The sequence below is a fragment of the Fringilla coelebs genome (genome assembly GCF_963513975.1).
Source record: "Fringilla coelebs genome assembly, chromosome: 11".
In the NCBI taxonomy this organism is placed as follows: Eukaryota; Metazoa; Chordata; class Aves; order Passeriformes; family Fringillidae; genus Fringilla; species Fringilla coelebs.
The window spans coordinates 17,696,516-17,956,580 of NC_140037.1; the positions used below are offsets into that span (position 1 = coordinate 17,696,516).

The 260,065-nt window shown below is 44.2% G+C and overlaps 8 protein-coding genes across 22 annotated transcripts; 4 read left to right on the forward strand and 4 right to left on the reverse strand.

Moving 5' to 3' along the window:
* Positions 1 to 18,076: 18,076 nt before the first annotated feature.
* Positions 18,077 to 57,773, forward strand: LOC311158078 (integrator complex subunit 6-like). 6 transcript variants are annotated; one of them, XR_014616440.1, is made up of 19 exons: positions 18,079 to 18,328; positions 18,412 to 18,489; positions 36,415 to 36,564; positions 36,988 to 37,077; positions 37,387 to 37,570; positions 38,386 to 38,514; positions 40,332 to 40,495; positions 41,526 to 41,678; positions 43,293 to 43,425; positions 49,206 to 49,300; positions 50,057 to 50,167; positions 51,842 to 52,057; positions 52,532 to 52,655; positions 53,203 to 53,345; positions 53,680 to 53,911; positions 54,525 to 54,917; positions 56,275 to 56,368; positions 56,793 to 57,169; positions 57,531 to 57,773. XR_014616440.1 is itself a non-coding variant. In XM_084213205.1 (18 exons), exons 1-18 carry the CDS (start codon positions 18,218 to 18,220, stop codon positions 56,890 to 56,892), a joined length of 2,700 nt encoding a protein of 899 aa, XP_084069331.1. In that variant the 5' UTR covers positions 18,079 to 18,217; the 3' UTR covers positions 56,893 to 57,773. The 6 variants fall into 6 exon arrangements, 4 of the variants coding, with proteins under 4 accessions (XP_084069333.1, XP_084069334.1, XP_084069331.1 ...); XR_014616441.1 differs by having other exon boundaries at positions 56,793 to 57,094; XM_084213205.1 differs by having other exon boundaries at positions 56,793 to 57,773.
* A 9,773-nt stretch (positions 57,774 to 67,546) lies between these two features.
* Positions 67,547 to 72,260, reverse strand: MMGT1 (membrane magnesium transporter 1). The gene is made up of 4 exons (XM_084213290.1): positions 72,158 to 72,260; positions 71,633 to 71,685; positions 70,687 to 70,790; positions 67,547 to 69,711 (listed from the first exon to the last, which is right to left on the reverse strand). Exons 1-4 carry the CDS (start codon positions 72,237 to 72,239, stop codon positions 69,549 to 69,551), a joined length of 402 nt encoding a protein of 133 aa, XP_084069416.1. The 5' UTR covers positions 72,240 to 72,260; the 3' UTR covers positions 67,547 to 69,548.
* Positions 72,261 to 73,340: 1,080 nt separating this feature from the next.
* Positions 73,341 to 97,279, forward strand: SLC9A6 (solute carrier family 9 member A6). The gene is made up of 16 exons (XM_084212899.1): positions 73,341 to 73,617; positions 79,514 to 79,713; positions 80,063 to 80,140; positions 80,785 to 80,861; positions 81,760 to 81,872; positions 83,420 to 83,525; positions 86,320 to 86,461; positions 86,689 to 86,794; positions 87,012 to 87,100; positions 87,314 to 87,427; positions 89,000 to 89,111; positions 89,584 to 89,737; positions 90,331 to 90,361; positions 91,544 to 91,623; positions 92,233 to 92,338; positions 94,032 to 97,279. Exons 1-16 carry the CDS (start codon positions 73,356 to 73,358, stop codon positions 94,305 to 94,307), a joined length of 2,046 nt encoding a protein of 681 aa, XP_084069025.1. The 5' UTR covers positions 73,341 to 73,355; the 3' UTR covers positions 94,308 to 97,279.
* Positions 97,280 to 110,408: 13,129 nt separating this feature from the next.
* Positions 110,409 to 139,621, forward strand: FHL1 (four and a half LIM domains 1). Of its 2 annotated transcripts, none has more exons than XM_084213185.1 (6): positions 110,409 to 110,489; positions 135,208 to 135,389; positions 136,340 to 136,517; positions 137,008 to 137,177; positions 137,743 to 137,929; positions 138,664 to 139,621. In XM_084213185.1, the coding sequence occupies exons 2-6, from the start codon at positions 135,234 to 135,236 to the stop codon at positions 138,819 to 138,821; spliced, it is 849 nt and encodes a 282-aa protein (XP_084069311.1). In that variant the 5' UTR covers positions 110,409 to 110,489; positions 135,208 to 135,233; the 3' UTR covers positions 138,822 to 139,621. The 2 variants fall into 2 exon arrangements, with proteins under 2 accessions (XP_084069311.1, XP_084069312.1); XM_084213186.1 differs by having other exon boundaries at positions 138,667 to 139,621.
* A 466-nt stretch (positions 139,622 to 140,087) lies between these two features.
* Positions 140,088 to 182,484, reverse strand: MAP7D3 (MAP7 domain containing 3). Of its 8 annotated transcripts, XM_084213314.1 has the most exons (21): positions 182,381 to 182,484; positions 169,496 to 169,591; positions 168,619 to 168,699; positions 167,036 to 167,199; positions 164,938 to 165,052; positions 163,983 to 164,015; positions 159,486 to 159,590; positions 157,714 to 157,812; positions 157,245 to 157,343; positions 156,055 to 156,177; positions 154,034 to 154,179; positions 153,507 to 153,637; positions 152,680 to 152,924; positions 148,361 to 148,496; positions 147,096 to 147,276; positions 145,888 to 145,992; positions 145,603 to 145,656; positions 145,072 to 145,165; positions 144,472 to 144,670; positions 143,100 to 143,395; positions 140,092 to 141,782 (listed from the first exon to the last, which is right to left on the reverse strand). In XM_084213314.1, exons 1-21 carry the CDS (start codon positions 182,457 to 182,459, stop codon positions 141,775 to 141,777), a joined length of 2,589 nt encoding a protein of 862 aa, XP_084069440.1. In that variant the 5' UTR covers positions 182,460 to 182,484; the 3' UTR covers positions 140,092 to 141,774. The 8 variants fall into 8 exon arrangements, with proteins under 8 accessions (XP_084069441.1, XP_084069442.1, XP_084069439.1 ...); XM_084213315.1 differs by having other exon boundaries at positions 140,088 to 143,395; positions 163,995 to 164,015; XM_084213316.1 differs by having other exon boundaries at positions 140,088 to 143,395; positions 157,735 to 157,812.
* Positions 182,485 to 202,132: 19,648 nt separating this feature from the next.
* ZC4H2 (zinc finger C4H2-type containing) lies at positions 202,133 to 209,430 on the reverse strand. The gene is made up of 5 exons (XM_084213307.1): positions 209,363 to 209,430; positions 206,107 to 206,278; positions 204,694 to 204,866; positions 203,410 to 203,572; positions 202,133 to 202,315 (listed from the first exon to the last, which is right to left on the reverse strand). The coding sequence occupies exons 1-5, from the start codon at positions 209,413 to 209,415 to the stop codon at positions 202,202 to 202,204; spliced, it is 675 nt and encodes a 224-aa protein (XP_084069433.1). The 5' UTR covers positions 209,416 to 209,430; the 3' UTR covers positions 202,133 to 202,201.
* Positions 209,431 to 211,832: 2,402 nt separating this feature from the next.
* Positions 211,833 to 231,515, forward strand: ZC3H12B (zinc finger CCCH-type containing 12B). Of its 2 annotated transcripts, XM_084212802.1 has the most exons (6): positions 211,833 to 212,091; positions 222,521 to 223,286; positions 223,878 to 224,017; positions 224,733 to 224,967; positions 225,055 to 225,161; positions 225,702 to 231,515. In XM_084212802.1, the coding sequence occupies exons 2-6, from the start codon at positions 222,685 to 222,687 to the stop codon at positions 227,120 to 227,122; spliced, it is 2,505 nt and encodes an 834-aa protein (XP_084068928.1). In that variant the 5' UTR covers positions 211,833 to 212,091; positions 222,521 to 222,684; the 3' UTR covers positions 227,123 to 231,515. The 2 variants fall into 2 exon arrangements, with proteins under 2 accessions (XP_084068928.1, XP_084068929.1); XM_084212803.1 differs by lacking the exon at positions 211,833 to 212,091 and having other exon boundaries at positions 222,333 to 223,286.
* Positions 231,516 to 231,696: 181 nt separating this feature from the next.
* Positions 231,697 to 244,418, reverse strand: LAS1L (LAS1 like ribosome biogenesis factor; the record flags this gene model as incomplete). The annotated part of the gene is made up of 13 exons (XM_084213016.1): positions 231,697 to 233,451; positions 234,974 to 235,115; positions 236,032 to 236,411; positions 236,986 to 237,121; positions 238,291 to 238,506; positions 239,411 to 239,496; positions 240,223 to 240,332; positions 240,707 to 240,753; positions 241,341 to 241,532; positions 242,589 to 242,670; positions 243,186 to 243,255; positions 243,445 to 243,570; positions 244,222 to 244,418. The coding sequence occupies 13 exons, from the start codon at positions 244,416 to 244,418 to the stop codon at positions 233,361 to 233,363; spliced, it is 1,875 nt and encodes a 624-aa protein (XP_084069142.1). The 3' UTR covers positions 231,697 to 233,360.
* Between the last annotated feature and the right edge of the window lie 15,647 nt (positions 244,419 to 260,065).

Genomic DNA, 260,065 nt, shown 5'->3' on the forward strand with positions numbered 1-260,065 from the left:
GTTTTTTTGGTTTTTTTTTGACTTGCTTATGTGGCAGGTTTTCAAATTTCCCCCCTCCAGTGGCAGCGAGCTGTATTCCCATTCCCTGTCACTGGGGACTTAGACAAACTCGTGGGTATTTTTTGTTTCAGAGGTTAGACTGTTTGTTTTTATGACTAATGATGTGGACCTTGGGAGCCACATATCACAGCACCGTTGAGGAAATATCTAAGACTTCTGTTAAACTGTAATCCTTTCCAGGGCATGCCTCTACAGGAGAGTTAAAGACAGCTCGAAGCTCTCTCTGCCCATGCTCTCCACTGGCTGGAGCCAAGCCAGTTCCCTCTTAGGAATCTTTTAGCTCAGCTCTCTGCCTGTGCTGCTGGGTCTCTGAGGTGTGTCTATGGACACAGAGAGCACAGCATGCCAGAGAGCCACATTTGCTGCAGAACAGATAAAGTTATTTGAGGAAAATACATCCTAAAGTGTTGCTGGCTTTAAAATACTCAATATAAACAAGGACAGGTTTCATGCATGCTCAGTGAAAGAGGCTAAGTGTAAGATCTAAGGGATCAAGTCCCTTTCAGATCTCATACTGAGTGAATTTTGCCCAAAATGTGTTTGCATTACGCTTCAGACAGGCATCAGGGTTCACTTCCTTGTACTTGGTGTCTTGTGGTTCTTCATGCGGGAGCTCCTGACGTGCTGTGCTCCTAAGCTGTATGAAAGAAGCCATAATTGAGTCTTAGACACCGTGGTATTTATAATCATTTTGAAACCTCAGAGAGAACAAACATTTAGAGGTTTATAGACAGTCATCATCTTTATGAAGTGTAGGATCTATTTCTGCATTGTCTGCAGGACCCTGCTGAGAATCTCCATGTCCTGCTCATCAGAAAGCTGCAAACCCAGCATGGGCTCTACTTTTTTCCAAGGATGTGCACATACATCTCTTATAAATAAGCAGTTATGGTTGTTTCATTAGACCTCTAATAACATCTCTATTTTATTTTCCTTTCAAAGATGTTTATTCAGTGTTGACACATATTTATAATATCATCTCAACAGTAAGAGTCTATCCTGTCAGATTTACAGCTATTATAAAATATGATGCTATCTGCATACAAATGAATGGTGGGAGCCCTACAGACATTTCTCCTATTATTATTGCCTAAGGAAGCAATAAAAATTTAACATTTACCATCGGGAAACACCTGCAGAGATTAAATTAAAACTAGATTATATGCTTATCAGTTATATGTTACAAAAGCAAACTCTTTAGAGATTAACATAAAAATCATTGTTATCAAAATCTTATTAAAAGCTTCAGTTAATACGCTCCATTTTGCACCTCCACTGCTCAAGCATTCTCTGTGTGTGACTTACTGAGTCTTTGTGCAGCTGTAGGGAGGGGAGGCAGGGCAGCCTCACCAGCAGCTTTGCTATCGCCTCAGCAAACGGCTGCCCTGATATTTGGATTTGCTGCTAAAAGCTGCTGCAGGTGCCGTTTGTCCTTCCTCCTCTGGTTCTGGCTGCTCTCTGAAGGGCTCTCCACACTGCACACTCTGTTTCTTGAGCATGGCGCCAAGGCAGGCTCCAGGCTTCCTCGTGGAGTTCTGCTGGGAATTACTCTGGAGAGCACTTGTCCTTCCTGCTGAACTCGTTCTTTAGTGTGGTCAGCAGGACCAAGACAAGGGATTTTCTAAGGCTAAAAGCTGAGGACAAGGAGCTGCTGTTGCTGCTAAGCAGATGGTCTTGTGTTTCGTTTGTGCAGCTTTTGACACGTTCCAAACATGCTGCAGAAGAGACACCAGGAGGCAACTGGGCTGGAGTTGATCTCTGACCTGGAATTCAAAATGCTTCTGGATTTGGGCTTTGCTGCCACCAACGACTGAGAAGCTTAGAGTGCAGATAATCTACCTGCTCTGGCTCAAAGAGGACATGCAGATCCTACCTGTGCCTGATTTGCACACACACTGGTTAGGGTTTATTTCTCCATCAGCTATTACAGTGACCCCTTTGCCTCCAGGCATTAGAAGCAACATGCCTTGGGCATATTCCAAACTGTGCATGGGAGGGTTTCACTTGTGAATAGCCTGAACTGCTTACATGAAGGCCCAGGCCAAAACCCCCTCTGTGGAGATTCTGCCAAGTTTGGTGGATCTGGAGGAGGTCACACTAAGAAGAGGTTAAGATCATTGCTTCTGTGATTGTAAAATAACCAGAGTCATTTGGTTTACCAAAGGCCAAACCCAAAAGAGGATCAGGGAGTGTTAGACCATGGTTTCCTCAAGACATTTATTCCAAACACTAAGATGATGTAGGGAACCTTTTGGTGATTTTTTCCAACCCTTCTGATGTGTTGGCACAGACTGTAACATTTAGTTAAGTGAATGATGAGTGTTGAGGGAATCAAACTTAAAAAAAAAAACCAACAACAACTTAGATTTATAGAAATAGATAAAATAGTGCATAGACCTGTGGGGTGGGGAATGCAGAGCCAAAGCAGTCCCAAAGAAAGGGAGTAGAAATGGATGGAGGTTGCTTTGCAGTGAAGAAAAAATGTCTGTGCAACCACAGCCTAACATTTTAAGTAATAAGGGTTTGCTGGCCCAGCTGATTTTTTTTCTGAAATAGGTTAAGGAGTGTTCAAACAAGTATATCCAGATCAGAGGGGTGGTAACCTATTGCTGGGCAGTGCTCACCAGCCTCTGGGCAGACTGGGGGAGGACTGTGCTGTCAACAGAGCTGCATTTGGGAGGAGACATGTGTCCACAGCCTGACTCTCAGCACTGTCACAGCCTCACCCAGGCCTGCTGTGTGTGTGCCTCCCTCTCAGAACAGCTGGAGTGTGCACTCTCTCTTCCCTCCTGCCTGCAGGGACAGGCTGTACATTTGCATTTTTATAACAAGCTCTCCTTTGAGAGGAGGTAATGGCCAGACCCCATCACTTCAGCCCAGCCACGGGTGCATCCCAATCCTGTGTGGAAGCCTCAGTTCTGTCATTTTACTTGGGCAAATCACCATATTTAACTTGGAAAGGCTAGCTCATCCTCTCTTGTTCCACTTTCAGGCTCTGAGCAATATGAATTATTGACAGGGGGATTTAGGGTTTCATTTTTCAAAACTGACGCACATTTTTGTATGTACACACCTATGGCCAAGATGTAGAAACTCCCTAACTGTAGTCTGAATTTTCCATCGTCATTATGCTAAATAATTCACTTCTGCTGCCACTAGAGGTATAACATTCACTTGAACAAATACCAAAGGAAACATTTAGTTGGAAATCTTGCCCATATTAATATTTCATTTTTCAAATAATGTTTTTGATCTTAGTTCTTTTGGAGGCCTCAGCCTACTTTGCCTATTCCTGTTGGACAGCCTTTCTTTTATTGAACTACAGCTGGCTACTCCTGAGATGAAATGCCACTTTGTGATTAAAGGGTACAGAATTGAGTGCTCATTTAAACTGCATAAAAAGCTAAATTATAGTATCAGTCATTGTATCAATCATCTGTGACTACCTCATGTGCAGCCTTGTACCAACACATTTGGTCTCATTCCACATCAATTCTGGTGCAAATTTACATTTATTCTGAAATGCAAACATAACAAAATTTATTTTAAATGACTTTGCGTTTTTTCTCCCCACGTAAAAACCAGCTCTCAGCTACAATCTCCCTCTTGAAAGTTATGAAAATGTCAGTGGGGACAAGGGTAGCAATGAAGTTCCCAGATTTCCTTTGGCACTGGTAGGAGAATTGCTGCATAGCCTGGGTTTTCACGGCAGACCTGCAGCGCCCACATGATCTGAGTGCAGCCCAAGGGATGGCTCAGCTCAGGGGTGATGGCTTCTTGTAAGGGGTCTAAACCACACCTGGCCACAACCTGGTGACAACCTAATCTTTGTCTGTTTGAAGTGTGTAACCTTTATTTCAAAATGCTCTGCCACGCTCAGTGCCGGGTTCAGCTTGGCGGCTGCCGGGAGCCTCAGGGAGGTTTCCGTGGGCACCTCCTGTGCCAGCACCAGCAGCTCTCCTGCTGCCTTCCACACGGCCCCCTTTGCCTTCCCACTGCAGTTCCACGTGCTGCTTCCCACCTCCCCCTCAGCTGTGCCCGAGCAGCCCAGCCAGACGCCAGCACCAGCTCAGGAAGGAGCGTGGGGACAGCGAGTGACGCCAGCCGGAGCTGCAAACCTGTGCAGAGAGCAAGCCCCAAAACAGCCTCCTTGCCACGTTCTCCCTGCTGGGCTGCACCCACCTCACCCCAGGGACAAGTGGGAGAAACAGAAACAGCATCAGCAATGCTGGAGGGAGAGATCTCTTGCACCTGTTTTGTGAAGTTTAATTTGTTATTTGGGTAAAACTGCAGCGTTCAGAAGATGAAGGTGTGATGGTTAGACTGAAATGTGGGCTTTAATTTAGAATCACCTGCGCTGCAGCATGGTGCACCCCCTGTTTATAGGCACGGTGCTACTTGTCACAGGAAAATTATTTTGGAGAGAAAATATAGAAACAAGACACCAGATGATCTCAGAAGTTTTCCTCTAAAATGAAATTTTGAGAAAATTATTGATTGCTTAAAACATTTCATTCCAGTAAAAGTGGGCTTTAGCTGGGAAAGGTGTTCCCAGCATAAGTGAAACACGGATCCTCCTAAAACTTCTGGCCTAGTGCAGTCTTTCCCCAGTACAACACTAATAGCACAGTTCAGTATAGAGCACGTACATATTGCAGTTGGTATCTTATTTTTAGTTTCTTTTTATTTTTTGTAGTGATACTGATAAATTCACCAAAGTCTTCCTACACTCACAAGAAATATTTACGAAGAGAAACAATGAACAGTTGGGATACTTTGGATTATATTAGGCTAAAAGTCGATAAAGTAATACCACTGAAATTATAGCGATGGGAGATAAAAATTAGATCCACTGAATTCAGTGAAAACAAAGGCACTGCTGTCTGACCTTATTTCTGCCCTCTACACAGTCATTAGCAAGACTGTGCCATTTATTTACAGCTTCCTCCTGTTCCAGGACCAATCTTAGGCAGTAAATTCAATTGCAGAAGTATTTTCACTGAAGCAGCTGCATTTAGAATAAAGTTACCAACATATTTTCTCCCAAAATTCAAGAAAATGTGTGGCAACCTTGTATGCTTTGTCTGCCATTTTGATAACTCTTCCCAGTGATACAGTTTATAGTCAAGTTGACCTTTATGGGTTTCACAGCTAAGGCAACAGTTACATAAAAAGGATGAAGGAGCAACAACAAAACAGGAAGGCTGGGATCTTGTAATCTGAACACCAGAACTGCCTGCACTTCTACTTTACTATTTCAGTGAGGGAGGCAGCACTGGAGAGTGGTAAAGCTCATAATTTTAAGTAAGGAAATGGAAGTTCTGCTTAAATATCTGCCTTTTATTCCTTGTATTGCCATAAGTCATTTAAGACCAGACTGCAAGTGTTACCTGATTTAGATTAAAAAGGCAGAAAGTGTACAATTAAAAAGAACAAATACCCAAACAAAACCTGTTACCAATAGTCAATGAAAAGGGGGCATGCAGCAAAGTGATTTTCAATGACAAAAGTGCCTTTGGCTCCTACAAATTAGACACTGATTTCTTCCTCAGTGAATGGGAATAAAAAACTGACACCACGTGAAACATGTTGGATGTGAATTGGTTTTTACAACTGTTAACAGTTGGGACTAATATCTGTCACTAAACTAAAATATTGGCAACTACACCAGTAACAGGAGTGTCTCTGTTGCTCAGTCTTGCTGGTTGGTTATGCTCCCTGCTTTAGTTTTTTTGCTAAGACACAAAAGGCTCCATTTTCAAGCCAGTGAATAATTTAATTATTACATGAAACGTATGACATGCCATAGCCATGGCTGGTAGAAGTGTTTCCATTTGTTGTGATCCTAGACCAGATCTGGGCTCATCTGGAGAGCTTCTTCCAGCATGGTGATACTTGGGTTTTATGGGACTTTGTTTCCTTTCTCTGCAGGATTCCGGGGCAGACATCTGGGATGGCTTAAGGAACTGGACAAAGTTTGGGTCCCCTTGGAGGAGCAGCAGAGAGTCCCTAGCCTTTGAGGCCAGAAATTCATACTTTCTTCACTGAGTTTGCAAAAATTGACCTGTTTGTCTCTCTCTCCCAAGATTCAGAAAGGAAGGGACTCTTGGAGAGGCAGCAAATTGGCCTCAATGCCACTCAGGCCAACAGAGTTTCTGTTCAGCTGCTGTATTTGAGGCCTGCCTTCTTCTGATTTTAACTGTTCTTAAAATATTTCTGCACTAACAATGCAGAATATTAGCACACATAAATCTGCTGGGCTTGTTGAAACAGTTTGCTTATAGTTTCATTGACCCTGACAGCAATAACAATAGTGTTTCCAGAGGGAGAACTGACTTTTTCTGTATGTTTGTTGTGCTAGTTCTTGGTTCAGGATTTTTTTCCACTATTGTCCGTTAAAATTTGTTTAATGGCCTGTGTGACACGGTGGCTGATGCTGAAATCCTCTGATGTCTTTTGGAAATGCAGTAGAAGCAATTTCCAGCCCATGTCACAGGAAATTTACATATTCCAATGAATAAAAATTAAGATGAAAGCAGGATGTGTGGGAAGACCTGGTAGTGACAGAATCATTCCCAGCTGCTTTCTTGGTTGCAGAGTAATCACAAAATGAGGTTTTTTACCAAGCTTGTTTAATCCTCATCACTGGATTTTGGAGGGATGTGGCCACTGCCAGATGCCTTGCTGAGTTATGTGTATATTCTGTACCACTGGAAAACTCATGATTAGGCTCTGGCCAGAAAACAAACCTCAGTGAGAAAGAACTGTCACCAAACTCCTAAAGTCCGCTGTCTACAGAGTCCTATTTCTTCGATGACCTTAGATTTCTTGTTTTAATGGTGTTAAGGAAAAGCTCTATTTGGAGGCAGAAGGCAGAGTGTAGCCCTGGCCTCTGAAATCAGATCACACTCTTTTGCCTATCTACTGGGAAAGGAGCAGCTGAGGATAAAGCTTGCATACAGGCAGCTCTGTATAGTGTTTCAAGGAAAGCTTTGGAGAAGATAAGATTCTCATTTTGTACTTTGACAAAGAGCTGCACTGACTGCAGGAGTCTCCATGTTACACTCACAGCAAGTACAGCAGATTTCCATGGCGCTGCTGCAGCACTGCCCCACCTCATTTTATTGCCCTCCCTGTTTGCCACATCACCAACTCCAGGGAGCTGCGGGTGCTGTGGCTGTGCCAGTCCCAGAGCCTGGAAGCAATGGGCTCATGGGAGAGTTCTGAGTCTCTGCAAGCAATGGGAAGTTAAGAGTGCAGACAGCCTTTACTGCTTTTGCTTGAAAATAGTAAACAAGTAAGAAAACTATTATGGATGTATCTGGTATGCACTAAGGCTTTAAATTTGAGTTTACTTACATTTCAAGTGTTCCACATATCCCATACTTGACCAGAGTATTGAAACGTGGCCCTGGGAGGGTTGCAGGGGTAATTGGCTGGCAGCCTAGGACTGTATTTAATTAGCAAGGAATGCACCGGCCCTAACTGCATTCCCTGCAGGAGCCACAACCCACATGGCTACAGGTGTTGTCCTGCTTGCTCCTCAGGCCCAGGGACTATTCCTCAGGCAGGAGTGCTGCATGTTGCAGCTTGTGCTGCAATTGGAAAAGAATATATTTGGATATCACTATCAGGACACAAGTCTTTCTATTTTGTGTTTTTTGCTCTGCCATGATGTCAGGCAAAATCATCAGATTTAGGGTCTTGCTGCCCCCTTACTACATGAACCCCTGGTTGCCATAGCCTTGCTGGATTCACATTTTTTCATGCTTCTTTGATTAACCATTTTGGGATAGCTGGGCCTGACTCTGACTATCATCAGCTGCTGATCTTCCTGAGTTCATCTGGAGTTTCAAGTGATTGATACCTCAGAGAATTAAGCTCAAAGTGCACCAGGCGAGACTGCCTAGAGCTAAAATACCCACAGTCAAAGCCCATTAACTGAAACGTCTGTGTTTCACTGAAAATGTCTTTGGAAAGCTGAGGCTAATTTTTCCTTTGTTGCCACCATTCTGAAGTGTTCTGCCTTGATACACTAAGATATAATGTAATTCTGTTTTTTAAGCAGTCTGATGGTTAAATACTTTCTTTAGTGCTAATTTCTGAATTAAGAAAAAAAAGTTAACTTCTATTTTTATGGTGATTTTAGCTTTATCAGGTGATTGTTTTCCTGAGACGTGATTCAGGTAAGCTCCTGTTATGTATCAAAGGGTAATTTATGGTTTCAATGCATTAAGTTATGTATTTTGCATCACGGTGCTTCCTCCTCAAAACAGCAGGAACCTCGTAAAACTGTGCTTCTCTCTGCTTGTTTTCCTTCTGATCTATGCTTGTTTTCTCATAACTACTTTTCAAAGATCTATTCCTTTATTTTGTCTCTATCCATCCATTTTCCTGCATTTTATTTTCTGTGTTTCTTAACGTGTGAGCACTGAGGAGACCTGAGCAAGTGGAGAAGGGAAAAGGCTTTGTGAGCACTTAGCTGGAAACCCCAAGCCACTGTGCTGAGCTACAAACCCCTGAGGGGCACAGCTGAGTCTCAGTGACTCCTGTCCCAGAAAACCCACACCACTAGGGGTGCTGAACAATTCAGGATCCCCCTGCCTTAGTGCAAGTGTAACCACTTGCCTCTATTTTCCATTTTAACCTGCTCCTAAGCGGAGAATACAAGTGCTGTGGAAACCTTGATTAGACAGCAGCAGCTCATCACAGCTTTCCACTGTGCCAGACTGTCACTAGGCTATTGTGGTCTTCCCCCTTGAATTTTTAATTTCATTTCTTGTAAATATGCATATATAAGGCCTGTACACAGCATTGATTGCCCACTGTGTCCTTTTCCCTTCCTCCTTGTCTGCTGCTTTCTTCTCTCCTCTACCCTTCTGCTGGATGGTGAAATGAGGGAACAGGATGTGTGTGCTGGGAGGAAAGGGGAGATTGCACAGGGGGTGACAGGAGGATGGGGCTGCTGGGGATAAGGGACAAGCTGCCTATCCCTGGCTCGGTGGTGATGCTGAGTGAGTGTTGTGACACGGCAAAGGGCTGGCACAAACACCCAGTTCAGTTGGATTTTCCTTGCAAACACAGTGGGTTTAGCTGAATAGGGAACAATTGAAGTTTGAAAATGATTGGATGAGAATTGGCATTATTACAGTTGGTTTTTTAATAAAAAGGTGAGCATAGTTATAATTGGAAAATTTTGTCCTTTATATGAGTGTTGAATATAAAATCTTTTATTGCAGATACTATTTTTTAAAAATTAAACTGAGTGACTTCAGGGTGGAGTTTCTGGTTTTTCTGTTTGGTTGGTTTTTCTTGCTGTCTGAGGTAAATCATTACTTTCACTTGGCTATGGAGACCAGTTGTTTGGTTGTCTTTCTGGTTTTTTGTAGAAAGCATTGAATTATTATTAGGGACTGAGAAGCATTTAGACAAATAATGAGGGCAGCTACATTTTCTACTCTTTAAATATGAGATAAACGCTACAATTAAATGCCAAACATAGGATTGAAACTTTCCTTGGTTTAACTTGAGCTAACACAATATTCTCTCTCTGCACAATTATAATTGTGGTTGTTCTAGGGAAAATGGGGGGAGGGTTGGATAGCAAAGGTCTGTCAGAAGCATCTCCTGCCCTCTGAGGGAGTCTGCTGGAAGATAGAGTCGGGCAGGAGAATGCAGAGAACTTTTGCTGCTCCTCAGTGATGTGCAACACCCAGGCTCACAGAACAACAGGAACTGCCACGCTGTTTCCAGGAACAGCCAGCAGTGCTCAGGGAGGGAGGAAAAGGCCACACACCGAATCATCATGACTTGGTGCCTCCTCCCAGCTCCAGGGAAGGGTCTGAAAGCACAAAAGTTTCACCAAAGCTACAGTGTTTATTTGCTGTTGATCACACTGTCCCACATGAATTTCTTTAATGCTTTTTAAAATCCATTTTCAGTCTCCACAACCTCCTGAGGCACTGACTGCCACAATGCAATTATGGATGGTAGGAAAGAGTATTTCCTTTTGGGTGTGTCTGTTTTAAACCTGCTGCTAAATGACTTTGTTGGATGCCCCCTCAGCTTTTGCACTGCAAGAGAAAGTGAACAATTACTCTGCATTTACGTTCACCATTCCGTTTTACAGACTGCCACCACTTCCCTCTGCCGTCATCATTTTTTTTCTCCAACCTGAAGAGCCTTTGTCTATTTCATTTCTTCTTGCAGTGAAACTTCTGTATCCCAAAAAAGATAAATGTGAGCTTTTTATTAATCCTCTCTTTTTTTCTCCATTCAGACAAAAGTGTCAAGGAAACCCTATACAGGAATGCTGTGGTTAAAGGTTTCTTTGGTGCTTCTTTGTGCCAAAATAATTAGCTTTTGGCTCTTGGAAATTACCAAAAGCTTCTGAAAGGAAGAGAAAATGTTGTTCTTGTAATCCCCTTCGGTCTGAGATTGTGTTCATATACAAAACTGGGTAAGAAAATGCAGCAAATAAACAAAAGTGTCTGGGTTTAAAGTTCTCCTTTGTTGCCAATAAACCTTCCAACTTAATATACAAAAATTGAGTGAGTGTAAGGAAGTGACAAAACTGGGACCTGAGAGTTCAAGAAATTCAGTAATTCAGTCTGTACTGAGCAAGGTCAGCAGCACTAACAGGACACAGCATCACCAGAGAGAGTGGGGCTGTTTTATTCTACTTAGTCCAGAATAAGCACAGTGTCTTCTATTATGTCTAAATCTGAAGGGACAGAGGAGTAAAAGAGAAGACATTTTTATTTGAAGTTTCTGTGCTCCTATCTGGCACAAATACTCCATCTGAGAGAGACAAATGCAAATGTCTCCAGATCTGAGCCCAGCCATCTGCAGGGAGCACCTTGCTGTCCTTTCAGTCTGGCAAAGTCACAAAGCTCTTCTACCTTGTGCCCTTTTTTCCTATCTTCTCACATTCGAGCTGACTCTTCAAGACTCTGTACACCTACTTCTTGCTCCTGCTGTGTCTCAGTTCTTTGGATTTCCCATCTGCTGTGTGCTGCTGGCAGTGCTGCTGCCCTGCACTCTCTCCTCCTGCCATCTCCCCTTTCCATGTCCCTACACAGAGAGCTGCACTCAAAAGATGAGGTTGTGTCCCTGTCTAAGGTCTTCCTGGAAACTTATTTCTTACAAACAAGATACCAGATATCTCAGGAGAGGAGCTTTCACTTCTTCTTCATCATTGTCTAGCTAAAAAAAAAAAATATATATATATATGTGTGTGTGTATATATATATGTGTATATATCTATCTCGAAGAATGAAAAGATCTTTGTTTCATTTTCCCATGCACTTGCTTTTTGCTGAGTTTCCTGCTAAGCCTCCACTGCTGCTGGGGCCTTTCCCTCCTGTCTCACCTCATTGTCATGTTACCACCCACTCATTATATCATGGCTGAAATTAGCTGGTGAGAACTACAGGGCAGTGCTGATATGATTTTAAGTTGTTTTTTTATAAAAATGTGAACAAAATTAGCACTTCTGCAACTGGGGCAACCAAGGTAGGAATGCCGGGTACCTATGGAAAGTGCTGGTGAATGTCTGTAACAGAACCAGCGAGAGCTCACGTGGCACCTTGTGTTCCAAGTAGATCATTCTGTCTGCTTTTGTAATTCTCTGTAATGATAAGTAGTCTTTAGGATTAAATATGGGATTCCTTTGGGAGAAAAAAATATTTTGTGAAAATTTCTTATAGTAAAATGCAATGATAATTAAACAATTAAATAATGATAAACACACTCCTGTCATGGAAGTGTTTGCTTTCAGTAAGAAGAAGATGATGATTTTTTAAGGATATGTTGGAAATGTTAATATTCATCCCTAAATGATAATGTTTCCTATTTGGGACCAGTAAGTTACTTTAGGTGCCCTGAGCAGAGTTTACATCCCATGGAGTGGTGTCCCATCAATATTTTGGAGACTGTGCCCAATATTTTTTTAAATAAACAAGGTGCCATGCCACTGAGGGACAGTGGGTGTTCCCAGTGCAGTGAAATGATGGTGAGGGGTAAAAGGTGACTTGCTGAGCTGAAATCAGAGGGCTGAAACTTCCAGCAGGGTCTGATCTGCTTTGGATCAGGTACAAGCAGCATGTGGAGTGCAGTCAGGTTAGCTAAACTTTCTCTGTGGGAGATACTTTGAACTCTGCAAGGGAGAATTTCTGTTGCAGGCAAGCCATGTATATAGAAAAAAAATCATAACTGTGTCCAGAAATGAAACAGCCAAGTGTGGCTTTTGCTTTATGATAAATCCTGTCAGTTCAGAGCAGGTCCCCAGCCCGTGAGTATTCTTTGCCATAAAATAAATTCTGATAGGTAATAGATGAAACAGTGTGAACTTCTCACATGTTGGCACAAATCTGTGTAGCATAGCCTGGGAAAACGACTCTCCTAACCAGCCCCTGTTGGCTCCAGTCTATTTAAACATATGTATTTTCAGGTTTCAGTTCTGGTAACGATATGCTGCTTTTATGACTCTTCCTCACAGGAACCCAGGCAGGAGGATGTAGTTTTCCTCAGAAGTGGCAATTTTTTAGTCTGTCTTTATATTTTACATTGTAGAATGTAATAAAATCCAAATCCTGCCCAAATCCTGCACAAGTGAACTTGTGCATTCACTTAATTCATATTGTTGCTTTCCACATTGGTAATATTCTGGATTTTTTTTTCTGCTTCTTCTTTTTTTTTTTTTTTTAATGCCTTTCATCCAAAGATCCCAAGCTGATTTGGCCTGATTCCCAGGTACAGCTTAGCAACACTTAGCATAAGACCAGTAAAAGGAAGTAACGGGGAATTTCACGCAGTTCTTGGCTGGCTGTCAATTCAGATGCACCTACAGTTGGAGCATCCCCTGCCCGTGAGCCCCTGCTTCCCGTGGCTGTGACTGCCTGACGCAAGGCTCCTGTCTCAGCCACAAATCCCTCCCCCTTTCTCTTACCCCCCAGAACAAGCTCTGTCGTCTCCCAGTGTTTATCAGCAAGAGATAAATCTTTCCTAGGGGAGATCTTGGCAGGACATATGGGGGCTTGGGGCTGGGGCCATTAATCTGATATTATTTGCTGTTGGATCACAAACATACACTAGGCTGAAGCACCCACTTTCGGTTTTGTATGTCCCTGCATAGGTATGTGCACAATTTTAATTTTTTTTTTATCTTCTGAGGTTTAGAGTAACACAATTCTCCAGTTTGCTAAACAGGAGAAGGTTTCAGTTTCTTTTTCAGCAGCCAGAATATTTTTCAAACTTTTATTCTGAATGTTGTTTCTTCTTTGGAGAGACTCTTGGACTTTGAAACCTGTTCTCATATGGAAAGCCTTGCCTATCTGGAAATCTGTTCTGGCTTGCTTTGCTATTCAAAGTGCTGCTTCGTGGGTTCATTTTATGTCTCCTCGGAGACATTTTGTCAGAATTTTGCTTATCTACCAGTATTGCAAAACGATCCCCCATCTTAGGCAACCAATCACTTCCTCATCCCCTTCTCATTGGTCATTTAAGCAAAATGGAAATTAAACTGTCTGCTGTTACGCAGGCTGTGGATCTGGCTTTCACCTTTGGACTCTGGGCAGCATTAACTGCGCTTGCATAAAAACTTTGCAGGAAGAGGAAACCTTGCTGAACTGTGCAGAGGAAAGGGTTAACACATCTGAGGGAGAAGGGGAGAAAATCAGGATGGCTGGACTCTGCCCCTTTGCTAAGTGGCTGCTTTTTCTGAAGTACATGGAAGACAGATGAAAAACCTCAGAGTTGCCCTGAATTATCTTCCAGAGCATACAGCTCTCTCTTTTTGTAGTTAAATATGACAGTTATAGTGCAGTATTTATGCACAGTCAATAAATCAGCAGAAAACGTGCTGCAGTCAGGGCATGTATCTGTAGTCTGTTCTTTATATTTTAGCTGAAAATGGAATTCCTGAATTTGCTGAAGCCTGTGAAAAGAAATTCAGATGCACATCTCCACTGGAGATTTACACAAAGTCTGATGGCTCACAGTAGCCAGGGTTTGCTCCTCAGCTTCCATTACTGTCCTCCCATCTGCAAACCTACATTCCTGAAAAGTAATGAAAAGGCAAATTTTGAATCAGGCTCCCAAACTCTTGAGTGGAATCATTGCAGAAAGGAGACAGAGCAAGTGAAAGGGGCAGAAATATTTAAAGATAAGTTATAATTTTGGGGAAGTTTGCAGTGTAGTTACAGAAATGAAAAAAGAAAAAATGTCCTGCTGAGCAATATCCTGGAAAATACTGGTTTGGGGGTTTTGTTTGTGTTTGTTGTTTTGGGGGTTTTTTTTCTGTTTTGTTTTTCCAGAAGGGGCTGTGTGACACACTGGCAGAAGCAGCCTGGCCTTTTCTAGTGTCTGGCTTAAGAGCAGCTAACTGCTGACAGGGGAGAATATTTTGCCCTGATACAGCACACAATATCACAGGACTTGAATTTGCTCAGCTTCTGCCATCTTGAATATAACCGTGAAGGAGCTGTTATTTAGAACAATTTCTTACCTTCCACACCTGACTCCAGTTGCACACAAATTCTTTAAATTAACAGGGGACTTCACCTTTCTGAAAGGGACAGCACAGATCTATGATTGCCTAAGAGCTAAACCCTTCTAAATTCTCACTGTGGTACTGAAAAATGCATCTTGTGTGGTGCCAAGTAAGTCCCTTAGATCTGGTGACAGACTCTTTTTTTTTTGTGATAGGAATCATACCTCCCAGCTCACAGCATGGATTAATCTGTATTTTTGTAGTGATTTAGCAGTGACCATTTCTGTTCTGGCTGGAAGTGTTTTAAATTAAGCAAAAAGTCATAAGGGCAGCTGTATTACATGACAAAGATAGGGAGCCACAGCAGCAGAGGGAGGTTTGAAGGGTTTAGCTGTTGATCCAGATTTTAAGTAGATAATTTCTGACTAATGTATCCAGTGTGCCCCAAATTCAGGTGGCTAATCAGTGCCAAAGCTGAGCACCTTCAGTGTCTAAAGCAGCATGGCTTCTGTCTCACAGGTGTATTACTTGTTCAGGGCAGAAGGCAGCTAGGTGAGAAAAACGTAAGATGAAGCAATATAAAGTGTTAAGAAACGAACTGTTAGTGCTAAAATCCTGTTAGAGGCAACAGCGTAGATGTTAAGCTGTGTTAGAACAAGAAACAGAAAAATAATACTTTATCAGCACAACAGGGAAAAATACCACTGACCTGTTTGGTTCAAAAATTGACTAGAATTAGCAATCCAGAATTCTGTTCCTTTTTACTATGGGATGGAACATCTACACAGAAATTATTTCAAAACATTTAATTATAGGAGAGCTTAACCTGCTGTACACGTTGTGATTAATTTCCCCATAAAGACAATTTCTTTAACTATTGCAGCTGAAGAAATGTAGTAGATGAGTATATTTTCAATTTAAAACCAAGAAAAGTTTAAACTTTATAGAGATGATGAATGTCTGCTGCCAGAAAGTCAGCACTGCAAAATCAAACTGTATGGAGGAGGAGTAAAAGCCACTCTGGCTGTATTCATGCATGTTAGCAACTATGGTGTCTGTAATTTCAGGAATAAAAAGTGTCTCATTAAACTAAATAAATATCTTGCATTGTGTCTAGAAGATTGCTAGACTTCAATTCTTGTGGTGTCCAGCTGGAGCAGGATCCAAAAAACAAGATCCTCAAGAGAGAAAGAGGGAGAGTATGTGAACCTTGCCTGCTGCTGCACTAGGAAAGGTCAGCCTGTGAAATGGGAAACAGGAGTTTCATTCTGACCTTTAAATACTATGTTTGGATAGGAAAGAAGTAGCTTTTAGGTATCTGATGGTCTGGAATTAAAAAAAAAAATGGTGAGGATATGAACTTGTAATTGTTTAGCATTTCATACAGCCAGTCAGGGAGGCTGCAGGACACAGGGCATTGGGTTGCCAGCTGGAATTGGCTGAGGTCAGCTGGAGGCAGAAGGAGTCTCTGACCTCATCTGGCTGACATGAGAGCAATGCATAGGTGGCCTCATCGAGTTCCCGGTGCCAGGACCTGGCGGTGTTAGGTGGCATCTTCTACCAATCCTTTGGTTTCCATTCAGGCCTTTGCAAACCCATTCCTGTCCACGAGTCATCTTTCCAGGCTAACATGCAGCAGTAGAAAAATACAGTATCTGCATTTCTATCTTATCTATAGAGATTCAAATCTCATTTGTTTCAGTCTGGCTCCATTCATGTGCACGAATGACTTGCGTAAAAATATTTATCTGTTTATCCCTCCTGGCCTTTCTGCTATGATTGTTAAAATTCAGAAACCTTAATTGCAGATACACATGCACAACTTACAGAGGGCCTGGATAATGGAATGGAGTCTCCAAGTTTGACAGGATTCTTTTTCTACTATTTAAATTACCTACTTTCAATAGAATTAATTAACGAGATAATGTTATTTGACAAAATCTGTAGAGGTTTTTTTAAAAGACAAATGTCTTTCTAAAGCCAATGTAAAGACATAGCAAGTCCTGTGTGCAGGTGTTGGACTTTTTCTGGTGACAAAAGGGATGAGTACATGCCTGAATCAAATTAGCTTACATCTCTTGATTATTCTGATCAAAATGGGCAATGGCATCTTTACCAACATTTGTATTTTGTAATGCTTTGTAATGGGGCATTAGAATTCAACTGTGATGTTGTGCAACAACAGTACTGTCCAAGTGCTTTGCAAAAATGGAGTGAGAACTGAAACTGATTCTGCCTGCTGTTGAAGAGAATGGCGAAAAAAATATGTTGAAAAAGCCTTTGAATTTAAAAGCACTGGAAAATATTATCAGTTTCTTTATTGTTTTAAAGTAAGATTCATGTTGGCAGTGCTTCTTTTGTGTGTTTTGGATTTACTCCTAGGAGAAGACAAGCATTCATGAGTGGACATAGTGCTAAATACTTCCTCAGCCTCCCTCCCCTTATCTGGTTGCTGTCGGTAGTGGCTGCCAGGCCCGTTGGAGCAGGACACCTTGAAGAGGAGGCTCAGGGAGGAGCTTATTTCTCTCCAAAATTACCTGAAAGGAGATTGTAACCAGGTGCAAGTTGGGCTCTTCTTCCAGGCAACAAGCAGCAGGACAAGGGGACATGGCCTTGAGCTGTATGGGGAGGTTTAGGTTGGACATTAGGAAGAATTTGTTCACAGAAGGGGTGATTAGGCATTGGAACAGGCAGCCCAGGGAGGTGGTGGAGTCGCGGTCCCTGGAGGTGTTAAGGCCAAACTGAACGTGGCTCTCAATGCCATGGTCTGGATGGCAAAGAGGCATTGGGCCATCGGTTCGACTTGATGACCTCAGAGAGACTTTCCAGGCCAATTGAGTCTGTGATCCTTCCTTCCAGACAATACTTTTAAAAAAAATCTTTCTGAGTGCCAGGAAATCTTGTAGGGTTTATGTATTTTCAGTTTTGCCACGATTAGTTTTTTGCCATCCTGCCGTGATCCAGGTACACTGAGGCGCCCTGTCAGTGTGTGATGGCCAAATCCAGGCACTGCCTGTGGGAGATGGCTGTTACCTGACCCGGGAAAGGATCGCACGTGGGGGACTGCCATTCAGTGCTTAAGTGGAACCTCTGGAGACCAGGAACGGGGGCAATTATGTCACCGGGTAAACTCTGAGAGGCTTCGCCCGGCTCCCTGGGACCAGCACGCAGCTCCTGCATACTCCCCAGCCATGGAGGGCTGCGCGGGCCGAGGTGAGGCGGCGGCGCGGTGACTCAGCCGCGAGCACCGGGAGGTACCGGGGGAACACGGAGGGATCGGGACCGGGACCGACCGTGAGGGGCCGGTCCGCGAGGGGCCGGGCGGGGCGGCCCCTGGAGCGCGGGGCGGGGGACCCCGCAGAGGGGCGGGGCGGGCGCTGTGTGTGTGACAGGTGCGGCGAGCGCGCGCCCGCCGGTCACCCCGCTCCCCCTCCCTTCCTTCCCTCCCCCCCAGCCTCGCGCGCGCGCGCGCCGCCATGAATATGCAAATGTCGGTATAATTGCCAGCCAATGGCGTTCGCGCTGGTCACATGGTGCTGGTGGAGGCTCAGGGAAGAGAAGTTGAGTCCGGGCGAGCTCGGGCAGCGCCGCCAGAGCCGAGCGAGCCGCGGGCGAGCGCCGCGCCTCCTCCGCAGGGAGCCCGCCGGCCGGGGCTCTGCCTGGACCATGCCGATCCTCCTCTTCCTCATAGACACGTCCGCCTCCATGAACCAGCGGGCGTACCTGGGCACCAGCTACCTGGACATCGCCAAGGGCGCCGTTGAGATCTTCATGAAGGTGAGTGCGCGGCGCCGGGGGAGCCGCCGCCCCCCTCGCCCCCTTCGCCCCGCTCACGCCGCTTCTCTCCGCTCTCTCCGCAGCTGCGGGCCCGGGACCCCGCCAGCCGCGGCGACAGGTACATGCTGGTTACGTTCGACGAGCCGCCCTACTGCATTAAGGTAATGACCCCCCCGGCCGCCTCGGCCCCGCGGCGGGGCCGCCCTTAGCGCGGCGCGGCCCCGTCCGGCCCGGCGGCGGCAGCAGCAGCCTGTGAAGATGGCGGACATTTTGCTTTTGTATGGAGGAGAGAGGCTGAGGGCGCTGCTGAGATGGAGGAGGGGGGGGGAGGAGACGGGCGGGCCGTGATTCACCGCCCCGGCGCAACGAGGGGCGGCCGCGCTCCGCCCCCCGCGGGGCGGCGGCTCCGGCGGGGCCATCACCGCGCTCGGGCTCCGCGCAGCCCTGAGCCCCCCGGGACACGCGGGCAGGGTGGGGCGGGCCGTGCCCGAGCCCGGCGGGCGGGCCAGCGCGAGTTACCCCTCACGGCCGCGGGGCAGGGGCAGCGCGGGGCCCGGCCCTGGCGCGGCTGTGGGTGTGGGACAGCACCCGCGGCTGTTTCCGCCTCTGCCATTGAAGAAGCCTCAGTGTTGGGGTTGTGTGTCCCCCTGTCCCGCTCTTCCCGCCCCGTTCATCCTGCTGAGCACGGTAGCCTGCACCAGTTCCGTGGAAGGTGCTCGCAGCCGCCGCTCCGTGCAGGGTCATGGTGAGCTGGATGTGGAGCCATCGAATCATCAAGGTTGGAAGACACCTTTAAGATCACCAAGTCCAGCCATCAACCCTGTACTGCTACTGTAATTCCTAAATCACTAAATCACATCATCCAGTGCCAGCCTCTTAAACACTGCCAGGGACAGGGACTCTTCCACCTCCCTAAATGGCCTGACCTCGTGAATCCTGAAAATTTGCTTTCTAATATTTCATCTGAATTTCCTCTGTCCCAGCTTAAGGCCATTTTCTCTGGCCCTTGCTGCAGGCACAGCAGAAGAGACCAGCCCCTGTCTCACTGTAGCCTCCTGTAAAGGAGTTGTAGAGAATGATGAGGTTTGCCCTGAGCCTCCGTGAGCGTAAACAGGTCTGCCTGGCTGGCTCCTCTTGTCCCTGTTGTCTCATTCCTTGAGTTTGAGGCAAGTACAGCCATGCCCTTCTATCACATTGACTGCCCCACAATGTTTAGGCAGAAGTAAAAAAAAAAAAAATCACAGTGCTGCACCCCTTATGCTGAAGGCTGCAGCTTGCTGATGGAAACATCCTAACTGAAAACACTTAGGTAAAGTGTTCCACAGAAAGCATTGATGTGGGAGTTTTAGAATCCTCCTGAATAGTCCTGGATTAGGACTGTATTTGTCCAGAGTAATATACTACTTATAATTGTTGACCCATGCTATGAACACCAAAGAAGTTCATGTACAAATACGTTGTTGGTCATCCTAGAGAAAAAAGGAAAATATTCTCTAGATCTCCCAGCTAGAACTTCCTGAGATGTTTAAGAAGTAAGTGGGCTCACCGGTGCTGTGAGTGTATTCACTTATGCACATCTTTGATAATGAGGAAATGTAATTATCATGAGCTTTGAATTTTTGCTCCTTTCATCAGTAATAAATTTACACAGCTTCTGAAGTGACAAGTCACAGAGTAAGTATTTATTGTTTGGTATTGCACCTTTCATTTTCTCAGAAGAAGGTTTGGAAGTCATTTCTGTGAATTGAAACCATCCTTGACTTAGAGAAAGTTACTGTCAAAAAACCTTCATGTGCCTAGGAGAGGTGTTTTTTTAGATGCAATGCACACACCATTTTCCCCATCTGTGGTTGTGGCTGAATGCAAACCCTAAGTCTTTGTTATGCCAGTGTTAACTGGATTTCTTTTGTCCTAGATTTCTTTTCTTCTCGTTTTGTGTCAAATATTTCACAAGTGTATCTTATGTTTGAGAAATGAACTTGCTCCCTGCAGTGTCAGCAAGGATACTGGTGATTTAATAAAAAAACAACTTTGCTGCTGGAGGTCTGTGTGGTAATGCTACAGGTTATTACCACGTCTGTACTCAGATTTGCTGAGGAAGATCCTTGTGTTTAATAAGCATCTGTGTACATTCTGATGTGCTAATGAGCATCTGACTGTTGACAGTTTTAGTAAATAGTAATTGAAATAAATGGGGCTGTGATACCCATCATAGCATTCAGTCATATTTAATATACATTAAATAGCAAAGAGAAAGGAAGAGTATTGTGGTTCTTGTAACTTGCTAATTTTTCTTCTTAGAAATTCATATTTCTGCCTTTAGCACACTGGTTTCTAAATTGGACCTTAAACAATCTTAAAATGTTTTTTTCAAAAATTAGTAACTTTTCTAGGAAGAGGCTGCAGATTCAATAAATATCTGATTATAGTAATTATGATCACAAGTGCAGCTCAGCTATTGCGTAAAGACTTCATAGAATAATAAGTGTTATTGGGCTGTCATCATGTCTGTTCCTTGAGCAGGGAAAGCCTCACAGCAGTGATGACTCCCTGTTTGGAGACTTGTTCTCAAGACCTGCTCTGGTATTTATGATGTTCCCTCTGTTGTGTTTTTTAACAACCACAGTTGTGCCAGGAAAACTTCCTGGTCTAGGCCAGATTCTCTGTCTTACAGAACATGCTTGTAAAAGATACAAAATCTGGTTTCTTTGCTAATGCTGCTGCAGTTAAATACTTTATTTCTCTTGATTTAGAGAAGGTAAAAACAAACCTGGCAAGTGCACGCATTTTGCAGACTTGCTTTCCAAGTATGTGTGGCAGTGGCTGCTTTATCCTCTTGTTTTCTTGATGATTTATACTAATTAAATTACGTAGTCTCTCAGATAGTTTACCAGTGAAGCCCTTCAGGGAAATAATATGGTGGTGGAGTTGAGACCACCTAGAAGGCAGAGGAATTACAGGAACTTGAGCTTTTGAGCAGGGGTAGCTGAGATACTTCCCTCAGGTTGGTTTGTTTCAGAATTTGTAACATTAAAGTATTTAAAACCAACAGCACCGGTTCACTTTTGACAGACAAGAATATATCAAGAAAGTATTATGCATATGTATTGTATTGTGCTAATGGAAGAATCATGCTATTGAACAAATAATTTGCCAAAATTTGGGAAAGTAAGGTGGTGTTTTTGAAACGGTCTTTAGTATAGATGGCTTGAAATTATTTACAGGACCTGTTGATTCTTGGCTGCTTATAGCTCTCTGTGCCATTTTTTAAACATGGAATTATTTAGTCTCTCAGTTTGCAGTGGGGCTCTGCAAAGAGCTGTGATGACAAGTGTCTAAAGAGAAGTCAGGGTGCCGTCCTGGGAAGGTGGGGACAGGAAGATGGGGATGACAGGAATCTCAGCCCCACTCTGGCAACAGATGCCTCTGGAACCCCGTCAGTTGTTTGGCTCCTATTTGTTATATAATGTATAGGTGGTGGTTTGTGACACCAATTATGGTGCAACCATTTATAGCTCTTAGTTTGTTTCCAAAATACTCTACAAAAAGAGACAAACATTTAATATTTTAAAAGTATGTTATGAAATATATTAACCTTGTAATTGTCAAGTGATGTGATCCTGTATAGGTCAGTGGAAAAATACCTGTACATTCTGTTGGATGTTGGGTCAAACTCTCATTTCATTAACTAGGAGGTAAAATTAGTATGTTACTTCATGAAGTAAGAATGTTCAGCCTAATGTTTTTAGTGTGCTTTTTAGATTGAAATTGTGATAGTGTGCTATCAAGTGAGTCTGTCTTAGTGGCGTGTTAACATGGAAGTGAGCCAGTCTGTTCTGGTATTTGGGTATCTGATTTTGGGTATTTGGTGTGCATGGGAAGGTAATAAGATATACAGTAAAGCACCTTTGTAGAAGGTGTCTATTATTATTAAAACACTAGTGCTTAAATTTAGTTATGGAAAGAATTTATTTCCAGTGCGTATCCAGTTGGGCAAGAAAAATGGGTTCAAGAACAGCCTTGCTGCCTGGCAGGGTATTTGATGTTCCTGGCCTTCTGGCTAAGAGAACTGCATTGTCCTATTCAGGGAATACAGTTCCTGATGTGTCCTTGTTTTGAGGACTTTGTGTCCGTGGATTGCTAGAGCCCGGATCTTGCTCCATCCCAGCCGTGTTGTGTCCTGGTGCTGCAGCACCTCCAAGCCTTGTGTGCCAGCCCCGCCCTTCTCACCCTTCCTGCACAACGTGGCTGATCCGGAATGCCTGAGCAGGAGGGTGGCAGCGTGCCAGGCGTGGCACTGACCTCTCTGCACAGCACTTCCCCAGCTCCCACGGCTTGTGGGGCAGGGGCCTGTCCTGAGCTCTTGGGGTGGCCTCCGTGGTCTAATCTGGTTTTTTTCACATATTTACCCAGTTGATTTTTTTTTTTTTTTTAAGTCACATAAATTTCAGCATCCTCTGTCAAGTATAGATGTTTTTCGGTACAAAAGCGAAAGCACATTCTGTGGTGTAAGTGGGCAGAATCTTAAACCTTTTTTTTTTTTTTTTTTGGTGAAGTAATGGTGCTAGAGTAAAAGTATGGAGAAAAGAGAACAGTCTTCTCACCTACCCTTTTTCCTGCAAGCTTTTCTCATTTTCCAGTGATGCTGTTTCAGCAACATCTATCTAGATTTGTCTGAAAATGGAGCTCATGCCAAAATCTTAGCCTAAAGAGTTTTTGAAAAGGAAAACAGGGCTTAACTCTTCATTTATTTTTTCCATTCTTGATTTTTGTGAAACCTCACATCCTGCAGTTTGTGGTTTGCTTGTGGATTTGGGCTGTAACTGGTGAGTTCAGGCCCAGACCAAAAAGACAATGGTGGCCTTATGTGAAGTTATTGATTAACTGGACTGCCCTGTTCCCTTGTGACTGATATCTGGCTGCTGGCAGTGATATGGCCTTTCCTCAGGGCTCAAGGAATATTATTTATTATCTGGTCACGGAAATATGACTTCTGTTTTATGTTCTTGTGAGATTCTATCGTCTGACCTTCATAAATGATCTGGTCACAAGTCAGAGCACTGAGAGAATATAAGTTATATTCTGAAATACATATTTTCCTCCTTCTGTTGTGTTATACTGAATTCAAGAGTCAGCTGTGACTGCACTGCAGAAATAGTCTCCATGAATTTGAGTGCAGAAATATGTATGTAGCTATCTAAGAAGTAGCTCAAATTACTTTATACAGTGTATGTGAAACACTGCACTGTTTGAGATGTGCAAACTGGGACTGATGGATAGGATGCCTTCCAGTTCCACTGCTGTTCCCTGCTAGCCTGAACATATGTTTCAGTGCTAAAGAGCTCCCTTGTGGAAACAGCTCTTCATGATGGACTCTGAGCAACCTCTTCTTTTTTCCCCTGAAATTCTGGAGTTGGATTGGGATATTTTAGAGGCTGGAGCAGGAATTTGTAGAGGCTTTTTTAAACATCTGTCAAAGATTATTTATTGTATGTAAATAACGTGTTCATTTATGATATTGAAATAGTGCTTCAAAATTGGGAGTTCATAAGGTCACACTTGAGGAGACTAACTTTGCTGTCTTTTATTTCAGTGGCACAGAAGCTTCTACAAGCATTTTTAAATTTTGCTTTCGTGGAGAACCTGTGCTGCTGCAGAAGGGAACTGATTACCACTCACTCTGCACAGGGCAGAGGCAAATGAATAAGCTGTGCTGCTGAAAGAGAGATGTGAGATCTGTTTGTCTGTTTCTGGAAGAAATTAGATCAGAGCTCCTGACTCTGAGCTGCAGGGAGAAAGAGGAACCCAACCATGAAGCCTGTTGGGTTTGAGGCAGATATCTGCAGGAATGCTACCTGAGGTGGTAGGAAATGCATTGGTGTGTTTTTTCACTTCTGTGAAGGAAGAAAACCTGTGGGATACCTAGTAAGCTTAACTGTAGCAGATCCACAGAATAAGCCTAAATTGATTAAGTTTTTACAGGAACATTTAGACACTGAAAATCATTGGGTTTTATGTGGAAAAGGTCTGAGTTTTGGCAGGCATGAGTGCTTGGTGGCCTGTGCTGTGGAAGGGGTGGTGTGAGCAGCTGGGAATACACTTGGAAGTTTACAAGCTGGCAGTGGGGTGTGCTGGCAGAATTTTTGGTGCAAGGCAGATAGCAGCTGCAGGGGCAAGAGGGAGGCTGCTATCTGAGAGGTGAAAAAGGGAAGGAGAGCTGAGCTCAGTGGGAGAGGCCTATCTTTCTCTCCAGATATGCTGTTAATGAGGCACACACTTAGTAAACCCACTAGCCAGGCTTTGCTGGAAAGGGGGAAAAAAAGCTGCTGAATGTAGGACTGAGGGACTGGATGAAGTGTAAGCAGCACACACAGTGTCTGTTCTTGATAGCTAATTCAGGAGACTACATTCTGTACTTGTTCAGGGGAGAGAGATAACCATTCCTGTTCTACCACTATACATTGGGTCAGTTACAGCAGTATTTTTATTTCTGGGCACCAGCATCTTCCATTGCCTGGATGGTGCTGCACACACCTCTTCTCCACGTCTTCCACTGTGCTTGTTTGAGGCTTTGTTGTGAAATTTGTGTGTTTTCAGAAGACTATCTTCGTGCAGAAATGACTGGCAGGTTAAAGCCAACAATTGCTTTTCCTCTGTTAAACACAATGACTTAAGGAAGAGAAACAGAAGTCAGTTGTTTAAGGAACACTCATGCAGATAGGATTGTCTATTTTTTTTGAGAGCAAAACAAAATCAACTTAATACTGTTTGGGAATAACCACCAAACAGTTTTTACACACTTCTTTCATTTTAACTGCTTTATCACTAAATCTGACCAAAGAATGTGTACAGAAAAGTTCCTTTTTTTTTTTAAATTAGGCATCTATTCTGAAATTGGATAAAAGTAAGACCATAGCCAGAAGGTTCTTGTTGGTGCAGGTAGTAGGTTTGTATTTTACATACTGCTGTGTATGTGTCTCAGAATCTGAAAACATCTAAAAATGTATTTTACTAAAATCTTAGGAATCATCAGTTGGCATCCGTGCAGTGAACAAGGAAGTATTGTAGTCCCTTTTAGCTTATGAAGGTACTAAATTGATTCTTATAGAGAGTGTCCTTTAAAAATCACGTTCCAATTCCTGAGAAACACCATACTGGGTAGTGTAAAACATGTTAAAATGCTTTTAAACATGCATAAGCATGCTGCTTTACTTCTTTGTGTCCTGGTTGTTAGTTGTAGTAAGCAACCTCTTCCAGGAATTGGTGTAATGAGGACAGAACATTATAATGAGGAATTTTGTGAAAAGTAATGTACCTTTTGCTTTAAAAAAAAAAAAAACCAACAAAGCAGTAGTAATCAGGGTGATTCATTCTTCTAAAAGGTATAGTTTTGTGCCTTCTGAAATTGAGGTGTTTTGTAAAAAATTAAATTAATGCAAGAACTTAAAGGTGATGGTTAAATTTTGAAAGTAATCAAATTAAATGGAAGGATAGTTCAGAAATTAACTTCTTGATAGATATGAGGGACTGAACTCTGCTTAGCTGTCCTTTTTATTATTATAATTTTGAAGTAGTTAAATACTGGAACTTCTGCTTTCACCTGCTGCCTGTCTGCACAGAAGGACAAGTGTGTGTTGCTGGGTTAATTCTTAATGGAAATATTTTAACTGGTTCTGCTCCTACAGGAATCTGCAAAGTAAAAGCTTGCTTTTTCATGTGAGGTGGGTTTCTGCTTTGTACTGTGCAATAGATGAGATGCCAGAGGCCTTGAATGGAAACCATCATCTGTTGTTCATAGCCGCTATAGCAGTTTATATTTTCATCTTTTTATTTGGTTCTTTATTTGGGCTTGGACACATTCAAAGATGTAAGCCCTTAAGACTACAGGATAAACTAGACAAAAGTAGATAGGTTTGCATTAAGAGGCTTTACTCATCCTTAGTGCAAAGGTCACTTTTATTTTAAAAATAGAAGCTTAAAATGTGGAATCAAACAGTTGAATTGGATCTCCTGAGTTATATTTTTGTAGGGAGGTGTTCTGTAAGGAGAAAGGTGCTTTGTGAAGTTGGTGGTTCCTGGCACACGGAATCTTTGTGGTCTGCCTCTACCCCTTTTGTGCAGTTGTTATTTCAGTTTCTCTTAGAAGGTTTTTGAAATACATCTTTTTTGTTGGTGTATATATATGTAAGAAGGCCTGGGCCTTGCACCCTGCCAGTGTGGTGTGGCTAAAAATATGCACAGAGCACATGTGTGATACCTTGAGAATGGGCATTCATTCTTTTTTAACTTGATGAGAGCTGATGTAGTATTTGATTGGCTCACATTTTAACAGTGGAAAAAGGTAATTAAGATTGCAGGCACTTGTACCTTGTTCACCCTTGCATATTTTATAACAGCTTGCCAGGAGGAACTATGATTTGCAGTGGTGCAACAATGATGTTTTGAGCTTGCTGTGATCTAGAAAAGATGTATCTTAGTGCTGTCTCCTACAGTGTTCTCATACCTCAGGCAGCTGGGATCCAGTGGGAAAAAGCACGTTCTGTACCGTGTGACCTGTGCTCTGGAGCGGAGTGCTTTTGGGGGGGAGAAGTGCAACTCCAAGGGCCCTGTCAGAAGGTTCCAGATGGCTTCAGCCTTAGTGATTCTCTTCACTGTCCGTATTTTGAATGCCTGTATCCTTGATTTTATTTAATAACATAGGCTAACAAAAAATCCCAAAACAAAACCAAACAAAAACAACAACAAAAAAACCACCACCAAAAAACCCCACCAGAAAAAAAAAAACAATGTAAAGAGCAGCTGGTGCGTTCTGAATTTTAAATGCAAATTGTTACTTAAATAATTCACTCTTGTAGATTGATTCTCGGAATTTCTTCTTCTTTCTTAAACTTTATTCTTACAGTGCACCTCGTAATAATGTAACTCTTATGCTTTTACACGCCCAAAAATATAGCAGGCAATAATTGAAAGGAATTTTTTTGCTTTGTATTTTTTCTGGCTAATTTCAGAATACTTAAAAAACATGTAGCAATCAATTTCAGCTGTAAGCAGCATGTTTTAGGATCGAAGTTTTAAGAATGTGCCAAGAGACTCATTCTTGTAAAGAGACTGTTACGCAGATCAGAATCTGTAGTTGCCCATAGACTTGTATTGATCTGTATATTCACTCTGCAGAGCATTAATAAAGCAAACTTTATTTTGGTGTAAGAACTGAGATTGACAAGGATCTCTGAAACTTGAACTGCTTTTAGTCAGATAGGTAAACAAGTCTTGTTTTATTTTTAAATAGCTATTATTATGATTAGTAGTAGTATTAGTATTATTATTATTGTTATGATTTTCTGTCCCACCCAGTTATGATTCTTTCCTTGTGTATCTATGCAAATTCCAGCATAAGCAGCACTAGATTTATTGAATGTTATTCTAGACTATAAAAACTTAACAGTTCAGAATGCCTTATACTTTTTAAAGATAAGGCAGTTGTTGGTTTGTCTGTGTTCTCACAGATGCTTTTAAAATCTTAAACGTGTGAAATAGTGTTTTAAAAAGTAAGGATCTTGATAAGATGGATGTTGTGGAGCAATTAATTGGACAGAAAACAAAGATCTACAGTGTGGTTAAGCTGGTGTTGCTATGCTCTGCTTCTAAGTGAGTATAATGCATTAGCACTGGTCTTCATAGCTTGTTAATGGCTCAGCCAGTGAGTTCTGATTAAAAAAAAAAAAAAGTTAAGCTCTGCTTTGTGGGAGAATGTGCATCTGTTGAGGCAGAACACTTGGTGCCTTTAGCTGCTGCCAGGGCTCCCGATGGTTCTCCCAGGCTGGGATGTGGTGGGGCTGGAGGGCTGGATCAGGACCATGTGCCCTGCCCTCAGAGGGCCTGGCCTGGGGGAGCTTTCTCTAATCAGAAGAGCTTAAGCTCAGGTAGTTACTTTTGGTCCAGATGACTCTTGCATTAAAAAGAAATCCAACCTTGCCGTAATGTGAAATAAAAATCTGACCAATAGTAATGCTCCCAAGGCCATCAGTGTATTTTTGGCTGTATAAGGGTGAAGTTATTTGCTAGGCTGGCTGATTAATATTTCCATGAGTATATGAATTTAATGGTCATCTAAAGTATTTATTTTCTTCAGCAGCACCTTGAACAGCATTTCAGACATGAATTGAGGAAAGCTGGTGATTAGATGACTCCTTCTCGATTCTTGAGTTTTGAAGTAAATTTGCAATACCTGTAGTGCTTTGGTGTGCTGCTTTAGTTCTGTGATGTGCTTTTGGAAGGAAGGAGGAAGGAATGTGGCATTTTGCAAAATAAATATGAAACCTACTCTGTTGTTTCAGCTCTGGGCTTAAAGCTAGAGTATCATCAGTAATGCTTTTCCACTTGATTTCCAAAAATGTGCAGTGAGGGATCCCTTGTGTTGATAGCAGCTACTCTGTAACCTCTTAGCTATTGCCTTTGTTCCTTGTGACTTCTCCAGGCATGCTGAGTGTAGGAAGGGACCAGGAGAAGGACAGAGCTGGGCTGATTGGTATTGAAAGCACATTTGATAGGCTGAAAGAGCAGCAGCCACTGTGAATAGCTGAAAATCTTTGATTGAAACCTCCACATTTCTGCAGTTGCCCTCTCTACAGTGTTTGGATAAGATGCACCTATAATGGTATTTCTGAAATGACTGCTATGCTGCTGAACAGGAGCATGGAGCCTCTTGTTATGCTTACTGTGCTAAGGCTGCAAACTGATTACTTCTGTGTTCCCTCTCCATCATTAAGCTGTTGTGTGAAATGTAGCTTGTTCTGGTTCAGCTCTATACTGAAATATCCTGGCTTCTCGAGTGTTCCTCAGAAATAGGTGCTTTTTTAACTGGATAGTGTTTTTCTATTTAAATAAGAATGCTTTTTGGAACAGGGTGATCCCATGATCTCTTTGGTATTTATACTTTCCTTTCTTCATGTGTTTCCTTTTTCCCTTGTACAAGAAAAAGTGCAGTGAGAGTAACTGTCAAAATATATGAAATACTGATGACCAAAAAGCTAAATCCAGAGATAGATTGAAGCAGGAGCAGCAGGTAATAAATAAAAAGGTAGTGTAGGCTTTTTTCTTTCTGCTTGGCATTGATTATTATCCTTTGGTTCCAAGCAGTTTCCAGCTTTGAGTTGTTCATATAGCTTCTGCATTTGGCATTCCTATAGCAGAAGGTGCTGCTTCTCTCTAAATGCTGATATTAACAAAAAGCCCCAGTTCTTGTTTTGTGGTGAGAGCTTAAGAACCTCTCTGCTCGTGTTTTGCAGGAGTGCTGTGCTTAAAGATTATTTGAGTTGTTTGTAACACAAACATCTTGAATTCTTGAAGGAAAAGTGTTTCTACGTCTTATTTAATGGTGAAGTCATCTTGAAAGGACAGGGAATTGCATGGTGTAGTTTGACTGAGTTTTCTTTGGCTTTTTTTATTTTAAGATTTCATGGAGAAATGCTTCTTTCTATACAAGATGAAATAGTTTTCTGTGTAGCTGACTGCCTGTAATAAAAACTGGCACTTACATGCTGGGCTAGAATGCAGTTAACATTCACTAATGTGCTTTAGAAAGCCAACTGGTTCGATCTGTCTCTAGAAATTATTTGGTCTGATGGGTGCAGGTACAGTAGAGTTCAGCTTAGAAATGTGCAATTAAAGGGGATCTCCTGGGCATCTCACTTCACACTGCAGCCCTTCCTTGGAGTGCAAAGCCTGGATTGCTTTGAGGGGAAGTGAAACTGGAGGGTGCTCCCCAGGCACTGAGTGGTGAGTGTCCAGGAGGGGCTGCAGTGTGGCTGTTGTGTCCTAAGGGACAGCTGGAGGTGCATGACACCTTCCCTGCATTGTTTCCAGCTGTGTAGGGAAAAATACTGTGGGTGAGGGCAGGAGAGATTCTGTTACCAAGGTCCGTAGTATGGCCCAGAGAAGAAGAAAGAATTGTGGTGCCTGGAGCTGGATGGCCATAGAGGGGTCTGCAAACGAACAGCTTTCTGCTAAAAATCTGGTGTCAGACTCTATCAGCTGTGTGGGATGAAAGGAATCATCTACTTCAGTGTCTTCTTTTTTTAGGATGTGTTTTTTTTCTAAGGATGTTTTAAAGCAGTTTATGCTTCTCTGGTCTCTGAGACATTTTATGTGTATTAAACTTTTGTGATGTTTTATCTGACTGGAATTTAGGTGCTTTTTAGAAAAATTAAATTTTCAAAAAGTCCCCACTGGATTTAAAGAAGTACTTTTGATGGATGGTTTTCAGTCTGAGTGTCCTACAAAAGCAGCAGAATAAGGGAAGAAACAATTAACTTACTATTCACAATACTTAGCCTTAAGACTCTGACCTGGTGCTCACTAGCTGTGATGTAAGGAGGACCAAGTGATGCTTCTGTGGACTCTTCACTGTACTTGACTGCTCTGTAGGATTATCGAGGGAGTAGTTTAAACTTGTGAATTGGTTACCTGCTCAGATGAGAACTGAAGAGGGTCTTTGTTAGGCAGGTCTCAGAGCAGACAGCAGTGTGCACCTGCTGCTCCCTGCCCTCAGCACCGCCCCAGTGATGAGCTCAATTCACACTGTGTGTCAGTGTCCTGTGCTGGAGCTCTGCTGATCTCAGATACCAGAGGTGGGTGCTGTGCTGTTCTCCTGTGCCAAGAACAAAAAAGAATTGATCTTGGGAGTGTCTTTGCTACAGGCTGTTTAGTGCTGTGCAGTGACAGGACTGGTGTGTTGCACAGAACAAACTAGAGAGTACAGATGCTGAAATGAGAAGAGTTCTGCAGCCAAAGATACAGAAAACCTGAGAGGTGTGTTGCCTCAAAAATGGCATTCATAAGTATTTGGAGGGGAGTCAATGTCTGTAAGTGTCTCTTAGAGCTGTTTTTCTGCCCCATTTGCACAGAAAAACGTTTGTGAGGATGAAATTAGTAGGTGATTATTAGGTCATATGATTTTGAATTATTTTAGGAAAATGAAAAAAATTAAATAAAAATGTATTTGGTGTTCATAGTGTAGTCAGTACCTTTTTTCTCCTGTGTGCTATTTTTATATAGCAAATCTTCAAATAATAAATCAAACACATGGGGGTAGCATGGGCATTGGCTGCTCTGTACTGACAAGCAGCCTTACCCTGTCCTTCATGGGCAGGGGACACATGGTGCCAGCACCTCTCCCTCTCCCTGTTTGCTGAGTTTTATTGTGGCAGAACTGGGGTGACCAAAACAGTCTTGGTTTGCTAAAACTCCTATGCCTGAGTTGTCAATGCTCAAGCAGGGAAGCTCAGGGCTACATAGGAGGTTATTCCCTGCTGCAGAACCCACTGAGCAGTGCTGGGACTGGGTTCAGGAGATTTTAAAGGGGTAAAGATACTTGGGGCATTTGAGAAGCAGCCCCATAAATTGTAGGGTGTCCAAAAGCATAATTCACTTCTGTACAAAAGAAATGCCTGCTTGATTTTGGCTCAGACATGAGCAGGTCTGAGTTGTGATCATGTGTACAGTCACCAGTGAACAGAAAGGTAATTTAAAAATGAATCATTCAGGTGATTTGGGAGGCAAAATGCTCTGCTGGTTTCACTGTCTTCCTATGGTACTTGGAAATTCCATAGCAGGAGTGGTTTCAGATTTCAACAGCTGGATTTTTTTCCTTACTTTATCTTTTCCAAATGATTGCCACTGACAAGCTAGGATGCCACAGGCATGTTGTCTTAAAGTATTCTTTTTCCTAAGATGGGTGCATTTAATAATAGCTTGAATTATTGAGAAACTTAAATACTTTAAACAAGTTGTAATATCTGAAATGCAATTGTTCTTTCTAGGGAAACATTAGCTGAACTCTTAAAAATCTGTATGTTTGACTAACTATTGAGTATGTACTGTAACACAGGCTGTTGTGATTGGCATTCAGGATTGCAAATTGTCTTCTTGAAAGATTATTTTTAGTAATGTTGCAATTTTTTAATTAGATCTGAAAGCAATCCAGTGAACAATAAACTGTGCAGTTCAGTCTTATGGCATTGCTTATTAGAAGCTCTGAAGATGAAGACTTGCAGCTTCCAAAGCACCATGTCCCTGGGCTTCCTGAAGCTGGTGAAACTGGGAAATGCTTTGGACCTGGAATTCTTGTGCTCTAATGCCCAGCCTTTGGCTCTGCCCCTTTTTTTTTACAAGCTGACAAAACTGTGCCAAGAAATAGTTGGAAAGAATAAAAGAAAAAAAGCACAGCACCAATCAAAGCCAGAACAAACCAACAATGAACCAGTAAAAACCTACAGTAAGACCAGTAAACCTGACAGACAAGCCAGTGTAGCTGAGATTTCAAGATCTGTGTTACATATATTCAAAACTTGTTACTGTTTTACTTGTACATCCATATTGCCCCCTTTTATGTGATAAAGGTGGGGTGGTTTGTTTTTGTTTTTCAACTTGTTCTACAGCATTTTATAAGATTTTTTTTTCTGGTCTCTTGCAACAAAAATCTTCTGTTTCTCCTAAGTATTTAAGGTCTTTTTAAGCTACTGACCCTGGCCAAGATTTTCCTTTGCTGCTGAAGTCTGTTCTTTTGATGTTCAGTTAGTCCTGATTCTGCTTGGTCTAAATAAGGGCTCCTTTTCCTCACTGGATTTTTCACCTTGGTGTTTGAATTCTCGTTAATCTGGGCCTTTCTCCTGCCGAAATGAGCTGTTTTGACCTTACCTGCTTCTTGAAGCAGCTGAAATACTTCTGTAGATGTGTGGTGAAATATAGAGCAGGGCATGGATTTGTCTGAAAACTTAAGTTAGCAGAGAAAAATGTTACTTTTTAAGTATGTTATTTCTTGTCAGCATGATTTGCTTGCCAAGGCCAAAGCCAGGAGCTGGAGGGTGGTGTGATGCTTCCAAATCTCTGGGTGGTTTGTAGGATGGTATCCAGAGCTTGCAGAAGGCCAAATGACAGTGCATTTTTGTCTGTTGTTGGCATAAGCAAAGAGGGTGAGATTTTTGATTTGAGTACTTGTTTTTTCCTGGCTATCTTAGAAAGTCTTCTGGTATGTCTTTAGAGTATAAAATTATTTGTTCATATAAATTATCAAAGGAAAGGCCAGTAATATACTGGTAAGGTAAAGGCTGCTCAGATTGCTATTAATAAATTCTGGGCATAAAAGTGACTGAGTCGGAATGTAATATTGAAGATAAGAAACAAATACTCTCACTGCTCAAATTGGTTCATAAACAACTGAAATAACTAATATTCAGTTCTGACTTCTTAGTTACTGACCTGTAGAGGATTTGTAGTTTTGTGGAAGATGTTTGTGTTTGCTCCTTTAAGGTCGTGGGGTTTTGGTTGGGGTTTTTTTGGTCATTAGTGTTTATCCTGGCAAGTAAAGCCAGTGGGTTTTTTGTAAGCAATGTTAGTGGCAGTATTTTAAATTTAGGAAGGATTATTATTTAATCACTTCAACGTGAACTCATTGTCCATCTGCTCAGTGTGGGGTACTTGACTCTGTTTTGCCCTAAGAATGTTCCTACTGTATGTATGGAAAGGAGAATATACAGACTTCTTTGGGGCTGGAGTTTCTGTCCCTGAAATACATGTTTCAATATTAGATACATTGGCTTGAGTCTTTCTGGAGAAAAACATTTTACTGAAGTAGACTTTTTTGTCATTGATTTAAGTGTTTTTGATTTAAGAATTTTTTTTTTTTTTTTTTTTTGATGATAAGGTAGACAATGGAGTACATTAACTAATCAGACATTTAGTTAGAGCTGCATATGGAAATCTTGCATTTGCTGCTCTTGTTCTCATTATGAGAAGTTCTTCCATTTTACTCTGTTTATTTCAAAGGTACAGTTCTCCTTGGCTTTATCTTTAAAGATCCTGTGAGAGTTGTAAGATGAAAAACAGTTTCCTTGGACGGCCAACCCTTGGTGATCAGCTGCTCCTTGTACCTTCAGCTTCCCTACTTCTGCCTGGGGAAATGGTACATGCTTTATTTTGCAGGCAGTTGACCACACTGCAGCAAGATCAAGCAGAGCTGGAAGCTGAGCAAACATTTTCACAACAGGAAGATAGCAGAATCTCCAAATACCAGTGAAGAAGACTCTTACTGTTTATTTTATAAAGAATACTCTTAAATTCATTGGAGTTCAAATCAAGAAATTTAGACTGGGAATAATGTTTCTTTTGTAAATGTTTTGTTCCCCCCTGTGCTTTAGTAACAACATAAGGCAAATGGTCTTTGCTGGAAAACACTTTCTGAACTCCAGCCTGGCTGTTCCCAAGAACAGCCTCACTGATGGACTCACTGATGGGTGTTTTTGCCAGAAAGAAGGGAACAGTCTCACCTACATTTATGGATCCATAGAATTCAGGCAAAACAATTTTGGTAACTGTTCACTTAAGATTAAGAGAAGCTTTTTTATGATAAGACAAATAATCTTGTTGAGATTTGGTGCAATTTCACTCTGAAAAAGTACCATTAACTAAGTCACTTTTACTCTAAAACAGTGACTCTGCTTGCATTTCATTTTTACCTTGAGCTGGCCACAGATGTGGGAGGCTGCTGTGGCTCTGCTGATGAGATGCTATATTTTAAGCTGTGGCTGTGTGTGAGTGTTGGTGTTTTACTGAGAATTACCTGGTTCTTTTGAGCTTCCAGGGCAGCTTAATCATAAAGCTGAACCAGTCTTGGTGAAAGTCTGTTCTTTCTTTGTCCCATTGCAGAGTTTTCTCACTTGTATCCCTTGCATTAATCTCAAGATTGAAGAACTGGTTAAGGGAGCTAAACTTGACCAAAATGCTTTTGTTGTATCATCTTATGATACTTCTCTATTCTGAAAAGAAATCCCCCCAGCTTAGGCTTGTCAGCTCAATAGAAGTGTTGATCATCACATATCCTTTCTGCTCAATTCTTATATCTTCTACAGTTCTGAACCTGTCTGTCTTAAGACCATTCACGGAGCCCTCAGTGTGTACTAAAGGTTGGCAATGGGATAGAGCAGCTTAAAAAAGCAGATCCTGTCCTCTGGTGTTCTTGTGCAACTTGGCACAGCCAGCAGGTGGTTGCTGCTGAGCCAGTGCGCGGGGAGGAGAACCTGCTTCACCTGGAAGATGTGTTGCTCACAGGTTGTCCCAGCAGAAGTCAGGCTGTCTGAAATGATCCTCTCCATGTCTGCAGAGCTGGGATTCCTGGTGGAGCACAGGGAGGGTCTCTGTTGCCAGATGATAGTGAGCCTGGGTGAAGAACTGCTGGCTTGCTGCAGGAGTGGCTTGGAGAGTATGGTGTAATAGCAAGGTTGAGAGTTACAGGAATATCCAAGACTTCAAGGCTTTTTTGCTGAGGCATCTCTAAATCCTGTAGCAATTCCCTGTGAGCTGGTCTTTTCTAGAATAGCTTCCCAACTGTGCAGCAAACCACTTTTAAGGGAAGGGTCTGTGAATCACACCTGTTGGGCTTGCTCACCAGAGGGTCCAGAGTGCTTGGTTCGACTGATCCACACTCATCCCTTGCTGTTCCTTTGATCCCTAGGCTTTGTCAGCAATAACTTCTTTAAAGACCTCCAGAATTTTAAGTTGTTACCTTGAGACACTAAACAGTGATTTGATTCTCAATAGGGTGTTTGCAGCCACTGCTTTCCTTTCTTCCAGACTTAATTTATGGAACAAAGGACAAAAAGGAAATGGGTATATGCCAGAAGAGGCAGTGACATTATGGTGCTTTTATCTTGGTTTTAACTTTGCTGTTACTTTGGCAGCTGCATTTCTGATTTCCAAACTTGGCAGTTTCTCCTAAAAAAATATTAATATGCTAAATCCAAATACTTATATTAACAGCATCATCTCTACAGCAGTTTTCATGGTAGTGCAAAGTTTTTCCAGTGCTTGGCAGTGTGTGTGTTTCTTGAGTCTCCCATTGTAGGTGTAACCATGTTTCACATCAAGCTGTGCATACCTGGATTAGGTGTGTGCAGCATGTAAATGGTGCAGTGCATCCGTTAATCAGGGGTATAATTAATTTTTGTTGGGAAGAGAGATAAATGCCAACTTGCTGTTGATTGCAGTTTGCTGCTAGAATAACTAATAAGCTTTTTTGTTTTATGTAACAGGCTGGATGGAAGGAAAACCACGCAACATTCATGAATGAACTGAAAAACCTTCAGGCTTCAGGACTAACAACCCTTGGTCAGGCACTCAGGTCATCGTTTGACTTGTTAAATCTCAATAGATTAGTGTCTGGGATAGACAACTATGGACAGGTAACAAATCTATCTATAGTTTTCTGTCTATATTTCTGTGGTTTTTTAAATGATACTTGGTGAGGGATTTTGGTTGTTCAAGTTCCTTTTTGCATTTAACTTTTTTTTAATGTTGGATAGCTCTGTGTAAGAGCTTGAACTGGGAACTCATTTTTTCTTATTATGGCTACTGAAAAGACCCTGGATAATGCTGGCATTTTTTTCCTTACTGAAGTACAAAGAAGCAGAGTATAAATGCCCCAAGGGTAAATAGAAGTAGCCCGTCTTTTGTAGTTCTGTTTAAAAAATTACACCTATTTAAAAAATTACAGGATTATTTTGAAAGATTGCTTATCTTACTGTTTATTTTATAATGACAAAAATACAAGCCTCTCAGCCTGTGTGTTAAGGTTGCTCTTAGCATTCTTGTGCTTTTGTCTGTAGGGAAGGAATCCGTTCTTTTTGGAGCCATCTATTTTGATTACCATCACAGATGGAAACAAACTGACAAATACAGCTGGAGTCCAGGAGGAGGTAAACTTTCATTAAGTTCTTTCTAGTTTAGCTGGTTGGTGCTATGCTGAGATGAATATTAATCAGTTTTTTCCTGCTAATTGTACTTCTTCATCATTGACCTGTTTTTATAGAGAATAGAAACCAGCTATCCTGTCACTGCCCAGCCCCTAAATTCGTAGTCTGTAAGGGTTTTGAGATGAGAACTTCAGATAAATTAGTGGGTTGGAGAAAACTGGGTCTTCTACAGATAAATGAATGACTTTGGATATGATGTTTTTAGCTGGTTTGTCAAATACTGGAAAATGTTCTTAAATCTTTTTTTACCAGCTTCATCTTCCGTTGAATTCTCCTTTGCCTGGAAGTGAACTAACCAAAGAACCATTCCGCTGGGATCAAAGGCTGTTTGCTCTGGTGCTGCGTCTGCCAGGAGCTGCATCTGCTGAGCCAGAGCAGCTTGGGAGTGTGCCTACTGATGAATCTGCTATCACACAGATGTGTGAGGTCACAGGAGGTAACTGGATGCTTTTCTGCTTTGCTTCACATTTGGCATTTGCCTTGAAATCTTTCTTTTCCTTTAATTCACCTTCACCTCTGTTTTGTTTGTCTGAATGACTGTGTGTCCATGTGAATCCCTGTGCTGCTTTCTTGGATTTCAGTAGCACAGGGGAACTTTCAAATAAAGCAATATTCCTATTTCAGATCTAGATGTGAGAGCATTTTCTAAATGCAGTTGAAGGTTTTGGAAAATTTCTTTGGTTATTCTGGATGTTGGCTTTGCTCATCATAAGGGGTTTTTTTAAACTTTTTTTCTGATTTTAAGTGTTGAATTGAGCAGGACTGCTATTAGTGAGATGTTAATTCTGCTTCAGGGCTGATAAGCTAAATTTAATCTTAAAAAATTAATTCTGGATCCTATTGCTTGATATGTTGATTAGATTTTTTTTTTAAATCGGTGCTTGGAGAAATTGTTGTGTGGGAGGAGGAGGTTTGGGTAGACAAAAGCAGATAGATTACATATTCTTGGTGAAATCAAGCCTTCCTAAGGGCCTCTATAAACTTGGCCTTGGTCCAGCCTGATGAAGCCTTAACGACCTCTTTTTAGTAACAGAATCTCAACAGGTTGTGGGGTTTTGGTGCTTTTTCTTGGTTGTATTGCATTTGCAAAGTACTTTGCCTTCTGCATGAACTTGTACAGAGTTTGTTGCTGTTATTTTGGATAAAATTGCAAGCCTTGGCAGTATGACTTAGATGATAAAACATCTTCCTTAAGTAAGACTACTCAAAATTTGCTTTTCTCTTTCCCCACGTAATTTCTCTCTTGCATAGGTCGTTCGTACTGCGTCCGGACACAAAGAATGTTGAATCAGTGTTTAGAATCTTTAGTTCAAAAAGTCCAAAGTGGAGTTGTTATTAACTTTGAGAAGTCAGGACCAGACCCAGCTCCTATTGGAGAAGGTACAGTGATTGTTGGTTTTTTCCCCTGTTCCTAATGTTTAAGACAAAATGTTTTGTTTGTGTGTAGATGTCCTTAAGTGTCTTCCATGTCCTTCCTGCCAGCTTTTCCCTGTAGTGTATAGGATACACCTTTTACAAGTGTTAGTTTGATCCTTGCTAAGGTAAATGATGCCATATGTCTGCACATGCTTGTATGGATCATCTACTGCTGGCTGGCTCTGTGTCACTCTTTTTACCTCTTCGGATGGCTGAGGAAAGTGAGTGTTTGCAGGAAGCATTTAAGTTTGAATTACAGTGTTGTCAGGACCGTACTTAAAATAATTAAATCTAGCAATAGTGTATTTAAACACTTAAACATCTCTAAAGTAATCTCAATGCTTAATTTTCTGTAGATTTTCATTCTGCTAAATGATCACAGATCAGTAAGGTGTAGGTGAATGTTCTTAGCTGTGGCTGAAAAACTGCAAAGAACAAAGAGTTACTTTGCTGCCTTGAGTCTAGTGCGTAAGAGGAAAAGAGGAAAGTGCACTCCAAATATGAAGCAGTTGTTCAGATTTACAGAAGTTCATGGCTTAAAGAAAGAGGAGAGGGCTGGCCATTTTAGGAAGTTAGTATCCTGGATTATCAGAAAACGTAATAGCTTTTGGCATCACCTGAACATTCTAGCAAAGCCAGCTTTATTCCTGCTTTCATTCTGGAATCAGCTTTTTCTGTTTGATTTCTCCTTTTGCTTATTTAAAGAAGGCTTTCCTATAATGCTGTGCTGGACAGCACAGCAGCAAATTCCCCAATGTCTCTGGTGGCCCAAATGTTCTCTCCTGTGTGGCAGAATGGTGAAATTTGGGGGTTTTGTTACCTTCATTTCTGTCACATTTGAATGGTGATGGACTGTGGATATGAATGTATAAAAATGTCAAGGCTTTGCTTTTCTGTGGAAGTTGAGAAAGTCCTAAACTAGAGAGAAATACAATAGGATTTACCCAAGCTGTAAAAATCACTGTTTTTATACTGCAGAGAAACCAAACTGATGTGCCACTGAAACACGGTTTCCCCAGTATTACTGGCTAATTCTTTAAAGGAAGGAAAACTATTGTAAAATCTTTTTAAAACAAGGAAGATTTGTTAAGTGGGTGATCTCTGCTGTGCTGTTTGCTTAGAAGAACAGTCTTTGAAAACTGCTGGTTACATCTGTAGTGCTACAAAGTTCTTTATCCTCAGCATGCAGGAGTGTCTCTGCTGGTAGGGAAGGCTGGCCTTTGCAGCCCCTAAACTTAGGCCGTGGGGTTTAAGTGATCTGTGAATTGTAATTAAAAATGTGGCAAAAGCTGCCTCCTGCAAGATGGATCCAGCTTCTCCGAGTAACTTTGCTGCTCTTTGAGTTCCCATGTGTGGCAGCATCAGTCAGTGAGTGCTGCAGCCCGTGTAGAAATGAAAATGCCAGTTCTCAGCTTTTCCAGGTGCAGCAGAACCAGCAGCAGTATCTTGGTGCTGCCTGTGGGAGCTGTGTCAGACACTGAGCTTAAGCAAATACATTTTCCATAGTATGTGAGTATGCTTTGCTGCACTCACTGTGTAATGGCTGTGCCACAGGAGCAGAAGGGAGATCAGGGCAAATATTGTAATTGTTTCTCAGATGATTGTGTGATACACCTGGATGCATAGGTTACTTCAGCCTCTGATGTAAAGATCTGTATGTCTTTGGAACACGAGTAATGAAATGCCTTACTGGCTGCTAATACAGAAATTTTGCTAGCAGACAAATGCATGCATGTAGCTTTTCATTTTCTTTTTGTTATTTTGCTTTGTTTAAATTTTAGATGGACTTGTTGATTCATCCAGGCCCATCAATTCATTTGCTTCTCAGCCGTGGCATAGTTGTCATAAACTCATTTATGTACGGCCTAACCCTAAAACGGGTGTTCCTGTGGGGCATTGGCCAATCCCAGAATCTTTTTGGCCTGATCAGAATTCACCAACACTGGTAAGTAAAACAAGAACTGAAAAAAGGATTCTACACTAATAGTTGAACAGACTGGAAATAAATAATGGACAGAGTAGTTTTTACTTTCTCTGTTTATAATATTATGTGACTTTGCTTTAAAAGGTTAACAGAATAGTATAATCTAATATGGATACTGTAACCTGTGCCATTTCTTGTATCCAGAAAGTTCACTTCCATGTGTATGGTTAGTTAATTTGCTGAATGGTTTTAAAAGGGTAAAAAAATTGAACTGTAGGTTAGTTCATGTAGTGCAAATCATAGTTAGCCTATTAAGTTCTAATCAAAGCTTTATAAAGTTTATTAACATGGAAAAATGAGTGGTTTTTTTTCCTTAGTATTACTTCATGTGTGGACTCTTTCACTAGCAGGAGGAATTAAAACTGAAACAGAAGAGCTACTCCCTGCAGAAAATGAGGAGAAAGCAGTATTAATTTCTCCTTTTCTTACTGAAATGATCATACATTTGGCATGCCTTACTAGCCTATCTAAACATCTCTCTTTTGTTAGGCATGTTCTGTTCCTGCACTTCGCAAGTGCACAAGGTACTGTCAGTCCATTCTCCTTGCTCCCACCTCCTGATTAAAGAGGGAAAAAAAAAAAAGAGATTTGTAGAGAGTTCTTTGAGAGATTCTTTGTGAATTGAGTGCCCTCTCCCATCTGTTTTTCTGTGGACTTCAAGATGTGAAGAAGAGTTGAAGTCTCCTTTAAGCCTGTGTTGTAGCTCAATTGACATGAAGGCTTTTAAATATAAAGATAAATAGTGGCATATTAACCATGTTTTTCTCTTGGTGGGAAAAGTGTATCAGTGTGTGAGCATTTTTTTCAGTTAGAGAAGTATTTAGTTTATGTTCTGTTACGGGAGCTTGTATTTTATTCTCTTCAAAGGAATACTATGGAAACTGAGTGTTTTAAGACAGGATGGTGAAATACTTGCTTATGGATGTTTTTAAGAGAATTGGTGTGTTTACCATAAATAGGTGAAAACTGATACCCTTTTATCCCCTTTCAGCCTCCACGCACAGCTCACCCCGTGGTGAGGTTCTCCTGTGTGGATTGTGAGCCCATGGTCATAGACAAGCTTCCTTTTGACAAGTATGAGCTTGAGCCTTCACCCCTCACCCAGTACATCTTGGAACGAAAGTCTCCCCATACCTGCTGGCAGGTACTTGCCCTTGATTTGATTCTAGAAATATAATGGGTTATCAGTACTGATTCTAGAAATATAATGGGTACTTCAGTCTTTGCAAGCCTGGAGAATTGGGGTCTGGTTCAAACTCTGCAGCAGATGAGAAGAAACATGTCAAGGTTTCACTTACCTCCTTTCTAAGAGAATTATTAGGAGTCAGAATTGAGTGTTCCCTCCACAGGCTTTGTAATCTCATTTACTTCTCTTTCTAGGTCCATCTCATTTTGCTAAGAAATACACCCCTCAGGTTCCATTTTTGGCTAAATTGAAATTCTCTGCAGGCTTCCATTTGCTTACAGGGGAAACCCAGCACTAGTTTCCATCACGTTACCTAATGAACAGCTGCAAATCATTTTCACTAGATGGTTGAGGCTGCTAATGGGAATTGAATGGAAGCTGTTGATCCTGTTGGCTAGATTGGCCTTGAAGAGGTCAAAGTTCTGTTGCTGAAATCCTTTGTCACGTGATACTTTTGTAATTTTTTTTATAAGTTTCTGTGCCCTCTCTAAAATCAGGCTCCCTTCTTGGTGGTGTTTTTTAAAATATTAGCCTCATGTCTACACCAGGAGTATGCTTAGTATTATACTTTAGTTGGAAAGGTGAATTTGGAGATGTCTTTGTTTTTGTATCCCTAATAAATGCTACAGCTTAGATGAAAATATGACAGGCATATTCAGAAGAAAAATTAATGTTACTTAAAAAAAACTAATTAGATAAAATGTCCTTTATATTCTGTTAGGGACATTATTAGTCTGAGTTACTAAAATTACTCTGCTGTTTTTTAAAAACTGCTTTTCTTCTCTCAGCTACACATCAGACCCTTAGAAATCAGAGAAATAGGCTCATTGTCATAGAAACCATGCAACAAACCCAGTTTCTTAATGCCCTGAAAAAACAGAGGAAAGCCACTTGCTATTTGCTGCAAAGCTTATTTTTTTCTAGGAAAACTATTTTTGACTTAGATGTGGGTTATTTTGCTTGCCTCAGTCAAGAACATCTACCATTTTTATCCTGTTGAAATATTGTTTACATGTATTGCTTTTCAGGGTTAAAACCCTCATATATGTGCACTTAAAAAAATAAAGTCAATTTTAAGAATGTTGGCACTAGGCACAATCAAGACGTTTCTTGAGTGGTTGTTTGTTTTGTTTAATTTCTGTGCTTTAAAAAGTTTTGCATTTCTTTTCATCAGTGTTGTAAACATTAGTTGTGCTATTTTTGAGTCAGAAGACTAATTTCAAATAGCTTGTTTATTTAACATTCCTTTAACAGATGTCCCTAACCTGTTTTAAATAATTTCAAAAATTCTTCAGGGCATCACTTCACAGTAGTTTCACTAAAGCAGTAAAGATTACTCTGTGGAGAGCATTTCCACACTTCCTGGGTGTACACTAAATGTTGCATGTCTCAGTTGGGCAACTGGCGAGTGTAGGTCCGTTCTTACCCTGATGTGTTCAGATTTGTCTGTGCTTGATAATTTACTGTCTTAATGCAGTTGGATTCAGATTGATTTGAATTTTTAAATGCCCCATTTTTACTGTCCTTCACATTCTTCATTCTAATACAGTGCTCTCTCTTATTCTTTGTCAGGTATTTGTGAGTAGCAGTGGAAAATACAGCGAGCTCGGCCACCCGTTTGGGTATTTAAAAGCAAGCACTACTTTAACCTGTGTAAACCTCTTTGTGATGCCTTACAACTACCCTGTTTTACTTCCATTGCTAGGTAGGTAACACATCTGCATTGGACTGCCAGTGCAGCTGCTCCAGAGTAAAAGCAAAACAATAATGGTTGGTGTTCTGCCTTAGTTTGAGACATTATAAAATAATGGAGATCAGAGAGTAGAGAATGTTGCAAACTCTTTTAACCTACTTTGGGAGGAGAGGATTTTCATACCCCCTCTCCCTTTTTTTCTCTCCAGCAGAGGAGGAGAGCTACCTGCTTCCAGTGCATGTTTGATGCTGTTCACCTCCTAGACACGTAGCCTCTTCCTTAACCTGGAGTAAGCTTCAACCTCCATTCTTTTCCCTCATTTAGGGTGTGGTGTATCCAGGTTTTGCAGTTGCTCTTGTAGCAGCTTATTTTTTACTGGAAGATGAGATGCAGTGTTTGTCACGGGTGTTGGGAAGAGGGAATTCCCTAATGCAGTTCAGAGCAGTAAGAAGGAACTGAGCAGTGAAACAGTCTGCATTTCTTTCCTGCCCAAAGGACCAGGTTTTGGTTTTGTTTTTTTACTCCCACAATGAAATTATTTTCTAAGGAAAGATGATATGAAAAGGTGCTGTGTGAGTAACTGGCATAAGGGTAATGGCAGAGAGGAGTTTCCAGAGTGCCACTAACCCTTTCAGTTGCAGATGCTGTTAAGGCTTTTTTGTTCTAGTTTTTGTGGATGTTTTTTGTTTTTGTGAATGTTTTTAGTGATACAGAAGAGCAGTGAGCAAGAATTGAGTCTTGCGGTCTTACACAGGATTTTTCCATTCATTTCTAGGAAAAAAAAACGATCAGAACACAATTCAGAAATGCTTTTTTATAATCCTGGTCATAACCAAAAAAAGAAGAAACTTGTGCTTGCTCGTAATATGTCTTTTATAGTTATCTATGTAGCCTGGTAATTGTCCCAAAGTGTGCAAGGAGGATGAGAGTTTCAGTGACTTTGTGGTTCCTGAAATACTGCAGCAGATCCACTAGCTGAAAAGCCATCACTGATCCTAAGTTAACTTCCCTGTTCATTTTGGTGTTGACATTTGCAGTTCTGCTGTGTCTTCCCTGGCAGCTCTTGTCTTCCCCCTGCCTCTTTTTTACAGGGGTGTAAAGCTCTTCTCTTTGAGGAAAGGCACTTTTCAGTGTGTGTAGTGCTATTCTGCAGTTTACTCACCTGGTAATCCATTTCTTATATTTGTGAAGGCTCTTCCAAGGAAAATGCAGAGTTTCCTCATTGCCTGAGTTGTAAAGTGGATGTTTTCTTGAGGTCATGAATCCCATGCATTCCATATTGCTCATACAGACACACACAGTGTTACCTTCAGATCTCCTTCCAGGGCTTTGTTTATCCTTGGTCTCTAAGGCATGGTAGAATTAAGTTCTGTGGAATATACCTTAAACACAAAAGCACATCTGGGCCCTTTTCTACTTAGCAGTACAGAAGATGAGTGAGATGATAAGCAGCATGTCTGGTAAATTATTTGTAGATGATTTTAGCGATACTGACTCTGTATTTGGCTCTGTAGGTAGATAAGAGCACTCCTCCTGTGTCTACCTTCATACACACTTCTGTGGATACTGATGGTTCAGCAGAGGACTGATAGGAGTGTGTAAAACCAATTTTTCATTACTCTCACCCAGATTTAAAAGGATGTGGAGAACTCCCAAGAGCAGGACAAGTCTGCTCCTTTCAGCCACTACCTCTCCTATTGATCAGTGTGGTTCTAGTGGCTCCTGCCTTACTGGTAGAATATTGTGTTGGAGGACTGGTTGAGACAATACCATGGATAATCTACTTCTGTTCCTTCTGGTGACTCTTTCAAAGAATAAACCACTTTACAGCTGTATATTTGTACTGTTATTATCAAATGTGTTCAACCTTAGAAACAGATAGTAAGATGTTTAAATATTTTTTGTTTGCATTTTTCTTTTCCTCCTGCATTACTGAGCAGGTGAAGTTTTAATTCTCTTTTTGAAAAATAACGTAAGACAACCCTACAAACAGGTAAGATAGGTAGGCATGAGGCAGCTTGCAGGTGATACTTGAGAAAACTGAAAGAAGTTGTACTGGTCCGTGGCTGAAGGAGGTGAATTGTACCACATCCTATAGCTTTGGTGATTTTATGGCCTGGTTTCTACAAGAGTGGATGTGGGAATGCTGTAACTTCTGCTGGTGTTTAACTCCAGGGCCTGCATTCAGAAGCTTTGTAAGGTAAAGGAGCCAATTAATAGGACTTGATGAAACAGTGAAGGCACACAGTCTATGTGTTAATGGACTCATGCACTGTGCTTGGTTGGCTGACAAAAGCCCTGGTCTCTGGTGCATTTCTGGCCATGATGGATAATGTGGGATGAGCAGCTCCAGTTTGCTTTCAGACAGCTTCAGAGAGAAGTCCTGACTAGCTTGGTGGTGGTTTGCTCCCAGAACTGAGGAGGTGGGCTGCAGTTCTTTCTGTTCAGTGGGAGGCTGCTGAAGGCAGAGCTTTTCACAGGCAGATGCTGATGTGCTTCAGTGCTGAATACTTGGCCCACAGATGATAGAAATTTCCTCTTGAAGGATTGTGGCAAAGCTGTTGTACTTTAGGTGCTGTTCTGTTTAAAACCATTGTACAGCCAAGTTCATGAAGCAGAAGTTGAAGGAGGGATTTTAGGGAGAGCTGAGTAAAGATGAGGAATATTTCTAAATGCTTCTGCCTTGCCTAAGATGTTTCCTTGGTTCCTTTTAGCTGCATGGGTGGGAGGGCAAGCACTGCTGGGCAGTTGGAGTGACTGTTCATTGGGAGTGTCAGCAGAAGCAGCAGTGAAACAGCCCTGCAGGAAATGCCTTGAGAAAGTGGTTAAATACCCTTTTTCTGTGGGTCTAAATATGCAACAGGATGAGCATTTAGAAAATGTCTGCCTGTGAAGGACTGCAGCATGGACAGTTTCCTTTGATGCTTTTACAGGCTCTGTGAGAGAACATGCAAGGAATGGTTTTATATTTTGGAAACTAAGGGCTGTGTTCTCACCAGTGTGAACGCAGCATGCTGTGACTCTGGAAGGAACAGCCAAATACTTTTGATACATTTTGTATCAATGGGGAAAACAGTGACACAACACCTTTCTTAGGTAATGATGAATGCTGTTTTCCATTGCAGTGCCTTATTTTTGCTTGGATGGTTTGCAGGGAAAAGGATACTGTTTTCTGTGAATGTAAAATCATGAATCTACTACCTAGAATAGAGGATTAGTGCCTAATTAGGAGAATTACAGGAGTCAACAGGGAATGGTGGTGTACTTGCTCAGGTGGAATTTAATGTGAGTGGTGATTTAAAAAATAAAAAAAAAATTAAGTTTTACTTTGAGTTATGTGATGCATGATTGTTGTAATTTAGACTCCAGCTGAACTACTTAAATTACCTACTGACTCTCCTCTCTCTCACGCTCTCTTTTTTTTAACTGTTCACTGATCTTTAAAGATGCATCCAGCCCCCTTCTGTAGTACTGAGTGTTAAAAGTGTGTATTGTTTCCTGTCACAATTTGGTTGTTTTGTACATTAATCTGAAGTAGATAAAGACTTTGCAATGCAATTTTCAGTTAACTGGTCTGTGTGATTTTACCTGATCCCTTGAGTTGTTGCTTGCAGCCTGTTCCTAATGGTTTTTAATACCGTGTTCCCAATTATACAGTGCTTTTAACTCCCTCTGAGTTCAGAAATAAAAAGAGTTCTGCATTAAGTAGACTTTACAGAAATTAGTATCTGAAAATAATTAGGTAGAAGTAAAACTAAATTGTGTAAGGATTTTTTCAATATTTTTTGATTTTTATCTGTAAAAATTTGTGGTTTAATCTGTGAAAGACATAGTTAACTGGATTATTTTTAGTTTGCTTATTTGTATAAATTATCATGTGCAGTCCAGGGCACAGGGGAAAAAGTGCCTTTCAAGTGCCTGTGTTGCAATCTGCTGACAGTGTGTGTCTCAAACTCTCAAGGTAGAGGCAGGTAAGATGCTGATGGTGAAATTCTCTCTGAAACTTGTGGCTGTGTTTACCTCCCTTTTGAGAAGGTGGCAGTTCCTGCAGTGAGTTTGTGCTGTGGGGAGAGTGATGCTCTGCTTTGAGAATTTTTTCCTGGGATAGCAGAGATCGGGGAGGTTCTTTTGCATTTGATGTCTGGGAGTAGAAGTGTGCTGTGGATTGGGACCCCAATGGCTGAACTGAGTGCCTGTGACATGTCACAGTGCCCATAGTGGTACAATCTCACAGTGCAGCAAGTGAGACACTAATCAAGTGCTGATAAGAGGTTTAAGGTTCAAGCTGTACTCAATAGACTGTAAAATATTAGGACATACTCCAGTACTGAACATCTTGCTTTTTAAGTTTTTGGCTTTGTGTTGAATTTAGAGAGGGGTGTAGTTAAACTTGCATTTTGCTGCAAAAAGGAAATAGGTCTGTGAAATAAGAATGGATGGTTTGTTGTTTTGGTTTTTTTTTTGCCATATGTCATGATATCACCCCAGGTTCTTTTGGATAATAGTGCTAAGCTTGAAGTATATTGAGATTTTAAATGGAATTTTGATTTGTCCTCTCCCACTCCGGCCCACTTTCTTCAAGCCAGGGAAGAGAAGAAGTAGCATCTGTAGTATGGTTGTTTTATGTAATCCAGAAATTCATTTAGATTAAAAAATACCTGTAAAGGAGTGTGGTTTGTCTATGAGAACTTGGGAAGTAGTATAATAACATCTGTTCAGTTTGTGCAGACTACCATGCAAGTCAAATTTTCTTCTCCAAATACATCTTCCTGAAAACTCAATGTGGAGAAAACTATTTCTTTGCTACATCTGTCTTTTGCACACCCTCTTCTGTGCATCTCTGTCTCCTGCAGCTCTCCCCAGTTAATTTTTGAACATCCCTTTCTCCAGACCTGCATATCCTTCCATTAGCCTCACTTTGCCAGCATGCTACAATCCTACTAAGAACCTTCATTTCAGTGGATAATTCATAATTGCAAATGGTAAATTGCAGGATGCTGTGTTTGGTGTAGAGCCCACAGGCACAGTTCCCAGTGTGCACAGCAAACAGGCCCACACTTCACTGCAGCCATTCCTGAAAGGTCAGGTGCACACCTGGAGTGAGCCACGTGCTTCTAAAACACTACCCAAAGCAAGAAATGTCTGGTTGCCCCTTTCTTAAAGGACAGCAGTTTTTGTAGCCAATTTCTCTCTCTTGTCTATACCTGTGGGAGACTTTGGTGCCCTGGCACGAGGCAGCTGTTGTGGCTGGAGGTGACCCCTTGTCTGTTGGCAGCAAGTCCAGCAAATCCAGAAGGATTCCCTGATTTGACTTGTTTTATTCTTTCCCTTTGATGCCAAATAATATTTTTACTGGAGACCAGAATTCATCATACAGGTTGAACAGAAGAAAGCTGGTTTGAAAATGGAGATGGAACCAAATTAATGTTGTTTGATTTAATCAGATACAGGGACTCCCTGATGTGCAAGAGAGAGGCAAGGGAGGTGAAACTCTTAACAGGTGGATCTGTTGTACCTTCCATGCTGCTGGTAGTTGTGTGCAGTGTTTTAAGTCTGGTGTACCTTGTAAGTTTGCTTGTAATGGGGACTTGCTCTGGATTACCTACTGCAGCTAGGAGTGGGGATTCCCAATCCTTCACACCTCAGGTTAAGAGCAGTTTTTTGGGGGAAGCCCCACTGGGAGATGGATGGGGGGAGAAAACGGGGGAAACCTGGCACTTAAAGTTTTGGACAGAGCTAAAGGTCTGGGACTGTATAAATGACACCTTCTTTTGTTGTTTTCCTTGTTGCAGATGACTTGTTTAAGGTTCACAAACTTAAGCCAAATCTGAAGTGGCGACAGGCTTTTGACAACTACTTAAAAACAATGCCTCCTTACTACTTACTGGTATGTTCCTCTTCTCATCTAGTCCTCCGGGGTATAATGGCTGGTGTGGCCAGAGTCCTTTGCATCATACCTCTTCCCAGTAAAGTTTTTTTGCATAATTATGATGGCATTTTAGGTAGTTAACTTTCTGCCTTTCAGAGGTATATAGATTAGAGTAAACATTTTTAAGAATTAAAAAAATTTGTAGAAATGCTGAGGAGGAGGAGTAGCTATGTTAAGATATTAAGTGTTTAATAAATGTGTTTTCTGATCATTAAAATTAAATTAATTTTGATCAAAAGTACTTCAGAACATTCAGAAAAGCCAAATTTGGCATTATTTTTGTAACTGGATAAGGAAAATGCAGATTAGGTTGTTTATTAATGTGGGTGAAGTGCTACAACTTGGGAGGCTAATATTGACTGGGCCAAATAAAGGGTGGAGGGAGGCACTGTGTCACCTTTTACATGTAGCTTGGACAATGCACCTCAATATGGACTTGCATCATCCCGGCTATTCTGGACCTGAGCCTTTGAGTGGAAATTGCCAGTGGCACCACGCTGTGTGGTGTCTTGGTGATGTGGCATAATGTCCATTGTGAGCTAGTTAGACACCAAACTCATGTCACATGTTATCTGAATAGACTTGAATTTTAGTGGCCAAAAGTGGAAAAGCTAGAGCACTAATCTATGTGCCTTAGCTTCCTATAATTGAGCTTATAAATTTCTTTTTTAAATACTTATTCTCTTACTATTGTGTATTTTGTTTTCCTTATAGCCATTAAAGAAAGCCCTAAGGATGATGGGAGCTCCAAATCTGATATCAGATAATTTAGATTGTGGACTTAGTTACAGTGTTATCTCTTACCTTAAAAAACTCAGCCAACAGGTAGTATTGATGAAACCTTTGCAATTAGAAGTGCGTTGATTATTTAGTTTGTGGTAATCTCATTATAAAGCAGTTAATCCCTGTGGGAGTTCATATGGGTGTGCAGCATATATTATAATTGAAGATTGGTGAGCATTTCCACTGCAAATATGGATGAATCCAGTATGGTTCTGTAGCCAGTGATTGTGCCTTCTGTAAGTGGTGGAGAGGAATGCAAATGGAACCTCTTCTGTTATACTTCAAATATTTGCTATTTTAAACTCTAAAGATAATCATTAATTGGATTTATACCTGCTCTTGATTTGTTCTTCACAGCTGAAGTCAAAGGCTTGCTTTCAGTCTCATGTTTATTTCCATGTGTCCCTTGGCAATGTGTATTTTCCAAAAAAAAAAACCAACAAACAACGTATGTTCTTGTCCGTGGGGAGTAAAATCACAGTTCATGCTTTATATCTGAGCTTCCTGTTTCCTTCAGGTCAAAGTCTTTCTATGTGTTAAGTGTGACCTGGTGGGAAATAATCCTATGTATCTTTTTTTCTTTGCCAAGACTGCCATCCCAGGTGTAAGGGCCTGGAAGTTCTTCCTCCTTAGCATGAGGAGCTCTTAAAACAGCAGTTCAATATCTAGAAAGCAGTGGGGAAGCAGCCTTTAAAATTACAAAGCAAAAATCCTCCGCCTTAAAGAATGCACAAAATACATCCCAGAGCCTCTGAATTACTGAGCATCTACTAGACATAAAACTTCCTGTGGTATTTTGGTAATCCAATGATATGCAAATTGATATGATTTATCTGCACTGTGGAGTTGGAATGACTCAAGATGGCTGCTGTGGCTCTCACAGACGTTTTCAGCACATGGAACAGTTTGAATGTGTGGAATGCATTATCAGCTCCTGTATAGGCACAGGCAATTCCAGAATTCTGCTGTGCTCCTGCTGTCTCTAAATTCAGTTTCCCACAGATAATGAAGCAAACTGTGCAGAGGAGGAGATGTGGGGGAAGTGGCTTGCAATCACAGTGGGTTCTGGGGTTTTGGTTGGTTGGGTGTTTTTTTTTTTTTTTTTGGAGGTATTGCTAGTGGGTTAAAAAAACCTAAACTCTGAATACAGTCAGAAGTTAATACATAAAAATTCTCTGTAACTGTAATAAGAAATCTGTGCTAATTGGAGAAGTGATACATTTTTGGAAATGTACTCATAAAACAGATTTCTATTGCAACTTTTCTCCCTTATATTGTTAGAAGCATACAGGGCAAACCTTAGTTCATAGGTTCAAACATAAACTGAAATTTTATTACTATATCTGAATAAGACTATTGTTTTAAATGCAAGTGTATTGTAACCTGAGGGTCCTACCTTCCATTTTGTTTTTTCTTTCCCTTTAAAGATGGCTCTTCAGGGACACAAGAGAGTCATAGACTTGCAGCAAAATCAGGAAATATTCACAGACCTCCTACTGGAATATAAATTTAGATACACTGGCTAAATATTTTTCCATATGCTAGCACATTAGGATTTCTTTATGCTTGAGATGTAATCTATGTAATCCAATGTATCCCTGGGTAGGTAGTAGGGAACTAAATTTGTAGTTTTATTCTGCTAATGTACTGTGTGTTTTGTTCTGGAAATGTGCAATGCCTGCTGATTCTTTAACTCACGATGTGATTCCATTTTAGACAAAAATAGAATCGGAACGGATGATAGGTTCAGTGGGTAAGAAAGTTCCACAAGAAATTGGAATAAAAGTGAAAAATCACTCCAGTGGCCTCTCCTTGGTACACAGTAGGGATTTTAAACAACTGCTGCAAGGGATCACTGGGGAATCTCCTCTGAGACTGTCAGAAATGAATGTTAAAGAATTTGCTGGATTCCACATAGGACTTTTAAACAAGGTAAACAGCCCTGTGATCTTGCATGACTAAGCAGTTAATCTCATCTGTTTTATATGGGTAATTGTTATGGATTTAGTGTGGAAGGAAGTACCTTCGCTGAACTGTGATGAGTACAGTGTAGACATAAAGAGGGAGAAGAGTAAATGCAATTTTTTTTCACTTGATTTTGGGACACTGTTTGAAAACCCCATGGTAAATGAAAATTACTGTGTTTTAAGTGCCAATCTTTGCAAAAGACAGCTATTGTTCATCCACAAATTAATGTGCTTACTCTTAATGGAGCTGAAAGCACTAATGCTCAATAAGGTTGTATTGAAAAGACAGCCGCTGAGCTGCTTGTATCCACTTATGAAGCTCTAAAATTACTTAAGAATATTTTTCAAAAGTTAACATTATTACAGTTCTTAGTGGAATTTCTCCATGCATGAGAACTGGTGGATTAACTGAGAGTTGCTTATTTTGTTACACAACTAGGATTTGAAGCCACAGGCATTCAGAAATGCATATGATATTCCTCGTCGCAGTCTTCTAGACCAGCTAACTAGAATGAGAACCAATCTTCTGAAAACACACAGGCTTATCTTGGGGCAGGATGAAGGTAAGGAATCACAGTTCTTCATTAATAGTTTGAAGAGAATACAGCTATTTTTGTTCTTTCCTTAAGGTAGTGGTTCTTGGTGTGGGGGCAGAAGTGGCCATTGCATCTCTTGCTGAGTCAGACAATGTCCTTTTCTTGACTCTGAAGGGGAAGGAAGGAAATCTTTGCCTTCTGTCATGCAAGATGTCATGCTGGCTTTGAAATTTAAAAATAAGTTCCATGGGAGAGCTTTCACATTCACCACAGTTCAGTAGACATGTGTTACAAAGTGATAGGGGCTTAAGGCAGAGAGGAGCTCTCTTTGTTTTTTTGAGGTGCTGGTGGTTTAAAGATGCAGTTCTTGGCATAGAAATTAAACTTGCTTATTTTTTATTGTTCTTTCAATTAAGCTCAGCTCTTGCTAGGCTTATTTCCACAATTGTAGTCTTAGCTCATCCTATGTAGTCAAAGGAAATAATCAGTTCAGGTTCTTAATGCTAACACTTGAGGTGTGAAGTTTGTATTGCCTAAATTTTAAGACTAATTTAAGATCTTGTTTTTGTTGCAGACTGCCTTCATAGTGTTCCTGTTGCTCAGATGGGAAATTACCAGGAATACCTGAAAATGATGCCTTCACCTCTTCGGGAAATTGACCCAGATCAACCAAAAAGACTCCATACATTTGGCAATCCGTTTAAACAGGACAAGAAGGTAGGAGGGGCCTTGCTGCCTGCTGTGCCTTTATATTTAATGCAACTTGAAATAATTTGTGCATAGAATTTCTTCCCCACAACAACAATATATTGGTAACCTGTGGAAAGGAGGGATGTCTCCCATGTGGTCCAAGAGGAATGTGTATGGAATCGTGCTGCTCTACAGAGTGGCGCTGGGCTCTCTCTAGTTATGTCGGGTGTCTCTGTTCTGAGAGCCGTCAAGTGTTCTGAAAGCCACTTGAGTCTGAACGCAGAGGGACTCAACTCACCAGGGGGATTGGTCAAGCAGTTGCTGCTTTGTACTGCTACTGAAATTATTACTTCCTTTTCAGGGTATGATGATAGATGAAGCTGATGAGTTTGTGGCTGGGCCCCAGAACAAGATCAAGCGTCCCGGGGAGCCGAACACGCCGGCGTCGCTGAAGCGGCGGCGCAGCATGTCCCCCCTGCTGCGGCGCCCACAGGCACCGCCCGTCGTCACCAACCACGTGGGTGGCAAGGGGCCACCCGCTGCTCCTGGCTCCCCCTCCTACCTGAGCCTCAAGGGGGTCCCAGCAAATAAAGGTATGCTGAGCTGTGGTGCAGCAGCTCAGGTGGTGGGGGGATCTAGAGAGCAAGGGAAAAGGTTCTGCCGGCACATCCGTGCTTCGCTGTTATGTGGGAGTGGGTTTCTTTTGTTGGCTTAGGTGAACAGGTTGCTGCTACAGCTAATGAAATCTGAAATTAAAAAACCTGTTTAGAGATAGAAAGTATCCCAGATCAGCTTTTAGTTTTTCTTTGTGTATTCTGTGGCAAAGAAGGAAAGTTAAAATACAGTTGTTTCGTTTCCCACAAATAGGAATTTTCATACCCACCTATTGCAGTAAACGGAGTCAGAAGAAAACTCTGTTAGCTGGGTTTGTGGAAGAGAAGGAAGACATGAGTTTACTTAGGAGTCATGATGTTGCATTAGGAATCCAGAACATGGTGACTTAACAGTAATGATAGAAGATGCAGCAGTCCAAAGGGGAAGTATTCCCTTGGTCACATCCACAGTTGAATAAAAGTATTGGAGTGTTGTCCAGCGCTGTCAGATTGCTACACAGCACTTCAGACAAAAAGGATACAGAACTACTTCTGTTTGGTTCTTTTGATGCTGCACCTATGCACCAGTAAGATATGTATTTTTCACTTGTAGATACCAGTAACAGTGTTGTCCAAGATGGCAACGGAGAGAAGAAAGTAGAAAATTGTCAGGCAATGGAGAAGCAAATTGATGGCTTACCTGTGCAAATGGCTCCTGTGGTTCCAGCTGCTGTGGGAGAGGATGAGATGTTACCCAATGACTTAGACTCCTTGCCTGTTGAATTCAATTGTTTAAGTGAAGATGGGTTGGATCATAAACCCGGTACCAACGCACTTATTCGAGGGCCTGTGAATTACAGTGTGAGTGGAGATGACCAAAAGCGGGCCATGGAGTCTACTTCTGAATCTGTGCCAAATTCCTTTAAAATTACACCTACCATGTTGGAGGGAAGCAATGCTGACATCAAAATTAAAGTGATGAAAGAGGTTCGCAAACCTGGAAGAAGTAAGTTACTTGGGTTTCTTTATTTTAGTAGTATATATTATATGTGGTGTGAAAGAGAAGACTTTCCTGGAAGGAAGGAGCTATTTTCAATATTCACACAACTTTGGATTTTGAGTAATTTCTGATTGCTCATTAATGAGCAATGGAGGGGCAAAAAAGGAGGAAATGCTGGACAGGTGAGTTGAAGTTTAGGCTTGTGCTTGGGAGGTTGAGTGCCAAGTCACCCTGGTTTGCCTTTGAACACAGGTTAACTGTTGTAAGAGGTGCCCTGTCAAAGCAGCACCCTTCAGAGGTTTTAGTTTTGTTACAAATGATCTCATGAGACTGAATACTCTGCCTTAGGCTGCCCTGCTCCTCTATACACAAAGTGCACTTGTTGCTTTGTGTCCATCAAAACTCCCTTTTGCAGGGCAAAGGCACATCTCTCTAAGGGTGTGCATCTTGGAATAGGCTTGAAAGGGAATAGTAACAGTTTATAGCAGAGTGATCTTTTAAAATAAAATTGTGAGACTAATTAGTGATGAAACACTAAAAGTTGCAAACTCTTAAAAATTGAAGACTAAAGTGACAGTTGCATGCAAAGTGGGCTCATCCAATTTTATAGCAAATTCATGCCTTGTAAATGGTGATGCAGAGTGAAACTGTGTTCAGTGTGAGTCACCTGTCTTGCTGCAGAATTCAAGCAGTCATCAGAGAAAGAGGCTAAATTGTAGTGACTTGAATATGTAATCTGTTCAGAGACCTGACCATTTTTGCTCCCTCTGCTTGCTGCATCTCTCTGAGCAGACTCTTGGTCACAGCACCACAAATGAATTCATACAGGGGTCAGTTATGGGAAATAGTGAAACAATGCTGGTTTAAAATTTGTTTCCAATTTAGCATGTCCAGTTTATTCTTCTGTAGTGGACATATTTACCTTGTACTAATGGAACAGTTGTGTTGTGCTCACACTCTATAGATGTAATGGCAACCTGTGCTTGCTGAAACAAAGGCTCCAGGCCAGATCAGGGTTTGGTGGCCCTGTGTGTGTTAACTGTGATCATGGAAATGGGAGGCTTCTCTCTACCAGCCTGCATTTTCTGAGGATAAATGTTCCTACCTGCTGCTTTTTAAAAAGAACCTTAATCTTTGGTGCCACATTTGAATTCCCAGATCATCAGTATTACTTTAAATTATTCTGTCACCTGTGTTCTGCTCTTAAAGCTAGTGCAGGTGTTTTTCTTGCCTTATGTGTTTTATCATACAGAGATAGATGAAAACTGAGCTTTGTTTTTCCTTTTTGGCTCTTGAGCTTTTCTGAAATTTTATCCGCAACATTCATTTTTAATACTCTGTTGAATTTTTATCTGTTTTTTAGATTATGAAAAAATATTTTCTCTTCTTGAGGAGGTGCAAGGACCTATGGAAATTCAGAAGTATTTCATTGAATTTGCTATCAAGGAAGCAGCAAGGTTTGTATAGATAGAAATTACTCAGAGTCATAAATTTAATACTAGTTTAGATCATGGTAGTGAATAATAAAGTGTATCAGTGCTAGTATTCTGATTTTCTGTTTTGACATCTTTAAATTATAATTGTTTTAGTGATCAAACTACTGTTACATTTTTAGGTAGTAAATGATGCTAAAGTTTAAATATGAATTAGAGAGATAACAGGTTGTTCTTGAAGACCAACTCAGAATACGAGTGGGTTGGGGAGGGGCAGATGTAGTAAATTAAATTTTCTAGCCATTCTAATGCCAGAAATAAAGCAAGCTTTTCCCTACTGGAAACAGAGAGCCTCTGGGAATACGATTTATCATGGCTGAACATTCTTGAGTTGTTCAACTGTATTTTTGGAAGAAGAAATTTATATTGCTCTCCCTCTCTTTTGTAGGTTTAAAAAACGGGTCTTAATACAACACTTAGAGAGAATACTAGAGGAACTAGATTTCACCAGCCAACCCAACAGAGTTAATCATGTCAACAGCAGATAATAATGAACCGGCCAGACGAATGTGGACCAGGAATGAGTTTGCTGTGCCACAGAAGAGTGGAAGAGGACGTAGCTGCTGCCCTCACCATCTCGGCAGTCAAGTGATTTTACTGTCACAGTCTGAGAAGAAGCAGTGGAGCTTTAACTTTAAGAGCCTGATTCGGCAGAAGCTGGGCTATAACCTTAAGGATTTGCTATGAAAGGTGTGGCTTTTTCCTGTGGAGGGTGCTCTTTGCTCAACAGGCAGAAGAAAATAACCATTGCTGCCCCTCCTGCAGGTGATGAGAATTTACTCATTTGAACGCTGTCATTAGACATTTACGTGCTATAGGCAGCAGGTTGCACTAAAATGGGGCACTGTCAAATGCACACACTGTCTGCATCGTGGAGAGAGCCCGTGTGTTCCCAAAAAAACCCTCCCAGAAACACCTGCACTGGTAAAATTGCATGTTGCCACCACAGAGACAAGGGTCTTGTTCCCAAGAACTGCTAGCCATGCCTTTAAACTTGAGATTCAGTGTAGATTGAGAGTAAAGAAACTGCTATTGTGTTAATGAAAGCTAAAGACAGCCCTGTGACTGTTACCACCTGATGGTCACTAAACAATCTACCTCAGACTCTCTTCTGTTTTGTCTGCAGACATTATGAAAGTGCACCTGAGGCTTCCCAGGTCCCCGACTTCAGTTCTCTTTCATCCTGTGAGGAGGACGGAGATTCTTCAGGTGGCCTTGGCACACGCTGTGCTTTGGAAGCACTAAAAGGAAACGCTTTTAAAAACGTGTATTTTAATGTTCATACAAAAGAGATTATTTTGAACAGTATTGTTACCAGATCACTAATTTGATATTTTAACTGTATAAATTTTTTGGAACATATGTATATATAAAATAAACCATTTTATTAATTTTTAAGAAGTGCTAATCTGAGGAGTCTGTAGCGGGCAGCACTGAGTTCCTCCAGTTGTCTGTTACCAGCAGACTGAGGATATTTTTGTAAAACCAGCTGAACCTGGTCTTTCACATCCTCAAACACAGCTTGTGGTGTTAGCTGCAGAATGTGTTTGTACCCTGGAGCAGCTGCCCAGGTGTCACTCAGCTTGGCCTCTGGGGTGCACATTTTTACTCAGTTTTGAGGGCTGTAAATTCCAGTTTACCAAACCCTTGGTTACCTGAGCTGGTAACTTCTCCTCTGTTCCTCTTAACTATTTTGTCCAAAGGCAATTCTATATATGACAGAACATACAAAGAAGACTGAAGCCACCTGAATATAATTTTTTTTCTCTCTCTAAAGCAGTACAGTACCAGTAATGTGCCAGCATGAAGTGGCTCTTGGGACGAGTGTGTATTTTCAGTTGTTTGCTCATAACCTTCTCTGATCCTCTAACAGCTTTCTTTAAAAGACAGGTTAAAGTTGTGCTCGTGCTGACTTGTGCTCTTGGCCTAGTATGGGAAATATCCCAGGGATTCCAGTGGACTGGCCAGGCAGGGAAACAGATTCTCGTGGTGAGCCTGTACTTCTCTGTTCCTGCTGGTATTTTTAGTACAAACAAGCCTGTGAGACATCTTTTCCATCCGCTCTCAAGCAGTGGCCTTGGTTTCCTTGGAAGATGCAGTTTGACCATTGGAATGGCACCAGTGAAATCCAAGAAGGAAATGAAATCCAAGAAGGAGATGAAATACAGCAACAGCAATTCTCTGTCACAGTGTATATGAATGAATGAAGTGACATAGGAGAAGGCATTACTAAAATGTGCCCTGATTCTTAGAAGTAACTTTTATTCATCTGTGCAGATGAATAAAATTGAATATTTATTTTAAAACCCACAAATACCTTGAAATGATACAAAGGAGGATTTACTCCTTCAAATTTCATATAGCAGCTGTTTGTCACTGTGATGGACATCTCATGCCAAGTGTTGGACTCTTCTAAGGGATTTTATTTACAGAGGGTCAGATACACTGTGCATACCTCGTTGTAAAATGGCCTGGTTAAATGCATCAAGTTGCATGTAATGTGCTATTCTTGAAATAGTAGGTGATAAGAGGAGACAACTTTCTTCCTTATAGTTAATGGCTGGTTTAGTTTTCATCACTGATTCCAGAGACATTCACTTGATCATTGTGTGTCTGAGCAGGGGCCTTATTTTTCACTAGTGACCTTGGCAGTGTGTAAATCTGCTCTTTTGGTGGGATGCAGTTGGCTGCCAAATCAGCTGCAGGGAGCTGGTAACTTCCATGCACTCATTTGGAATCTTGCACCTCAGAAGCTACAAAATATTCAAGTGCAAGCAGTGGGAATTTTCCCTGATCTCACCATTATTTTATCTGAATAGATTGAATTTGAGTTAGAATATTAGAGCAGCAGAAACCATGTAGTGAGCTGGACTTGAGTCTCCATAAGAAGGAAGGAAATGTCCTATGGGGTTCTCAGTGCAGAGATGAAGAAAAAGGAGCAACAGCAGTTGATGAAGAGCACACAGCCCTGAATTCCACATGGAAATGGCTCATTTTGGAAGCAGCACAACTGGTTTAAGAAGATTCTTAAAAGAGAGAATTCCTTGTGAGGCAGACCCCAGTGCTGGATGTGGGTGGGACATGCCTTGGACAAACAGAGTCCCAAGCTGTGCTGGCACTTGAGAGACAGCCAGGAGAGCCATGCTGGTGTCAGGCCTTGCCTTTCCTGGTAGAGACCATAGCCCAGCAGCAAGAGCTCTGTCACCAGGACTGTGACCTGTGTGACAGCTGAGCCTCTCACAGCAGGAGTGTCCCTCAGCAAAGGCTCAGAAGAGAGGATGGGTTGCTGATGCATCCTGGAATTGGGAGCCCTTTGTGCTTTGCTCAAAACTTACATGTTTGAGCCCTTGTTTATGTAAGGTTGAAATAAAGTGGCATAGTTGCGTGTTGGGAAGTAGAGAAGAAATATGGCTCTATGTTTACTCTAAGGAGCACTGCTTAACAATCTGAATAACAAATTTAGCACTTGCCTTCCTTGGGTTGGAAGGGTTGTGAGGTGCTTTGGAGCCTGGATACCTGTGCAAGTTCTGCTGCATCTGAGGATTTTCTGACTCTCTCTTAACTAGGCCTCCTCAGTGCATGTTACCTTTATTTTTTCCCTTGTAGACATCAAGGGTTTTTCTTCCTAAGCCATGCAGCTCCCAGGTTGGTCACTGTGGCAGGTGTCTGTTGGGTGCTGCTGTTCCCACTTTGAGGGTGCAGTGCATTTATGGTGGCACGTGTATTCTTGCCAAGGTTTAAGCAGCATCAGACAGTGATTGTCATCTACCAGAATAGCAGAGGCTGTTACTGTGCTGTGCTTGACTGTGCTGTGGTCAAGCAATTTTATGTCTCCCTTTGCAGGAAACTGTAAAAAAACCCTCGAACCTATTTTTTGGGTTTTGTTTGTTTTTTGTTTTTTTTTTCCATGTGGTAATTTTCTCCTGGTTCTTCCTCTAAACTGCCTGGCTGAAATGGCAGCAGCGTAGGCTGTTGAGTTTCATTTCTTTTGGTCTATTTAGTATCTACTAAGAAACTTCTGATGGAAAAATACAAGAAATGCATTACCTAACAGAAACAAATGGTTAAAAAAACCTGTAAAGCTCAATTACAGTGTTTCATACCAGCAGCATGGCAACATCACACCTTTAGCAAATGGACTTGAGAGTGCTTGTCTTGAGAATGTGCAACCTAGTTAAGCAGAAAACAAGGCCAAAGACACTTCAGATCTGGCAGACAGGAGGTTTGGCAGAGATCTGAAGGAAGGATGTTAGTCACTGGAATTAAAAGGAGCTGCTGCTTGCAGGTCTGCAAAAACAAGTTGAAGTCTATCCTAAGTGGAAAAGGAAGAAACTGGAGAAGAAGAATACCTTGGGATTTAGCAAAAATCTTCTGGCCTGAAGGAATTGTTAAGCTGTATTCTAAATCCGAATCTTGAGATCATTTCAAGGAGGATGGACTAAACAAAAAATGTTGAACTTTCCTGAAATTATCCATTCAGTTGAGCTGCAACCTGGGTTGTTGTTTCATCACTGAAAGACTGTTGACTTGGCTTTGGCACTGGTGTTTTTCTTGTCTCAGTCTGTGGTGTGGTGTTGTCTCTTGGTAGTGGCTAAAGCATCGTGGCAGGAGAGCCCTGTGGTTGTCCATGGAGCTGGAAATGCAGACAGGGACTGTGGGAAGAGTTGGTGGAAAAGGCAGGTGCTGCTTGTGTGCTGTGGGAGGTGGTTCAGCTTCACCTCTTCCACGTCAGAACCTTCATTTTAAAAGAGCACAAGATACTTTCCAGGGCTGGGAGCACAGATCTGATGCCTTGAGCAGCTGATTACTCAGAGTTCAGAGGATGAATGTGCCAAGGAAGGAGTTAAATTGTTGTACAGACTTGTACAGCCTCGTGGTAAATTCTGGAGGATGTTTCCATAGGCAGTGGAAGAACTGAGCTGCACATGCCTTCACCCACATGGCTTTGCCAGCAGTGGGGACTGCTGGTACCATGTAAGGAAAATTGCCCTTCACCAGGAGCTGGGAAGTGCTCAAAGCTGCTGCATATTTCTTCAGATTTTGAGCTTGGGATGAAACTCTCAAACAAATTATATTGAAGTCCAGAAGAATAGTTTGACCTGGGAAAGATGTTGGAATGGAAACCTCAGATGAGATTTTTGCTGGAGATCTGATGTTTTTGAGAGCTTGGGGAAGTTTTATCTTTACATCTGCAGTGAGAATTTGATAGCTATTTCCTAGTCCTGGACCATGTCCAGCTGCAGTGGAAGTAGCTGGATCCTTGGCACTTGTATATGCTTGCTGTCATTTCCATCACTGTCACTCCTCTAATGCAAACAGTCTTGCATAATGTCCCTTCAAATACTGGACACCTCTGGCAATTTGCTGAATCCCAGTGCTCCACTTGCCACTGCTGAGCAGCTGGTAGGAGGGACAGAGCTTTTTGGGAATGATCCCCATGGTGTGTGCTCATTTACAAAGTACTTAGAGCAGAGCCCTGCAGGATGCTGAACAGGAGGAGAGGATTATAAAGCATTTTGGTAGTTGTTAGGGCAAAGCTCTTTTTGCATGGTCAGCCTGTTTCTTGTCATTTACTCCAGAGTAGGTGTATATTTCAATGTTAAATTAATTTGTAAGTATTTAATATGTAGATTATATCAAAGAGGTTCAATCTTTTGTAAAGGATGGAGTTGGGAGACCTCCCCCCTTGCTTCATCTTGCAGCTTGACCCATGTGCTTGTGCAGAGGTGGCCCTTGCAGAGAAGGATGCTGGGCTGTGCTCAGGTATTCCACAGGGAGGGACTGCTCTGGAACCATCCCAGGACTTGGATCAGTGGCAGTAGGCAAGTGGGGCTGATTTTTGCTGCGTCTGTGGAAATACACTTACTGTTCTTTGAGGTAGTGGTAGCAGTGTGAGCAGTTCCTGTCTGGGCACAACTTTGAGACCTGAGGAGGCTGTTGGGGTATTTGGGGTTTGATCAGCCACAGGTCTGGTCAGGGCACGCTGCTGTAGTGGCTCCCTGATCCCTTGGCTCTGGGTGTCTCAGGGATCAAGGGTGCTTTCCTAAGTAGGACAGAAATAAAAATGAGCCCTGTTCCCCAAGACTAGAAAGTGATTAAAAAAAAAAGGCATTTTGCTGATTGCAGATGATTATAATGCAGCTGTTCGACAGTGACATCCCAGCCATGGAAAAATAACATTGATTCTTTGAGCTGTTTTCCAGTCTGCACAGCATATTAAAACCCTTCATGCACAGCTGGCACATTTAACTTTGATTATGTTGTTGAAGTGACTGATCTGAGAGCAGCCTGGATCCCAGTTGCTTGCAGAATTTGAAAATAAGATTGTTCCAATTCATCTGCAGTTGGTTATTTTGGAAGAGAGACAAGCTATCTTGAGCACTTTTAGGGCTGCTAATTAAAGTCTTGTGGCTCTCCTCTGAGAGTGTCTTTAAAGATGGATGGAGGGACTTACCCAAGGTCATATAGTGTGTCACTAATGAAGATGATTATAAAATCTGTGCCCTAATTTGGTCTTGCACACTTGAATTATTTCCCTGGTGTGGACAATCCCACCACAAACCAACACACTGGCTGCTGGGCTCTTGTAGATATCAGTGGGCTCCTTTCTCCCTGTGCTCTCCCACCTGCCAGCTGGGTCTGGCATGGGAGCAGTGTGAGGTGGAGGCAGGACAGGCTCCCTGCTGCTTCCACACAGAGGTGGCTGCAGTGGGTGCCTTTTGGCTGGAAGTGTGCTTTGGGGCTGGAAAAAAGCGGGAGCTTGGAAAGGAAGGTAGGAGGACTGCAGAGAAGCTGCCTAAGCCTTTTGGCACTTGTGGTGGTGCTGTCTCTTTGTTAAGAGTTTTGGCTTCTGACCTGAGCTGCTCCAGCACCTTTCCTTTCCCAGCTCGGTGAAAGCACATTTTGAAATTCCACTGGCATCCCTGGCTTCAGGGCTCCTCCCTCTACACACACAGAACTTAGAAGCTGCTATCCAAAATGATCATTAGTGGAAAAGGAGACGGTGGGGGACTCGGGAGCTCTGGAAGAGGCTGTTTGAAGTGTATCACATCCATCAAACCCTCCCGCAGGAGTTCTGTCAGAGAACAGGAATGGCAGGAGCTGGATGTGGGCAGGGCATGCTGGGGCTCGGTGAGCTGGGAGGGCTCTCACCGAGCTGCCGCTGCGGCAGCGCCTGCGGCTTCCAGCGGGTGAAACGGGGTCAGAGCGACTCCTGGGAACTGTCTGTGAATTCCCGCAGGAAAGGCAGCTCCTGGTGAGTCACGGCCCAGGCTGCGATGGGAAATGGTTGCTGGATAATAGGTTGAGCGATGGTGGTGGCTTTTCTTCACACATCAGGACCCTGAGGAGGTTCTAACCTTGTGGGGCAGCTAAAAGCTGTTGTCTGGGTTCCAGGTGGCCAAAGGTGAATTCCTGCAAACGTAGTTACAACAGGCTTTCCTTCCCAGGGTATGCCTCACACCCCTGGACCTGGTGTACCCACTGTTGAAGAGAGAAGGGGTTGTGAAGGTAAGGAGATGAAAGGGACAGCTCTTGCTGTGATAGGAAAGCAGAAGGAGGTTGAAAACCTGTCCCTGTTATGTTCAGGCACGAGGTGGGAGCTCTGAGGGCCTGACCAGTGGTGAGTTTGGGAGGTTGGTGCTGTGCTCAGTGCAAAGCTGGCGTGGGGCCCTGCAAGGGGGTTTCTGCTGATGGAGTGCTCTGCTCTGTCTGGAGCTCATCTGTTCCTGACTCATTTCTTATTTCACTGCTCCTGTTTTGACTTGCACTTCATCTCTGTGGAGCATCCCATTGCTCTGCTCCCAGAACGTGGTGGGGTTGAGCTTCAGGTCTGCCCCTTCAAGCTGTGCGGCACAAGAAGCAAAAGCAGAGAAGAAAGTGCCTTGGGACTCCCCTGCCCACTGCTCCCATGCTGGCAGCCAGCTCAGGCTGTTTCCATGGCTGTGCTTGGCCACCTGCAGAGCAGAGTTTTTAACCAGCCCTGGTGCATCCCATAGGATATGTGGGTCCCTCCCATGGGAGATGAACATGGGCCTCACTCTGCTGTGGATTTCCCTTTGTGATCTGAAGCTGCTGTATTTAAACAGGTATGGAAGGAGCAGCTGGCTCCAGCTACACAGTGGTGGTGGTGACTTTGAAATGGTGCCACCATTTCCAAGGTCCCTCAGCAGGGATCTGTGTGTGACAGGAGGCTGTAGAGCAACATGGTGGCCTTGGGCAAGGAGGGGGCATTATCTGACCCCTTCTCTCCCCTCCATGTGCTTTGCATTGTGCTGGGGAGGTGGTGCCTCACTGGGAGCTCACCCAGACCTGTGAGTGCCTTGGAGGCTTCAGTAATGGCCCGGGGAGTGGCAGCCTGGTGTGGATGTGGGGAACAGGAGGCCCTCTTTGGCATGCCTGCCAGACTGGCCACTCCAAAACTGCTTTGGGCTGCATCCTGTTTTGTGCACTTCTGCTTCAGCCTTTGCTGTGCACAGAGATGCTCCTCCTGCATCCTGCAATGGAGACCTGGGGCAGGGACAAGGGATTCTGGAGCAGCCTGTGGCTCTGGGGACATCAGCACTGGCCTTTTGTGGCTGGTACTGAACTGCTCTAAAATACACAGCAGAAATACCCCGGGGGAGGAAGGAATACTTTCTTTCTATTTTTTTTTTTTCTGAAATGCAAAGTGAAGTGCCCCTGCAGCACAGCCTGCCTCAGGCAGATCCCAGGGAAACTGGTTCAGCCAGCACCAGTCTGGGCAGGGAGGGCACTGCTAGTGCTGGGTGCTCTGGGGTATGGGTGCTGGCAGCACTGGGGTATGAACTGGGAATAAACATCCACATCTCCCTGTCTGGGGGGCTGAGGGTTCCCAGGACCACTGGCATAGGGTGAACCATTGATAATCCAAATGTCACCTTTTATTTATTTATTTTTTCCATCTCCCTTCCTATTAAAATGGCCTGGGAAGCTGTGACACTGCACAGCCTGGGTCCCTGCCAAGGAACCCTGGGGCTTGTGTTCCTGCTCACACTGCCAGACTCCCGGCTGCCTCGCTGCTCTGTGAACTCCCATTTGCCTTTCTTGGCTGGAAAAAGGATTAAGTTAGCAGGACAGGAAAATTAATTAGCTGCCATTTTAAGGATGTAGCTTTCGTCGCAGTCCGAAGTGTTTGGAAATGGCATTGTGTCACTGAGACCAAGCTGGGGTTGATTAAAAGGCTTTTACCTGCTGGAATATCAGATTTATTTCCGCCAGGGTTCTGCCCCTGGTGATTATGGTTTCAAGGTGAACCTCAAGGCCAAATCCAAGGAGTGTTTTTCCTTTGCTGTTAGTTCTGGCTGTGGAAAGCTGGTACCAAAGTCTTTTCTGCTTGTTTAACATTCAAAATAGCCTTGCTTTGCCCTTCCTCTCTGCAGGCAGCCTGCCAGTCTGGCACAGCATGGCTGGGACAGCAGGGAATTGCAGAGCTGCAGCTTCCCTGCCTGGGGAGCCTGGGAGCCTGGGGCCAGTGCCGTGGCCCCAGATGCTGCAGGGTGAGCCACAGCCTTCCCAAACTGTCTGGTGGAAATCTGCTGCTGTTGGTGCGGGTGGCAAAAGGGAGCAGAAATGGTGCCACCCTGGTGGGGGGCTGTACCCAGCTGGAGGATGTCCCCACAGTAATGTCCTTGCTGAAGGTGTCAGAGATGGAGAAGGGCAGATCTGCTGCAGTGTGGTGAAGTGTGAGAGAATCCGAACCATGGGAAGCAAGTGAAAAGGAAGCCAAAAATCATTTTAGGGTTAGAAAATAAGAGGAATTCCCTGCTTTCTTCAGCAAGGGGAACTGTGGGTGCTCCAGAGCACCTGGAAGGGGCCATGAGCTGCCAGCTTTCCCGAGAAAGCTGTGCTCCAGCTTTGGGCAGCAGTGGGGCATGGAGCACATGGGAGCAGACTGCAGTGATGGCTCTGTCTGGGACACACAGAGGGGACACATCAGATGTGTGACCAGCAGGGATTTCCACACATGGTGCTGCTGCATTTCAGCCCTCACTGACCTCTAGAATAACTGCTTCTGCCAGCTGCACTCCCATTCCAGCCTCACATGGAAGGCTGCACAAGTGACCAATCTCTGACACAAACTGTGGTCCCCATGCTCCCACCTGCAAGGGTGTAAATGACTGCTGCCCTCCTTAGCAATTCCCCAGTGAGCTCTCACTGCAATAGTTCAAAAACCCAGCAAAATTAATGCAGATTAAAGCTGCTACTTCAGCAATGAATGGAAATTACCAGCACATATTTTTTATTTTACTATTTAATGTAGTAGAAATATCACGGCTTGTAGCCAAAGCAATTCAAGATGTGACGGCTGTAAATGTGCATTGGGCGAGGCTGGAAACTCTCCAGTCTAATTCAAGAAACTCTTGGCTCGACTCTTGCTTTGCTTTTGAAGAAGAGAAGCTCATCTGTGAAGAAGCCCATGCTGCAAGGTAAGCACGAGGTGGTTAAGGTGCTCCTTTCCAAAACAGTTTCATTGGTGTTTTCCCCTTGTGTGCTGTTCTGGATGCAGAACTGCAGCAGCACAGAAAGCAGATGAGGGGTGAGTCTGCTGCTCTCTCTGGTGCAATCCTGATGGATGTTGTAGTTGAGCAAACTCTTCCAGTGCTTTGCTAACTTTTCAACCTCCCCCAGTGGAAAAGCAGAGCAAGGAGTGAAAAGTGATCTTGCTCAAGTCCAGGATTTTAACTATCACTCGCCCTGGGAGCAGCCTGAGTGTTTCCCCCAGTGACTGTTGCAACACCAGACCTTGCAGGAGCCTGTCCTGTGGGCTGGCAGGGTAGATTAGCACATGGTAGAAAAGCCTTTACTGTGGTTAAACTGAAGACAGAAAATATGTCAGCTCTGCCAGAGAGGATGACGAGGAGCCTCAAAGGCAAACAGATCCCCAGGCTGGTAATATTTCCCTCCTCAGTGTTTTACTCAGCTACTTGCAGCTATTTTGATCCCCCCCTTCTGATCTTATCTTCCAGTAATGAACACCAGGCCAGACAGCACTCTCACACCGAGCTGCCATAATTAAGGCAATCACTTCATGGCAGGGCCGGGCAGTCACTTTTAAATAGTCACTCACCAAGGATTTGCTGCTGCAGGATGGTCAGAAACAAACAAACAAACACTTTAAGGACATCAATTTTTATTTGACATTGTGAGATCAATAAGAAAAAATAATTTGTACAGCTTTGTGATAGAACCGTTGCTGCTGCAGAGTGAGGCTACTCCTCACAGAAGGGCCCTGAGGCAGCCCCAGGGTGCTCCCAGCAGGACCTGCTCTGAGCAGCAGGTGATGTTCTCCACCTCCCTGTCCCAGCAGCACCTCACACCTCAGGCAGGTCCTGTAGCCTTCCAGCAGCACAAATGGGGCTTCTCAGATGTTTTGTATGAGCAGCTCTGCTCTAAGGCCCTCTGCAAAGGGCTCAGTGCAACCACGGCTGCAGAACCCATCTGTGACAGTGGTTACTGAGCTCCTGCTGTGTTTCTTCCTCCCTCTGCTAATTCTGCCTCTCCTCTGCCCCACAAGGTCACCTGGCCCATGTTCAGCCTCCCCTCGGTGCAGCAGCTGCTGCACAGCAGCCCTGCTCCCCAAGGGAACAGCTCTGTCCACAGTGGAGGGATGACCCAATACTGTTTCTGAGGCCTTTGGTGCTGGCAGGAGCTGATTTGTGACACCAGCAAGAGGGGAACCAGGACACTTTAGGAACTAATCCTGCAGCTCAGATGCTTTCAGCTGGCAGAGTAACCCTTTCTAATCAAACCCAGATGCTTAAGAGTGATTGTAGAGCAGCAGCTACGGATATTGCTCGAGCACTGGGGCACCCACTCCATAGGATGGGCAGAGCTAGAAAAAGACTTCGGTTTACACAGTATTTTTGCCAAGCTTTTTGCCTTTTACAGTTCTTAACAGTTTAAAAAAAATACCAAACACAACTCAAGAGCTGCCAGGACAAAAGGCTGAGTTTCCACTGTTTCAGTGAAACATCCTCCAACCAGGCCAAATTCTTGCTGGCCCCACCAGTATCTCAACCTACCCTCCCTCTGCTGCATCAGGGAGGTGAAAAGCGGGACCAAGATATTTTAGCATTGATTCAGCCCCTGAGGGGGGATAAGAATTTAGACATAAGTAAGAGTTAAGGACAGTATGATCAGTTCCAATACATGAAATCAAGACAGTAATGTTAAATCAATGAGGGGCTCAGCTAGAAAAATCGAGGTGGAAGGCTCTGTTGGCAGAAAAGGGTGGCTGTCCTGGATTAGTGCCAGCAAACACAGCAAGCTGCTGGACCCTACCCCTGGATCACTCACAGAAGGGACAGTTCTTACTGATACTTAAATATGAAGAATGACTTGGAGATTGTACCTGGCTCCAATGCCATGTTCAGCACGCACACAACGTTCAGCATTCCCCAGTTCACAGCTGGAGAACGTGGAGTGTGGCAGATGAGCTGAGCTGCCTCCCCACACCAGCACCAATGCACAGCCACAGCCCAGGCAGCCTGGGGCAACTCACGTGAAACAAAGGAGGGCAATGAGGAAATAACATGGTAGTGAAAAACCAGGAAAAAAAGAATAACCCTTCACACAACTGTTTTTTAGCATTGTAAAAAAAATAAAAATGAAAGCAATCTCTTGAGCTCCCCTGCCACACTGTGCTGGTGTCCCACAGGCATTCTAGGATCAGGTGCTGCCCCTTTTCCTGCTGTTCAGTGATGCAGTGCACACAGCATTTCAGAGGGGATCCATAGACTGTAGTGCAAGCAAACTGAGAAAATAAATACACTCAAACATTCCCTCCTGTCAAAGAACATTAATTACAGGAAAAACTAGCTTGCTTTTTGTTTTAACTGAAGTTAAGTTAGCTGCAACTCGTTTTAATATCTGAAACTTTGAAGATGTGTTTCACAGCATAACTGTAGAATTTACACTGCATTGCCAATCCACAATTCAGTCATTCTCATTAACAGTGTACAAAGAAGGTCATTAGTTTATATATATATATTTATATATATATATATTTTATAAAGTCTGGAAGATCAATATAAATACTGCTCCAGAAATTAAAAAAAGTGTTTACATCCCCGGCTTGAATATTACATCTCAGTGTCCTGGGTTATTGGGATCATCTGTAAAAGTCTTAGCGGCGCAGAGGTTCAAGTTTTCGAAATTTCAGTGCTGAGCTGGATGACAAAGCATCTTGGTTTGAAGAAGAATTCACTGTGTCTGGGGACTGGAACAATACTCTACCACGATGATTAAATACATAAAAAGATGGATGGTTCCTTAATGTGTCAAATGTCCTTCAAAATAAATGCAAAAAGCCAAGGTTAATACTCTCTCAGAGCAGGGAGTTTAGGACAGTCAGCCTGGGGCCTATTGACCTTAGCCAGAAAAATACAAGTTTTCAATCCAAACTCTAGCTTGCTTTCAAGTTTCCTAAACTAAACCAACGAGGAAATAAATACACAGTTGTGGAAAAGACCACAAGATGTCCACGTGACAAACTTCCCCTTCCTCTCTGGAGCCCAGGGGCAGCCTGTGGGTGCTGCTGCAGACACACCACGTGCCAGCCTTTGTTTAGCTGTCACTTGTGTTAACACCCTGATGATGCTCAGCTTTCCATCCCCCTGGATGTCTCATGCTAAAAGCTTTAGGTGAACATTCTGAAATACAATTATGTCAGCTTTTTCACTTCCCATACTCCCCTGGGGTTTTGGAAATGGCCTGAGAGGCAATGTCTGCCCATCCAATTTCCTGTCAGAACCACAGAATATTCTGAGTTGGAAGGGACCCACAAGGATCATTGAGTCCAACTCTAAAGTGAATGGCTCATAAAGCAGCTGAACCTACGACCTTGGCACGCTCTAACCAACTATCCTCTTCAAAACCTTGGTCCAAAATCCCTTATTTTCTGAAAGTCTTACAGATGTCCCGCCTTGAATACACTGTGTGAGACTCCAGTGACTCAGACTTGCAGTCAGAGACCATATCATGACCGCAGGTGATAATTCCTGAGCTCTGCTTCCCACCTGCACATTTCATTCCTCTACCAACTCTGCACAGCAGCATTTCAGATGAAGAAATGAGGAAGAAGTTTATCTGATTTCTGCCTGTTATCTAATTCCCCCTAAAACTAAGACACTGTTGGCTTTTGCAAGTGTGGCTGCTCCCCTGGGGTCACAGCATGCATTGAAGGACTGAGCTAAAGATGAGTGATTTCAGTTTGTACAGAGAAGCAGATACCAGTGTGTACAAAAAGAAGAAATAAAACATACTTATTTTTGAGTTCTGAAGTGGCATCCATGTCTTTGAACTCCCCTGCAATATGTGCTATCCCATAGCAGGTGACTGCGAAGGCCAGCAGAGTCTGCAGGACTATCTGCAACAGAGGGAGCACAGTGCAACACACACATCACCAGCTGATCTGCACAGTTACCAAAAAACTCAGCTTTCACACAGGATCTCTGGTGCTTTTCATCCAGTGACAGCAAACAGAGGGGGGGGCAATCCAGCAGTGGGGAAACTGAGGCACAGGACAATTAAAATTCCCTCCTGTTTGCACAGCAGAGCTTCAGCTGCCCCTGCACAGGTCTGGGTTGCACCAAGCAAATTGACCCACACGGCTCCTCAGCAAGAGCCTGAGACCAAACCCTGTGTTCTGTGCTCCCCAGGACCCAAATTCCTGCCAGGAACACTGAGGAGCCCTGGGCCAGGCACCGTGCCTGGCTCTCCTGGGCACCTGATCTCCCTGCACTTCTGATTAAGGAGAGAGGGAACAGATAAGTGAAGTGGAAATTTGAAAAGCAAGCAAATAAAGCAAATAAAACCCCCCTTCCTGAAGCAGGCTGTGCTGGGATCAAGCAGCCACAGTGGATAAACACGTGTCAGGCACCCAGAGCCAGAGGGTGCAGGGTGTTTATGCTGCAAAGGAGGTGATGGATGCAAAAGCTCTCTGAGCTACATCCAGGGAGTCCTGGACAAGATACTCCAGGGTTGTTAAAAGAGGGGGAGGTCTGGATGTGGGGTTTGGTTTCACTGACAACTATAACACACTCAGGAAGTTGGGATGAAAAGCGTGGTTATTCTTGACAGTGGGAGCTCCACTGAAAGTGCAGCTTAAAAACTACTTTATCCTTTATGCTTGCCTAGCACATTAAGAGGAAGCAATTGAGAGACTAAACCACCCCACAGTTACAGCTTTCACACATTGCAAAAACTTACATCTATGGGCAACGTTTCATCTTCCTTTTCTGTCAACCTCATGTAAGAACGATCTACAAAACAGAAACACAGGCACGCATCAAACACTCTGTTCACGCAAACAAACAGCCCGGCAACACGAGCCCCCAGAGCAACGGCTGCAGAGCCAGGCGGCAGCCTGACCCTCCCCGGCAGCCGGGCCGCCGCCGGTGCCGCTGCTCCGGAGCGCGGCTGGTCCCGCCGCAGGCAGCCGGGAGGGAGCGGGCGGTGCGGACGGAGGGCAGAGGCCAGGCTGAAGCCGCGACCCGGCGGGCGGCAGCTCCCCCTTTCCCACCCTCCTTTTTTCCCTCCCTTCCCGGCCGCTGCGGGGCGAGCCCCGCGCTCCCCTGGCAGCTCCGCTCCCCCCGCAGCCCGGCCCCAAGGGCAGGGCCGCCCCCGCCTCAGGACGATGATGATGCCGGCCCGGCCCGGCCCCCGCCCCGGGAGCTCCCCGTCGGCCGTGCGGAGGTGCCGGTGCCCCGGGGCGCCCCCCCGGCGGTGACTCACGCTGCGCCGCCGAGAAGGCCGCGTGTGCCAGGGCGAACAGGCCGAGCCCCACCAGCCCCTTCCACACCGACCCCGCCGCCATAGCCGCCCGCCGCCGCCAGGGCGCCCCGGCGCGCGATGATGGCGTCACCGAGGAGGCGGGGCCAGGCCGCGCCCGAGGAGTGCGGGCGCGCGGAGGAGGCGTGGCTTCAGCGACAGGGGGCGGGGCCAGCCCGCCGCTTTCCCACGCGGGGCCATTGATAAATGCCAGGGGGGGAGTGGGCTCCGGGAGCTAGGGATGGTCCTGGAGGGCGGCTGAGGGAGAAGGGGTTCATCGACCCCCCTGAACAGGCCCCTTTCCTCCGCCGGGCCAGGCCGGGTCCCTCCCAGCCGAAAACAGAACGTAGGGCCAGTGGTACCCGAGTTAATTCCCACTTTCCACGAGATTAACCTCAAAGCTTGAGAAACCGGTGCAAGCAAAAACGAAGCGAAAGGATGCACACAACACGTGCAGGAGGGATGGCTGAACCAGGCTTGGGGCAAAGTAAGGAAACACCAGAGTCACACACAGCCAAGCATCCTGGGTCGTTCGTGCCCCCAAGGCACAAAGGTAATTCTTCGAGGAGGTTTCCTACAAGTCATCTTTAAGCTGATCACTGGCATTTATTACAACCCTTGACCCACCGGCTCCACGCATCCCCCCACTATTTCTTGGTAAAAAAGGTGGGAAGTTTACCCTGACCCCACTTCGGGGCTGACGGCGGCTCTTGGCACCAAACACACGCCTTGGCACGGTGAGAAGGCACGACCAGGATCCTCCTGGACCGTGTGTCCCCATGAGCCGGGGTGTGTCCCGCAGGACATCCCTCCCAAGCACCCCGCGCACAAACAACACCCGCGCTGAACCACCCCGCACCAAGTCCGTCTGGGCATTTCTTCCCTCTTGCAAACCCCTTTGAACTCTGATCACCTTCCCCCTCCTCCGTCCCTCGCATCCCGTTCCCTAGGGCTCGTCCCAGCCTCCCCGGGGTTCACGGCAGCCCCCGGCGCCCCTTTCCCTCCCAAAGCCCGCCCCAGGAGCTCCCCAGCGCCGCCGCCCCTCTCCCGCTCCGTCGCTGCCGGCCCGTCCCTATCCGGGCTCCCGGCGCTGTTCCCGCCCCCGGCGCCTGCGCCCAGAGCCGCTTCCTGGTGTCGGCGGGGCCGGGCCGGTGCCGGGGCGATGGCGGGGCCGGGGCCGGTGCTGGCGGCGGCCGCGGGGCTGTGGGCGCGGGGGGCGGCGGGCGCCGAGGTGGCGGCGGCGCGTCCCGGGGCGCTGGAGGAGGAGATCGTGTCCGAGAAGGCGGCGGAGGAGAGTCACCGCCAGGACAGCGCCAACCTGCTCGTTTTCATCCTGCTGCTTACCCTCACCATCCTCACCATCTGGCTCTTCAAGCACCGCCGCGCTCGCTTCCTCCACGAGACCGGGCTGGCCATGATCTACGGTGAGCGGCGCCCGCCCCAGGCGTGCAGCCCGCGCTCCCGTTCCCGGGAAGCCCGTGCGGAGCTGTCCCGGGGGCTGGGAGCGCATCCCGGCCGGTGCGCGGGGCTGGCTGCGGGGCTGGCTGCTTGCCCGGCCGGCAAGCACCAGTGGGACCGGCAGCGCATCGTTCTCCCGGTCAGTGGGAGCCCTCCCGTTCTCCCCTGGTGGCCCCTGGCCGAGGGGCTCCGGCAGGGCTGCTTTGGTGGCCGAAGGGCTGCGGGGCTGCGCGGGGAAACATCCTCTCGTGGGTGACCTGGGCGCTGCTGTGCCACCGGGACAGCCCCGTGCTGAGCCTTATCTGGGTGGTGCTGGAGGGAGGGTTGGTTGTTTTCCAAACCCTAGATATGGAGGGCTCTCAAAGGCAGAGTTACTCCCAAATCCCTGGCAGTGAGGAATTGGTTGGGTTTTTCCAGACGGCCTCACAGGGTGAAGCTGGCAGGGTCATGGGCTACCACGTCACCAAGCACTGGCAGGTCACACTTACCTGCTCCAGGGTTGAGAGTGGGGACTGGGAGCAGACAGAGCAGCTGTTGCACTGGTCAGGAGCCTTGCATCCCAGGCTGGATGGGGCTCTGAGCAACCTGGTCTAGTGGAAGGTGTCCCTGCCCACGGGGGTTTGGAGCTGGATGATCATCAAGGCCCCTTTCCGACCCAAACCGTTCTGTCATTCTGTGACCCCTCATGCTGGGGCCAGAGGCTGTGTGTTCCAACGTGTGTTTAGAGCATCCAGATTTCCAGAAGCTGCCCAAGAAGAGCGGAGAGGCCATTTGGGGGATTCCCCCATGTTTGCCACGCTCAGGGGCCTGCAGAGCCAGCGGCCTTCTATCCCTGCAGCCTGGGAACCTGTGTGCCCAACTTTTAGAGTTCCTCCTCCTGCTGTGACAGGACCTCTGGGAGAGGAGCCCTGTGTGTATTCCCACTGGAAGCAGAGCAAGGGGGTCAGTGCAGTGGGGCTGTAGACATTTGGGTTTTAATGGTGGCCTGTGATTTCCTGAGGTGACATGGCCTCGTGGAGTGGCCTGAACCAGGGTATGACAGGGCCGTCTATGGCTCTCCCTGGGCTATCTGGCATGGCTTTGAGTCAACCAAAGCAGGACTGGGAGGTGTGTTTGGGAATGATTAAGGTGGCCACGGGTCTGTATCTGGGGATGATTTGTTGATTTAGGGTTGAGAAGGCACCTCCTGTTGCACACTGTAGTTGGTGTCTGTCCTCTGTGTGGCCCTTGCTGGCTGGGGGTGATGTGGGGCCACACAGAGTCACACGTGGCCGAATCTCCCACCCAGCAGGAAGCTTTGATCTGAAGTCTGTGACTTGACCTGTTTGGGCCACTGGCTTTTGTGATCCCAAGTTTCAGTTAATTGGAAGTGTCCTTCCAAATGAAGGGGTGGAGGCACTTATGTCAGTGCACAGGCACGAAATACTGCTCTGCTTTTCCAGGGGCACAAAATACTGCCCTGCTTTTTCTGGGGAACAAAATACTGCTCTGCATTTTCACATTCCTTCCAGCCACTGCTCGGGGGGGTTCAGATGTTTCTGGCCTCCTGCCGAGGGTGGGGATGGTCACCTCCTAGGACAGGAATTGTGCTGTGGGAGGACATGCTTCCAGCAAGGAAGGTCTTCTCCCTCCTGCTGCCCCAGAGCTCCCAACTTTCTATTCCTTTCATGCTTTTACACTTGAACTTAACCTTGTTCTTCTTCTCCTCCTTGGACATTTCTTCCTCTTGATTATCCTCTCTCCCTGAAGTACACAAGTGCTCACTTTATTCTCAGAGCACAACCTGGGTTGTTTCAGTCTCCTGCTGATCCATAAAATGCACCTTTTCTGTCTGCTCTTCTGCAGACTGTGCTTAGGGAATTGCTGGTGAAATCGGTAATGTCACCTGTCTGATCATGCAGAAAATCCCAAGTTTTCCTGGGTGTCAAGGCTTTTGGCATTTGCTTCTCAGGTAGTGGCAGGTGCCATAGGAAAAGGGATGTGTAACTCCCAAGGGGTGGTGAGATGCTGTTGTTTTACTGTGACAAGTTGAAATCTGCAGGGAATAAAGGAGGTATCCCTGTCCCTGGCTCCCTATGATGCTTTTAGCCCCAAGGAAGTTCACTGAAAGTGTGGAAGAGGCTGCAAAACAGACCCTGAAATCTGAACGAGAGAAGCAATTTGCAAGAGCTTGTCTTTTTCTGTTTATAAAAGCCCAACAACAACTAAGTCAGAACTTTCGCATGTATCTCTTTTGACAAAACACATCAGTTTCTTTGTTGTCTTTGTTTTTACTGGAAGTTACAAGCTCTTGCTCCAGGTGGATTTCTGTGGTGCACATCTCACTGTCAGCTCAGAGCTGATGTTCAGGAGCTGGACACCAGCTGGAGTAATTTTGGTGATAGACTATAAGTGCTTAGTAGCCCTTAAGCTTCATTTCAGTGTTTAAAATGAGGTTCCCACATCTGAGGTGCTCAGCATTTAGGATGATTAATTGAACAATTTTGTTTCAGTTCTTCTCAGAGTCTGATGGTGGTTGTGCAGGCGCTTCTCTAAAAGTTTAGTTTCCTTGTGCTTGTTCCCACTTGACCTGTGAATTGTGTGTGTCTAAACTGCTTCTTGTCAGGATGTCTTCAGTTGTTACATTTTTCTTCCCTTTTGGTGTCCAGATTAATGCTCCCCTGGGGATCCTGTCTGCTTCCATTCTTGTTAAGTGCTGGGGTTGGTAATATATTAGTCTTCATTTAAAACATTACCTCGGAAATGTTCAACAGCACCTTAAAAAAAAAAGCCCATGGGCTTTTGTTCTTTTTAATGAAGTCAGGAGAAATGCAATGAAAATAATCTCTTGCACTTTGCATAAAAGAACTCAATTAGTTTGCCGGCGTTGCCTTCAGCTTCTCAGCTCCTTGCAGCTTTCAGCTGGCAGCTTCCTCAGTGTTGGGTTCCTCTGCTCAGCTCAGCTCAGCTCCCTCCCAGGGCTCAGTTTTGTAAAACTTCTGGCAGCAGAAGCAGGTCGATACTGGCTCACAGGTTGCTGCTGGGGCAGCCCTGTGAGTGCCAGGAAAGTCTGAACCATTTCCTGAGAGTCTGTCAGGACCAGGAGCACCTACAGGGTCCCCTGGGCTTGGTCCAGGTAGCCTGAGCTCAGGACTGGGTTGGTGCCTGCAAAACCATGTCAGGTTTGTCCCAGGTGCCTCCTGTGAGCATTGCTGGATAGGGAGGGTTGATCAGACCCACCACGGGGCAGGAGGTGCTGCTGGTGGGGCCATTTAATGTTGGTGGGATAATTGGTGTCCAGCAGAGCAGCAGGATGCTTTCCCTGCAGGTTACTCTGCCAGTGTCTCAGTGCCCAGGAGCAATTTGTGCATTTGTGTATTTGCAGGTGGGTGTCCTTCCCCAGCTGGCAGCCTCCCAGGCAGCCTATTCCTGAGCAAAACAAAAAGTATGATTTGGGGACTCCCAAACAGGGGCCTTGGCAGATGTTGGAGGTTTATCTATCCTTTTTCCCTTACTCCATTCCTGGCCAGGGTGGGAATTTGGCCCTGTCTGGAGCTTGGCTGGCACATGGGGCCAGGAATAGGTGCCTGGATAAGGAGATGGCAGAGGAGCAGGGGTGCTATCAGATGTAGCACTGCTTTGGGTCAGGGATTAAGGGTGGAGAGGCAGTGACTCAGGATCCCTTCTGAATTCACAGCAGTGACTCCTTCTGTCTGTCCCTCCTTCCTCCTGTGGGGTCTCTCATCTCACAGTGTTTAGTCTGGGTGTTAAAGGGGTTGCTGTGTGGGTTTCCTTCCATCTGAGCGAGGGCAGGCAGCTGCCTCTGATTCCTGCTTGAACCTCTGAAATAATTGTTTTTCTTTTAAGAAAAAGCTTTTTAAAAGTCACCCCAGATAGTTCTTGAGGGCTGCAAAGCATGCTGTACCTTAATAGCCATAAGCAGATGTAAATAACCCTTTGAAACTCCTTTTGTCCCAGTGAAGGGTTTTGGATGTTCCCCCTGGTGTCTCTAGGATTGTCATCTGCTGGGTGAAAGGAAAATGGGGTGTTTTGTCCTACTGCTGTGGTGCCTTCAGTCAGTGCCACATGCTCCTGTAAATACATGCTGTGGCATCATGATGTGCTTGACATACTTGCTTTCATTCTATGCTTTTATTTCTGGAGCACTGGAAGATCACAGGAGCAGAGGCTGGCAGAAAAGTAAGCTAAAGAATTACTTGTGATGTCCCCTGTAAGTGATGGTGGTGTAAAAGCAGCCCTCAGCTGCTCTGAACAGTGTGATGTGCCCTGAACTCTCCTTGCTGGAGCTGGCAGTGCCTGGCTGTGCCTAGAGGGAGCTGTTCTGTGACTCTTGGGGTGATTCAGGGCAGGATAAAGCCCAGAGTGGTGAGCACATGGTTGGTGGTGCGTGGCTTAAAAGCATCTGTAGCCTTTCAGCTCACCTGTGCTGCAAAGTGCTGTATTAGAGCAGGGTTTGTGTCTGCCCAGTCCCTGAGCTGAGCTGTTCTAGGTCAGCAGTGGTGACTTTGTGTGCAGCCACCTCCTCTGCCTGTGCTTGTGGCCTGGGTGTGTGCTCTGGTGGCCCTGCTGTGTGTGGCACCCCTGAGATGGGAGGTGGGAGCTTTTCTTCTCGCCATCAGGAAAAATGGCAAATCATGTCCCGGAAAAACTGTGGGCAAGGGAGGAGAAGTCACAAAGTGGGTGGCTGATCAGGAGCTGGCTGCAGGAGGTGCTGAATGAGCTGTGGCCCCGCAGTGTCTTGCCCAGGCTCTGCTCTGAGAGTGGTGGCACAGGAAGAGTTGGGTGTTCCCAGTCAGGGTTGTGCCCTGCCTGTAGGAAAGCAGAGCAAGGCTCTAATTAAGGCAGCAGTCAGGAGCAGGAGTGTCCTGGGAGGCAAATGGAGAAGCCTTCAGAGCGTTGCGGTCTGGGTTTAGTTCCCACGTGGCTGAAAGCTTTTCCTAAATGTGTGGTTCAGGGATGGGGTTAAGATCCAGGATTTCTGTGGCAGCTCGGGGCCGCCTTAATCAAGGCGTTTCCAAACCCTTTTGTGCTGAAGGCTACGTGGAAAGGTGTCTTGTGGGACACCCCTCTTCCCCAGCCTGCAGATGTCAAAACACTCTGCCAGGAGAGCACTCAACACACTTGAATCTGGATTTGAGACCTCAGACAACAAAAGAAAAATGCCTTATAAATTGGTGACTTGCACATTAACTCTAAAATGCCCCTACTTTGCTGAGCTGGAGGCAGAGCTGCCCTGGGCCTGGGGCTGCTGTTTGTGGTGCAGAGCTGAAGTTTGCAGGGGCAAGGAGTAGACCTGGGTGGTCAACCTGGATTGGGAAACAGTTTTATATATTTATATGTTTATATTTCAAAATGTGGTTTTATTGAAACAGGGAGGGCTGGGACGAGGCTGCATGGTGCTGCATCACCTTAGGAAGGATGCTTGTCAGCCTCACAGTGATCAGGGTGGTTGCTGGGTGTCATCTTTAATCCCTGCCAAAATGAAGAGTTTAATGTATCAATGTCAGATTTCAAGGTGCAAGGGGCACGCTTTGGGCACGTGTGAGCAGCACCTGGCCCAGCAGGGCAAGGTGCTCACCTTAAAAAACCCAGCGTGTCCTTGATGTTGGCTGCCCTGGAGTGAGGGTCTGACTGATTGCTGGGTGGTTCAAATCCTTCAGGACTTGTCCATGGCTGTGTTAGAAGCTCCCCAAGAGCACGGAGCATTCGCCTGGGGATGACGATGGTTCGGTTCAGTTATCGGGCTGTGGTTGTGCTCAGCAGCTGAGCAGGGGGTCAGGATCCTGGTGCTGCACCCGTGCTCAGAGGGATCCTTCTGGGGGTTTGCTGTGGTTTGTCTGACAGAGCTGTGTCCCTCTCCAGGTGTCCTGGTCGGCGTGGTCCTGCGCTACGGCATCCACGTCCCCAGCGACGTCAACAACGTCACCCTGAGCTGCCAGGTGCAGAGCAGCCCTGCCACGCTGCTGGTGAACGTCAGTGGCAAGTTCTATGAGTACACCCTGAAGGGGGAGATCAGTGCCCAGGAGCTCAACAATGTGCAGGATAACGAGATGCTGAGAAAGGTAAGGGAGGCAGTGACTGGAGAGGGGAGCGGTGCTTCCCACGCCCTCCATGGGGACGGGTCCTGCATCTGCTGATTGAGTGGTTTTATTTTGGTTTTTCGACTTGTGATTGTGATGAGCAGTAATTTATATCTTGAGCACAATGTAATGAAACTCTAGTTTTAGCTCATCTTAATTTAAGCTGTTTAGACTCTGGGATTTGTCTTCAGAAGATCCCAGACCCAACAGGTTTCACATGGTGGGGGTACAGGGCTTTCTCCATATATTACTTTCTTACTTGTGTTTTGTCTTGCAAAATTTTAACAAATCATTTTACTGTTGGGGCTTTTTTTTTTTTCTTTCTTAACAGGTGACTTTTGATCCTGAAGTATTCTTCAACATTTTGCTTCCCCCCATTATATTTTATGCAGGCTACAGCTTGAAAAGGGTACGTGCCTTTACAGTGCTGATGTTTTTAGTTCCTCTGCCTCCAGAGAATTTTTAATACTTGTGAGTGTTTTAATGCTTGCTCAGCAGGCTGAGGCTGTGGGGGTGGGTATGGTTTTACCCAGCAAATGTGGGATTGTGGGAGGCAGAGCTGAGAGTGCCCCTGTCATTCTTGTCTGCCCCTCTGCCCCGGGAAGGGTCAGCGACTTCAGCTGTTTCCAGCAGGGGTTTTTGGGGTCAGCCAGGCCATTTCAGCCATCCCAGCTTTCCAAGCACATGGGAGTGTGGGAAGGTTTTAGAAAGCAGCAGCTCTCTGAAATGCTGACTTGGAAGGAGAGGAGAATGATGCAGTTTAGCTTGCGGGAGAAGGAAGGAGGAATGCTGCTGGGTTAGGAAATCAGTTCCCAGGACTTGGAATAGCACCTTATTAAACACCCAGCTATGAGAACGTGGTACATTCATGGTTATTAATGCTGCATTAGCTCCTGTCTGGCACTGGGCTGTGCTGGGCACCCTGTGCCTGTCCACTTTATGGTGTCTGAGCTGGGTCCAAGTTCCCGTGGACACTGTGGGTGCCTGTGCAGGCTTGAAATAAATTGTTAGCAGAATATAATTCAGTTTTTGATTTTTTTTTTCTCCTGCTAGAGGCACTTCTTCAGAAACTTGGGTTCCATCCTGGCATATGCTTTCCTCGGCACTGCCATTTCCTGCCTGGTGATTGGGTGAGTAGATGGAGCTGGTCTGGTTCTTCCACAGGGGTTTGAGCTGTGCTGGGGAGAAGTGCTTTTAGCCTGGAGCTGAAGCTGCTAATCCCAGCCCTGAAAGGTCACACAGGCTCTGCTACTGCTGCTCAGCAGCAGCAAATAATACTATTTACTGTGCAAACTTCTGCTGCGTGGGCAGGGTGGTTGCTGTCTAATTGTGAAGTGCTCTCTCAGCATCTGAGCATCCCATAAGAATAGTTATTCATGGCAAGGAAAGTTTCACACTTCAGAGAAAATTCTCTTGATAAATCAGCAACTTCAAATTCTTGGAAGCATAAGGCCTCCTAAACTTGAGGCACAAGAGTGGAGGGTAGGATCATAGAGGTGGGTGTCTAGGGAGCACAGATGTGTTTCAAATTGTTTATCCCTCAGTGCTGAGGCTGCTGTATGGTTCCCACTCTGGATAGTAGCACACAGGCTGACACAAGGTGTTTTCTTCTGGAGTTCAGTGGATTCAAGCCAGCTCAGCATCTGCATTATCTGCTCCTGGCTGAAAGTTTTGGGCATTTCCGAGTCAGTCCAAGGTGACTTCACTGAACTGTGTAATGTGCAGCACTGCACAGTGATAAGCCTGGCTGCTGCTTTTCTTTAGGCATGTTGTGCTCCTGGAGAAGTTCTGGTCCCAGTTCCCTCCTGGCACCGTGTTTGTGCTCCAGTTCAGAGGGTGCTTTGGTGTGTGTGGTCCAGCATTCACCTCCAAGGTCATGGATTTCACCAGGCTCAGTGCATCCCATGCAGTTCTTTGGTGTTCTGGCATTTGGATAGCTTTAATCTGGTGAATGCAGGGAAAGCAAGCCCATATGAATGTTGTTTTAATGCATTGCAGAGATGTGTAACTGCCTCTTCTGATCCCCAGCTCCGTGGTGTACGGCTGCGTGGCGCTGATGAAAGTCACAGGGCAGCTCGGGGGAGATTTCTACTTCACTGACTGCCTTCTGTTTGGGGCCATCGTGTCAGCCACAGATCCAGGTGTGTTACAAGCTTTCCCTGCATTTTGGCCTGGTTTGAGTTGTGGGGCAGAGGGGAAGAAAGTCTGAAACCCCTGCGAGTTCCCTCATTCTGAATTTTGGAGCTTAATTTATTTGTGACATTCTTAGAGGTCAGATTTGTCTCTGTGCGTTATAATTTTCCTCAGTTATGTGCAATACAGTTTCCAAACCTCTGCTTTCCTGAACCCTTGTTTGCAGTGAAGTCCTAGGCAACTTCTCTTTGAATGTTCTGGGGTTTGGCATTGTGTCTCTGCCACCCTGTGCCAGCAGCTGTTGCAGAACAAGATGTGTAATGTGAGGAGGGTTCAGTTGATAGTTTTAGTTAGTTTAGCTATTTTCTCTTGCTTCCAGTTTGGTTGGATTTTGATAGGGGCTAATCTAATTGAAATTACATTAATGAGACACCTTAATGAGCAGTACTGAGGAGTAGTGACACCTTGGTTTACTTATGTACTTTATAAATCAAAACTATGACAAACATGCCTTGTGCAAATAATTAAAGTTAGTTCATGATAGCTTGTATGTGGTAGCTGTTCACTTGCATGCTCTCATTTTGTGTAAAAGCACAGGGCCACAAAAATGGATCTGTTTGCTCCTGCCCTTTACTGAGCAGGGCTGGAAATCTTCTAATGCTTAGAAAGGCTGCAGATGAGCTGTCAGTGTCATGTCCCTTCTTTGGGCTTGAAATAGGAACAAGAAGATTTCACAGATAGAAATGGAGCATTTCCCTGTGCATAAATGGGTTAAAGTCCCCTCAGTGTGCCCTGAGTGCTGTTTGAAAAAGCTCACAGAAGTTGTTTGGAATTGGCTCAGCCCTCAGCCTGAACTGTGCCTGATGCACCATGTGTTACATCTTGCTTGCTTTGGATGTTGTGATGTTTCTGTGAGGCTGATATGCAAAATCTGCTGCTTTCCATTATCTTCTTGGAGCTGCTGGATCACAGAAGAGCTTGGGGGAACTCTGATCTCTGCCATGTGGTCCTGAATCACAGAAACCCCCACATGGGGTTTGAGCTGATGCCTGGCTATTTCCAGTCAGATCTGAAACATTGTGTGTCTGCGCTGGCACTTAGAATGTGTGGAATCCAAGGATTTCTCTCAGAAAAAGCAGTCATCATCCTGGGCAAGCCTGATCCTTCAGCACTTCTGCAGGTGCAGGAAGGCTCTCCCTGATGCTCTGAGCTAACAGCATCCCTCCAGCTGGGTGGCTCATGCCAGCCTGGTACTGCTGCCCAGCCCATGAGCTCAGACCCTGGGAAGCTCAGAGCAGAGTTTGTTTTTGTCTGCCTGCAAAAGATTCAATAGGCCAAGATGTGTTGTAGTGGAAGGAGGAGGGAACTGATGAATCAAATTCAAATCTGAAAGAGCAGAGGAAGACTATCAAAGAGAGCACGGGGGGCAGCTGGCACCATCGCAGCAGTGGCACAGATGTGCAGGAAGGCAGCTTTCTGAAAAGGACATTTAGTCTTTGATAACATCGAAATTGCAGCACCTTTTTGAATGTCTCTCTATTTTTCTGTTTGCCAGTGACTGTCCTTGCCATATTCCACGAGCTGCAGGTGGATGTGGAGCTCTATGCCCTTCTCTTTGGCGAAAGCGTCCTCAATGACGCAGTTGCCATCGTGCTGTCTTCGTAAGTGTCTCCTGGTTTTATTTACAATTGCTACCTGTGTTACGTGTCAGCAGCTGGGGGGAGCCTCTCAGCCTTGCCCCTGTAGAACAGGAACATGGGTGTTTGCAAGAGCATCTTAAGTGTCCCAAAAAGCTGTAGTGACATCCTGATGCATGTCCTCATTGCTCACCGCTGCTTGGGATTACGGATTGCCCTTACAACTTCCCCCTGCGTGATGGTTTTGTTTTGCTTTTGTGGTCAGTTGACCCATCCACAGGGAAGTTTTTATATCCCTCTGAAACAGGAAAAGCACCACCAAGTCTCCTTTTCAGCCACAAGATCCCACTGAAACCCCTTGCTGGTGACTTTGCTCCTACCTGTGTTGCTTCCTGCCTGCAAACCCCTCTTTTGTTTAGGTGGAAATAGCTGGTGAAGCAGCTGTTTCCTTTCTCTCCCCACTTTGAGGAGTTAATGTTCTTACAGCTGGATTTAATGCCCTTGACTGAACACATGGGAAACTTGCTGCCTTTCTAAAGAATGTTTTATATTCTTTAATATTTTATGTCCTTTGCGTGCAGGACATATTTTATCTGCGTTTTCACTGTGTTGTCATCATGGCAATTTGTTCAGTGATATATAATACCTGCAATGGTGACAGTTTAACATATAGCTGAGACTAATGGAGAAAATATTTCTGGAATACTTGTCACTCCAGCGTGCTGGTTGTGTGGGTTTCACTGGAGGCAGCAAGTAACACACTGTGAGCTGTGTGTTGTATTTACTGAATCGAGTGTTTCTGTTGAGGTTTCTGGAACTCTTTGTATTGCTCACTCTGGCTTTTTTGCTGGATGTGTCACTGCTGATGAGAGAGGAAACGCTGCACAGCCAGACTGTGTTTCAGAAGAGGTCATGAGTGAGGAGGGGATGGGGTCTGTGTGGCAGGTTCTGGGTGGGAGTGGGTGGATTCAGCTTCAGAGGAATGGAATTCCTGGTGGATCTCGGCACGTGTGGGTGACGGCACCGCCCGCAGGGATTTGCCTCTTGCTCTGCTTCAGTGCCAGCTCTGGAGCTGTTTTTCTGATTTCCTGCTTTCCTCTCTCCACAAGCTGAGCTCAGGCCACCCCCTCCCCAAAACAGGATAATTTGCACCAAGGCAGGAGCTCTGAGTTCACTCAGCAGTTATTTTATTTTGCCTCAGCGCTGCAGGCAGGTGAGGATGCGGAGCTGGGCTCTTCAGGGGCCTTTGCCCAGTCTGGGTGCCCCAAGGCTCCTCTCCTGCTTTCAGCCCTGGGCAAATATTTGTTCCTGTGATTAAGGAGCAGGATCTGTGCCTTTCTGTTCCTGTCTTGGCCTGGTGTGGCTTGGCAGCAGGAGCTTTTGCAGGATGAAGAGGAATTGAACCCAGAACTGAAAGCTGGTGGGCAGTGAGGTGCCAGAGCTGCAGTTTGGGAGCAGAGGGGTAAAAGCAGCTGCAGGATCCCAACCTGCTTCTTCCAAAGGGAGGATTCGCAGGGATTAAACACCACAGGAAGCCCCATGGGCAGCAAAAGGGGAAATAAAGGGCAGCTGGAAATAGTGTCTGATTGGCAAGGCAAAAAACAAAACCAGAAGGAGAACTGTAAGAGGTTAAAATGCAAAACCAACATTCAAAGAGTTGGTTATGGAGGGGAAGTGAAACCAGTCTGGATTAAAAAAAAAATAAAACCTGAAAACCCAGAATCAAAACATGTTGGTGAACGAGGAGTATAAGATGGAGCTGTTGAAAGGAATTAAAGCACAGAGAAATCTGCAGCTTGCAGTGTAAAAGGCATTGCAGAAAAATGAGATGTATTAAAAGGGGGGAAGTTTAGCAAGGGAAATTACCTGTGTTGGAAAGGGGAGGTTTGTAATTTCTGTGGCAGAAAAATGTTGGTGTATAGTTAGGGGAGAAAGCTGCAAGATGTGTGTGCAGGGCAGTAAGTGTCTGTTCTCAGCAGTTTAAACAGCAAAAGTTTAAAGTTCACATCCAGGAGTTTTAACAGAGTGAGCCAAGGGATTGCTAACTATGAAGTTAATGTTTCCAAGAAGTTTACATCAAGGAAAGTGATGTAAGGAGTTGATAAATGGGATTTAGGAGCTGGATAAGGGCCCCCCTGTATCTCAGCCGTTCCAGGTAGAACAATGACTAATGCAAGGCTCAGCTCATCAGGAGTTAGGAGGGAGCAGATTGAGAGCACTGCAGACCTGTTTGCCATCTCACCACAAAGGTCTGTTGAGGTCTGGTGGATGCAGGGAATGGTGTTGCTGCTGTGCATGGCACTGTCTGCCTTGGCTACCCTGTGGATTGCCCTTTGGAGCTCAGAGCAGTGCAGACTAAATGTAGTGCATGTTAAATGTGGCAGAACAGGAGCAGTTACAGCTCTCCAGGGGATGTTCACAGCAGCTGCCTCGCTGGAGAAATGGAGGTTTCCTGCTTGAATGCTTTGTGGTCCCACAGCACCTGGCATTACAGAGAGCTGGTGCCAAACCCCCCAGATACCACCATAAATACCACATGTCACACAAGGCACGGGCTTTGGTCCCCTGCTCTCTGATGTCCAGAGTAACTGCACATCCAGGCCTGGGGGGTGGCTGATCCCAAACTCCCCAGGACAGCGAGGGTGTGCAGCCACTGCACGCTGTGATCCCAGGGGATTGCAGGGTGTTGTGTCTCCCTGGCTGCTCAGGCTCGGTGTTTGCAGCAGTTGTAGCTCTTTGCAAGGCTTGTGTAGCACTGTGAGGTGCCTCTCCCTCCAGACTAAGCAGTTTTGTTCTTGTGCTTTCCCTCCTCTTCCAGCTCAATAGTTGCATATCAGCCAGCGGGTGACAACAGCCACACGTTTGATGTCACAGCAATGTTCAAGTCCATCGGGATCTTCCTGGGGATATTCAGTGGATCTTTTGCAATGGGAGCAGCTACTGGAGTTGTGACAGCTTTAATATCCTTTTCACCGTTTGGGTTTTTTTCCAAGTGTTTGCATAACAGCTTATTTATTTTTTGCTGGACTGCATTTCACCCAGATGTTTAATTTGTTTCCCCTAAATTAATGAAGGACTGTGCCATAGCCTTTTTAGGGCAGACTGTGTGGCTGTGATACACAATTGGAATTTGATATGCTCTCTTAGCCTGCAGTGTCTCTCCAAATTGTCCTTAACCATCTGCAACGTCACCAAGTTCACCAAACTTCGGGAGTTCCCCTTGCTGGAGACTGGCTTGTTCTTCTTGATGTCCTGGAGCACGTTCCTGCTGGCTGAAGCATGTGGCTTTACAGGCAAGCTGCAGCACAGCCCTGCCTCTGGCATGGAGATCTGCAGGGATGATGGGGTTTTGCTTCTCTCAGTATTGATTGTAGCCAGGGCTCTCCCTCTGCCTGCAGAAGTTTAATGATTCTGGGTTCTGGGGTTACTGCGTTAAGTTCCCGACAGGCCTGGGGTGCAGCTCGGCTCCCTTTTCTGACCAGGAGTCTAATGTGATGCTCTGCTCCCCAGGTGTGGTGGCTGTGCTCTTCTGTGGGATCACACAGGCCCATTATACCTACAACAATTTATCTACAGAATCCCAACACAGAACTAAGCAGGTGAGAATTCCTCAGACCCTTTCAGCCTCCCTGAATTTCAAATTGAATTTTTTTCCTTCCCTCTAGCCAGAATTAGGTGCATCTGTCTTACAGCTGCATTTCACTACGGTTGCTTCTGCAGAAGCAATTATTGCATGATGGATGGACTAACATGCTTTTCTTGTTAAATCTATACTATGTCTAACTCACTTTTAATTTGTTTTTCTCTTTCAGTTGTTTGAGCTTCTGAATTTCTTGGCAGAAAACTTCATCTTCTCCTACATGGGACTTGCACTGTTCACCTTCCAGAACCATGTCTTCAACCCTACCTTTGTGGTGGGGGCCTTTGTATCCTTTGGAGCCCAATTTGTAAGACAGAAAGAAAGGGAGAGGTGCCTCATTCCCAAATTCTGTTTTTCACTCAAATGAGTGGGTTTGGTTTTTTTCAGTCAGTCTAGCTTTATTTTTAAAAGGGGATTTCTGCCATGTAGTGGTGCCTTTGCTGGTTATTTTAAGAAGATGGAGATTCTTTTTCCAGCTTTTCTGTTGATTTTTTTCCCCTGTCTTCTCTCCTCTTGTGGGCATCTGAATCAGCTGCTGCAGGGACTCATCGTTCAGTGTGACTGTGGTGCCAATGCCAGGCTTTGTCATGTGGCACCAGGAGGGGCTTTGCAAAGGGGGGCTGCCTGGTTTAGCCATTTATTTCCTCTTTTCTCTGCTAGTGCACTTGGTTAACCCTGAAAAAAAAGCCTTTTTTTGGTCAAAGAGCACAGTTACAGCTACAGTAGATGCCTCTGAATGATGTCATGAGAAAGGATTTCCTGTTCTGCAGGCTGATGCTAATGGGAACAAGGGCCCTGGTATGTCTCAGAAAAACAAGAATTTTGAAGGAATTTTTTTCACATCACAGGGAAGCCAGTTAAATGTGCAGAATTATTTTCACCCTTTGTCAGCACTGATGCAAGTTTATACTGGTAAACAAAACCTTTTTGCCAGTGCTGGTCCATGGGTTTTCAGCGGGCTCAGCTGAATTTCCCTGATCAGCTTTTATGGGGTTGCAGTGGGGCAGAAGGGGTGGAGGGCAGAGAAATGCCATTTGGGCTGTTATATTGAAATTTTGTGCTGTGCCTCTTCAGTGGGAACTGGCTAACTCGCTGATGAAATAGCTCATTCATGAGAGAGATCGTGAAATACGTCTCTTATGCAAATTGTGATGTTCAGGAAAGAACATAAAAGCTAGAAGCATTTTCCATATTATTCAAGGCTGTGCTGAATACTGGCTCCAAGATTATTTTTGCCATCTGGGTGCTGGTATTAAAAGATACAGCTTCAAAGATAAAAAGCAATAGGAAGGGGCTGGTGATTCTTGTATCTCGCAGGCTATGAAAACAGAAAGAGTATTAGATTTTTTTTTTTTCCTTCTCAACTGCTGCTGCTTTCATTTTGCTGAATAATCTTTGGGAATGAAACTTGGCTTAAAGCTTCAAACCCAGCTGTGAAGTGTGGCATGCTGGGGAATGTCAGAGGGGTTGTCATAGCTGTGATAACTTGAGCTTCACAGAAGACGAATAATTCTTGGGGTGCAAAATGGACCTGGCAGCAGAGAGCATCCTGTGAGGAATGGTGTTTTTTCTCTCCTCTCACTTGTCTAACATGTCCTTTCATCATTACCTGTGTTTATCTGTGCTTGTCTCTGTGTGATGTTCCTGAATTGCAGCCTGTGCTGTGTTTCAGCGAGGCAGTAGCCTGCTCTTCCCACAGTGCTGTAACACTCAGAGCTGGATTATTTTCTTTGCAGCCAGAGCACCAGTGTTTCTGCAGCTCCCATTTTCCTTTGGGCACTAGAAACTGGCTCTGTGTGCAGGTGGGATGTGATGGGAGACACAGGAGGAGCAATTTCCTTAACATGTGCAAATACAGCTTGCTATCTTCCTAGGAAGAGCTGCCAATATTTACCCATTGTCATTTTTACTGAATTTGGGGAGAAGAAATAAGATTGGAACAAATTTGCAGCACATGATGATGTTTGCTGGTACGTTACTGCATCCTTCATCTTGACCATGTCACGGTGGGAGTGTGAGGGAAATCAGGTATTGGGGCTGATGGGTGAGCTAATTCCCAAGAGCATTTTGCTTTTCCAGCCTGCTGTTAGGTCATGAAGGGGTTTGTGGTGTGTTCATGGTGGTTCCTTAGGGTGAGAAGCTGGAAATATTCCTTATTCAACTCTAAATCTCTTATGGGCAATGTCTGGAGGGGAGGCTGGGCAGGAAGGGGCTTGGTGGTTTGAGATGTAGGAATGAGCTCCTCCCGCCCTGCTTCAAGAACCTGGCATGGGGCAGGACGAGGGTTTGCCTTTCTGGGCTCGGAAAGAGGGGTGACAAAACCATCCCTGTGGTGATGTCCCAGCATGGGGGGGGCAGCAGGATGCAAACCCCAGGTGGGGAGCTGTCCGTGGGGGTGTCCTGCGCCGGGCTGAGCCAGCTGTGTGCTGTCCCTTCCCGCAGGGCTGCGCGGAGCCATGGCCTTCGCGCTGGCCATCCGCGACACGGCCACCTACGCGCGGCAGATGATGTTCAGCACCACCCTGCTCATCGTCTTCTTCACCGTCTGGGTGTTCGGCGGGGGCACCACGGCCATGCTGTCCTGCCTCAACATCCGGTCAGTGCAGGGCTGCCCTGGCTCCCCCAGCCTGCTCCCTGCTCGGGCTGCTCGGCTTGCAGAGAGCAGAGGCAGATCCTGGCACTGTCCTTCCCCAGACCCCAGCCCTGGCGTGGTGTGGGACTGTGTGCTTGTTCTCCCTGGTGGGGTGTGTGGCTGTGCCTGTTCTCCCTGGTGGGGTGTGTGACTGTGCCTGTTCTCCCTGGCATGGTGTGTGACTCTGTGCCTGTTCTCCCTGGCGGGGTGTGTGACTCTGTGCTTGTTGCTGTGTGACTCTGTGCCTGTTCTCCCTGGTGGGGTGTGTGACTCTGTGCCTGTTCTCCCTGGTAGGGTGTGTGACTCTGTGCTTGTTGCTGTGTGACTCTGTGCCTGTTCTCCCTGGTAGGGTGTGTGACTCTGTGCTTGTTGCTGTGTGACTCTGTGCCTGTTCTCCATGGCATGGTGTGTGACTGTGCCTCTTCTCCCTGGCATGGTGTGTGACTCTGTGCCTCTTCTCCCTGGCATGGTGTGTGACTCTGTGCCTCTTCTCCCTGGCGGGGTGTGTGACTCTGTGCTTGTTGCTGTGTGACTCTGTGCCTGTTCTCTCCTCACAGGGTCGGTGTGGACGCGGATCAGGAGAACGTGGTGAGTGTGCTGTGCTGGGGAAGCTGCGCTGCACCCTCAGGGCAGGGGTCACATCCTGACCCTGTGAATGCCTTGTCTGTGCTCTGCTTCCTTCCAGCTGCAGGAGGTTTTAGCTCCCCCTGTGAAAGAGTTCGCAGTCAGTGGGAGTCACAGCTTTTCTGTGCTCTCTGGTTTTCATGAGCCTTGTTTTGACTCAGCTGGAAAGAAGGGCACAGAAGCAATGCTGGACTGTTTAGTCAGTTCATGTTGCTGCTGCAATAGATTTGGTCTCTCCCTTGCTGGGTTTGAAATAAATCCCAAAGTGAGCATGACATGGAGGCTCTGCCTCATCCCAATGTCCAGGGCAGTACAGGAGCACCATTTACTGACTCATTTTATGGAGCATCTGCCCCACTTTTACCCATGGGTGCCTCAGCCCCTGCTTACCCCTTTTCCTGTGGGTAATTCTGTGGCAGCCCCAGCACCACTGACCACACTGAGATCAATGCTGGAGCCCCACAGCCTTGGGAGTTTTTCTGCTTGGTAGTTCCAGCTGTCTCATTCATGTGTCTGCAGCTGATTGTGCTGTGGCTGTGGCTCTCCTTGGTTTCAGTGTGGATTCTGCACCTTGGAGATTCATTTTATTCAGAGCCATTTATTGGGCTGTTCACCTCCTGGAGAGAAAGCATCAAATGTGACAGGCAGCCCAGGGCCATAAATCTGTAAGCCAGATTTCTATGAAATATGTAATTGTAATTCACAGTCCCCTCCAAGCAGTTTTATATTTTTTTCTCTGACTAAAAGGAAGCCTGGAGTTCCCATAACATACAATTATTTGCATGCAGCAGTGAGATCTGACGGAGGTTGGATGTGTCAGTCATTATTAAATGTGATGTCTGGGTGCAGCTGCTGGCTCTGAGGCACTTTAAACCTTGGGGCCAGACGCTGGAAGGCTGTAGCAGCAAAATGGGCACTCTGTGCTTTGTTACCACCTCCCTGAGGCAGCTGAGTGCTGCTAAACGCAGCCTGTCGTGGTGTGAACGTCCTTACCCACCCAGCCAAAGGCTTCTTCTGAAGAGGCAGTGGGAAAGTCTGTGTCTCTGTGTCCCCTGGGGATAATCCAGTGTCCCGTGGTGTCCCCTGGCCCTGATCCAGCTCGTGGCATGTTGTCCTGCCCCTCTTTACCGTTTTGCTCTCCCACAGGGTGCCCCAGAGAGCGAGAGGAGGAGCACGAAGGCTGAAAGCGCTTGGCTTTTCCGCATGTGGTACAACTTCGACCACAAGTATCCTTGGGCAGCAGTGGGTGTGTGCTGAGCCAGATCCCACCGCCAGACACCTCTCACTGGGACCATGAGTTCCTCCCTGCTCAGCAGAGGAGCCAGGGTTTGCATTCCTGTGACATTGCTGTGTTTGGGTTTGCACCTACTCGTGTCTGTGCAAGAAATGACAATTTCCATCCTCTGTCAGTGAGAATGCAGCAGCAGTTCTGTTCAAAGCTGGGCTCTCCAAGATTGGCATCCTGGGGGTCCTTAATCCCAGGGGCAGGTGGGCAGGAAGGGATGGGGGTTTTCTTACTTGCAGTTCTCCTTGGTAGATCTGTGCCTCTCCTCCCTTCCAGGTGCTGTGCTGTGAATTAGTGGAGGAGTGATGTGAGGATGAGGGGCACAGGGTGGTGGGACAAGCAGTGCTGCTGAGCATCTTACCAGGGCTGTGTCCTGCTCTCTTTGGTTGCATTCTCTTTTCACACAGTTACAACTTCTGTGCTTCCACATATTTGTGTTTCTTTTCATTCTGTGATTTCCTTGCAATGCCAACTCCTTCAGTGCTGCCCTCCCAGCCCCTGACTCACCAACACAGCCCTGTTCCTCTTTTTTCCTTAACCCTTTCTGTAGCTATCTAAAGCCTCTCCTGACACACAGTGGTCCCCCTCTGACCACCACACTCCCAGGGTGCTGTGGGCCTGTTGCCCGGTGCCTGACAAGCCCACAGGCGTACGAGGTGAGTCCTTTAGTGTCCTTTCTGTCACAGTGTTGTGGGTTTGATGTGTTTATGTTTCTCTTTTGGATGCTGCTCTGCAGCAGCAAGGTGGGAGCATGAGGGAAATCAGGTATTGGGGCTGATGGATGAGCTAATTCCCATGAGCACTTTGCTTTTCCAGCCTGCTGTTAGATCATGGCGGGGTTTGTGGTGTGTTCATGGTGGTTCCTCAGTGACTGGCTCAATGAAGTTGTCACAGCTGTCCTTCCCTAGGCCCAGCTGGGAGGACACACAATTCCCTGTCCCCTGCTTGCTTCCAGCCTCACAGCTGAGCCATTCCTGCAGCCCTTTCAGCTGCATCACTCACGACCACAAAGGTAGCCAGCATTGCCGTGCCCAGGGGCCCCTTGCAGTGGCAGCTGTCCATGCCAGGAGTTTTCTTGCCCTGTCTGCACAGTGTCAGCATCCTGACAAACCAGCAATGGCTGGGATGGCTCGGCAGTGCAATTCCTGTGCTCATGAGTATGGCTAAAGCCACTCAATGCTGCATTCCCCCTGTACCTGGCTGTGGTACCAGAAAGAAGAGAGCTGGGAGAGCCCTTTTAGGCAGTCTGCAGAGAAATTCTGCGTGCTGTGAGTCACCTGGGCTCTAGGATGTGTGTGTGCCACGTCAGGTTCTGGTCACAGTGCTGGAGTGCCTGTGGCTCTGTGCCTGTGGCTCTGCTCAGTCACCATCACCATGCGATTGTAAATATCCATTCTGGAAGAGTTTGTTAGGAAAATTAATCCACAAACACCAGAGGTTTATGTCCAAAAAGGAGACAGAGGAGTCCTTCGACTTTTTTCCAATAAAGGGAGAGGCCATGAGGCATTCCTCTGGGATCTCTCAGATTTTTGGAGGACACAGCCTCCTTTTTATCCCAGTTTCCCTGCTGCATTTCCCTTCTCTCTTTCCTCATTGGCTGAGGTACTTGAGAGGTACAGACTTCCTGATATGCCTGATACTAAAGATTTCCCCCTAATGTATAACCCTCCCTTTTAATTTTTAATCCTTATGGAATTTAGGGGTTTTTCTTCTCCATTGTTTCTTTCATCTTTCAATGTCTAATTTAATTTATCAGCAAACCAACAGTTTATTGGTAAAAGCAAATGTCTTTTTCCATTCATCAACCAGTGGAATCCTTCCCGTTGTTTGTTTTATCTCCCAGTGCTGGTTTTACCTACCAGCAGACCCACAGCTTGTTTGTAAAAAAATCCGCTATTCCTCTCAAGTTTAACAGCACTTTCCTCCTGTGGGGTGGTGTTCACAAGGGTTCCAGGATGAGGGAAGAGATGAGAATCTCAACTCCGTGTTTCAGAAGGCTGATTTATTATTTTGTGATATATATTATATTAAAAGAAAATGATATATTAAAACTATACTAAAAGAATAGAAGAAAGGATTTCATCAGAAGGCTAGCAAGGAAAGAAAGGGAATGGAATGGTAATAAAATCTTGTGACTGAGCAGAGAGTCTGAGACAGCTGGACTGTGATTGGCCATTAATTAAAAACAACCACATGACGCCAATCACAGATGTGCCTGTTGCATTCCACAGCAGCAGATAATCATTGTTTACATTTCACTCCTGAGGCCTCTCAGCTTCTCAGCAGAAAAGATCCTAACGAAAGGATTTTTCATAAAACACATCTGTGACGCTCCTCTTTGCTCCCCAGAACCAAGAGCAGCTGAAGGACGACGACTCCGACCTCATCCTCAACGACGGCGACATCAGCCTGACGTACGGCGACTCTGCGGTCAGCGCCGACCCGCTGCCGTCCAGCGGCGCCTCCCGGCGCTTCGTGGGCAACAGCTCGGAGGACGCCCTGGACCGGGAGCTGGCCTTTGGGGACCACGAGCTGGTGATCCGGGGGACGCGCCTGGTGCTGCCCATGGACGACTCGGAGCCGCCCTCCAACGTCCTGGATAACGCCAGGCACGGTCCGGCCTAAGGTCGCTCGGTTTCATGACAGTAATATTTGCATTTATGATCAAGGAGTATGTACTACCTAAAGTCTAATGCATGTCTCAAAATGTCTAAGCTGTATAAATATTATTTATATGGTGTCAAAAGAATATAAATATTCTCTGCCAAGCACTTGTAAAGAACAAGCTGCAAATTTAAGTTAAAAACTGTGTTGACTGCACTATGTAGGGTGGAACTGTTTTAGCGTCAGAGTCTTTTGCACACAGTGAGCTTCGTTAATGTGTGATCTGATGAAGGGTTTAGTTCCCAGCGGGTGAGTAAAGGAGCTGTGGCTCCCTGTTCATCCTTTGAACCTGGGAGAGGAGGGCAGGGAGTTGCTGGTGAGCAGTGGAAATTGTTTCTAGTCTGGTGAGGATTGTTGAGTTTCTTTAGGTCTCTGATCTTTGGATAGTCACGTTTGGAATATCAGCAAAAAATCTGCTCACAGACCCTCTCACCAGGCAGTGGATGGTGATAAGCTTGTTTCACTGTGGGAACCTGGAGACTTTCTACTTCTTAGTGACCTTCTGCCCAAGCCCTGCTTTAGTGGGCTCATGGCAGACCCCGGCCAAAGCTGGCAGGAAGGGCTGTGGGTGTCCGGCTGCTGGGATGGGAGCAGGAGAGAGGGATGGTTGGTGTCTGTAGTTGCGTTCAGGAGAAGGAGGCAATCCCACAGAATCTACACCAGGCGTGCACAGATTTTAGGTCTCAGTCCATCTTTCAGCTGTGGCTCAAGCAGCTTTCTCGAACCAGCCATCAAATCCTCTTTTGGCAACTCAATTTCACGTTTGGGAGCGGCCGTGTCGTTGCGCGGGCGAGTCCCTGTCCTGCAGTCACAGATGTAGCCAAGGTGTGCAGAGCTGCTGCAGCTGCACGTGGGGCTGAGCAGCACAGCCAGCCTCAAACTCCAGCTTTAAGGCTGCAGATCCACACGGTACCTCCGGAGCTCTCCAGAGACATCCAGCTGGTACTGAAGGGGAGCCGTCCGTCCGTCCGTCTGTCCGTCCGTCCTCCCGCAGAGTCAGAAACCATTGCACTTTGTTTGGTAACTCCTTAGCATGCTGTCTGCAGTCCCCACCCGACCTTTCTTGTGTCTCTTATCATTTAAGGAGAAATGTTTGTGAGTTGATTTTTGGTTTTAATTTACGTTTTTTATTTTTCAAGGAAGAGCACAGAACAATTTGCGATTTCACACTAGTGTTAAAGGATTTATTCTGTAGTTATGGGAATGGCTAAAGGTGCAGTGAAACTGCTAACCCTGACATCTTTTTTACCCTGGAAAGGGGGAATCATGGAAATTTACTGTATGTAATTTTATTGTCTATTTTATCTACAGTTTTTCTATACGAACCTTTCAGGGTTACTGGTGCACTACAGGCCCATTCTGGAGCTGACCCTCTCCAGAGGGCTTAAACAGAGGTATTTAAAATGAAAATACATGAAAGAGAGCCAGGTGAGTCCGAGCAGTCACAGCTCCCATTAGCTGTCTTTGGAACAAACTCTGCATCTCTCAGGATCTGACCCTGAGACCTCAGAGCACTGTCCCCACAGCTGTTTTCCCCAGCATCACCTGAGAGTTGGAGGAGACAGAAAATCCTGAAGTTTCAAGTGTATATGTATAGTTGAGAAAATAAATCTACACAATTTGTTTGGTTTTTTTTCATTTTCTCAGGTCTAAGTAACATTGCCTTAAATTTATGGATGTGAAACGATAATTATTTTGGCAGTTTATCCCCAAGAAAATGCTTTCTTTTTCCTTCTGAACGAAATGTGTAAGTGTTGCCATAGGACTTCCCTAGAAGGGAGGTAATGCTCTGTTTATATTTGGATATATTTGGGGCATCTTCCTTGCACCTGTAAATGGCATCCCGCTGTTAACAAAGCTGTTGGATTAGCACTGGCCTTTGTTTCCTACTATGCAGGAATTCCATAAAGTGAGTGTGCATTTTATATGATGTCTGTAACTTAACTTCATGTGTTTAAAAAAACAAAAAAAGGAGAAAAAAAAAAAAGTAGAAACCTGTTGATTTTCGGTTTACTGCATCACTTCTACATCCTGTTTTTTGTTTGTTCTGCCTTTTTGAAGAGGTATGATAAATAACTACCTCTTGTTTTTTCCTGTATAGCCTGACTATGAATTCAATTTACAGAGTTGGTGCAGCTGGAGGTGCAGGACAGATCTGCTGCCCCAGGGCTCCCTCCCAGGCATTCCCAGCTGAGGTGCAAATTTGCTGCGAGGTGACCACAAGCTGATGTTTTCCCATGGCTGTGGTAGCATTCCTGTCTTCTCTGACCCTTTGACTTCAGTAATTTACCCACTCACTGTAAACTTGTGAACACATTGCCCATAAGCCTCAGCTTTTGACACCAATAACAGTTCAGTTACATGAAAAGAAAAAAAGTTAACCAGTGGTGATTGTATGGGTTACATTATGATCCATACATAATGTCACCAGGACTGTTTTGAATAGCCTTAGTAGATGAATGACTTTAGGCTTCAATTAATGAGTGATTTCATAAATGAATGGGATTCATCCTCAGCTGATTATTTCCTGTGCTGGGCTGCAGCAGAGCACACAGGAATGCCTGGTGTGCAGAGGCAGAGCCCTGCTGCTTTGTGCTGCAGATGGAGCTAAGGGTACCTTGGAACATCAGGGTCTGAGACATTTGCCAAATAGATAAGACAGCCCTGAGGAGGCCCTTTACAGCCCCCACGAGGATTTAGAGAAGGTGCCCTTCTTCTGTAAATTGAATTTCCATGGTTTTTGCACATGAAAAAGCATTGTAGGTAAAGTTATGATTTGTACTGGTACTGTCAGTTTGTGTGGTAATGGCATTAACCCCGTAGCTGTGGTGTTTGTGCAGCTGATCTGTGATAGCTGATGATCACTATTGGACCTTCTGTTTACACTGACTAAATCCTTTACTGTTGCGTTGTACTGTGAAAGAAGGATTATGGGCCTATAAAAGATGATTATTTTTTTTTTGGAATTGTGTGTACTGTTTCATTAATTCACACAGAAATAAATCTGTAGCAAAGTGACCACGTGCCACTTGACCTGAGAGCTGTTTGTTCATGGCCCGTGGCAGCAGCCAGGGGTGCTGGACCCCGAGGACTGGAGGGCACACTGTGCCTTCAGCCCAGCTCCTGGGACGCTCCTTCCTGCAGCAGCAGTGCTGGGGAGCAGAGCCATGCTGGTTGCCAAAAGCTCCTCCAGGAGCAGCAAATCCAGCTGGGATTGTGCTGCTCACTCCCAGCCCTGGGACAGGGAGTGGACCTGCACAGAGGCATCACCATTGTTTGCAAAATCTGAGCTCTCCCAGGCTTTTATATCCCTGGGACTGTTGAATTTGCACTTGGGCTCCTGGCTGGTGATTCTGCCCTCTGACTCCCACCTGCACTATTTTTTTTGGTGCCATGTGCTGGAAAGGCAAGTTGTTCAAATGCTTTACAACCCTTCAGTACGGAGGGCACCTCAGAAATGTCAGGAATCTCTTTCTGAAGGCTTTGGTTTGCAAAGGACAGGCTTCATCCCTTAGATGGTGTAAAAGCACGTTGTCACAGCTCTGCCTGGCTGCAGGAGGCAGGTACCCTGATGGATGTTTACCACGCTTACCTCCCACCCAGAGGAGCTGGGGGGGTGTTTGTGCTGCTTTCCAGAGGGACTGTGGCTTTGTGTGGGGAGGTGGATTCTGAGCTGTCCTGCTGGGCCATCCCAAAATTGAGCCTGCAGCTCCCAAAAGCTGTGAGTGAGTGAGAGAGGAATGCCTGGCGTGGCCTGTGCTACTGGATGCCACAGCAATGGGACAGGAGACAAAGGTGTTACATTATTTCTTGCTGTGAAGTGATGCTGATTCTGCTGTGCACTCCCACCTCAACATCCTGACAGCTGGAATAAACACCACTGATCCACTGGATACGTGCTGTGCAGCCCAGCTGGGGATGGGCTCAGGCAGGTAACTGAATCAAACAAGGACATCATTTAGCAATTAACAAACACCTTTTGGCAGCCTTCACCTTCCCAAACCCTCCCAAGAAGTGCTGCAGACCCCTTCAAATGTTTCCTTGAAACAAGGTGTGATTCAGGCCCCTCACCAGTGGTGAGTGGTATTCCCAGCACCCAGAATGTAGCTGGGATCCTCTGGGCTGTATCCAGCCTCCCCAGCACAGGCAGCTGCAGCTGGGCACCCCTGGGATGGGCTGTGCCAGGAGCTGGCATCTCATCTCAGCCATGCAGGCGGGTTTGGGATGGGTGCTGTGCAGGGGCACAGCAAGCAGGGACAAGGCAGTTCCCTGCACGGTCTGGGATGGGGACAGGCAGGTGCACAGAGCTGTCATTTGCTGATTAGTCCCTCTTTTATGAGTTCTGTTCAGTGTGAGCTGATGGGGGGCAGCTTTCAGTCAGTACCATCTGTCCATCTTTGTGTGGGGATCAGTAAAGTGCTGGGAAAGGGGCCAGCACTGGCTATCTGCAGCCTCAAAAACCTCACAGGGCTGTGTTTAGAGCAATCCTGTACTGCCATGCCCAAAGCTGCAGACAGTTCTGCACCCTTGGCTCTCCATCTCCACATCATTCTGGGGTAGCATTTATATGAGGTAAAATTTAAAAAAAAACAAGGCTTTGATTCTTCCTCATCTCATCATGGCCTGCAAGGAGCTCTGGTCCTTGCTGGGCCCTCTAGATGGCAATATTGGAAAGGACAGCAGCTGTCCATCCCCGCTGTGTCCCTGCAGACCCAGGCATCAGAGCCCAGCCCAGCCTGCTCCAGGGACCCTCCCGTGCCCCGTGGGCTCCCCACACCTCAGGCACCATCCAGGGAGTCCTTATCAGCACAAAGGAGAGGAGACCCTGTTGCACCACCGGCTGCTCTGACACCCTGAGCCCCGCACAGGAGGCACCACCTTCCCAAACCCCTGGAGTACGGAGGTGCTCACAAACATCTCCCTGTGCCTTGTTTTCCCCTTTCAGCCCAGCTGCTTCCTGGCCATTTTTTCTCTACTAAGCTTTCAGAATGAGGAGTTTAAGGCCAGTGGCCACAAGCTGACTGCAGATGAGTTTTGGTCAGGGGTCAGCTGCAGCCCTTGCTGGAGCTCCCCGTGTCTCACAGGTGTGTCTCCCTCACCTGGGCACCACCAGGCCATTCCTAGCACTGGGCTTTGCTGACATCTGCAGCCAATTTGTGGCCATCATGGCTGCTTGCACTGTTGCAGGAGGACTTCTTCTTGTCACAACTCCAAAAGAGAGTTTCTCACCAGATGTGGGGAGTTTTGTGGAGGAAGCTTCTTAGTGAGGTGAAGATGCATCTGAGATGGCCTCTCAGATGCCAGTGAGCCCAAATATAATCTCACAACAGTAAATTAAAAAAACCTCTTTTAGCCACACATGTCTGTGATTGGAAAGTAATTGGAAGACAAGGCAATTAATATGGAAATGGAGAAATGGTGTCCTTGCTGACAGCCCTAACAAAATCTGCCCAGCTGGTGAGGGAACCCAGGGACTTGGGAGTGTTTGTGTGCTCTGTGTCTGGTGCAGGGGTAGCAACACTGCCCAGCACCAACCCTGAGTGTGCCCCCTGCTTCCCACCTCCCCACCCAGCTGGGAGCAATGTGTGTCTCACCTGTCCCAAAGGCATTTGCAGCACACCTGGTGCCTGCAGCCACCTTGAGCCCAGGGGCTGATTTGCACCCTGCTGGCAGGGGCAGCCCTGGGGACAGTCTGGCTCCTGGTGCCCTGTCCCTGCCATGGCCAAGCAGGGAGTGCCACAGCAGCACAGTGGCTCTGGTGTCCCTGAAAGCTCCTGGACCTCAGATAAGAAGAAAAGCCAAGTCTCAGGGTGCTGCAGAGGTGAGGTGTTGGGGTGAGGCTGTGACTGGAGAGCTCAGCAGGGAAAGCAGAATTCCAGCCTGTCACCACTCAGTGCTGCTGGAGGTCAGCTCTCAGAACAGGGTTTGGGGACCAGGGGCTCTGGAGCATGTTCCTTTGGGACTGGCAGCCCTTAAACAGCCTCTCTTGGTGCTTTTCCTCTCTCCAGCCCTCACAGTCCCTGCTCTTGGAACCTGGGTTAGAGGCTACAAATCTGTTCATGTGTGCAGGAGTCCTGTAAGGTTCAGAGCTCTGGGGTGGCAAAGCCTTGACTCTGTTGTCCAATATTTAGACATGTGTATACACAAAAGGATTGGGTCTTTATTAATTGTCCTTTCCTAGGAAATTCCACCAGCTGTCCTCCCCCCAGGGGTGCCAGGGATGCTCCAGCCCCAAGGAGCCCATATATGGCTGCAATCTCTAAGCCTGCATGTTCCACAATGCTGTGGTCATGGCTACTTTTAAGGATATGTGTGAACATTGCTCCCTTTCCTGTGTGCATAAGCTCCCAGGAATGTGGAAAAAGATTAAAAATGTGCATAAATTGAAGCTGACAGTTCTGTGTAGCATGTCAGCCCTTCCACCTGCAGCAGCCAGGGCAGTTATGCCAGCCTACCCACGGGTGCTGTGCTGGGCAGGGCAGGCACTGCAGGGTAAAGGATGCTCTGAGAACAGGGAAACACCAACTGGCTGAGCATGGGAACACTTGGCAATGTAAATGTGCCTGGGCTGAGACAGCAGCAAAGATTTTTCTCTTGCCCTTTCTCCTCTCAGCACTGGTCTGAACCAAAATGTGCCTTTTCTGGGTAGTAGTTCCAGGGGTATGACCTTAAAACCAGCTAAGGACAGCAGATCTCCACATCCTCACAGCATCCTCATTCCCTGCAGTGCCTTGAAGTGTCTCCTCTGCACCCTTTGATGATGCACGGCTGAGTCTGCTCTTCTGTGATACAGCTCACTCCAAGAATTCCCACAGGTACAAGAGAAAAAAGAACAAGAGATGCAGCATTGGTTGCTTTTTCCTTTTCTCAGGTAGTTAATATTAATCACTGGTGCTTTGGATATGTTATGTGAATTCTCACAGGTTCTGAAGCTTTTGACATCTGCAATAAGAGAGAATTGGAAATGTCTGTGTATCTCAGTGACAGATGGGCCAGGGTTAATGCAAATTTCTTCCCTTCTCCATGTACTCTGCCATTAATTTTTAGCTTTGAAATAGCCCTGACCATTCTAAAGCTGTTTAGCCAAATGATGTCTGAGTGGTCTGAGGTCACTATTTGCATTGGTGTCCATTTCTCAAAGTGCAAAATCAAGGATTCCTCTGATGGGCCAGCTCAGGTGACACAGTTCTAAAACTGCACAGGGTATGTCTGAAGTGTTTTCCACCCTGGGACCCCGGACCTGTGTCTGCTGCTCACACAAAAATGTCCAAATTCTTACGAAAGACAAACAAATTTCCCTTGTGATTGCTCTCTGCTCTGCATGGGCTGGAGCTCTGTTGCTGAGATATTTGCTGTGTTGTACCTCAGTTCTGGGGAGATGCCTAAGAGGGCTCAGGGCTATTGTCCTGCTGGAGAGAAGCCAGGCCTGTGGCACTGTGACATTCCTGAACTCAGCTCCATCTGAGACCTTGTTGCTCCAGCTGCAGTCTCTGCTCTGATGGCAGAGCTGATAATAGACACAGCGCTCGTGACAAGGGTGTAGGGGGTGAGTGAAAAAACTCCCTGGAAAAAATGGATCATCCTGGCTTTACAGATATTCAGTTTGAGATTCCATAGCTGGCATTTGGCCTCAGCAGTGCTGGCAAGACTGAGTTCCATGGCTCTGGGGGAAGAGCCCAGCTGGGGCCAGGCTGTGCTGGAGCAGTTCTGAGTGCAGAGCTGGCTGGGCTGGCACAGGGACTGGGCAAAACCTCTGCTGTGGATAACCACTGGCAGAGAAGGATGCACTGGCTCCTCAGGCTGGGAAAAGGAGCATCCAGTGGCCTCCCCAGGAGTGGATCTGGCTCAGGACACAGTGGAGATGATGGTGTTGCTGGAAGTCCTGGAGCACCCCAAACAGCTCAGTTAATACCTGCGCCCCGTGGCCCCCAGCCTCCGATGCAGCAGAACGAGTAAAGCTGAGGCCAGTGAGTAAATATTTATAGCCAGTTACCAGGTTTCATATTTGGCCAAGCCCTCTGTCCCTCCTGGCCCTGCCACTGGATGTTTGTGGCTCTGGGTTGCCAAGGACACTGGCAGGGGCAGGATCCTCCCTGCAGGGAGCGGGGGCAGTGCCCAGGGCTCTGAGTGACCCTTCCTGCAGCCAGAGCTGCTCCTGCTCTGCTGCCGCTCCAGCAGCACCCACGGCACCCCCCTGCACTGCACCCACCTGCAGCTCCAGGGAGGATCCAGCCCCTGCCAAAGCAGCCCCCAAAGGGCCTGAGCAGCCCCCAAAGGGCAGCACTTTTCACTGACCTGCTCAGGTTTGCTTCAGGGGGGTGCAAAGGGAACGCGCAGCACCCAGAGCCCTTTTTGTCTCGGGACATGCCTCTGTCACCCCTCCTGGCAGGGAGCTGCTCTCCTGAGGGGCTGGGTTATCAAAATCTAAGTAGTCTGTGCACAATTTTCGTGTTCTTCCTCAGATCCAGAATACCTAATGCCAAATATTTTTCCCTGCTGTTGGTTCAGTTTCTTCTTCTGTTCCCAACTCTCACTTGAGCTGCTGAGGGAAAAAAAAAAATCCCAATCTGCTTTTACTGAAGAGATTTATTTCAGTTTGGAAGTGGCAGGAAGACAGCTTCTCTGTAGCCATGCATATGTCTGAGATCTTTCTCTTGGGTCTCTCAGTTTGACTTCAAATCATTGTTAAATCAATTTTCTTCAGCAGAACTCAGCAAAGAAGTGAGTTCTGCCATTTTTACTTAAGAGATGATTCCCAGAAAATTTGGTTAAACCAAAGGCAACACACCCATGCTCCCTTTGTGCCAGCTAAACTAAGCCAGTTGAAAATCCCATCTGACTGGAAGGAGAACAAAAGTCCAGCACAGACAAATCTCCTTCGCAGCTGGGTATCAAATCTAAAATCTTTTGTTGGAGAAAGCTGCCTGACAGATATTTACTGCAGCTCCTTCAGCACACTGAGCTCAGGAAATTGCATTCATAATTTCCTTAGTGCCAAATTGTTTGTAATTTTCCCATGACTATTTCTTTTTTTGTTTGTGAAACAAAGCCTCTGGAAATCTTGCACAAATTTACTTTTTGCCTAAGTAGGAAGCTAACATGAAGTATGTAGTTTAATGAGATACCACTCCCTTGATTTGTTTGGCATAGAGAATACGAACCCCAACCTCATTTGTGACTAAGTTTTCCATCAATAGTCTTATAATTTTAATACAATCTGTTTTTTCAGCAAAGGGAAAATTGATCTGATACAGAAATTCAAAATGCTCATCTGGCCAGCGCTGTTGGACACAAGGAGAAAGCAGAAAAAGTGGAAAGGTGTGACCTGGCTTTTCCACATCGCCATCAGTGCAGGTCTGAGCACAATTCCCTGTGCCATTATGTAAAAGAGAAAAGACTTTGATTTCTGCAGAGGCACTTGGGTGTGGTGGGCTGGGCTGGTTTCAGTTCCAGCCCTGGGACAGACAGACCTGGAGCAGGCAGGTATTGCCTGAGGGGCTGAAATTGTCACCCTGCCCAAGCCAGGTAAACAATTTGTACCATGATGGGGAATTTAATTTTGGTGCCCTGAGCTGCAGCAGACACTGTGAGCCCCAGCCCTTTCTGTGCCTGTTGTCTCCCATCTTCATGGAATGATCTAATCCAATTGTATGTGTTTCTTCATGGTCCTCAGCTTTTTAATTCATTTGATTTTAGCTGCAGACTCAGGCAAAATGACATTTGTCATGCTTTGAAAATTTCCTCTGCTATTAAAACATGTATTTCACTTATGTTAGTCTGTGGGTACCTTGAATGATTTTTTTCTTAGACTAAAATCCAAAGCTAAAATTAATAAAGAAGCTTCATTTTGGTTTGATGCCTGGAAGCCATCTTTTTAAATCTGGAACATGAAACTCCTGGTGAGTCTCACACCAAGGAAAAAGACCAACTTCAGGGTAATTATATACAGTAAAATAAAGATATATTTGTGTCTATAATGTGTGTCATCACAAATCCCTTTGCTCTGTTGGAAGGAAAACCTTATATTATATTGCTATTTCTTTACCTTATTGCTATTAGAAGCCCTTGTTAAATCTCTTTCAGTAGGTATCCACCCAGGAATTGACAACTGATAAGGACCAAGAACCAAACCTCATCTGAAATTTTATTTGTTTGACATATGCAAATACTCAAATATTTGATGGATTCCTGTTATTGTTTAATGTCTGGCCAAGGTGTTTGCTGGAAGGGCCAAAGTCTGGAAACACTTAAACAAACTGCCCCAGCAGTTGTTGAAGTCAATGGAAATTTACTTGACTTCAGCAGAGGGCAGCTGAAAAGCTCTGGAGACAGCAGCAGCTGTGCAGGAGCAAAGCTGGTTTTTGGCCAGGCTGCTTCCCACACTGCAGTTAGTGGGTGTGCCCACGAGGTCGGTGTGTGGGGCTGCAGGGGCAGAGCTGGGCACTCCCAGGGCTGCCCTGTCCCAGGGATGTGGGGCCATGCCCGTGGCCATAAGCTGCCTGCTGCTCCCACATCCCTGCTTCTGATCCAGCAGGAAAAACACCAGGACCCAGCGCATGAATGTGGATGGAAATGCTGAAGTTCAAACAACCACAGAGCAGAAAACCTCAAGCCCTACCCTTGGCAGAAAACCTGGTGTGTTTGAATAGCCCCTTGCAGGCTGCAGATAAATAGCTGTGTCTGCTGCCAACATTCCTTGAAAACTTAAATTGTTGCTGGAAGGACAGTTGGAAACCTTAGTTTCTCTTGCCTTTTCCAAATGTAGCCTTGCTACAGTCAACAGATGGGTCCATTCCTGCGGGGCTCTGGTGCATCATCTTTTATAAATGGGAGTCACCTTTGTAATTTTCCATGCACAGAAGGAGCAACTTGTTCTGGGAGAAGCATTTTGGACTCTGCCAAAGGACGCCAAGAGGGCTGACACGGCTGCTCCTCTTAATCTGATAGCTGAGCCATCTCTGCAGCTGCTTTTTAAAGGTGGGAACAATCTTTAGCTAGATCCCTTCTCCATGTGCAGATTCTGGTGTCACTCAGGAAAATCTGAGTAGCAGTGATGTCACAACACAGCCACTGTAATTACTCATGGGCTTATTCACCAGCAGGCTCTCAGCAGGTGATTGTCCAGCTTTTGGAAATCTCCTTTGATCTCTTGATCCAGGTTTGCTGATGGCATCTTGGGGCTGTGCTACACAAATACTTTGACACTAAATTGGGGAAAGCTGATAGTCTTGTGCATGTCACCTAATACAATCATAACCCTTTTTTTGGTGGCTTGCTGTTTTACCCACTAAATTTAAAGAATCATAGAATCATAAAGGGTGGAAAAAGCTTATCTCGAGTCCCACCATTAACCCAGCACTGCCAATCCCAGCTCTAAACTAGGTCTCCACATGATTTTTGAGCTCTCCCAGGACCAGTGGTTCGACCACTTTCCTGGGCAGCCTGTTCCAATGATTGACCACACTTCGAGCAGATAAATATTTCCTAATAGCCAACCTAAACCTCCCGTGGTGCAACTTGAGGCCAGGACAACTTGGTCCTTTTCTGGTTTGCTCAACCTGTGATGAAGAAGAGTCCACTGATGCCCCTCAGCAATTTCACCCTCACTCCTGTGCATGTATATGATTTCCAAACCACACTGCTAGGAAGAATTGCAGCAGGAGCACAGAGATGTCTGTGTTTTGGCAGCCTGGCTGCTCCCACTGGGGATCACAGCCCACAGTGTGTGGCCAACAGCTTGTGATGCTCTCCTGTGCATCAGTTTGCAAAGCAGTGTGTTATGTATTCAAACTCCATGGAAAAGGCTCTGCATCACTGATGTTTTAACCACACCTTCCACAAGCCCTCCCTTACTTACTCCCAGAGAGGAATGACTGTGAAGTGTTTCAGCTTTTCCATTACTTTGCCTGCCTGGAGACTTTGTGCTGCTGCTGTGAGGTAATTAGCTGGTGCCAGGTGAGTTCCAGCTGCCTGCAGGGCTGAGGCTCCATCTGGCCACCAGTTATCCCCCAGGGCAGCACAATGGTGGGATGGCTGAGGGTGGGGAGACTGATGGATCTCTTCTTCTATTTCTTTTCTTCTTTATCCTCTCTTGAAATGACTCACTGCAGGGCAAGCTGTGCACCTGGGGCTGAACACAGACTTTGGAAAAGTCAGAGGACACACTGAAGAGAGAGCCCCGCCTGGGACCTCAGGGGATCAGCTTTCCAACATGACAGCTCTCCTTTCAGCTGGAAGGCCCTGTGTGAGCCATGGATGCTTTATATTCCAGGGGAAAAGGAACCCATCCAAAACAGGATGGATGACTTCTACCCAGCCAGGGACATCGATGGCACAGGAGCAGCCAGCCTGGGTGGCTGCCTCTGCTGGGAAGGCTTCCTGCTCTCAGGGGTGGTGAAAGGAGGATGGAGCCTGTCCATTAGGGAATGAACAGGGCAGTGACCCCAGGAGTCAGTGTGGACAGGGAGACAAGAGGGTTTGTGTTGGTACCTTGAACCAAAATAGCTGCATGCCTTAGATTGCAATCTGGAAGGGGAAAAGGAACTTTCCCAGCTGTTTTGGACTGTTGGGAGGGGAAAAGAACCTTTCCCTGCTGTTTTGCACAAAGTGGGGAGAGGGGATAATGACTGATAATTGCTTTAAAGAGGGAGATTGGTGATTATTTTCACCTGGAGCTGAGGGAAGACCTGAGTGGCTCCCTGGGAGAGGAGGGCTCTGGAGGCTTTGTGTGTGGAGATTGTCTCTGCTGCTGTGAAGAGTGGCTCTGTGTGGCCATGGGGTCCCACCTCGGGCAGGTGAGTGGGGCGGCTCCATCTCACACAGGGTGATTGTCACCTCTGCCAGCCCTGACTAGGGGACACCATGGATAGGATGTCACACCCAGCCCCAGCCTGGCACGTGGGAGGCAGGACAGCCAAACCCCCCCATGGGGCACCTGAAGGGCATTCTGCACGGATTCACCCCAAGGTGTCCTGGCCTCCTTCCCCTGCCAAAACCAGGCCCCAGGGGTGGGAGGGTTTCCCCCTCTGTGGCTGCAGAGGGATTGAATGGAATCAGAGACCCAAAGGATGAATCCAAACACTTCTTTTTCTCCACTGGTGCAGATGATCCCTGCTCTGGGGTGAGCCCTTGGCTTTGGGGGGTGTCCTGCCCTCAGGGTTTCTTGGAGAGCACTTGGCTGTGGAGCAGCCTCCCCACACCCTCTGAAGCTCTACAATCTCCAAATAAAGTTTCCTAGCAGATAGGTTTGAGTGAGTAATTCAACCAACTCAGTTTTAAGTGCTTCTGCTCATAGTTCATTTTGTTTAGATAGCTAGTCAAGGATGTATTGGATCATTGGAGTCCTTCTTTTTAGATTTATTTCTTGTGTTTGCCAAAAATCAATTTGCAGGGTAATTGATTATCTTCCTTAGCAAGCACTGGTGGTAGCAGGGGATTGACTCAGAGTTGACTCAGTCCTTTGCAATGAGTTGTGTCGTTCTTGCACTTTATTCTTGTTTAATCTGATGCTTTGGCAGAGATTTTTATAGTGCTCTACTGTATCTGTAACGTGGCAGTGCCCCAGTGCCTTCTCCTTGACTCTGGTTGTGTGCTGTCCTTGCTCTCTAAATCATGCAGTGCTCTTTTCCAAACAGAATAAAGCTGCTGCTGTGATGAGTGCAAGCTTTGGAGTGCTTAAATTCTTCTCTGTCAGGTATACTGGTCATTTTAAGGCCTGATTTAAGGTCTGGTCCTGCACACACTCACTTTCTGGCAGGAGCAGCCATACTGAAGATGGGGTAAAGCACTTGCTCTGTGCCACATGCCTTTCCAGACCTTTATTCTGTTTTTTTTTCCTGCATCTGACACTGTGCACATGGGACTGGGTGGTGAATCCAACAGGGATCCAAAGGATGCAGCAATTGCAGGATGAGGCCTTGAGCTGCAATCCAATGAGAGCAATGAATTTATCAAATAAGAGCCTGCTCTGCTGTAACCAGTGAGACCCACATTAAATAGATGAATTTATTATTTAGCTGCTACTCTATTAAGCTGGCAGACATGCTGCTTAGGATTTGCTTTTGATGGTATTTTGATGGTATTTAGGATTTGGTCATGAAATCTCTAGTTTGTGTTGTATGTGGAAGGCATCTAATACTTTAAATAATTATAATAAGTATCTAATATTTTAAGTGAGTATTAAATAAGAGGTTCCTGATAGCAGCCTGATGAATTCCCTGCAGATGGGGGATGCTTGTTACACTGCTGGTGGGCTGCAGGTGCCTGCTGTCAGGCACTTATCAGAGCACTTGTGCTTCTCCAGGATGCATCATCTGGTTGGGATCTTCCAAGATGCTGTGGGGACGGGGGCAATGGCTGGTCCTGGAGAAGGGAATCCATTGGTACAGATGCCCCTGGAGCAGCACCCTCCCCACTCCTCTCTCCTCCTGTTTCTGTTTATGCCACAGGCAGGAGAACTCCTTCTTTTGAAAGAAGAAACCCCCCAGGAGCTGCCTGCAGGGTAATTCTCCCTGGTGATGCTCTCCTACAGTTGTGCAGCACCTGGCTTATCTTTGCACCCTCACACTCTGCACCTCTGGTTTTTCCTGGAGCTCTTGCCTTGATTTATCTACCTGGGAATGCTCTGTCTGAATGTCCCATCCTTGATGGGTCTCATCTCTGCAATTTCTCATGAATCCTGGAGCTCTGCAGCTGCAAACACATTACAAACCTCATACCTGAGGGGCAGGGGGGCTCTGCTAATGTTCTTGTAACTGATGGCTGAATACAGCCCCTAGAGAAAAGCTCTCATAATGGTGACTAAGTTTTATGCTTGCTGGGAGAGCTGTTGGAAAAATGAGCTGGAAATGGGTATTTGAATTCCTTTGAAAATCAAGTGTAAACTCTAGTCCATAGTGATAAATGATGTTGGTGTTTCACATCTGTGTTTTATGCATGCCTGAAGTTGTTCTTGGCAAGTGGTGGCAGTCTGAGCCTTGAACCTCAGGGCAGCCCAGTGTTCTTGTCCCTCCTGGGGGTGTTGTTGATGTGGATGATGCAGTGTTGGAGGAATCTTTGGGACTTACCTGTTGAATGAACAGAGACACAAAAAAAAAAAAGGATGGTTTTATAAAGAGTGTGTTTGCTCTTACACAACGTTTTGTTTTACTAACAAAGAGAAATTCCTTGGCCCAAGTACAATGACCTGCTTTCCAGGGATACTGGTGCTGTGCCCAGGACACCTACCAGCCTCTCCTGCTCCTGTCAGGAGCTCTGTGGTGGCTCTCCAAGGCACCACAAAAGCCTGTTTGTAGAGCAAGAGCTCCAACACAAAGCACCTCTTGTTGAAAAATAAACTTAGTTTCTTGCTGGGCTGTGTTTCCAATAGCAGAAGAATGAAAGTAAGTGGGATAAACTCAGAAGAATATTAAAAAAATATGGGATGGAGAAAGGGAGAAAAGAAAGCAAATGTGAATGCTGTGAGATTTTTCTGGTGTGGTGCAGCAGCACAGGCTGGTGGATTAATTTGAAATAGGAATGAATTGCTACTTGACAGTACTTTTTTCCATATCTGCTTTGAAGAAAATACTCCTCTTTTGGCATTTTTTTGGTGCTCTCTTCAGCTGGGTCTCCTCCCTCCCTTCAGACTTCTCACTTGAAATACATCCCTGCTGCTCCTCTTGTGCCCTGCAAACTCTGTCTGTGAACCTGAAGGTGCTGTATAACTCAGCTTCCAGGGAAGCCTTTAGCACTGGGAGAGGGTTGTTTGGGCAGGACAGGCGAGGCATCCTCCTGCAGAGGATTGTCGGGGAGTGCAGCTGCTGGTCCTTTTTGGGGCAGCGGGGCTGTCCCAGCCTGCAGCATCCCGTGGTTCCCATGGCAGCGCTGTGCGGGGAGCTCGGGACAGCTCTGCTGGCAAAGTGCCGCCGCTGCTCGGGGTTTTCCCCCCAGGGATGGTGCAGTGACCCTGGGAGGAGCTCCCCACCTCCAGCTGCTCCTGGGGCAGGATCAGTGCTCTGGGTTGGACTAACTTTTTTTTTTTTTTTTTTGCCGTGCACCTCCCTGCTATAAGCTGGAAGCCGCGTTCCTCCCGCCGGCCAGCCCAGCGCAGCCCGGACCCTGCGCTCCCCCGGCGGCCGCAGCGCTCCCGGCTCCCCGCAGCCTGTAAGCACATCCCTCCTTCCTTCCCTCCATCCCTCCCTCCCTCCCTGCCGCTCAGCATCGTCTCGCCGAGCAGGGCAGCAGCGCTTCGGCATCCCACGCTTCGCAGATCTTTGGATTTCAGGGCTGGTGTTGGTCTTTTCTCTGCCTTGTGATTGCTCTGCCGGAGAAGGGTTTGTGGGGAGGGGGAAGCCTGTGGGTGTGTAATGCACTTCTACAACACTTCAGCAGGCAATTTCTCCGTAGTTCGCTGAGTTAACCTCAGAAACCGCTTGTTTTATGGGTTGTTTTGGAAATGGGATTTATCTACATTCTTACTTCTGATTTCTCTTGCATCCTCTTTTCCTGATATGCATATTGCCTCTTGGAAGGTGGTTGCTTTGAACACTGGGGTATAAATACATCTTTTCCCTTTGCTTCCAAGTTGCACTGGTGCTCAGGGAGCGTTTGCAGTGGTACTGATTTGTGTAAGAGCTGTCAGGTCTGTGCTTTCCTGGGCAGGTGATCCGATGTGCCTCTTTGAGGCTTTTAATGAGATCTGGGGAGGAAATAACTAAAGCAGAGACTGTTTTGTGGGCTCTCAGGTGATGTGAGGAACAATCCTGGGAGCAGGCTGGCAGTAACAGAATTGGGGAATGTAGGAATGCAAACTTTTACCTAATAATTATCACCCTTTCCTCTTTCTGTATTATGGAGTATCAGGCAGTCGCAGAGTTCTGCAGCTGCACCCATGTGAATGCAAACACCTTCAGCTTTGTACAAACACTGCACCCCTGTATTGAGATAGATTTGGGAAGTCACTTGCATGAGTGAAGTTGTATTTGCCCCTGTGTTTGCAAGGTGGGTGTTTCTGTCATTAATCTTTTCTTTAGTAATTGGTCAAAAGATAAGTTAACGTATGGGACTCTGGTTCAGTTTGTGTTGTGTAAGCAGGAGCCCATCTGTGGTTGAGAATGGGATGTGACTATTTTTTAAACCATTGAAATCTAGCATGTGGAATGGGGAAAACTATAAAAGCAATCCACCTACCAAATAGCATTTTTACCCTGTTTTGAGAGGAAGAGTGTTTTTTTAAAAACGACAACAAAAAAACTTCCGAAAGGAAACTGATAAAATTCTTAAGCCATGATGTACAAAGCAAATAGCTGATCAAGCAACCAAATATGGCTTTGAAACTTCAGCTTTCTTTTGTAATGATAAAAGCACCCACATACTTCAGTGACAACACCCTTTTCTTCTTTTTCCCAAACACGGCATTCTTGAATACAAACCAGTTCCTAATTTTTCCTTAAGGAGCTCAATATATAAAAATTCCTTCTTGACTAATACCTAAAAGAAAAATATGGGTAGGTGTTTCAGAGCTGGCACCAACAAGTGCAAAAAAACCCCAAACCCCTCCAGATCTCAGTGCAGCAGAAAGGCAGTTGCTCAGGTTTTGGACTATGGCTCTGAGGAAGGAGTTCAGGGCTGGGATTTTACAGCTGGTTTCTGACATGCAGTGAGGAATTTTGGCTGGGGAAGGTTTTGAGGATTGGGCCCTTGAGCTGCTTCTGGCAGAAGTTATTCCCTGCTGTGAGCGATGGCTTGTCTCTCTGTATGCTGGTACAATTCTCTGCTTGGATGTAAACAATGGCAGCTGTTCAAAAGGAGGCAATGTTTAGGGTACTCAAACAGTTGAAAATAAACACTCGCCTGCCTGTCTTGGCTGGCCTTTCCTTCGGAAGCAGCCTTTCCATCGAGGTGTACTGTGAATGGAAAATCCAGATATATGGCAGGAAGCAGCTGGGGGAGCCCAGTCAGGTCCCTGTTCATGGCTGAGGACAGGGAAGTGATGCTGTAGGATGCCCTTCATCTGTAATCTAAATCCTTATCACATGAATGTGGCTTGCAGTCTACACCCACTGCACTAGGATGCAACAAAATCTTTAAGGAACTGATCTCCTTGCCCCCAAGAGGGAACTTACTTCCTTTTGTATCACAGAATAGTTTGGTTGGAAGGGACATTTAAAGGCCATTTAGTCCTTCAACTAGTCCAGGTTGCTCAGAGCCCTGTCCAGCCTGGCCTTGAACACTTCCAGGGATGGGGCATCTACCACCTCTCTGGGCAATCTGTGCCAGTGCTTTCTTCAGTTTAAAAATCTCCTTCCTTGCATCTAGTCTAAATCTAACCTGTTTCAGTTTAAGACCTTGCCCTTGTCCTGTTGCAGCAGGCCCTGATAAAAAGTTTGTTCTCATCTTCCTTGTGAGCCCCCTTGAAGTGCTGAAATACCATATGGCAATAAAGCCTTCCCAGAGCCTTCCCTTCTCCAGGCTGAGCCATCCCAGCTCTCTCAGCCTGTCTCCAAAGGAGAGATGCTCCATCATCCTTGTCCCTCTGGACTTGCTCCATGTCCTTCCTATGCTGGACCCCATGGCTGCACACAGCTCTGCAGGTGAGGTCTCACAAAATGGAGCAAGAGGCAGATGTGAGCCAGGAATTATGCTGTCCCCTCAGCAGCAGCCTGGGTGAATTATGTTCTTTTAAGTTCATTCACCAGGCAGTGGAAGCATTGGAGGATTTAGGTAGAAAATTCCTCTGATCTTTGCTGATGAGACAAGGATCACACAAGCTTGTTTTTAGCATTTCCCTTTTTGTGGTGCTGCTTACCCTGAAGTCCCAAGGACATTAAATGAAGCAACAAAAGTCTCACCACCAGCAATGTGCAAAGTTTGCTCAGGCTTCTGATTGGTTTTGATTTGATTGCTCCTAAATCAGAGCAGCTCCCTGGAGAGCCATGGGCAGGCTCAGGCTCTCAGGGGTTACACAGAGACGCAGATGTGTGGAGAGCAGAGCCAAGCAGTCCATGCCTGTCTGTCCCCCTCGTGGTCCCTAGCCCCTGTCACCTTGTGCCCTGCTGGTAGGAGAGCAAAGTTAGCACAGCTGAGATTTCAGATTCAGTTCTTTGCCTTGAGCAGGGTGGACTCACTTTTGCTTGAAAGGATAATGGAAATTGTGTCTATGTAATAAACCTTCCCAGAAATGACCAGTGATTTCATAAAAAAATAGATTGTAAGTCAAAATACTACATCTTGATTCATTTGAATTGCTTTTTATTTCATTTCTGTGTTATAGAAACGCAGACAGGGAAAGCAACAAAGCAGAAATGTCTGAGATCAGTGATTTCATGTCTGATTTTGGCAGAGGGAGTGTGGGAGGAAGAAAGAGACCTCATATTTCACTTAGATACTCTGTTTGGAGAGGAGTTTTAAGCAGATGGCTCTTGAGACTCTGTGACTCGAAAGAATTAAATGCTATTTAGATAAATGCATGCTTCTACTTCTGCAGTGTGGTTTTGGAAGGACTGTGTCATCTATTCTGCCTTCAGCCCTTTTGTTCTTGGGTCCACTAAAACCCTGTTTGCAGCCACTTGCCTGGGTGTAGGACCAAAGGACTGGGGCTTCCCTGGGGTTCAGAGACAGGACATAGCCCAGCTTGCTCCTCTCCCCAGTGTGCTTTAACTGGCACTTTCTGTGGCTGAGCAGCCCAGAGAGTATCTGGGAATATCACCCCAGCTGGCTTCTGGAGGAATGAATTGGAACCAAGAGGCTGAGGCTGGTGTGTGATGAGCATTTCTCTCTGTGAAACCTCCCCAGGCCTGTAGGTAAAACTCCCTACCAGAAATGGCTCATTTGGCTGCTCTGGGTGCTTCCTGCAAGGGCTTTGCCCTGCTCTGAGCTGCTGTTGGAAAGCCACAGAGAAGCCCTTGATGGGGCAGTGCTTTCCCTCCCTGCAGCTCTCACTGAGGCAGGAGCTGGCCCTTGGTGCTTCCAGAGTGATTCAGGCATGGGTAGTGCCAAGGATGCTGCCAGGGCAAATTCCTCCTCTCAGAGCAGGAGAGTGTGGTGGCATTTCTGTGGGAGGATGGATGGATGGATGGATGGATGGATGGATGGATGGATGGATGGATGGATGGATGGATGGATGGATGGATGGATGCTCCCTCTTTTGCTTCTCCAGCTTTTTCATCTCCATCAGAATAGACGGGAAATAGGGTCTGTGTTCTATGGCAAGACAGGGCTAAAATTACATTTCAGGCTTTGGAGAATAACAAAGTAGGGCAATGATTACACTATAGCCATGCTGGAATAGTACAGACAGGGTTAGAAGCAGTCTTTCAAAAAAAGGCTGAACTAGAGTTCCCTGGAAGAAGTTGGAGAGCCAGGGCAGGGTTCCTGACAGGTCCTGGAGCTGCAATCCAGGGTGGAAGGGCAGCTATTTTGCTGTGTGCCTGGCAGGAAACGTTCAGGCAGAGATACAATTTTGGTTTGGATGCTGTTGCAGAGTTGCATTATTTTTATAAATAAGAAATTCAAACCCTCTTGACTTTGGACTGATGTTTTCAGAAGACCCACTCTACATTCCACAGATGTGCCTCATCTCTTTTGTGTCCCTTGAGGTGACCCCAGTGCCTGGGGTTGTTTGGGATGCATCCCTCCTGCAGAGCTGGCTGTGCTGGGAGCTGGCAGCCAAGGGTCAGAGCTGTGAGGGATTGAAGGTGGAGGGACAGGGCTGCATTTGTGACCTGTTGGGATCAAATACAGAATGCCACTTGTCACCCAGACCTCTAATGGAGAACAGGGGAAAACTATTCCTGCTGGGAAGAATCACTGCAGGGCAGCTTTTTGGCTTTCTTGCTTCTAATCCCTTTCCACCCCTGGAAAGGGGAAATGAGCAGAGTGGAAAAGAGGACACTAAAATTTGCCTCACAGATTTATGATGCTTTGACATATGAGGGAGCTTCAAATCAAATAGTGGCTGGCTCCAGTGGTGTCTGTCTGCTGAAATCATGGGTTTAAAAGACTCCTGTTCACAAGGAATTGTGTGTGCTCCATATGCCAAGGGGCTCCTGCAGGGAGGCACAGTTGGTACAGAGATCTATAATCCACCTATTTTGCTTCAAGGTCCCTTTAGCACTGCAGCAGCTGTCCCAGAGTGAGAGGGTTCTTGTGCTACACCAGCTCTCAGCTGCAGAGGAGCTTCAGAGCTTCTGGCAGAGCAAGAATTGCTCTTGCTGTTTTGCTTGGACAGAGCAAAAAATCCACTCAATCCTCCAAAACTCTCTCATATGAACCAGAGTGCTGGACATGCCTTTCTTCTTGTGCTAAGAAAAATAGAAATGGTTCCTCACACTAAAGCCACGACTGGTCCAGCCCACAGTGGTTGTTAGTTGACTTTCCTGCAGGAGTTGGCTTCCTCAGAGCCTTCATATGGGAATATTCAGTTTTCATGTGCTTCCAGTGGTCTGTGACCAAAGAGTCCCTTGACTATGACACCACCCTAAATATAGACCCCCACCCCTGCCACTGCTGGAGGATGCTGGGGTGGGAGAAAATGATGTCCTTTCTTCTAAAGAAATGCCCCAAGAGGTGGGAACCATCTGGACTTGGCAGGCTGCTCCCAAGGCATTTGCTGCTTGTTTACCTTGGGACTGGCTGCCCCTGGCAGTTGTTACCATCAGCCTTTCTTATCTGTTCTTTTCTATAATAAACGCTGGAGCAAAGGTTTGGAATTAGTCACTTCTGAGGCACTGCCTGCCTCCCTTTCCAGCTCCTGTCTTATCCTCTCGTTTTTGGACTCCTGAGCCTTTTGCACTTCATTCTGTGCCTCTTGGTTTTCCCCTCTTCTCATTGCACTGAGATAGCAGAGAGCTCTTTAAAATTCCTGGGAGGTGTGTCATCCCCAGGGCTGCAGCATCCCAAGAAACTGCTGCCTGGGGACAGCTGTGTGCACTCACAATGCTCTTGCTGTGTGCTACAGAGATTTTTCTAGCTTGATTTACCTCATCCAGTGGATGAGTTTGAGTTTCTGACTGATGCCTGCTCAGTTCAAGAGCCCAGAGAGGCAGTGTCAGGATCCCAGGAGCATTCCAGAGGCCTGGCACTGTGTCCTGCTCTTTGGTACAGCATTAACCTCAGGGCAGCCTGTGGTTTCAGGGAATGCAAACACAGACAGCACCTCCAGAACACAGGTGTGTGGTCCTCATCTGGATTGAGTAATTTGAGATGGTAATCAGGAGACTCAGTGGCTTTGCTTCCACTTATAAATTCCCTGGTGATGTCTAAGCATTGTCCTGATGTGCTCTTGCCTCTGACAGTGCTGTGGAGAGGCACTGATGAACAGCCCAGGGTGCAAGGATTTCCCTCTCTCTATCTCTCTCTCTCTCTCTCTGGTCTCATCTCACATTAAAAATGCACAGAGCTGTGTCTTTCACCCAACACAAGCAAATGCAGTTTCCTGTCTGCCCTTGCTGTGCCCATTGAAAGGCAGTCATGCTCCCCAGGGCACAGCCTGCCAGGTGAATGCACTTGATGTATAATTTATTTCAGTGCTGCCTCTGGAAAGGGCCAGGATGGGATCAGGATGGGAGAGCAGCAAATCTGTTAAATTCTCTCTGGATTTGCTTTGGTGGATGCCAGAACATGTCACCCACCCCTTGCCATAATATTCCCTTCTCTCTTATGCCATTATCACCTTAATGATTTACAGCCAAAGGTGGAAACTTCCACTCTGGATCTGTCCCTGTGGTAGGATGGGTTTCTTGTAGTGGGTGGGGGACTCATTCCTGTTTGGGGAAAGATTTGCTGATTTTTGGCTGGAGAGGATTGGAAACAGCATCCCCGTGGTGACTCTGATGTGCAGGAGAGGCTGTAACCCTTGTTTGGGCTGGCAGGGGGCTGTCCTAAAGGCTCACCCTTGGCGTGTGTGGGTGAAAGCCGTGCCCCACAGCTGCTTTCCTCAGTTCCATGTCTCAGGAGTGAGCTGAAGGCGGCTTTCCCTGCCCTGCAGGGCTCCCAGCGCCCATCCCCGGCGCACTGCTGAGAGCATCCCCAGCCCTCCCTGCCCTCCCCCAGCCCGTGCTCTAGTACGGGAAATCTCCGTGTGCTCCACTAGACACCAGACTAGAACCAAACAACCAATAAATCTCCTATAAACCGAGGAGTAAGTTGTTTTGGTTACCAGGGAGATTGCCAAGTGCAAATTCGACCTGAAATAGCGATGAGCTCATCCCTGGAGCAGCCGGGGGAAGGGGGGGCAGCGCCAGGAATGCCGGCGGCTCCAGGGCCATTTGGATGCTGCGGGAGCCGCTTCGCCAAACAGCTTTTGCCTTGTCAGTGAGAGGGTGCAGGGGATGCTGCGTGCGGCTGGCTGCTGAGACAGGGCTTTTACAGTTCCTGGAAGTATGGCAGGGACATTCCTCGTGGGACTGTGGGCTGGAGAGCCTTGGGGTGGCTTCTCTGCCACGTCCCCTGTCCCAGAAACTTCTCCTTGGGAAAGGATTGTGGGGAAACTGAGATGTTTGACCTGTCGGTGAGGGTTGGTTCTCAGCAGCTGTTTGGGCAGGAGCACTGACAGGCCAAGCCTCTCCTGCTGCTGCTCCAGGGGCTGCAGCAAGGGCTTGGAGAAACCTCACCCTCTCCTGCAAAATACCTGGGGCAGGAAATTGAACATTTGGACTCTGGTGTTATTTTGCCCTGAAGTGTCCCCAGTTTAAGCAGGTCAGGACTGAAGTTTTGGAGTCACCTCCTGCCAGGGCACTGTGGGAGCAGAGATGGCATTTCTGGGATGATGGAGGGGGCTCTGGTGGAGCGCCAGCTGTGCCTGAGAGAGGCAGGATAAGGAGGCTGAGCTGCACTCTGTCCCCTGGCAGCCCAGGAAGGGCTCCTGGATCACCCTGCACCTTTCTCTGCTAGGACAGAGGTGTTTCCAGATGCACTCCATTCAATGGACTCGCATTTTCTGACAAAGCTGTGGCTGTGGACTCTGCTTGGGTTTTGCTCCTCATTGCTGAATTATCAAATACATGAAGTTGTGTAGAAAAATGTGAGAGCATCACCTGGCACCTGTCTTGATGAAGCAATGCCCCTTAGCAGAGGCCCACTGATGGATTTCAGCAAATCTTTTAGGACATAATTTCCAGTGAGTGAAAACAGGGAACAATTATCAACAGCACAAATGCAAACAAAAGCTGACCCCCTGAAAAGTGATCTGTGAACCTACTTATATGATGAAAAAACATGTTTTTTTTTTTTTTTGGATTAACTTCATAGCTTTCTGAAACAAGGGATGGAGGCTGCATCTATAAAAAGAAATTGGTTTCAGTAGGGGTATTTTGTATTTTGGAAGTCTTTTATTATAATTTTACAATCACAAGAGATCTGTAAGTTATGTGTTCTTGCAAGTCCCTTCCAAGGCTGTGGGTGGATTTTTTCCAGCTCGTTTCTGGAGCCATGTGGGAAATGCTTTGGTGACTTGACCAAGCCCCTCAGCATCTCTCAGTGCCACCAGTGCATTCAGCCATCAGCTGCAGGGAAAAGCCTCAGGAAAGCCTGGTGCTTGGAGCAGTCTGGCATTGGAAAGGAGGCGATTTTCATGTGGGGACTTACAGCTGAGTGAGATCTGGGTGAGACAGACATGAATTCACCTTTTACAGCCGCAAGGTGGGCAGTGCTCTGGTGTGCCTGGGCTGTCCCAGGGGCTGGCCTCGAGTCCCTGTGACCCTGCTGCATGGCACAGCCCTGTGCCCCAGCCACCAGGACCCCAAACTGCCCAGACCTGAGCTGGGCAGGGTGCTGAAAAACTTTAAAACCTACAAATGCCACGTGGAGCATTTTATCTTCTGCTTTCAGCATCTCTTTGGAGATGAGACACTGCTTGTCTGATGTCCCTTTGTGTCACCTCTTTTCTGTGGGGGGCAGCACTGGATGTTAACATTTGGGAGCAGGACAGGCATCCCTGCAGGTCTCCCCTGTGTCCTCCCCCAGTGTTTCACCTTCTTGGTACCAAGGTGTGTTTGCCTTTTTGCTGTCTGTCTCTAAACCCACTGCTGTTCTTTGCAGATCCAGGACCAAGCCTAGCCTTGCTCAGCCCCAGCACAAAGCAGGCAAGGCTCCTGCCAGGCTTCCTTCTAGCACAGCTGAGAGTGTCCCAAGGGGTAAAACGTTACCAAAGGGACAGCAGAGTCCTTGCTGCTGCAGGAAAACCCTCTATGATTTGGAAACCTCCCCCTTTCCCCATTGTCCTGCAGCATTCCCAGAGGGACGTGGTGCTTGTGGGCTCTCATGAAATGCAGTTGCACAAGCTGGTTTTCAAAGAAAGCAAACCACTGTTTCACATCTGGTTCAGCTTTTTGACAGTTTTCTCTGGCATTTGTGTGCAATTAGCAGTGCTTTTCTGTCCCATGGAGCCCATCCTCTAATGGCTGGATGTGGGCACTAGTTGCAGAGCTGGCAGTGATTGTGTTGAGAAGGGCTGTTTCTCTGTGCAGACTGTGTTGCTCGTTGTCCCTAAATTTATTGTCTCTCTGCTACTTGAGAAAGAAAACAAAATAATTTTTTGGGCCTGAATCCATCCCAGAGCAGGGGATGGCTTAATCAAACACACAAGCACTTTTACCAGATCCAGTTGGTTTATTTCTGTGTTTAAAATCAAATACTCTTTTAAGTATCTCACTTTTCTTTTTCTGAAGTTTGTGTTTAATGAATGTACCCACTCACAGGCTTTGCCCATTGCTCCAAGAGTCAGCACTGGTAGAAATGCAGTAGCATGCAGAGCTGCTGTGGGAGGCTGGGCAGAGGAGAGGAGCCCTTCCCTTGGCTCTGAATGCCCTGGCTCGGTGGAGGGGGGAAATGAAGCGATTCCATTTAGCAGTTTCAGTAACCTCACCCCCCTCTCCTTTGGCCTGAGCTGTCTCTTACCAAGTTCTGATCTTAACGTTTCCAAGACACTACAGGAACTCAAATTTTGCTAGGTTACCAAAAAACTAGAGTGGGAGTATGTTGGGGAGGAGAATTCCCCTGCTTCCCTCCCCAGAACAGCCTCTATCCTGCAGATAATGACACTCAGCTGGGATACCACAAACCAGGGCAGGGCTCTGAAAACCATTCTGGGCTGGGACTTTGGTTTTGGCTGAAATTGAATCCTAACCCTGATGAAAGATTTAAAGCTATCTGTTCCTTTTTTTTTTTTTAACATTTGAGCCTATGTTTTGTAACCAGCCCCACAGGTAAAGCTTTCCTGTGCAGTCCTTGCCCAGCTCTGATCTGACATATTTCCAGAGAGACTCAGGATCCTTATCACTTTATGAAAAATGAGATTTACATTCCCGTATCACACGGGCACTTTGAAAATGTTATCCCTGACTCCAGATAAATGGCTCATACATTTTAATGCCGTTATTAGAAATTGAATTGACAACACTTATCCTCAGTGGAAATTGCTCTGCAGCTCAGGGGAAAATGTACAGAGAGCACTGGTGGAGACTTCTGAGAGCTCTTGTCATCTTGAGATGTGTGTGCTGCTGGTGCAGTGTGTCTGCTGAATGAGAAGAGCAAGGTTTGATATTTACCAGAAAAAGGGGAAAGCACAAGTGCAGGGGCTGAGACAGCAATGGGGCTTCAAATATCTCAAAGATCTTCTGGGCAGAAAGGGAGAGCAAAGTGGTGGGGGAACATGGGCTTCTCTGGCCTGTGTGTCCCAGGGTGTTGGGGAGATGTTGCACACAAGTGCTTTATTTGCTGTCTCAGTAAGTGTAGAGAAAGTGAACTGATGAGTGCTGCCTGAAACTGGCACTGGGTGAAGTGCTGCTGAGGTGCTCAGGCTGGTGACAGAAGCAGCAAGGAACTGCAACAAGGAAACCCACTCAAAGCAGGTTGCTTTTAGAACAAAGTCTTTTAAATGGTAAATAAACTTGCAAGAACTGGCTGATGTCTGCTCCTCTCGGGGATGTGGCCTTTGACATCAAATCTCTGCAGCCTCTGAGCTGGGAGCTCCTGAGAGTGGAGGGAGGAAGGGGGACGCAACTGGCAAAATCCCCAATGTGGTACCAAAGAAGCGCTTGTGAACCTGAAGCCACTCCAAGGTGAAGAGTTTCCACTTCTCCTGCCCTTGTTGTGCAGTGTGGCCCAGCCTGGCCTGGCCTTTGTGGTGGGTGTTGGGATGCCAGGAAGTTGACCTCTTCTTCCATTTTAAACTGCGCTTATCTGAAGCTGGAAGTTAAATCAAACCTTCCTAAAGCAGAGGTTTATGAAAATAACTCTTGTGACTAATCCAACCCCTTAGGCCTTGCTGGAGGAGACTTTGCAGCTTTGTTTTTCCTTGTAAAGAATGCTCAGCATATGTCCTGACAATTAGTCAGAGTGCCCAAAAATACCCATCAGCCCTGCAAGCTGATCCCTTCAGCTCCTGGAGGGGAGACAGACACAGGGTTATGCACTGTGGGGCTTTGGGAAAGGTTATTTTTAAAATGGCCACATAACAAGGGTGATCTGGTCCTTTCAGCCACCAGCTCTGGCTAACAACTGACAGTGCAGACAGCCAAATGTTGATCTTGCTCGAGGGGACTGTCCTGCCCAGGGTGTTGGGCTGCTTCTCCTGCTAAAGCATGTGCCAGTGCTGGCTCTGTCAGCTCTAAATCAGTGCTGAGGGCATGGCCCTGTGGCCTGTGCCAAGTTTGGGCAGTGCTTTGATGGTGTGCTGGATGCCAGGTAGTCTTCCCAGCTGGCATGCCAATGCTTGGAAGGGCACGTCCTCATCAGAGAGGTGGCCTGTCTTCACCCTTAGCCAGGCAGCCCTTTCCTGAGGGCTTTTGCTTTGCCCTTCTCTAACCACCTGAGCTGATGTTTTCTATCCTCAGTGTCTCGTACGTGCTGAATTTCTGGAGAGTGTTTTGCCAGAATCACAGTCCATCCACAAACAGCCCTTTCTTCTCCTCCCCTGAAAGTCAAGGTCTGTAAGGGGAAATTCCCAGGCTCCTTGGTGCCACAGAGCACTGCTGGTGTGGGGATTTGGCTTGGCCCCTGTCCTGTGTGGGCAGAGGATGGAGGTCTGCAGAACCATCTGCCCAGCAGCTTCCTGGGAATGTGGTATTTTCCTAGGAAACATCACATGGAAAGCATTTCCAGGCTTTGGAGGAAGAGTTGGGCAGAGCTTGCAACACCCACCTTGTGAGACTTCCTTGCTGCCAGGTCCTGGATGAGCACAGGAGGGTGTCAGGGGATGCTGGAGAGCGTGTGTGTTGTGGCTGATGTCTGGGTAGCTGCTAATCTCTGACTCCTAGCGGGTAGATTTCTAAAGAATGACCCAGCTTTCAAACAGTGAAGCAAACCAGCAGCTGAACTTGCTTCCATGAGCTCCACAGTGAGCTGTTTACCCTCCCTGAGGCAGAGCACTGCCCAGCCAGCTCTGTGCCCATGAGAAGGAACTGGGAGCTACTGGAAGTGCTGAGATCCTGCTGGACACTGTGAAATATTATTTCAGTGAAGGCTCACTCACTGCTTGGTGAAGCCCTGACATGAGCATTAATTGTGTGGGTATGGCAGGATTATATTGCTGTGCCTGTTCCTCACACCTCATCTGTCCTGGGAAAGACTGCTGTGCTGCCTGGCTGGGTCACTGGGGTATTTATTTGACAGGGACTTGAGTTACTTTTCTCAGCTCTGAAGCTAGGGCTAAGCCACATGGGGAAAGCTGTGACTGGCAAATATCTGCCTCATGTTTGGCTCCACTGGTCATTCCCCTGCCCATGAGTGCAACTGAACTTGAACAAAGACCTAAGGTTGGCCAAGATGGCCCTAAGGAACTCACTGCCCTAACTGGAGTTTTGTGGAGTGTGAAGTTTTGGAGTAATGGGCTGGGGAATAACTGAGTTCTGGTGCAGCTGGTTGGCCCCATGGCTCCTCCCAGGTCACATCACCTGGCAGAAGGGACTGAGAGTCATCACAGCACTGCTGGGTGGGTCTGTGTGTGACACAGTTGTAGGGCTGCTGGGGAGGAAGAGGTAAATGCAGTATTTGAAGATTTTTAGCCCAATTATGAGCCTGCTGCTCTTATGAGGCTTCTGAATCAGACCAGTCTTGGCAGTACATGTGACCCTGTCTCCCAAGAGGAGTGGAGGAAGTCTTTGTCTCCCCTTAGGGTTGTGTGACCTCCATGGACACCTTCACACCAGTGGTCTTCCCCTTGCAGTCCATGGAGGGGCTGTGGGCAGCCTGCTGAGCCTCCAGCCCACTGCCTGCACGCTCACAGCAGAAGGACTTGGCAGACAGAGCTGGGAAGAGAAACATGGCTCATGTTTAAGCAAGTGCATTTAAAGACAAAGACATCAATCTTTCTAAGGGATTTTAAAAACTCTTCAGCCTTTTGGGGCTGTTCCTTTTTGAGTTTAAAACTGAAGGTCTAAATCTAACTGTTGGGACTACAGCAGGCACTCAAGATCCTTAGTGCTGGGAGATGCAGCCTTGGCATCTTATCTGTAATGCAAGAAAGAGGAGCAGGGATAGGAGGAAATTGACTTTATTTTGAAGTTGATTCAAAACCAGCTCTGCCCAGCACCTGCTGCAGCCTCTCCTCTCCCCAGTCTTCTCTGGAGCCGGGAGCTGCCATGGGGCTGATTGATGCCTGCATCCCACCCCACTGCCATAGCCAGCATGGGGAACAGGAGCTGAACAAAGCCTTGGGACTACAAAGCAGCTCCTGATTTATGCACAGACACTCCCCCAGGCCCCAGTGTCACTTGGCTCCCAGCAGCAGTGAGAGGTCTGCCATGTCAGCAACAGGTGAAGGGAAGAAGTGCCAGTCAGGAGCGTGTGTGGAGGGGAGCCACAGAGCAGATGGCAGCAGGGAAATAAATTTGGAGCTGCCACAGGAATAGTCCTGGAAACAGTCCAGCCTGTGGATGGAGGCAGATGGGGAAGGACTTGGTTTATATCTCTTCCTGGTTTTGCTTTTTTTCAGAAGGGTTTATTTCCAGCTCTGTTATCTCTGACCATTCCTTCCTATTGCTACGCCCTTATCCCTCTTTTCCCTCTTCTTATCCTGTCTTCTTTTCTGCCTTTTGTTTCTACTCACACTCTATCTGGGCTCTGACTGTTGCCCACCCTGCATCTGCTTCCTTATAAACCTATTCCAGATTCCTCTACCCCTGCCTTCACAGCTGACCCAAAAAACTTCCCTTGGCACTGAAAGGCTCAGCTCACTGCTGTGACCCAGCTGTGAGCTGGAGCTCAGCCTGGAAGAATCCTGCCTTTGGCACATCTTGCCACTTTCCTTCTCTCCTGTCCCTGGGAGGTGGTTCCCTGGGAACACCAGGGCTCACCGGGTGCCTGGGGTGTTCATTCCCCTGTCCCTGCAGTGATGTCCTTGCTGGTTTTCTCTGGATGTGGGTGCATCCCAGCTGTCTCTGCCTTGTGTTCCTGTGGGCGCCTGTGGGGTGATTCAGGGGTGCCGAGGCACATCCTTGTGCACAGAGCTGGATTTGAGACTTCTAGGACATTTTTGGGATACTTCACATAGAAACTGTCCAGTTTTGAAAGGATGAGGTAGAAAATTCCTGTTTAGGTGTGAGTGTGTCATGCAGGGTCTCTGACTGGGGGGACAGAGACCAGCATCCCCTGGCAGTGCTCTCTGGCTGATGTGCAAACACTGCCCTGCAGTGCCTGCTGCCAGTGCTGGGAGCAGGAGGAGTGTTGGATACTGAGTGCTTGGAGAGCTGGATCAGCCCCCAGTGCCAGTCCTTGTGCCTGTCCAGCATTTCTTTGGCACTGGGGACTGCTGCCTCTTATGTCTCTCTGATGGATCAGCTACAGCTGCAAAGATCTTTTCCTTGGAGAGAGCTGTATCTATGTCCTCTCTCCTCTCAAACCAAACTCTCTTATTGGTGGTCTTCCTGTAAACTTTGCCCTTGTACTAGAACAAGCAAAGAAATGTTTTTTAAAAGCTGTTTTATTTCTGCCTCTGAAGAGCCAAGGAAGTTTATGGCTGAGATCTGCTGGGCAGGAGTGCTTTGCTGTGGGAAGACACTCACATGCAACCTGAGACATATAAAATAGAATTTAAAAAAATTGATCTGCCCTCAGGTCAGGAAGGGTAGGGAGCAATGTGGGACTCTCATTTTCTGGGGAGCCTGGTGAATGGCAGTGTGCCCTTCTGTGCAGGTGCACTGTGCATTGCCAGCAGCATGTATGGAAGCAGGAGGCACAGCATTACTTTAGGAGGTGCACAGGTGCTCTGCTGCTGGTATTTACTGCTGCTTTCTTTGATCATGGTGACTAATAGTTCATCAATGCCTGGCTTAGAGCAGCTCTCTTTAGGAGTTTCTGCCTGTTGAATGACAGCAGGATGTGTGAGCAAGCTGAGAGACCCAGACCTTTTCTGGCAGGATTCTTAGGGCAAGAAAATACTCTGGAAATCACAACGTGAATCATTTGTTTATCCCAGCGGATGACACTATGGCCCAGCCATGCTGCTCTGCAGTCAGACCCGTTGGGTGGGATCAGCGTGTCCAGGGCAGCTCCCTGGAAAACCTACAGGACAGGTTTAATGTTGAAAACATGACATCCCAAGCCTGCTGTGCCCTGCTGTGCACTCACTGGTGTATTTGTAGCACTCTTCCCTATGGGACCTGTGGGTGCCTGGTGCACAGACAGGGGTTCAGGCAGGGCTGGCACAGCCCCATTCTGGGGCACCCTCTTTCTCCTGGAGGTGTCTGCTCCTTGAATATTTCATGGGGCACTGATGTCTCTCCTTGGCACTTGTGCTACACCTGCAGCACATCTGTATTTAATCACCTGGGCTTGTGGGGATGAGGAGAGTCTTGGGAAGTAAAAGGGAGTTGTCCCAAGTTGTCTGGCTAAAACCAGGCCAGAAACCAAGAGCAGCAGTAAGGTTGTTCCATTCCTTCTGCTGGACCAATAGGCCAGAGATTCAAACAAAATGGCCTTTAATTAAAAAGTGCTCTGTGTCTTTTTAGAGTGAGCTGTGCCAGGGAGCTCCATAGGCATCCCCACTTCTGGGTCTCCCTCCTGTTTCTTGGCCAAACTTTCTCCCCCTCCTCCCTGCTCCAGCCCAAGCCTGTCGTGGTGCTGTGGACACACGTGTGTTTGTGCACATGAAATGACACCCAAGTGTCCATCCCTGCTCTCCACACCCCTCTGCAGCTGCCAAACTGCTGCTGGCTGCAGCCACCTCCGCTCGGGGCGTGGCAGCGCTGGCACCCGCAGGGACTCTGCTCCATCAGCCAGGATGGGAGCCAAGGCTTCTGGTGGGAGTACCTGGGCATTCTGGGGAAAGCAGGAAATGACAGCTGGGTGGGAGGGTGCCAGGGCTTTGTGTAGGGAGCTGGAAAGGAATGAGAATGGTTAATGGTGCAAACTCTCCGTGCATTGCCAAAAATGAACTCATGTCTGTAAATATTACACTGTGCACAGCAAGATTAGAACAGGAAAATACCAGTTGTTAGGGTTCCTGTTGCCATCTGAATTATGCAAACAATTTGCTGGAGTTTATGGATGAGCTGGGGCAGAATAACATTGGGTTTTTCCTCGCCAAAGTGTTTCAGTGCATTTGTGTTTTAGCACGTTTCCCAGCCTCAATCTGCTGCACCAGTGGATCCACGCTGAGCTCCTTTGGAATGGCATGCCATCAAGAGGGGCCTTTTCCAGGCCATGTTGGAAACTTGGGGATGTCAGGTGGCTGGTGAGATTCTGAGCTTGTGCTGCCTGGGGGTCTAAGATGGGTGTGAAGGCTCAGGGGCTCACCAAGCCCAGTGCCGAGGCTGGAGCCTGTGGCTGAGGAGCTCCTGGGAAGCAGAGATGTTCCTGGCTTAGCAGGGCTGCTCTTCAGAGGCCAGACACCACCACGATGGGCTCCCTGGAAGGAATGATAAACATTGGCTCTTCCCAGTGGCTGTCAGGAGGTTCAGTGACTTTCCCACGGCCGTGCAGTGCGTCAGTGGGAGGCAGGATTAGCAGCTGGGCCTCCCTGGCCCCCGGCCCTGAGCGTCCCCAGCAGTTGCATAACCCAGGGTGAGTGTGGAGCTGCTGCAGCCTGGGGGTCCCCACAGGAGGGACCCACAGCTCCCTCCCCTCCTGCTGTGACTTGGGTGGAAACAGGTCAGCTGGAGCCATGGAGCTGGGATCTTCCTGAGAGCTTTGGGGACACCTGAGTCCAGAGGACAGAGGCATGAGCAGTGCCTCTTGAGCCATGCTAGATGCTAGAGAAGCCCCACATCATCACACCCATCTTTCTAAGTGCTGCTCTTCAGGGATTTGCTCCCTTTGAGCAGTTAATGCTGTGAGCCTCCAAAAGGAAAAAGCTGGGGAAGGACCAGGAATGGCAGCATGAAGTTTCTCTCCATGTTGAGAGCAAATCCAAGCCACTCATGAATGTATGTGCTGGTATTTCTGTGGGCTGTCAGCTGAGTCCTCTGGGGTACAGCCACATCCTTTCTGGGCCAGAAGACAGCCCCTTGCTGGCTCCTGGGGCTGCAGCTCCCCTGGCCCCCACAGGGCTGTGGTCACCTCTTCCCTTCAGCCATGGCAGAGCAGCCTTCGTGTTGGGTCTGTAATTTAGCTCAGGACTGTTACGAGACACAATCTCACTCTAAAGCCAAGGCCAAATAGTACCAGCATGGGGTCAAGTTCATGAGTTCATTCTGCCTTTGGGACTAATTTGGGTGCTGAGTAGCTGGGCAGGTATTTGACTGTTGCCTGCAGAGACCTAGAGGTCTCAGGATCCTATTCTTCTCCCTCAGATCACCTAAAATGGTAAGAATTTCCAAGGGGGATTAAGGTTGAGATCTCTGGGGAGGGGAGTGGACATCTGGTAGGAGTCCTGTCCATATTAATAGCCTCAGTTTAAATGTATGTTATCAAATGGGACAGCTCCTTATCAGCCTGTGAACTCCATTACCTGAGGGGCTGCTGGTGACTTTGGGCTGCTGACCATGGCTTTCCACAGGCACACAGGTAAAGTGGCTGTGCTGACAGGTGTTGTGGGAGTACACCTGGTAAACGGGGAGGAAGGTTTTGCTAAAAGGCTCCTGTACCAGAGAAACTTTGAATGCAGACTTAAACCCCTGCAATCTGCAGCTGTAACTCCTGATGGCAAATGGGCTGATAACCAGTGGGAGACTGGTGCTGGAGCACAGTGCTGGGGGCCTCATTTGTTTTGTAAAATGCATTGGATTTTAAATGTTTTTGTATCTGCTGCTGTGGGAAGGCTGAGGCTCAGCTGATATTTGAGCAAGTCTTGGTGAAAATGGGGGAGAATTCTCCTCCTTTTAGCAAGTTTATTGCAGTGAGCAGAGAAACCAGGGCAGAGGGGAGACCAGAGTGTAAACTCAGATGGTTTGCTCTGCTCTGGTTGGAAGTTTGTGGTTAGTTCCTCTTCTCTGTTTATCTTTTAGTTCAGATGGGCTGACCCTTACCAGTGATAGGAAAATGTTAATTTTTCCATTAGCACTGACAGGAATCTTGAGAACATATTTTACATGTCAGGATGGGTGTCTTCCCATCTTGACTCATTCCTTTAGCCCTGCAGCTGAAGACAATCAGAAGCTCTTCGGGAATTTTGAGAGCCTATCTCCCTCTTAGCAGCTGTTTTTGTGCATATCCAGGGTGTATTCACAGCCCTAAGCACAGAGGCACAGCAGTGCCATTGTGTCTCTTGGTGAGACACAGCCCCGAGGGTGTGTGTGCTGGGGACAGGGTGGGCACAGCTCCTGTGGCACCAAACTCACCAAGGCTGCTGCACACCAGGAGCCAGGGCTGCTCCTGAGACTTGGCAGCAGAGACACTCCTCAAAGCTGGGCAGAAGAGGCACAGTTTGCTGTCAGCTCCCTGCTCACCTCCCCAAGATGAGGCACACACCTGAGGCTGCTTGCACAGCACGAAACTGCTTGGGATTTGGTGGTGGGATGCACATACATGTTATGCAGGGCACCACTGAGTAAAATCTGACTTCTGTGGTATCATTTGATATAAGAAGGTGCTTAACTTCAGCCCACAAGACTGACCAATGCTGTAGCATCCTTCCATTACACTCCCAGCTATATGATTTTTTCTTTCTCATCTTCCTCAGGGGATGTCCCCTGGAGCAAGACTTGATGCTCTGCTGTGATATAAAATGCTGCAGGCTGTTCTGAGCAGCTGCTGAGGTTGGACTGCTGCTGCCAAACAGTCACAGCACAGTGTCTGATCCTGCAGACCACTGGGAACCCCAGGGCAGCTGTGGGGGTATCACAGTGCCTGCTCAGGGCGGGGCTGGATCCTACAGAGCAGGAGGAAATCTCATTTTGGCACCTGGGAACACCTGGGTGTGAGAAGGGCATCCAGCTGCTGAGGTGGGGCAGACCAGTGCTTAGCTGGGAACACAACAGGGGAGTCTCAAAGGACAAAACTTAATGCAGTCACAGAGCTAGTTACTGACCAGGATTCGTTGTGTTTTGAAAATTTTGGACTTTGCTGCTTAAACGCTGCCTGAAGTGCTCAGCCTGACTCGAGGCAGTGGTGCCTTGTTAGCCTGCACTGAGTGCCAAAGCAATCCCTGGGGAAAGTGTTTGCAGGGCTGGACCAGTGATTTTTAACAAATGGCATGTCCCTACTTCCCTGGGGAACTGTGAAGATTTAGTAATGACTGGGATGTGCTCACACATGGTGGCAATAGGACCGTAGGGAATGTTTTTGGCAAGTGCCTTAGGAACTTGGAGCTGTTCTTGCTCTAAATAAAGAAGCTTTCCTTTTATCAACAGATTAATTTTTGAATTATAGAGTATGAGACTTGCACGTGTCCCAGCCTGGCAATGGGAGAGCAGAGCTCTGGTATTTTCAGCCCAAATGAAAGGCTTTAAGAGATTTCTTTTCTTTCTTTTCCTGGGCTTTGCAAATGTTGGTTGCCCAGGGCATTGTGCCAGCACAGTCCTGAGTGTCACTTTGCATTTGGGATTAACAGGACCCTTCTTTTAAGGGTTTCCCAGGTATTTATAGCAAACCATGCGACCTTGCAGAGAGGAATGCTGAGAATAGTAACTCAGGTGACAGAGCAGGGCTGCCAGGACTGATCTGAAGCAGGCAGGTGTAGCCAGTGCCTGGCAGTGTGGGGCTGTGTACTCAGTCTGCTGAGAAAAAATAAAACTAATGTAGAATCAAAAAGCTCTTTTTCTTCCATATGCAACTGTGTGTAGGGCAGAGGGTTAACAACTCCAACCTCATCTTCTTTCTTAAGTGGCAGAATAATCTGTAAAGTGTAAGTAGAGTCTCTCTGGTTGTGTTTAGAGACTACACTTCAACTTCTTCCTTGGTGGTTTATCACATTTAAACATATTCCCCAGAGACATTAACACATAGCCTGTGCTAAGTGCTTTGCTTATCAGCCATGTTTCAGCTTCCTTCCCTGAGTGCTTTGGTTCCACTTATTGTGCAAACCACTGTGATGCTGCTTTGGGTTTTTGGCTGAACTGGGATGAACCGGCCCAGGGTGATGCAGGAGCCCAGCAGGAGGCAGGGGTTGTGTGGGTGCAGCAGTTTTTGTGGGGTGGCAGTTCTTAGGTCTGTACCCTTTCCATCCCATAGCTGGCCATGCTGCAGGTGCAGATGTGGCCCTGACCCTCAGTCAGCCCTGTGGCTGCTCGGTGTTGGTGCCCTTGGAAGCCCCTGGGGCCCAAGTGTTTGAGGTCTCTGAAGGATGGAAGGATCTCTGGTTTTGTAAAGTGGAAGATGCTTTCAGGGGACAAGTGGCAAACTGGCACCTCTGTGGTCAGGTAAACGTTAGGGTTGTATTCCAGTGGGTCTTTGTGCCAAATACCCTGATATCTGAGAAGGCCACAGGCCTGGCCTTCTGCCCTCCAGCTGTGGCCAAATCCATCAGGGAGCTACATTTGGAGACCACCCTGCCAGGGCTGGTGGGACAGGGATCCCTTGCTTAGAGTGAGATTCATTTCTGGAAGTATGGCTGCATTTTTCTCCATCTTATTGAGGGTCCTCTAGGCGATTTAAGGATGGGCACATTCTGCATTTTCCCCTCCCCCCAGCTGCTTGTGCTCGCTGTTTTCACCTGCTTCTCTCCAGCACAACAATCCTCTGCACATGCCTGGGAGGGGGAATAGTTCCAGCCTGTCCAAGCTTTTCCTCTGCTTTCTAAATCCCATTCTATGGCCTCAGTGCCAGGCTGACATGGGGTTTGGATCAGTGCATGTCCTCAGGGTATGAGATTCTCCTGGGGCTAAGAAAGAGACCAGTCTGTCACCTCAAAGGTGCCATAGTCTGGTGTAAAGGTACAGCCACAGAAACTTGTGTTCAAGTGACTTCCCAGCTAAAACATCTGCAGGTACTGCTCTCATTTTCAGCACAGCATTGAGAAAAGAAGCACAGAGGTTCAGTGCTCTGGGTTTTAGTGGTGGTTTGGTGAGTGCCCTCCCTGGTTTTGGGTTGCTGTAGCACTGTTGTACTCCTGGTGTGGGTCCCTACCCTGTGCTCAGCATCTGCTGTGTGGGAAGGGATGATGAGGGCACTGAATAAAGACCCTGAGGAAGTGATTTTTCCATATACCCAGAGTACCCCTGGTTTCATAACTTGCCTACTTTTCAGACAGCAAAGGCAGGCCAGGGTTAATATACCTGAAAGCTCTGGAAAGTTGTGCTTTGGGGACCTGGTGCAGCTGGAGGGTGAACAGGTTATTTAGGAGATAACTCCAAACCCAAGACCTGCTGCCAAGCAGGCTTCAGATATACATTTATTCTTATACAGAGCACGAGAAATATCTGCTCTGTTTACCTTCCATGAGAGAGGACAGGACTGCTGAGGGGACCAGCTGCAGGACACTACATGAAGCTGAGCTCTGAAGTGTCCACAGATGTTCGCTCCATTTGGGGAAAATAATCTGGTGGTCCCAGCACAGCTGCCACTGGCCTGGGGCCCCACTCTGTCACACACTGGTGGCTTCCAGGGCTCTTGTGCACCCTACCCTGGCCAGGCTGGTCCTGTTCCTGTGGCTGCTGTGGGCTCTGGACATGGCACAGGTGAGCAGAGCCCATGAGCAGCCAGCACATCTGCAGGGCAATGCAACCCTGCATCTTCACTGCAGGCAAGGGGACAGAGGTGCCTCTCCTGGCTCTAGATCAGGAATTCAGGGATGATAGTGCTGGGGGCAGGAAGCCTCTGGAGAAACTAGAAGCAAATTCATGCCCCTGCCTGTGCATGAGAGGGGCTTTCTGGTGTGTGAGATGGCACGAGGGAGGCAGAAGCTGCTGGCACAGCCCAGTCTGGGGGCCCCAGCCTGGTGTTAATTTGCCTGTGGAGCTACAGAGCTGCTGTGATAAATGTGTCTCACATTAGCAGGTGATGTGTTACATGGGAACACAGGGTTGTGCTGCTCTCTGAGCCATGCTTTCTAGATTATGTGTTCAGGCTGAAAGCAACCCTAAACCTGAGATCAGGGACATTTCAATACCATTTGTCCTGGACTCTGCAATTGCATTTCTTCCAGATAAGACCTACCTGCTTGCTAGAGCTCTGCAGAGCCGGTGTGGCTCACATTGTTTCCATGTTTCCCAGCTGTTTATCTGTTTCATTTGCTTGAACAGGTACCTCAAAGCCCTTGGTGTAGCTGTCAGCAGGACATGGCATCCCCTGGCCTTGCCAAGGGATTATTTCTAGACCTTGGTCCCTCCACAAAGTACAATTCCTACCAGCTTGGCCTCCAGCCTGCCTCTGTCAGTTTTAGGGACAGGAATACGGTGTGAACAGAGCCTCCACCTCTGCTGCAGTCTCCCTGTGTGAAACTTTTCTTTAGGGCTCTCTGTCCTGCTCTCTGAAATAGAAATCCTTCAGTTTGTTCTGGTCCTGTGTTATTGAGAGGGTGACAAAGAGGAGATAGTGTGAAGACTCTTGGATTTTCAAGCCTGCAAGGTAGCAGTGTGAGTCCCACTCTTCCTGGGCCCAGACGTGGCAGATGCTCTGCTGTGATGGCAAAGTGTTCATGTGCCTGCTCCTCTGGCTTTGTACCCAGCAGGGCTGGGCTGGTCCTGGAGCTGCAGGGCTCTGGTGAGGCTGGGCCCTGTAGCTGATGGTACATCTGGAATTATTGGGGTGGGCAAGTGTCCGTGCAAATCCTGTGAGCCTTAGGCCATAACAGGGCAGACCAAGAGCATCCTGCAGCCAAGGGTGAGCCCAGCAGGGTCCCACTGACCCTGCCTTGTTGTGAGGGCACAGCCAGGAGTGACACACCCTCTCTGCACCCCAGGTTTGGTGAATAAAGGCACATCGTGCTGGGCTTGGAGCAGCAGGGCTGGAATGAGCACTGTTGTACCCTGAGCTCTGTGAGGAACAGGCTCCAGGGTAGCCCCAGGGCTGGGTGGGGTGGTCCAAGGTGAGGCCACGTGATGGAGGCAGCAGCAATTTGTATGGCCTGACCCTGTCCTTTCCCTCCCTTCCTCTGTCAGGAAGAGAGGACATTTCCTCTTGGCAGTGCCTGCTGTCCGACCACAGCCACATTTCCCATTGGGTTGGTGATGATGCAGAAGGTTCAAGGCTGTGTCCCTGTGTTGGCTGTGCAGGGAAATGGGCTCTGCAGTGCTGGGGCTCTGGGGGCACCAGTGGCAGGGAGGGAGCTGCCTCTGTGGGCCTCCATGGGCTTCTGTAACTCTCATGTTCTCTCCCTGCAAGTGCTCCAGGTCAGGTTGGATCAGGCTTTAGGCAACCTGATGTAGTGGCTGGCACCCCTGTCCATAGCAGGGGGTTTGGAACAAGAAGATCTTTAAGGTTCCTTCAAACCCAAACCAGTCCAGGATTCTCTGAATCCTGATGGAGCCCTTGTAGCCCTTTGCAAGAGTGTTGGTGGCTTCTGCTGAGGAAGGGTGCATGGAAGGGAGGGAGCCATTAGCAGGAGACTGGGAGTGCAGGAAGGGATGGGTGTCTGGGGAGAAAGTGTGAGCCAGAGTGGAAAATCCTCCAGTCAAGATTCCCCACACCCGCTGACAGCTCCCTGGCCGTGGTGGAACATCAGACCTTGGCAGAGTCTTGATGGTGTGAACTGAAAAATATCTCTCCATGGAGGCAGATTTTTTCTTGGTTTTTTTTTCTTTTTTCTTTTTTTTTTTTCCCTTATGATTTTATGTGTGAAAGCCTGGTGAAAAGAGGCAGCTGGAAGCTGCACAACTATCCAGCACAAAAGGCCTTGGAGGGCTGCAGCTGGCTGTGGGTTCAGGCTGGAAACATGGAAACAATTCCACTCTGCTTGTGTTTGTTGGTGATTTCTGCACACAAGTGATGTGGTGCCTCAGCCAGGACCTCACTGAGGCCTGCAGTAATGAACTAAGGGACTCCCAGGGAGCGATCAGGTGTCATTACCCTCACTCGATGTGCAGCGTGTAAATAAACCAGCATCCTTCCACTTAACAAGGGGATGGGCAAAAGTCTGGTTTGAGACTCTGCTCTCCTCAACTGGAGCTCCTTTTCCTATCAAGGAGCCACCACATGCTCATTCCTGAGCCACCTTCCTCCTGGTGATCTGCACAGTGCCAGGAGGATGGAGCAGCTGTCGGGGCCTCAGGGCTGTCCCCTCAGGGCTGTGCTCTTGGCAAGGCCTGGCAGCCACACCGAGGGCACCATGTCTGAGCTCTTCAGCCAGGGCTCAGGGCTGTCCCCTCAGGGCTGTGCTCTTGGCAAGGCCTGGCAGCCACACTGTGGGCACCATGTCTGAGCTTGAGCTCTTCAGCCAGGGCTCAGGGCTGTGCTCTTGCAGGGCCTGGCAGCCACACCATGGGCACCATGTCTGAGCTCTTCAGCCAGGGCTCAGGGCTGTCCCCTCAGGGCTGTGCTCTTGCAGGGCCTGGCAGCCACACCACGGGCACCATGTCTGAGCTCTTCAGCCAGGGCTCAGGGCTGTCCCCTCAGGGCTGTGCTCTTGCAGGGCCTGGCAGCTACACCGTGGGCACCATGTCGGAGCGCTTCGACTGCCACTACTGCCGGGACCCCCTGCAGGGCAAGAAGTACGTGCAGAAGGAGGGGCGGCACTGCTGCGTCAAGTGCTTCGACAAGTTCTGCGCCAACACCTGCATCGAGTGCAAGAAACCCATCGGGGCCGACTCCAAGGTCAGTGCCGAGCTGCTCGGTGGGTGAGGAGGAGAGGCAGAGGCTGGTCACCCTCCTGTTTGCTCTGGTCAGGCTCTGAGCAGCTCTTTGGGAGTCCTCTGATGTGTGCTCATCAGAGCAAAGAGCTGCGCTGGGGTGTGCTCGTGGTGGGCTGCTTGGGCACAGGATCTCATTTCAGGGTCTAGATCCAGCCCCATGACAAATGCTGAATTGCCCTGCAGAGAGAGCTGCAGGGAGCTGGCCTGCACAGGGCCTGCAAAACTCAGCTTCTGGGCAAAGCACTGAGGTCTGATCTTTGTCAGTTTGTCAGATGCTTTTTGCTTCATGATGGAAATCAAGAGTTCTTTCTGTATATATGTTTTGAGAGCAGTTGGATGGCAAGATGGTTCTGCTGGCTTTTTTTCCTTATGTTAATTTATAATGGTATCTCTGATGTTCAGACACTGTAACACCAGGCAGGACATGAAGAAGCACAAACTGCAGGACCTGCAAATATCTGCAAGCCTGGTGGTTGAAACTGTTTTGATCTCCACGAAAACTGGAAATTGGTTTGCTGCTTATGTATAGAAATATGGTGTTACTGAAGTCATTAGCCTATACCTTCAGGGCCAGATAAATATTTATGGCAATAATAATGTACACCTGAACTAGAGGGAATGTAAGAACACGAGAACTTGCAGAACCTCAAATCTCCAAGCTGTTGGTCTGAAGCATCTTCTGCCCCCCCGGAAAGTCCAAAGGGAATGTTGATTGTGTCAGTGAGTTTGGTTCAATGTTCTTCCCTTAAGTGCTTGAAGAGGAGCTCAGCCCTACCCACTGAACCAGACAAACTTAGGAACAACAAATCCATCCTTTACTGCCCAGGCTGGTGAGACAGGAACTTGGCTTTAGGGCTGCTCAGGGGGAGAGAAAAGCTTCTCACTCCATCCCTCCCTTCCTGTTCATTGCAGGAGCTGCATTTCAAGAACCGCTACTGGCACGACAGCTGCTTCCGCTGCTTCAAGTGCTACACGTCCCTGGTCAACGAGCCCTTCATGCTGAGGGAGAACAACAAGGTTTGGTGCAGCAACTGCACTGCTGCTGAGGATGCACCCAGGTGTAAGGGCTGCTTCAAGCCCATTATTGCAGGTACTGTGCCAGTGACAGGTCTGAGGGCCATGTTCAGCTCCAGGGCATAACCAGGGGGGTTTATTAGGCTGTGGAGGCTGCAGTTAGGGGGTTGGGCATCACAGTGGAATGCTGGAGCACCTCAGAATAGTAAATCTTGACTGCTGCTCTCACCTGTCCATTTTATTCAAGTGTTGAAAGGCTGCTTTACCATTAATCCTCATGTGGATAATTAACCCTCTTGTCAGTCTTAAACTATTTCTACCAAAAGCTTTGCTTGGTAAATCAAGGTCCTAAAACGCTCAGGCAGCTGATGACTATTTTAAGAAAATCGAGCAAGCCCTGGCTAGAATCAGCTACAGAAATTACCAGCTCATCCCTAGTCTGCATTCCAGCGGAATCCTGGGCATAGCTATGGACAGGTCTTGCCCACAGATACTCCACTGCACAGGGGGAAGGGTTTGCCACAGGCCTGAAATCTCACAGTAAAAGTTATTTTTATCTGTTGTAGGAGACCAAAATGTTGAGTACAAGAAGATGGTCTGGCACAAGGACTGCTTCACCTGCAGCCAGTGTAAGCAAGTGATTGGATCTGGGAGCTTCTTCCCCAAGGGTGATGACTTCTACTGTGTCTCCTGCCATGAGCACAAGTTTGCCAAGACCTGTGCTAAGTGCAAGAATGTAAGTCCTTCCCCTGTGCAGAGGCAGGTGCCAGAACCAGCCCTCGTGTGCCTTTGGGAGCTGGGAGGGTGAACCAGCAGGCAGACCATGCTGAAGCCATGCCAATGCTGATGTTCTTCCCCTGAGATACCAGTGCCAGCAGCTGGTGCAATGATGGGAGAGCCAATGGCTCCTGTGCATTACAGGATCTGGGCAGGGGTGGTTGGGTTAGCTGATGGCAACACTGCAGAAACCAAGTGATTCCAGTCTTGCACTTGCCTTGGGGGAGTTTAAGCTCTGCAGTGGTACTAAATATTCAAGAAGTGAAACAGCAGCTGTTTTACAACTTCTGCAACTGATTAGTGTGGAATTTCAGTTACTGCAGGTAAAAGAAAGTATTATGAAAGGGCCAGGTATGTGGGATTTCAGGTTAGAGGGACTCAACTGCACTGTTCAATTAAATTTTGATGCAAACTTTGCAAAGATCCTCTCCATGACAAAGCTTTCCTACCCTACACCCCATACTTGTGTCACCTCTCTTCTCCCCTGCTGATTCTAAACCACACCTCTGCTCCTTCTCTCCCAGCCCATCACTTCTGGAGGCCTCACTTACCAGGAACAGCCTTGGCATTCTGAGTGTTTCATTTGCTCCAACTGCAAGAAGCAACTGGGTGGGAAGCGCTTCACAGCTGTGGAGGATCAGTTTTACTGCGTTGAGTGCTACAAGGAGTGTGTTGCCAAGAAGTGTGCTGGATGCAAGAATCCTATTACAGGTATGTTGGCTTAAATGCAGCTCGAGGGCAGTGGGTGCTGAAGGTCAGGACAGTGATCCCCCAAAGACAGGGAGCCCAGGGATGGGTAACATCAGAAGCAGGTCTGGTAACCCAAGCCCAATCCCAGCATTTTACATGTGATCTGACCCTTGAGCCACGTGCTTGTGCTGGATGGAGGCTGAGCTGGTAACTGAGCTCTTCAGCCCCTGCATGTCTCAAATTTACCTCCTTCAAATCTCCCCCAACCAGAACTATTTCCACCCATGGTTTGGGACCCTTAAGTCTAAAACAAGTGGTGTTTTATTGTCCCAAAGGGACATTTGTACCCCTTCTGATGTATTTTACACTTAAAACTCACTGGATTACAGAGCTCAGCCCTGAAATGTGGGCACTGTCCTGCCAGTCCCACGAGGCTCACATTCCATCCTGCATTTTAGAGCACAGATCTGAGCCCACAAGTGTTTAGCCCGACCTGTCCTTGCTCCACATCTCTCCTTGACTGTTTACTGCAGAAAGGAGCCAAGGGAAAATGTTTATTGCAGAGACAAGCCATGCAAGCCTCATGCTTATGTTTCTTCTTCAAGAAACATCAGAAGATGCAGCAAAACCATGGCTCAATTGCCACATGGGTGTTTTAGGCAGCCCCTGTGGCAGAACCATAGAGGGCTGGTTGGAGGGATAGCCCAGCCAAGGCAGCGCTACTATCGCCGTCCTATAATTGTGTTCTCTCCTAGCAGGATTTGGAAGAGGAACCAGTGTGGTTAACTATGAAGATGAGTCCTGGCACGATTACTGTTTCAAATGCACAAAGTGTGCCCGTGGGCTGGCCAACAAGCGCTTTGTTTGCCATAATGGAAAAATTTATTGTGCTGAGTGTCCCAAACGACTGTAAATGAGCAGATGTAAGATGGATTTTAAAGCCCTGCTTTCCCAAACAGCCCTGGTAAAAGAGCAGGTTTTTGCATGTTGAGAGTTTTAACTTTTTCCATTTTAGTGTAAGAACTAAATTAGCCTCAATATACTGGGTGTGACTTTTGAAGCTCTTGCAGTACAAAAGCATGTAGCCTTGCAAAAATCTAACCTTGTTTCCAAGTAACTCCTAGTATAAAGGCTTGAAATGCTGTTAGATTTAGAGATCCACACACTGCATCATCTGTGTGTGGTTTAAACTAAAACAAATCTAGTTTTAAGCTTATCTGGTATACAATTAAGCTTGGCACTTAATGAAGTGGGTTTGACAAGGCATGCACCTCCAACACAGAGATGCAAAGATTGCATGTGGGATCAGAGGGATCCATTATTATGCTTCTACAAGTACAGATACACAACAAACACTGCACCATTAATAAGTAATAAATACCTTAGCTTACTCTACAACACCACATTGCAGCACATGTACGGAACAGCTTCATCTTACAGATAACAATGTTTTGGCAGTGACATTTAGCTTAGTTAAGTTTCCATAAACTTGTTTTAGTCTTGATTTCTGTGTGGTTTGCCTGCAAGTTTTCCTCATCAGCTTTTTTTATATCATTGTTTAAACAAGGCTGTCTATGTACAATTATTAATCCATTAACAAGTAGTAAATCTTTCACCTACAACATGCACATGCATTTACAAGTGCCTTAAAAATAGCTTATACAAGGCTAGCTCTCCTATCATGTCAGTGTATGTTTAGTGACTGAATAAAAGTGAGACTAGTGCCTGCTTGGAATCCATAGTCTGGAAATTATTTTTTTTCATTTTGACATCTTACATGATTGACACGTCTTAGGGCTGAGCTACTGAAACCAAGTCTACTACATTGATACTGGCTAAGTAAGAGTCAGCTGTGCTGTCATTGCACCCTTAAGTATCTGAGGACTAAAGCAACAATTTCCATAAACTAATTAATTTTTTTAATATATAACTGACACTGGACCATCTGCCAGAAACAGCCTGTGTGAAAAAGCCCTCTGGAGAGCGTATGTACAGCCACTGTTCATGCACAGATCCACCATGCTTCAGCAACCTGAATGCTGGTTTGAGGAGGCTTTTTTCCACAGTAGTGAAATACTTTATCAACTGGATCTGCTCCAGCCATTCCCTTTCAACAACTGATAGAGAACCCTTGCAAGAAAATGAAAAGGCAGCATCTTGCTGGTCACTGCTCCACGGCTGGACTCACCCTCACAACAACGAGATGCTGCTGCTGCTGCAGGGGAAAGGCAAAGGCTGGCAGGGAAAAGCAGGTTAAAGAATCCCTCAGTTCAGAACACGCCATCAGCATGGACAAACACAGCAAGAGCTGAAGGTGTTAGTGCAAATCCCCTCCCAACCACACAGGCTGCTAGTGTGGCAATCTGGAGCAGTTAGAGCAGCACCAGAGTACATCCCAAGGCAGGTCAGCATGGCAAGGGGTGGAGAGGCCTAGTAAGGTCACATTTAACATTACAGAAATAAAGCATTGTTCAACTGCAAAGTTTATTTAACTGTGCACACGTATTTACACAGGGCTGGATCACACCGGCCAACAAATCTCAGCACAGAAAAAATATCTTTGTTAGAATGATTGTCTCTGCCAGAACAAACAGCTATCATACAAAAATACAGTTCTCCTTTCACCTAAGGCACTGCTCTAAAGTCTAAAACAGTTCTACAGGATCTCTGAACAGCAAGAGGGAGAAGGCTGAGGGCTCCTGTTGCAGCTGAGGTGTCGAGGAAAGCACAGGTGTGGTTCCAGCACTGCACACACAGCTGCTGCTGGGCTGCACCACTGCAACTGAGGGAGCAGCCAAGGGCTTGGAGCAGGTTTTGAGACAGCTACTCTTTAAAGTAATGACCTATCCAGTCTATCTGTTACAGGAAACAACAAGGCTGCATTATTACTTTTAGTAGCAATTTTCAGAAGATGCTTCGTTAAACTCTTCATGCTGAAAAAAGCAGGCAAATTCAGGTTAAATAGATTATTTAATGCAGGCTTTAAGGGAAGGGAAATATATATGCAGTTTGCAGCCACTGTTATGGAGCTGGAACTGGAACACTTGGAATAATTAACATGAACAAAACATGACTTCAATGGTCTAATACTGTTATGTACACAATAAAATAATACTTCCATAAGTGTAGATAAATAAGTAATTCAAAAGAAAAACATTTTTTAAAAGCCTAACACCTTAAACTGCACCAACAGACAAATCTAGGGACTCAACATTTTTGTAATGTATTAGAGCACATGCTGAAAAATGTTTTGATGTTTGCCAATAGATTAAAACATATTAGTGATGGTACAACACTTGCATTTTGAAACTGCCAGTATTTTCACATTAGATAATAAGGGATTTTTCTTCGCTCAAAATTGAAGATACTCAATTTTGCATTTTTAAATAGCACATGAACCAACAAGCAACAACATTTTTCTAGACATTAAAAAGGGAGTTCAGCTTTAACATACACTGAGTGAGTCTTTTATTTCATCAAGATCATTTTAGAAATATGCAAAGTCTGCAGCTAAGTGGGGAGCCTCCAGTGGCATGGTCTACATGATACTGATATGAAAATAATAATAATAAAAAAAAGACTCAATCAGGTTACTGTAAAGTCTGTAAAGGGGAAACAAGGAATACTTGAACTAGGAAACCTTATCTAACAATTAGCTAAACAAACAAAAAAAGAACATTAGCACAACAGTTTCCCTGAAATGTTTCAAGGTGCAAATTAGAAGTTTGTCATCCCTCCCCTGTTGTTTTTTGCAAACTTGAAGATGGATAAAAGTAAACAAGCAGCTTTTCAAAACAAGGCCTTCGGTACTTGAGAAAACACTGGATTACTGAAGTGCAATCAGATTATTTCCAGGTCTCTAGTGTTCACAGTTCTGTCCAAAGAGCAAAGAAAAGAAAACATTTAACCATCATAACTGTGTGTCTGCCACATGCATCCATCATCTACATCCAGGAGTGAGCACAGAGCCACTTGGTCCCTTACAGTCCAAAACCAGCACAGTAGGTTTTCTTTCTTTTTACAGGGATATTATTTTTCAAAGTTATGTACAGAATTCTTAAACTGTATTACATTAAAAAAATTTCAAGTTCAAAATGAAAAGGCCACACTTCCTTCACTAAAAACTTAATGAGTCTGATCACAAGAAAAAGTGAACAGCAGAACCACAAGAAATTTGTCTATTGCCATGGCCCTGTCTGGTGTGGCCTCAAGGGAAGCCCCATCAGGGTGCACCCATGGAACCCAAATTCACAAGACGCAGAGTGACAGAGGAGACTCGGGAAACAGCTCAGTCTAGGAAAGTGCTACACTTTAATCACAGAAAGTGCTACACATCACTGGGAGGAAATGTGGATAGCAAGGATTGTTTTTCCACTAGCATTCACTTCAACTGATGACACAGTCATTTATCCCATGGAAAGAGATGTCCTGTGAAAACAGCCCTTTGGGGCTTGGCTCCAACACCAGAGAAGTCCAGTCTTACATAAACTGGCTTCCTGAAGCTTCTCTGATACACTATGCACTGTACTGCATCAGGGCTTGGTTTCTCAAGTACATGTGGCTCGAGATGCATCCCTGCCTCTTTCAGAAAATTCAGAATATTTTGTGTGTGTACAGCTTTATTACTCCTCCCAAAATGTAACACAACCATCTGTGGAATTTCAGGTTGGTGTTACCTGCCTCAATGATGTGAAAGACTGTTCTACAGTAAGTAGAGAGGATAGCTAATACACTGCTAAGAGACTGAAGAGACCTTTTAAGACCACATAGGTCAGCATCAAAATCAGAACATGCCTAGGACTGAAAAGGTCTGGTGTGTAGAGTTACATCAGACACCTTTTAAACTATTCTGTATCTTCAAAAGTAACATGTGCCATTTAACATGTCTTAGAAAAACCTTAAATACAACATATGACCTTCAATGCTGTTTGGAACTTCACAAGGGCTCAGCCGTGTCTTTGGAAGAGCCTTAATGTTGGGCCTTATCAAGTCCCTAAAAAGGCATCAGTTGGTGACTACTTTTGAAAGAATTCAAGTTAAAAACACTAAAGAAAGAGCCTTCCCTCCAGTCTACACATTGGAAAAAGTGCCTTGAAAATAAGAAGCTGTAGTTAAGGCAAGGAGAGCAAACGCAAGGAGGTGAATTGCCTAGCCAGGGGAAGAGACAGACAGGGAAGTCAGCTTGGATTACCTGATGAAGCATCTATAGGTTTGGTCAATGAATTCACTGCACCATCTTCCTCAAAAGCCAATTTGGGACTAGAAGGTAGTGTAGCAGCATCATTCAAGTTTTGATTACAGTTACCAGCAGAGATGCTGTCCGAGCTCAGTTTGGTTGACTTGGAATGTACTCCAACATCAATGAACTCCTCAAAGGTCCATGAACCAGATTTCCCATTAAGATTCTGAATAAGTCCAATTGTATGATCAGCTGCATGAACACCCAACTTCCCCGAGTCATCAATAACCACTTCTTTTGCAGGATGACTACAAAAAACAGAGAATGGAAAAATAAAAAGCTTGTGTTGCAGTTTCCACATGTTTAACCTTTACATTGATTCCAGAACAGATAATTAACAGTCTGTATACTCTGCAAAGCACTGAATATCCCACAGGGCATTCCCAGACAAGCTTCAGCTGCTCCACAGGATCTCCCCTCCAAGAACCAACGGGGAAGAACAACTCAGAAATATATACCCATTTTTTACTATACTAACAGCCCTCAGGTAAGGTTTCTGCCTCTAGAAATTTGATATAAGAAAGCAACAAGTTTAAAGCTTTGATTATTAAGTCTTGATTTTTGTAGGGTGCATTTTTCCTTTTTTTTTCTCCAGCTAAGACTTTTTGAACACAAAACTAAGTCTCAGAAGACCAGCAATATTTAAAATAGATTCAAAAGCTAAACCCAAATTATGGATCAATTTTCACTCATTCTTAGGACAATCATGGAAATGTCTTTATATTCCATCACTGGAGGAATGACATTAATTTATCATCACTTTAAAAAAGTGTTCACAATGTCATTTCTAAATCATTAGCATTTAGATGAGCAAATGGAACAAGCATCAGAGGGCAAATTTTCCAGTAGTAGATCAAAAAGCTTTATGTTAAAAAAAAATTGAAACAGTAAAAAACCCAAATTCCTTACTAAGGGAGGCTTCTGCACAACCAAAAGTGTTCTAGAACTTTCTAAATATTATTTTTCCTTTTCAGTGCTATTCTCCTCCCTCTTGTTTGATGTTTTGTTAATAAGATGAACTGCAAGGCATTTAAATGGAAAAGGTTTCGAGCCAATGTCAGTTTTGATAATCAACACTGCCATGTTGCTGGCTGTGTGTCTCACTTCTCAGCCAAGGCAGCACTGTTAACATGGTGCCATCTAAACAACAATTATGCTGAGCTACCTGCTCTGTGTGAGGCTGTGAGCTGACAGCACACACCACAAGGCTGGAGAAAGGCACACAGAGCCAGCAAGGTGCTGCAGACAGCACTGCACTCATTTGAACACAGACAAGAGCTCTCTTGTGTGAGAGCTCAGTGCTCCCACAGGGCAGCAGACTCACCTGGAATCCTTCAGCTCAGTAACAGACAGAGACCCCTCGTCACTTTTCAAGTCACTTCCATTCATGAACACTTCACTGGCCTTCAACTCTGACTCATCTTGTGCCTCAGATTCTGCAGAGATCATGCTTTGTGCAGTCTCTAAACAATCCTCTGCTTCTCCCTTGATGTCCTGGAGCAAGTCAACACCATTTAGCTTTCCTGAATGTTGCAGGGAGGTGGGGAGGAGAGAAAATGAAATACAAGGGAGAAAAGAACGTGAGTAGCAGAATTGCTATTCTAAATGAATAAAATACAAGTGCCAAAATAACCCTTCCTAGCCATAACCCGAGGCACTTGGCTTCAATAGATTCATTTGTCGATAGATATCTGCCTCTATCAACATGAAATTTGTTTTTCATCTTCAAAAATGAATTTGTAAAATGAAAGCACGCTGCCTGAATTTCACTCTCAAAACATTCTGACTGATTCTCTGTTCAAGAAGGGAGTCCCTCTGGCATCTCTGGGACTGGTGTCTCAGGCCATCCCAGGACTGACCTTTTCAACAGAGCTTAAACACCACTGAGACTCACTGCCAGGCCTGACTCCCTCAGCTTCCTTACCTGGTTGATCAGTCTTCTCAAGACCCAACTCCTCCTCCTCTTCAATATCCTCTCCCTCCATCACCTCCGAGACAGACTTCCCTTCATTCTGCAACTGAATTGCCACAGTGTTACTTGGAACAACTCCCTGTCCTCCACAGTTTCACAAATTCAGTCCCAGCTCCCACACAAGACCATTCTGTGCCCAGAAGTGAGGGCCAGAAATCTAAGTGTTCTGGGAAAAGACAGTCGTGGCAGAATGCACACAGTTAAAAAAAAAATCCATTACTAACCAGTGATTTAAAAACCAGTCAGGAAGTGATAACACCAGATATATATGTGCCTATAGGCCTGGAACAAAAATGCAACAGACACTTCACACAGCAAGCAAAGCAGAAGAATGTGTGCAATGGCAAGCTACTGGAAATTATTCTGGTGCACCAGAACTCTGCACTTCCTGTGGAAGCCAGTATGTGTAAGGATAACAGAGGAAGACAGGATACAAGGCAAAAAGTCCTTTTCTGTCATGATACAGATCCAAAGAGAAAATACCTTGGACTCGTTTTGATCCGATTTCCGTGTTCTTTTCATTATTTCTTCGATTCTCTGTTAAAACATGGAGAATATTTACAATGACATACAGAGCTTTATATTTCAGCATTCTGGTTAAAATTCATCAATCATAATATATTTTCCTATTTCATGAGTGTACTAATTTCATCGCTGTTTTTAAATTTCACAAACCAGAGCTGGCAGCCTTTAAAAAAACACATTTCTAATAAATTGCATGAGACCATTTGCCTGCTCATTCTAGGCTGAGAATTCAAAACAGGCTACCTTTTTTCTTTCAAGCCTTTCCTGCATATTTTGCTGCATAATCCTCTCTCTTTCCAGTCTCTGTCTCTCAGCCTCTTCTTGAGCTTTTGCTTCAGCTTCTTCTCTCTGAAAATAAGACAAAAATAAGAGAGCATCCAGTACATAACTCATTCCCAACAGTAAAAAGCAAAGGAGTTACAGAATCTGGTTCAGCACAGACAGGAACATCAGACAATCCCTATTCAATATGACCACACATTACAACTAAATGTCAATTACCTAGATACTGACATGAAGTATATATTACTATGACATTAAAAAACTGAAACCAACTATATTGAAGTAATGCAAATGTTCTGAATGTTGCTAAGATACTGAATGCTGTTGTTCAGACCATGCTTTGGGATGAACATTTGGCTAACGAGGACAATCTATAAAGTAACAAGATAGCAATTAAATTCTAAACATGTCAAGGTTAACTTAAAAATCTTGGCAGTTGGGTATTGCTACCAAGACACTTGGTGCTGAACATCTACTCCTTCTACACTGGAAAATCTTTTCTAGTATAACTGTAGAGAAGTTAGAAACATAGTTAACACTCTGAGTAATTGTTGTTAACAAATATTTAAAGAAATATCCAGACACATGGCAAAGCCATTCACAGCTCTCTGAACACAAATAATTTCAATGTAAAACTGCTTTAGTTTTCAGAATTAATCTAACTTAAGGAAAGCCTGCTTTCTGCAGAACTGCTCCCTTGAGTTCAAAGGATGCCTTTGTAAAGGTACTTGCTGTGGAAGACTATTCAGCAACAGGAAAAGCAGGCTTGGAAACAAGTCTGATTCTTTGAGAGGAATCAGAATAAACCAGATTACTTTCCAGACAGACCATCTCCTTGTAACTCATAACAGCCTGCTGGTAAAGTGGGCTCAGTACAAATATTTTACATATGCAAAACAGCATCCCTGATGACTAAAAAAAATATTCCAAAATAGCTGCTTCTGCCCACACTTGAATTTACTAAATGCTAGGGAAAAAAAAAATCACAGACACCAGGGCAAGGAAGAGACCTACAGACAGTCTAAAATCCATCTCAGACAGGATGAACTCAGCCTCACATCATGCCTGACAGAAATTTGTCAAAACCATTCCGTGAAAGAAAAATCAAAGACAATCCTCTTGAAACCACAGCAGCAGCTTCTTTCAGGAACCCAGCTGGAGGCACAGACCTGCTGTTGAAGCTCTGCAAGTTTTTCCTGCTCCTCCTGCTCCCGGCGGATTCTCTCCTCCTCAGCTTGTCTCTGCTGCTCTTCGTGAGTCTGTCTCCTTTCCTCCTCCTGCTTCCGCAGCTCCTCCTCCCGCCGCGCTTTTTCCTCAGCTGCTCTCCTGGCCATTTCTTCTTCTCTGATTCTAGAATTTCCAAGGTACAGATTACTGGGTACTTGTTTATTTAAAAGTGTGCATGCACAAGAGACAGAGTAGGAAAGTAAGGAAGTTCTAGGCAGTCAGAAATAACCGGATAAAGGCACTTTCTGGTGTGGATTTACAAATGCCACCATCCAGACTTGTCAAAGTGAAAACTGGAATAACTTGGAAGAAATTATCTGTGAATAAATGTTCTTTGCTGATTAAGTCAAGGCAGGTTGTTCCAATAATGGAATGTTTGATTGAGAACTGGATTAAGCAATGACCATTTAATAAAAACCATCTGCAAGCACGACATGAATGAAGCTTATAATCAGCGTCAAACTTAAATTTACTGGGATTTCCTGAAAGACTCTTCTGGAGTCTGAATTCAGAGATACTCTGAAGGTGCACACTGATAGCTCTTGCAGACATACAGAGCAGATCTGATGACATATTTCTAGAGCAGATTATATGCAAATTTCTGATAGCTTCATATCCACAACTGGGAAACTGACAAAATCTGACATTCCACCCTGTTTATAGAAGCAGACAGGTGACCCCCTGGAATAAAGTTAGTCAGCACTAACTTAGCTATTTATTTTAACAACTTCTATGCAGTGAACCAAATGCACACTAATTTAACACTTTGAATTACTTGCCTGCAACATTCCTGATCCATATTTCATATCACTAAAGTGAGATTTAATGTACCATCAAACCACTGCCTAAGCTGATCAAAGGGAAGTTTAATACAGAGAGTTTGACTCTTTCAAATCAAATACAAACAAACCAAACACAAGCAGTGCAAAAAGCACATTCTGCTTGTGAAACAAAAGCCCCACTGGTGTCTGGAAGGAAAAAGAAGCAGTGATTTCACAGGGACTGTGCATTACATATGTACTGAGATATACACTGATCTTACACTCAGTAACCTCTCCCAGGTTGGTGCCAGCGCCTCTCAGCTTCAGGAACTGTATTAACATTTGCAGGAACTTAAATTAAAACTTAGAAAACATATACAGCTGGAGTGTCCTTCCCAACCACACCCCATCACTGAAAGCATCCCCTTCTTCCCCTCAACTGCTACCTTTCCTCTTCTTGTCTCTGAATTCTTTCTTGGTCTTCACGCTCTCTTTGCTCCCGTGCCAGACGTCGCTTCTCTGTCAGAATTTTAGCAGCTTCTTCAGCTGTGGTGGTCCCTGCTACTGTTTTGCTACCTGATTCTGCAAAGGTTAAAAGAATCAGCTGTTAGAAAGTTGAGGAACTTAAAATTATGAAAGATGTTATCACTGTGAGATGAGATCTTATGGCCAACAGATTCAGTATCTTTTCCATCAGTGCTCATCACAGTGATTGCACCCTTATCTGTAACAGACCTGCAAGAGCCAAAGGAGAGCCCTGGAGATGCAGAGCCACAATATCTCACTGACATTGAAAGAGTAACAGCTCATTTCAACACTGATCCAGCCATATTCCAGATGAACACTGATAAGAAAACTGGAAAAAAATCTGCTTTAGGAAATACCTTTCACTTCCTTCTAAAAAAACTGAATGCACAGAACCCTAAAGAAGAAATTATCATTGTTTTATTTTTCTTCTTCCATAACATTAACATTCATGCCTTTATATTTACTGAGTATCTTAGTGGGCAAATGATCATCATTTTATCTGGCCCTGAAGGTATAGGCTAATGACTTCAGTAATACCACATTTCTATACATCAGCAACAAATCAATTTCCAATTTACATGGAGATCAAAACAGCTTCAACCACCAGGTGAGCAGATCTTTGCAGTCCTGCTGTTTATGCTTCTTCATGACTTGCCTGGTGTTCGGGTGTCTGAACACCAGAGGTACTATTACTAATTAACATCAGGAAAAAAGTCAAACAGAACCATCTCGCCATCCAGCTGCTCTCAGTGTGTATACTGAAAGAACTCTGATTTCTATCAGTTCTTCCCTAGAAATATTTCAGTTTGAATGTGATTTAAGAGCTCATCATCTGAATATTCAGAGAATCAGCTCTTGATGTAGAGCAGCAGCATCATAATGTTGGTGAGGACCCGCCTTTCTCCTGAACATTTCACAAATCAGCACATGGATGTTGGCTTGACATTTATAAAGCCTTGAAGTCAAGGTAATTTTAATCAACTATGACATCACTTGCTTTACTTCTGACCTGAAGACAAATCATTCAAAACACAATGACATCATTAGGAACTTTAATACCTGAAAAGCTGCATATGCCCCATGGACACATAATCACTACCTGCAGCTGCAGGATATAATTACACACAGTAAACTCTCAGCAGCTGAATCATGGCTGTCTTTTGTGCATAAAAATTGTTCTTGCAGTCCTAGGAAAAGCATTTCAGCACAGATGTAGAGAGTAGAGAGTGTTCTAACATTTAGATTTACCCAAAGCTGAGAAAACACCACCTCTCCAGACAACACTGCTTCTGATGTGGGAAAAAGTTGCAGTGATGTTGGTACTAACAAAAGTCAGCCATGAGTGTTCCAAATTTGAACTCAGTCAAAAGGGGTCCTCCTCCTCCTGAGCAAGAAAGACCATTTTGCATTTACAAAACCATTAGCAGATCTGCCTATTCAAGACAGGCAGATGCTTTTCTTCCAATATTCTGTAACTTACTAGGTTTCCTTTACTGTTGCCAGTGTACAGCCATGAAGAAGTCAAAATGCCTCTTTCTTCCTCTGCCATATAAGTGAACTTTCTGTTCAGACTACTCACTTTTCACAGCAGAGGCCATTTTTTATTACACATTTGTCATCTCTCCCAGTTGTATCAAATCTGGTTGACACTTAATGTCAGGTTTAACCTTTTTCCCCTCAAAACTGAACCTAAATAAGAAAACCTAATGTTCAGCAAACAAGCCTAAAGGTTTTAGACTTAAGTTCCAGGGTTACAGCATGACAACAGCTTAAGTATGACATCTGCTATTGACAGAAGAAAATTAGTCACAACAGGTCAGAACACTGCAAATATGGAAAGAACAGGGGGGAAAAAAAGAAGAAAGGGTTGGGGACCTTCCCACTGCATTCTCACTTCTGCAGTTGTATTGAAAATTTCCATATGGGTACTTCAATACTGTTTTCATCTCCATGTACCCTGTACAGCCTATTTCCATAGGGCAGGACATGAGATTTGCCAACATGATTGCTAACATGCCTTAAGAAAATTCTGACAGTCTTTTACACTCAGCTTCCTTCTCCTTGTACTCTTAGTCATTCTTTTTATCAAAGGACTTTCCTTTTTGTAAGGGAAGAGGAAAGAGAGAAAGAGGCAAGAGAAACAATCTCTGAACACTTGCAAAATGCAGTACTAGCTGGATGGAAGGAAGATTCCAACAGATTTCGAGGTATTCACAATTAATCTAGGAATCATATTTCAAAGCCTTAAATACCAGATACAAAATGTGAGGCTCCATGATAGTTTATTACCTATCATCATGCATAAGGTGAGAGCTCATGAAGGAGCACTTCTTATGCTTTAAGTTGAACAAGCCTTTTAATTCTCAGAGAAGCTGCGAGAGGCTGCTGCCAGAAATGACAACTGCTCCAGTCACTGAAAAATAAAAAGTGTTTTACTGTGGAACAGCATATTGCAGGAGGAAGACAAAAAACAAGACAAAAACTTGATTGCTGTCAGCAACAGGCAAACAAGTTCAGTTTGAAGGAGAAGAGATGGGATGAAGATACAAGTGCACAAAGCTGAAAGTAGGCTAAACCTACAAGACCTAGAGACTGATTTGCCACATGCCATTCACTGGTGTGCTCTGACTTCAGAAGCTGTCTGGGACAGGGAATTGCACCAACCCATGGGGTGAACAGCTGACACAGACCTGTAAAATGAAAATTACCTTGAAAACTGAAAACAACTTAAGAAAAAAGACTTTGCCTCACATTGCAACATTGCAGTGTACCAAAACACTCAAAGAGAGAAACGAAATAATCTCTTACTTTGAAGAAGATGCCCACTATTTCCTTTTGTTCTATGTGTCAAAGAAAAAAGAGCTTCGCCCAGCCCCAGTGGAAATCACTACAAAGATGACTTTTTTGAGATTAGAAATAAACTAAAAGGGAAACAGATAAACTGGGTTAATACAGTTTCAGAAGTCAGTGTAGAGAGGAGACAGATCAGGCATCCAAGGAACAAGGACAGAGGTTCTTGTTCCAGAACAACTAGAAGATACAGGACTAGGACACATTGGTATGGAGGCTTCAACCAACGGATGACATTGATCAGAAGTGATGATGCTCTGAGGAACACAAGACATTTCTCCACAGTATGGCAGCACACTGAGGGATGGATGTTCTGACTGCAAAGACCAAGGACGTGACAGCAAAGAGGGATGTGCGACTTTGTACAAACATCCACCTCTGACAGCCAGGCTTCCTTCCACAGGAACACATGCCCAGAGAGCTCTACCATGAGTTCTTCAGGTGAATGACACTTCTTCACATCCAGCAGAAGCCATATCAGAAGGAGCCTCAGAAGTGGCAGAGAGTAAGAGCAGCCCAGGGAAGCACACAGGAACATGCAGTACCGTGCAGCAAGCACATGTTCCCACTTACCTGGTGCGTGAGGGACTCACCCCCAGCACTGCCCACTGGCTCTAACTTACATTCTAAAGATCCCTCCTTTTCCTGTCAAGGGTCCCCCAAGTCCTTCTGCACAGTGAATTGCCTGCCAGACCTCGTCAGAAGGCTCTCTCAGATTCTGATGGAGATGGCAGCTGGCATTTTCCCCACGGACAGAGGCCAGGCTCACGTGGCACAATGAAGAGGACTAGAACACTAATTACTTATCTGGTATATGGCTCTCCTTAATCTACCAGGATAACTTCTCAGTGTGACTTGTGAACTGATCACTCTTCCCAAGGTAGCAATGATTACACACTCACTGGAACTTAGGCCAAGGCAGCCTTCAAGCATTGTGAAAACTCTTTCTCATCCTGTGATGAACAGGAGCTAATTTTGTCCTCCAAGAAGGTCTCTAAAGGAGCATTTGAAGAACCACCAACTGAACTAAGACATCTCTGTAGTTTAACTACTGACTTTACCAACCTAAGCTAGTAGATCCCTCAGCTAGAGCAGCTGAAGCCCAAAAGGCAAAGAGGATTTCTGCTTTTCTTAAAATTACAGTACAAGTATTAATATTGAAAGCTCCTGACTTAAATCTCCTAGTCAAATAAGCCAACTACTGCATTAAAATTCACATCCCAAAGTCATATAATGAAAAGCTATTGTATAATGAGCAATGAACAGCTTCTGCCTTAAAGCATCCTACCCTCCAGGGCTCTGCCTCACAAGCCAGTTGTTTCCCCAGTCCTAGCACACACTGGAGAGGCCTGGAGCAGGAGTGAGTCAGACACTGAGGAACACCCACCTTCTTTGGTCTTTGTGCTAGCTGCTCCTGCATCCCTGTCCAAGGCTGGGGAAGCACCTTGCTCTTGTCCTATTCCTTCTGAGCTCTTATCCTTTGGTTTGCTCTCTGCTTCAGTTTTCTTTTTGGTAATGTTTATAACACCTGGTGTGAGAGATGGACGCTGGATGGGTGCTGGTTTAGAGACTGGAGTAGGAGATGGTGGCCTTTGTTTAGACACACCAGGTGAAGGTGGGCGAGTCTTCTGCCTGTTGAAATAAAGAGTACTTTTCAGAGCTAACAATGAAAACCTCAACCACACACCTCAGGAGAGCAGTCTCCTTTGTTTAGTTTATATTACATACCTCACTTTAAAAATAAATCCACCCACAAATTACTGATGCCTTCCCTATAACTCAAACTGGGATTCCAAGACACCTTGGGCACCCAGCCTTGCTACATCAGAACAGGACTGCTGGCCCAGATCTCCATTTACTCCACATCTAGGACGAACCTCATGATACCAATCCAAGAAAGTCCCTATGCTAATACAGGTGGAACACTTTATTCAAAAGCTTGCAGACTTTTGTTGGTTTTAGTGCACAGACTGCACAGAAGATTAGGGTGTGTTTTCTGCACAACATAGGTTGAAGCAAAAGCTGCATCCCTACTTTGGGAAAGGGAAATTGGACCCAAAATGTTTGTACTTTTCTGTACAAACATGGCATAGCGTAGGTCATCCAAACTCTAACAGCTCAGCTGTCTTGAGACAGGAAGAAGCCTTCATTTTGTGCTGAATAAAAGGTGTTTACACATACCTGACTGCAGAAGGGTTTAACCTGGGCACATACCTGACTGCAGAAGGGGACGGAGGACGCTTCACCAAATTAGCAGGAGAGGGGGATCTTCTACGGGCAGACACAGATGGTGAGGGAGGGCGCCTCAAGCCAGAACCTGGGGATGGTTTTTCTGTCTCTGATTTCTAGAAGATACACAAAACCAAAATACTGCTGACTCTCTAGAATACATTGCTGACAGAGGAGCTGCTATTTCAACAAACAAGCAAGTGGTCAACAAGACACACTTTGAATTTCCTTTATGTTCCAAAACACAGAGCTGGTCTGTGTTTAATTTTTACATAAATTAAACCTGAGGAACCATAAGCAGCAAACAATATGTCTTCAAGATACAAGAGAGATCAAGTACCATAAAATTCCAATTTGATTTTAATACTTTGTATTTTTTAGGCAAGTGCTATTGCACATTTCATTAATGTTCACTGAAAACAATAGCAAAGAGGGGAAACAGGATCCCATCCTGAGCTGTTCCAACCCCCCCAGATTAATAGAAACTTAATTCCTGTGAGTTTTCAACAAACCTGGGTTGAATCAGGTGAACTTGCATCAGATGAAGACACAGAGGACTTCAACCTGTCGATGCTACGGCTGCGCACTGGCACTTTAGGAGCTGGGACTGGGGAATTGATGGAACTGGCTGAAGCTGAACGAGGACAGAGGTGAGATTCTATAAAAGTTAGGAATTTGACAAGACAAAACAAGAACCAAGTGCACAGCATAAGAACAGGAGAGAAGGAAGAGGGAGAAAAAGAGAAAGAGAGATTGTGTGTGTTAGAAACCATACAGGGAAACACCGCAGGCAGTGCACAGTGCAACGGGTCACAGACAGACACCACCACACAATTAGTACTTGGGAAGCAACAGCACCAAGAATAAACACTCTGACAGCAGCAGTCTGGAGTAGATAAAAATAAAATGCTTTTCCAAAAATGGACCAAATTTGCAGTACACCAGCATTTCTTTAATTTTAGTCAAGTTGCATTTGATCACAAATGCTTCGGTTTTAATGGCTCAGCATCTTTCCTGACAGTGTGTTCATGAGAGGTTCAGATTTTAAGCATGTTTCCTCTATACTCAAGGAGGAAACCTCCCTTCTTTTCAAAGGTGGTGTAAAAGAAATCTTTCAAGAGAAAAATGTCAACTATTTAGCTATGATACATTTCCTACCTGAAGTGTCAATCTCTTCACATATAAGATATTGGAAAAAAATTTATCTTATTACTTTTTTACTAACATGATCACAGATAAGCACATATAGATGCAAAAATATTCTAAAGCTAGATATTGGATTCTTCTATAATTCAAATAAATTGTGACAAATGCAGCATTACTTTTGTAACTTTATGGAAAATACATTTTATTTTTGTATTTACAGCATCTGTGCAAGGAGACCTGCATTCTGTTTGTGCACAGGTTGTGTTAAAGCACAGGTACTTTTCTACTGACTTGAAAAAAGTACCTCTAAGTAAACTTATAAAAATGTATCTTTAATTCAGCCATAGGGAGTGTCACGTGCTAACAGTAACAGAAAAAAAGGTGGCATTTCCCCACATGACATGAACTGAACTATTCATGGTAAAATAAAAGCAGCACATACAACAGGTGTGTAAAAATATGACAACTGACTACAAACCAAAAAATAAATAATGATTATTAGACAAGGGGAACAGTGTAGAAATGTCACTGTTACTGACAAGGACCAAGTGAAATGGTAAAAGATAAAAAATCAAGATGTGATTTCATACTAAAGAAGAAACAAGCAAAACAACTGGGAACACAAGTTGTAAGGTAAAAGAAGAAAAAGGACTCCACATTGTTTCCAGGGATGCATTTACTGGGGCATTATTAACTAACCAGTAAAAATTCCAGGACATGTGGGATGCAGCTAGGGAGGCAAATTCCTGCAAATTCCTGCTCTAGTAAACTCAGACCTGGGGTGGACATATCAGGTCAGTCTGGACCAACACAAAACTGCTCGAGTCAGCCGGGGTTTCTCTCTTCTATTATACCTTGTCTTCTCCTATCAGCTGAACAAAGCCAGCTCAGGATTCCCTGTACTTATTGCCAGGTAACCTTATTGTCATGTTCCTGCAAGAGTTTCTTCCCCTAAGGAAATTCAAGTTTTGCACTTTGAAATTATAGGTTTGCTTGTTTTGTTTTTTTTTCCTTTCATTACCTAGTACTGCTCTAACCAGAATGTGTCACATTGAGTTGAGGTACAAATGCAGATCTCTGTCAGTTAAAAAAACAACACACAAAATCTCCAGAATGAACACCAACATCTGGTTCTCTGCAGAGCAAGTAAACCAGCACTGGAATTTAAAAGCCAATATTATTATATGGTTTTGTAAAGTAAACATGCAACATAGCATATGAATTGGTTATTAATGACCACAGAAAATACTGGGTAAGTAAAATTACACACAACCACGTTTAACTGTCTGATTCAGACAGAAGTGTAGCACAGGTAGCAGCTACCATCTAAGTTCTTGCTTGAAGACCAACTGTGTAAGACTTTGAGGCTTTGGTGCCTTCCTGTTACCTGAGGGGTCCTGTCCATCAGCCAAGGTAGCAGCACTTTTACTCCTAGCTAGGGAAGCCTGTGTGGGGGCGAGGAGGCGGCTGATTACGCTACTGTCCAGGGGACTGAGCTGGGAGCGACGAGCTGGATGACAGGAACAAACCAAAAAGGATCCAACATGAAATCATGTCATGGAAAACACAAGCAGTACAAAGCAAAGACTGAGCATTGTTGGAAATCGTAACAGTTTTGGAAGAACAATACTGAAGTCAGGGAGGGGAAATTCCAAACGAAAAGCACAGAAGGGTTAAACACTGCAATCTCTTCTTGTTGTTGCCTTGCTTAGTGCAAGTCATTTTAATGTGCAGAGACTGGCACATGTACAACAGAGGTGAATGCTGAATCCAGTCAAAGCATGAGATGTTTTTGACTGAGCTCTTTCAGAGCTACATTCTCTAGATTGCAGGAAAGGCTGTTTTGACATAATAAACAGAAGGCTTGCAAGTCAAAGCCAGCAGTAATGGTCAAGCATCGCCTGCACACACAGATTCACATGGACAGCACCCAACATTCTCTCCTACAGAAAGGATTCTGAAGCAGAAATAATTTCAACTGTTGGCAACAGCTGCTAAAAAGGAAAGTTTCAGAATTGTTAACTCAGAAGGAAAAACATGTTAGACAAGGTGCTATTCCTCAGGTTTAGGAGGAGTTCCCAGGAGAGAGGTTATTTGTAACCTAGTGGGGAATACACAGACCAAAAGAGACTGAAGTGAGAACAGGTTTCTTCCTTCTGCATGCACATGGTTTACTCCAGCAGCAGGAACAGAGAAGTTGCTTTTAAACTGAATAATTAAATGGAACTTAAAAAAGCAAAGGTAAGATTTAACTAAGAACTGAACAGATCAGTGACATTTTTACAATTTCTGACCCGTCAATCTACCCGCTCTCAAATAGATTGCTTTCTTAAGCAGACACATGTTGCTATCTGCTTGCAGTGCCATTTAATAAAGACAAAGGCCTTCTTAGAGGATTTCTTTTTCTGTCCAGAAGTAAAAATTTACCTTAACTTTCACCATTTTATCTTTAACACTGGGTAACTAAAAAGCCATTGAAAAGTCCTAGAAATTTAAGAACCTAGGAAACTAGTGAAATCAAGCCTATCCAAACTTTAAAGGCTTTTAAAAAAATATTCAGTTTTATGAAACAACCACCTGGTTTTTCTTCCTTTTTCACTTTTTCTAGCTCTGGAGAGGACTGGGGTTTACTACTCATTCTACTCAAAGATGTGCTCCTCTTCTTTTCTGTTCCTCCTAGAGACCAAGCGTAAGGAAGATTATTTTTAACAAGATATGATTTTCTAAATTGCCATCCCATGCTTTGCTTTTACTAATCAGCCAAAACCACCGATGTATCATTATGAAGCCCTATTTTCTCATGAGTTAAATGGTTTGGCTACCATTTGTCTACTTTCCCCCCACCCTTCCACTTTTCAATGGAATTCTAGACAGTTACCCAATATCTGGCACTGTAATGTGCATAATGATATTTATGCCACAGTGCACAGACTGCAGAAATGCCTCAGTAAAAACATTTATAAAGGAACTGGGATATGGTTTAAAATCATCTTTGAATATCCCATTTACTGCCTCCCAATTCTCAAAACAAATTGGTTTCTAGCACCTTTCTGTTCCACCTGCGAACCTTTGGGTGCTGACTGCTGGGAATGTGGAGGGACTTTGTTACTCAGTCTGTTTAATGAGGCACTTCTCTTTGTGGTACCTGGAAGTGAAAGTGCATGGATTAATTATGCTGAAAAGCCCAGAGGTCCCCTCCAACACCTGCCCCACTTCCCTAAGAGAGGAATGATTAAGTTGCTTTATAACATTGAATTCTTCAGAAGCAGAAAAACTGGATCAGGGAAGAATCACTTTATATAAAGCATTATTTCTTTTATTTCTGCATGTTTCTGATCACAGCAGCAGAATGTCAGCCACAACAAATTCATGTTTGACATACTGAGGCCATCTTTGTACACCTTTAAAATACACAAGAATTTTAAAAGACAATTGCTCACATTCTCTATGAGCGAGCCTAGAATTAACACAGAACACAGTGGGAAGTGGAGATACTCCACTGATCCAGGACAAGCATCATTTTCTCATTTCCACATTCTGCTCCTTCACCCTCCCAGGCACACATGCACAACAGAAGGAATCTGGTTCATTCTGTGGCTGTATTTATGTCCTGTGAATTTCCCCATTAGTTCTCCTCGAGTGTTAGACTGGGAGCACAGGATCACTCCAAGTCACCCTCTACATCCTGACCACAGAGATCACTTGGAGTCCAAATTTTCTGTATTTTAGGCCACTCGAGAATATTTTCTCCAAAGCAACTAAGGATTCACAAAGGATTTCAGGGTATGACAATAAGTTTGAAAGCAATCCCTATTAGCTGATAATTAGTGACTTCCTTTGTAAGAGGTTTAATTTGTACTTTACAACCCTGCTTCTGACTCATATCCAGAGCTGAACCCTGCAGACACATAATATATAAATATAATTTAAAATCACAAGCAGCCTCCAGTGACTCAGAGCCCCTGCCAGTATAAATATATTCACTGCTTTCCCCACCAGGCACACAGGGGATGAGCACAAATTTTTCTGCTGCATCACCTTCCAACACGAACCAGCAAAATCACCTTCAGCTGGGTCTGCATCAGGAATTCTTTTAGCTCAGTTTGCTTGATCAGAGGCTGCAGATTGGCAGAACACTGCAGCACAGACCTAGCTGAATCTGCTTTTGTATTAAACAGCTTTTAGCTTATTCATCATTTTAGACACACAAAAAAGCAAAAGCAAAATCCTCCATATTTGTTTGTGATATAGGCAGGTTCATATGAAACTCTGGGAAAATTCCAAATAACAAAATCTCATGCTAAAACAAGCCAAAATATGTGCTCCTACAAATAGTTTTTAACTTAACAAGTATATTAGGACAATTCCTTGTCAAAATTTATTTTTTTCCTCCCATTGGCAATCAAATGATTGAAGCTGTCTAACAGAACAAGGCAAACTTTATTTTTGTACTGTTTCTACTTTGCTGAATTTTTAGGGTATGAATTAAGGCATGCAAATCCATAGAGATGATGGGAAATTATCTGTGAATCATTCACCAAGATTTGACTTTAGTAACAGAGTTACAGAAATAAAAAATAAAAAAAAACCAGCAGTTTTTACCATTGCTCTTCTCCTCTAACAGAGATCACACCAACTGGGTCAAAGCCCTGACCAGTCAGGCTGGATTAACAAATTGCATGAAATGCATCTGAGATCAAAATATGAAGTGAGTCACACAGCAGGGGAGGAGGGAGGAGTTTTCATTCCACCTCCTGTCTCCTCCCCAGGCATAGTTGAGCAGTGCCCTGCTCCCAGCAGCCACAAACCCCCACTTACTTCGATCTGAGGCATTTAACAGAGCTGCAGATGACGAGGACAGGCCTTTGCTCACGGCAGCCTCTGCCTGTTTGAGGTTGGCTGTGGAGGGCGAGCGTTTGCTGGCTGTGGAGAGAAGTGATAACTTCAGAACCTGGCCTCATACTGAGCTTTTCACACTTTGCTGAGAGCTCACTCTCCAAGTATTACATCCTGAAAGCTATTTCCACTTTTGTTTGATGACAAAAACAAAATTTTGTTTTCCATTCAACAGGCTTAATACCATCAGCACCAGCTGGGACAGGCACAGAGCAGGTAGAGTTTAGTGGAGTCATGCCAGGATTTATACATATGTGTGCAAAAAAGGGATTTTTAAACCCCATGCCCCTAACTTGTAAAGACAAAAGCTACTGATGTTGTCTGCTGTTATCAGACTGGCAAGACACAGAAAATAATAACAAAAATCTGGAAAATTTCTTTCTTCATTCCTGACACATAGGTATGTCAAAACAGTTTTTTAATCACTAGTTAAAAAATCCAAGCCAAAACAAATTATTTTGGAGGAATAAAACCAAGTCCTAAGGAAAGGCAAGAAAGCATTCCTATTTCTGATTGCTTCACAAAGGTTGCTGTATTTTAGAAATTGCCAATTTTTCTCTAAAAGCTACTCTTCAGTTAATGTTTCCTATCAAATCTGCAATTTTCAGAAAAAAACCTGCCACATGAGGCATTAATATTTTTTTTTGTATGTGTATTCAGATACATATACACACATAAAAATCACATCTCATGTGGCAGAACTGCAAGTTTATTACAAGGCAGATAAATACCTGCTTTTTAATTTCAAATAATGTACTTTCAGGATGAACACTACTCCAGAATGCGAAAGCCTTGGAAAAGCATGTACCTGTTGCTACAGAAACTCAGTAAGCAGAAAACATTAATGTACACAGAATGGTGCAGACCAGCAAACAAACACACAAAATTCTAAACATCTAATACAAATAATCAATTTTACTGACACACTGCACAGCAAAGATGATTAATCTGAATTCATTAGTGCATAAATACCAAAGGACACAGCAGCACTACTCACCACAGAGGCAACATCTTTTCCCTTTGCCAGCATGCTACAACAGCCCCTCATAGCCAGAGGCAGGACATGAGGATTCCTATGAACAGCCCTATGGGAAGCTCTTGGGACAGTGAAAAAGAGCAAAGTCCCCATGGGATAAGAGGGACATCCTCTGAATTTAGTTTAGAAATTAAGATCTGAGCTTAGTGCATGCTTTCCCAACATAAAAAAAAGAAGAAGAAGAAAAAGGGAGCATTTTATGAATGGAGTCTGAGAACTGGGATAACTAAACAGCCTTAAGAGGTTTTATATACGAAAATCAGGAAGCTCATAATTCATGTATCCGGGTGCTTTGGAAGGGGAAGGCTACCCTCTAGTGTCTGCTCTTTAAAAGAAATCCTGGCTCCTGCCTGAACTCAACTGAGTCCAAGGCCTCCAAACATCACAGAGACACTTCACATAAATTTCTCTTGGTTCAATTTAGCACTCCAGCACTTGTATGAAATCTGAGATTCGGTCTATCACCTACTGGGACCCAGGTACAGAGGTCAATGCTTTTTCAATCAACACATTTGAATGATCAGATGGCCTCAACTTTTTCCCTACCTCATTCACAGAACAAAATCTGCAGACTTTAAAGCTCCTTTCTTTAAAGCTCCTTTCTTTAAAGCTCCTTTTTCTTTCTAGAAAAAATGCTTTAGAAGACAGGCAGAATATTCCTGCCTCAATCAAGGGGTTTGAAATGAAAGAAGCACACAGCCCATGTGACACCAACTTCTCTATTTTTCTAATGGAAGGGGGAAAGCAAACTGCAGCAGCAGAGCTCCATGTCTGCCATGCAGCAGGACCTGGAAATGGGCAAGGAGCTGGGAAACACGGGATCTTAAGAAAATCACTCAGAGTGAGGAGCTTTCAATCCTCACAGGATTTCACTGAGGGAGGGTGTGCTGCAGCATTGCCTGAGGCTGGATAACATTAGGCTACATGAAATAAGATCAGCTGCCTCTCACTTCCTTCCAAATTTCTACTAGGACAAGGAAGCTCTTTATTTAGCAAGGAGAGGCTCTGGCAGCCCCATTTCTATTCTAATAGCATGTCTCCAGTGCTGATGCACCTGAACCTCTTGTTCTGCTCAGCAGGCACCACTAAAACACCCCCTTTAGCAGGACTGTCATCACAGATGCTTTATTGCACAGCTTGGCCATTTCTCTTGGCAGACCCACACCCTGCCTGCTTCATCTCAGCACTGACAGCAATGCCATTAATGTAACACTTGACTCTGGGGCTTTCATCCATTTTTACATTTCTCCATCAGCGGGATCCCTGCTGTGGTCTCATGAATCACACTCAACATCCCACAGAACTGCTGATGGCTGGGGAAATGTTCCATTACAGGGGCTTCACTTTCCAGAGCACACTATCACCCAAAACCTCTGCTCTGCCACTCAATGTTCCTAAATATTACTGTTGACACACCCAGTTCATGGAAGACATATCTGATTCTGCATTTTTTTTTGCACAGCACTACAACAGACAAGAATGCCTCTTGTCCTAAAATATTTAAAGAATATTTGAAATCAGTTCCCCAAATGGTTCTCATTTCAAGAAATGGGGCTTTAATCCCAAATCTGCCACAGAATTTGACAGTGGAAATATAATATTGCATTGAAATTTGCTCCACACATGCAGTTAGAGAAGATGCACTATTCAGCCACAATGATGTCATGGACTAGAGCTCATATGGTGTCATTTTTCAGAGTAAAAAGAAAAGGTAATTGTTGTCCTTCCAGAAAATATATAAATATAAAGCAAAATGGACCATATAAGGATTTTTTTAAAAGCCAGCCAGACTTAAATATCCCACATGGCTTAGGTGGATTTTTAATAATAATTAAGTAATGAGTTCTCAAAGTTAAAGAGAACTACCCTGAAATAGGAATAACTATGAGAAATGTAAAACCAGCCATGGTTCCACATTATCCACCCCACACACCATAGCGTCATGCTTGAAACAGTAACATAAAATCAAACACAATTTTAAAACAATGTGGGTGCAAAAGGGTTTGACTAGGACATTGCATTACCTGTTTATCTCCATACCAATTTTTTTTCCAGATTGGTGCCAAATTACCCAAATTGATCTACTGCTGCTGAACTATATGCATCGTCGCTTTATGATGCATAAATCACAGTTTAAGCACTTATTATTATATCAGGAGCATTTGTGTTGGAAGATATTTTATCTTAAATGTGCTTCAGCAGCACTGAAGATCTTCCTCCACAATGGACAGGACAGACAAGGCTCATTTCCTCACACACATCAGGAGAGAGCAAAGAACATTATTTTGTGTTTGTTAGTAGAATAAAACCCAGTGTTTTCTTAAACATGTAAGGCAAATGTGATTTCCCAGTCTCAAGGTTAAATGATATTTGGTAGTGAATGGATTTATCTATGTATCCAAGGAACACATGTAAAGCAGATAAACCAACCCAGCCAAAGTGGCTGATTTTGGAGAAAATTAGGGGCTCATGATGTGCAGGGCAAGGGAATAAAAAAAGTTAATTAAAATACACATGCTTCTGCTGTGTTGCCAGAGTAGTTAAACCATACTCAGTCAGACCCTCAGTGCGTTTTCAAGTCTCACTTGTCTGTGTCACAGACAGCTGCACTGCATTAGGAACGTTGTGGGCACGCACAGATTGCCAGGATTCAGACTCAGCTGGGTCTCAGCTGAGAGTTTTCACCTCAATCTAGCTACAAGAAATAATTTTGCTTATTAAATATATGTATCAGTGATCCAAAGCATTTCTATGAATGGCTAGTCTGTGCACTGGAAAGTGCCAGAAATCCAATGAAAACACATTTCATGTATAGAATTATCTTTAGGTAATTGGGACAGCTCTGATTTTGCAATACCCCTCATGGGAAAAGTATCAAAGTGCTTAAGAAACCCACTCCCTTTCACAAAGTTTCACTAAAATATCATTTGATTTTGTCAATGTTACTTTAACTGCTGGTAAACCAAAGCAAGAAGGAAACAAACCAAGACCTACCGTGTACTTTCTGCAAAGCAATGAAACAGTCTGAAACCGCCCTTAAACCCTCCAAACCTTACACCACTGAACTTATTTTTCAAATACTTGCCCACAGAAATTTCTCTTCTCCCTGTGCTGTATCCAGACCTCTTTAAAAACCCAAATGTAGCCTTTCCTTGAAAATTCCCTCAGCATGCCATGACTTAAGCTGTAGTTGAATTAGCTGGGAGGGATAGCCAAAATGAGGAGGGCTGCTTTCCACTTAGGGATCACATTTGTTGCACAGCTGGCCAAGATCCAGGAAAAGATCTAAAGAAGATGGTTTTCCTTAGTTGAGAAGAACTCAAGCTTAAAAGGTTAGTAGTGAATGTAAAATAACAGAAAAAGAAAATTTTAGAAATCTATACCACCAGTTCCACCTTCATCAGTGCTCTGTTGTTCTGTAGAAGAAGAAGGTTTGTAAGCTAAGTCATGAGGTCACATAGCAAAAAAATGCAAGTTAACAAAAAAATGGGGATGCTGCATATAATAATGACAACTAATATCAAAGCACTTTCAAACACGTTACAAACACACACTCAAGCTGACAGAAATGACAGTACCACACTCAGTACGATTCCACCAATATAGAGGATAGCCTGAACTGAAGCATTTTTTGATTTATTTTACTCCTGGCCAAAAACTTATGTTATTTATTGGTGGTTAGGTAGTGCATGAAAAGATCCCTTCCACTGCAATCTTTATTTACTGGTCTGATTTCAGAATGTTTACAAGCAGAAACAGTTAATTGTGAAACAGCAAATTATCTCAGTTCAAATTAAAGACTGTTAAAATGCATCAACTAATCCAGAACAGAATTAATGTTCCAAGAAGCTTGGACTGTCCACTGCATCTCCTTACCCATTACTGGGCATTCAAATAATCAGTCAGCATTCCAAAACTCCACATTAGAGTACAACTGGGTACTTTTGGTTTCATCACCAAAATGGAGTTTGGTTCATGTAATGGAGTGCTAGTCTTAGCACTCCATTACATGAACTGCATTTGAAGGACTCTGAATTATCTAAATATTACAGATCATAATTCCCCTTAGCTGATGTTTGAGGGCTGGCAGTGCTGTCACATGTTGTATTTCCCATGGAGCTTCTCTCCAGCTCTTCCCAAGGTAAGAAACAGCTCTGAGTCTGAGCATCATTTCAGGGTAAGTACAGATATGACACCTTCCCAGGAGCTACCCACAGATCCTGCTTTAAGATCCCAGATAGGAAAGGATGCCCAGGTCCCTATGAATAGTGCTCCATCTGCCAGTGTTCACACAAAATATTCCATGATTTCAGTCCCACTAAAACCAGTGCTGCTTACCTGTTTTGCCTTCTGAGTCTGGAGTTACAGACCCCCCCCATGACCATCTCTTCTGTCGTGTTTCCAGCCGCTGACTCCGTTCCAAGGTGCGATGCAGAACTGCTTCATAGCGCTCCTACCAAACAACACCTCTGTGAAGCCTTAACTGTTAACCACAGCCATGCCAGGAAACCAAATATAGACACTGCCCCCCCCCCCAAGTATGATTTATAATTTGTTTTACCAGGATGTTGTTAAAAAAATTATCATGCAAAGAATGTTGGAGGCAATTAATGGCTCAAAACACTGCAAACATGATTAGGTTGAGCTAAAGCACAGATAATCTATTCTGCTCTTTACTTAAAATAGCCACCAGTAAACAGCACTACTTATTTTCTAAATAGGGATGAACCCCAAACTGAACAAAAGTAATCAGTTACCATTGAAACTATTTATATAATGAAGTTATTTCTAAGAGGTGATAAAAATTCTCCATTATAAAATACCAAGCATAAAAGTATTTGTATTTTCAAAGAACTGTAAAAACAATGACCCAGGTCTTAACAGACACTGCCATCATGAGAGATGTGATGAAACCAGAAACAGCAAGACATAAAAGCAAAACTATAAAAGAAGACCAATCAACTTCAGGCCTCAGCAACCATTGCTGACAGGACAAAGGGGGCTAAAAGAAGCTTTTGCTGCTGTCTCCAGAACTAGTAACTGCCTGCAGGGGAGCTTTAGCTCTTGTGCATAAAGATGGACCATGCTAGACTCTGTCTTGCCAGCCAGGTTTCCACACGTGTCAACAACACTTTTCTCTTCTGGAATAGTTATATCCCAAGTGATCTTTTGAAGCAGTATTTTCTGCAGATACACTGCAGTAAGATGTCAAGGGAACTCATTATACAGTCATTTCTCCCACTTGGGGACACTAGATGTTCACCTTCCTTCAACACCATTTCACAACACAAACTTAAGTAGTCACCGTACTAAACACACAATGTAAGCCTGGAAGGAAGGGAGGATTCTGCTCACTGACAAAAGATAAAACTGAAAGTTTTTGTTTGAAATAGAACTTAGTTTCCCCTCTGTTAGAGAAACCTGAACTAGAGTTTACCTAAGGTGCCAGAGTACCCAGACATTATGTAATCTGTAGATTGTATTTCCATGGAGGTATCTGCAGTGCAGTAATTCTTCAGTCAGAGTTAAAGACATAGGCTTCACTTTATAAATGACAGAAATGAGCTCGAGACTTCAATATAGTGAGCTCAGAGATATGCAGAATAACTGAGGAGCAGTGGGGAGACAGGTATCTGAATCCTCACCACAGCTAGTGGTCTTCAAGTTTTTAGAACCACTCCCTTTTCCACAGTATTTGCTACTGTGCTACTGCTCCTACCTTATTAGAAGATTAACTAAATGAGACCTGGCTGAAAAAGTTAACAATAGTTAATAATAAGAACTTGGACATTTAATATGCACTAACAGAGCTACTTGTCAAAAGGATGAAATAACATCATGTATTTATTTCTGCTGTCAGCTTCTGTCCATTGAGTGAGTCCCAAACTCAAACTCTGCTCTGCCTGTCCATGTGCGTCAGAGAAAAGGCCAGTGAGAACAGACACCACACAGTTCAAAGCAGCAAATTACAAATACACAGATAACATCACCACCCTTCATCATACAGGAATGAATTCTGGTTTAGAAGAATTAAGAGAATGTGAGTCCCAGGCCACAGCAGGGCTCCCAAGGAAGCAAGACACAGAAATAAGAGAAATAATTCTAAGACCTGTAACCCACACTGATTTACAGACAGACTCTACAAGGTGTTCTGAAGGCATCTGGAAATCTAGAAATATGGGGTGGGGGTTTTGCTCATGTGAAAAATAACCAGTGGTCAAACAGCCACAGCTCCTGAAGTCCTGAGTGCCTCAGCTATAGCCAAAGCTCTATGGGGAAGGTGGACATGTGCCTACATAGCCCACAGTAGGCAGAAAATACTTTTATGTTCTAACACATTCATCATTTCAAGTTTCTCATTCACAGCACTTCAGAGCATGGTAATGTAGGAAAACAACGTAGTTCTTTTAAACTATGGAACTTTGATGTGTGTTACCTTTTCCTCCTCTATTTTTTGTTTCCTCTTTTCTTCTACTGCTGCCCTCCGCTGTTCCTCTTTTTGCTTCATTTCTTTTAGCTTTCTCTGCCTTTCTTCTAACTGTTTTTCATACTGGAGTTTTGCTTTTCTCTCCTTTTCAAGGATTTGTGTCTCTTTGGCAGCTGTAAGAATATTTTTAAGAAAAAAATAAAATCAAATTTAGCCATTCATTGATGTTGCAATACAACTTACAAGCAAGAGACTACCCAAGCAGAATTCTTACCACCTAAAGTGAAGATGTACAGGAAGATGAGCTTGCAGAGGTGACAGCAAACAACAGACTCATCTTTAAATCTGTCCCCAGGCTGGAACTGGAATAAGAACTTTGCCTGCTACTAGGCTTTACTGTCTGGACAGGAATATCAGGATATGTATATTCCCTAAATTAAGCGTACACTTTTCTTATCAACATAATAGTGATGTCTCTGTAAGGAAGCTGTAAATTAAAAATCAGAAAATAGAATTTTCTGTGCTGTAGCTTTTTTTTTTTTTTAAGAATAAAATATAGTAATATTTAAGGCATTGAGTGACAAGATGGGAAGACCCTACAGTTCCTGCATCTGCGTTCAAAATAGTTCTATCACCATTGTCTGCAGCCTATACCAAGGTACAGCTGTGTGCAGTTCAACAGGAAGCCTCAGGTCCTGTGACACAAGGCTAGAATGCACAGAGTATTTTCCATGGCCAGACAGATGAAATGAACCAAGAGACCAGATAATCACACCAACAGTGCACAGGCAGCATCTACACAGAGGGCCTCCAAACTACTTCTGAATTTTATATGCATCGTAATACTACCCTGTTCCCATATTAGGATAATGCAGTAATTCCTGTTATTGTGGGTTTTTGCTTTTATGTTGAGAAACAAACATACAGCTCAGAGAGACATCTCTCCCCACAAGCTGGGAGCCCAAGACCCAGCACTGCAGGGTACACTGAGACCCTTTAATCTCCTGCTACACACACAGGCACTGATTCACATCACAAACAGCATAAAGCTGGGTAAGAGTCTTCTGCTGTTATCTAGTTCAGATTCCCTGCTAAGATAAAGTGTATACTGCTGACACTTCAATACAGGAGTCATTTCAGTGTGCTGGGAAACAAGGGAAGTAGTGTTCAAGGCAAACAAGCCATTCAAGTAGCTAAATCTTTTCTGGTTTTCTCTGAAGCAGCATTCTCCAAACATCAGTCTTTGGGGCTATAGGAAGAAGCTCTAAGCTAAAAGTTTTATTTTCCAAAGTGGTTTTGTTAAGGCTTTCAATAAGGAATTAGCTAAGTTTGCTGGGTGGTCACTAAGAAATGGAAGGTCAGAAGTGACACACAGCTTCAACAAGCTGTAACTCTCTACAGTGTTCTCCTCTCAAATCAGGAACCTCTTCATTCAGGTTCACAGATGGACAATGATGGAAGGCCAAGAGCAGACCTTGTCTCTTGTCCCCAGCAAGCTGACAAAAGGTGACAAAACATGGAGTAAGGGGGACAGTAATTCCTTTAAGAGAAACATTTTAGAAAATGATATTATAAGTGAAACATGAAAATACCATGTTGCTTTTCCCGCTCTTCTCTACGCTCCCTGGCCAGTCTTTGCCTTTCTTCTGTTCTTAGCATGGACCCATCTATCACTGTAAAAACAAAAAATTGAAGACACATAATTGTCAATGACTTTGAACATTCAAATTTAAATAAAATGTCAAAAGTCTTTACTATCAAAAGGAGAATCAAACTTCCTGAGAGATGCACACACCACCCAATCACTGCACAGTCTATATAGAGATTAAAGACACCATCTGAAAAATTCACAGAAAGCTGAACATCCTCCTCTTCCCCTTTTCCATTCCCTCACAACACTATTTTTAACAGGTGCAAGAGAAAGCAGACATCATATTAAAGGCTCAGTAGGTACAGTCAAAGGAAAGCCTAAGAAGTCAGATGTGTGAGAACATAGCCAATTCCAAATTCAGCCCTGATCCTCATTCTTGTACATATTAGCTCCAGTGAACAAGAATGACAGGATTTTAGGAAAATGTCATCTGGGAACAGATAGTTCACCTGTCATTACAAATTCAAAGCACTGTAGGACAGCCCATTTGCAGACTAAGCAGAACCAAGACTTCAGCAGCCTTTGCAGGTATAAAAACTTGAATTTCAGCAGGAAGTGAGCCGGTAACTTGCCCAGTTACCATCATTTATCTTTGCTGTCATGCCCTGCTTACAAGACAGGCAACTTCAACTGAGCTATGAGCCAGCCAAAACCAGAAATCTGCTGTCAAAACCAGACCTACAGACCATGTACCAGGTGCTCTGATGCCTCCTGAAGAAAGAGCACCAAACTTCTCTCTAAATATGTTCTTTTCAATCCCTACTAAGCCTCCCTTGTGAGCCCAGCACTTCATTAAGAGCAATGACCTGTAATTATACCTGGTTTAGTTGCTGTCTTTATTGAGGTCTGGACTGCAAGAGGGCTAATGCCACTTTGGCTTCTTCTTTCTTCTGCTATGGCTTGGGCTGCAGCAACTGTGAGAAAGAACCAATCCACATTAAGAAAAGCTCTACAACTGAAACTCATGAAATAAATATCCAAAATAAATACATAAAATTCTACTTGAGGTCACTGATGCTTTTATTAAGTAAATAGCTGGGGGCTGTTCAACTTGTAAGGAAAAACTTGTTCAATGAGATGAGACCTGGCAAAGCATTTTATTGTAAAAACATTTATCAAACCTTTTATTTTAAGACTATAGAGTTTCAAAGATCAAACTTATTGAACAATTTCTAAAACAAACTCCATTATTTTGCAAAGTTATATGTGACTTATACTTAATAACAGAAACTCTTTGTTACCACATGAGCATCTGTGGGCTGCACACATGTATGTAATAGCCCATTAGCACTGCTAGAATCATATTCTGATGAGACCCAAGCAGGGAGAGGTCTGTGAAGACCTGTCATTACTTCATGACATGAAAGAGAAAGGGGATTAGTTGCATAAAGTAAACCACTGAGGGAGGCCTACAACATACTTCTGAAACTGGATCTTAAAAAATAAATTTTAATTATAAATTAGACTCCAAAACATATAAATTGAGCATTTGTGCAGAGACCCATTCACCTTATCTGAGTTTCACCAAGGTGACTTCAGCAAAATGGAGGGCTACAACTCACAGATAATCACACAGAAAGGAAATGCTACCAATAATAATTTTGCTAAATTAAAAAAAAACATTAACAAGTCAGGGAGACTAATTTATTGTATTACTCTCCCCAGATTTTCTTTGTTTTGGTATCAACCTTCACTAATCACCTCGCAGGGTGTGAAGAGTTACAGGGAAAGCAGGCAGGGCAACCTGTAAGACAGTATTGCCCCAGTGCCCTGCACAGCTCCAAGAGAAGCATCCTCACACACTGCCACCCTGTTCTCACCTTGCCTGACAGGCACTGGGAGCTCAGCTGGCTTCCATGGAAAAGCCCAACTTCAGGGGAAGCAAGGGAACACACCCACACATGAGAAAGTTGAGGCCAGTTTTACCCAGAAAAGGCAAATCCACAAAAGGAACACGTAACGTGCTGTGATCTCAGCAAGAACGTGAAGGACCAATAGTACAAATTGCTGTTATATTTTAAGAATGGAGACTACAACTTTGCCAATGATCTGACTTCCTTTTAATAAGAGGAGTGCAGAATGCAAAAGAGGAAGGAAGAGTCTCCCTCTTCTCCATGCATTGCCATGACAACTAGTTGTGTCATGGTAATAACCCTCCCTAGGGCTGTGCCCAAGAACAATCACCTCAAAGTGTTTAATCCCATGTGATTTCAGTGATAAATGCTGATTACAATACTTATTCAGCAACTCTAAATTGTCACCCGCAGCTGTTGCCATGTCTTGAATTAATTTTTCACTGCAGCAGCAAACAAAAGTCTTCCTCAACCCCATCCTATACATCTCTGAAGCTCTTTTCACAGAAGTCACAGACCAGATATACTACAACACGATGAGATTACCAACTGGCAAAAAAATAGCTTAAAAAGGCTCACTGTTTTTTCACTCTCTCGATCAGACAAGTCAGACAAAATTCTGATTTTTGTACACTGTTGCATGTGACATGGATGGGAATCCAGCCCAAAAAAACACCAAGTGGAGAACAACAGAATTATCTATTCTAACACAAATAGAAGTGAAAACAGCCAGAGGAAAAGCAGCCCACTGCAGGTGTTCTGAGAGCAGAAATGTACAACCAGGGCATTCATATCCAATGACACCTTTGCACATCACAAAGGCTGAAGGAACATAAGCTTCTTGAAATACCACTTAGATTTCAGACAAATCCAGAAATCCAGGTACATCTTTGCTCAAGGGAGGAGACAGAGGTGCCCAGGAAGCCTGAGCTAACTCAGGTAGGAAATTATCCCAACAGAACAAAGTCACTCTGCACATAAACCAGCTTCAGTTAAGACCAACACTGGAATTTTGCCTCAATTCCCAAAGCTGAAATATCCAAATTTCCATTACAAAGTTATAGTAAGAAGCAACCTGCAATTAAACAGGTACAATATTAATATTATTTTACTTGCAGAAGTATTTTACTATTAGAAATCTTGCTGAACAAAGCAGCCATAATGGATATGGGAGAATTATGTATTTATTTACTCAATCAAAAATAAATGTACAGTTGGAATAATGTTCATGATTAGAAGGCACTGATTTAAAAATGTGTCACATCTGCAAAGCAATTAGTCAGTTTATTTTAATTATTTCAGGTTGCAAAAGATTACTTGAGATTCTATAAGGCAGAAAAGTGGGTTACAAAAACAGTTCAGCTTGCAGAGGACACAGAGGTGAAACAACTCTAGAAATACCCAGCCAGAGGACTCTGCACATCAAGGTTTTTTGTATGTCAGATAAAATATTTTATGTTCACTCCTCCAGTGCTTCATTATTTGCATAGAAACAATGTGCTTCCACATTTGAAAGTAGCAGATTTAAGGCACAAGACATGCACCTTCATGTCACATGGATGTGATCCATTTAACCAACAGAAAGCCAGAATCAAATGTGAACTGGGGATCTGAACAGAAGATAAATAAAAGGGGAACAGACACCACATTAGATACATCCCTGAAATACATGAGCTCAATTTCACCAAGTTCCTAGTCAACAGACAGGTTTTATGGCCCTTGACAATTTCATGGTAAATTTACAATACAAAACTGTGATTTTCAAAGTCCACATTTTACTACAGTAAAAGAAAATGCACTGCATATTGTTGCACTATGCAATCTTTAGAAATACCTATCTTATTTTGCTTTGATATGATAAAAGAAACCTTAATAATTAATATATTTAAATGTTTTGGGCACAGATACCTATGATTTCTCTGCCTAGTTTTCCATAATGAATGCAGCAGTCTGCTATGGAGTGAAGCTTCATGGAAAAGAATTTTCCACAAAACATATTTCTGTAAAATACAGAGCCTAACACCTCTGTAATGAACCAGAATACCCCAGAACAGGAAACCAGTTAACAACCATTTCACTAGAATCTGTGTCACATGTTGCATGCATGGGGGGGTGCCTTCATGGACATATTCAGCAAACTCCCTGGAGAGGAAAAATTCTCTTAGAGTCAAATTATATCTCATTTCTATTCTGAGCTTGCCCTCCCACAGTAGTCTTTCACAACAATATTCTATGATCAGCATAATTTGTGTGTTTATTTTACAGTAGTCTACCTTTAAGTGCTCCAGGTAAAATTAATAAAAACATAAGCCATGCATGAGGCTAATAATATCTGCATTCATGCATAATAAAATAGGGCTATTTGAACCATGAAAAATGAGGCTATTTGGGAAGCAGTTTTCCTTCTGCATCCTCATCACCATTTAGCACCTCAGGTCTGGCCAAGCAAATCAGAGATAAACCAAACTCACAAAAGCACCAGGAGGTGACATTCTAGATGAATCCAACCCTCCCAATTTCACTTCCAGCTCACGATCCCCTGACAGTGCAGGTGCTGAGGTCCCTCCCCACACTGAGCATGACAGTACTTCCCTTCCCTGATCAGGTTTCCAATATGCCCTGAAGAGACCGGCACTAAAAATAAACCTTGATTTCTATTTCAACCCCTGCACACGGCTAATACCCTTGGCCCCTGCCAAGGCTGGCAAAGAACCCACTGCTGTTCTTAGTAAACCTCATTAGGGACTGAAGCAGCTCCATCCCTTCACCCAGACCTTCCATCCCATCCCATCCCCTGCCCCGTGGCCGTGCCCCAGCTGGACACTGCCCCCTTGCTCTTCCCTTCCCTTGTGGAACTACAGAGAGAGCAGAATGTGCTGACTTTCACAGCAATCCTTCTGCTTCTTATGATTTAATGACTTGTTATGCAAAGCAAACAAAAAAATCCCAGACTAAGCTTCTGAAATGGGGGGTGTTAGGAGGGCTCCTGAATGTTAAGCATTGTTAGGATTCTAAGTGTGTCCATAAAAGTTTAAAGCAGGTAGCAAGAAGCCAATAAGTAACCCATGAATCTAAAGTGAGCCTTCCAGCAAAATATCTGATTTTATAGCAAACTGTGCCAGATCTGCAAGGCTCCGTTCTTGTCTTGTTCCACTACAGGGAGCTACTGTTTGCCAGTAGGTGTTCAGATCCTTTAAAAATTTTGTACATACTTTTAGGAAAGATGAGGAAAGTCAGCATTCAAGTTTGAGATTTCCATGCACTGCCTTTTAAGCTGATTTCCAATCATTAATTAGCATAGGTTAAGACAAACAGATGCAAGATCATATGTTTGAAGCTTTAAGAAAAAATAGGTATTGGTTTTTACACCACTACTCCTTGTTCAGATGACACCAAAGGAAGGATGCAACTTCACACAAACAAATGGACAACACAGAAAGTTTCTAATGATGAAGAAAAAGCCTCTCTGTGTGCATTCCTCTTTTCCCTGTTTTCCCCTTTTCTATCTTTCCCCATTGATCCTCACATCCCATCTTTGGGCTGCAAGGAGTGACAGGCTCCACAAACAAACACGTGAGCTTCCCTGTAGGCACCTTCTGACGGACCAGCTGGGAGGCAGATGGTTCTCCTGTTTTGTCTGGGCAGCCACCAGATGGGGAGCACAGAGATCTCCAGAAAGCAGTGCACACTCTTAGCTTCAGCAGGCTAGAAGAGCTTCCTGTTGTCTTATCCCTATCCCAGACTCCATTTGCAAACTTTGTGCTATATTTATTCCCTACATGGGATACCTATTTTACTACCTTTATGTGCTTTCCTCCCTTTAAGACCACTTCAGCTAATTCTGTCCAACATTCTGGTTTTACTCCCAAAGTTCAAGGTAGTTCAGGGTGATTTCTTCAGTTCATCACAAGTTTTGAACCCACTGACACAAGCATTCCTTTGCAGTATATGTATTAGCAGCTCCACAAGTAAGTATTTGAGACATACTTGGAAGAACTTAAGCAAGTATTTTATTTTTACTTATCTTTAAACATCCACATTCAGATTAAGACCCAGAAATATTTTTTTTAAATCACAGAATTAAAAAAAAAATACTTATTTCTTATAAGGAAACCTGCAAAGATACAGCTGAAGCAATTTCAAAGACATATTATGAGACTCATACGATGTACTCAGCCTAGGGCATGACCAGAAAGGCACCAGGAAGGTTGCTAGTTAATTTTTCCATTGATCTCTGCACACTTTGCCCTAGGGAAAGCACATAATCTAAACCAAACTTGACTGTAATATAAGCACAGACTAAGGAATTTAAATTTGTCCTTAACAGAATTAGCAGCCATCTCCTGAAACGTTCTACAGTCAGAGATGTTACACCATTGCTCAACAGCCACACCATCCTCACTACCTTCAGCTGTCTGAACAGTACTGAAAACACACCTGTGGAATCTCACTGACTCCCACTGTCACTTATTCCCTTATTTTAACCTCCCTTACACTGCTCAACCATGAGTTATGCTTCTTGCTACTTAATGGAAAAAGCAACTGCCAGTACAATTCTCAGAAAGGACAAAGACATGTCACCAACTCTTGCAGAAGCCATCATAAGGTTAGTAAGAAGCACTGTCTGTGCTGTGCACACAGGGCTGACAAGATAAATCTATCTCCTTCTCTGGAAAAGACACCTGGCTTCCACAATTTAAGGATCTTTATTAATGAGGTGTATTATTATTCATGTCTTGAAAGAAATTAAGTGGAATGACAGCAGAAGCTCCTCTCTCACAAAGACCCTTGTGAACCTTCTCAAGTTTAGCTGAAGTATTTACCTGTTTCTGCACACTGGAAATTCCAGAGTATCCTAATACACAGCACTAAAATGAAAGCAGTCTACACAATGAATATGCCCTTAGACAATTTCAGGTGGATTCATTGTGAAATTTACTAGTTATGTGACATCAATGCTTGTTTATAGGGGTTTATAGATTTAACGCTCTCAACTGGACAGAACTAGATACAGGTTTAACAGCTAAAGAAGGACCCAAAAGGTAAAATGGAAGATTATCAATAACCAGTCTGCTGTACAAATAATTGTCTCTATTTAATAGCACTGCCCAGTGTCTCAGGAGTACATATGTTGTCCCTCAATGCAGGACTGGCTTCACAGATGCCAGAGCAGTCCCACTTTAACCTCCTCTGCACAGCTCAGTTCCCACTGGAATTCTAGCTCAAGCATTGGCAAAAGCAATGGACAGAAATCAGCTCTCTGCTTTACTCCTCCAACTCTGGGGGCTGCCTAACACTGACTCCTCTTCACACTCCTGCAAGCCACGGCAAAAAGTAACTTCAAGACAAGCCCTTGCTCTCTTCTCTTATTTCACATCTGTTTTTTTCATTGTATTGTTTCTTTCTCTTGCCGTGCACTATCCCTAACACTGGCAATAGCTAACTTCTCTCCATGACTTCCCTCTTTCCTGAACAGTCTGGGGTTTTTTTGCTTGCTAGAAGCACGGCCTTGAAAACGCTTTTGTCCTCTTGTTTGCAGGCTGTGCCTATTGTTTAATTCACCCAGCCCAAACAATGCCAGCCCAGAGCACAGCCTAGCACTGCGAGTCACAACGGACTCCAGACAAACCCTGGGAAAACTCCATTTTGAGCTTTCTTTTGGTGCAAGGATAGCAGTTCTTTTGCAAGACAGCAGTGAAAACTACTGCTTTTGCATTTGACACTTGATGAATTTCTCATGGAAAATTTAGAGCTCATTCAAACCCTGTCTGTGTGTTTCAGAAGGAGAGACTAGTGCTGGCATTTACCCCCAACAGGCCAGTCTCAAATCACTCAATACAGAAAGTGCTGCAGGACACTGACAGGTCCACAGTGTGTTTAATGCAGCAAACCCTCTGCCTAAAGCAGAAAAGGGGGGTGTAAAATGTGAAAAAAAAAAAAAACCTGCAAATTTTCTTAAAGCTGTACAGTTCACCCAGCTAATTAGAAAATGAAGGCTCTGGGACACTCCAATGTGTGCAATGTAAGACCCCAGCAAAGTAACCATGAATCAGTCCCTGCCTCAAAGAGCTTGAAGGATAAGTGAAAAGTGGCAAATGGGTGTAAAAAAAGCAAGCACGAAAAAAGAACTAAAGAGACAAATAAAGAGACCGTATTTCTTTCTAAATTCATTACCCAATGGCAGAAAGTCTTTTCAAGAAATCTGAATGTGAGTAAGGTGACACTCACTGATCTGGTCTGGAGATGAGTGTCCTTGGTTTTAATGTCCAGAACACAACATACAATAATATTGATCAGCTCTTTGCTGCAAAAACATTCCTCTAAGAAGTTCTCTTGGCAAAATTAAACAGAGGATAAGGTTTGAAATTAATAAATTAATGAATTCTATTAAATTATATTCTTTAAGTATAAAGATCCCTACAGTATTTCTATATTCTTGTAGCCAAGACCTCTTGGGCTTGGGAGAGGAATTCTAACACTCGGAAGCTTTGAAACACTTGCCTAGAGAACAAGGCACTACAATATCTATTCTCCCTCCCAAGATTCAGGTCAGTGCATTTAAACAACAGAGAGTGTCTGTAAATTAAGAGTCAGTTAAGTACTCATAAAGGAGTATTTCAGAAGTTCCTGTGAATTATGAAGGGAAAAAACCACTAGGAGAAAAGAGAGAGGTACTCAGCATGGTACCAGTGGTAACTGCTTTCTTCAAAGGCAACATCAGCTGGGGATCCTTCATCTAGAAAGCAGAACTTCCAAAGTGACTAGAATATAAAAATAATTTAGTCGAAAACAAATGTCAAGCAACCCTGTCAACCTTCCTTAAAAGCAAAGGCTTGTGTCCCTTTATGCACAGGCATTATGCAGCACAGTGGAGGTTTCTGCCTCTTTCAAACAAAAACAATTCTGAGCAACACTTTTTTCTTCCATGAACCCCACACTCCAAAAAACTTAAACCACCAGCATCAAGAAAGGTTTTGATTATTGGACAGGCATATGCAAACACACTGAAAGCATATCATCAATTAAGAATAACGTGGTTGTAAGCTGCATAATTGGAAGCTAAATGGCACTAATTTATTTGTGGCAGACAAGAAATTTGCAGTCCTAGTTGGATTTTAAAGTACCACAAGTAATCCGATAAGTCATATTCACAGAAGTCATTAAAATTGCATGCTCAGAATTTTATTTGTCAGGGTGTCCTTTCACAGGAGGACTGCAAGCATCTCCAATTATTTCATTGAATTTAAAGACAACCAGCAGCTTTTGATACCCCTATTATTATGACTAACCTAAATTATTTTTTCCATTTATCTTACAGTAACCCATACTAACCCTTCTTTATTGTCTTATCACCCTTAAGAACTGAAAATTAATAACAGCATATCAGTACTGCCCTGTTTTCTTTTTGAAAAACATAACTGTATGAAGCAGCAGCAGCCCTTCATTCCAGTCACATTTTAAGACTATGCACAGTTAGGGATAGTGTAAGCCACAGCTTCTCTGGGCTGTCACTATTGGAGTTATGACCCTTGCAAGTCATTATTTGCTGAATACTTTAATCTGAATTGAAGCATGGAAGCCAAATTTATATTCTGCAATTTCAACACATGAAGAAATATGTAGAGAATGGAACACTTGACACAAGAAACTGAAAAAAATATGCTGTATATGCACATGGTTTGGGTGGTTTTTTGTTTGTTTGCCTTTTTCTCCTTACAGCAAGGAGCATATCGCTCCTGAATATATTTGGAGAAATCTCAAGAATTTAAAGTTTTAAATTCTAATAAAACCGTTTATAAACCACTTACAACTGGAAGTAATCTTCAGAATGCTAAGCACCTCAATACATAGCATTCATCTTTCTGAATCAGCATGAAATTATCCCTACCCTATATGATTGTATTTCCCTGAACAAAAAGAAAATGAAATTAGAGCTCATAGCCATCACAATTACATTAAGTTCTCAGCCTGATTTGGGAATGTTCTCTCACCACTGAGATCTACATGAAATCCAATTTCTGTGCAGTTCTTTGCACTTATTGCCTTGGCACTCTGCAAAGCAGTCTTACTACTTTCATGCAGGGAAAAAAAGATGAAGCACAGAAAACCCTTAGAACTTTCTCCAAAGTTCTGAGGAGTTTGACAAATCAAGAGATTGAAGCCAACCCCAGTGATCAGGAGCTGAATGCCCCAGTGACGGGCTGCCTTTGCTCTGCAGATGGGACCAGTACCAGTCACTCATTCAAACATCACCAACTAAGACAACAACTGAATGCTCAAGATGCTTTTCATGCAGCACTCCCACACTGTGAGAAACCTGGCAAAGAAATTTCCTTGTCTTGCTGCTTCCCAGGCAAGATCTAAAGCCCACCTCTACTGACAGGCACACTGCCAATCCCAAAGACTTTAAAGGATCCAAACTCCTAAGTAAATTCTTTCTGTCTTCCAGCAAGCAGCTCTGACACACAGGTCAACTCATCAATTGTCTGACAGACGCGTCTGGATCCCAAATAATTTCCTCTGACCGTCTTCTGTTGTGGGACCAAGACCGTACCCAAGAGTTCTCTAGCACCTCTACAGGTGTTGGTGCAAACTTGTGTTCTGATGTTTTATAACTGTTATCTAGAGACCAGATAAATCTGTGCATGTCCCTGACTACTTGCCTGAGCAATGAAGTTGCACTATTAGTTATCCATCCATCCTTCTTTTCATGCCAATTCTGTGTACATGCACTTGATAAAGCTACTCCTAAGAACTGTGGTCTGGGCAAAATGGACAAAGCCAGACAATGCCACTTACACAGGGAGAAAAAAACTGATTACATGAAATGAAGATATGTTCTATTAGAAAACTTCTAACCAGGTCATGGAATTTATGCCTGCAGCTAGATTAGCTCAAAAAGGCACTTTATTTTTTTCCCCAAACCTGAGACAGGCTTCCCAAAAGATGATGCAGGTCTTGGAAAGGAAAATATGTAAGAACAGCATTCAAATATACTGTTTTGAACAACCTTTGCAACAGCAATTCAATACGTGAGTGGAAATCCTGGCAATAGCACAGGAATACCAAGCTCTAGTAAAAAATCCAAACATTCTCTACCACTCATCCTATGAAAGACAGGACTTTTCAGTATTCCAGTGAAAATGAAGACAATAAATGTAGGCTACAGCAGCTTCAATTACAGGTATTTTTCCTCTGATTACCCACACCACTGAAGGAAAACCTCACTTACTGGATAAAAAACAAGTACCCGACTATTCCCCTCTTCTCACATCTTAACAAGCTCAGCAGTACTTATGGCATTAGAATAGGATCAAAAATTCCTCTTCATCCCTGAGGGATGACAGCAGCAAGCATGGATAACAAAAATGGGGTAAGCAACTGCCATCTATCCACTGCTGGTTCAGTGTACAACTACAATGTTAGGTGATGTTCAGAAACCTTAACTGCCTTCTAGTTGTGGTAGCAGATTCTGCTTTTTGTCATCCACATAAAGGAAATAAGATTGGACAAGTGTGTCAAGGCAGAAAATTATTACAAAGGAACTGCAGAACTGGCACTGCAGGCATGAGTTGGCCCGCAGAATCTTAATTACAGTTGATACTCTCTCAAAGAAGGAGAAACACCTTTTCCTTACCTGAACACTAGACTGAATTTAAGAGAATATTTTTCTTGCCAAACATACAAAACTGGAAGTTAGTTACAAGCGGCACCATGGGATTCTGTGTGCCAGGACTAAAAATTAACAAGCACCAATCACCCACAGAGCAAAGCAGTATCAAGAGGCCGGTCACAGAGAGCAGAAGTGAACAGAACAAGAACCCAGAAGTGTCCTTTAAAAAGGACCAACTAAGGTACCTATGCAGAAGGGGACTATACAAACAGTATGTACACACACCTCTTAGCCAGGCTGCCAGAGAGAGCTGTGGTTTCTCAGCAAGATTATCTTTATTTATTGTCTTTAAATGTGAGATTCCCAGACACAAGTTCACTGACAAACGGCTGAAGGCACACAACACTATTTATTTTTGCATTGATGTTTGCTCTCCAGATTGATTAAGACAGCAAAGTACACAACTGCCCACAGAGCAGCAGAAACTGGCTCCAAGCATTCTTGTTAGCAGGTATTTTGGAACTGAGGAGTCCCCCACGCAGCCAAGTGAGCTCAGACAAGCAGGAAGTTCTATCCCTCCCCAAACACGCCGAAGGGGAGCGTGGGACTGAACGTCGAGGTTCCTTTGGGTGTCTTTTTTTTTTTTTCTACATCTTCTCCAAACAGCTGCGATATCAGACTTGGCTGCTGCTCACAACTTCTCCAAAGAGCAGCAAATACTGTGGCAAATTATCCTGCAAATTCCACCGTCAACCACTGGATTGCAAGGATGATTTCTAAACATCATTTGCTCTCTCCAGGGAGTGCTACTGACTAGAAGTCGGGAGCAGAGCTGCAGCAGCCTGCGAGCTCACAGACAGCATTGATTCACTGCACATTAGCACCGAGTTTATCTTTGAGCACATAACTGCTACAAATGCATTCTATGTACACTGAAGTTCAGATTCTGGTTCAGTGACTTCTACCCCCTCAGGGAAAAAAAAAATCAAGGTCTAGCCTTTCCAGGATCTACGGAGGGGGGGTTGTTTTTTCAACATGATGTGCATACTACAGCATGTGCATATCTGAAGGGAGATGGAGCTGCCTGGCCCATGGAGCATTTCCTCTGTGATTTTGGGACTAAATCTAGGCCATGACAGCTGTAACCAAATATGGGTGCCCATCCTTAGAAAAACTTAGCAGCCACCATGTAAGTGCATCCCATATGCAAAATAAAATTCAGCAGTTTGAGCAGAAAGAATAAGGTTCAAACAGACACAGCCTTTGCAGGTGAGGAGTGCTATCTTTTGGCAGATCTTTATCCTTCTGAAGCACTAAACTGTCTTAATTTTGAAACAGAAACAAAAAGTAATTAAATAGTATTTCCAACACCCAACACACTGAAGAAGAATGCCAGATGAGAACTGTGCATTCAGGACCCTTTGCCAGCACTCCTCTTTATGTAATTATAGATACACTGAAAACAAATCATGCAAGAGGCTCTCAAGAGTAGTTGCTGCACCTAGTCCTAGTTAGTTAGCTTAGATCAAACCACAAGTCTCTTTACTTACTGTTTTTTTGTGACTGAGATAAGTAAATGTTTATCTTTTCTAATGCTCTCCCACAAAGCTTTTGCATGGAGATGTACCACGAAATGTTGCTGCAAACACATATCGTGCATGCAAAATACTCATTGCAGAGTATATTATTAAGGATCTTAAGAATAAATAGGCACATAAGCACAGCCAAAGACAAAACCAAAGCAGAGCTTCTTCAGCCCTCTTATAACACCAGTTTAAAAAAAAAAAAGTGAAAAGTAAAGTCGGGAATTATTCAATCTTTGATTAAAAATCAGTGCCAGGGGCTGTCTCTGCCTTCTGCACTCGGGACCGAACACACCGCTGGGGCAAACGCTCTGAAAGCAAGAGTCAGCACAGACACCGCCAAGTTGGGGAACCGGTGAAAAACGGGCGGCTCGTGTAACGCAGCCTCCCCGCACCGCCTGTGCTGAGCCCACGAGCTGCGGGAGGTCCCGAGGCAGCAATCACCGCCCGGGGCTGCGGGAAGCGCGGACCGGCGGGGAGCGGGCCGGGGCCGCGCAGCCCCGGCGGCCTCCACTCGCGGTGCCCCTTCCCCGCCCCGGGACGGGGCCGGACGTCCAGCAGGGCGGCCGTGGGGGGGCAGCCGGCGCCAGCCGCGCCCTTGGGCCGCCGGACCCCCACACACCCCCCGTGCTACCCCTCCCTGCCCGCTCTCACCCATCTGCTCCCGCAGCCCCTTCAAGGAGGAGGAAGAGGAGGAAGCGCAGGACGGGGGCACCGGACCGCCCTCCGCCATCTTCAGCGCCGGGCCGCGGGAGTGCCGGGCGGGCCGCGGGGCGCGGGGCGCAGTGCGCAGGCTCCGCCCGCTCCCGCCCCCGCCCCGCCGGCACCGGGAGCGCTCCCGCGTCCATCCGGGGCGGCCGCGGCGAGCGCTGCCTCGGGCTGCGCTTCCACAGGGACCGGGCTGCTGGAGCGGGTCCGGCCGGGGGCAGGGAACCTCCTGCAAGGACTGGGGAACTGGGAGAGACCAAAACTGGGGAACTGGGAAAGACTGGGAGTCTGATGAGCAGCGGCTGAGGGAGCCGGGGGGCTCCAGGAGGCTCAGGGGGGATCTGATCACCCCTGACGGGAGCGTGCAGTGAGCTGGGGCCGGGCTCGTCTGCCGGGTCTGCACGGAGAGGACCAGAGAAAGCGGCCTTAAACGGCGACAGCAGAGATTCAGATTAGGAAAAAAAATATCCACTGGTCAGGTGGTCAGGTGATGGAATAGGCTGCACAAGGAGGCGGTGGAGTCACCGTCCCTGGAGGTGTTTAAGAGATGTCTGGATCTGGCACTGAGTGATGTGGTTTAGGATCATGGAATTGTCAAGACTGGACGAGACCTTCACGATCTCAAGTCCACTCAAAGCTGGCACTGCAATCACTAAACCACATCACCCAATGCCAAATCCAGAAACCTCTTAAATACGCCTTTGGTTTAGTGGTTCGGGGCTTGAATATTTTGAATATTCTGTGAACATCTGCCAAGGGGGCCAGTGGAATTGGCCGCCCCACGGGAGCCATCGTGGTCCCCGATGGCCGGTGCTGAGTGGGGCCTGGCCCTGCTGGCCGGCTCCAGGCTGGGTGGGCACAGCACAGCTCCCCGGATACCCCACCGGGCAGGGGCAGTTTGTGTCCCCACACCAACTGCAAATGTCATCCCAGCACTGCAAGGGACTTGGAACTGGATGGTCTTTAAGGTCCCTTCCAACCTAAACTAATGTGTTATTAACCATCATGAGTTGCCTCCCATTAGAGAGCTCTCACGGAGAGATGCTGCTCTAGTTGATTATCAATAAATTTGGGAATAATCTCATTTTGCCTCTGAGTTTTCACTCTGAGAAGAGTGAAGGTAAAGCAGCATCCACGGCCATTCCAAAGGGCAGGCTCTTTGGGCCTTGTGCAGGAAACTCCCTTTGCAATCATGAACAGAAGTTTGCCTGCCAGTGGGCCAAAAAATTAACTGATAATTGTGATGAATGCAGAAGAAGATCAGGAAGTATTTCGAGAGAATGAAAAAGGAACCTTCTAAATATTCCAAGTAGAGCTCCATTTTAGCTTGAATATTCAGACCACAGACTTGCCCTGTTCTTTGTTTCTTTTTTTTTATGTTGGCTATATGTGTGTGCACAGAATCCTTTGTCTGTTGTTTCCTCTCAGTGTTAACAGAATGTCAATTATTAGTAGTAGTATTTAAAACTAAAGGGCAGCTAAAGGGGAAAAACACCCTACACATTCAATGCCAAATTTCCTAGGTTTATATTTATAATATATGGTAATAACACCTTGCCATCTCCATGTCCTTTTTACACATGCTGAAATCAAATTTCACCATTCCACTGAGAGACATTCAGATGTCGTCCTCATTTTACAGATGAGAAGACAGTAATTGAAATCAAAGTCTCTAGTTATGTCATGAACAAAGCAGCACAGCAAAAAAGCCCAGCCCAGGTTTGTTGATTCCTTGTTCTGTATCCATGTATTTTTCTATCTTCCTTTAGTCAGCAATTATCAGAAAATATCACCAAAATGGTTTGTATTCATTCTCAACAGCATAAAGTACAATATGTGTGGTATGAAAAAATGGTCAAACTACCTGAGAGAATGTAATTTTTATGTTTTGCAAGCCCCAAAAGCAATATGTAGTTATGGGGCTGTACTTTCCATATCTGTAATAATAAAGTGTTCATTAATGTTTTGAGGTGCCTCTGAATTTTTTTTAGGTTACAGTAATTTTCCTTAACTTTCCCATTTAACACACTGTGCAATAAAAGGGGTCAGAGTCTATTTATACATTTTTGTTCCTCTGAGAAATGGCATGAGAGCAATCACATTGAAGGGGACGCTTGCAAACAGAATGGGCAACTAAAATTCACTTTCAAATGAGACGGCATTTTCTTTTCTTTCCATTTCAACTGAAACATACATGAGTGGTCTCACTGCTTGCAATTTGACACGCCTGATCTTCTGCACGTGCAAAGCTTCAGAGTAGAAGGTATGAATTACAGGAAGGGAAATAAACCAAGTGTTGCACACTCAGGATGTTTGTGGTGGTGCAGTGGAGGCTGTAAAGTTAAAATAAAAAGGCCAAGCACATATAAATTCATGCGAGATAAAAGGACTCTTGAGGTAGAAGTGGCGCATTGTCCCTCCCTGCTCTGCACATATCTACAAACTGCTTGACAAGCATATCTTTTATCTTTAGGCACACAGGAACTGAGCTGAGAAAATCTGCCCCAATGTGGAAAACGTGTTATCTTTTTCTTTGATGAGCAGTTTAGGAATGTTTGAGCTAATGTTGCAGCAATTGTAAATGTAACATTTGTCATAATAATATTATTTCCTTTTAGACCTTGTTTCTCAGATTTTCAGTTCAGTCATCCAATTACTGCTTTTGCATTTTTGGTGGAACTTCATTAAAATTTTGACCTCACATGGCCTCAGCAGGACTTGGAATTGCCTTTCAATTTTGCAGCATTTGCAGATTTGATTATAGTAGCTGGTTTATCCTAATCCTTGAAAGACTGTCCTTTTTTCCATGTCCCTGTGGAAAAATGAATAATTTAATTTTTCAGTCATTTCTTCTGTCCTTTTAGTTTTCATGTGATAGTTTCTGACAAATCTTCAAAGCTGTTTCAGGCTGAATCACGGATGGGTGCATATTGGCATTGTGAGCTCAGAATCAATAGAGCCCTGGCACTGCATGCAATGTGAGATTCCAGGGGTTATATTATCCATTTCAGTTTAAGGAATACTGAAAGCTGTTGGAAAATAGTGGCTGAAATTAGCCAGGTAGAATCTTGCACATGTAATGACCCAGCTGCAAAAAGAAATGCTCAGAAAATCCCTAAGCCACTGATACCACTGATAGATCTGGGGATGGTGCCAGAGGAAGAAGCACTCACCTATTAATTTATTCCTTATCCTGTTTCCCAAAGTATCCATTGTTACACAGTATTAGATGTTGTGCTTGTCTGACTCAGTCTGAAATCTGGTATAATGGTTTTTATATTCTAGTTCAAGAAAACAGCCCCCAGATTTAATTTTCTGTGAGACTACAGGTCCTAATTCCTTTGGTCATTGAAGTATCTACCAGTAAAATGTTTGTGCGTATTCAACTTTATTTGTGTCACAGTCTTGCTGAGTAAGAGCTAAAACAAGAAACCAGGGAAATTAAATGTATCTTTATATTTATATCCATGTGTAGGATTTTGAAAAATTATGAACAAATATTTCAAAATGTTCTAAGTCCAAAAGTGTAAGGCCTGTATTGTGACATTATAGTGGGTTTCCTGTGGTGAATGTAACTGTCTTGGCTGATGGAAAGAAAATTGATGGCATGAAAATTACTGTAGCTGCCCAATATTTTTTCCAAATGGGCTTTAACTGCACATTCTTGTTTATTGCTCTCCTGCTGCGACAAATACCTGCAAACTTTGATGTTACTAATACATCTGCACGCTTAGGACCTCATTTCTCAGCTCTGGCCCAAGTTTACTTGTATTTATCTAGGTGAATAATTCCTCAGCTCTGAAGTTATTAGACAGTATTGCCTAATAGAAGAGATACAGAATTCAGCTGTTAGTTTGTCCTTGTCCCAGTACGTTTATTAGTTACCTGGATGATAGAAGGGGAAGCAGTCCTTTATCATTTTTATGCACTGCTGATATGGTAGAGTACAAGCATAGAATTCAGAATGATCCTGAAAGTTAGAGATACAGTCCAGGAGAAGATTTGGGTAAATAGGGACTGATGCAAGAGAAAACATTTAGACAAGTACAATTCAGTGTGGAAAGGCATGACAGTGGACAGCTTGCTAATAGCAGATAGAGCAGAAAATAATCTGGGATGTCACAAGCTGAGCATGAGTCAACAGTGGCCTGGTGTTGTGAAAAGGGAAGTGCCCCAGAGCAGGGACAGAGACTGGGCTCTGGGACACACAGCCCCCCTCTGCTCAGCAGTACTAGGAAGCAGCAGGAGCACTCTGGGGGTGCTGCCCAAGAAGATGCAAGCCAGCTGGGGAACATCTAGAGCAAGTGAGAAGAAATAATGAGAGGATGAATGAAGAAAGTTAAAGAATTGGAATTTTTTTCCAGTCTAATGAAGATGTAAATGAAAGGTGATAATCTGCTTTCTTTGAAACAGAGATAGTAAAAGATGATTGATGTGATTTTAATCAGGGAAGATTATTTGATTTAAAGGAAAATATTATCAGGTGGGGTGGGGAAATAATAGTGGAATAGATTGCTGGGGAAGCTGTAAAACTCCAGCATGGGGCATCTGTGTCTGGGTGAGTGTCAGCCCAGAAAGAGAGGTCTGATCACAGGGATCCCATGACCTCTTGAGCTCTGTCTCAGCTCTGTGTTTCTGTGATTCTGGCACTCCTACTTGTGCCTTTTGGGACTATTGGCCAGAACAAGTATTATTCACTGCAAGGGTTGCAGAACTGCCTTCTAAAATTAGAGAGTGTTCTAAGCAGTGACAAAAGATAAATGAGTTCAAGGGAAGACATGGTGGTCATGTGGCTGCTTGGTTGGCTGGCAGAAAGGGTTTGATGCTTCAGTGCCTGACACCAATTCTGTCTCTAAGATCATCCTTTCTGTATAATAGTTTAGTAAGGGCAGGAGACCAATTTACACAAAAAGGAATTGAGAAAGAACATGCACATGTAACATATGGAAACAGATCCTCTCCTTTCCTATCTGCCATCCTGTGCCTGCCCACCAGTTCTCACTTCATAGAATTATACCTGTGTTGTCTTAGAAAACATATTCCCATACAAATTTAAATGCTTGCAGGGGTCAAAATAGGGATAAATAAGTCTGTTCTCACCATCTATCATCTTTTCAGTGTTTATGTACCTACTTATTTATTCTGTGGCTTTCCATCAAGCATAAGCTCTCTCTGAGGCTGGCAGTTGCTGTATTGTGTATGGGTGTGTCTGGGAGGTTGAGCACACTGAAGACAGTAAAAAAATAATAGTAGATTATAAAAGTTAAGCTCTTAGGCCACTTCTTGTGACAGTGGCTGCCTAACAGTGTGTGTCAATGCTGCATCTGTTCAGCCAAACTGAGATGCTCTGTGCTCAAGTTCTCACTGCATGTGTCATCGCTGGCTATTTACTTGTGTTGCCACATGGTCTGGGAGGCTGCAGGAATAATGGGTGAACACTGACCACAGTAGGTTGCTCCCTACCCCAAAGAGCCCAAACCTTGTCCTGAGTTTCCTAAGGAGCTGTAGTGCAGCTGGATAATTTTTAAAATAATTTCCATACTGTTTCCTTCCTGCCCTGGCCTGATTTGGAGCAGTACATTCCCTAGAGGAAAGACTAAGGGGATTCAGCTCAGTCAATTTTCTTAAGGTACAAATCCCATCACGCTGAGTCGTTGTACAAATTCAGCACTAGCTGTGCAGATTCCAGCATCTCCCTTTGCCTACAGCACAGTGTGGTAATTATTACTGAATCATTTGAAATTATCCAGAATTTCAGTGTGATTACCGTCAATGGCACTAGGTAATATGATTTCAACAAGCTAAACACTGATATGGTAATCCTTATCACTTCTAATGCCAAACAATTTAATCTTATCACCATGTGCTGATGAGATAATATATTTCAGTAGGGCTTTTTATGAATATTTTATTATTCCAAGTGGTGTTGAGATAAATCACTGATGTGAGTAACAGTATTTTGTTAGCAGTGCTATGCATCTGACTGAAAGGACATTTTTTGAAGACTCTTAAAAGACTTCTCAAATCTATGTAATGATCTAAAAATCTGACTGATTGATCCTTGCCTAGAAGTGAGCACTTATGGGAACTATGAAAATACAGAATAATTTTTCAGTTGTTTGAGCATGAAAATATTTCAAAGTAACTTAGCACTGCTTAGATGTTTTTCTTTGTAACAGTTTGAAGGTCGCTGCTTTTGAAAGATCAGTTGTCCAGGAAGTCTCCTTGGACAAAAAGAAGAAAAGCCAGTCATGCAAATTTTATTCTGTGCAGAGCTCCTTGGCAGAGAACAGGAGAGTCCCTGGTAACTGCCTCACTGCCTTTGGAAAAAGCAAGAATAAAGAGCAGGTTGTAGTGATGATGGGGAAGATTCTTAGTGCAAGGACAGAAACTTGGTCTGAAGTATTTGCTTCCCTAAGGTGATATAAGATATTTGCTTGGGGTTTGGAGTGGCTCTTCATGCAGTAAGAACGAGATTTGTCAGGAATAGTTCCCATTTCCCAGACTCTGGGCAGACTTTTTGCTTCAGACTGCCACCTGCTCTCCCTACATTTCCTGGCAGGCCTGGATTTAACAGCCCTGTTATATTGTCTGGATTCCCTGCAGAGGTTTGGTGCAGCAATGTGCTGCTTTGGTCAGCCATTCCCATTCTAAAGGAGAGGGAACTCGAGCCAAGGAGACCCCTGGAAATGATGGTTACACTGTCCCACTCACAAAGGAAGAGAGAACAGAGAAATGGCTTTTCAGCAGCAGCAAAAAGCCACCAAAAATCTACTATTGATTTTATGAATGCACGTGATATCTGGAGCTAATTTAATCCAAATTTTAACATTCTGCAGTGTTTTGGTATTTACCTACCTGAAAATCCCTCCTTTATCCCAGTGCCTTCTAGCTGCTGTTCCAAGCAGCTTGTAAGGGGAGTGAGCACTAACAAGTTGTGTTTTAGGATGACTTCCTCCAGTTTGCTTTCCTCTCTCCCCAGGGTCAAAGATGCTCTCGGTGTGGGATGGATGCTGTTGGGACTGCACCATAAAGGCCCATATGTGAGTTTGGCACAGGGAAGTGCTGGCTGCATTCACCCTGCTGAGATACTGTGGTTCCATTTCTCCATTTCTTTCTGGTAGTAACAACCCGTTAATTCTGCTGCTGAATTTGCCTCTCTCCCCTTCAATTAATCCAGTCTTACCAAGTTCAATATGGAGTAAACTCTATGGGTCCTATTCAGCAGTATCAAGAAAAATTTTCAGCTCTTGGAATACTTAATCAGTTTTAGAAGACCAATTTCATACTGAAATAATGTTCAGGCAAACAGCAACGTTTCTTTCTGTAAGAAAATGTATTTGGAGAAGAGCTTTAGCAGTGTGGTTGCTACTGAACTCTATGGTGTTCCTTCCTGTTTTGGCTTGGAGTTTGCAGCCTTGGCAATTCCCACTGGCTCCCTACATGGCTTGGAAAGACCCTGGTCTCACAGGCTGCTTCACCATAGACCCTACCTTGTCCTCCCATGAAATGGGCCCTCTGCTCCTGCCCAGCTGAATGAACTGAAGTGGGATTCTGCAGGGACAGCGGGAGGCCCCTGCCACGCTTTGGGGCTGTAGCACTGTGAAGCTCCTGTATTCCAGCACAGGAAGAAGGCAAGGAGATAAATGACTCCAGTGTTTGTTTGTTTGTTTTGCCTAAAGAAGGTTCTTTGTAAGCCTATTCCACATGGGGATTCTTCTAGCCACGTAAATAGATCCCTTGTGTCTAAATTAAATTGTGTGAATTTAAGTCTCTGTATATTGTTCCTTGTGCAATGGCTTAGAAATACTTTGGAGGCATTATCTGGGAGCTTTTATGGCTTCTCTCACATATTTCCTCTGCCTCCCTGCTCCTACACATCCATGCACACACAGTGAGAGACGCAGGGTCAGATTCTGATCAGACTTCTGCTCATTTTACACACATAAACCTCTCTGTTTTCACTTTTTTATTTTCCGAATTTCACCCACAAACCACTTTTGGACCCACTAGGCAACTCTTTGTAAGCACTAGCCCAACAAGAGCTGTGCTGCTGGGGACCTCAGACTCCACGAGGAGAGATAACTGGCCAGATTTGGAGCTGAGAGCCTTAGAACACAAGCACCAGCCCATCTGTGGCCAGTTCCCCTGCCTGGTGGGGTTGTTTTGTGAGGTTGTTACTACAGAATCACAGCAGTGCCATTTATTCTTGACACTGTGGATTCCATTGCAGGGACAGCCCTAATGAATTGCTTGCATCTGCATCGAGCAGGTTTTCCATTTGGGTTACTCTTCATAAAAAGCTCTAACTGGTGGCATGGAGCAAGAAGAGAAAGACCAGCTGTTTCTCCTTGCATTTTCTGATTATGTCTTCCTCAAGAGTTAACCATTCCATGGTTCCTTTGGCTTCACGTTTTTATTTAATGTCAGTTGTGAAGTCTTCAAGAGTAAAATTTAAGAAAGCATTTTCCAGCTTTTCTAGCTGAACACATTTCAAAATGTGGCTGTGAGCTGCAAAAGAATTAGACTTTACACCAGAGAAAAAGGACATGTTCTCTAATTAAAAAAAGAAAATTAATTAATCAAATTTCCTATTATAAAATTATCAGTTTTTAATTGGCAGGTAATGTAACAAGAGGTCCCTGCATGGGCTGTGTAAAGGTGATCAATGGGAGTCTCTCTGTGTCTGTGAGTCCTGTCTGTGGTATCTGGAGTTTTGGAAGTCAGAGACACAAATCATGCAGATGCTAACAGTCTGGCAGTGGCACTCTGCCTGCAGAGCCAATTGCTACCCAGCCCCTCCAAAGCAATCAGGGATGTGCTCTGCAATTAGGCCCCCGGTGTAGTTGACAGTAATGAGCACTGGCTGTGTTCCTGGAGCACTGTGAGTGTAAAATAATAGGTAAGTTCCTCATGATGAGTAAAATGATGCTGTGGGCAGCAACATGAAGGATTGTAGCCCCCCCTGAAATCCATTCTGTCCAGTCTGGTGCCTTCTAGATCTACATTTTTTAGATCTAAATCTAATGGCAAGGACACAGATTTTTTTCCTTCTAGAAGTTTAAGGGCAAAACTAGCAAGACATTTAAATATTTCTGAAATAAATGAGATGTAGCATAGCATGTAGGAATCCTTTAGATCCATTTTGTGGCAATGCTAGGTGATAATTTATAGTGTGTCCTGATGATCCCTCCAGAGGGTAATTCCCTTCCATACCCCTGCACACTGAGGCAGGCACAGCAGCCACCTGAAAACCCAGCAAAACAGCTTCAGTCAAGCACTGAGCACATGCTCTGTGAGCTTTTCAAGGCAAACCCTTCAGTCTTGGTACTGTCCAACCCACATTCAGCTAACAGGAACCTCTAGGTCTCTTGTTTTCTGGGAGTTAATGGCTTTCAGTATGACTGCTAATTAGCAGGTCACAGCATTGCTAATAGAGTTTCCACTGGTTTCTCTGCCACGACCTTGGCTTTCATGTGGGAAGGTTTCTGTCTCAAGTCAGCAGTGTGAGCCCTGCGTGGTTTGAAATCCTGTGGTGAGTGGCCTGGTATAAATGGCTGTGAGCACTGTGTGATGATACCCACGTGTGCATGAACTGGGCTGCAGGAGCGTTGCTGAGGTTCAATGGTTTGCTCGGTGAAGAAGAGAAAAGAAGTTTGAAGAGCCCTAGGGATTCTCCTTTGCCTAGCTATGGTGATGCAGCACCTGCTTTGGTATCCAAGATTCCCACCTCCAAGGTGTTTTACCCTGGATCAAAGCAGGTGGCTGTCACAGGAGCCCTTTGAAGCTTGTTCTGCTACAGCAAATGACAAAGAAAGGAGCAGCCAGTGCCTTGGCAGGGCTGAGCATGAGGGGCTGGCTTTCCACCAGCAATACTGGTTCTTCTTCTTAGTATGACAACAACCTGCTCAGCCTACCAGGGCTGGAGCCTTGTCCTTTCTCAGGCAATTCCTGGGGGCAGGATTTTCAGCCAACCTGCACCCCAGTGCTCAAGGGGGTATCAAGGCTGTGTAACTTGTGTGAAAAGAAGTTGTGACAAGTCCTGTCATGGCAGCACTTCAGCTGAATTTGGCTGTGAGTGGGTGGGGGAGTGGATGGAGGTGGGGGGTTTCCATCTGAAGTTTCATTTAAATACTGACATTTGCCAGTTATTACTGTACTGTGGCATCTGAGCAAACTCGAATATTTTGCCTTTCCCACACCTGAAAAAATAACTACTGTAGTTTAGACCTCAGGGTAGTAAGTGTTGGCTGCTACTTATTTTTCAGTGGTAGCTCCTTATCTGCTTAAAAGTGTTGCCATGAACCTCAATTAGTCAGTGCTTATACAGTGCTTTGAAATTATAAGACACTATCTACCTTTTAAGTAGTATAATGTTTCTACAACATATTCTAACAAGTACATGCTTCAGTACACAGCTGCACACTCAGTGGTAGGCCAGAAATGCCTCCTAAGGGAAATAATCCAGGAGTTTCTGTCTCCATGGCACAAGGAAATCTTCATCAGTTTTAAATTTATTGTGTGTGTACCTTCAGAGCATGGAAAAGCATACTACAAATATCTGCTAAAAAAACCCAATATTTGGTGTAGTGCAAAACCACTGCACAATCTGATCACAGTGTAGAGCAGGGCTGGAGGTGGATTGAGCAGGTATAGCACCATTCATTTCCAATGATTTTCTCCAATATCCAGCCCAGGAGCTCCTGGTTGCTAAGAGTGTGCTGTGCACACTACAGATGTTCTTTTATTTTGATGCATTGGACACAAGGATGAATCTGACTTCCTCATTTTGCTCTTCAGCCAATGCTGCCAGTGGTAAATTAATTGCCTTGCTAAATTAATAAGTCATAATGGTTTTGGGCTGGGGCCAGGGAGCTGTCAGTGTGTGCTCTGCACGTGAGCGTGGCAGATAGGTTATCCTGGGGATAGAGTGACAGCTCCAAAGGCTGCAGGGAAAAAAAATCTGGATGGGACATGGGGCATCCAGCCAGGCCCTCTGTGGGAAGGGGCACCCAAAAAGGTGACTGGCTCTCTTGGGTAATCCCCAGCAGCCTCAAAAACTCAAAGCACCCAGACTGGTTGTATGTGGCAGCTTCCATTTGGCAAATTTGAGAGTTGTGAGTGTGGCACTGAAGTTTTACAGTGATGGAAAGTGGTTAGGAATATGGATATTTAGTTTCTGTGCTTTGTCTCCTTTAGTCCAGGGTCTTTCCCTGGCTCACCAGATCAGTGTGGGGTGTCACAGAACACCAGCCAGAGCTGTCACAGAACACCAGCCAGGGCTGTCACAGAACACCAGCCAGGGCTGTCACAGAACAGGGCTCTCTGGCCTGGTCCTTGCATGTGGCTTTGCAGACTCACAGCTCAAAGGGTGCCCTGGCCATGCAGCACCAGCCCTTTGGTGTCTCTGAAGTCAGCAGAAGAATGTCCCTGTGAGAGCAGTCTGAGGGCACAGCAGCAGCTCAGGCATGTTGGGAGGATGGGATGGGACTGCAGGGCTGGGAGAGGGCTCTGGTCAGTGACACCCCTGCCAAGCTCTTGGCTTGCTTCAGCTGTAATCCCACACTCAGTCATGCCACTGGCTCCTGTCCAGTCTCCACCCTGGCTGGGGCTATCCATGCCTCACACCTCAGCTCCCACCACCATCCCAGGGACAACGAGGCTGGATGGGGGAACCCCTCCCTGGAGGATGGGCTCACAGAGCTGCAGAGAGGCCATGTGCAGCCACAGAGGATCTGCACAGCAGCAGACCATCTTTCAGGAGTTCAAAATAGCTTTAAAAGAACAAATATGTCTCAGAACTAAATGCTTGGTGCCACCTGCAGAAATAAAAGGAGAACTACTCATGCCTGCTTGCTGCTTTTCCGACAAACAGCTCCAGAGAGAAGTGGTACAAGCACAAAGCTGTCCTCTGCCTTCAGATTTCATCCTGCTTTCATGGGACTATTTTCCTTAAAAGCCTCTGATGCAGTACAGCCCTTCAGAAATCATCCACTTGAACACACTGCAGAGTTGAACACTAGAAATGAAATAAGATGCAAGCCTGTGTGGAGTGACTAAATGTAGGATACAGCACAGAAAGATGCTGTGTAATATCTGATCTGGAATTTGGCTTCAGCAGGCTGTGGCAGAACAGATTAAATCAGGATTTATGAATTCTTCATGTGAGGAGGAGGGTGTGTCAACTGCAGACTTGGTTATAGATGGTGGTTTAGTTACCACTGGGATCTTGGAAATTGAATAAAAAGGCCAATTACCACCTATTTCTGTAATGAGAGGTGAGGGTGGATGTTTCTCTTTGTTTTCCCAGCCAAAACAATGGGCTGCATGTCAAAGCATGTACTTGCAAAGGCAGAGGGAAGAGGATTTGGGTGCTTTGTGTGTCAGCGAGAAAAGGAGTCATCTCATGGACTCCTGAAATAACAGGAGGAGAGACTTGGGTGTAATGACCCTGGTTTGGAAATGGTGAATAGGGCTGCTTGGTGCTCTTCTGTGCTCAAGGAAACAAGGCTCAGTATCATTAAAATTCTAACTTGTTTTTCAGCCTCTCTTCCCAATGGGAACAAACTAGTGAGGCCCTGGTTAATACCTGCTATAAATCAGCTGAACATTCACTTTTCTGACTCCAGCAGGGTCCCCACCCCTTCAATTATCACTCCTTCTCATGCACAAACATTAAAGCAAAACTCAATTAGAAGTGAGCTAAAATTAAAAACCTGAGCACAATTAAAAACTTGCTTGTTCCCAAATGCCCTGAGCAGAGCAGGTGGGACATTCTGAGGGGCTGCAAAGGTACATCCTGCAGCAGGGGCCAGATCCAGAGTTAGAGTTCAGCATCTCCTGCACCCCAGGAATTCCAGACACACTTTTGGCCACAGCTTGTGGCCAATCATCATCTCTGGAGTTCTTAAAAAAATGTGTGAATGTGGCACTTGAAGACATGGATTCGTGATGGACCAGGCAGTGCAGGGTTAACAGTTGGACTCAGAGGTCTTTTCCAACCTTAAAAATTCCAACCTCTATGATTCTCTGATATCCTCCAGGCGTCTGGTGAGAATGAAAATGTGGCTAAAAGCTTTCCTCCCTTAAGTCTGTTTTTCCTATTGACAAGATTGTTATGCCAATATTATTTCAGTAATGTTTCAAAACAGAAACCTGAATCATATTGAAGCAGTTTATATCTTCATTAAGATAGGGGGTTTTTTTTTAGGACCACTAAAATGCAACTTTTCTCTTGCCTCAAGACTTAATAATTATACAACTGAAAATGGAAATTATTCTGAGAAAGGACATCAAGGGATCTTTGGGGTGGTGGTATCGATTTTACAAATACACAGTGAAATCCTGTTGCTATTTTTAACAGCCTGCTTCAGCTAAGAAAGGAAAAATATCAGAAGATGTAGAAAACGTTAAGAGGAAGTACTGCAGAGTGAACCCAGAGGATTGCTCAGAGAGGAAATGACTCAGGCAGTTGCTAAGTAAAGGCAGCTGCCTATTTACAGAGGAATTCAAAGAGTTAAAGGAGAAATTCCCAAACAAAATATCCTCAGCAGAGTGTGGATGGCATGAGGATGCACTTAGAATAAACGTGTCTGAATGAAACCACGGAATTGCCTGAGGTTTGCCATGAGGGGCAGGGGTAAAACAGCCCCAGCCAAGGGCAGGAATCAGAGGGCACAGGACAAACCCTTCCAGCCTCAGCAGGCACTGGTGATGTGGGCACTGGGTGAAGGAATGGGGCAGCCAGGACATGAGCCCTGCCCATGGCCAGCCCGGGGCCCTTTTCCAGCACAGCATTGAGGGTGGGTTGAGAAATACCTGCAGAACATCCAAGGGCTCTGGCCTTCATCCCTCCCTCCTTCAACAGGCTCCCACCTCCCTTTGAAGGCCACTTGCAAGCCCAGTCTGGAGGGCCTCGAGGTGGGAAGGCATGGCTCCTTCTTCCAGCTTGTGAGATGGGAACTCACTGGGATCTGCTGGTGGAGTGTGAGCTGCACGCTCTCTGCATGAGAGGTGCACCAGCACCCCCAGCATCTTCAAGGCAGGCCACAAGGTAGTGCTTCAATCTTCCAGGATCTACCTCTGAATGGCTCCTTCTCCTTTCCTTCTCACCAGACAGGTGTGGTTAATGAGCTGGAACAGAGAGAAAACAAAAACCCTTCCTCCCATTCACATCCAGTACCTGTAATCAATGAGCAAAATAACTTCCCTCTTAGCAAGACATCGAGTAAAAAGACTCCCAGCATTGCTCATGAATAAAATAAAACCTTATAATAAATCATAGGCTGTAAGATGTGTTACAGAGACTGCATCTCAGCAGCTGTTTGGGGGAAGCCAGGCTGGTGTGACAGGTCAGTGTCCTGCCGGTGGTGACAGTCCCTGTGCTTGGGTCCTGACTGCTCAAGGTCTGCTGGGAGGGAGCAATTCCAATCCACTTAAGGGAGCAATGAGTCTCACCCTGTCATGTGTAACTGCAAAGCTTTTACACAGGTGCTGTTCCTATCTGTGAAAATGTTATTATCACTTTAAGTAGTTCCCCAGCCACAGGGAATGAGAAAAGCAGTGATGATGATGTGACACACCGAATTCAAGCTGTGGAAAAAATCTCAGCTATGGCACTTCTCTATTTGAGTTTCTGTGTGTTGGGGGTTAGGTTTTTTCAGGGAATTTATTCACATTTGTTGTCAGGGGGATGGAAAGTAGCGATCAGGAGACAAAAGCCGAGTGCCTTGACACACCCTTGAAATGGTTCTGGGGGAGCGGGGGGAGCGGGGTTCTGTTGGCAGTTTCTGAACGGGGGTGCTCGCTCTTTGCCGGCCTCGGAGGGGAGGCACTTGGGGGTTTCTGCTGGATTTCTGCTGCTCGGGGAGAACGCGGCGCGGCCGCGCTGCTCCCGGGCCCCGGCGGGCGCGGCACCGGCGGCGGCCACGGGCTCCGGCTCCAGTACCGGGGCTTCCCTCCGGCGGCAGCACTGGGCGTGGAAAGGGCAAATAGTGTACAAAGTATACAAAGCGTAAGACAGTGCACAAAGCGTACAAAGCCCCGGCGCTTGTCAGGGCCCTGTGACGGTCACGTTCACATCCCTGGGCTGCAGCGCCGCTCTTGACGCGCAGGGGGCGCCCTCGAGGCAGCGCAGGCGCGTTCCGCGGGCGCAGCGCCGCCCGTGGCCTGCAGTACCGCGGGCCGTCAGCAGGCGGCAGCAGCGGCCCGGGGGCTGAGCCCTGCGCGGCGCCAGCCCCGGACGCGCGGAGCCGCTGCTGCCGCCGGCACGGAAACCGCGTTCGCTCCGTCTGCACGGCCCTCACTGCTTCATCTGTATCATTTATATCTGCAGAAGATGTATTTGTGTTTTCAAGCCCCTGTGTATCTGTATTTGTAGATACAAAGGGGCTTGAAAATACAAGGACCAAACAAAAAAATGTTGCCCAGAGACATAGGCTGAAACCTGTTCTATCTCCTTTTCCTATTTTCTAAAGCTCATTTAAAAGGATCTTCCTTACCCCATATTTATTTCCATTAAGTTTCTATAAAGGTATAACAGAATTGTGGTTAAGTGTATTCTGTAAAATCACAGAGCTGTTTTACCACCTGGGCTTCTTAGTAGCATAAGCAAATAACAGATGTGAAAGTACTCTGCAGGAAGAAAGCATGACATGAAACAAACATTTATTTAAAAGGACTGTACAGACAAATTAAACAAATTTCACACTGTTACTCCTATGAGGCACAGGAGTAAAATACTTAAAACACAGAAGCCAGTGAAAGCACCAGATATTGCTAGAATACCTAAATACTAAAATGAAAATGTATGCTGGAGGAATTAAAAAACTGTAAAATCAAAGAATAAAGCACTTTTTATTTATTTAAAGTGCTAGTGAACTCTTACTTTCTTGAATAGTATGCTATTTAAAGTAACACATCAATGTCTATTCTTTCAAATTTAGATTATGTGAATTGAAGTCACTGTCAGGTTCAGTCAGGATCCTGTTTATAAAGCTAAGGTTGAATTCAGGAAGTGCAAGTAGTTAAATTTGCCTTACATTTTCTCTGTAATTAATCGTGTCCTTGGCACTAAAGTTTGGACAACTGATCCACCCCAGCTTGGGTATGAAAATTTCTATAGCAAAGCATTTAGATACAGTACAGTGTTTGCATCCTTTTACTTATGAGCTCAGGGTTGATAGCAGGGTGAAATTCTTGGGATTTTGGTTTTTTTCTGTTTGGTTGCAGAACAACAGGACTATCCTTTGAGGCAAGTGATGAACAACCTGGAAACCATCTTTATCAAGAGAATCCAGTTATTTTGTTGCTACATTGATACCCTTTTAAAAACAGAACAACAAAGACAGGGTTAAACAAGACTTCAGTAATATAAAAGTCTCCTAAGCTTTGAGGAGGGTCTCATTGTGCCTACTCAGACGATTTGACCCAAATAAGAATAAATTTCACCCAAATAAGAATCAATTTAAGTGAAGTGAAGAAGTATCCACAAAGATTTCAGATACAAACGAAGAAACCATTGTTGCTCCATGAAGCAAAAATGCAGCAGACTTGTGTCAAGAGCTGTACTTCAGACAGCTTCCTCTTCTGTCTGAATACCAAGAAATCAATATTTCATAATTATTCCTCCAGTCTCTTGAGAGAGTTGCCTGGGAGAAAAGAGCCTGGGGCTGTCACGAGAAGAGTTCTTCAGTTAAACTTCTGTGATTGTTCTGTGAGAGAAAAGAAAACTCTTTCCCTATGAGAGACACTGCTTCCCTCCCTGCCCCCACCCCCATGGTCCCCTAATACCTCATACATATTTTATCTCCTGAAATGGCTAGAATCATAGAATAGCTCAAGTATGAAGGGATCCATAAGGATCATCAGGTCCAACTACCTATCAATAAACTGTATGGCTAAAAGTGTCATCCAGGTGATGCTCAAACCCTGACAGGCTTGGTGCCTTGGCCACTTCCCTGGGTCACTGGGCCAGTGACCAACCACTCTCTCAGAGAAGAACCTTTTCCTGCTGTCCAGTCCAAACTCCCCTCAATGCAGCTTCATTCTATTTCCTCATATCCTGTTGCTGGTCATCAGAGGGGGATCAGCACCTCCTCCTCCTCCCCTGGAGGAAGTTGTAGGCTGTGGTGAGGGCACCCCTCAGCCCTCTCTTCTCCAAACTGAACAAGCCAAGTGTCCTCAGCTGCTCCTCAGAGGTTTTGTCCTTGAGACCTTTTGCAGTCTTGGTCACTGTAACAGTCTGATGTCCTTCTTGCCCTGAGGCATCCCAGACTGCCCCCAGTGCTCCAGGCCCCAGCAGTGCAGTGCAGAGTGAGACAATCAGCTGGCCATGCTGTGCTGGATGTACCCCAGGCTGTGCTTGGCCCTTTTGGCAACCAGACTTCTCTCCAGTTACACTCACCCTCAGCAATGCATGCTATTCATATGGCAGGACTTTGTAAAGGATGAGAAAATTTGTAAATACTAGTACAATTGATGCAAACACATCATATTCACTTAAAAAAAAAAACAAACCCAAACCCTAACCTTGTAAAACACAAGAGCACATGAGACTAGTTTAAAAAAGTAAAAGTACAAAACTGTTGTACTAAATTAGTAAGTGGTGCATCCTTAAGTATACTTCAGTTCAGGGATCTCCCAAGAAAGAAAGAACCTGGCAAAGTAACAGTAAAGTGAGAACAACTATGACTAACCCTACCTATTTCAGAACTGTGAGTAGAAATCTCTACAAATCAATCCTCCTATTCACACTACTTCATTACAGACCATTCACCCACTCCATTGTTACTACTTTTTAAATTTATGTACAACTGCCATCAAAGTATGCTGCTCTCCTGTATGCACTTTGGGGAAGTCCACATACTGCCTTTTAACTCTGTGCAGTTTCCCTTCAACTCCATAGGAATTGCCCTGAACAGAGCACACAGCATGAGACCACTCTGACATTTAAAACAGTAAAATCAGTATTTGTGCTACAAAACATGCATAACACACTATTGCCATTTGGAGCATGGAGACTATCTTCCATTATTGCTATCTCAGAGACCAAATCCCTGTAACTCAGCTAGCAGAATCTGCTCTTCACATAATTTCAGGGGCAGGTGGTCCACATTGTGTCTGCTGTTGACAGATGTTGATTTGACCATGTAACATTAAAATGGGGGAATATCTCCTGAACCTGGCTTAAGTTTTAGGACTATGTTCAGTAAATCACTCATGGACTTTGTGGCAGACTTAGGAAATTAATGGCAATGTATGTGATTTGGCCAGCAAAATTGCATCATGTGGATTTATTACAGTTGCCAGCATTTGGCAAAGTTCTTGGAGCAGAGACTTGGGGCTTCCCTGTTCTTTCTACCTAACAAATCGAATTCCCAATATAACCACTCTAACATAATAGTAGAGAGAAACCTGGGCTAAAGAGAGAAGAGTGTGAACAAGCAGTTCCTGCATCCCACAGTTAGTGAAAAGAATATTTAACACTTGAGATCAATTTAGGCAACAAAGGTGGTCACAAAACTGGGATTAGAGATGAGTAAATTTTAAGTGCCAGTTCTGTAAGTGCCATCCTCCCCATTGCACGAACTGTTGTTAAATTACATGAAACAAAGGGAAGACGTACAGGGAGTGATCTAATCCAGATGCTTTAGTCAGGGTTCTTTTGGCACACAGGGAACAACAAACTGGCTTGAAGTAAAGCTTATTTGAAAATGACCTATTAAAATACAGAAAAATAGAAAGTTTTGGTTGAGGGAGGACAATGACACCAAAGCTGCTTGGTTCTGGTGAAATACATAATTTTTAGTTGACACTGCTCCTCATGCATGTTCCTGAACTTTCCTACACTCCAGTGGAGGATTTGTCTGCCAGGATTTTTTGACTGTAGAAACCAGGAACAGAAGACATGCAGAATGGCTGATGTGCAGTCTGTGCACACAGAGATCTGGGATGTATCCTGCCTGTTTCCTAGAGAACCACAGTGCATTGGTCAGCCATAGAGCCTAGGAGGACCACTAACAGAGTTCACTTCAGTCTTGTTCTTAAGCCAGTCAGTCTTTTGACTGCTGAAAATAATGCTAAGATGTTAAAGCAGGACAAATTACATCATTTTTAGAAATTCATACACAGCCAGCACCTTTTCAAGTTTTAAGTCAAGTTTGAGGGAATGGTACAATCAACTTCAGTAAATCAAAACCCATGTGTGTCCTTAATGCATTGATTTTCTGTATAACAAGTCTCCTTTTCCCTGAACATTTCCTGTTTAAAAAGAGTTCCATTGGATACCCAAACCTACCCAGTCTTATGAGATTGGGGAACAAAGTGTTCTTCAGTGAAACAAACAGGCAGTCTGCTATTCAGCACTTCAAACAGTCTCCTGTTACTAGGAGAAAACAGAATAATCTTTTAGTAACATCTGTTTTTTAAAAAGAGAACATAAAAGCATTTGTGGTAATCACATTTGGTCAATAGAAATAGCCTGACATTTAGGATACTTGCACAAAGAATTCCAGTTTGTTTAGGAGTACAAAAGATGGAGCAATTGAAATGTTAGACTGTAGCACCAGTAATATGTACTTTCCTAAAACCAAATCCTAAAGACTGGAAGGAACTGAGAGCAGGAACATTGTGCTTACATTGCATTTAAATAGAAAACAATGAGACAGTCATACTTGAGTCTGCAATTCAGCAAAGTCTGGGCAAATTTGCCATTCTACTGGAAGAGTACTGGGACAGGTCACACAGCTTGTCACAATCTTCTGGCTTTCATTCATCCTGCTTCCTCTTGGGCTTTTTGGGGTTCCGAGACCGGCTCTTGGCTTTGCACAGGGGACAGATGGGCGCGTTCCGGTGGATTTGCTGGTGACACGACAAACACGCCTGAAATGCAATTGCAGCCTCTGGTTACCAACACCAAATGGCCTTGGCACACAGGTTACTGAGTTCCACTACAGACAAAAACAAGGCTCCTTGCCTGCAAAGGCAGACTGCTGCTGCATTCTATACAATCTAGGTTATGTGGATTGTAATTTCAGGCTTACTGAAAAACAGAGCATCTCATTGAATTAAAACTACATTTCTGCAGACATGTGGCTCATGCATGTATCAGTAACTTTAAATTCTATTTTGTGTTAAAGGTTACAGTGATGTTTTAAAGGTGTTTACCTGCCTAATAGCTCACTGAGTCAGAGGAGTTACAGTGATGGCCAACTGCAGTGTCACAGAATTGAAGGCAGGAGCAGGTGATTGGATGAATTCCACATATTGAACACAAGGTACAGAACTCTGCCCTTTTGCCCTGACTAAGCCCTGTAATTTCTGTTTGACTGAAGCCTATAACTCACAGAAAGGCTTTCAATTGCCTAACTACAGATAGAAAGTATATTACTTAGGGGGTGTACCTCCATCAGTTAGCCTTCTTAGTGATTCTGGAACCTGGGTGGGAGGAATACCCCTATGTAACTACTTAACTCTTCTCTCTACATAAGGGGCTGAGTAAAACTGTCACTGAAGTGCCTGTGGTTATGTTACATTAATCCACATGTTACTCTAGAAGATCCCAAGTGCAGAAGCAATCACTTTTCCTGGTAATTTACTCCATTGGTAATTTCCCTCATAAAATATGTTCACTGCTTTTAATATGACTCTGTATGGCATTAACTAAGAGCCATTATTTCTTTTGCCAAGATTTTTTTCTCTTTCTTACATGCCTTGCTCCCATGTGAAACACAAGAGGAGTGGGAATTGCCTACATCTCGGCTGAGGGTGACTCCTAAGTCCTAAAAGATTCCTATCCTTAACCCTTGATGGCTGGTGCTACTACTTTAGTCTACTGCTTGCTCTTGTTCTGAACCACTGCAAGGAAAATCACAATCAGGACACGTAATTTTTCCTTTTCACAAACATCAATCACTTTCTAAACACAATGCATTCCAATGACAAATGAGGAAACCCAGCACATTCCATCTCCTGACCTTCATTGGAGGTGGCTGTTGTCTGAAAGTTGCTGTCTGTCTGGTGTCTTGCTTCCTGGCCACCTGCAGCTGCTGGGCAGCTGCTGCAGCTGCAGCCAGAGACTCTGGGATGGGAGGCTCCTGTGGTTCTGTCTGCCATTCTGCTTTCTGCTTTTCAAAGTAGCTAGACAAAAGAATGACAAACAAAAAAATGTAACCACCTTCTGCAGTATTTCATTAGTCTGTAAAGGATATTTGGTGTTAAAATACAGTGGATCACATTTCACTATCATGTTCCTCTACTAAAGTCAAACTGCCAAATTGCCTACACATTGACTAGTTCATAAATAGAATATGTGGTGTTTCCTTCTGCATTTCTACACTTCAGCCAGATTCCAGACTGGATGTAAATCTAGTAAGATGAAAAATAGACAACATGTATAGAAGAAAAATAGGCAACAGCTTCAGATGCACCTCTGTCAAACAGTTTTTCTATTTTATTCTGTTAAAATTAATCAGTTTTGTTCACAACAGATTAATAAACAGATCAATACATTCTTTGTAGTGTCAAGGTGTTTGGAATGTAAAACAACATTTCTATAGAAATACAAAGGAAATCTTGAAAACTGTCTGCATGTGTAAACTATATTAATTGTGCCGGGCAGCAAGAGCAATACATGCTTAATAAAACATCCCTTGCATTTAAAACTGGGCTGCTAAACAAAGGACACTGTTCTTTGAATAGTAGCTAATTCTGCCACTCTGCCCTGCCTAGGTTATATGTAAAAATGAGACTGTGATTTATTATCCAAATCCATTCCACATCTCAGGGAAACTTGTTGACAGTCACAGGTATTTGGCTAAAAGCCACTGCCATGTGCAGGCAGCAAAAAGTAGAACTCTGACCAGGAACAGCACAACCCAACTGAAGAACACCTGGTTTGTATCCCTCTCAAGTATTGCCTCCTACTATTGCTTGCTAAAGAAGTAATTTTCAGGGAAAATTAAAAATGTAGAAAAAGCGACATATAGTATAAAACCTAGAAGGCCAACAACCACCCTTGAATGTTTGCATGTGATATGTAGGGTTTGCAGATTGGAATAACCTAAATTTAACCTGGAACAAATTCAGACTGAATGTTATCAAACACATGTCCTCCACATTCCTTTTTTGTTAACTTCTGTTTTTCATGCTTACCTTTTGGGTTGGTTTTTTTCCACCTACCAACAAAACTAAAACGAGAAAATGACCAGTAGAATTGAAAGAAAGCATAAAGCCAGATAATGTTTGCTTTGGAGACTTACTCAAGGGACAGTTTCTCTTCCTCCTCACATAGGTCTGGCAGCCTCTGCAGGCCCAGGGTCATTCTCAAGGCATCCACGTGCTCCTTGAGGGGCTTGTACTCCTCGTGGAGCCGGCGCGTCGATTCCAAGAGCTTGTTCAGATCATTCTCAGACTGCTTGATAGTGTTCTCCATCTGAAACAGCAGGTTGGGCATGCTCTTAAGGAGCTGTTCCCCTCTGACTGAGCAACAGATTGTACCAGAAAGAGGAGATTTTTCTCACTCAAGTCGGAAGAGATTTGAGACAATGCAATAGTAAAGCCAAGACTTCAGGTATTGGGACGATGCAAAATGGGCAAAGGAGAAGCAACAGAAAGTGACATATGAGATGGATTTTCATTTTAAAAAGGTACACTCAACCTATAGGACCTTCTGAACAACAGAAAAAGCAGAGAGACGGGCTACAAATAAAGCTGGCAAGTGAGGAGCTATGGAAGACTCTCAAGAGACACTGAAAAGGAGCTTAAAGTAGCATAAACTAATTTTCTGTGTTTCTAAGATACCTAAACACTGACTGGCAGAAGTTAACAAACAAGCTAAGGAAAGGTTTCTGCTTCTCTTATGCAGCAAGTGGGAAAAGCAGTAGAGAAAAAGACAATCTGGCTGCACAAAGAGAGGAGGATGAAAGAGAGGCTGAGGTTATGCATCTGGACAGGGGAACAGACATTTGAAGCCATAAATGAATGCAGTTTGCACATCCAGTACATAGCTTGTACTTTTTCACTTGTTGGAGGTTTTTCTTGCAGTGCAACACAGAGCTAAAAACCCCATGTAAGTGCCCTAACATGACATAAAAAATGTATTTAAAAATATATTCCCTATTCAGCCTCTCTAATTAGGCTATTCATCCCTGTTTATAAATTGTTTTTTCTCTTATTTGTATTGATTCCCTTCAGGCTGGTGCTTCTTGATGTTTGGTGATTTCACTCCATGATGAAGGTCATCTCTTATTATGAACTTAACAAACACTATGTATTTTCTCCAAATCTCCCAGTCCCACCTATCTGCCAAATTTTCTGTTTCTGGGTGCTAAATGAGAAAAGACTAACAGGAAGAAATGTTTTCTATGGGACAGCTGGAGTAGCATCACTGTGGCTACTGGTAAAGTCACAGTAGGCTTGGTTATCTTCTCTATCCTCTCAGTGCCACAGCTCATTATGCCAGCATTATAAAATATCCTGTCCTACAAAGGGGAAAAAACAATTATCCTGAGGTATATTTACTTTGCACTCTCTGTAGGATCCTAGGATGGTGTTGCAAAGTGCACATTATTGCAGCAGTGATGCTTCACTCATGTGCACAATTCCACAAGCTGGGGGATGATTCATGTGCAGCTGTGTGTTAGTCAGAGAGCCTGAGCTGGGCTGGCACTCACCACGTTAATGTCAGCGTGGATCAGTCTCAGCTCCTCCACGTGAGCCATCTTCTCCTGCAGCAGCAGGTCCATTTCCTGTTTATATTCTTTCAGGTGCCTCTCCTCAGACTCCAGGGCTTCAAATTCTGCTTTCAGTCTTGCCTTTATTTTTTCCATCTGCAAAGTCTTGTTCCTGAATTCCAGTGATAATTAAAAAGATAGAGAGACAACAGTGAGCCACTGACACATATTTTGGTGAGATGTCAGTTTATATGGGATTAGATAGATGAAAGAAGGCAATAGCAGCAATAGACAAGAATGAGACTAAATGAGTCTGAGAGAAGGTTAGGTACAAGGAGAATACTGAATTCTAATGCCAGCTCTTTTGCTGAGCTTTTCAGTGGTAAGACAATCCTTGTACTGAATTATGAAATTAACAGAAAGTTGTCAGGTTTTAACAGAGCATAGCAGAAAGCAGGGTCAGTCACTTGGACAATTAATTATGGCTACATAATCCAAGTGTCATAGCTAGTAATATGACCTGGGTTCCTCCCTCTCTCACTTCAGGAGTTTATAAAGCTGCAAGAGATAAAATCAGTACCATAAAAAACTTCTACATACCATATGTATTCAGAAGCAGGTGGTCTGACAGGGATAATATGAAGGAGATTTAAAACAGAACAATTACAAAATTTCTGTTTCCTCTCTTGTATTTATGACATGTGTCTGCATCTCTCATCAGTAAATTCACTCTTATTCTCTTTTATCTCCTCCCAGTCAGAACACTGAGTCTTTAGGTATTTACCTAATTTTATAAGTGGGTTATTTCTGTGGAAGTATTTAAATAAGCATGCATGTAAATAAGCATCTGCATATATGTTTGGATTGTGGGCATCCGATGGGTTTACTGAAAGAAGTATTCACTTGACTACAAATTATATGTATTTATCTAAAGATACAGATATGAATATAGAGATCAGATTCTAGATTCCCACATCCCTTCAAAACCCAGCTAAGCTGTATCATAATACATGACAGAGATCAACCACACAAATGGGCAAGTTCTTTGATTTTGTTCAAGAAGACTTCTTTCCCCTCTGTCTGTAGAATTCATGAAATGCAGATTAAAATAAAGTCTGCTAAATCTATCAAAGGTGAATCTTTAAACATAAGGAAATCTCATGTTTATCTTGAAGGAAATTCTTCACAGAATGCAAGCTTCGAATGAGTGAGTAAGTTTATTTGATCAGATTTTGTTAAAGGTGACTCAAAATGGACATCAATGTTGCGAGTAGGACTGGCTTTTTGACACTGATTTTTTTTTTTATTTAAAATACACTCAACTAACTTGTTTGGTACTTCATTGTACACTAAAGCTAATCATCGCCTTTGCTCTACCTTATACCACAAAATAATAGCAAAAATCCATCAAGTGCAGTTAATATATCCCTTTGAATGGGTGATCAGAAAACTGAATGCACTGTAAATTTCCAAATACAGGATACCACTCTCACTGAAAAATTAATTTAAGTGTTACAGTAATTGGACCACACACTGTAGTAGGCCACAGTTAGATCTGTTTTCTAAAACATAGCCTGTGTCCAGTTGAGTACAAAATCATTGTTCTTACAGTGTCACATCTCTTTCTACAAATAGTTTGGGGATACTAGACAGACAAATATCTTTGCTTGATCTTTGTTCACCTCTGTGGTATTGTGTGAAGAAGGCTGAGGCCCATACTCTGCTGCCAAATTCACTTGTTCCACGGATAAAGTGTGCTCCCTAGAGATGCTGTAACCAGCCAGAAGTGCCTGTGATCACCTGGGAGCTGGGATTCCTCTCCAGCCCTCTCTCCTCCCTCTCTGCCAGCCCCTCCCTGCCTGTCATCAGTGCCAATCACTTCTCATGGCTCTGGGGTTTTGCAGTCAGCATGCCTTACACCTCCCAGCTGCATTCCAAACCACTGTTCTCTCTAAGGTGCTTTGGTTCCAACTAAACAGACAGCTCAGCCTAATGCTGGAAATCGGTGCCCCAAACCAAGGAGTGAAAACGCCCTGCCTAAAGTTATGAAAAACGTCCCCGATGCAGGAAGGTGCTGTACCTGCCTGGCTTTTAATGAGCTCCCTCTCCCACAGCATCCTGCAGCTCACCCGATGAAGGACGCTGTGCACAAATTCCCGCTGTTCTGCACGGCACGAACCGCGGCCTGAGGCAGCTCGGGCCTTGTGGCAGGAGGGCACGGATGAAAAGGCCCCGGGCCGGTGTGTCCCCATCCCCGGCGTGTCCCCATCCCCGGCGTGTCCCCATCCCCGGTGTGTCCCCATTCCCCGTGTGTCCCCATCCCCCGTGTGTCCCCATCCCCAGTGTGTCCCCATCCCTGGTGTGTCTCCGTCACCGCTGTGCCCGGCGTGTCCCCATCCCCGGTGTGCCCGGCGCGTCCCCATCCCCGGTGTGCCCGGTGTGTCCCCATCCCCGGGCGGCGGCCGAGGGAGCAGGCAGGGACATCTCGGCCGGGCTCCCTCGGTGGCTCCCCGCCTTTGGCCGAAGGGGAGGGAGGGCAGGGACGGAGAAGCCGCTGAGGCTCAGCCGCTCCCCTCTCATCCCGCAGGGATCCACCGCTCCCCGGAGGGCCCTGCCCTACCGCCGCCCTCCGCAGGGGACGGACGGACGGATAGACAGACGGACAGATGGCTGCTCTGAACCCCGTGGGGCTCTGCCGGTGCCGGCAGCGCTGCCCAGCCCTGTCCTGCCCGAGGGCACGTCCGCCCTCGGATTTGGGTGTCAGACTCTGCTTTCCTTGCCATCCCCGCTTCCTTCTCAGCCCGACAAGGCTCCTGCCCGAGAGTGAGTGGGGCAAAATAACAGATTCAGAGCCTCATGAATACGAAATGCTGATTCAAAGGACTTAAAAACAAACAAGCAAACAAACAAACAAACAAACGGTGAAACCCCACGGGAGCCGCGGCCCGACACCACTCCCCCCGCTGCCTTGGGTCCTTCCCCCCGCGCACTCCGCCTTCCCTCCGCGCTATCACTCAGGGCTGCGCTCTGCAAATGCGCGACCATTGCCGCCCTGCGCTACGCATCCAGCGGCGATCCCCAGCAGCAGATGCTCCCTCCCTGCTTAGGAAAATGTATGTTGAGCTCTCGTCATGAAGCCAGCGGTAGTTTTCTTTCCGTCACTAGCACAATAGCTACTTTCGGATCGATGCAACTCCTCCGCTCCCCCGAGGAAAAAGCTGCTTCACGGAACCGATGGGGCACAAAGCAAACATACCTGATCTCCTTGATGCTCTCGAGTTTGCACATTATTTCTTGCTCATCTGCCATGCTTTTTACTCCCAGTTTACACCTCCCGTGAAACGTACAAAATGCCCGGGGGAAAAAAAAAAACCGAAACCAAACCAAAACAAAAAACCCATACAATAGACACAATGTAGTCACCCCCTGCTCGCATATGGGCTCTGAGCCTGTGCGGCAGGCTCTAGTGGGAGCTGTGGGACTTCGAGTCCGGGCTCCTATTGCTGCCCAGGCAGAGAGGCTGCAAAACGACTACAACACCCACAAGGCAGAGCAAAGCTCGCCTGCCCTTCTTCCTGCAACTACATTTTAAATCAATTTGTCACACCTCATTATGCCAGAGGTTGTTAGGAGTGCAAAAAGAGCAGGAGGCTTCCATCTGAGATCTGTGCAATGTTTAGCATTTCGCTAAAATATGCACTAAAAGACTTTCGATGGGTTCATGATTTTGATTAAAAGCTTTGACAAAAAGGGATGCTGTAGGCATTACTACTACAATGCTGTTTTCTCCTGGATGCTCTGAGTTTTCTACTGAATGTTCTAATTGCTCACCAAATCCAATCTTTGCAATTTTCAGGAACTGATAATGAATCAGCAGCATTTGTGAATAGAAGAGGTTTTGTGAATAGATGTTTTATTTACTTTTTCCATTATTTAAGGACTTTCCCCTATATTGTTGTGTTCTTCAAATAAAGAAAAAGGTAGATGAAAGAAAACAGTGATAGCACCAGCATCCTCTTCATCACGCTACAGCTTTTGTAAAGAAATTAGAACATAAAAGGTCTTATCCTCATGTAATCTGAGTCAATTGCAAACTCTTGCTGCCTTGAAAAATGAAGATTGTAGGATTGAGTCCTAAGTGAGCTGTGTGCTCAAAGGGGGCAGGCTTCTTTGATGCATGATTTAAATAGATGAACTAATTGGTTTGAGGGGGTAGAAGACAAGTTAGCTACAGTCAGCCAGTGAATCTTGTTGCTAACACAGTGCGGGAGTGAGAGCAGGCAGGGTGAGGACAAGAGGGAGAGAAGGAAAATGCCCTCAAACAGGAGTGATGAGAATCCCAGCCTACTTTTGCACTCTTTATCCTATTTTTGATTCCTGTTTTTACAGGCTAATTCAAAAGGTTGAGGGCTGAAAATGAAAATTTAAGTTCAACTTGTTCCTTTACTTTGCTTTGAATGACACTTAGAAAACCACTTCACAAACTGTTGTAAATGAGTTGGAAGTTCTTAGGAAGTAAACCCACCCACAAGCCTTAGCAGATATTTTCCCTCTCCATGTTTTAAAAAAGCAGAAAAAAATATTACATCTTCACATTTCAAAGCATTCAAAATAGTCAAAAAGTTTGACCCTTGTAGTCCCTAGGTAGCATTCAACTTGTGCTTCATGGCTTTGGTCAAGTGTTTTAATGTCTGTGTTTCAATTTTTGTCCTAGACAAAGTGGGTCTGACAGTTCTTTATATGATCTGAAACCACCACACTGGTATGTAGTATTTATTCTGGTGCTATTTATAAACTTTGATAAATTTTGGGATGCAAATAATGATCAGTTTTTCCCAGCATGTGGACTGGATTTTTTAAAAGAAAGCCAAGGTACTTAGGACTAAACTGACATTGAAAAAATACTTCAGCTGATCCTGAAAAATTCAACCTTCTTGTTGTTGTTCGATTGTTTTTAAAGCAAAAGCTGACAGGCAAATACATTTCAAAACAAGCTGCAGTATTATGCAGAATGAAACCAAGGCTAAAATAATCCCCTACTTCATTGAGCACAGGACTGAATTTTTGTGCAAAAATCCCCAACTGCTCCCATTCCCGTTCCCATTCCCATTCCCTGTTCCCGTTCCCCATTCCCGTTCCCATTCCAGTTCCTGTTCCCTGTTCCCCATTCCCGTTCCCCATCCCCATTCCCGTTCCCCATTCCCCATTCCCGTTCTTTGTCCCCGTTCCCATTCTTGTTCCCGTTCCTATTCCCATTCCCGTTCCCGTTCCCCGTTCCCCGTTCCGGTTCCTCGTTCCCCGTTCCCGTTCCCTGTTCCCTTTCCCGGTCCCATCCCCGTTCCCGTTCCCCGTTCGCTGTTCCCTTTCCTCGTTCCCCGTTCCCGTTCCCCATCCCTATTCCCGTTCCCCGTTCGCTGTTCCCGTTCCCCGTTCCCGTTCCCGTTCCCCGTTCCCGTTCCCCGTTCCCCGTCCCCGTTCCCGTTCCCCGTTCCCGTTCCCGTCCCCGTTCCCCGTTCCCGCCTGCAGCGCCCCCTGCCGTCAAGAGGAGGAGGAGAGGCCGCCGCGCGCCGCCGCGTGCGAGGCTGCGCGTGCGCTGGCGTCGGGAGCGCGCGGGACGCCGCGCGGAGCTGCGCGCCTGCGGCAGCGGGGGCGCGCGCGTTGCCGGGCGACGGCGGCCGGGCGGCGGCGGCGCGGGCCCGGTGCGGCGCGGGCGGCGATGAGGCGGCGGCAGCGGCCCCCGCGCTCCCGTCGGCGCTGAACTCCGCGCCCGCACTTCCCCCATCCCTCCCCATCCCGTCCCGTCCTGGCTCTGCTCCTCCACGCCCCCTCATCTCCCCTTGCTCCGGCCAGCCCTTCCCCCTCCATGCGGCGGGAGCGGCCGGAGTGGGGCCCGTGCCGCGGCCGCGCCGAGCCGCGCCGTCCTTCACCTCTTCGCCGCCAGATCCCGCAGGGAGCCGCGGAGGGTGTCCGTAGCGACAGCAGCGGGTGAGGCCCCGGCCGGGGGCGGGGGTGCCGAGGGCGGCTCGGAGCGGGGGAGCGGCGGAGCCCGGCGGAGCGCTCCCCTCCCCCGGGGTCCGCGCGGCGGGGGGAGCGGGGCTGCGGGGCGCCCCCTGCCGCTCGTCGGGCGCGGCCCGGGCCCGGCGGCAGCGGCGGCGCGGCCTTGGGCCGCCGTCCTACCGCGCTCCGCTACCGGGGACAGCGCGGGCAGCGCCGCTGCCCGGAGGTGCCCCTGCCGCCCTTCGCGCACCAGGAGCGGCGGCCGCCTGCTGCGTCGCGTCCCTCCCCGCCGCGGGGCCGCTGCCCTTGGCCGCTGCCGCCTGCCCCGCAGTAGCCGCGCGCTGGGCGAGGGGACGCGAGGCCTTGGCGGGGACCCCTCGCAGCATCCTCGCCCAGCCTGCGGCAACGCGCTCTGAGCCCGCCGGCCGCTGTGGCAGGGCAGGTGGAGCGGCCTGGGCAGTGGGGTAGGGAGCCGGGAAATTCTCCGTCATTTAGTCATTGAAAGCTCCAAGGAGAGATTGCAAAGGCTGCGTTAGCACGCTGTTTGAGAAGGTGTTCGGTGTCTGAACAAAAGAACAATGCAGGAATCTTGCATTAACGAAGAAAGGTGGTGAAATAAGGAAATTACTTTTGTAGAGGATACCTGATGATTGCAACTTGCATCCTTCCATTTTGGTTTATAATGCAACTGTTAACAAGGAACTGCTCACTCATGCAGTATGCTTGAGGTTTGAGATACTTTTTTAATCAGTTCATTTGAAAATATTATTTTTCATAGCTGTCTGCTTTTCTAATTGTCACTAAATCATTTGGAAATTATATTTCCCAAGAGGCGTTTACTTCACAAGCTACCAAAACAGTAAAATTGAAGCAAAAGCTAGATTGTGTCTTCTGATAGATGTGAGTCTAAATTATTAGGGTTTATTGAGATATGTCTGATATTGTTTTACTTTTTTTGTTTTAGTCTTGCAATGTGTTGCAGTGATTAGCATGTGTTGCCATAAATGGGGAGTAAGAATAGGAGGCATATTAAAATGCTGGTCATTTATGAACTTCCATTATGCAGATCAGTAGTTCTGAGTGCTTGGGAATATGCAGCATTCCAGGTCCATCTGATTTCTTATGCTTGGTATGTTTGTTTATTGAAATAGAAGAGCCTGTCAAGTACTCTTTTTTGTATAGGAAGGATTCTTTGTTGATAAGATATATCTTTTGCTTGCCAAATGTTGTAACTGAACTATGACATGTAGGACCGGAAGGTATATTTCACAAATTTGGCTAGTGCTACTGATAAAATTATTTTTGCTTCTTAATGGAAAAATGGGTTAGTGGGAATTTCAAGGTCATCTTCAAATATAGGGTAATTTAGCTGCCTTTGGAATGTGTCATTTCTTCTCCAATGTCACATTGTTTTCTGTATATCAGTCCTGTCACTGTTGACATTTTCTGGATCTCTTTGCCTTCTAAAATAATCTAATGTTTAGCAAGTTTTAATAGAAGCAATCCATAAAGCTTCCTAAGTCAATTTCATTTGAATGATTACAAAAAAAGGTATTTTTAAAAAAGAAAACCTAACTGCTAAATCTAAACCTAACCCAAACTCACTATTTGGAAAGAATGACAAGAAAAAGGTTAAAATGGATGAAGGGATACCAATTACACTTGATGAACTAGTAAGAAAATAAATTCTTACTGTCAACAGCTGTAAATTAGGTAAGTTCTGGTTTTCTGTTCTTTGATATTTCTGGAAGCCTTTTCCAATGCAAATTATTCCATTGTAGACATCTCATGGTTTTGACTTTCCTAGCTACTGTACAGTTTGCAACTGAAATGTTATTTTCTTGAACGCTTATAATTCTACTAGAAATCTCTGAATAGTAGAAGTAAAACAAATTGCTTCTATCATTTGCACTTTTTTACTGTTTGAATCAAGAGCAGAAACACTGGGGCCTTTTGGGAATAAGGAAGGCAGCATGTAGGTTCAGGTATGAAAGTAGGGCTCAGAAACATGAAGAAAGGCAATTTTATAAATCTGGAAGAATTTCCCAGGTGTTGCCACATTTGAAATTTGTTTGATATATTGATTTGTGCAACTTATAATGCAAAAAAAAAAAAAAAAAATTAAAAAACCCAAATGGCTGTAATGCTACACATACCTGAGAATGCTGTCCTTGTTTGCATCATGGAATCTGCTAGGCATAAAGGACTTTGAAGAGCCATGTTTTCATGGCTAGACAACTATATACTTTAAGATATATCAGCTTTTTTGGTGTGTAATTTTATTGTAAAAGGCTATTTTTTAATACATTGTAAATGAAAAGCTTGTTTGAACCGTAATAGTGGTATTTTTAAAATGCTTTGCCATCTGTTAATGTGGGGTGTTTTTAATTTCCTGTGAACTGTCCCTTTTTGTTGATAAGCTTTATTTGATATTATATGTTCATGGTATCACAGATAATTCATATAGAAAAAAGAATACCATGACCACCTTTACAGATCCAGGCTGTATGGTGCCATAATATGTAGAATTGCATTAGTTATATTTCAGAGTTAGGAAACACATTTACAAGTGCAGAGCTAAGCAGTAAAACATCTCCTGAGATGTAGTTTCATCCTTCTGAGGTGACCAATTTATTCATGAGACTGGCCATAATAAGAAAAAAATCTTCATTAGCTGGCAATTTTTATTCAAATATATATATGTTCTGTATTTAAATAAGTACTTCAGCTACGTATCTTTAACTTGTAAAGGTAGCTATTGTAATTTTCTTTCATGGGTTATTTTTGACATGGCTTGCTAGAAAGCAGATTGATTCACCATGTCAAAATAAAACCTAGGCTTTACATCATTTGTTGTAGGCCTCTGCTAGAATTTCATTAGGAAATCATTGTACAGTAGAAGTAAAGCATTTTACGAATCCCAGCACAGGCAAAGGTGCTTGTTTGTTACACAGTCAGAATTTAAGAGCCCCTTTCTGCATTTGTTCCATCTGGAGAGAGACCCTCATCAAGATTAATATCTGTTCTCATTAGCTGACACAACTTCTTGTTTTAATTGAATGCTGTAACAGGGGCAGAGTATCAACATTAGGTTAAAGCCAAAGGTTTAGACTCTTATGTTTAGTGGGGATATCGACAAGAAGTATGCACTCCTTTATTGAGCCCTCAGCCAAATCATATAAAGTCAAAACTAAGTCTGACAATTTCAACCTACGACCACATGCTATTGCCCCCTGAGGCAGTGCTTTTTCTTTTTTTGTAAGATTAAATACTAGTTTGCAGCTCTTTGCCAAGTCTCTACCTTTTCTGATTTCTAGGTTTAAATATATTGATTTAAAATGCAAACAAAAACTCCACCCCCTAAAACAAAATAATCCGTCACACCAGAAAACCTTCCTCCCTCAGGTCTTGTATGTGATGAAGTTGCTGGAGCATAGGGATTGTCATTTTCATTTTCAAAAGCAGAGTGCTAGGCTTTTTGTCTTGTGTTCTTGATGATGGCTTTCCAACTTCTTCACCTTGGAATTGAGCAGTGTTGCCATCATATGAATAAAGGAATCTTAGCAAAAATGAATTAGTTTGCGTTGGACTTCTTTCAGGGGATCACTTAGTCCAATACCATGCTTGTTGCAGTCTTAATTAGCCCTGTACTGATTTTGTTTTTGCAAAAGGTAATTGGAGTGAAAATATAAAGTCACAAGATGCCTTCAAGCTCCCCTTGCTGCTTTCCATAAAGGTACTGTTTGATACTTACTGAGTCAGGTGTCTTTCTCTGCTTCAGACTTTTTTTTTTTTTTTTGGTAGTTTCTAAAGTGATTTTTTTCAGTTTATCAGAAAGCTTCTGTCCTAACAGGTGAATCCCTCCTGCCTCTTGTTGATGGCATAGCATGTGAGGGTCCATCCAATGTACTGAGGTCTTTAGAAACAACACCCTTTGTTTTTCAGGTTTATCAGAGACTGCTTTTGGAGGACAACTTTGGTTAAAGTCTGGTTTGGTTTGCTCTGACAGAGTAGTATTCTAAATATTCAATTACAAATTGAATTGGTATAAGTTAAGATGCATCACATCCTTGATGTGTCTTTGACTTAGCTGCAATCACAACTTTTTTTTTCCCTTCACAGAGCAATAATGAGTCACTTATATCTGCAGAGTAGGTAGCACCAAATGGCCTCCTATCAGAATGTGGATTAGGAGAACTAGTGTATTCCTTTGGTCATAGATCCAAATAAATCATTTCAGCTTAAAGGAACTGCCCACAAATAAGCTTTAGGAGTTACATGTTTGCTCTCATTTTATGTCGGGTTGTCAACTGAAGTGTAAATATTGCCTTAGTAGAAACAGCAGATCTTTTGAGTATCAATAATGCTAGCTGTAGCTCCTTAAGATTAATAGAAAGGGAAAATTAGTGGGAAAAAGGTACTATATATAATTGTTAGAACACCTGGTTTTAAATGTGTTTACTGTATAATTATTTCCTTTTTTTTTCTATCTTAGGAAATAATGATTAAATACCTAATGCAATAGAAATACTCCATTTTCTTCCGTTCAGAAGGCCTGTGTCTTGTGCTCAGCACTACCTGTTCTTTCTAGATTGGGTTAACTCCAAACAGGAATCATGTAATTTAAGAAAGAACTAAAATGCTGCTTCCTCTGTTTAGAATTCCAGCTATGTCCATCCTGTCCCTTTGAATTCATACTTATGAGTATGATGAAATTAGTGAAGTTTGAGACAAGGTGCTTAAATTTTATACTGCTTTTGCATTTCTCTTCAGTTCGTACTTGATTTGTATTTCACAGAATTATAGGATATACTGAGTTGGAAGGGAGCTACAAGGTTCATCAAAGTCCAGCTCCTGGCCCAGGAATTCCACCACATGCCTGAGAGCTTTGTCCCAAGGCTCTTGGAGCTCTGAGGCTTGGCACCATGCCCACTGCACTGGAAGCCTGTTCCAGTGCCCAACCACCCTCAGGGGGAAGAACTTCTTCCTAATATCCAACCTCAACTTCCCCTGTTGATTCCTTCTCAAGCAATTTCAGATTCTCTATGTGATATGCTAGACACAGCTTGCTTTTATGTATGTTCCAATACTTGTATCAGTGATCACTGAAAGTATTTGCTGAAGTAAATTTGAAGTACGTCAAACATTGGGGGCTTGCTGTAGTTTTTTAGAACAATTTTTCAGTTTAACAAAACTTCACAATATGCTAAAAGTGCAGTAAAAATGGATACTTTCCTACCAAGTTCTCTATTCTATGGTGTTGTTGCTGTCATGTGGTTTGAGTTAAATCGTGTAATTATGAAAACAAAATGACTTGGCAAGTTTAGATTTGGTAAAAGCTGTAGATTTGGGCCAAAGGATTAATCACATATTTGCACAGCAAAGAAAATATTGTTTTATTTAATGTTCCAAATCTACTGTGACCCTACTATTTCATATATTTTATTTTGGGTTTTCAGAAATAGCCATGATTTTTCCAACTTACAGCTAATCAAAATGCTTGTTCTCATTTCCGTGGTGTCTCTTGGTAGGTTTATGTTTTTCTGTTCCTGGCATTTTCCAAAAGTTCTCTAGGTTAATTTCTGAACCTGTTATAAAAGGTGCCACAAATGTTTAGTCATACTCTTGTCAATCTTGAAGGACAAACACCTAGTGTTTGTGATGTACAAATCTACAGTTTGAGCAGAGCTAGAAAAGCAAAATTAAGTTCTGAGCACCTTCTTTGAGTTTTTTTTTCTGATGCAGCCAAGTGCTCTGCTTTTCTATTTAGTTTCTTGCTTGTTATTGGGAAGTTGAGCATAATAACATAGTAACTCAGTACAATTTCTGCTAAGCTGAATGAGGAAGTTTTCATCAAGGTCAGCCAAAAAAAAAAAAAAAATCTAAATTTGAAACGTATGACAACTCAGTTGCAAATATGGGATTTTCTTCTTAAGGTTTTTGGGTTGGATTTTTTCTAAGTTGTGATCACTAGAAATGCAGTATTTAATCTAATTTTCCTGAAATAGAAAAACCATTAAAAGGCAGAGTTTTGCTTATTACTTTTCACAGTCAGGGAAGTAAGGACTGGCTCTTGAATCTAGTTCAGCTGTCTTGTCATTGCTGAAGGATGCTGTTACTCCCTGATTCCTGTTCAGTAATCCAGGCAAACACCAATAACTTGCATTCAGCAGTGTTGAAAAGGAAAGTGAGAAACTTAGATCCTTAGGGTGGTACTTGCACAGTTCCTTTTTTGCATGATAATGCTTATATATTTTTGTCTGTCATGATTCTCTTTCTTGCCTTTGTGTTGCAGGATGTTTTTCCCCTTTGCACAGCTGCAATTATTTTTTGAGGTGCACTGTAAGCTTGATTTGTTTAAGAAACAAACTCATTCCTCCCTCAAAAAATTCCCACCCAATCACTTTTCCAGCTGTCATGATGAGCCCATCAGCTTCTTCATACTCTAAGGAGAGACAGGAATAAGTAGGTTCTAGTTAATTAGGTGTTTTGGTAAAGAGTCCATGGCATGATTTCATGGATCTAGTTTTTCATATCCACTCAATTATATTCTCATGTTTGAAAATGTTTGATCTGCTAACTCAGGGCCTTACTTTATTTATTTTATTTATTTACTTTCATTGGCGGTACCCTGCATTTCCATAGTTCTCAAACAGCATTCATAACTTTCTTAAACTGAGCCAGCTAAGGATTTCAGGAACAGTAGGCTAGGGCTTGGTGAGGAAGGAGAACTACCAAACTTTTAAGTGTTTGCAGCATTTGGGAAGCAAGAGCTGTATTTAACTTTTCTGAACTGATCCATGAAATTTATCTAGTGATACACTAACAGAATTAGAATTTACATGTGTATGTATATATGGTATATCTATCTATCTGTATTTATTTGTGTGTGCCTAGGGTGGGTTTTTCCCATCACTGTTCAGTGTAGACAGGAACTACAATATAGATTGTAGATCAGAAAGGTAAAACCTAGTAGTATTTCTGAAGTAATTTCCAGTTCTATATATTCTAGTGTATGAATTCCTGAAATTCAGCCCTCTCTGCACAACTGAACTTTTCCTACTATTACAAGTGTTCCATCAGCATTTGTCAAGGAAGAACATCCCCTTCAGGGTTGGGTGGTGGTAACTATTACATTTGTCTTAACTGGTGAGTCAACACTGAAAATCTTCCTTTGTCCTTTGCCTCTATAATGGAAGAGTGCTAAGTCACATTCCTTATTGTTCTTCTCCAAAGATGGTTAAAGGAGGGGGAGAGACAGATGGAGAAACAGAAATGGCAAATTTGTTTTTCTTTTAAAATTCTTTATCTGAATTGACTCAGAAAATAGGAAGCTTCTAAGTAAAATTTATTACTAATCATAGCTAGCAGGCTATTTTTCAATTGCTGTTTCAATTTTAAGGGCAAGGTGGTCACTGCTGGTGTAAATAGCTAGTACTTTAGATTTAATCTATATTAGTGTTTTATTTAAGAGGAGCCCTAATAAGTAGAAAAAGTAAAATATTTTTCTTGACATTGTACTGAGTTTCACTTGATAAAGACTATACAGTATTAGGCCTTTGATTTGTGTAAATTTGAGGTTTCTCTGTTCATCAAAATGACAGTGTTGAGACTTCCCAGGAATGTGTTGAGACTGACATTGCATAGTAAGATAAGGAAAAAAAATCCATTAAACTGAATCAAAATGCTGTCATTTATATGGCTCTAATTATCAAGGGACTGAAAAGCCTGATCTGCCATTTTAACACTTCTGTTAAAAATGCTGCTTGACTTAGCACATATTGTGTGAATGCTACTATACATGTCCCTAAATGTTTAAGTGAGCTGTGGATCTGTGCTCAGATCTTTCTTTAGACTATGTCTAATTTCTTAAATTTAAAAGTACAAGAACTATTTGAACGTGTATTCATTTTAAGCATCTTAAAATTGAAGTATTCCTTTGGCAAATGGAAATCACCCAGCATTCTTCTAATCATATTTTAAAGGTTGGAAGGAAGGTTCTCATTTCTCTTACACCTCTGGCACTAACAGCCCTTACAGTATCTTGGCTCAGTTTCCCTTCTAAGGTATTTGTTAACACAGGACTCTGCTTACTTATAGCCTGGTTTAAGGGAGCCTGAAAAACAACTTTTTGGACTCTATTTTCCTTGTGAGTGCTTAACAGCACAAAGAGCGCTCGCTGCCCGCCGCACGGCCCGGGGACAGACGCGCAGTGCGGGCACACCCGCCCGGGGCCCGCGTCGCTGCTCACAGCGGCCCTTGGGTCTCTAAAACAAAACTGGTTATTGTGGAAACTGCGATGGAGTCATTCCTGCCTATAAAGGTGGCATTAGTTTCCTTGAGGGACTCAACTCTGCCTTTTCCCCCGACTCGGTGCGGCCCAGGGGGTGAGGCTCCCGCCCGCAGATTTCACGCTCCGGTTCCCCGGGAGCCGTGCGAGCCGGGCCGTGGGGGCGCAGCGACCGCCCCGCACACCGGAGCAGGGAAGCGGCATAGCCCGGTCCCGGGCCGCTTGCCGGGACCCCTCCCCCGCCCCATCTCCTGGGCATTGCCGGGGCCGTGGCAGGAGTCACCTGGGCTCTGTCAGAGCGGCTGCTCTCCTCCGTCCGTCACGGGGCCGTGGCCGCCCCGCTCGCGGAGCCGTCTCGGTAGTCGGGTAAAGACAGTGCCATAAGGGACCAAAAGAAGCTGTTCAGTCCATTGTTTTACCTGAATTTCTGTTGGTCCTGCTGAAATGAACAGGCTTTGAATAGAGTATTTCTAGCACCAGCTCGAAATAGTCATTGTCATTTGAATAGTGACTGTTGAATAATTTGCAAGTGTTTTCATTTATATTACAGTACTTTATTACCGTGCAGATATTTTCTTTCTGTTTTAATACCATCAAAGTTAAAGACATGCTTTCAGTTTGGCTCCTTATGAACAAAATTGACATGATTTAGTCTGACTCTTTTTTCTGAATCACATTATCAGTTCTACTAGTTGCTCGTGACTGTGCTGAAAGAGGTGTTTAGGAAGGAAACTTGGTTCGTTGCTTAGCAGCGAGCATCATGAGAATTAAAATTTTAAAGCAGCAGTGTCTGTAATTCTGTAATAGCTTTAAATTAGATATTCATAATAGCTTGCTTTCCTTTAAGTGTGTGTTTATATTTGGCTGTCTTTGGGGGGGAATGTAACTGTGCTGTCAGGGTGACACCCATCACCATGAGCTTGGGGCTGCCTGGGCCATCTCACAGACAGAGGGAGTGTGGGACACAGTGGGGGATGCAAGGAAAAAGTGTTCTGTGATTGCACATGGCTTGGACAGTCTGGGGAGGCATCAGAGGCATTGTGAGGGTCAAGGAGAGAATGGAGGTTTCAAGATGATAAGTTTAACAAAAGCCAAATTTTTGTGACATTGTGCTTAGAGAGATGACAACTGGGAAAGAAGAATGAAGCTCTTTAAACTTGGATGAACAGAATCATGCTGTTCTTTGTTCAGTGCCAAAGCAGTAGAGTCTCAGTTATTTGAAAAAAATTAGTCTTGCCACATGTATTTACAGCATTCCTTCATTGCAATATTTTGTAAGCTGTGGGTGCAGTGTGCTGATAACCTTGTATTTTAACCTTCTTTTATAATAACTTTTTAATATCCTTTTTTTTTTTAATGTTGGCAAGGTACAAGGTTATGTATTGAAACCTAATTAAAATCCATTCCAGGTCAAGCTATTAATACATATAAGTTGGCAAGTACTTGGGTTGTAAATATACTGCTATTAGTGCTATATGAGAGCAAAATCACTTGGAATGAAAATAGGGAGTACTTTAAAAATAATACCTAAGTATTTAGAGAGATAGTCTTTGAATAAATAACATGAAAGAACAGCAGTTTTTAAAGTCTAACTTAAACCTAACTAATCAAGATTGGAATTGCCATTTAAACACAAAGAAAATGTGTTTTTATTTCCTATGACATAAAGGACTTAAACTATCACAGAATTCTTTCAGTTGGAAAAAAAACCTCCAGGATCATTGAGTCCAACCTTTGACCAGTCCCCACCTTGTCAAATAGACCAGAGCACTGAGTGCCACATCCAGTTGTTTTCTGAGCACCTCCGTGCATGGTGACTCCACTGCTTCCCTCACCCTTTTCTGTTTTATTATCTTTAAATATTACTGAGATAATCCATTCCAGTTCTATGTTTATTGTGTGGGAATTGTCCTTTTTTTTTGTAGGTAGAGTAACTGAGGGAGGGAAAGAGAGTCTTATTTGTGATTACACAGACAGTATAATTATATACTTTATTATTATCAGTTTACATAGAAATGTGAATGACTGGGGACATCTACTGACTTGTAAACAAAATCATTGTAGTTGAATATTTTGCAGAATTGACCAAAACCTAATTTTTAATTTTGTTTTCTTTTTTTTTTTAAGGAACTTCATGTTGGTGTTGCTTATGCCAGAATATAGTAAGCAAGGCAAATTAGCTCCAGCCTTGTGTAAACTTTTAATTGGCCAACATGATGCAATTGAGCATGAATTCCAGGTGGCTTTGGAAATGAAGGAGAACTGAGCGCTCTGGCTGGAAGCTGAACGTGATGACGGCCTGGTCTATGGTAGGGAAGCTGAAAATGGAGAAGAGGCACTCCAGAGAAGACAGAAATGTGGAGCAAGACGCGGGGGAATGCAGTGCTGAATCTGAGGAATGGACGAGCTCAGAAAGTGAGCCTGAGCAACCATACTTCAGAGGCAGTACTCAGTGGAGAGAAAAGGAGGTTTCCACCAAACCGCATCGGCCGCTCTGCCGGTCCCCATGCCTGGATCGCCCAAGTTTTTCACAGAGCAGTATCACACAAGACTTGAAGCTAGATGAAGGCAAAACAAATTTGGACAAGGAATACCAAGCTAAAATGGATTTTGCTTTAAAGCTTGGGTATGCAGGAGATCAGATCCAGGCTGTACTGAATAAGTTGGGAGCAGATGCGCTCATCAATGATGTTCTAGCAGAGCTTGTGAGACTTGGCAACAAAAGTGAATCAGAGGGACAAAGCACTGCCAGCAGTACCACTGGTACTCTGGTGTCAAGAGGCCCTTGCCCAAAGGAAATAGCAAGCCCTGAATTGTCACTGGAAGATGAAGTGGTGGATAACAGTGATAACTTGAGGCCAATTGTCATTGATGGAAGCAATGTCGCTATGAGGTGGGTGTCCCTGTCACAATATTTGAAAATAATAAATCACTAAAATATTAAAAAAAAATACTGATGGCAAAGTGATTTTAAGCCATGTAGACTATTACACTGATAATACATCTATTTTATGGAGTCTTTAGTCAAGGCTTTTAATTATTCTGTCACTCCTTTATATGTAATCCATATTCCAGTTCCTCTGCCTTCATTTGAAATCTGAGTTCTGGCCTCACGTCTTTTGTTCAAGCAATCTATTTGTAGTTTGTGGGGGAAAGTGATATTTTTCATTAGGTCAGCTTATAAAATTTAAAAACCTGAAAAACTTCATGTTTGCTTACTTTCACTCTGGGGATAGTAAAATTTCATAATTTATAGATTTTTTTAAGTAGCAGGGTTGCTTTAATCTGATGGCTGAATAGCTCTGTACAATGTTCTTTTTCCAGTTATGTAAGGAGGCCTAATAAAACTTTACAGACTTTGTTTTCCTTATATCCTTTGACCATGGCAGCTTTAGAAGAAAAAAACAACCAAACTACCACAACAAAAACCAAAACCAAATGTAACTTTTGTCCTTGCTGTTTCTAAAACTTGCATGTTCTTCAGCCATGGGAACAAAGAAGGATTTTCCTGCCGGGGAATTCAATTAGCTGTTGATTGGTTTCTGGAAAAAGGACATAAAGATATCACTGTGTTTGTACCTGCATGGAGAAAAGAACAGTCTCGACCTGATGCACCAATTACAGGTAACACCAAGATTTTTTTTGACCCCTTGGTTAAAAAGAAAAAAAATATATTGTCATGTTTCTGATGGGTCCCAGTACTGGGCTGTGGATGTGGTGATGATGATGTTGCACTCAACTGTTTGTTTGAAAACACAACAGTTTCATTGGCTAGGAAACAAGCCTTTAAATATCTGCATGTGTTAACAATGATGTGGTTTTTGTAACATTATTGGATGGTTTCAACACTTTTGAGAAGCAGCAGTTGAAATTTTCCCATTCACAAATGTTGTTTAGCATACAGGAACTGAGTCTTATTTGTTGGGCGAGCATGAAATAAGTAGCAACAGGCCAGGGACTCAGTTAGTAGGGTTGTCTTGAACACTGAAAAGGCAGCATGTGTTTTGACCTATAGAAAGTCCTTGCATTTTACTCTAGGCTAACAAGGCTGTTGTAATACAGTAACACCTGATTTCCTGGCATGTTCAGGAAGACTGAGTAAAGGTACATGGCTACAGAGTGGTTATGAAGTTCAAGTATTGAACATTTACTCAGTGCTTTGAAACCTCAGAAATAAAATCCAGATCTAGGTGGTTTTTAATCATAATGAGGACTATGTATGAATATAATTGCAAGATACTTTCTCAGACAAAAAAGGCAAGAATTTTCATAACACAAAGGTTGCATTTCTTTAATTTAAAACATTTTTAAAAACTGTTCAACTAAAATTATTTTACAGATCAAGAAATCTTACGTAAATTGGAGAAAGAAAAAATTCTTGTTTTCACCCCATCTCGAAGAGTTCAGGGAAGAAGAGTAGTTTGCTATGATGATCGATTCATAGTAAAACTTGCTTTCGACTCAGATGGCATCATTGTGTCAAATGATAACTATCGGGATCTTCAGAATGAAAAACCAGAATGGAAGAAGTTCATAGAGGAGCGGCTGCTAATGTATTCTTTTGTGAATGACAAGTATGGGTTTTTTCTTCAAAAGTAAATGAATTTGCTAATTCAGCATTCTCAGGAAAAACTGTTCATGTTTAATTTCTTTTCCCTTAGATTTATGCCTCCAGATGATCCTTTAGGACGTCATGGTCCAAGCCTTGAAAATTTCTTAAGAAAAAGGCCAGTTATTCCTGAACATAAGAAACAACCGTGTCCTTATGGTAAGTGCCCAAGTCAGATTGATTTGTTGCATTTAAAGGTAGGTGAAGTAAGCAATTACCATCTTGTCATTACCAGAACAAAATGTACCACTTTTCATGTTGCCATCCAAGCACAATGTCGCTTTTATACCCCTCAAGCACATATTTATAAAAACAGTGTAGCAGAAAATTGATGATTATGAGATACACCTTGTGCATAGTACAGTTTTTTGCTATTTTATTCTGGTTTGTATTCAAGGGAGGAGATTTGTAATTTATAAAACTGTGTTAAACTGATTTGTTCTTATAGCACTGTGTATATGTTGTCATGATTGAAATCATAAGTCAGTAGGAAAAAAAATTGTGTGTCTTGCCTTTGATACTGATGGATGCTGGCAGCAGAGTCTGTGACTGCCTGTATATGTAAAATACATCATTATCCTTAGAGGTTTAATATAGAAATAATGCTATTGCAAAGTGGTGAAAGATGTAAAGAAAAAAGATTGCAACTGGTATTAATGAGTTTTTGATTTATTTAACCTGAAAACCCTTTTCTTTCAGGTAAAAAGTGCACCTATGGGCACAAATGTAAATATTACCACCCAGAACGTGCAAACCAGCCTCAAAGGTCAGTAGCGGATGAGCTTCGAATAAGTGCCAAATTATCTGCTGTGAAAACTATGAGTGAGGGAGCCTTGGCCAAATGTGGCACAGGGCCATCCAGCTCCAAAGGAGAAATCAGTTCTGAAGTGAAACGCATTGCCCCAAAACGTCAGTCAGATCCAAGCATTAGGTCAGTAGCTGTGGAGCCTGAGGAAAAGTTATCAGCAGCCCGGAAGTCCGAGGCCAGCTCTGTCCCGTCTCTGGTTTCTGCATTAAGTGTACCAACGCTCCCTCCACCAAAAAGCCATGCAGCTGGTGCATTAAATACTCGTTCTGCAAGCAGTCCGGTGCCAGGTTCCTCACAGTTCGTACATCAGAAATCCTCACTGGAACATATGTCCAGTGTGCAATATCCTCCTATACTAGTCACCAATAGCCATGGCACCTCAGTTAGCTATATTGACCAGTATCCCAAATACGAGTCACTGGGGGACCATGGCTATTACTCCTTACTCAGTGATTTCTCCAACTTAAGCATAAGTAGTATCCGTAACTCAGATTATTACGGGGCTGATATGGACCAGGGGATGTATTCTAGAAACTCAAGCCCCTGTCCTGACAATTGCTTAAGCCATACAAGTAATGATTCTTATTCCTCTTACAATGACTTGTATCTGGGTGTAGCAGATGCCAGTCCAGAAGACAATGTGAAGAGCCACAGACTGCCATCGAAAAATCGTCTTCAGCCTTTCCCTCATGGTTACCATGAAGCCTTAAATAGAGGTCAGAGTTACGGAACTGAAGAGCCTAAGCAATCCCTTCGCAAACAGTCAGTTTCCCACTTAGGCCTACATGCCCAGCATCCAGTTGTTGGAGCACGGTCCAGTTGTCCAGGAGAATACCCTGTGCCTCAAAATGTTCATCCATCAACTGCACAACCAAGCCGTGCCTTGGTGATGACAAGAATGGACAGCATTTCTGACTCTCGGCTTTATGAGAGTAACCCCACGAGGCAGAGACGGCCACCTCTGTGTCGGGAGCAGCACGCCAGCTGGGATCCATTGCCGTGTGCATCAGACTCCTACACTTACCACTCCTATCCACTGAGTAACAACCTCATGCAGCCATGTTATGAACCTGTCATGGTAAGAAGCATGCCTGAGAAGATGGAACAACTCTGGAGAAATCCCTGGATTGGGATATGTGGTGAGCCACGGGAACCTCATATCATCCCAGAACATCAGTATCAAACATACAAGAACCTCTGCAATATTTTCCCTCCAAGCGTTGTCCTTTCTGTGATGGAGAAGAATCCCCACATGACAGATGCACAACAGCTGGCAGCTATGATTGTTGCCAAATTAAGAACAGGGCGTTAGAGCAGTACAGCCTCTTTTGGATAAATGAACCTGTACAGAACTTAGGACCCAGAGGAAAACTTACATGAAGGAAGGGGCCAATCTATTGTAAATATTTTCTACTAAGATAGTATAAAGATCTGTACACAGTAGCAATCATATATATGCTGAGGCACTATATAAAAGTTGATTGTATTGCAAATTTTAAGATTTTAAAATATAGGGATTTTTAATAGTATTTTATAGGAAATGCATACCTTGCTGCATGGATAGCTCACTAAGAACTATAATGTCACAATCAGTGTCTCAAAGCTGTTACTACAAAATTAGTGTTAGCAATTATATTGCATGTATTAGTGTACACTTACAATTTGCTTATAAATACCTAATCGGCCTCTAAAAGTATGCTCTATACACACCAAGATGACTTTTAGGGTTTCAGCTTTGTCTTTTGACACTGCCTAGTGGCATCTTAAGTAGTGAAGAAAAAGTAAATTTGCTAAAAATTTAAATTGTTTATAAAAGGAAAAACTGATTTCAGATTTTCAATGTCAACATGGTTGTTGATACTTAAATTTCAGAACTGTCCCTCAAGAATTTGAATAACTATTATTACATTGTTCAATATGTTGGTTCAATCCAACAGAAGCCAAATACTTTATTAAATTAGGACCAAAACATTAAGGAATGTAAAGGCATGAGTGCCATTCAGTAAACTGAAACTTTAACTGTAGCTTCTCTCCAGAATCTCCTCTCAAACGTGCAGTAAGCAGCTGCTGGCCCAAATAACTAGACAAGCTGAAAATAAATTGTCAGTATTATGTAAACTGGATTACTCAACTTGAAGCAGCAAAAACTGGATGTTAACATGGAAGTTCATCAGTAACCACAGCCCTTCCTCTGGGAGCAAGGAAGGTGTTTGAGTGAGCCTGACGTTCAAGGTGGCGGTACGAGATCACCTTCAAAAAGGGTGGAGGGGGAAGGCTGCTTCTTGAAAAGAGATGCTCCAGTTTGGGTTTGTGGCAAAGCTGTCCTGGTTTTTGCTCTTCAGATCCACGCAAAGGTGTGCATTTGCCTCGTGAAGGCTTTTAGAATTCCTGTTTCAACAGGTGAGCTAATTTTGTGTGGCATTGTTTGCGCAACTGGTATCTTGCTCAGGGTGGGAACCTTTGTAGCTAAATGTCTCCAAAAGAGGCGTTTATTGGTTTTTTTAAGCTGCACTGACTGTACGCCCTTTTTTGAATCCACTGTATATTTCAACATTTTGAACCATGACTAACTCGACATGTCTCGAGCTAGGACTTGTTGACTTCTACTGTAGTTTTTTTCATGAAAGTTGAGAAGGCCTGGTTTATGGCCTTTTGTTTCTTCATGAGAAGGTGTGACACTGCCTAAATGTTTCTTACTGTGAAACACACAGAACGTGAGGCTGCAGTCAGGGTTGTTTCTGGTGTTTTGATAATGGCTTGCATGCTGCTTTCTAGTTATCTGTTTGTCTGAGAAACAAAGTTTATCATTTCCTCCACTTGTGTTACTGTAGTGGTTGGTTTGATTCAGAATATCTTGTGGGCTCTTTATCACGTGCAAAATAGGTTTCTGTCATATAAAAAACCCACCAAATGAACCAACAAGAAACCACAATTATGGGTGCAACTACAGTTAATTTACTGACATTTGATAACTGTATCATTTCACACAGGATAAATTTTCTTGTGTTGGTACAGGTGATGTATATAATGACTATGTCATTATGTATCTGAAATGAAGTAACTTGAAGGTGATCCTGTACTTACAAATAATTTAAGTTTTAATTAGTTGGCTATTCTCTCTGTTAGTGGGGAAAATAATTTAGACACTTATAATAGCTGGGGGAAAACAGATTTAACTCTTGACCAGTTTTCAAAAACATTTCATATTTTTAATTTGCAATTAATTCTTATTCTCTTCTCTTGCATGATATAAGCAGCTGAGAGCAATGCCTCAAATAACCAGAAATGACCTTTTGTTTGTTGATACAAATTGTATCTCTTTTTCTTGATTGTATAAAAACTGTGTATAAAAAAAAATAATCTCTAGATTAACTTCAGTATTACATTTTCACCACAATGTTTGTGACACCATGTGTCACAGGGAAGTAGCCCATGAATAATTATGGATTTTTTTATTTAAAATGGGCACTTGTAGTTTATAGACAAACAGGGACAACTTTTCAGAACCAGGTTATTATGTGCACAAATACTGTGTGTACACCTCAAAGCATTACATAGGTATCTTCAGTCTATTTATTAAGCAGATACATTCTTGCACTAAACTTTATGTAAAAATGTTGCTGTTAACTCATCTGCATGTGTTTAAAATGTAACAGTAATTGCTATAGACCCTATTTTATTCTAACCAATTAATTTATAAATTATTTAGGTATGAGATGAAGTTTATTGTGCACTCATGTTTTCCATCTTGCATGGAATTAAATATTTGTATGCAGAAAAATGTTTGTTCCATTTTTCTCCATTTATAAAGATAAGCTATTTTCAGAGAGGATTAGTGGGTGATTTTGATGTTTTCTAATGTGGAAAACTCAACAGAGATTTCTGTATGAAGTGCTGGGTGGCTTATGGAGATATCCATTTTTGTTGGATTTGTCCAGTCATTTTAATTTTCACTAACCTTTGTTTTACTGATGGAAGAATTCCTTTTTAAACAATGGGAATGCTGTGAGAACACAAACCCAGCATACTATTTCCCTAAGGCACTTCAAAGGCAAATTGTTTTATTCTGAGAAGCTCTTGGCATCTCTCATGCATAGTTACAGAATTGGCAGTGCAGCCTTGTGGAAATAACCTGCAAATTTTGTGCTTGTTTAGTCCTCCTTAGAGGTAATGCAACTTTTCTATGTGATGTAGTCTTTCCTGATCAACTACTTTAAGTGATAATTTGGTCATCCACACCTGTTTTCAGATATGTTTACAAGACAGTTCAGGACACTGACACATTCATTAATCTTTAGTGCATAAGCTTGGATTTCTTCTTACATGGAAGAGTTGATCTTATTAACACCTGATCATAACTGTCTATATTGTAAATATAAGACTTTGTATAAATGCTCTTTTTTAGAGCATGGTATTTAAATGTTTTTAAAACTGTAAAAGAACAGTTCTAGAAACTATATTTTAATAAAATCCGTGAAAAAACAATTCTAGATGAGGGGGGAAAAAAGTGTGAAGGTAAAATCATGGACTACTGCAGTTGATAAGAGTTGAGCAGTAGATTTTAGTGCTTTACTGGGGCCAGAGCATTCTCTGGGAGTTCTGATTTAATTCTCTTTCATCTTCAGCTATATTACTTTCACATAATTTGTCACTTAAAAGTGTGTAACTTTAAATTCATAAATCAAAAACCAAATGCTTTATGGGATGTCAGTCTAAATTATTTCATGTTTTTTGTAAGAATTACATGTCAGTAATATAGTAAATTGTACATGATTTCACTGCTGTTAGTCCTGTTGTTGTCATATTGAGCTGCAGTAGTTGGCTTTATTCATTTGTAGAATTAAACATTACTGTTTAATTGTTGTAAAATTTTATAAATCTCTTTGGGTTTTTTTGGTTGACCCAAATATAATGTAAGTCTTAATGACAAAATGAGTGAAAATGGATGTTAAACCAGTATGTGGTATTCTTAAATCTCTGTAGTGGTAAGTGGGCACTGCTCTAGTTGCTGCAGCATGTAATTTATTTACTAGCATGAGTCTGTTTAGCTTTTGTAAAAATGCTTTAGCTGTAAAGTTAAAAATAGATGTGGAGTATGGTTGTTTAGAACAAGGAGAAGGAGCTTCATTGAAAAAAAAAAAAAACAAAACCAAAAATATCTAAATAGGTGAGTTTCCCCCTACATACTTCTAATGCCAGTTTGTCCCAAATTATGCATTTTGGCATTTTGTTCAAATAATAAAGTTAAAAATACTTGGTGACATGTATGCATACCTGATCTACATCAATCCACAAACAGGAACATTGGATTACTGTAATTTTAAAAACTCCACACTAAGGGGAAGGAACATGCATCACTTCTGTGAAACTTTGTTCCAAAGTTGAAGTATTACTTGATCTTGACTTGCCAAAAGTTTACCTGAAGCATCTGTCACAGTTACCTCTATGGTGAGCATCCAGCTTTCACACTCTTCTGATGTACCTATTGCTTGTTTGTGTGACAGAGCCCTCATTAAGTGTATTTCCTGCAATATTTCAACTGGAAAAATACAATTGCACCATCACGTAAATTATTCTTATGCCAGTGTTTGGTTAGCCTTTCAAGAGTCATTATACAATATTGCTGATTTTGGTCTGTATTTAAAGTTTGTAAATGTATCAAAAGAATTGCAAGAATCTAAAAGAAGTATAGGCTATCACCTGTTCCCCTCCTGCTCTATGTACATGTTTTGCACAATTATTTAATAATATGAAATATGTTATAGTTTATATATATAAAAAATTTTGCTTATTTAATAAAACTGAGAGCCATTGGATTATTTGTTTTTAGCTTTTTATTTTTCAACCCTCTTTAGACAAGACCCCCAAAAAGCTTTTTTGCTCAAAACAACTGTTGCAGTCTGTCAAAGTTATTTCTTGGGTTTTTTTAAGCTGATTGACTGAAAAACTCCCAAATTCTTTAGGTGGGGTAATGGCAGATACACAAGGCAGTAACTATAGCTGATCAAGGTACTGTAGTAGTAGTAGTAGCAGCACATGATTTTACCAAATGCACTTTCTCTAATGAGTAAAAAAACGCTACAGATGGCACAGTATGTGCCAGCACATCCCTATTTGAACTGTTATGCTTGTTTGCAATAGAAAACACAGTAATTTAAGTAATTTCATACTCAGCTAAATGCAGTAATAAAGGAACAAATCCCTTTCACTCAGAATTTCCTAAATAAGCCTAATTAACTACTGGGTAAAAGAAGTATTTCTAAAAATACTTGAAAGGAGAAGAGCTTCCATGAAAAATCCCTCAAAACAGAAAGCTTATTTCTTTTTGCATTGGCACTGCTTGCTTTTATAGAAGGAAATATGCAATGTATGTTCCATTTCTGGATGTGTGGTAACAAGCAATTGCAGTAGAACAGGATAACAAAAAACTAGAGAAGGAGGAATAAAGAAATAATATTTACATTCTGGCCATCTAGCTAAGCCTTTACTTGAGAGCCAGTGCAAAGTATCCATGAAGCTGCTGTTCTAAACATGCATTTCAATCCTATGCAAACTGCTGCTAAAGTTGTATGTCCCTTTTTGTATCCCTTCTCTTGATGTGTTATTCCTTCTGCTTAGTAAAACCCCAAAATTACTAGGACTCAGAGAAAGCCTCTGTTTTACCCTCTAGCAGATGCACTTAAAAAAATTCCTACTCAGGAGTTCCTGCAGTAAACATACACTTAAACTCCTGGGGGTCTTGACAGGTAACTGCAGAAGCCTCTTAAGTTCCAATAATACAGGTAAAGAAAACGGAATTTAGGAAAAACTATCTGGAAACCATTTTTCTCAACAACTTTGCAGCAAGTTACTTGTTCAGTCCTTTTCTGCAGTGATCACACCAGCTCTCAGCAAACACCACAGTATTGGTTATGAATATCAGCAAAATCATGAACAGAAGTAACATGAAGCAAAACACTTCAATCAAAAAGAGACAGTAGAGGCTTCAAGACTATTACTTGAAAAAACATCGTGACAAAAACATTTCAAAGGTATTTACATATCACATTCAGCCATGATCTAGCTAGGATTGATCCCTGAAGCTTCACGTGAAATCCTAGACAGGTGAAAACTGTAGCACAATCTTATCCTGGCACAATCACTCCTCCAGGACAGTATCAGCATCAATGAAATAAGAATGGATCAATCAATAGTCTCACTATTGGGCCAGACGACACTTCCCAGAGTGAAAACTGAGAAACAGCACCCAGGAGCAAGGTTTGCCTCCAGTCAGTTGTATTTATTTATGAAAAAGTTAAGGAACATTGAGGGATTCCAAAATACTCTTAACTCTGTTTGGCAAACTTCAACTGGTTAAGCAAGACAACGGTCACTCTACATGCAACTAAAAACACAAGACCTTTATAAAACATTGATTTTACATGGTAAAAATCAATAAATCACAGCAACAACAACTTCTCCTGGAGTGACTATTTTCCCACCATCATTACTAGATCTTCCATGCCACTTAACCTGTGCAATACTAAAAGTCAGAGCACTCTGCTGCTGTCTCAGAAAAGTTGAAGGCCACTTTTTATTTTATGGAAGTCATTCTGGGTCCATAATAATCCTCCTGTCATGGGAATATTCAATTCTGCAGAGCTGTGAGGAAGAGAATAAAGCACATTAGCAGTGGGCTGGTTTCTACACTGAAGAAAATGTAAGCAATCAAGACAATCTTCCTTCTGCCTTGGGGAAGTTAGACCACCTTTCTAACACCACACAGCCTTTGGCAAATGGAGAAGCTGCTAGGCAAGGGAAATAAGAGTGATGAACAAGCTGCCATTGTAGCACTCCTGATGAAACCTGGATTGTTTCCAGGCACAGCTACAGGAATAAATCAGGTTCTGCTCCTTTCTATTTGTAGTAGCAACAGGTTTTCTTCATGTTTCTCATCCTTTTTTTTCTCTTGGCATCCTGCCAGGCTGTAATCTGAGTGGAACAAACTGTCTGCCCCTTTCCCCACACAAGGAGATGCAGAAACAAACACATGTTACTTTTGGCCTGGTAAGTGCTTTCTCATTTTCTACATGAGTATTTTCTAGTAATATCAGTTACATGACGCATTACACTGTTCAAAAACCAGCCTGAAATTTATGAATCCAGCTTGTAGCTTTTTAGAATCAATATACTGTAATTCTTCACCATCACTAAATCATATTTGAAAATGCAGTCTAGGGCATCTTTCTCCAAAGGAACAGGATGTTACTGATAAGGAAAGGTCAATAATTTGATGCAGGGGAGGATGACCAAGAGGATGGAGAAAAATGGAACCCCTTCTCAGATTTGAAACTGGAAATTTGGGATCTGAACACAACTCTGAATATGTGAAAATATGAATATGTGCAAGATTTCTTAAGTGAAGTATCCCAAGAACATGATTCTCAGTTCTTCACATTGCTACTAGATTGGGCCCACCAACCACAGAAAGGAATCAGTGATTAGAAGGTTGTCCAATTGAGTGTTAAGGAAAATAACTACAATTCATTTCTATTCTGAAGCATTCCTTGGATTAAAATAATAGGAGATGGGTTTATATGTGTGTGATGAAACTGATTTGACAGCTTACAGCATTCAAGTTCCTGTGACTTCAAAGTGTGAAATAATGACCCTATTAAAACATCTCCAATGAGCTTCATTTAGTAACAAAGGTGATCTGACTAAAGCTTTATAGAATGCCCCTGTTATTTCCAGGACAATGGACAATCTGTGTTTCTTTACTGAGGCCAGATCTGCAGCTCTAAATTACTAGCTACAGCTCTAAAAGGTCACTGGGCACTGCCACCATGTTGAAGATCAAAGCCCCAGCTAATAGAAACTTCAATTTTCAAGCCTGCTGGGGCTGTGCTGATACCTGCTAAACAGCAGTATTTCATAATCCTTGGAATGGTTTCTTTTAAAAGAGAGCAGGAGGAGTGAAGATAGCAACATTAGAAGATGGCATCCTCAAAGGACACCATTAGGGTTGGGTTTAGAGACAATAATAGATGTTTGGGTCAAACTATTTAAATAGAAGTAAAAAGGAAATCTCAGCCCTAATTTTTCACGTGGTAGAGTAAAAGGCACAGAGAGAGGAATGCATTTCATGGTTCAGGGGCAAAGTCCCACCCACACCATTACTCACTTTGTACTGAGAGGCTTCCACTCATTCCTCACTGGCTGATCAAGCAGGGACATCATAGAATAATTATCCAACATGAGACCATCAGGGTCATCTGTCTGACCTGGGAGTTTCCCAAGAGGAAAGTCTTTCCATCGTACTTCATCTAGATAAAACAGTACAAAACCAAGAAGTCTGAGTTTCCCAAAGAGATTTTTGAAACACATGATCACCCTCCCCCAGTCCACAAATACTGCCCCCTGCAATGCAGCCATTCAAAAAATGATCTGCACCAATGTCACAGAAGCAGAGGACAATTTTGCTTCTGTTCTCAAAACATCCAGTTCTAACAAGCTGTCCTCATCAGCATATTTGTCTCTTTTTTTACTTGAGAAAATTTCCTAATGAATGAAGTACAAGAGTTCAGTCTTCTAGTGGCTGCTTTTTTTCCCTTTAAATGTCATTTTGACTCCAACTCCTCTCCACCAACTTCCTCCTCCTGTGTCTGAGTCCCTCCATGACTCATCCAAAATTCTTAGCTACAGAGACCTCCAACCCCAATGAGAAAGTACAGCTACTGTAACAAAGCTAACAAAACACTGGATATAGTGTTTATTCCTTCTAAAACTCTGTCTTGCTCCTTTCTTTTGTTTGCCCTCATGTCACAACAACCATTTTCCCAGAGCATGGAACTTGGGTTCACAGACAAACTGTACTTTCAAATACCCCCAAGTGTGACAAACAGAAGTCCAAGAAACATCCATATTTTCTTCACCATTCTCAGTTGGCATATATGCTGCCCCATCAGCTGGATACACTGAAATTTTAAACAGTTTGGAAAAGCTTAATAAAAAATAAATAAGACAGTAATAGCACCTGGAAAATACACTCTCAGTATTTTATAAGCTGAAGTGAAATGACCCCTAAACATAAACAAAACACTGGAAAACCCACATTTTTCAGTAACATTTAGATGACTTTGAAGCACAGTTTAATTGTGGCCAGCCCCAAAGGGCTGAGATGTGCTTGCATTCCAATTAACATTTGTCAGTGATGAAGGTTGTCTTAGAGTCACTTTTTACCTGCAGTGATCTGCCAGGCAGAGCCTTGCAGTGCTGCCCTTTTCTCAGCAATGGCCACCATGCTACCAGGATGAGCAAGTCCTTCCAAAGCATTTGCTTCAGTCACCATCTCTTCTTCCTCCTCTTCCACTTCCTCTACACCATTGTCTCTCTCTGGCACATCTTCTTGTTTCTCTACAGTCTGCCCTTGATTTTTAACCTGATTTTCTTGCCTGGCTCTCCACTGTAAGCTCTCTATAGTATAAATTGGCTGTTCACTGCCATCTGAAGAGAGGCCTGGACTGGACAGAGGGGCACCTCCTTCTGTGTAAATGGAAGCAAGATAGAGCAGGTTCTTCCGAGAAGAACGTGGCAAGCGAGGTCTCATGATCGTGAGGATCCTAGAGAGGAAAAAGGGCAATGGAAAAGTCTTTAAGGGGTTGGTAAATCTTCATTTGGAGTATTTTTTGCTTTCAAGTGTTTGTTTTCTCCAGGACAGCTGGCTCACATAACTCATCTAACAGGCAAAATCTGATTATTCCCTGGTCAGTAGATGCTGGAGTACTCTTTGTGATTCAAATTAAGGACTTTAAATACTTCTAACTGAATTACCACTTTACTGTTTTCTTGTATAGAAGTTAGGAGCTGTGGTTAATTCCTATCACCTCAATAAGGTCACATCTCTACCAAGTCACTTTGCTTCTGAACAGGCTGCTTCTTTAAATACCTCCCCAGATAACTTCTGCTTTCATTTGGAAGGTGCAATCCTTTAAAATCCTTTTCCTTCTCTTTGTGTGCAATCAATGGGGAGGTAAATAGCAGCAGGCATGGCTTTATATGCACCTGTTACCATTTCTACAAGATGCAAAGAAAGGGCAAGGGAATGCAGCTATAGCTCAGCATATCACTAGGGAACCAAAGCTGTTACAGAGCACTGTTTACTGTCCCTTTTCTAGGTCACAGCATCAAACTTACAGCTGAAGAAGATGTGGGGTTGCCCAGCAGGGAGCTTGCAAGCAACTGTCAGTCAGTCTTATCCACTGCAAAGGAACTTTATGGAGGAACAGCTCCTTCACAGACACCTGCTTGTTACACTGTTGTTTTTTCTTCCCTTCAAAGATAATGAAAACAACAGGGTGCTCAAAACTCATCCAAAATATACCCTTCATCCCTCTGCATTTTTACTGGAACCCATCCTCAAATAAGCTGTCATTTTAACCCAAGTGCATGACCAGATGTACCGACCAAATACAACATCAAGGTCGTTATAAAGGACTTGACAACACATGGACAGCTCAGGTAGCTCCACCAGACCTGACCACAAAGCAGTGCAGACATTCCCAAGCTGGCCCCTGTGCATGTCACAACAGACAGGAAAGCCACAAGACGTGTTTGAACAGTATTTTCCCAGATAAATGCAGTGTTCTGCATCTGGGACCCAGTATCATTCTAGACAGCTCTGCAAACAGTAGATTTAACAGCTGGGAACCAGCAGCATTCAGGATCTTGGTACATCATAGATATGCTCAGCACTGACTGAAAGCACCAAATCTTAACCTATCACTGCCTGAGATATTGCCAAAATCTTTGTGCAGAGCAGAGCAAAATCTCTGAGCCAGACTAGGAGAGGACAGAAGAGGCACCAACATTAAGGGGTGCAAGGATACACAGTATAAAAATCCTGTAAGGAGAAACCTGGGACACTCTGAATAATTAAGGCTCTTCAGTGCCTATCTCTGGAATGAAACATAAGGTCTGCCAATTTTAACAGTTCTAAAGAGTCAGGAACTGAAAACAAAATATTACTTATTACATGTGTGTAAGTTTAGAAGGCATAAAAATCCTACACTATTTAGTATCTTGTAAAGGCAGGCTTCTGTTAAGGGAGAAAAGAACTGGGAAGAGGGATCTCATAACACACCACATATAACAGTAGCAGATAGCATCTAAGGATGTTATTTCCTACAAGTATTGATATCTGGAGAAATTAGCACTTAATGGCTCGATCTTCCCTGTGAGAGATTTGCCTTTCCTATCTTGACGAGGCTGCAGCACACTTATCAGTAACAATTTCAAATTTTTGCTAAGAAATACATGACATGAACAGGTGAAAAGTCTAAGAAATGCAACAATAAAAGCTTTATGTTCACATGACAAAATGTACTAATTAGGCTACTGCACTTCATGTATAAAGGTCCCACCACTTTACTAGTACAGTTTTACACAGTACAGAAGAAACTCTTACGCTTTTTTAAACACAGAAATTGCAGACACACTCACCAGCATTTACTTTGGCAATGCCAGTCAGCAACTCAGAAATCCAGTTGATCAAGAACTGTTGCCGAAGTTCTGAAGAGTCAGAACATTCCTTTAGCTCTAGAAACATTTTCTCTATGAGGATCTGTGTAAAACTTCGTGAAAGGAGACCTGACAGCAAAGGCTGCCAAAAGCAGTAAAATGCTGGGGGAATTTTGAATTGCCATACCTCTTTATTTGCTGCAATGAGAAGAAAAAAATGAATCAGAGAAGCCAGAAATTGGTGCTTTGTAATGTTTTTATGAAATACAGGTGTGACACTTGCTCCAGACTAAAGAGGTTTGTTCTGAGATCACTGATTCCAGGATATTCCCTGAAGTCCTAGCTGAAACTATTATTTTTCTTATGCTAGGCAAGTAAAATAAGTAGCAATTTGATAATTAGCACAAAGAAGTTATTAACACAGGAAGATATATCTGTTTTGCTAATCCCTTTCCAGTTTCAGCTTATTTCACATATAATTAAGAGCTACTTTATCTAAAAAATATACTGCAAAAAGAAGGTTCATTGAACAAAGCAAAAAAAATGAAAAAGCTTTTAAATTTTTCTACTGTTATATAGTGATGGAAATTTGAGAATCTTTTTTGGAAAGTTCTTTGGCTGTGAAATAGGGAATTTATTTATTTTCATTCCCTCTAGGTGCCTAGTTCTCCTGCAAACAATAAATGCAACTCCACACATATGGGCAGCAGTTTGGAACTAAGATGCAGCTGGTGAATGAGGCTCAAAAAAACCCATCCATTTTGATTTGCTTCATATCTTCAGTGTAGGAGAGGAACTAGTGTAAGTTCCAGAAATCAGCAACTACTGCAGAAAAGAGTAGAGATGCAAGCTTTGAAAGATGTTTTGGCTAGATATTCAGTGCTGAAGAGCCATCCTTCCATCCCTAGAGTTTTATTGTAAAAGCAGTAGCTAAGCATGGCCATAAGAGGTTCTGGAGAACAGGGCAAAAGATGTTTAAGGACCCAGATATACAAAAAATATGCAGCCAATTAGAGACTTCAATAAAATGAGAAAAAAATAACAGACTTTGCCATAACACTACCTATGCATTTTCTGCTTGTGTGATGCATAAAACACTCACCTTCATACTTGATATTTAGCATCTTCAGACAATCCATCTTTGGGATGAGAAAGCCATCACTGAGAAGAGCTTCAGCCACTGTTGCCCTAGAGCAGAGAGTTTATAAACTTATTACTGCCACTTATTCCTTTACGTATCAAAACACCACCTGCCCCAGTTCTGAAACAAGTCTGACTGCCAAACACCTGGAACTGTGAGGAGGGAATGGAGAATCTTCTGCTTGAACAAGAGACCTGGTAATGCTGTTCTTGTATGGCATATATATTTATATTCAAAACACCAGGAGTTACAGCTCTTATCTGTAACATGATACTCTCTCCCCTCTGCAGTTACACCATTTAGACTTCTCAAAGCAGGTCAAGATCTCCATGCAAATGTACATGGTAATAAATCTCATGAACACACTAGGTCCTAGAGGCTCTGTAGTAATAGAAAGATAAAAAATATAGAAAATGCCAAGTATTGCCCTGTGGTTTTGAAGAATTCCAAAGGTTACTGCAAATTCAAAATCTCTACAGGGCTGAAGAGCTTTTGAAGAGCTCAACCCTGGGAGTTTTTTTTGGGAGCTTTTGAAGACAACTGAAGATGCTGCATGCCTTGGGGCCAGCATCACTAAGTCTGTGAGAACACCTTGGAACCACCTGGCAAAAGGACCATTGCTCATTAGCACACACCAACAACTCAGTCCTCAAAGATGTTGAGGAAATCAACTAACTGCTTTCTCCATGGTCAGCTACAGGACACCATGAAAAGGCAATTTAATAGGTCTTCAGCACCATACCTTTCATCTCAGTTCTTTATCAGAGACAAACCTGTTTTCCTGCATCAGGTCTTTGATCTGAGCCAAAATCCAGTCCAGTTCTGAAGAGGAATCAGCCCACAATTCTCGAGACTTTGAAAGAGATGGCATAGTCTGCATAACCTGAGTGAAGGAAAAATTCAAGCATTAACAGAAAATACCCTCCCATGACAAAGACATTATTTGTATGACAAGAAGATGAATGTGCCACCTGTACTTCATAACCAGCACCTGGAAAAGTTCACAAATGTTCCCCTTTCTTGGAATCTCCAATAAGCACAGATCTCCTTCATAAACCTGAACAAAGTGCCCACATTAGGAACTGTCAGAGCTCAAATTGCTTGTTCTCTGTAGTGAAATTTTCCTTTGGCAAGCCATGTATGACAACACCAGCAGACAGACCTGAGCAAGGAACTAAGGCAACAAGGAAGAGAAAACATATTGCTCAAGAAAGAAAAGAGAATTAACCAAAGCGCTGATCATCAGAGTGCACTTACCCGGAATTGCTCATTCTTGTAAGATATCAGAACATCTCTGACTTTTTCTAGAAATAAACATAAATATATCATTTAAGCAGAAGATCAACTCTGTGAGGGGATTTTGTATCTAAGGAAGCTGCTTAGTTTTGCTAAATTTACACTCAAGGAAAATGCCAGTCAAACAAAGCCAGCAATTTTGTTAAGACAACACACTGAAGGCTCCCAAAACTCCCAGACTTTTCCAGCAACATGAATTTTCTCAAGTGGGGTTGAACCACAATTTCCATATTTTATCACTAACAGTAGCTAAAGACAGGTAAGTTGGATAAACCCAGACAGTTAAAAAACAAATTCCTAGATTGGTGTAGGGAGAAATTGTTCCCACATGTAGTTTATAACCTGATGCATATTTGTATTCATTATACTTGCATTTTGCAACAATTGCAGCAGCACTACACCTATTCACAAAGTGCTAAAAATTTGGAGAAATACTACCAAACCAGTCAGTCAACACCAGGAATCCACCAAGACCCAAAGAGGAATCCCAAAACCTGAGCTGAAGGTACATTTTTACACTAGAAGATGACACATTTAAACTGCTTTCTTCAGCACATCCAATCCTTGTATCTGCTGTTGCTCTAGGAACACCTACCATGGAATTCCTTGTGTTTCTGACAGGCCTCACGCTGCGGGGTTTGAACCTCCCATGCATCACCATCCAAATCTGCATTTGCTTCCACCTCTTCCTGCTCTTCTTCCTCATCCTCATCTTCTTCACACAAGTTATTGCCCAGCTGACGGTTCCAATACATCTTTCGTAGCCACTCCAGCACAACGTCACAACCTAACAGAGAACAGAAAACACCTTCTCAGGCAGGATTTCTTTGTTATGGCAAAAAATAATAGGTGGCATATTGCTAACTTGAATTATGAAAATAAATGCTATTAACCAGCTATGAACCCTGGAAACACAAAATACTCCATTAATGAATGGAGTGAACAAGTTAAAAAAACCCAAACAAACAAAACCCCTTCAAACCAAACCAAAACCAACCTCCAGAAAGAAGCCAGGAAGAAAAAAAAAACCAATCCAATATCACAGACATGGTAACTACCCATCATTTTTTTTGAGGAAAAAAAAAATTATTGGACACTGTTATGGCACTGCACCTTGCTCAAGCTAGGTCAAATTTAAGCAGCAACTAGGTCCCTGCAGCAGCATTCAGATGGGAAAATGAGTCAATACTTTAGTATCACCATGGTCAACACAGCATCTACAACAATAACCCATTTTTTGTGCAAGGACTACACTATACCTACATTAAATAGAATGGAAAGGAAATGCCTTTACTTTCATCAGCATTTTCCCAATTCAATCTAAGGACCATGGTGAAGATTATTTAACTGGATTCTTAAGCCTTAACCCAAAATTTCTAGGAGTCTCTTCAAATGCTATGAATTCACTCATTCACTCAGGTCATTCACTCAGGCTTGCAGTATCCACATTTCCCCCTAAATGGGATTTTTAAAAGTCTTAGGTATCACTAAACCATCAGAAAAAGCTTTTACCTATTTCCCCAAGATGAACTTCCTGTGCTGTAAAAAAGCAAACAAACTGTTGCAACCAGCTGTTATTGTTTCAAGTAATTTTTTCAGGGATAGGAGAAAGCCTCTGAGCATTTGCCCTGTGAGGAACCACAGGACACAGCTCAGCTATCCTGACAGGGGAGTGGCAAATCCTCTGAGTCTGATATGACAACTCTCCCTGCCTGTCCTGCAGCACCCCAAAACGGAGGCAGGGGTGCTCCCCTCAGGGCCTGCAGCTCTGGCATTGCCAGCCCAGGCAACGTGCCTCTCAGGCCACCCCTGCCAGTGCCAGCTGCTGGTGGCACTCACTCACCCTTGCGGCACAGGGCCAGCCGCGGCAGCTTCCCGTGCGTCAGCTCGTGACGGAGATCCACGACCCACACGGGGATGTCCACCTGCAACAACAGGCAGCAGCTGACCCCTCTGCTCCCGCTGCATCAGCCCTGCACAGCTGCAAAGAGCCTCCACCAGGTGGGAACAGCACCTTCCTGGCCACTCCTGTGCTGTAGCTGCCCTGCTGCCCACTTCAAGAGCGGGCCAAGATCCCCCAGCTCTCTGATGCCACTCCTCCTGTGGCCTAGGATCATACAAACACTTGTATTTTACAGTTTAAGTCCTTCAGTGTTAAGCGCAAGGAGAGATTTCTTTTTAGACAGAGGTGTTACATGTAACTTAATGTAACTGAGAAGCAATTAAACTGTATTTAAATGACATTCTGGGTAACTATGTATCAGACACAAATATAATATAATACTGAAATTTACAGGGTAATTTACATGCAGTTTTTTGCAGCTTTTCTGAGGACAACTACCTTTAACTATGCAAGACCTTTGCTTTTAAGCTTGATCAGTTTCAAAAAGGTGTTGTTAATAACCTGTAAATTATCAAATAACTCTTATTCAATAGTTACCTCTCTTGCTAATTGTCTCAGAGGAATGCTGACCATCTTCTGTTTCCTTTCTGTGATCAAGTTGACAAATCTGCATGCAGGTTACAGAAAAAATAAATTACTATCAAGAGCTGCAGAGAAACTTGGAACTCCAGAGACAAACTCCCTGTATATTATACATTGCCGTGGTCCCAGAGAGGCAAAGTGAGCTCAGACAGTGGAATAATGACATCTGCCCATGTCTTTTTCTCAAAAGCAGAAGGGCCTTGAGAGCCCTTACCTTACAAGAGCCAGCCCATAAGACAGGATGAGCTCGTGTGACTTCAATCTGCCAGATGAATCGAGGACCTTACAGCGAATCAGTTCTGCCGTGGAGTCCACTGCAAGAGGCATTTTTGGACCATACCTGGAGGCAAAGGAAAACCAGGTGAGCAGACTCACACAAATATACTCACCCTGTAAAAAGGGCAGCTTTCCCACTACATTTTGTGCTCTGTGGTACATAACAGCCTAACAAATGGTATGCTGAGACAGCATCAAAGGCTCTTTCCAGAAGGGTTCTATTGGAACAGAGTGGTTACACAGTTACTCCCTAAGCACACGTTAAATGAATATTTACTGATAACGCCAAGTACACAGACAAGATGCTTTACCTAGGCTGGTCTTGCGTACGGATGCAGCAGAGGCAATTTAGGGGCCTTGGATTTGCTCACTGCCAGAGAAATCAGCCCGTGAAGTTGCGGGCATGCAGGGCTTCTGCCTCCCCTGCTCCCTCGGGGCCACCGTGGCATAAGCTTGGCATAAGCTGCGTGCCCGGAGCCTCCCGCAATGAAGGAGCCAAACAGGACGGGGCCGCCAGCCCTGCCGCACCGCCGGCCTGCCCACACAGCCCCGGCCGCGGAGCTGCTCCGGCGGGAGCCAGGCTCGGCTCCTGGGCAGCCCCCGGACCGCGAGCGCCGGGCGCAGCCGGGGCCGAGGGCACAGAGCGGCCGCTCCAGGGACACAGCGGCGGCCCCGAGCCCCGCATCGCTCCCCGCCCGCGGTGCGCGGCCCGTACCGGCTCTTCCATGCGGAGACGCGATCCAGCGCGTCCTGCTGCAGCCGGCTGTCTCCGCAGTACAGCCCCACCATCACTTGGTCCCACTCCGCCCGGCCCCTCCACGCCACCACCGTCCGCAGCGGCTTCAGCCGCTTGCGGGCCGGGGACGAGCCCGGCTGCCCGCGGCGCCAGGCCGGGCCCGCGCGGGCCGCCATGCCGCCAGCGCCGCTCCGCCTCCCCGGCCCGCCCTGCCCGGCCCGGCCCGGCCCGGCCCTGCCCGCGCCGCTTCCGCTTCCCGCGCCCGCCGCTCGCCCTGGGTGCGGCCGCCTGAGGCGAGCCCGGCCCCGTGGGTCCTGCCGGGGCGCGGCGGGGCTGGCGGCTGCGTCCTCTGCGGCCCCCAGGGCTCGGGGCCAGGGCGTTCTCCCGTTGTGCGTGCGGGGAGCTGAGGGACGGCGAGGTGTGTCCTGAATCAGGGGGAGGGAAGCCTTGCGACAAAGCACAGGGCCATCCCCAACAGCCACACTATGTGCCCCATAATGTTGTCCAAACGCTTCTTGAGCTTTGCCAGCCTCAGTGCTGTGACCGCTTCCCTGGGGATTCTGTTCCAGCGACCAACCACCCTCTGGGTGAAAAGTCTTTTCTTAATAGCCAACCTAAACGTCCCCTGACTCAGGTTCATGCTATTTCCTCGAGTCACTGGTCACGAGAGTGAAGAGATTGTACCTGCCCCTCCACTTCCCCTCGTGAAGATGTTGAAGAACACAATGAGGGTGGACCTCAGCCTCCTCCAGGCTGCACAAACCAAGTGACCTCAGCCGAGGTTTCCCCTCCAGACCTCTCCCCTTCCTCCTGGCCCTCCTTTGGATGCCCAAAACAGCACGGAGTACTCAGGGTGGGGCAAGCACATTTCTTGGTGAAGAACTTTTTTCAGATATCCAGCCTAAGCCTCCCCTAAGCCAATGTCAGGCCATTCCCTTGAGTCCTGTCCCTGGTCACCAAAAGGAAGAGATCAATCCTGCTCCACCTTTTCTCCTCAAGAGGAAGTTATAAATGAGGTTTCCCCTCAGTTTCCTCCAGGCGGAACACACAAAGTGACCTCAGCCCTGCTCATCCAGGTTCTCCTCAAGGCCCTTCACCAGTTCTTGGTTTTTTGCAACAAAATACCTACATGGGATTTTTTGTTCAAAAAGTACATAATCTACACTACTCAATACCATTTTAATGTCATTTACTTTCTTGAGGCATAGATATAAATTAGGAATATTCCCCTTTTAACTGGATAGTCTTGTTATGTGTGTGTAATTCTGAAATAACTGAAGCTTTTGAGTTATAAAAAACCAGACATCCTGTTGTTTATATAGCAGGACGATGTGCTAAGATTATTTTGTTTAGGAAGTAAAAAATTTTGTATACAATAATGTTTAAAATTTTAAATTTCATTAAGGTTGTATTTTTATTTCAGTTTTGATTAAGTTTTGCCTGTAGGTATGATTTTTCTGTTCACAATAGTATTTTAAGGCTGCTTTATTTTTCTTGAAACATGAGGTAATTTCCCTCTATTCCATTGTGAGTGAAAGAAAAAAACACTGTAAACATTTCAGGCGCAAAGCACATGAGACGTTTGAGAGGCAATGATAGTTGGTAATATATTTTTATTTTGAACCAGAATAAAGACTCAGAAACTGGATATCTCGGATTGTCAGGATGCTGTGGGGGTCAGCAGTTCCTGGCAGGTCACTCAGTGAGCCAGAATCTAAGCATGAAACCAAAACTGCAGGGGCCTCATCAGCCCGGCCCCAGCTACACAGCAGCAGGTGAGGGGCACAGCTGAAATGCCAGAAATGGCACCCAGATTCAGCCAAGGCTCCTCATCCTGGGGCAAAGCCATGCTGATGAGGAGGGCATCAGCAGACCCCCATTAGCACCACATCCAGTGACTGTTTGCCAGGGTCACACAGACCAGTGATCACCAGTCACATCCAGAGGGAGGCAATCACTTTGATTAGACCACAATGAGACATTTGATTGAGTAAAACCATTCAATTGCAATAAAGACAAAACAAGAGAAAACATCCACATGTTTAACATGAAGATACAATAGTGTATTGATACAGAAGTAATGTTCGAGATAAGAAAGATGTAATGAGGCATTTTTAGCTCATGAAATTTTTTTCATCTTTATTGGTTAGAAAGTGAAAAAAACCCCACTTTTCCTAGAACCATAGAATGTCTCAAGTTAGAAGGGACCCATAGAGATGATCAAGTCCAACTCCCCGCTCCTTGCAGGACTATACAACTGTAAACCATATGGCAAAGAGCACTTCTGCCTCCTGTAATGAAAGTATCAGTAAAAAGAACATATTCTTGCAAAACGCCTTAGGATTTTTCAGTAAAAAATTATTTTGCGCATGCTGACCAGTTCTGCTAACTTAAACTGACCTGTGAATCAGCTTGGAATAAATACAGCTCCCCCTCCTTTTTCATGTTCCCAGCACTCCCCAGTGTGGAAGCGTGAGGAGTTGCTTGTCACTGGAAAACAACAGAGCTTCATATAGCACAGAACTGATGGGGAAATGAGGCCTGTGCTTGGCAACATGGCTTTGGCAAGAGGGTGAGAGTCCTTCCCTTCTCTAGACCACACTTGTGTCTCATGGAATCCCTTAGTTGAATGTTTCCCCAGCAAGAAGAGCATTATGAGGCATTTTGCTTCAGTGAATGATAAGGGAAAAGCCCTGCTGCCTGCTGATATTACCCATTATGAGAGCAGTTTGTGGTAGGGTTCCCTGATGACTCCAGTGCAGCCCAGGAAGGGAAGGGGCTTAGGCTTATCTGTCCTTATGACTGGCTCCTTTTGCTTTGCTGGGAAGATGGCAATTATAGAATTATAGAATGCAGTGAGTTGGAAGGGACCCACAAGGATCACTGAATCCCCCAAGGATCACTGAATCCAACTCCTGAGATCATTGTCCAAATGAATTTAGAACTCAGACAGGCCTGGTTCTGTGACCACTGCCCTGGAGAGCTTGATTCCCAAAGATGAGCTAATTGGTCTGCACAATTTACCAGGGGGTGAACCCTTACAATTTATCTTTGGGGTTATTAAAGAGAAGAAAGCCTCAACCCCTCATTCAGCAAAGCATGTGAGATTGTGCTTCATTTTGAGTGTGTCTGGGAGTGAAGTTCCTATTTAAGTGGCCTTAAGATCCCAGACACCTGGTTGGAGCAAAAGCTTCCTATTTATTCTGGACTCATGCTGGGAGATAATAAATGTGAGCATTGCTTTGATGGTCTTTCTCTCACAGCCCTGACTGGATGCCTCAGGTAATAACATCATTAGTAACAATGATGAAGCCAAAGCACCCGTGGTTTTAATGCAGTTTGTATCAGCTTGTCACTGACCATAGATAACTGTTTGAGTAACTTGGAGTGGTGAAATCACATCTTCATGGTTCCTGTTCCTTCTGCAAACTGCTGTAAATTGCACTTTACAGTTGCATCATAGATGCAAGTTGTTAGTCCCTCTGACTGTAGGTTTCCTTTCTGCCTGTTCTTGAGCTTTATGAACTGGAAAACTGTAATTTCTAAATGCACTGAACAGAGCCATGGTACTGTTAGAAAGACTTTCCATACACTAGTAGTTTTACTTTAGTGAGTGCCTCAGGCTCATCTCCATTTGGGAGATTTCTCAGCTAAATTTAAACTGTCAGTCTTGCTGAGGTTGCATAAATGGAGAAAAAATAGACAATAGAAATAAAATTATTTGCTACTCTCACCCTTCCTACCTTATTCCTGTCTAGACTTAGAGAGTCATAGAATCATAGAGTATGCTGAGTTGGGAGGGACCCTGAAGAATCATTGAATCTAACTCCTGGCCCTGCACAGGACCATCCCTAAGAATCCCAATAAATGGAGTCAAACTTTCTTGTAATTTCATTTACAGAAAGCTTCTTCAATATTTGGAGTCTTTCTCATCTCAGACTCCCTTCCACACTGCTGTGAGTCATCTTCCATAAGCTCCTGCAATATGCTGATATCTGCTCTAGAGTTAGCCCCTTCCAGGTACTCCTTGATATTCCTCCAACTTGGGGCTACTTGTGTGCACTTTGCTGACCCAGTGCAATAGCAGTGAGCTGGAAGTATATCACAGAATCACAGAATATTCTGAGTTGGAAGGGAACCACAAGGATAATCTTGTCCAACTCTTGAGAGAATGGCCCACTGGGGAACAAACACACCACCTTGATGGTGTTAGCACCATGCTCTAACAAACTGAGCTAATGCCAGGTTCTGTATAGCCATGGGGACATGAACTACCCTGGAGCCAATTAGTCTGTTTTACTTCATTGGAATCCCTTGTCTTCTGCATACCACCTTACACCTTCCTCTTCCTTGCCTTTGTATTAAGAGTTTGGGAAGGACACAATGTCTAACATTCATACTGTGCCTCATTGGATACAGGACCTGAACCCTAGCACTCTTCCTTGCCTCTGAAACTGAAACTGAAAACTGATGTTTGCTACAGATTGTGATACAGTCTCTGGGTAAAAGTCACTTGCTCTGACCCAAGCCCTGAAAATGTGGCCTTCTCCTTCTCCTCCTCAAAATCCATCAACCCAGGGCATATATTTTTAGATTTGTTTGTGCAGGAGGAAAATTCAAAGAAAACCTTGCCAGGGAGATCTTTTCTGTGACTCATCTGTTCTAGGAGGAGAGAGTTTCTTTTTCATGTCTCAGCTGGGAGCGGTCCATCCTCCAGTTCCTCAGCAGGCCAGTTTCTGACGTGTTTCTGAGCCTGCACTAACACAGAATGTGCTGGGCCAGAGAGGGAGGACTGTGCTCTCTGTCAGTGATTTGAGGGGAATCATCCTCTTTTAAAATATGCCTTTCTGTCTCCCTCCCCCACTTCCCTTTTTCCTCCTTCAGTGTTGCCACCTTGTAGTATTTTAATCAGAGGAAGCAGATATATCAAGGAAGTCAATGGCAGGGGCGAGGTGGGTGGGGGGGGGCAGAGAGGAAGAGGAGGAAAATCACATCACAGCCCAGTCTGCCAGTGTAAACACTTGATGATTTCCTGTTATTGTAGCCTAAAATGTACCATGACATCATTTGCAGGCCTCCCAGAATCACCCAGAAGGAGGAAAAGCCAGCATTCCCAGCCCGCCCCCAGCGTGAATCCAGGGGATTCAGACCCTATAAGGCAGTGAAGCTCTGCAAACAGCAAAGATAGTGTTTCGAAAGCTTTCTTGTTCTTGGCAATGTGGAAATTTCACAAACAGGAAAAACTACTTTTACTTTTCCTAAAGGGGAACCGTTTATGCCTCATGAAATATTAATGCCTTGAGCTACAGTTACTTTAGAGGGAGAGCTGAAATACATGAAATGTTCTTAGCTGAGGACAAACACAGGGAAGCCCCTCACCAAAACCACATCAGTTTATCATTACCAGACGTCTACTTTTTTATAATACCCACTTTAATTCCAAACCACTCTTCACACAAGACAGTTAAGTTGAAAGCTGTGGATTATATAAAATAGTACAAAATGAAATTAATCTGATAATTTTGAAAGGTGAAGCTAGCTCTCAATATAGCAGATATTGCCAGTGAAATGTTCTTCCTCCATTTCTGAGCATTAAATAAGTTCCTGGAAAGTTAAGAGCCAAGCTCTGTGGAGCCTAGATACACAAACTATCTTAGAATTTGACTCAAAAAGTCAGATTTCTGTCTCAGTTACAGTTAGTCACTCAGTCTGCACCACTGTAGGGAAGAACAGAGTCAGGTTCAGTGAGATGAGCTCTCGTAATTTTCTTTTGAGAAGAACAATAACTAGGCTGATTTTACAGCACATCCTTCAGCTGCAATCTCTTTGGGCAGACTTTCACATGACCACAGTGGGATATCTGCAAAAATGGGTTTTTTTTTCTAAAAAGGTTAAAAACTTCATAAATACAATACGGTATATATAATAATTTGAACTCATACCCTCCCTTGCACACCTGCCAACTGCCTGACATGTCAGTAACTGCAGTGTAAGTTCTTGTTATTGAAACATGAGAAACCAGAGTTTTCATGTTATATGTAAGGAAAATGAAACACTGGGATTAAATGAACCTGTGTTCTACAGAATAAAATGAATTGTCTTCATCTGGGTTTAAGCCAATCCTATGCCTCCAGACAGTATATTAGATTTGTTTTACCATAAAGTAGACTTGAAATTCTGAAGAGAGTCAGCCTAGAGAAGAATACAAGCAAGTATAATAAATAAAACACACCTGACACTGATATTAAAAGGAAACAGAATGGTCTTGCAGTTTACTGGACAAAAAATAAAACCATGTCTAAATTTTGCTGGGTTTAGTTTCACTTGGACTTACTGGAATACAAAAGTGGGCTGTTCCCCATGAGCTATTTTTGGATAGGAAAACCAAGATATTCCATTCTTCACCACGCTGAGCTATTTTCAAAGCTTTATATACAAGATGATTATCACTCATTAAGTAGTTTGCTCTTCATTCCCAATGCTGCAGGGTGCAGCACTAGGAACTGAAATAAATTTATGCAGAGCCGTGCCAGGACCCTGCATCCAATGAAGTCAAGTGCTAGGTTCTAATGACAACATCAGGACCTTTCAGACTTACATCCAGCTGTGCTGCAAGAAAGGCCCCAGGACAACCAAGTGCTCAGGCACCATTGTGAGAGCTGTGGGGTGTTGAGGACTTGAATTAACTTCTGTTATTTTGTGCCATTAGAGGGCTGAGGTAATTGGGTGGGCTTGGCAAGGCAGGAGAGGAGATTCTTCTTCTAAACACTGAACTTGCCAGGTCCTTTGTGCAGTTATCCCAGCTCTGGGATTTTTTGCTGAGTATGAAAACTTGTGGCCTGCACACTGAGAGGGGAGATGGCAGCAGGGCTGTACCTGGCAGAGGATGGGTGGCCACAGCTTTGGAGAGGTACCTGTGGAGCTTTGTGAGGTGTGAGTGTTCATCTAAGATACTGGTTTGTGTGTTTCTAGGATATTGATCTGTGTTTGTGCAGGAGGAAATCTGGGTTGTGCTGAGTCCGATTTCATTCCCACAGCACAGGGATGACTTTCCCCATGAGGCTGCTTTCACTTGGTGTTTACACACTGCAGGCTACATCAGTGCTCTGCACGGCAGGTTTTCTTCAGGTGATTTTTGATATAGGTAGTCTTTGCTGCTAAATGTTTCCCATTTTGATTTTATGGCATGATGTGATGCCGTGCTTCCTGCATCTGGGCAAGAGAAAAATGACACAGTACTGTGATGTAGTATGATTGGGATTTATGAAAATTCTTAATCCCTTATGACAAATATGAAAGAATATAGACAGAAGATCAGAAAATATTACAAAGTAGAATTTATGGAAGTTTAGGTTATGACATATTTGGGGGAGGAGCAAAGTGTGCTTGATTCCCAGGATTATCTCTGCTTATAGCCAGGCTAAATCACCTAGGAAAGTCTGACCCCATTTGTTGGGAAAAAACTAGGTAAAATCAAAGTGAAAGTGGAAGAGCAATCATTCACGAGGGCAGTAAAGCCAGACTTAGGACTGAGTATCAGACCAGAAACAAATCAGTCTGGTAATACAAAGAGCCAGTCTAGAGGTGGCTCTTTCTACCAGTACAAATTCATTAGCAAACATTACTGCATTTGTTTGTCCCAGGAAGACAGATCAGACATCACCTGTCCATGTACCTATAGACTTATCCCAGACCAAATCTCATCCCTGCTGAAGTGTTTTAGCATTAAAGCATGAAGTCAGCAAAACTCAAAATGCCCTAGCTAACCAGACAGAAATGTCCTGTCTGCTTCAGACAAAAAGTTTACAGTCAGCAATACAGAACTGTGTGAATACAGCATTAGTGTTCACAGAAAGACAGCTTGTGTGAAAAAAAAATCTTCTAAAAGAAAATAAATACCTTATTTGTATTTTGTTGATCTACTTCCTCTAAGTTCTTTAAAATGGAAATTGTCAAAAAATTTAATTGAAAAGAAACTGACAGAGCTCACATCTATGGTTTGGCATAGATTCAGGTAATCTGGACGTATATTCTGTCCTCACACTTGGCCTTTTATGTTCCCTGAAGTCAATAGGCAAGATGGGTTGGTGGTGGTCTGGTAATGTACTTCACCATTTTTTAATGTTGTAGTGGGGCAATTCAGGGCTTAAATTTTGTTCCAAGAAAGCCCAAGTTACCTTGGCAGGCTGTGCAGGTGGTGTCTGACCATGTGTTTGTTAGTATGGAAGTGGATCTTCTTGTCTGTGTAGCTGAAATGAAATATTTACTGAATTGACATTGCCTGAAATGTTTACTATAAATTATATTTTTAATATGTCTTTACTATACAATACTGTATTGTGCTGTATTTTTACTATTAATTGTGTCATTGTAAACATTGAGTTGAGGACGTGATGACCAATGATAAGAACAAGTTTGCTTCTGTGGTAAGCTCTACCTTGCTATTCTGTCCTACCTTACACCATCCTGTTCCTATACTTATTATGCTTCTGGAAGCATTCAGCTCCTACCAATGCACCAGGTAATAGGGTTAGTAGAAAAAAGAATGGACTTTCAAGAAACCACCTGGTTCATATTCCTGTCTTTAAAGCAAAATTAACTATCCAACTTCTTATTTTCTGACAGTGCCAACCACACTGCAGGAAATTAAATAGTAAGGTGAGCCAGTGGAAGCCCTTGGAGCTCTATGGCAAAGTGAGTTCAGTTTTTGATTCTGTCCTCCACTGTCTTTGGTGGTAGTGACAGGGTCTGCATGCCCAGTCCAGGATGGGGCTTGCCCCAGTTTCTCTGTATGACTGAAAACCTTTCCAGAGCAAATCAGCTCCAAACTCAAGCAAACTCATTGTGCTGAGGCCCTGTCATCAGGGAAATGCAGGGAATATGTATGGTGGGGAAGGAGAAAACTCCTGGGCATAGAGACCTTCTCAAAATATGTTTGGGCTTAAAAAACTTATTTTGACATTAGAGGCTTTTATCCTTGCCATTTTAACTCAGGGGATTTTCTTTTCTTAAGAATGAAGAAACAGAAATGGGTTAAGTGAGAGAAAAACATTTTAAGACAAAGCAAAAAAGTCATGGCTGTGTTTTAAAGGTAGAAGTCTGTGTTCCTTTTGAAAACAGAAAAATTCTCCTGAAACCAAACAGGCATAATTGGGACTGAGTGCCTGCTTACTTGTGTCTGTGGCTGAAGATAGGAAATTCTGTGACACAGAACAGCCAAGAACACAGTATGTATCTGTATGTCTGTATATGTGCCTACCTGTTAATCTGTGATACATCTATACCTATCTATCTATCTATCTATCTATCTATCTATCTATCTATCCACCTTAATTCCTCTTACCCACTCACTCTGCTTGTACAAATATCCTAAATGCCTTAATTCTCTGGTTTTTTGGTTTGTTTTTTTTTTTCAGAGATACCATGTGTTTAGCAAAAACCTAAGAAATATAAATGATGTCATCTCTCATGCCTTCATCTGTCTGGGCTGGGTGGTGTGTTCTGAGTAGTGCATCATTGTGTTCCACTGTAGGGAAAAAAAATGCTGGGTGTAGAGAGTGTGTGTGGTTAGGCTTGCCCAGGCCTGCACACCTCTGTCACTCATCTAACCCTGACTGTGTCACACCCTGTGATGTTACCAGGGTGGGAGGGAATTCCCTTCCCTTGTGAGTGTGTCAGCTGAGTGGGAGAGGTAGCATCAGCAGTCCCACATCAGACTCCTGCTCTAGGCAGCTTCTGCACAGTGAAGTTTTGGGTCTGAGTTCCCTTCATGTTCTAGCATGAAACATGCAGCACTTACCTAGGTGACATTGCCATGGGTCAGGGTTTGGTGTTCACCTTGAAAAAAACCTGATATTTGAGCAAGAGCCAGGAGTAATGCCATCAGTATAAAATGTTCTGCATTGGAATAAAAATGGCTGGCAACTCCCTGTATATTTTTAAAGTTTCCAAAAATAGATCTAAGTCATAGGCAAAAATGAATGGAGCTGAGGCTTAAATGGAAAGAACTGGTAAAGGATTATTTGTCTGAAATAGTTAGTGCTGAGATCATCTTCCACATTACATGCCACTACCTGGAAACATGGGCCAGATTTCTTTTCATTTTCATGGCTTTCTGAGCCCTGTTTTCCAATGCATTGATTCACTTGACCAAGTTTCAGCACAGTGGAGAGAACTGCCTTAGTATTAGTGTTGAGACTGGGAACCCCACCCCTGCTCTGATTCTGCTCTGTAGGGGCTGGAATTCCTGGAGCACAGAGTCAGTCTTGGAGCCCTGGCAAAGCAGAAGAAAGTTAGATTAGAAGCAGTTGCTCTGTGTGTGAGGGAGAGAAGGTTTTTAAATCACAATGTCAGGTGAGAGGGAAGGTCAGGGAGTAGTGGCTGACTGGAGGGTTAAACCTCTGGGGAAGTGCACTCCTCTATTCCAGGAGGAATTTGATGTTAATCAGTGAAACCTTAATGCATGGGTGAACCTAGGGCATTTTGTAGAGGGGAGAAGGATAATTTTGGAGGAGAAGGAGAATGAAGCCAGCTCCAAAAGTGCAGTTTGGAGCTGAACCCACCCATGACTCTCAGGCATGGCCTGGGCTGAAGGTGCTGTTCTCACTGCATTTGAGACAGTCTTTCTTGGAGGTTACTGTCCCCACAGAGGTGCCAGCAAATATGCATGTCTCCTTGCCTTCTAACTTACTTCTGTCACCTTGATTAAAATCTATCTTGCTAAAAATATTCAACAAGTTCTATTGACACACCAGCAAGCCTGGATCATTTTGATAGGTAAACATGCCTACATTAACAAGGAGTGTGGTGTAATGAGAGCAGATATGGAAAACAAAAGAGCTGGTGCTGACTAACATTAACACTAAATGTGCTTCACAGTGAGATGATTTTGGAGTTGCTCTGTTCTGGTCCAATTAACTGAATGCTTGCCAACAGCTGGAGAAAGATAGGTACACTCCTGGAGCACATCCAGAAGGAATTCAGTTCACCAGGTATGAGACTGCACCATGATGGGAAACAAAATGCCCTGAATTAGGAAATTAACTTCAAAACCAACCTCCTGGTCTGAATTAAAAAGCTAATGTAAATGTGACTTTCTCATGCAGTTGGTGGCTGAGAAGCTGGTAATCCCCAGGAGACCTAGAGGATAGTGATGATGGGGATGTGTGAAAACTTTAACAACTATTTGTACACTGGTACCAGGTGTATTTCTATGTGTGCAGGGTGAAAATGTCAAATACATGACCCTGACTTTCCAGCTGTTCTCGATACCTATGCAGCATGGACATGGACACTTTCCAAGTTCAGGGGCATATTTTACATCATTATTGGGCCTGAGGACAAAAAGCATTAAGATATGGAGAATGAGACTCCATATTAATCTACATCTGTTCTACAGCTTTGCCATTGGTAGGATTTGGATCAGACTGTAGTGCAGTTTTTCCCTTTTTATGTATCATAGAGCCTGGACAAGAAAAACAACTGTTATTCTTGTCCTGTTATCTGCCTCTCTAACTCCTGATACTAGTAGAGCTCTGAAGTACTTGAACTGTAACACCACAGAAGGCTTGAAAAATAAACTCTTTGCATTGACAGCTCCAAAAAAATATCCAGGAAACTAGCCTCTTAAGTTAAGAATTGAGATTATATGTAGAGGATTTAATTTATAAACTATTAACATAATATACAGAATTTACACTGTTGCCTGAAGCCTTAAGATGAGAACTTTGTCAGCCCCCTCTGAGATAGCCAATCTTATTATATTACTTTCATAGCTAGTCAAAAGGAGTATAAAACCATCCAGTCACCCACTGACACAGCTTGTAGGACCAAGGAGAGCTATCTGCTAGTCTCTGTTTCTAATCTAGAGGACACTACTGCCTCCTCTATCTCCTGTCATAACTGGGTTTTCTTTGCAGCTGGAGGTTCCTGCTATTACAGCTCATTGTGAGCGTTGGTGACCCACGTGCCTTTGGGGGGGAATTTAAATAGTGAAACTGCATGACCTGAAAATCCCTGTCAGAAGTGGCTGCTCCCTAGTTCTTGCTCAGTAACACTCAGTTTGGTCCTTCTTTGGCCCTTTTCACCATCTAGGAATGATTGTATATACAATTACTCCTGATTATTAAATGTTGATACCTTCAGAAAAGCCCAGTGTAAAGAGATGCCTTCCATCTAGACTCCTATGCAGTGGTCACCTTTATCAGAACCATCTGGAGCCTGGTTCTCACCCCCTGAGGTTGGACTGGCCACTCCCATCCTCTGGCAGGCATGGAAGTGCCTTGTGGCCTTGTTACAGCCTCCAAGTTCCCAATCTCTGAGTCAGAAAGGCAGTGGCCCTACATGGTCATCACACCAGTACCATCATCTTGGCTCCCCACCAGCCATCTGAGGAGGCAGAGCAGGAGAGAGGGGAAGAGAGGAGAAAGCTCCCACAGAGCCTGTTTCTTTGGGGCACTGAAACTGTGAAGATCTTGCTGAAGACTCCAAATCACCTTCCTTTCTGCAGCAAAGCCTGCTAGTACTGCATTAAACTATTGCCAGTCTGAGCCCCATTGAACAAAAAATTGCTAGATTTTATGTCTACAAACAGAATTGTCCTGTTAAGAAAGTAAGATGGATGAAGAGAAGAGCATTAGATTTTGTTAGTTGTTGGAGATTAAATCGTTGGGGTTTTTTTGGTCATGGTTTGTTATAGTGGGGCTTCGCTGGTCAAGACAGGTCCGGCGGATGTCCCACAGGTTTTGTGGGCTGTCTGTTGAGGAATACATTTAGTGCAGGTAGCTCAGTGTGCAGGCTGAGGATTGAGCTCAGGGACAGGAGGTCATGGACTGGCACCGGCCCTTTGAACAATGGCACGAGGGCCTGTGGTGCCAGCCAGGGGACCAGACACTCAGAGACACAGCAGGAGCCCATGACTCAGAAGATCCCAGGCTATGCCAGCACAGACTGTGAGGATGTAAAAGTGCAGGGAGTCCTTTGTTCACAGTCCCTCCCTGGAGGCACCAGGACAAACTGTGATTCTGTTGCTGCATTGTGATAAAATTACTTAAAACAACCAGAGGCCTGCTATGGGAACCCTGGGGTCAATCTGGTGGGGAAAACTTGTCTGACTGTCTGAGAGTGAAGTGTGCAGGGAGTCAAGTGGGGCCCCTACCAGGTGACTGGAGCTGCTTTTTGAGAAGGGGCTTTGGTCCCAGCACTAAAGTCTCTGGTGTGGCAGTGTAACTGCCAGAGTGGCTGCTGAATGGTCAGATGGGGAAGCTTCCTTAACATGCCCCAAGGGGATAAAATGCAATGGGTAATGTAGGTGTTTTACATTTTGCTTCCAGTATGTTTTTAGCTGCCCGTGATTACTGTAAATGCTTAATGGCCTCTGAGAAATACATGTGAGTAAGCATGTTTCCTTTTGGAAACATATCACACCCTCAAACCTATCAGAAGAAATACCAGCGGAGTTACTTTTTAGATTAGATACATTTTTCCAAAACTGAAAGCCCTACCTTGATTCTTCCCATCACCCACAGGAATAATTTTTCTTCATTTTGAGGTGAAACAGAGCAATGGGATTTACTCCACCTCCTTGCTCTAAGGAGAAGGTGTCAGCATTAGTCTCCAAATCTCCCATTGCTCCAATTCTGCACAGATTTAAGGGCATTTCTACATCAGTACCTTTCACACAAACTGGCAAAACATATTCCCATTAATTATTTTTTCCTTCCTAGTGATGTTATCTGTTATTTGGGTTGTAAATATTTGAAGTAAAGTCCCATAATATCCATTAGATTTCCCTCTTTTTTCCCCCATTGCTGCAAGCAGTACAAGATGTAGAAAGCATGAATATTTGCTCCCATATGGTACAAACAAGGCAAAAATGAAGATGACACAATTCTAGCAGATGAGTTGTTCTTACATTTTTTTAAAAATATGTTCATTGCATTCATTGCACACCTTTTGTCTCGTTTGGATCCCTCCTCTTTAATCTCCCACTGCACAAACAGCACATTCCCAGCACATCCCCAGACATACAGGAAGAGATGAGTGGTGTGGGCCATACAGTGAGTCATTGTTCCTAGTAAAGCCTTCTCCATGTTCCTCACAGGGCTGTCACTGCCAGTGGGGGATTTATATGCTGGAGGGAATGAGGAACTAGGGCTTTACAAAGCATCTGGCAGACACAAATCCCTGGGATTTCCAGGCAGTTTCAGTTATTTCTGCCCTGGTGAGTGGACAAGCCAGGAGCTGGGACCATATACTGCAATGAGTTCCTTTTCTTGAGGTGGAAAAGGGATCAGATAAATGGATTCAGAAATCCAGTGGCCTCATCAGCCTCTGCCCTGTCACTGCAGCTGCATGTGAATGGAATTATTTCCAGCCTTTTCAAATTCTGCCTTCCTGTATGTGAAGTGTTTTCCCCTTTACTCCTCTCATCCTTCCAGCTTGAGAATCACTGCAAAAGATTACCCTGATTCTAAAGACATAAAGGTGTGAGTGAAGTGATACTGTTTGTTTGGGAGGAAAGATGTTTTTTACCCCTAAATACAATTAAACACTAAAAAGTTCCAAGATCATCACTGACAGCAATTCATTGTGAACGTGTAGGCAATGTCTGAGCAGAAGGAAAGCAGTAAGAGCAGGAGAAGGAAGTTTAGCTGCAATTCAAAGAAGACCTGGTTAATTTTAAATGGAGTCCAGGACTACTGTGTGTTGAAGGTGCAGTTCTCATATTATAGTAAGCATTTCATTTTGTGCCTTCCTTTAGTTATGTGAATCAAACTAAATTTAGCCCTCTGAGGTACACCTCTATATGAAACACTTTTGGCTTCTATCTTCTGCCATAGCCATGCAAAGGGGAGCTCAGGTTATTCCTCATTAGTCAAAAAACCCATGTGCTGTTAAAAAAGCCCTTTGTTTAGTGCTCATGCTAAATAATTCTGGTATGTCAGACCAAATAATTTACGTATTCTTTCTACTTAAAAGAAGCTACTGCAAAAGGCTTGATGAAAATAAAACCAAGATAATAAATCTCCAGTGAAATGCCAGACCTCTTCCCAGGAGAATACTTAATGTCATCCTGGTCTAATCTAATTCTGAAATACTTTAATATTATTTGGGATCTGAGCAGTATGGCAGTAACAGCATTTTTGAGGGCCTGGGTAATGTTACTCATTGCTCCAGCCTCCTGCAAGGAGGACGTTTAGTTGGCTGATACTTTTACCCCTTGGAATTTCATCCTGAAGTCAGAGGGAGATGTAACCCATCTGCAATTCTCAAGGAATCCACTGATATGGTTGTTCTCACACATGGCCAGGCAGGGAGGGCTCAGCAAAAGGCTGCTGGATGACACCATGGCTCCTCAGCAGCTGCTAAAGGAGAGGTCTGCAGGGAGGATCAGGTCCTGGTGCAGCACCTCTGCCACAGGAATTCATCATGGAACTATGGCTGGAGTGCCATGAGGTTCAAATTTCAGATGTCTTGTTCTCCACCTCAATAGTGCAGGGCAAGGGGAAAAGAAGAAGGTGGAGAGGAAGTGAGGTGTAGAGACTCATGTGCCTGTCACAGGATACTCCTCTCTTTCAAAGTGGCATGAATGGTATTTTGTCTGGCTATTGATAAGGATAATAGGGAAGGATGAGAGAAGTGGCTGGGGTCAGGGGTCAGAAACAAGTGTATGTTATGCTGAAGCTTTGTCTCGGCCCTTCAGACTTTTTGGGACTGTTTGCTATGGGGTTTATGACTTTCTGTGGGCATGGCCAATGCCTGGCACACTCTAAGTGGGAATACAGTTGCTTTGGATCTGATTGTTTCACTGGCATGGGGATTC

Bases quoted from the DNA above. Each gene is read 5' to 3' on its own strand.
- MMGT1 (XM_084213290.1), bottom strand. From the start codon at position 72,239: ATGGCGGCGGGGTCGGTGTGGAAGGGGCTGGTGGGGCTCGGCCTGTTC. The intron at 71,686-72,157 runs GTGAGTCACCGC...TCTGTTTTGTAG, and splicing joins GGCCTTCTCGGCGGCGCAGC to ATCGTTCTTACATGAGGTTG. The intron at 70,791-71,632 runs GTAAGTTTTTGC...CCTCTGTTGCAG, and splicing joins ATGAAACGTTGCCCATAGAT to ATAGTCCTGCAGACTCTGCT.
- LOC311158078 (XM_084213205.1), top strand. From the start codon at position 18,218: ATGCCGATCCTCCTCTTCCTCATAGACACGTCCGCCTCCATGAACCAG. The intron at 37,078-37,386 runs GTAAACTTTCAT...TTTTTTTACCAG, and splicing joins CAGCTGGAGTCCAGGAGGAG to CTTCATCTTCCGTTGAATTC. The intron at 37,571-38,385 runs GTAACTGGATGC...TCTCTTGCATAG, and splicing joins GATGTGTGAGGTCACAGGAG to GTCGTTCGTACTGCGTCCGG.
- MAP7D3 (XM_084213313.1), bottom strand. From the start codon at position 182,459: ATGGCGGAGGGCGGTCCGGTGCCCCCGTCCTGCGCTTCCTCCTCTTCC. The intron at 148,497-152,679 runs GTGGGTGTTCCT...TAACCTTTGCAG, and splicing joins TAGCACAAAGACCAAAGAAG to AATCAGGTAGCAAAACAGTA. The intron at 145,657-145,887 runs GTAGCCTGTTTT...ATGTTTTAACAG, and splicing joins AAAGGCTTGAAAGAAAAAAG to AGAATCGAAGAAATAATGAA.
- FHL1 (XM_084213185.1), top strand. From the start codon at position 135,234: ATGTCGGAGCGCTTCGACTGCCACTACTGCCGGGACCCCCTGCAGGGC. The intron at 135,390-136,339 runs GTCAGTGCCGAG...TGTTCATTGCAG, and splicing joins CCATCGGGGCCGACTCCAAG to GAGCTGCATTTCAAGAACCG. The intron at 137,178-137,742 runs GTAAGTCCTTCC...CTTCTCTCCCAG, and splicing joins CCTGTGCTAAGTGCAAGAAT to CCCATCACTTCTGGAGGCCT.
- ZC4H2 (XM_084213307.1), bottom strand. From the start codon at position 209,415: ATGGCAGATGAGCAAGAAATAATGTGCAAACTCGAGAGCATCAAGGAG. The intron at 206,279-209,362 runs GTATGTTTGCTT...ACTGGAATTCAG, and splicing joins GAGAGCATCAAGGAGATCAG to GAACAAGACTTTGCAGATGG. The intron at 203,573-204,693 runs GTAAGTCTCCAA...TCTTTTGTCTAG, and splicing joins GAAGAGAAACTGTCCCTTGA to CTACTTTGAAAAGCAGAAAG.
- SLC9A6 (XM_084212899.1), top strand. From the start codon at position 73,356: ATGGCGGGGCCGGGGCCGGTGCTGGCGGCGGCCGCGGGGCTGTGGGCG. The intron at 89,738-90,330 runs GTCAGTGCAGGG...CTCTCCTCACAG, and splicing joins CTGTCCTGCCTCAACATCCG to GGTCGGTGTGGACGCGGATC. The intron at 91,624-92,232 runs GTATCCTTGGGC...CCCTTTCTGTAG, and splicing joins TGGTACAACTTCGACCACAA to CTATCTAAAGCCTCTCCTGA.
- ZC3H12B (XM_084212802.1), top strand. From the start codon at position 222,685: ATGACGGCCTGGTCTATGGTAGGGAAGCTGAAAATGGAGAAGAGGCAC. The intron at 223,287-223,877 runs GTGGGTGTCCCT...CATGTTCTTCAG, and splicing joins GGAAGCAATGTCGCTATGAG to CCATGGGAACAAAGAAGGAT. The intron at 225,162-225,701 runs GTAAGTGCCCAA...CTTTTCTTTCAG, and splicing joins GAAACAACCGTGTCCTTATG to GTAAAAAGTGCACCTATGGG.